Raw genomic sequence first — 279,606 nt, forward strand, 5'->3', positions numbered from 1 at the left:
TTATTACGGTAATTTCACTCGTGTTGCAGGAAGCTGGCAAATCAGCGTCAATGTTGGAGAGTTGGAAAAAGAGTTAGAAATTTTTTTTTTATTTTGTTTTATACTTTTCAAATTTAACACAAAATCTTGTTTTCATGTACAACTACAGTGTTTTTTTGTTTGTTTGTCCTTGTTTTAAATTGTTAATACACTATTTTAATGCAGTACATTGTAAATAACTGCCAGATATTGAAAGTTATTCTGGGAAAAATGGACAAAAGCACTCACAGGACACTTTCTGACCCTTTTATAGTTAAAATAAGCAAACAAAAAAGTCCAGGCGGACATTTTGAGGCTTAGGCGTTTAAGAGTTAAGATACAGTGTCAAGGTCAAGTCAATGACCAGGGTTGACCAAAGTGCTTTACAAGGCAAAAGTAACACAAACATAAAAACACAGTAACTCACGATGAAAAGTAAGTAGCGTCCGTGCAAATCAAATGTTCTCATGATGAAGAGAAGGCCAGAGAGAAGTGATGGATCTTTGAAGGTGATTTAAAATGTTCAATAGTGGGGACAGATTTGATTTAAATGGGTAAACAATTCCATAACTTGGGGGCAGCAATAAAAAAGTCTACATGAAAAAGGGTTTTTAATCGGAGTTTTGGGGATTTCTAAATGTAATAGATATTTTTATTCTTGTAAAACGTTAAAAAAAACACAAAAAAAACAATAGCTTTATTTATAAAACACTGAGAGAACTGAAAATAATCAGAACTGAAGAAGTCTTCTCTTAACTCAAGCAAGTCCAGTTGCCGACAGCGAATTTCTGAAAATAAATGAAAACACAGATTCGTTTTGTGGGAACATCGTTTTTCACTTGTAAAACATTTTGACTTTTTTTTGAAGTTGACGTTAGTGGGTCTGGATGTTTCACTTCCTGTCTTTGTTCATCTGTGTCCAGTTATCAGCAGTGTTGTAATGTATCGAAGTACAAATACGTATAAAATCCAAGAATCTGTACTTTACTTTGTTGTTTACATTTCAAGCAACTTTTACTTTTACTCCACTACATTTCCCCTAACTTTCCTCGTTACTCGCTACTACCAAATAAAATCAGAAGAAGAGTTGGTAATGCTCTGTATTGATATAGAGAGGATCTAGTCTAGACTACAGTTTTGGCATTCACCCGTTCACACCAAATCACTCACATAATCACACAGCGCATCTACATGCAATGAATTTTCTGTCTTCCATTCACATGCTGTCGTCAGTGTCTTTCCCAAGGATACATCTGCATCTACATCTGTAGACTAAATCAAACCCACAACCTAAGCTACCGTCGTAAATGACTTGATACTTAAGTACAGTAAATGTCATGTGCTTTTTTCTATACTTTGACTTAAGTCATATTGTAAAAGGTGACTTCAACTTCTGCCAAAGTCATTTTCTGTTTTACTTAAGCAACAATTTATCTATTAAATAATCAATTACTAAATAAACTGTCAACTATTTTGATAACTGATGAATTGTTTCAACGTTGTTTTTTTATTTTTAAATAATTAAACCAAGTTCTCAGAACATAATGTGAATATCTTCTGTTTTCTTCGTACCATATAACAAAACAATCATGAATAGTGAATAATTTTGGTTTGTGGACAAAATTTGAGGACATCAGCATTTTCGAGGTTTTGATGATCAACATTTTTCAACATTTTCTGACATTCTATGAACCAAATGATTAATCAAACAAATAATCAACAGATTAATTGATTATGAAAATATTAGTGAGTTGTAAGTGCAGATTTGGGACAAAAACATTTTTATTATTTTTGTCTCTAATTATAGTCACAATAATAACAATGAGACTGAGGTTCATTTAATAAATATATATATATATATATATATATATATATATATATATATATATATATATATATATATATATATATATATATGTAATATAGACTATCTACATTAGACCAGGAGCAACTTTTGTCTCTGTTTTTATCGCTGTGCGTCTTTATTGCAAAACCCTCAGTGTACTGTATGCCGATACTATCTGCATCTAAAGCCTGTCTCACTTCACCCACAAGCTTTTAATCGGCTGCTCGGCTACGACTGGCGGCTCCATCTGCCATCTGCAGACAGCTGTGTTTCTGAGTAACCACCTGATGACAATCATGAGGTCATAATTACATTGAAAGTCTATCTTTCAGTCGCACTTTACCTTCATTACAGCTCCCCATGATGCAAATTCACATTTTGTGGCCTCTTGTCATTTCAGGAAATAAATAAAAACAATATATATATATATATATATATATATATATATATATATATATAATGTGTATATGTGTATATATATATATACATATGTGTGTATATATATATATATGTATATATATATATGTATATGTGTGTATATATATATATATATATATATATATATATACATACACATATATATAACTCAGCATAAAACACAATGTATGAAGCACCATGCAGTCAGGTGACTTTGTAGGTAAATCCAAATGAACTGTTCTCCTATTTTTCTTTAATCAGTAGAGTCGGGGTGTCAGCCGGTTCGAGGGTCACCAGGTCAAGGCTCGGATGACTCTCTGGCGACAAAACCACAAACTACAGAGAACTGAAACAGAATTAAGACGATTTGCTCCTCAGAAAAAACATGCAACATGTTTTGAGAGGCAGGCCATGCACTGACATTATTGAGTGTCTATATCTGCTCTAAGCCACTGCTGAGTGACTGACAAATTATTGATAATTTTCCCCTCTCAGAAAGGGCATAGTCAAATGTCATGCTTGATTTTTTTTTTTCAATCTGTGCAGTATTAGAGAAGTAAAGAAGTTCAATAGTGCCGTCATACTAGCGTCACCTTTCATATTATATATACATATTATTATACTTTGGACCAGGACTCCGCAGACAATTTAAGACATAGAATAAACTGTATGTTTCTGTAGATAGAAGACGTTAAATGTAGCATGATTGTTGGTGCCAGCCTGAGTATTTCAGAAACTGCTGATCTGCTGCAATCTATCTCATCTCTTGTGTGTGAGAATCGTCTGTAGAGCTGCAACTAACGATTATTTTCATAATCGATTAATCGCTTGGTCCATAAAATGTCAGAAAACCTTAAAAAATGTTGATCGTGTTTGTCAATCTTGGAAGTGATGATGTTCTCAAATGTCATGTTTTGTCCACAAACCAAAATGATTCACGTTTAATGATTTCAATAATCATGATCAAAGTAGTTGTCGATTAATTTAATAATCGATTAATTGTGATTGTACACTTATACAAACATACCAATAGGGGAGCATATTCACTTCCTGCCGATAAACCATCCCAAATGTTACACACTGGCCCTTTAAACCCTTGGAAATGTGCCATTTACTCTATCAAAGAAAGTATTATTCTTGATCATATTGTTTGAGATTTATGTCAGAGTAAATGAATGAAGGCCTGCAGCTGAGGGTGGTAACAGGCAAGCTGCTCAATCTGGATCCTATTAGGAGTTGACGTTGTTTTGAGGCCGTTGACGACAAAAGGAAAATTAATTGTCACATGGCAGTGGGAAAATAATATTGTTACTTTATACTTCAACCGGACAGTTGTGCATCTGCTTTGTATCCACATTCTCTTCCCGTTATTCAAATTATACTCAATTAAATACCACTACAATATGTCTGCACACACATAAACACACACACAGCTAACCTTTTAAGGACTCACACTGATCCCCATTAATTTGGACAGCCTAAACTTAACTATAACCAGTTAATGTCTAAGTTTTACCTTTTTACCATGGTTTTTGTCTCCACGAGGACAACTGGTCCTGACAAGGTCAGTGTTGGTGCCATAAAAGGTCCTAAGACGCACACACACACACACACACACACACACAAAGATCATGCGTCCATTCATCCTCAACTATAGCTGCAGGTGTCTGTCAATGATAATACACCTGCAGGCTTTCAATCACCAGTCGCCCCATTGGTTTGGGCCATTCCAGCCATCATCTTCACATCTATCACCTGCTCTTCTCTCGCTTGTGACAGTGGGGGGAGTTTCATACTAGAGTTGTCATTCCACATCCGCAGAGATGATGAAAAGGCATGTGCTTCTACCACAACCTCGGTGACATCATGGATGTTTACTACCTCAGGAGAACCACAAGCCCTGGAATGCCAGGTTTATCGTACAGATGTGTCTAGTAAACGCTGCCTTGCATCTAAAATGTAATGTAATTTCAATACAACAGCGATAAGCACACAGGAAGATCAGCACCAGAGGAGTGAAGCAGTGCACAGTCAGGTTAGGGTTAGGGTTCACAGACAACCTTACATGGACTCTAAATACCACCCACATCACAAAGAAAGCCCAACAGTGTCTGTACTGTCTGCGTAAAGTGTGGAAAGCCCATCTCCATTCTCCCACACTAACAACCTTTTACAGAGGGACTATTGAGAGCATCCTCAGCAGCGCCATCACAGTATGGTTTGGCAACTGCACGGCTGCAGACCGAAGGACCCTGCAGTGGATTGTGAGGACCGGGGGAAAAGATCACTGGGGCCTCTCTTCCTTCTCTCTTAGACATCTACATCTACACTTGTTGCCTGTGCAAAGCCACAAGCATTACGATAGACCCCCCCCCCCATACCGCAGTATAGATTCCAGATTGGGGAATAGCTTCTTTCCCCAAAGCCGTCAGACTATTAAACAAAACGTGACACGTCCTTGTGCATTACACACTGCACCTGCAACACTCTTGCACTTTTATCTGCTGCTATTTTTCCCTCATGGTATTTTTACTCTCAACTACCTCACTTACTTTGAACATAGCCGACAGATACTAGCGCTCTGTTACAAGTCGCTGTTATGTCTGACTGTTGTGATTGTCTCCACTGTCTTACACTGATCAATGTAGCACCAGTGTGATCCTGTTGAAACGCTGAATATGGTGGAAATGACAATAAAACACTTGACTTGACTTGACATGACTTTTTCATCCTGCATTTTGTGGTTTGTCAAGTTTCCATTGTGTTTATTTGTTCCGGGGCTCCACATGTTCCCATTCAGCAGAGGACTTGTGTTCCCTCCATCCTTGTGATGTGAGAGTAAATTAAGACTGTCTCATTTGTGGTCATATCCTTGTCTTCAAGCAAATCCCAACTCATTGTTGGACACCACCCACACATTTGGAGTCTGATTTTGTAACAGTCTTCTTAACATATTTATAGGTTGTGAGTGCGCTATTTTAATTAATGAGATTATGGAGGAAAGTTCGGCTTTTAATGAGTATGCATGTGTTATTCCACGCTTCCACCTACTGAGTGCTACCAGAACAGTGGCGTCCCTGTCTATCTTCAAGATTCTTGAAGATTCTTGAAGATGGAGAGGACAGAAGAGGCTCTTGGAAGAGCTTCTTGAATCAAGAAGCTCTTCCAAGTGCATCTTCTGTCCTAGCACTTACCTTACCGTCTCCTTCTGCACTTGGATCCACCTCGGCACTCTCACCCTCTATATCAGTCCACTGTTCCTATCTAATGGAGTTCTTTCCAAGACTACTTCTATTCCTCTTTTGTAAGTCGCTTTGGATAAAAGTGTCTGCTAAATGCTTAAATGTAAATGTAAATGTGAGGACACAGTGACTGTGGTTTGCTTTGATTTGGAAACATCAGTAATACTTTATGAATTAAAACCTGTTTTATAGTTTAATTTTGTTTCCCATTTTAGCAGGTCAAAAGTGCACCAATCTACCACAACATGAAAATATGTTGTGGTTTATTTGTTGTACATGTGCCTGTTGTTGAACTTCCACTGAATGCTGAACATTGTTGTCCGCGCTGGTGAAGGTTAAAAAGGCAGAGCCACACATGCGTGTTCGCTAATTATTAACAGAGAGTTTTCAGTAACATACAAGAGCCAGATGGTGGCCATCACTTCATTGTTTTATAATGACCGGAAAATTGGCCTTTTGAAGTCCTTTTAACAACAGTCAGAATTGTCCTCATTACAGTACACTACTGAGCAAACACAAGCAGTCTGGGGAAGGTGGAGAAGTAAATACCTCCCATATGTGGTCCTCCACTGGAACTGATGAACTCAAAGTAATTTAATGGAGCAGTGCACAGGACACACAGGAATGGTTGCCGGAATTTCTTGAGCAAGGAGAATATGCTATATATAGAAAATACGTTTTATTTATATATATATATATATATATATATATATATATACATATATATCTGATATAGGGGGCCACACGGTTGGTGTAGTGGTTAGCACGCTTGTCTTTGCAGCAAGACCCAGGTTTCGAGCCCCCGGTTGTAACAAGGGAGTTTACATGTTCTCCCTGTGTGTGTGTGCGCGGGTTTTCTCGGGCTCTCCGGCTTCCTCCCACTGTCCAAAAACATGCAATATGGGGATTAGGTAAATTGGTCACTCTAAATTGAGCATAGCTATGAAGGTGAGAGTGAATGGTTGTTTCTTTATGTGTGCAGCCCTGCGATGGCAAACTGTCCAGGGTGCACCCTATGTCGGCTGAGACTGGCACAGGAGGATAAAATGGTAGAAAATAGATGAATAAATGGTTATCCGATATATTTATATATATATATATATATACATATATATACATATATATATATATATATACATATAACAATATTTTAATATTGTTTTAATATGTGCATATTGAAAACTGTCGTACTGTCATTTGGGATCAAATGATAAGTGGTGTGGTTGGATGGATGGAAAACACAGGCACCGTGGCGTGCTTTGTCATGCAGTATAATTTTATTACAAAAAGGCTTTATACAAACTGCATAATGACAATGAATAGTTGTATTTATTACACGGAAATACATATTACCCTTCAAACATCGTTCAGCAAAATAATCAGAAGGCAACTTTCATTTTTTTTAGCACCATTCCTTGTCAGGAATGTTGACGAACCCACGACATAATAACAACATAAGGAAATCTTAACAATCTTATTGAAGACAAATAAACAGAAAAAACTGCAGCTCCATTGAACATAAAAGGACACTTCAATACAATTTATTTAGCAGAAATAAAGAAAAAAAATTTAAAGCTGAAAGAAAATCTGCTGAGATTTGAGTTAATAACAAAATATCGTATTATCTGTGTTGCCACATATTTTCCATATCGTTCTTATTGTCTTTGGATTTAATGAGTGTTGTCTAATGAGAGGGAGTGGCCAGGTAGAGCTGCTGCCTTTAAAGAAATCAATAAAAAAAAACAATTGCCGTCATATGATACATGTGTCATGTTGCAGTCCTGCTGTTATCAGTTGTTGAAACAGAAATCCTCCACGTTGTTGAGCTTGATCGTCTGAAGTTCCTGACTGTCCAGCAGCCGGTAGTTGAAAGTAACACGGCTGACAAACCTCCCGCTGGACACTATCCTCACCACTGTGTTATCACAACCAACCTTCATATGCGCTGCGGGGGAGGCGGGGGAGGCGGGGGAGGGAAACAAAGAAAGGAAATTAGTGTTAACCTGTAGTTGTGTCTCATTAAAGAGAGAGAGAGAGGAAGGCAGTGAGCGGGTGTGTTTACTCACTGGCTCCAGTGAAGGACGTGCAGAAGTCTGTGATGGTCAGAAGCTTGGATGTGTCAAGGCCACGTCCTCCCAGCAGCTGCACAAAATCTTCTGTCTCTGTACATCCGGGCAGGGATCTCTGAAAAGAAGAACACCTTTCAGACATGGCACTTACAAAAGAGACTCAACGGAGTGATATTCAGTTCATCCAATTCAAGTCGTTAAAGGGATAGTTTTAGTTTGTGAATGTGACAGTGTTTGAAGCAGAGCAACGAGATCGTCAAACAATCGTATTGTTTTGGACAGAAATTGCAAGATGTGATTCGGAATTGATCACAATGAATGTTTTTGCATCTTAACTGGTCGTTTTCCATTAAAAAAAAATATATCGGGCTGTTTTCAAACAAAACATGTTTTACAAATTTGACCAAATTTAACCTTAATCTAATAATAATAACCATTGTGCAGCCGTATGAGGTACAGAAGACCAACATGTTGTCTGTTGTGTTGTGTTGTTTTGACGTGAAGAGGAACAGCAGAGGACGGATGTAGATCTTGCAAATATTGCATACAGTTACAATGTTAGAGATTTTCTTCTACAACATTGTCCCCTGTCACATCAAACCAACATGTCAATCATGTCCTCATTCCCCTGTGTCCTCTTTCAAGAAGAATTCTGTCTACAACTGGCCCTGCATACGTAACATGAAACACCACTATTTAAAAAAAAAGAGGTGAACTTTACCTTTAAGTTGATAGCATGTATTTGTGCTAAACATTGTGCTCTCATTAATTACTTAATTACTTTAAGTGGCATCATGTGTGGCAGTGCAGGTGTTACACATCACATTAACGAGGGCTCTGTTAGGTTCATGGACGTCAGGACGGCGTGACAGCGAAGCAGCATGCAGCCCGACACTGTGGAAGCTAAATGGAACTGAGCCATTAATGAGTTGAGTCTTTACACCTGTGATTTCACGATATTTTGATTTCCTGTCAAAAATGGCTGCTACACGACGACTTCACTTCGACTGGCTGACTTGACGAACGTCTCTTTAGATTCAACTTTACAAATGTTCTTTCTGGGTTTGATGTTAAAATAACAAACAAACTGAGGTGAATACGAGTCAAATATCTGTATTTGGCTGCTGAACAAGTCTGTCAGATGTCAGAATGACAGTTTTCTCAAAGCTGTAAAACCAAAACAAAGAGCTAAACGACGCTAAGATGATCAGTTAAATTTAGGACAGCAACAAGGAGCTGATGTTTTGAGGTTTTTAAAGGGCCAGTTCAGTAAAGTTACAACAGTAGTTTTCAGATCTTTCTAATATTTTTAAAATTTGTATGATGTGGTTTCCTCATCATACAAATTTGTCCCAGTAGTAACATTCCTCCTCCTAATTGAAACAATCAATACTGCAAAACTCTAAATACATGTCTGAATGGGCCCTGAATGCATCTTCAGAGCCCAACGCAAAAGCACATTTCCTCCAGACTCTGTTTGTCTCCCTCTATGTGTCACTCACACAGGTGTGAATACAAGTGCTAAATCTTATGATCTGTTCGGATGGACGTTATTGTGTGAGAGTCTTGAGAGTGGTGAGGTAAAGAATCAGATGCAGAGAAACCAGTATCAAATGATTTTCTTTCACCTTGGGGAAGTCGTTGTTGCTGTTGTGGTTGCTGTGTCCCAGGCTGAACTCAGAGATGTCAATCTCCACGGGATATATGATGGAGAAGCTGCAGTTCCTGTGCTGCTGTGGGATCACCATTGTGTAACTGCCCTCTGGTGACTGGGAGATGGCATTACAGGCTGCAAAGAGACAGAAAAGGATGTTACCACCGCTGTAGTAAGTAAAACTAAATAGTTGTAGTTGCCACTTACATACTTTTCAATAGTATGTTCCATGACCTTCATTTTATGCATGTTATTAAAAACACAATCTATTTTCAAGAAAATGCAACAAAATACACGTTATGTACAATTTATGTATGAATGAGACAAATGTGACAAATGCCAGATACTAGAAAACAAATCTACAATACCAAATGGATGCATCAATTGGTTTTAGACCAAATAAGTATTTGCCTTTAACAACAGCATTTAAATCATGGAAACTCAATTCGCTTTTTGCAGTATTTACATCTGATATTGTAAAGTTAAATGTTGGCAGCAGATCTGAACAATTTATCAGCTTCTAATTGAAATTGCAGTTTAAAACCTCCTGCGGGCTCAAAGTCTCCTGCATCCTGCTGGGCCACTAATCTCCGCACACGTGAAACCTCAACCTTTGTGTGCCATGTATGCATTTCGTAGCTTTGAGGACTATCCGTACTTACGGAAGGGGTTGATGTGTTTCTTGACCGTCAGCGTGAAGCTGCTGCCAGCGTTGTGAATGCGAAAGAAGACCATGGCCACGTTCTGAGAGGATCGCACGCTCCTCCTCAGTGCCCCCGTGTCACAGTAGTTCACGTAGCGCTCGTTCACGGGCAGAGGGTGATCGTGGGAGCTGGGGAACTTCTCTCCTTTCATCACCCAGCCGTCAAACACCTTCACACAGAGGCACAGGGAGGACGTTACACTCAGACCATCATGACATGTGGAGAGCATCAGTGTGCGGCCATGGAGGAGGTCACCTGAAGTAAATATGTCCATGTAATTGCCTTATGTTAAAGGGGCTTTTCGTCTAATCGGGAAGCTTAGTGGGGCAAGTGAAGTGACCACAGGATGCACCAGTTAAACAAAAACAAACTCACATTTTTATCACAACATAAGTGATCTCTATTCCACGGGATATAAGAACAGACATGAGGACTTTTATAAGTCAACCAGATGGTGTTTGTTTTTTACCGTGATGAAGTCTCCTCCACTGCAGTCGATGTCCACATTGTCTAAATCCACACTGATCACTTCGCTGGGCTCTGCCATGAAGAAAGCAGCACAGCTGAGCTGAGGATTCTCCGTGGTGAAGGTGAACTCACCCTCCACTGCGATCATGTCCAGACAACCTGAGACACAGATCCACATGCATTTTCATTTTTGATTAACATTTTTAATGATCATTAGAACCTGCCTTTATTTTTTTTTCCTACTTGTGAACCTTTTTTCTTTATATTTTGATGCTTTTTACATCAGTAAAACTACATTTTATGTTATATTATAATGTAATTTGGTTTAAATCCACATTGTTAACACCCAATCATAACATACAGTGCATTACTCTAAGATAATTATGAGTATTTAATTTATAATAAATAATTGGCTGATTCTATTGTTGTTGAGTGTAATGACAGAAACAACTATATTATTAATATTATTACTAATATTAATAAAAGTTTCATGTTATATAAATTCCAACAGTTTCATGAGAGACGAATTAATGTAAAAAAAAAACATGATTGTCTTTGACTTACGTAAAGGACGACGATATATCAACTCTTCAGGTGTTTCTCTCTTGAGCTGAGAATTGAAAAGTGAAAATAGTTCATCTCTTGAGATGTCGTTGTTCTGAAGAGGGGACAAAATAAAAGACAACAGTTGAACAGCAACTTCATTTCAAAGTGTGTCTAATATATAATATATATTTAACCTGGACACTCACCTCGATGTATCTGGAGTTTCCCTTGAGGACGGACAAACACAGCACCAGCAAGAAGAGCTGCTCGCGGAAAGTGCGCTCCATGACGCGCATCACTGACTCTAAGTGAAGTGTGTGTATGTGTGTGTGTGTGTGGAGAAGCGCGCACCTGCTGCTGAGGAGGAGGAGGGAAAAGTCTGAGCCTCTCTGCGCCACGGAGCCGCTTTTTATAGGAACAAGTTCAGTAACGAGTAACGACGCTGTCACCCACCGTGGATCTTCTCCCCCACCTCACCCACAAACCCCTCCCTCACACAACCAATTGCGTGCTTGTGACGAGAGCAAGGATGGACATGCGTGACACACACACACACACACTGAGAGAGAGATGGTGATGATGGTGATGATGCCAGAAGAAGATGAAACAGCCTAAATGAGATATGTCATGATCAATGAATAACTGATCAATGATTTTAATTAAGAGGAGGAGCCAATACTTGACTATTAGTAACACTTTTACCTTAGAGGGCAATAAAATCCTAAAAGTGGCCTAGTATTAGGACTATTAGGTTTAGCAGTGATACTGTATAATAACCAATCTTCACCTGTATATAATTAATATATTTAAAGATATCTTGATTTCTTTCATTTTTTTTCTTTTTTCCACACACTGGGGCCCCTGGTACGGAAGAGTATTGGGGCCACAAGATTAAATAAAGCAGCATAAATTGTGAGGAAAAAAAAACAATTTTGTGGCACTAATACTCTTACGCACCCTGGAAATCAATATTTGCTTACGCCTTTTTTTTTTTGTAATTGTGCAAGTTTGAGGTAAATCCTTGATTCTCAGTTAAATCCAGTGGATTAAACTGTCACATTTGTCAAAAACTCCATTTAGTTGCTTGTAAGAAAAAAAACAAAAAACACTCAGTTTGGTTAAATATGTCCCAGAATACTGATAGCAACAATCTCTGAGATATTTAAATCACAGCCAAAATCTGCTGCTGCAAAAATCACATGACACCGATAAAACTGCAAAGATTTTTATGAATTAACTATTTTGTGCAACAGTGATTTATCATACGACCAAAGCCCTAAATGCACAGCAGAAAATATAAATGCCATACACTAATGGGGCCATAATGAAAACAGTAAGTATGAAAACAAAGATGATGTTTTCATTATTATAATGAGAATAGCCTGGTGGGGTTAAATGTCAAGGTCAGTCATGAGTGAATTTGCTTTTCCTCATAGCTGCGGTGAACACTGTACAATGCTGATTTATGTTGTGTTTATTCTTAGTCAAGTCAAATTATTTAATGTTTATGTTGTGTTTATTCTTAGTCAAGCCAAATTATTTAATGTTTATGTTGTGTTTATTCTTAGTCAAGCCAAATTATTTATTTCCCATAGCTATAAAAAGAAACAACAGTGAAAATAGATCGTGTGAAATAAATAAAAAATAATAATAATTTGATTAGATTGACTAATTACGAACATATTACACTTTTTCACTCTTGCAAAAACACATTTCCTGTTTGTCAAAACTCCACAAATCAAAAACATGAAAGACAAAATACGGAAGCATCTTACGTGTCCTGCAAAATCAAGCACTTTATTAAAAACGATATAGATTCCTCTAGAAATTAGACTTAGCTTTCCAGACTTCCACTGCCAAAATGTTTAATGTTTCAACCTTTCTAATGATATATGTATAAATACTATGAATGCACTGTGTATTTTTTGAGATTTTTTTTTATTTTACACTACAGGGCATTTGTGTTCTCTTCACTGTTGAGAATAAACAACAAAGGTTTTGTTTCCCCTTTGTGTTTGTGGTCATACATTCAGCATGCCGACTGATTACCTCCTCTTGTCTTCCTCTAATACCCTCTGTCCACCTCCTGCATCTGTTACCGTGAAGCATCCACCACCTATCCTCTCCCCATCAGAACTCTCATCACTGACAGATCCTCCTCACAGGAGATCAGTCCGGCGCCGCCTTCGTCCCCTGGACTCGGCATAAGACACTAACCCATTAACCATCAACATGGCACCCATTGTCTTTTTAATTTTTAATGTCCGCATTGGATTTTAGACAATAAGATGGATTGTTTATTTTTAACAACTCTGTTTTTCTATTAGGGAAGGCCAGAGGGACGGTGGTGGTGTACTGCTTCAAGAAACAAAAAAGAGTGAATGTGCAGACAGTTGGAGCTGATATTGTGCTTCTTGTGTGTCAGGTTCAAAAAATGCAGAGTGACTGATCTGGACAGAGGACCTGATGGATCTGCAGGATATGAAATGAAGAAAATGAAGTATGTGAATATGAGAAGAACATACAGATGCAGATGAGGAGCTTTTTCTACAATGGGATGGACGTTAAGGGAGACTTTGTGAGGACAAATAGGGAGTGAGGACGTTATTGGGTGGTCCTCACATTCTGTCACCCCTTAAAAGGGCTTTTTGAGGATTAAGGTTTGGTTTTAGGGTTAGTGTTAGTTAGTAATTGTGTACCGGTTTAAAGGTTACAGTTGGCATAAGAGTTACGTTTAAGGTTAAGGTCCTCACTATGAGTGATGTGAAAACGTGTGTGTGTGTAATAGTGGCAGTGTGTTATTTCCTTAGTTTTTTAAATATTATTATTATTATTCTGCCTCTGTTTGGTCTTTGTAAACAATATGGCTGTGGTGTCTGTCTGTGATGACACAAAACAAATCACTTCCTGCGACTCAAGATCTAAACACTACATTGATAAACTCAGAGAGGGTCGTGACATGTGTTTACATTTAAAGGTTATACACTACAGCTTTATACTGAATAATGGGAAGTTTACAATCACATAACAGTGATATTAGACAGCAGTGTATATTTACTTTTCTGATGTCAATCCAGGCCATAATTCTGGAAAACGTCTTGTGACAAATTGAGCACAAAATCAGTGGATGATTATGAACCAGACTCCGGCGAAAAGTAATTAACATTCAAAATTAGCCAAGTCAAATAGCTGATTGTCGAATACTTCTGTGTTGCCACCAGAGACGTCTCCACGAGTCAAGGACGCCGTGTACCCGTCTTGCACCTGTCTGCGCTCAGTCCCCGAGGTGAGCATGTGCCTCAGGCTGCTGAAAAGGTCAGTCCATTCAGATGCAGAAAGTGGGCCTTCGGTGTAACCGACACTCACACACACTCTGTGAGGAGCTGCGCAAAATAATACGTTTGTGTCGCCCGAGATAAGCTTTGTGTCCCGGTGTGTTTATAAACTTAACCAATCATGGGGTGGAAAATTCATTAAAAACATAACCACGGGGCAAATGGGAAAATATAAACCTAAATAATAGTTCTGATTCAAATAAGGAATCAAAAAAAAAAATACTTTAACTGCTTGCAGCTCCTTTTGGAAAGATTGCATCAGTCTTCAAGTCCTAAGGTGTAAGTTGTTTTTGTTTTATGTTTTTCCTTTTTCAGATGCTGCTCAATGACTGAACGAGCACGTCGTTGGAAGCATAATGAACCCTTTCAGCTATAGACACTATTAAAATCCACTGGAATCAAAGCACAACATGTTCGGCATGCAAACCAGCGCGTCACAAACAGTCGGCCCTGCAGGACATTTCCATTGGTTTCAATATGTCTTGATTGTTTGGGAATATTTTGTGTTTGTTTATGTTGTTTTTCTAATTCAGGGTCGCCAATAACTCCCGCTTTGAGCAAACTTTCCACTGTGTCGAAGCTGCTAAACCAGAGAATAAACATGTTCAGCTCTATCACGGAAGTGAGATGGCTAAATATAAAATATAATAATAATAAAATAGTAATTATTAGCTTGCGACTTAACGACTAAAACACTCCGCGGTGTTTTAAAACCTCTCCATTGTGTGTCAGAAAAGTCTTAAAAGTGAAGCTCTGCTGGTGTATACACACAAATGCTCCCTCACTCAGGTCTGATAGTCTTGCTGGACAAGAGCCTGTTTTCAGATGGATGCAACAGACAAATAACGTTGCAGAATAATAACTTTACAAATCAACAAAGGTTGCGGACTGCAGCTTTAATAAACAAAACAAGACAAAGAGGCAGCTATAAATGAATTTGTGTGTCTTAGTTCGTTGGATTGTTAATTGCACTGTTTTTAGACGTAATCCAAGTCGTGTACAATGACCGTAAATTATCCCAAAGTCACCGGCACATATCTTCAGTTTAATTCACATTATCGGACAATAATTAACTCATCGACTGGCTTTTTCTTTACCATCAGTTTCATCAGGTCAGAAGCATCAGCTGCTGTTTATGTGCCTATATCCAGCCCGGTGTGCAGCTCAGAAGCCTGATTATTCACAAGGCCAAAGTGTTTTCCATTACAACAAAAGCACTATGGTCAAATATTATTGACATACATTTTAAATCAAAACACACTTTTCATTATGCACGGCTGTGTGCAGGCATTTCCACTGAACAGTCATAAAAACTATATCCTGGCGCTTTAGTGCGACGTATTTGGGGAATGTTATTCCGCTTCTGAGTGAATTTGGCCACTTAAATTTGGCCTGTAGCTTTTCATTAAGCCCTGAGAGGTTCGGCTGAATAGTTGAAACCACTTAAGTGCTGGTGATGACGCTTCATTAGGTTCCATCAAATCCATGCTCACCCATCGTGTCCTCGCTGGAAGTTATGCACATCACCTGTTAGTGGAGCATAATCTCTCACAATTAATATCTCCTATACTGAGATTATACAAACGCCTTTGTCGTAGCAACTGGGGGAGGAGATGCTTTCATATGACATGACGGTCACTTTGTTCTATTAAGTGTTATTTTATTTATAGCACTAGTCCATACACATACATCATCTCAAGGCACTTTACACGCACTCGGCGTGTACAGCCATCTGCATCAGCTGGTTGGGCTCAGAGAGAGGAGAGGAGAGAGGGAAGGGGGTTAGTGAAGGAGAGGAGATTGGAAAGGAGAGAATAAGCGATAGAGACCAGGAACAGTTGTGTATTTGAGGAAAGATCGTTATTAGAGAATCAATCATTAATTAAAGCAGCATTGTGCAGGCCCTTGCAGCCGCCATGCTTCCAGCAGGTGGCGTAATGTCCCTTGAATGAGTTTTCATGTGCTGATGATTTCTGGCTGGATCTCTTTGTCCCATGTATGGCAAAGTTACAGGCCACTCCCTGTTTCTTTTCATCTTTGACGTGTTTAGTACAAACTGACACGAGATGGTTCATTTACGAAATGTGCCAATTGCCAATATGGACGCCAAATTCTTTTATTTAGAGTGCAAGTGATCCAGGCAGCACAACAGCGTCATAACGATCGACAGTAGACAACTGATCATTCTGTCTTTTTCCTGTTTCAATGATTGTCGATTCACATTTTTCATTTCCCTATTTGTAAATCGTAATTGGGAAACGGCTCGATTTACAATTTTGTTTTTAATTCTCTTAAAATGAGAATCTGTCCTCGCACCACTGTGTGACTGTTCAGGCTCATGGATGGATGAGGAAAATATACTAATATAATATTAGTAATAGAGTTGTGATGTGACACTTTACCTGCATTCTCAGAATATATATTACATATTATGCAGTGCTACGCTATGTTCTTGTATTTCTCTCTTTGCATTTGCTGCAAGTCGATTGAATAAAACAACAAGCGGTGAGTTATCCTCTGTGGCTCACAACAGTCTCTCTGTCCATGAGAGCAGCCTGGGACCCAGACACTTGATCTCACTGATAAAGCCCGGCTGCTGGCAAGGACAGAATAAAAACCAGGTAGATTTTGCCACTTAAAAAAGGTTCACCTCGTACAACTTAGTCTATCGTAAGTCTACGATATATTAAGATATCTGCTGCCTGACAGCAATTTCTTTTAGACCAGGACACACATGAGTTGTTGATCCACTGCTGTCTCAATCAGCAAGTTCACATATGTGTCCCTCTGAGCTAAAAACGTTGATTTTTTTCTTTGGACTTTGGTGTGATAGAGGAAGCACTTCAAGGCTGTTCAATGACAGGATTCAACAGCAAACCTATTCTTAAAATATCATAGATTTTATTATGTGAGCCTTTTGTTTAGCGGCTAAAAGAGCACAAAAGTATTCAGTGATGTGCCTGACAAAATCAGTGTACAGTACAACCACACTCCAAACAACCTGTACTATACATTTTAATGACAGTCACCTAATAGTGGAAATAGATTTAGACAAAGTGAAGGGCTGACTGTAAACACCGATGTCCTCCTCCTTATTCCTACCCTCCATGATAACAAGGCAAGGCAGCTTTATTTATATAACATATTTCATACACAAAGGCAACTCAATGTGCTTTACATGAAACAAACATTTAACAGTAAGAATTGGAGAAATAAAAACAATTGAATAAAAACAATTTAGAAATAAAAATAGAAACAAAATACAGAAAAATATAAAGGAGAAAAAAAAAGTTAAATATAAGGTTGCAGCATAAAATAGCCTAAGACTAAGAGCTAAATATAAAGTTAAATTCACTCACTTGCTGCTATTTTAACACTGCTAGACTGCTTGACTGTATATATATATATATATATATATATATATATATCACATAAGAACAATGCGATGCGACAATGTCAGTGTTTCCCAAATGATAATGAACGTAAAGAATTAAATTGACTCTGTCACAACAGACGGTGAAGCTAGGGTTTTGTTGAAGGAGGTGAGACACAATCTTATTTATTCAAACGCATGCAGACAAAGAGCCAAGCAAGTTCTTTAGTGTCCCACGTCACCAAGCCTGGGTTTGAGTTTCAGAACTGGGTGATTTACAAACTGCAGGAACAGCGCAGTCCTGCAGCCATGTCGCTCACAAAGAGTAATTCATTTATCACTCTTAACGTTTCTAATATTGGATTCACCAACGTACAGCACTGCTTCTATGATGACGCACCAGAAACATTTCTTAACAGAGAGAGGCAACATAAAGAGTCTTCAACAGTGATGTCATGATTAAAACGGGTCAAAATTCATGGAAATGCCAAGAGCACAGATTTGTGTGAGCTTGCATTTTCTGAACCAAAGCCAGAGTAATTTGTAGTGATGATAACATTATCATTATTTTTATTAGAAAATTATATTAAGATACACAAAAGCGTTCATGTCAGGGGTGCATGTGTGTGAAGCAAATAAATGAATAAAACTATATAACATGAGATAGTTTTGTTTGCTTCTTTACTGTCGTGTCATAATGGAGAATTTCTTGAATAATATGTTCAAAATTGGGTTTGCTCTCCATCCTCTTCTTTTCTTTTTTTCCTAATAACAGAATTAACTGAACAAAAAAAACAGTCTCCGTTTTTTATTTAAAAAAAAAATGTCTTTGTCCCAGATTTCAATCTTTTGTCCAGTCCTTTATATATAAATTTCCAAAAGCTCCCAAAATGTTTTAGTGTACAATGTTAAAGGTTTTAGTTTATGTCTTAACTTTCTTATTTTATTATAATTTATTATTAGATTAGATTTTAGATTAAGAAATTAATGAAAGTAAAAAATTAAAATATGTACAGACAATGTAACGTTTCCCATAGTTTGCAGTAAACTAAAATAGCAAAAAAAACAAAAAAAAACAGGTTGGATCAAAACATCACTTACAGCAACTGAACATCTCACCCTGCCGTGCACTGCAACATCTGACTGCTTTTTTCTGCAGAAGAAACTTCTGTTGGCATCAAAAGTTCATTTCACAGCTGAAATAAATCACGGCAGCAGACAGATAACAGCATCGAAACATTCCAAACGTGAACCTGCAGCCGTCACGGTGTGACTGCCACCGTGACGCTTGACTGTGAGATTGTTCAGCCAAACACAGATAAACAGAGCTCACGTCGTGCTGAAAATACACCTTCATTTACGCCTAAATCATCAGTCTTCCAGGTGTCCGTCCGTGTTGTGCGTAGTAAGAATATTGCGTTTCTTATCAGACGGCGAACTGTCAATATGTGTTGATACTCAAACATGTCCAGGTTTGATCATATCACTGTGAAGCTTCAGTGGCCTCTGCTTCCTTCAGACATGCAGATGGAGCGCCTGCAACAATGATCTTTGTCTGAGAGCTGTATATATCATTGGTGTGAAAACAAAGCAGAACTTTATATTAAATTCTAAGGGATACAAGCTGCACTAATGGCTTCCAGCAGGGACACAAGGACAAAAAGATTATGTTTGACCCTTTATTTCCTCCTTTGACAGCCTTTTCTGACTAGAAACAGCAGTTTGAGTTCATTCTGTCACATAGAGAAAATCAGTGTTTTTAGAGTTATTCATTTGCTAATTTTCTCTTTGGACTTTGGTGCGGGGGAGTGAGTGATTTGTGAAGTGACACAAAGTTCACTTTCCAGTCAGAGAAGGTAATCCAACTCCAAGAGGACAAATGGAATCTTAAGATATCGTAAACTTAAGCTGTATATTTTAGTATGTGAGTCTTTTGTTGGTGCCACACAGTTGGTGTAGTGGTTAGCACTAGAAGACCTGGGTTCATGACCCAGTCGGAACAAAGGCCTTTCTGCATGGAGTATGCATGTTCTCCCCGTGTGTGCGCGGGTTCTCCGAATTCATCCCACAGTCCTAAAACATGCAGATTTGGGGATTAGGTAAATTGGACACTCTAAATTGACCATGAGTGACAGTGGATTGTTGTTTGTCTCTATATGTAACCATATGATGGACTGGCCAACTGTCCCCAGACCCTTATGTGGAGGATAAAGCAGTAGGAAATGGATGGATGATTGGAGCTCATGTACAATTTGGATGACTGAGCACAAACCTGTCTGACTCATGCTGCCTCAGACTCACACACTTCAAAAATCCTGAACTAGCCATTTCTATGACGGCGTATTTAGGGCCACGCATGAAGAAAGCAAAACAGAGATCGAGGGATTGCCGAGAGTAATCTCGTTACGTAGACTTCAAACACAACACACTGAAATTAAACTCAAAATTTCAAGAATAAATCGTGTTGAGATTAAAGTCGAGCTGTCCATCAGACTGGGGTCGGTAACGTCACTATAGAGAGAGACTTTACGTTATTGATATTTTGCCTCTTCTAGTCAAGAAAAGAGATTCTACAGGACAAAAACTCACATTCACATCTCAACCACATCTGAGACTGACTCGTACGTTTCAGTTTTCCCATTGTTGTTGCAGGCCTCTGCACGTCTTCACGTCCCAGTTCCAAAATACCACTATCCCTTTAATATTTCAGCTTTATTGTACTTTGCATTCAACTATTACTGAATATAATAAACCTGCTGCCTGGAGGCGACCCGGGATGTGGAGAGAGAAGTGAAAACCTACCATGTGAATATATAATACATCGTTTTTGGTTTTCATTTCTCCGCACGCTGCCCTGAGCGCTCCAAACTGACGGCTGCTTTTTATTTATTTATTTTATTTTTTATTTTTTTAAATGCACAAATGAAATCCTCATGTGACGGACCCCCGTGACCTTAGACCTCATTTTTACGCATAAATGGACAAAAAACACAACATACAAGCAAGTGCAAAAGCCTCCTACATGCATCAAAGTGTAACATAAGCAACCTGCACCATGCATGTGTGTGTGTGTGTGTGTGTGTGTGCGTGTTCTTGTATTTGTGGTAAAAAGGATTCAGTTCATCCATGCATAATTCAGCTTTAGGGAAACAAAGGCCTGCTTATGTCATAACAGAGGAAGCTACACACAATCTTGCAAGTTGAGCAGAAGAGAATGAAATCCCGGGCTCCTTGGTAAACAGGATTCAGCATCTTTAGCCTCATGTGTGTCTTCCCTGTATACAGAATTATGATGAACACACAAAAGCTTTCATTTTATTATTCCATTGAAAAAAAAAAAATATGGATCTGCTCACTATTCATTTCCTGTTTGATTTAACATGCAGCCGCGTTGTCACATTTACAGTATTATTTGTCACTGTATTCATTTTGACTATAACAATTGAAAGATTTATGACCGACATTTTACCCATCAATTTATTGTGATCTCAGTCAGATATTCATTTTTAACGTAAGGGAAAGGATCGACTTTTAAGTTTAATAGTGTTTTCTCAAACAGATGAAGTAAAAGAAAAGAAAAGAAAAGAAAAGAAAAGAAAAGAAAAGAAAAGAAAAGAAAAGAAAAGAAAAGAAAAGAAAAGAAAAGAAAAGACCCTTCAGCTCAGTTTGTAGTGCTCATCTTACCTGCTGTACTTTGCACGCCCTCTGCTGGCCAGCTAGGAAACTACACAATAAATACAATCCTTAAAAAAACAATCCCTATTAAAATAAAAAGCAATTACAAAAGAAGCTATAATCCCATTTTCCATGGCGATCTACACAACATCAAAATACAAAAAAAAAATATGATTATTTCTCACTGATTTAACAATTCTTATTGAAACTAAAAATGTAGACTGACACCATAACCTGTAACACACAGTATACAGTGTACACTGGTTATATAAGTGAATGCATCTGAATCTCCCTCATCGACCACAAGAGGGAGCTAATTGCTCTTTTTTTTTACAGTCATATATCCCCCCTCCCCTTCAATTGAGTTGCTGTGTCTCTACAGTGTTGATAAAGTGTGTTGTATTTTGAATCACTGTCACCATGGTTACAGTCCTTTATGTCATGGATGCTCACATTTAACAAATAAAAACACAAAGACTAACTTTAGGAACATTATCTCAGTGAATAAGAAACACAAAGAGTCAGTGAAGGACTTATTATTCTTATTTTTTTATAATCAAGAAATAATTTAAGAAAAACGTTTTTACCAGCAAGCTAAAATGCTAATCTTAAAATAAGATAGTCCTTTATTAGTCCCGCAGTGGTGAAATGTACATTGTCACAGCAGCAAAGACAGTAAAAATAAAGATAATAAATAATACACATACAATAAGTACAATATATAAAGGTATTAACACTAGGACTACAAAACAGTTAAAATAGAATGAATAGAATGTAGATTGTAGACAGTTTCCAGAATGGGCTTGATATTTACAGTATAAACAAAGATTGAACATGGGAAATCATGTAGGTATATGGAACTTATGTAGATGGAAAGTGTATTAAAATGTTCTACTAAAGTAAAAGTACCATTATTATGATGACAAAAAATAATAACAATAATAATATTAATAATAAAAGGTACCATCAGTGTCTTGGCAGATAAGTGCTCAATTTTAAAGTTAAAGTTCATTCTCCCTTGTGTTCCACACACTTTTCTTCATTGTTAATCAAACTTTATTTGTATAGCAATTTAGATACAAGGCAATGCACCTCAAAGTGCTGCACAACATCCAGGAAAACAACCCGACAACAACCACTTCAGTCGACATAAGGCTGCCATTAAAACACTAATGTTTATGGTGGAAATAACATGCTATTGCCATAATATTACTTCCCTATTCCAAATTATTATCATAGTATCAACAGACAAGTTGCAGATCATGTGTCATAATATAACTTTGTAAAATACACTTTTGTATCAAAGTTATTTGTCTCATAGCCGATTTATTTTGTCATTGTATTAATTAATGAAGTTGACTGCAGTGGCATCTCCACCCGTGTTTATTGCTGGCAGTTGTTTATTGTGTAGTCTCAGTCCATGTGTGCTGATGTCTGAGCTCAGGTCAGTCATTTGCAGCAGCTGAGGACACTAGGGCCGCACGGACACCAAGTCTGTGCAGGAGGCAGCAGCAGCAGCAGCAGCAGCAGCAGCAGCAGCAAGAGGAGGTTAAGAAGTTCAGGGGCCGACACTTCCAACTTCTACTACCGCCTCGGTACCAGTGGGACCCCAGCAACTCAAACAGCAGCTGTTTATAATATACATATATATATATGTATCTGTATGGACTAGACATATGTAGGTTGTTCACACTCTGTGTCTCATTGTTATTGATCTGAAGGACTTAAATCACTGTGGCTTTAAAACATGAGTGGACTGTCAACAAGAGTGGAGAGTGCTTCATTTGGAAATGGACCACGGAAGGTAGGACATTATGGCTTCATAAGGGGGGCACGAATGCTTTATATGCTTTTAAAACAAACTTTATTTATACAGCCTGCAAGTAAGTGATAATGAACATAGGGGGGAAAAAATCAATAGAAATGTGTTACAATAGATGAAAGTGAAGGGGAGTTTAAAGAAGAGTGTGCTGTTGTGTCATGGAAAACAATATTGCAGCCTCCATACAGTGCACAGGTTATGTACTCTGACAGGTCCTACTATCTAAAAATAGATTAGCTTCTGTCTCCTACTGAGCTGCAGCTATAAAAGACAAATATTTATTCAACTTCTGTCAGTTTACTACAACCTAACCCACATGAGGAGGCCTGTTGACACTCTCCACTGCTCAAACAATGCAGGTAAAACGGTCGAGTGGTGAGTGGTGACAGTTAGACAGTTTGACAGCCAATGGAATTTCGTATTTGTCATGTGCCAGGCTTTAGTTGCCTGTTGTAGTCTATAAATACAGCCTATAGAAAGATGTGGCGATGTAAGTGCACAGCACAGCTGTGCCAGTGAACTCATGTAGCCTGAATGTGCTGCTGCTTTGATAAGGAGCTGCTCATCACAGTGTGTGTGAGGCCTGTCACTGCCACCAGGGGGCTGTCTACAGTCTCAACAGGTGACTGTGCACTGTTGCACTGTTGCACTAATGCACACAGACCATAAGTTGTGTTGGGAAGAGATTGGTTTGAATATGAATTAATATGTTTTCAGCTAGTTGAAGGATAAAAAGTAGGTATCCAGGCTGCAGAAAAATACAATTTAAAATCAAATATATCATTATTAAAATTATATTGATGTCTGGTTGTGTGCACAGCATGATAAAATGTACATGCTTTAAAAAGTTACTCATGTGTTATACATGAATGTTCTAGTAACTAATATGCTACTAATACATTGTCACAATTTTAAAAAGTTAGTCTTAAAAGTCGATTAGATTTGTTGTTTTAACCCTTTAACATCTAAGCCTTAAAATGTAATTTTTTTGCTTATCTTAATCATAAAAACGGCCAGAAAATCTCCTGTGAGTATGTGCTTTTGCTAATTTTCCAGAATAACTTTCAATATCTGGCAGTCATTTACAATTTACTGCATGTTAAAATAGTCTATTAACAATTTAAAATGAAGAAAAAAGTGTTATTCTTTTTTAAAAAAACAACAACACACTGTAGTTGTACATGAACACCAGATTTTGGATGTTAAATTTGAAATTTGAAAAGTATAAAATAAAAAAATTGGAGTTTTTGTCTCAAAAACAGGCCAAATGTAAACTATTTTTTTCCCAGTTTTTCCCTTTCTTGCGACAAAGACGCTGATTCGCCAGCTTCTTGCAACAGTGCGAGTGAAATGACTGTAATAACTTTGACGTGCAACTTCTCAGCTTTCGGAAACCGTTGCAATTTTTCCGATAGCACAAACCGTCGCATAATTACGGTAACGCAAAATGCGCAAACGTGTCATTAATTGTTAATGGAACATAACCAGACAGTATGGGAAACCTTTTAAATATGTTTTAAAATATTACAACAGCACAACTGTAGTTCTTTTAAACCTGGAGTGGAACCCTACTTAATATTTCTAGGAAACCTGGGTTTCTTCTCCATGTGGACAAATATCTGCTATGAAAAAAGTAGAATACTCCAGGTTTATTGAAGACATGATTGAGCTTTACATAAGCAAGTTCAATTCGTTGACAGCTATCAGTCATCATTTCAGTCCAAATACAACTGATCACAGCATTTGACCAACATAAAAACAACAAAGAGACTTTTGCACAGTAACTGTGTCCCAATAAAAGAGAGATTTTTCCTCCTGAGTGAACATCAAAGAAACAGAAAAAAACAGAGCCTAAACATTATGTTGTGATACCATATATTTAACCTCACAATCATACTGACATACATACTGTTATTGAATTATTGCCCAGAACATCCAAGCTGTCAAATGAAGAGTTAACTTTTCCTGGATTTTTCCTCTATTTTTTTTTTCTGTCCGTCAACGATGAATATGTTGGAATTTCTTGTCCAGCTGTTCCTCATTAAGACATTGGTCCCACGAGAGCCAGTAAAAATGAAACAGACTTGTACGTTACTGTGTAAAAAGATCTTTATCTGCTAAATATTGTTTTCACTGTCACTTAAGATCAGGGGCCTTTAACCTATAAATACTGTGTGAAATTAAATGGGCTTCTCTTAACTTAATTTCCGGGTTGAAAACAAAGCATGTATGTTTATTCTTGTTGATCATTCTTACTTGTGATGTGTCTTAATAGCAACAGTCCAATAACTCCAATAACCAACCAGATACCACTTACTATAGCATGACTATATTATGCCACACTTTCCAGAGTTAAATACAAACTTTAGCAATAGAATAAATAACTAGAAATTTCTGAGGCGAAATTTTGATCGTGCCTGCTTCTTGCTGCCGATTTCGGGTGGATTGAACCTTTAAAACTTGAGGCTTTTAGACCAGGGTTGTCCAAACTTTTTTTAACGAGGGCCGGATTTGATAACGTGAAGATGTTCAGGGGCCACATAACTTCACACCTTTACTTACATACAGTAACTTACATGCAAATGTACTGTTTATTTAAAATGAGCCATCTAACAATGACATTTATGTATAGTATGTCATCCAAAATTTGAAAAAAATTTCATAGTTTAGGATGTCGTCCAAAATCACTCAAAAAAGTCACAGTATAGCATGTTGTCCAAAATCGGTCAAAAACATCATAGTATAGTATGTCGTCCAAAATCGGTCAAAAATGTCATAGTATAGTATGTCGTCCAAAATCATTCACAAACGTCATATAATCTAGTATGTTGTCCAAAATCACTCAAAAATATCATAGTATAGTATGTCGTCCAAAATTGGACAAAAAAGTCATAGTACAGTAAGTCGTCCAAAATCGTTCAAAAACATCAGAGTATAGTATGTCGTCCAAAATCGGTCAAAAACGTCATAGTATAGTATGTCGTCCAAAACCGGTCAAAAACGTCATAGTATAGTATGTCGTCCAAAATTGATCAAAAACGTCATAGTATAGTATGTCGTCCGAAATCGGTCAAAAACGTCATAGTATAGTATGTCGTCCAAAATCGTTCTAAAACGTCATAGTATAGTATGTCGTCCAAAATTTGACAAAAAAGTCATAGTATAGTATATTGTCCAAAACCGGTCAAAAAAGTCATAGTATATATAGTATGTCGTCCAAAAAGTCATAGGTTAGTATGTAATTCAAATTTTGACACGTAAGACATGTCTTCCGAAATGATGCAATGCATTCAGATTGTCTGATGGGAGTGGGATTTGAACCTGCTCTTACTCAGGGAAGCTGGTTCAAGAAGGAACACCTTAGACCACTCTGCCAAGCTGCAAACATTGCTTTTGAATGTTAAATACAGAATTGTCTGTTGTCCAAAATTTGACAAAAAAAAGTCATAGTATAGTATGTCGTCCAAAATTGATCAAAAACGTCATAGTATAGTATGTCGTCCAAAATCGTTCAAAAATGTCATAGTCTAGTATGTCGTCCAAAATCGATCAAAAACGTCATAGTATAGTATGTCGTCCAAAATCGTTTAAAAATATCATAGTATAGTATGTCGTCCAAAATCGGTCAAAAACGTCATAGTATAGTATGTCGTCCAAAATCGGTCAAAAACGTCATAGTATAGTATGTCGTCCGAAATCGTTCAAAAACGTCATAGTATAGTATGTCGTCCAAAATTGATCAAAAACGTCATAGTATAGTATGTCGTCCAAAATCGGTCAAAAATGTCATAGTCTAGTATGTCGTCCAAAATTGGACAAAAAAGTCATAGTATAGTATGTCGACCAAAATCGGTCAAAAACATCATAGTAAAGTATGTCGTCCAAAATCGGTCAAAAACGTCATAGTATAGTATGTCGTCCAAAATTGATCAAAAACGTCATAGTATAGTATGTCGTCCAAAATCGTTCAAAAACGTCATAGTATAGTATGTCGTCCAAAATTGATCAAAAACGTCATAGTATAGTATGTCGTCCAAAACCGGTCAAACACGTCATAGCATAGTATGTCGTCCAAAATTGATCAAAAACGTCATAGTATAGTATGTCGTCCAAAATCGGTCAAAAATGTCATAGTCTAGTATGTGGTCCAAAATTGGGCAAAAAAGTCATAGTATAGTATGTCGACCAAAATCGGTCAAAAACATCATAGTATAGTATGTCGTCCAAAATCGGTCAAAAACGTCATAGTATAGTATGTCGTCCAAAATCGTTCAAAAACGTCAAAGTATAGTATGTCGTCCAAAATTGATCAAAAACGTCATAGTATAGTATATTGTCCAAAACCGGTCAAAAAAGTCATAGTATAGTATGTCGTCCAAAAAGTCATAGGTTAGTATGTAATTCAAATTTTGACACGTAAGACATGTCTTCCGAAATGATGCAATGCATTCAGATTGTCTGATGGGAGTGGGATTTGAACCTGCTCTTACTCAGGGAAGCTGGTTCAAGAAGGAACACCTTAGACCACTCTGCCAAGCTGCAAACATTGCTTTTGAATGTTAAATACAGAATTGTCTGTTGTCCAAAATTTGACAAAAAAAAGTCATAGTATAGTATGTCGTCCAAAATTGATCAAAAACGTCATAGTATAGTATGTCGTCCAAAATCGTTCAAAAATGTCATAGTCTAGTATGTCGTCCAAAATCGATCAAAAACGTCATAGTATAGTATGTCGTCCAAAATCGTTTAAAAATATCATAGTATAGTATGTCGTCCAAAATTGGTCAAAAACGTCATAGTATAGTATGTCGTCCAAAATCGTTCAAAAACGTCATAGTATAGTATGTCGTCCAAAATCGGTCAAAAACATCATAGTATAGTATGTCGTCCAAAATCGTTCAAAAAAGTCATAGTATAGTATGTCGTCCAAAATCGGTCAAAAATGTCATAGTCTAGTATGTGGTCCAAAATTGGACAAAAAAGTCATAGTATAGTATGTCGACCAAAATCGGTCAAAAACATCATAGTATAGTATGTCGTCCAAAATCGGTCAAAAATGTCATAGTATAGTATGTCGTCCAAAATCGGTCAAAAACGTCATAGTATAGTATGTCGTCCAAAATCGGTCAAAAACGTCATAGTATAGTATGTCGTCCGAAATCGTTCAAAAACGTCATAGTATAGTATGTCGTCCAAAATTGATCAAAAACGTCATAGTATAGTATGTCGTCCAAAATCGGTCAAAAATGTCATAGTCTAGTATGTGGTCCAAAATTGATCAAAAACGTCATAGTATAGTATGTCGTCCAAAATCGGTCAAAAACGTCATAGTATAGTATGTCGTCCAAAATCGGTCAAAAACGTCATAGTATAGTATGTCGTCCAAAATTGATCAAAAACGTCATAGTATAGTATGTCGTCCAAAATCGGTCAAAAATGTCATAGTCTAGTATGTGGTCCAAAATTGGACAAAAAAGTCATAGTATAGTATGTCGACCAAAATCGGTCAAAAACATCATAGTAAAGTATGTCGTCCAAAATCGGTCAAAAACGTCATAGTATAGTATGTCGTCCAAAATTGATCAAAAACGTCATAGTATAGTATGTCGTCCAAAACCGGTCAAACACGTCATAGCATAGTATGTCGTCCAAAATTGATCAAAAACGTCATAGTATAGTATGTCGTCCACAATCGGTCAAAAAAGTCATAGTATAGTATGTCGTCCAAAATCGGTCAAAAACGTCATAGTATAGTATGTCGTCCAAAATCGGTCAAAAACGTCATAGTATAGTATGTCTTCCAAAATTGATCAAAAACGTCATAGTATAGTATGTCGTCCAAAATCGATCAAAAAAGTCATAGTATAGTATGTCGTCCAAAATTGGACAAAAAAGTCATAGTATAGTATGTCGTCCAAAACCGGTCAAAAACGTCATAGTATAGTATGTCGTCCAAAATTGATCAAAAACGTCATAGTATAGTATGTCGTCCAAAATTGATCAAAAACGTCATAGTATAGTATGTCGTCCAAAATCGATCAAAAATGTCATAGTATAGTATGTCGTCCAAAATTGATCAAAAATGTCATAGTATAGTATGTCGTCCAAAATCGGTCAAAAACGTCATAGTTTAGTATGTCGTCCAAAATCGTTCAAAAAAGTCATAGTATAGTATGTCGTCCAAAATCGGTCAAAAACGTCATAGTATAGTATGTCGTCCGAAATCGTTCAAAAACGTCATAGTATAGTATGTCGTCCAAAATTTGACAAAAAAGTCATAGTATAGTATATTGTCCAAAACCGGTCAAAAAAGTCATAGTATATATAGTATGTCGTCCAAAAAGTCATAGGTTAGTATGTAATTCAAATTTTGACACGTAAGACATGTCTTCCGAAATGATGCAATGCATTCAGATTGTCTGATGGGAGTGGGATTTGAACCTGCTCTTACTCAGGGAAGCTGGTTCAAGAAGGAACACCTTAGACCACTCTGCCAAGCTGCAAACATTGCTTTTGAATGTTAAATACAGAATTGTCTGTTGTCCAAAATTTGACAAAAAAAAGTCATAGTATAGTATGTCGTCCAAAATTGATCAAAAACGTCATAGTATAGTATGTCGTCCAAAATCGTTCAAAAATGTCATAGTCTAGTATGTCGTCCAAAATCGATCAAAAACGTCATAGTATAGTATGTCGTCCAAAATCGTTTAAAAATATCATAGTATAGTATGTCGTCCAAAATCGGTCAAAAACGTCATAGTATAGTATGTCGTCCAAAATCGGTCAAAAACGTCATAGTATAGTATGTCGTCCGAAATCGTTCAAAAACGTCATAGTATAGTATGTCGTCCAAAATTGATCAAAAACGTCATAGTATAGTATGTCGTCCAAAATCGGTCAAAAATGTCATAGTCTAGTATGTCGTCCAAAATTGGACAAAAAAGTCATAGTATAGTATGTCGACCAAAATCGGTCAAAAACATCATAGTAAAGTATGTCGTCCAAAATCGGTCAAAAACGTCATAGTATAGTATGTCGTCCAAAATTGATCAAAAACGTCATAGTATAGTATGTCGTCCAAAATCGTTCAAAAACGTCATAGTATAGTATGTCGTCCAAAATTGATCAAAAACGTCATAGTATAGTATGTCGTCCAAAACCGGTCAAACACGTCATAGCATAGTATGTCGTCCAAAATTGATCAAAAACGTCATAGTATAGTATGTCGTCCAAAATCGGTCAAAAATGTCATAGTCTAGTATGTGGTCCAAAATTGGGCAAAAAAGTCATAGTATAGTATGTCGACCAAAATCGGTCAAAAACATCATAGTATAGTATGTCGTCCAAAATCGGTCAAAAACGTCATAGTATAGTATGTCGTCCAAAATCGTTCAAAAACGTCAAAGTATAGTATGTCGTCCAAAATTGATCAAAAACGTCATAGTATAGTATATTGTCCAAAACCGGTCAAAAAAGTCATAGTATAGTATGTCGTCCAAAAAGTCATAGGTTAGTATGTAATTCAAATTTTGACACGTAAGACATGTCTTCCGAAATGATGCAATGCATTCAGATTGTCTGATGGGAGTGGGATTTGAACCTGCTCTTACTCAGGGAAGCTGGTTCAAGAAGGAACACCTTAGACCACTCTGCCAAGCTGCAAACATTGCTTTTGAATGTTAAATACAGAATTGTCTGTTGTCCAAAATTTGACAAAAAAAAGTCATAGTATAGTATGTCGTCCAAAATTGATCAAAAACGTCATAGTATAGTATGTCGTCCAAAATCGTTCAAAAATGTCATAGTCTAGTATGTCGTCCAAAATCGATCAAAAACGTCATAGTATAGTATGTCGTCCAAAATCGTTTAAAAATATCATAGTATAGTATGTCGTCCAAAATTGGTCAAAAACGTCATAGTATAGTATGTCGTCCAAAATCGTTCAAAAACGTCATAGTATAGTATGTCGTCCAAAATCGGTCAAAAACATCATAGTATAGTATGTCGTCCAAAATCGTTCAAAAAAGTCATAGTATAGTATGTCGTCCAAAATCGGTCAAAAATGTCATAGTCTAGTATGTGGTCCAAAATTGGACAAAAAAGTCATAGTATAGTATGTCGACCAAAATCGGTCAAAAACATCATAGTATAGTATGTCGTCCAAAATCGGTCAAAAATGTCATAGTATAGTATGTCGTCCAAAATCGGTCAAAAACGTCATAGTATAGTATGTCGTCCAAAATCGGTCAAAAACGTCATAGTATAGTATGTCGTCCGAAATCGTTCAAAAACGTCATAGTATAGTATGTCGTCCAAAATTGATCAAAAACGTCATAGTATAGTATGTCGTCCAAAATCGGTCAAAAATGTCATAGTCTAGTATGTGGTCCAAAATTGATCAAAAACGTCATAGTATAGTATGTCGTCCAAAATCGGTCAAAAACGTCATAGTATAGTATGTCGTCCAAAATCGGTCAAAAACGTCATAGTATAGTATGTCGTCCAAAATTGATCAAAAACGTCATAGTATAGTATGTCGTCCAAAATCGGTCAAAAATGTCATAGTCTAGTATGTGGTCCAAAATTGGACAAAAAAGTCATAGTATAGTATGTCGACCAAAATCGGTCAAAAACATCATAGTAAAGTATGTCGTCCAAAATCGGTCAAAAACGTCATAGTATAGTATGTCGTCCAAAATTGATCAAAAACGTCATAGTATAGTATGTCGTCCAAAACCGGTCAAACACGTCATAGCATAGTATGTCGTCCAAAATTGATCAAAAACGTCATAGTATAGTATGTCGTCCACAATCGGTCAAAAAAGTCATAGTATAGTATGTCGTCCAAAATCGGTCAAAAACGTCATAGTATAGTATGTCGTCCAAAATCGGTCAAAAACGTCATAGTATAGTATGTCTTCCAAAATTGATCAAAAACGTCATAGTATAGTATGTCGTCCAAAATCGATCAAAAAAGTCATAGTATAGTATGTCGTCCAAAATTGGACAAAAAAGTCATAGTATAGTATGTCGTCCAAAACCGGTCAAAAACGTCATAGTATAGTATGTCGTCCAAAATTGATCAAAAACGTCATAGTATAGTATGTCGTCCAAAATTGATCAAAAACGTCATAGTATAGTATGTCGTCCAAAATCGATCAAAAATGTCATAGTATAGTATGTCGTCCAAAATTGATCAAAAATGTCATAGTATAGTATGTCGTCCAAAATCGGTCAAAAACGTCATAGTTTAGTATGTCGTCCAAAATCGTTCAAAAAAGTCATAGTATAGTATGTCGTCCAAAATCGGTCAAAAACGTCATAGTATAGTATGTCGTCCGAAATCGTTCAAAAACGTCATAGTATAGTATGTCGTCCAAAATTGATCAAAAACGTCATAGTATAGTATGTCGTCCAAAATCGGTCAAAAATGTCATAGTCTAGTATGTGGTCCAAAATTGGACAAAAAAGTCATAGTATAGTATGTCGACCGAAATCGGTCAAAAACATCATAGTAAAGTATGTCGTCCAAAATCGGTCAAAAACGTCATAGTATAGTATGTCGTCCAAAATTGATCAAAAACGTCATAGTATAGTATGTCGTCCAAAACCGGTCAAACACGTCATAGCATAGTATGTCGTCCAAAATTGATCAAAAACGTCATAGTATAGTATGTCGTCCACAATCGGTCAAAAAAGTCATAGTATAGTATGTCGTCCAAAATCGGTCAAAAACGTCATAGTATAGTATGTCGTCCAAAATCGGTCAAAAACGTCATAGTATAGTATGTCGTCCAAAATTGATCAAAAACGTCATAGTATAGTATGTCGTCCAAAATCGATCAAAAAAGTCATAGTATAGTATGTCGTCCAAAATTGGACAAAAAAGTCATAGTATAGTATGTCGTCCAAAACCGGTCAAAAACGTCATAGTATAGTATGTCGTCCAAAATTGATCAAAAACGTCATAGTATAGTATGTCGTCCAAAATTGATCAAAAACGTCATAGTATAGTATGTCGTCCAAAATCGATCAAAAATGTCATAGTATAGTATGTCGTCCAAAATTGATCAAAAATGTCATAGTATAGTATGTCGTCCAAAATCGGTCAAAAACGTCATAGTTTAGTATGTCGTCCAAAATCGTTCAAAAAAGTCATAGTATAGTATGTCGTCCAAAATTGTTCAAAAAAGTCATAGTATAGTATGTCGTCCAATGTCGGTCAAAAACGTCATTGTATAGTATGTCGTCCAAAATCGGTCAAAAAAGTCATAGTATAGTATGTCGTCCAAAATCGGTCAAAAACGTCATAGTATAGTATGTCGTCCAAAATCGGTCAAAAACACCATAGTATAGTATGTCGTCCAAAATCGTTCAAAAATATCATAGTATAGTATGCCGTCCAAAACTGGTCAAAAATGTCATAGCATATATAGTATGTCGTCCAAAATCGGTCAAAAAAACGTCATAGTATAGTATGTCGTCTAAAATCGGTCAAAAACGTCATAGTATAGTATGTCGTCCAAAATCGGTCAAAAACGTCATAGTATAGTATGTCGTCCAAAATCGGTCAAAAACACCATAGTATAGTATGTCGTCCAAAATCGTTCAAAAATATCATAGTATAGTATGCGGTCCAAAACTGGTCAAAAATGTCATAGTATATATAGTATGTCGTCCAAAATCGGTCAAAAAAACGTCATAGTATAGTATGTCGTCTAAAATCGGTCAAAAACGTCATAGTATAGTATGTCGTCCAAAATAACTCAAAAAAGTCATAGTATAGTAAGTTGTCCAAAATCGTTAAAAACGTCATAGTATAGTATGTCGTCCAAAATTGGTCAAAAATGTCATAGTATAGTATGTCGTCCAAAATCGGTCAAAAACGTCATAGTATAGTATGTTGTCCAAAAAGTCATAGGTTAGTATGTAATTAAAATTTTGACACGTAAGACATGTCTTCCGAAATGATGCAATGCATTCTGATTGTCAGATGGCAGTGGGATTTGAACCTGCTCTTACTCAGGGAAGCTGGTTCAAGAAGGAACACCTTAGACCACTCTGCCAAGCTGCAAACATTGCTTTTGAATGTTAAATACAGAATTGTCTGTTGTCCAAAATTTGACAAAAAAAAGTCATAGTCTAGTATGTCGTCCAAAATTGGACAAAAAAGTCATAGTATAGTATGTCGTCCAAAACCGGTCAAAAACGTCATAGTATAGTATGTCGTCCAAAATCGGTCAAAAACGTCATAGTATAGTATGTCGTCCAAAATCGGTCAAAAACACAATAGTATAGTTTGTCGTCCAAAATTGATCAAAAACGTCATAGTAAAGTATGTCGTCCAAAATTGATCAAAAACGTCATAGTATAGTATGTCGTCCAAAACCGGTCAAAAACGTCATAGTATAGTATGTCGTCCAAAATTGATCAAAAACGTCATTGTATAGTATGTCGTCCAAAATTTATCAAAAACGTCATAGTATAGTATGTCGTCCAAAATTGATCAAAAACGTCATAGTATAGTATGTCGTCCAAAATCGATCAAAAATGTCATAGTATAGTATGTCGTCCAAAATTTATCAAAAATGTCATAGTATAGTATGTCGTCCAAAATCGGTCAAAAACGTCATAGTATAGTATGTCGTCCAAAATCGTTCAAAAACGTCATAGTATAGTATGTCGTCCGAAATTGATCCAAAACGTCATACTATAGTATGTCGTCCAAAATCACTCAAAAATATCATAGTATAGTATGTTGTCCAAAATGTATCAAAAACGTCATAGTATAGTATGTCGTCCAAAATCGTTCAAAAATATCATAGTATAGTATGTCGTCCAAAATCGGTCAAAAACGTCATAGTATAGTATGTCGTCCGAAATTGATCAAAAACGTCATAGTATAGTATGTCGTCCAAAATCACTCAAAAATATCATAGTATAGTATGTTGTCCAAAATTTATCAAAAACGTCATAGTATAGTTTGTCGTCCAAAATTTATCAAAAACGTCATAGTATAGTATGTCGTCCAAAATTTATCAAAAACGTCATAGTATAGTATGTCGTCCAAAATTGATCAAAAACGTCATAGTATAGTATGTCGTCCAAAATCGATCAAAATCGTCATAGTATAGTATGTCGTCCAAAAAGTCATAGGTTAGTATGTAATTAAAATTTTGACATGTAAGACATGTCTTCCGAAATGATGCAATGCATTCAGATTGTCTGATGGGAGTGGGATTTGAACCTGCTCTTACTCAGGGTAGCTGGTTCAAGAAGGAACACCTTAGACCACTCTGCCAAGCTGCAAACATTGCTTTTGACTGTTAAATACAGAATTGTCTGTTGTCCAAAATTTGACAAAAAAAAGTCATAGTCTAGTATGTCGTCCAAAATTGGACAAAAAAGTCATAGTATAGTATGTCGTCCAAAACCGGTCAAAAACGTCATAGTATAGTATGTCGTCCAAAATCGGTCAAAAAAGTCATAGTATAGTATGTCGTCCAAAATCGGTCAAAAACGTCATAGTATAGTATGTCGTCCAAAATCGATCAAAAACGTCATAGTATAGTATGTCGTCCAAAATTGATCAAAAACGTCATAGTATAGTATGTCGTCCAAAATTGATCAAAAACGTCATAGTATAGTATGTCGTCCAAAATCGGTCAAAAACGTCATAGTATAGTATGTCGTCCAAAATCGGTCAAAAAAGTCATAGTATAGTATGTCGTCCAAAATTGATCAAAAACGTCATAGTATAGTATGTCGTACAAAACTGGTCAAAAACGTCATAGTATAGTATGTCGTCCAAAATCGGTCAAAAACGTCATAGTATAGTATGTCGTCCAAAATTGATCAAAAACGTCATAGTATAGTATGTCGTCCAAAATTGATCAAAAACGTCATAGTATAGTAAGTCGTCCAAAATCGGTCAAAAACGTCATAGTATAGTATGTCGTCCAAAACTGGTCAAAAACGTCATAGTATAGTATGTCGTCCAAAATTGATCAAAAACGTCATAGTATAGTATGTCGTCCAAAATCGGTCAAAAACGTCATAGTATAGTATGTCGTCTAAAATCGGTCAAAAAAGTCATAGTATAGTATGTCGTCCAAAATAACTCAAAAAAGTCATAGTATAGTAAGTTGTCCAAAATCGTTAAAAAACGTCGTAGTATAGTATGTCGTCCAAAATTGATCAAAAACGTCATAGTATAGTATGTCGTCCAAAATCGATCAAAAACGTCATAGTATAGTAAGTCGTCCAAAATCGGTCAAAAACGTCATAGTATAGTATGTCGTCCAAAATTGATCAAAAACGTCATAGTATAGTATGTCGTCCAAAATTGATCAAAAACGTCATAGTATAGTATGTCGTCCAAAATCGGTCAAAAACGTCATAGTATAGTATGTCGTCCAAAACTGGTCAAAAACGTCATAGTATAGTATGTCGTCCAAAATTGATCAAAAACGTCATAGTATAGTATGTCGTCTAAAACTGGTCAAAAACGTCATAGTATAGTATGTCGTCCAAAATTGATCAAAAACGTCATAGTATAGTATGACGTCCAAAATCGATCAAAAACGTCATAGTATAGTATGTCGTCTAAAATCGGTCAAAAAAGTCATAGTATAGTATGTCGTCCAAAATAACTCAAAAAAGTCATAGTATAGTAAGTTGTCCAAAATCGTTAAAAAACGTCGTAGTATAGTATGTCGTCCAAAATTGGTCAAAAATGTCATAGTATAGTATGTCGTCCAAAATCGGTCAAAAACGTCATAGTATAGTATGTCGTCCAAAATCGGTCAAAAACATCATAGTATAGTATGTCGTCCAAAATTGATCAAAAACGTCATCGTATAGTATGTCGTCCAAAATCGGTCAAAAAAGTCATAGTATAGTATGTCGTCCAAAATTGGTCAAAAAAGTCATAGTATAGTATGTCGTCCAAAATTGATCAAAAACGTCATAGTATAGTAAGTCGTCCAAAATTGATCAAAAACGTCATAGTATAGTAAGTCGTCCAAAATCGGTCAAAAACGTCATAGTATAGTATGTCGTCCAAAATTGATCAAAAACGTCATAGTATAGTATGTCGTCCAAAATTTATCAAAAATGTCATAGTATAGTATGTCGTCCAAAATCGGTCAAAAACGTCATAGTATAGTATGTCGTCCAAAATTGATCAAAAACGTCATAGTATAGTATGTCGTCCAAAAATGGTCAAAAACGTCATAGTATAGTATGTCGTCCAAAATTGATCAAAAACGTCATAGTATAGTATGTCGTCCAAAATCGATCAAAAACGTCATAGTATAGTATGTCGTCCAAGATTGATCAAAAACGTCATAGTATAGTATGACGTCCAAAATCGATCAAAAACGTCATAGTATAGTATGTCGTCCAAAATTGATCAAAAACGTCATAGTATAGTATGTCGTCCAAAATCGATCAAAAACGTCATAGTATAGTATGTCGTCCAAAATTGATCAAAAACGTCATAGTATAGTATCTCGTCCAAAATCGGTCAAAAACGTCATAGTATAGTATGTCGTCCAAAATCGTTCAAAAATATCATAGTATAGTATGTCGTCCGAAATTGATCAAAAACGTCATAGTATAGTATGTCGTCCAAAATCACTCAAAAATATCATAGTATAGTATGTTGTCCAAAATTTATCAAAAACGTCATAGTATAGTATGTCGTCCAAAATCGTTCAAAAATATCATAGTATAGTATGTCGTCCAAAATCGGTCAAAAACGTCATAGTATAGTATGTCGTCCGAAATTGATCAAAAACGTCATAGTATAGTATGTCGTCCAAAATCACTCAAAAATATCATAGTATAGTATGTTGTCCAAAATTTATCAAAAACGTCATAGTATAGTATGTCGTCCAAAATTTATCAAAAACGTCATAGTATAGTATGTCGTCCAAAATTTATCAAAAACGTCATAGTATAGTATGTCGTCCAAAATTTATCAAAAACGTCATAGTATAGTATGTCGTCCAAAATTGATCAAAAACGTCATAGTATAGTATGTCGTCCAAAAAGTCATAGGTTAGTATGTAATTAAAATTTTGACACGTAAGACATGTCTTCCGAAATGATGCAATGCATTCAGATTGTCTGATGGGAGTGGGATTTGAACCTGCTCTTACTCAGGGTAGCTGGTTCAAGAAGGAACACCTTAGACCACTCTGCCAAGCTGCAAACATTGCTTTTGACTGTTAAATACAGAATTGTCTGTTGTCCAAAATTTGACAAAAAAAAGTCATAGTCTAGTATGTCGTCCAAAATTGGACAAAAAAGTCATAGTATAGTATGTCGTCCAAAACCGGTCAAAAACGTCATAGTATAGTATGTCGTCCAAAAATGGTCAAAAACGTCATAGTATAGTATGTCGTCCAAAATTGATCAAAAACGTCATAGTATAGTATGTCGTCCAAAATCGATCAAAAACGTCATAGTATAGTATGTCGTCCAAGATTGATCAAAAACGTCATAGTATAGTATGACGTCCAAAATCGATCAAAAACGTCATAGTATAGTATGTCGTCCAAAATTGATCAAAAACGTCATAGTATAGTATGTCGTCCAAAATCGATCAAAAACGTCATAGTATAGTATGTCGTCCAAAATTGATCAAAAACGTCATAGTATAGTATCTCGTCCAAAATCGGTCAAAAACGTCATAGTATAGTATGTCGTCCAAAATCGTTCAAAAATATCATAGTATAGTATGTCGTCCGAAATTGATCAAAAACGTCATAGTATAGTATGTCGTCCAAAATCACTCAAAAATATCATAGTATAGTATGTTGTCCAAAATTTATCAAAAACGTCATAGTATAGTATGTCGTCCAAAATCGTTCAAAAATATCATAGTATAGTATGTCGTCCAAAATCGGTCAAAAACGTCATAGTATAGTATGTCGTCCGAAATTGATCAAAAACGTCATAGTATAGTATGTCGTCCAAAATCACTCAAAAATATCATAGTATAGTATGTTGTCCAAAATTTATCAAAAACGTCATAGTATAGTATGTCGTCCAAAATTTATCAAAAACGTCATAGTATAGTATGTCGTCCAAAATTTATCAAAAACGTCATAGTATAGTATGTCGTCCAAAATTTATCAAAAACGTCATAGTATAGTATGTCGTCCAAAATTGATCAAAAACGTCATAGTATAGTATGTCGTCCAAAAAGTCATAGGTTAGTATGTAATTAAAATTTTGACACGTAAGACATGTCTTCCGAAATGATGCAATGCATTCAGATTGTCTGATGGGAGTGGGATTTGAACCTGCTCTTACTCAGGGTAGCTGGTTCAAGAAGGAACACCTTAGACCACTCTGCCAAGCTGCAAACATTGCTTTTGACTGTTAAATACAGAATTGTCTGTTGTCCAAAATTTGACAAAAAAAAGTCATAGTCTAGTATGTCGTCCAAAATTGGACAAAAAAGTCATAGTATAGTATGTCGTCCAAAACCGGTCAAAAACGTCATAGTATAGTATGTCGTCCAAAATCGGTCAAAAAAGTCATAGTATAGTATGTCGTCCAAAACCGGTCAAAAACGTCATAGTATAGTATGTCGTCCAAAATCGGTCAAAAACGTCATAGTATAGTATGTCGTCCAAAATTGATCAAAAACGTCATAGTATAGTATGTCGTCCAAAATTGATCAAAAACGTCATAGTATAGTATGTCGTACAAAACTGGTCAAAAACGTCATAGTATAGTATGTCGTCCAAAATTGATCAAAAACGTCATAGTATAGTATGTCGTCCAAAATCGGTCAAAAACGTCATAGTATAGTATGTCGTCCAAAATCGGTCAAAAAAGTCATAGTATAGTATGTCGTCCAAAATTGATCAAAAACGTCATAGTATAGTATGTCGTACAAAACTGGTCAAAAACGTCATAGTATAGTATGTCGTCCAAAATCGGTCAAAAACGTCATAGTATAGTATGTCGTCCAAAATTGATCAAAAACGTCATAGTATAGTATGTCGTCCAAAATTGATCAAAAACGTCATAGTATAGTAAGTCGTCCAAAATCGGTCAAAAACGTCATAATATAGTATGTCGTCCAAAATTGATCAAAAACGTCATAGTATAGTATGTCGTCCAAAATTGATCAAAAACGTCATAGTATAGTAAGTCGTCCAAAAATGGTCAAAAACGTCATAATATAGTATGTCGTCCAAAATTGATCAAAAACGTCATAGTATAGTATGTCGTCCAAAATTTATCAAAAATGTCATAGTATAGTATGTCGTCCAAAATCGGTCAAAAACGTCATAGTATAGTATGTCGTCCAAAATTGATCAAAAACGTCATAGTATAGTATGTCGTCCAAAAATGGTCAAAAACGTCATAGTATAGTATGTCGTCCAAAATTGATCAAAAACGTCATAGTATAGTATGTCGTCCAAAATTTATCAAAAACGTCATAGTATAGTATGTCGTCCAAAATCGGTCAAAAACGTCATAGTATAGTATGTCGTCTAAAATCGGTCAAAAAAGTCATAGTATAGTATGTCGTCCAAAATAACTCAAAAAAGTCATAGTATAGTAAGTTGTCCAAAATCGTTAAAAAACGTCGTAGTATAGTATGTCGTCCAAAATTGATCAAAAACGTCATAGTATAGTAAGTCGTCCAAAATCGGTCAAAAACGTCATAGTATAGTATGTCGTCCAAAATTGATCAAAAACGTCATAGTATAGTATGTCGTCCAAAATTGATCAAAAACGTCATAGTATAGTATGTCGTCCAAAATCGTTCAAAAAAGTCATAGTATAGTATGTCGTCCAAAATTGATCAAAAACGTCATAGTATAGTATGTCGTCCAAAAATGGTCAAAAACGTCATAATATAGTATGTCGTCCAAAATTGATCAAAAACGTCATAGTATAGTATGTCGTCCAAAATCGTTCAAAAACGTCATAGTATAGTATGTCGTCCAAAATTTATCAAAAACGTCATAGTATAGTATGTCGTCCAAAATTTATCAAAAACGTCATAGTATAGTATGTCGTCCAAAATCGATCAAAAACGTCATAGTATAGTATGTCGTCCAAAATTGATCAAAAACGTCATAGTAAAGTATGTCGTCCAAAACTGGTCAAAAACGTCATAGTATAGTATGTCGTCGAAAATTGATCAAAAACGTCATAGTATAGTATGTCGTCCAAAATCGGTCAAAAACGTCATAGTATAGTATGTCGTCCAAAATTGATCAAAAACGTCATAGTATAGTATGTCGTCCAAAACCGGTCAAAAACGTCATAGTATAGTATGTCGTCCAAAATTGATCAAAAAAGTCATAGTATAGTATGTTGTCCAAAATCGATCAAAAACGTCATAGTATAGTATGTCGTCCAAAATTGATCAAAAACGTCATAGTATAGTATGTCGTCCAAAATTGATAAAAATCGTCATAGTATTAATAATCGTCCAAAATTGATCAAAAACACCATAGTATAGTATGTCGTCCAAAATAACTCAAAAAAGTCATAGTATAGTAAGTTGTCCAAAATCGGTCAAAAACGTCATAGTATAGTATGTTGTCCAAAATCGGTCAAAAAAGTCATAGTATAGTATGTCGTCCAAAATCGGTCAAAAAAGTCATAGTATAGTATGTCGTCCAAAATCGGTCAAAAACGTCATAGTATAGTATGTCGTCCAAAATCGGTCAAAAACGTCATAGTATAGTATGTCGTCCAAAATCGGTCAAAAAAGTCATGTCGTCCAAAATTGATCAAAAACGTCATAGTATAGTATGTCGTCCAAAATCGGTCAAAAACGTCATAGTATAGTATGTCGTCCAAAATCGGTCAAAAACGTCATAGTATAGTATGTCGTCTAAAATCGGTCAAAAAAGTCATAGTATAGTATGTCGTCCAAAATAACTCAAAAAAGTCATAGTATAGTAAGTTGTCCAAAATCGTTAAAAACGTCGTAGTATAATATGTCGTCCAAAATTGGTCAAAAATGTCATAGTATAGTATGTCGTCCAAAATCGGTCAAAAACATCATAGTAAAGTATGTCGTCCAAAATCGGTCAAAAACATCATAGTATAGTATGTCGTCCAAAATTGATCAAAAACGTCATAGTATAGTATGTCGTCCAAAATCGTTCAAAAAAGTCATAGTATAGTATGTCGTCCAAAATTGGACAAAAAAGTCATAGTATAGTATGTCGTCCAAAATCGGTCAAAAACGTCATAGTATAGTATGTCGTCCAAAATCGTTCAAAAATATCATAGTATAGTATGTCGTCCAAAATCGGTCAAAAAAGTCATAGTATAGTATGTCGTCCAAAATCGGTCAAAAAAGTCATAGTATAGTATGTCGTCCAAAATCGGTCAAAAAAGTCATAGTATAGTATGTCGTCCAAAATTGATCAAAAACGTCATAGTATAGTATGTCGTCCAAAATTGATCAAAAACGTCATAGTATAGTATGTCGTCCAAAACTGGTCCAAAACGTCATAGTATAGTATGTCGTCCAAAATTGATCAATAACGTCATAGTATAGTATGTCGTCCAAAATCGGTCAAAAACGTCATAGTATAGTATGTCGTCCAAAATTGATCAAAAACGTCATAGTATAGTATGTTGTCCAAAACTGGTCAAAAACGTCATAGTATAGTATGTCGTCCAAAATTGATCAAAAACGTCATAGTATAGTATGTCGTCCAAAATCGGTCAAAATGTCATAGTATAGTATGTCGTCCAAAATCGATCAAAAACGTCATAGTATATAGTATGTCGTCCAAAATTGATCAAAACGTCATAGTATAGTATGTCGTCCAAAATCGGTCAAAAACGTCATAGTATAGTATGTCGTCCAAAATCGTTCAAAAATATCATAGTATAGTATGTCGTCCAAAATCGGTCAAAAACGTCATAGTATAGTATGTCATCCAAAATCGGTCAAAAAAGTCATAGTATAGTATGTCGTCTAAAATCGGTCAAAAATGTCACAGTATAGTATGTCGTCCAAAATCGGTCAAAAAAGTCATAGTATAGTATGTCGTCCAAAATTGATCAAAAAACGCATAGTATAGTATGTCGTCCAAAATCGTTCAAAAACGTCATAGTATAGTATGTCGTCCAAAATCACTCAAAAAAGTCATAGTATAGTATGTCGTCCAAAATCACTCAAAAACGTCATAGTATATATAGTATGTTGTCCAAAATTGGTCAAAAATGTCATAGTATAGTATGTCTTCCAAAATCGGTCAAAAACGTCTTAGCTTCAAATTGACACAAAGCATTCATAATCTCTGATGGGAGTGGGATATGAACCTGTGCTTCCTCAGGCTGGTTCAAGAAGGAATGCCTTAGAACACTCTGCCAAACTGCAAACATTACATTGAAGTAATTTTCTATGCTGTATCATCTACATAATACACACTAATGTTAAATATAGTATTGTCTGTTTTACAATATTTGACAAAAAAAGTCATAGGTTAGTATGTCGTCCAAAATGTGACTAAAAGTCTTACTTTATTATGTCGTCCAAAATCGATCAAAAAAGTCATAGTATAGTATGTCTTCCGATATGACCCAAAGGGTTCATATTTTCTGATGGCAGTGGGATTTTTAACCTGTTCTTCCTCAGGGAAGCTGGTTTAAAAAGGAACACCAAAATTTGACAAAAAGGTTATACTTTAGTATGTCATTCAAAATGTGACAAAAAATCATACTTTAGTATGTCATTCAAAATGTGACAAAAAAGTCATACTTTAGTATGTCGTCCAAAATGTGACAACAAAGTCATAGGTTAGTATGTGGTGAAAATTTTTAGAAAAAAGTCATACTTTAGTACAAAATGTTGACGTAATAAATTAAATGTATCAAACATTTCTGTTAGGTCTTGTGATCCGTTTCAAGTTTGAACCACGTCTCTACATTAAAGTATGACAATAAAAGTAATAGCACGCCATTTCCTATCAAACTGCACGTTGTGATATAGGATGTTTGGGGGTTTTCTCAAAACTGCGGCACGAGTTACGCGGCAAAATTTTGGGCGGAAGAAGAATAAGAAGCGGAATAAACGCTGGTGCAATAACAATAGATGCTTGCGCTGCAATGCATTCTAGTGAGAAACAAGCACTCATGTTACTGTTATGGAGTCACTATTTTTTCACTTATTTTTCAAAGTCCGTAATTTTACCACCTTTGAACATCCATCCGTAAACGAGTAGTATAGTTATTTATTTTTCCATCAAAAACTTGGATAGTTCCAAATGTCGGTTAGAATCAAATGCATTGCATTTAAAAACTGGCCAATCAGATCAAAATGTCATGTATTGCGTCTTAAACAGAAGAGAGTTCGGAGGGAAAACATTTTTTTGAGCGACAGTGAGGATGGAAATGACTTACCACTTTCTTTCTGACATGATTGATATAAAAACAGAAAAGGCGACTCTTACGTTTTTTGTTTTGAATTTAAAGATGCTATAATATCAAACAAAATGGATGAGGATCATTTAAAAACAACACAAATAGGATATAAGTGCAAAAACAATGATTCCATATCTCCCTCTTATGGCCAAGAATGATAATGAAAATATCAGAGGATGAGACTTGATGTTCTGTGGCAAGTTTTTTTCAAGTAAGAGGTAAAATATAATTCTCCACATGGCACATTTGGCACAGCACTATTTGTTTTTATAATTTCCTGTACTGAGAACCTTAGGACATTTTATATTTGTCAGTGTGTTTTAATGTATTTCCAAATGTTATTGTACATCAGGGGTGTCAAACTAAAATGACCTGGGGGCCAGTGAGGATCTAATCTGTTCAAAAAAGCACCGATCTAGAGAAAAAAAGTAAAGAAAAAAACAGCTGTTCAGTAACAGCTGGTTGACAATTACAACACAATATTCCATCATGATGATTTTTCACCGAATTTCAAAGTAAAAAGTGTTTGCTTTGATATGGAATGATGTATACTTCACAATAGTAATAGTAAAAACAGAGGAATTAATCTAAAATCAAGTAAATGACAACATGGACAACTGTAATTAAAACACCAAACAAGCTCATATATCTCATTTAATGTGATTTAATGTGATATATATATATACACCTGTATGTATATATATATATATATATATATATATATATATATATATATATATATATATATATACATATATACAGTATATAGTATTATATAGTATTTCCAAATGGACAATTGTTTTCCTCTCTTCCTTCCAAGTAATTGAGTACTTTTACTTACTTATACTTGAATGCAAATTCAGTCCAGTAACTGTACTTTGACTTTCAATGCTATGTACACCTCTGCGATTCAAAGCATGCAAGTCATTAGCTGATAAGACACATGTTTGCATTGTAAGACTGTGAAATCCATTTGTTTTGGGGTTAATCCTCCATTTATCAACTGGCTGTTATGGCTTATCACGAAACTAAAGCAAAACATGTGCTGTGTCTTTATTTATGTCCCTGAAGGGTCATTGTAGAAAAGGGGAAGGTTTAAGCATCAATAAGACACAGCTGCCCTGCATTATGAGTATACTCTGTCATCTGGAGTCCAACAACAGCAAGAAATAGGGACAATGTATTCAGAAAACTGCCAATATTATTTAGTTTTCTGCTTCTCAAAAGTGAAAATGTGCTGCCTTTAATTTGTCATGTTCATGCATTGATATTTGGCCCATATATGATATTTGCACACAGGGCCTGATAATAAAGTGGAAAGTTAATTTATTTTCATGTTGTAATTTTGAATTTGTTATAATTTCTGTAATAACTTATCTAATATATATATATATATATATATATATATATATATATTTATATATATATATATATATATATATATATATATATATATATATATACTCCATGTACATATGTGTGTGTGTGTTATGACTTTATGACTTTTTTAATCATTCAAATTTGGCAAGGTGGTCAGTAACACATTTTCCTGTAGGGTGACAGTGTCAGAAAACATATTTTTCATATCTTTACATGCACTTTAAAGTACTACACAACTTAGTTTGTGTAGGCTAACAAACCTAGTATTTTTAACTTTATGTTCTCTAAAATGTATTATTTTAAAGAAAAGCTCATGCAGGGCAGACAGCCATGTAATCGAGGTCTATAAACGACAGACAGGAAACAGTCTCACCACTAGATGACGCTAATTCTTACTCAGTGTACCTTTAAAGCTGTGGTGTGTATAACATCATAGATTCAAACCATTGTCAGATGAATTCACACATTACGTCTTATCAGCGCTGCGTGACTCTCTGTGTCTCTCAGTGTAGCAGTTTCGTGTCCTTGTGTCCCCGGTGACATTCGCATGCTGCATACAGGAAGTGGTTTGTTGTTAGCCAAAACAGATGGAGGCAACAGCAACATTGTTGACGGCAAGAACAACAACAAGTTGCAGTATTCTACTGCTAAGAATCTATATATATATATATATATATATATATATTTTTTTTTTTAAAGTGATGTTTCTGATCCCCGCCCACCTCTGCTCTGCTGATGTATAGACAAACCCGGCGAGCCGTTTGTGTGTTTCGCCATCATCTTCGTGTTTTCATAATTATGCAAGTGGAAGTTTGGAAGGAGCCACTACATGCTTCAAATCACAGTATTGTGGGTCTTAAAACCATAAACTAAGCATAATTGGTCAGAGGTATAGGGAACGCTGGCTCTGCTGATGTGCTTGAATAATGTGTGAATGACACAGCTTTGTGTATGAAATATTGACTGTGATGCTAATGGTTTAGCAACTGTCTGAGCACATCATCATCATTCAGCTCATTCAGTAACAGACTGAACCATCCACACCGACACAGAGCCACTTAAATGGATTTGATTTTATTTGATATTAGAAATGTGTAACTATCTTTGATCCTTCTAACTCTTAAGCATATTACCTTTCTTGTTTTTCGTTTTTATGAAATTTATATTCATATTTCCTTTTATTTTTTTTCTGGGAACCCTCTGGGACCTCTTCATAGAACCCTTGGGGTCCCTAGACCTGTTATTGATAAACGTTGTTCAAACTACTACAGTAGTTTGAACATAGATAATGGAAATATGACTACACTAGTGTAAGGACAAGAAATGATAACAGAATAAGCCACACCCCTTCCTAAATATTTTTCAAGTTATTTCATTTCAAATGTCAAGAGGTTATTATGTCCAGTTTTTGTATGTATTGTATATGCATTGTTCCATGTAGCGGTGTAGCTGTGCTCCAGTTTCTGTGTTGAGTAGCACATCCAGAGAGGTGAGCTTTCACTGACAGCTGGACCAGGAGGGACTGGGCTATGTATATGTGATGATTCTGTCTCTTGGCTCCCAGAAGGTGTAAATCTTTGAGGTTAAAGATACTCCCATAAGCAGTTTGACGAGTGCCTACATTCAAATGGCCACTTCTTCTTCAAATATTTTCAGATGTGTTAGACATTACATAGAAATCACACTTTCAGAATCTGTAAATAAGTCAAAATGTCCCTGGGCCCACTTGTTGCTGGTTTTGCCATGGCTGGGCACATATTAATTCAAATTGTAGGCCTACTCAGTAGCAAATTATGATTTTAAAAGTAACTAAGCCGATGACAATGTAATGTAAAATTATAGACTTAAGAAAAACTCCCAAAAGTACGAGTACTCCACAAAGAATTACAATAATGTGAGTCGTTGTAATTATTTACCTCCACCACTGACTAACTCACTTACTTGATGTTTACATTGTGGTCATTAAGTTGCCCAAGTTAGAGCAACTTACGTCATATTTCACAATAACACCACATTGAGTTCATTCACTCTGTGCGACCGCGGCAGCCTTGATAGAGGCGTCTAACATGAGTGAAGTTAGCTTAGCTGACATTACTTTTTCACTGTGTTAACCTGGGCAGACGCATGCTATTCATTGTGAGATTGTGAGTGTTAACCAAAAGTCATTGTGCTGTTGCTGATGGGAACAAAGTCCCCTCTGTTAATATTTTTGATCCACTTCTGGCGAACATCGTGGTCCTCTGCACACCCAGGGAATCGATTTAGACCGTACGGCCGCAGACAGGGGCACTCTTCATGAGGCAAAGTTTGTGTAGTTCAAGTTGAAGTTTCCCACCGCTGTTGGAGCAGCCGAGAATTGCGCAGGTTCTTCCTGACTTTCTGGACATCATTGTCAAAATTAATGCTGCATACAAAGTATAGGTAAAAGTAGAATTGTACACTTGTTATGACAGCTCCCATTCAATCACGTGTATACTGGAGGGAGACGCCACCGCAGGAATGGCGGCTTGTTTACTTCCGATACGTCGCCGGATGCGTCTATACACACAAACGCTCCCTGAGTCAGGTCTGAGTGTTTGACAAAGCCCATACAAATGGAGTTTTATCGTTTCTGTTTGCAGAAATCAAACAGAAGCAAAAAATAACAACAACAAAAACAAATGCAACAAAAGTTACATACTACAGCTTTTAAAAAAAGAAGGTGAGAATTGGTTGAGGGCAGTAATTGGTTTGTTGATGAAGCCGCTGTCACTGTGGCAGCATTGTGTCTTAATGTAGCATCGAGTGAGGCCTTTAAAGCCACCTCTGGAGTCAGTGAATGGCCTCTGGGGAGATTAGAGGCTCATGATGAATAGAAGTGATATAATATGAGAGAGAGAGAGGGAGAGAGAGAGAGGGAGAGAGAGATGGACCGTGGCCAGTGATCAGCTGCTGCAGAACAACTAAAGCAGAGACACAGAAGACATGTCTTAAAGCCAGTTTGTCTGCGCTGAATTAAAATGCCAGCATGTCTCTGTAGGATGAGCGCACGAGACACAGAGCCGGATATGAAGCAAAAGAGGATGATGAAGACGATGATGATGATGAGCAGCAACCGCAGCAGCAGCAGCAACGACCAGGTGGTTTAGTCTATTTATGAATTCTATTCATTCATGAGTGCATCTCCACTGATGTGAAAGACAGTGATCGCACGTGCTGCTGCAAACACCTTTTGTCCTATAACTGTGATGAGGACGGCGCGCACGAGCCCCGGACAGTAGCGGAGACAGAGGACGGAGCGGATTCACGGTGCGCGTGAATTTAAAAAGAAAAAAAAAAAAAAGACCTTCGTCTGCAGCTCACGCTTCCCTCCCTTCATGTGCTCAAACGGGGGTGAGCGGAGGAGAGAGCGATTCGAGCCCGCAGCCGATGCCCGGAGGAGAGAGGAGTCCGTGTGCAGGCAGCTGTGGACGACAGGAGGGTGGAGGTGGTTCTCTTCTGCTGCTGCTGCTGCTGCCGCTGCTGCAAGTGTCGCTGTTTATTACCAGGGATCTGACTCTCCACCGCTGCTGCTGAGGCATGGGCTGCGCTCCCAGTATCCACGTCTCTCAGAGCGGGGTGATCTACTGCCGGGACTCCGACGAATCCAACTCCCCACACCAGACCACCACCATCTCGCAGGGCACCGCGGCCACGCTGCACGGGCTCTTCATCAAGACCGATGCGGCCGAGACCATCCCCTCCGTCATCACCTACCAGAGCCGACACTCGCGCAACAACTCGCACCGCGAGCGCAAGGAGAACAGCGGCGGACACATCCGCATCGAGGCCGAGACGCAGACCAGCCACACCAGCGTCAAGGTACAGTTATGTTTACAGCGCATAGGGTGAAGCTGCAGGACACTGGCACAGCATCAGCATCATCAGTGTCAGGTAGAGAGGCACAGGCACACGTGAGGAGGCTCCCCTAATGTTTGTTTATCTGTTTGTTTATTATCTGAGGAGGCCCAAGCCAGCTGCTCTAATTACAATTTACTGACAACCACATGCTCATCCAACCTCCTGTCATTCAGTGTCTTTATTAGAGCCTCTCTGCAGACATTACATACAATAGAATAGATTATTTTTTAAAAAAACATACAGTTTAAGTCTTCAGTAAACGGACTAATGGTCTTATATTTATGTAGAGCTTTTCTAGTCTTGATGACCAACCAAACCTGCTTTACACCACAGTTCATTCACCCATTCACACAGCACATCTGGACCAGCGGAACTGGGGATAGAAACCCCCAACCCTCTAGCTGAAAGACGACTTGCTCTACCACTGATCCACTGTCACCACAACATAGAAGACAACACACAGTTACAAGTGTCAATGTAATAGTTATTGATTTGAGTGTAAAAACCGATGAATGGAAACGTCAAATTCAAGAAAGTCTTGAAATATTACGTCAAAGTCATGTTGTGGAGGTTGAAGAGTTGGTGTAACGATAAAAGGGAGATGTGAATGAGCACAATGGAAACATTTCCAGCAAATAAAGACAATGTTTAGCACTCACATGACACACGACAGTGAGTTCAGGAGAATCTGCAAAAGTTTTGTATCATATCAGCTTCTTATTCTCCGTTTTGAGAGCCCTAAAAACTATTTTTGGAAAACAGTTCCCAGAGTAAGAAAAAATTCAAACCGCTAACCAATACACAACTTTGGGAGCGCAATCATAGCCCCACCTCTGTGACCCTTAACCCCACAAGACAAGACATCATTCTTCCTTTTGTGTTTGGACTTTATACACATCACATAAATGTATGCACATGCTCCGCGTCGTCTTCTCTGTTTTAGATGTATTTCTGTGGCAGCGTCACAGCGCCACAGCGCCACATACAGGCCTGGAGTAGAATATTAAAGCGTTCAGAGTTGTTTGTGGGGGTTCTTGAAGTGATGTCGTGTTTACAGAAACTTTTTAAGAAAGGAAAAGAAAAAAGACTGTGTAGGAAAAGTTCTGTATCCGTGTGGACATGGGTCTAAAAGGCCCCTCCCACTTGTGTGTGGACTATAGGGCTGCAGCGATCATTTGATGAATCGGTTTGAGTGTTTCTTCAATAATTATAACAAGCTTTCTTGTTTTTCCAGCTTCTTATATGTGAATGTTTTCTGGTTTCCTTGCTTCATACAGCAAAGAAATCAGTAAAGCTGAATAAATTAAAAATAAGACAACATTTTCTGATGTTTTCCGGACCACACAAGTACTCGATTAATCGAGAAGACAATCGACAGATTAATCGATTATGAAAATAATCTTTGGTTGCAGCCCTGGTGGAATAATGAGGAGACCACATCATTCCTCCACTTAGTTCAAGAAGCAAATATTACAACAGTAATGAACGGAAGCAGCAACAAAATCAACAGCCTGTGGTGCTCTCCTCTGTTTTTCAGTCGGCGAGTCGCATCTTCTTATTAGGATACTGTCATTATTCATAAATATTTACAGTACTTATCGTAACATGCATTGTGTGGTGGCCTCTGGATCATAATAGTTATCATATCATGAGGTTGTAGGAAACACCCAGGCCTGCGATAGTCAGTGTCGTTATTGGTCTGATAATGGTCAAAATCACTGATATTGGATATCAGAAAATTATAAATATGAAAATCTAATGACTAGTTTGGGAGATGGTCGTTGTTATATCTGCTTTGTTGTCAGACAAGATGTCCAGGCTTGTTTTTTTAGTGTTTTACAATAGTAATGCAATGTATTTATAATGCCGCAGTACTCTTTTCTCTCCTTAGTTAGTTAAATAAAGTTAAATCAGTAATTTACTGTATTTATTAAACCCTTTCTGGAGCATTGAATACATCTTTATTTGTCATTGTAAAAAATAAAATTTATAATATATATATATATATACATATATATATATATAATAAAATATAAAATATAATATAGTATATTTAAAAAAAAATATACACTAAAACTCTAAAAGGATACACTAAAATCCAAAAATATAAAAAGTAACCATGTGATCATGATGATTTTGGTCTTTCATGGTTTAAGAGTTCAAACATTTTTCCAAAAACATTAGTCTGTTAGTTAGTTATTAAGCTAACCAGTAACAATAATAGACTTGCTTTGAATCACTCTTCTCTTATTCACTGTCTTTATTGAACCCTCACAGGAGCCATTAATGTGCTATAGTTGATTACATGACAGAGGTTGTGTCAGTTCATCTGATATATGAACTTCATTGCATTACCTTCATCATAGGGTATTGGAAAGTGTTTATTAATGGCTAGTATTTTGAAAGAATCCCATTTTCTCATCTTTTAGCAGCGGTTTAACCATCATTTGTTCAAACCACAGCCATATCCCAAAACACACATCTATGTTTCAGTACATTTTAGAGTGTCGGACGGCCTTTCAGTGAGCCATTAAAGCATTGTTCAAGCATTATAGACCAAATGTGTTGTATAAAGACCAACTCTGCCATTACATGTTTACAGCTATAGTGCAGGCAGAGTTATACCGCACATACTGACTATTGTTTATTATCTCTCAGCTCGAGGCAAACGTTCCGAGAAACAGTATCCTCTGTCAAATGAGCAGAAATGTGCATCTAATTGGTTCGTTCTTCAGCGAGCGAGCGCTGAAAGTGTACGTCAAAGTGTCTTCTGTGGTTTTTACAACTGGGGGTTTGTCTCTTCGATTGCTTTCCTCCCGCCGGACAGTTGTAAGCTGAGATTTTGTTTTTGTTTGATATAGCTCGGCAAAATGGAGAAGAAAGAAGATTTACACATTTGCGTGGCAACATGTAGTTTGTGAGTGGCTTATCAAAAGCTGAAACCTGGAGATATTGTCCAATTCAGCGTGACTGGATTTCTCTAGCATGTAAATAGTCAAGCCAAGAAGTAAAAATTCAGTTAGTTATTAAGATAAAAGCAAAGTTTTCTCACAATCACATATTGAGGCGGTTCCTTCTGGACATAAAAACAGTCAATTTAAGATCTAGAAAAGGTAAATAATGAACTTTACCACACAAAAATCACTACTACTGCTAAGTATTGGTTGATTATATCCAACATGTCATCATATCTAACATCTTGGTTTTAAATTGTTGTTAAAATGTTATTAGTGGGGGGGTTAGTGTTTAAACTTGTGGAGTTGTGTGTGCACATTAATGTCACATTAATTGTGTGCTCTCTGCTCGCTGATGGATCCCTCTCATGAGAGAGAGCATGTGAACAGATACTTCCTTATATTTATAATCGAACCCCAGAGGATATAGCTGTGTTTTGGTAAGAAGTAATGTAGCAGATGATCGTGTCATCAGACCCTCACAACGGATTAACCCATTCACTGCCCTGATGAAAACTTTTCATATGATTTGAATACTTTTTGGCTTTTTGGTTTAAAAAAGAAAAAAAAACAAAACTGCTTTCTGACACTATTTTTTTTAATAATAAAGTGTAACTAATATAATTCTGGAGTCTCTATCAGTCCATTGCTCTTTTCTTTTATTGGCTGGTCTTAATATGGAGGGAAAATCAGCACAGTATGAGTTGGATTGGATTGAATGAAAATATTTAGTCATCCTAAGAGGAAGCCTCTCATCAAATCAAATCAAAGGCTAAGTTTGCAGTAGCTTAAAGATATTTACATCCGGCATGATAATACTTTTTATAGTTTTCTGTCATGAGTTTAGGGTGACACAAATAGTGTGTGTGTGTGTGTCAGCTGTTCCTTTGCTCTCCTACAGTTCCTCTCTGTGTCTGAGGAGTCAGAGAGGATCAATGATACCATTTATTATTAAAACAATCTGCCTTTCCCTGCAGGATCTTGATAATGTGCCATGGTGTTGATAACGCTCCTGTGTGTGTCTGTGTGTGGTGGTGTGCATTTTTATATGCACAAGTCATTTGTTTACCCCTCTGGTCAGTGTGGCTGGGGTGTGAACAGTCACATGTGAAGGAGCTGATGCCGGTGGCCTGTACACATATCCCCCCAGGGCCTCTCACACAGTCACCAACTAAGTATACACAGAAGGCGAGCAGCTTCTCAGCATCGCTGCAGCCAGCTCTCGCTCAGACATAGGCCATAAAAGTTCAGTCAACAACAGCAGTGCAGGTTCTGTGTGCCGAGAGAGACGCGAACGCCTCACCAAGCTTGTCTAAAATAACTCTTTTGCCCCGAAAATAGACTGATATACACAAGATTTTTTTATTTCTTTTTTTACCCGAATGAACCTGCTACGCTTAAAAAGGCAATTAACACCGTTGGTCTGTTGGCCTGTGGGTTCTTTTCTTTCACCGCTTTGTCTGCTGTGTGTAAAATGTGATGTCACAAACATACCGCAAACACAATGGAGCTTAGTTAAAATGTCACAGTAGGTTTTTTTGTTTTAAGTTAATTAAGCTCTGTCCAAAGTCGTCAAAAACAAAAGTGGTGTGCTTAAACCAGAGGTGTCAAACTGGTGGCCCACTTACTATCATCGTTATAATAACATTATTGGCTGTGACGAAGGCTGCCAGCAATATGTTTGCTAGCAATATTTTTATAATAGTAATAATAGTACATTTGGTTGTAATTATCACATTATCTATTTCTTTAAACATGACATTACAAACACACACTACACATGTTGTAGTATTTGAAGTATCAGTCATTCCATATCAAAACAAGCACATTTACTTTGAAATTCAGTGAAATGTCATCATGAATAACACCATGAAGGAATATTGTGTTATTATTTTCTCACATTGTCAACCCCCTACTGAACTTTTCTTAATTTTTTTTCTCTTTTTTGACCAGGTCATTTGAGTTTGACACACACAGCTAACGGCTATGCTAATTCACCCATGTCATGTCGTGTTGGGCCAGAAAAAAAAGGTGTGAAGGGAGTGAAAACCAATTCAACATTCCCAGTGGTATAAAACTCAATTAACCCCGAGATTAAATAGAGTTTTTTTAATCTTAAAATAAGTCCAGCCCTTCAAACTAGGGAGCAGTTTTGTGTAAAGTGTCTTTAACGGTATTTATTTGTGTATACATGCAAAGCTGCAGTTCTAAGAATTGAAATATTATGATGACAGAGACAGTATGCTTGTGCCAAAACACTGTATCGTGTACGTCTATGAAGGTTCTCTGTCCTGCACAGGAAAATAAGACCAATGTCTGGTGATTACAATAAACATTCAGTTTAAGATCCATCCATCATCTGTCCGGCTCGCTCTTTGAGAGGTTGTTGGGGAGCTGGAGCCAATCCAAGCTGACACTGGGCGAGAGCAAAATCCCAGGGTCAGCATTTAAAGACAAACAACATTCACACTCACATTAGAACCTGTGATCAATTTAGAGTCTCCACTTAATCCTTCATCCTTCTGCATGTCTTTGGAGGGGAATTTGACGAATCACAAAATAATTATAATAAATTAATATATAATAATAATTAGAGTAACTTTATCTCCCCTAGTGTCTGAAGTATAGGTGAGGAAGAGGAGGATGATGAAAGGGCAAATGATCTTATTGGGGATAAATCTGCCTCCTGTGAAAAGTCTGTAGCTGACTTTGCTCGGCCTGTTTACACTAACTTTTTTTAAACGTTGGCAATAATGGTGTTCCTTCGAGAGCTCAATATTTTCTAAGGTGGTACTTGGTATAAAAAGTTTGCGAACCACTGGATTTGAGCATTTCAAGTGTATCTAAGGCCAAGCTTTACTCACAGTGTCCTTTACTGGACCACATGGTAATTCCTTCAAAGGGTCTGCTGCACTTCTAGGACGTATATTTTGAACTTTGCCCCGAAAGTTCAAACAGATAAGTTCCTCACAAATGGGGAGAACGTACAAATACCACAAAGAAAGGACTTGACTGAACTGGGATTCAAACAGCAGTGTTTGGAATAACGCCGTTTAAAAGAACGGCGTTAGGTAACGGCGTTATTTTTTCAGTAACGGGGTAATCTAACTAATTACTTTTCCCGTCGTTACAACGCTGTTAACATTACTGGACGTAAAATGCGGTGCGTTACTATGCATTGATTGAATAAACTGTGTAATCCGCAGCACCTGGTTCAATAGCAATGACAAATTGTGAAGACAACAACGCTGATTCCAGCGCTCTCATTTTGGGAAATAAAAAAAAAAAGTGATCATGATTTTTAAATCCATTAATCATCGTCATAAAAACAGTCCGGGTTCTTCCTCGTCACAATTATGTTACTTTATATATCAAGCCTGAGTTTGCAAACCATATAACCTTTGAGAGTCATCAAAAACAAGGCCCAGGCAGTAAACCAGATTAATGGTTATGTAAATTTTAGCATGCAAAAAAACAGGTGGGTATAAACAGGTGCAGGGCCGCCTGTTGTTTCAGTTGTTTGAACTCATGCCTCAAAGCAAGAATGTTGTCATTTTTGAATCCTGGCCTTGTTTATTATGTGACCTTGTGTTGTTCTGCAGGTTCTTCACCTTCACCCCACTATCAGAATCAAAGACTCTAATTTGTATTGGTGTGAATGTGAGTGTGATTTGGTATGTTGGCCCTGTGAGAGGCTGGTGACATCTGTGCCTTCATTTTCATTGAGGCACCCTTGTTATCAGATTAAAGTGGCCTGTGTTAGACATGCACACTGCTCTTCTTGGGAGAGGACTCCTTGCTGATTTTCATTTCTATTTTCTAAATAGCAAAATTGACAGTGAAATACATAGTTTTCTGTTTATTGTGGTTTTTAACCTGCGGTTTTCCATTACCATGTTTAAACATACAGTGTATACAGAGGCACTACAGAGTGTCTTATATCCGTATTTTCAGCACAATGTAGGTAATCTGATGAAAATGTTTTTTTTCATTTTCACCAACTATATCAACACAGCTGAGCAAAAATGTACTCATAATGGCTTGGCTCATTTTTATGAACAAAAAGAAAAGAAAAATGCTAACTTTGACTCAACAACACACAAGAAGACGGGAAAAAAAACATACACCCACACCCAGGATGTCCATATAAGGAGTTGTTTTTAAAACACATTGATTTTTATCCCTACAGCAAATTATCATGGATGCAGATGAGCACTAAGGGTTAACAGAGGAAAACACAATGGAACTCTATCACAAATCAACATACAAGTGAATATTTTTTGGGGGATTTTGAATAATCCAAAAAAAAAGAAACCACAAAATGAATAAAAAATCAGTAAAATAAGATTATATGTACATTATAACAGCATATACATAGACATACACACACCCATCCATAAACACACACATGTATTTGTTGTAATATGTCACCTATTTCAAAGTAAAAGCAGTGCAAAGCGTTTTGGTTTCCTGAATCCAATTTCTTGCTATGACAAGGCTTTTATTGTGAAATAAATGGGTTCTGGTACTTACTTGAGTCATCGGGCACATTTAAAGGTATATCATTTATGACCATTTAGATTTGCAAAAGAAAACAAAAGAATGATTATGTCATTATAGAGCTGAACAACATACTTTTTTACAGAGTGAGTTGAGACTTCTCGTGAGTACAACGCCTCCCACGACTTCTTTAGGTTGCAGATCAGCGAAATAGCCGTCAAGTACTGCGAGGTTCCTGGCCTATGAGGATGCGTGTTGTTTGCAAAGACGTCCGGAGAGTTACTCGGCTCAGTGTGGACAAAGTTGGAGCTTGAATGCGGAAGAGAGGTATGCGAGAGCGGGAAGCGTCAACCAGACTGTGAAGTGGAAAATAGTTTGGATGTCAGACTGGGAAAAGTGTTTACATGCACAGACGTTCCTGGAGGTGTGTGTTTACACGTCTGTTATCACATAAATTAAAGCACAGTTTGAGTCTGACGGATCACCGGGATAGAAAGTGTTAGAGTCGGAGCTAATTTTCGCAATAGTCCGTGAATGTGAAAAAGGGTTAGAAAAAGAGACTTTCATCGACAGCGGCTGTAACATAAGCCGTTTACTGTAATGTCCTCCACAGTGGGCTATTATTGGTAGCGTGATGATCAAATCTGAAGGTTGTAGCCAAGTAGCCTGCTCACATGACAAAGCTAACCCACGTCAGGATATCAGTTGATCAGTGAGAGCTTATCGTGTCTAAAGGATAAGAAAGATGATAACTGTAGCGGGGTGTGCAGACGGCTGCTGACCTCAAGTCCTTTCAGGCACTACAGAAGGACGCCCGCGCTGCAGATAAGCCGAGGCCTTGTTGCAAGGACTGTGTTTCCCGCGAAACACCAAGGCCTGCCGTAAACAATGACGAATGATACCACACGATGAAAGACGACTGCTCGGTTGATTTATCTGGCACCGTCCAGAGTAAATCAAGGAACATTTCACTGGTTGAGATACAGATGAAGGTGACATAACGCTCAGGATTAGTGGAAGATTTAGCTCTGCTCCGAAGGCCACGATCACGTCATGCTGCATCATTTTCTGATTTCTAAACAGTCTGCTGAGGTTCAAAGTAAGAACGGCACACAAGGTCAAGTCTTGATGAGAAATCCAACCCCCCCCCCTGTCTTTGTCACTTACTCAAAATGATTAGACACCATCCGGCAAGTGTAAACAACTCTTTCTGTTCTCCAGCCGTAATGTAAACTACCTTCTCATCCTCATAGCCTACAATCACTGTAAACAGTGAAAACACCCTCAAAAGAATATGTTAAACATACCGTTACTTTGTTACGTTTATTGTGCGCTGAAGTATAAACTGCACAATTATATGTGCAGTGAAATATCGGAGTGGGCCTCCACAATGAAAGCAATGTTTAATCTGTGTTCTAACAATGTCAATGCAGTATATGCAATGACATGATGTACCTGGGCCCCAGTAAGTAAGTAAGGGTTTATTTATACAATACAATTCAAAGCTTACATTTCAAAGTGCTGCAGGAAAACAGGCTAAGACAATAGAATTAGACAAAAATGACTCAAAGTGGATGGCAGCTCCGCAGCACGGAAAGCTTTTGGCAAAGAATGGAGAGATCTGAGGCCTTGCTCAGATCTGTGTGCACTGATTGCTCAAACCACATTTGTTCCATCGTTCAAAGAGTGAGGTGTTCCTCACTATAGGATGTTGTAGGAGAGATGAAGAGGGGGAGCAGAGGAAGAACTTGGTGAAAGGGATAGGTGCTTGATGATGGCAAGAAGTTCATTAGTGCAATAATGTGATAAATGTGAAATCATTAAGACAGATGGTACTAATGAAATGTAATGATAAAGGAGCAGTTAGTAACTCCCTGACCTGGTTTATCTGGTATCATCCCGCTTTGAAAGTGTGTGTCCCAAGTCTTGATAACGGTCCCCAAACCTCCAAAATGTCCCAGTTTTCAACATTCACTATCAAATTGTGCCTATTTACATTATTCTATACATAGATGTTTATTTATACTGTAAATATCACGTCCATACATGTGTATATTCTGCTAAATGTCTATAATGTACATTCTACATTCTATTTTAACATATTTTTTATAGTCTAAGTGTTAATATCTTTTTATATTGTAATTTTCTTTTTTGGTACTGCATGTTTATTATTTATTATCTTTATCTTTACTGTCTTGCTGCTGTAACAATCTAAATTTCCCCACTGCGGGACAAATAAAGGACTATCTTATAGTATTAGACTTGTTCTCAGCAAATACACATATGTTTAACATTCTGACCCAAACTTAATCAGAAAAATCAGGAACAAAGCACCAAATGCATGTTTTTTGCAGCTCTTTATGTCTGTGTGCTATTTCATTATCCATGTAGTACACACACAGTGGAAATTGTAATATAATGGACATTTTCTTCCACCTTAATCCTACATAAATATGCTTTTTTGGTTTCCTGTCTCCATTACATTAGAGATACAGATACAGATATATACTGTACAGTTTTCTCTGTGCCCAACTCTAAAGGTCATTGAAGATATTTACATAATATTTTGAATACTGAATAGTCGCAGCAGCTTTAGATATAAATGTTCTTTATTGTGTAAAATAAAAACAACACAAAACAAAATAGGTAGAGAGGGTGCAAGCATAGATGTAGACAAGAAGGGAGCAGCCTTTTCAACCTACTGCTTTAGGTTATAGTCAAATGTTTGCTGATACTTCATTTTAAAGCCAATATTTGCAAATACTGATAATGTCATGCATCCCTATTAGAGTCTGTTTACATACCTATTAGGCCCTGAAACCATAGCGGAGCATAGGCCGTCTTTAGTTGGGACTTTGGACAGCGTAAATATGTGGAAAAAGACCAGCAAAGTTATTTGTAACTTAATCATCTCGCGGGCTGTTCATTTCTTCTTTACAGGAGCACAATATTTGTAACCGAGTTGGAGCGTTTTGTCTCTGAAACGGCTGTTTAAGGCCAGGTAGTAGTGCATCAGCACAGCTTAGTTATATAAAAGCTGTAAAATGACGTACTGGTATCAGCAGTCTCTAATAAAGCTGTTTTCTCGATAGCTACGGTGGGTTAGATGACGCTACCATCACTACTGCACTCAAGTCACCACACTACTGCATGGAATGGACCATGTGGTGGAACATTAGAGCCATCCCACATTTGATGGAAACTAGGGGTGATATGACAGTGTTGGGGTGGGGGTTGCAGAGCGTAGTTGTCTGGCTTTTCTCTGAGGGGGAGTGATATGATGTTATGTATATATCATTGTATATATTTAGCACAGTTTGGCTATAGCTTCTGCTACAGTTCAATTCCTAGTTCTTTTTTTAGCTTATCTACTGTATGTTGCTTTTATTGCTAATCTACCGAGTGTCTTTGCTGTATGTTTTAAATAGCGTAGATGTACTGTGCGGTATATACTCATGTTGTGAGCTTATCTGGAAGGTATGTCTTTGTAGTCAAAGAAAATGAGTTCATCCCTCTTCGCTCCACACAAACAACACATTTTCCCATTTTTTTCAAAGGATCTCTGGTTTCAACACACACTCTTCTAAGAGTAGTTGTGAATCAAGCGTGCAAACACCCAATTTCAGCCCCTATCATTCTCTCTCCATATGCATTTATCTCTCGAGTGCTATCGTTTGTGTACTCTGTCCAGCATCTTCCTTCCCCTTCCTGTCTTACCGCAAGGATCTCATCAGCTGTCCTATGACAGCTTCCCCTGACACTTCCTCCATCATCTCCTTCCTCCTCTGTCTGATCTTGCTCCAAACTGTCCCCGTTTCTGCCGCCTCACCTTCCGCCTCTGTCTCACATCCAGCTGTGTTGTCGTCCCGAAGTCAAACAAGTGCTAAAGTTCTCATGGAGCAAACGCTCAAGTGGACTGAAAGTATTTTGCGTCTTCTGCCACGAGCACACTCGCAGAACATTCAGACCCTCAGCGTTGACCCACCAGATGCTCCTTATCTCACTGACTCTGTCGCTGCATCTGTAGCTCAGCATTCCCCCAGGGCCATCTATCTCTGGGTTGACCTCATTTCTTTGCCCTCACAATTTACAGCAAAAGAACATGAAAGCGATTCCCGGGCGGCTTTGGCTACAGCTGGGATGTGAGGTCCACATGAGTCCAAAAATACAATCCTGCATGTATGTTATCATGACGTACAGATGCGTTGTATCATTTTGGTTTCTTCAGCGTTTCTAATTCTGTAATCCTCTTTAGAGAACCACCTGTCCGACGACACTGGCATGCACTTGCACCACAGACTGCATATAAAAATTGGGCACACCTGCCTGTTTTCCCACTAGATAGAATAGTTTGGTTTGGTACATGTTACGGTACATTCTTTGGCACCCTCACCTTGGTGTACCAGAGTAAAATGAAACGGAACAGTCAGGGTGTGGCTAGACCGCCTCCAGACACGTCTGTCAGCGACAGTAAAATGTCACTCTGTTGTGATCGGTGTAAATATCCAATGGAAGTCGAGGCTTCTTGAGACAAACAGCCACAAACAGAGCAGGACAAAAAGAGCTGCTGCATTGTTGTTGTCTGTTGTGTCGTGTTCGATGCCGTGTATTGCTCTGGTACGACATCACGTAAGCCTGACACAACTTTTTGGGGGGTAAAAATCTATAGTTATGGTTCGGGAACCTTCTTCTGTCTCAAAGTCTGATGTTATGCTTATCCATGTGACCTCTTACCCCTACTTTAACAACATTACACCTTCCTATTTCATTCCTGCCAGGAATCAAGGAGTTGTTTTCAGGTATCAGCTCAAAACTGTATTGCATAACTTTAAATTACATTCATACAATGTGGATTAAGCCTATCAGCTCCACACGACACTCTCTGTGTTTCTCAGTGTCGCAGTGTTGAGATCTTGTTGTGTCTCCTTGTGACATTCCAGCACTGCACACAGGAAGTGATTAGTTTTATGTCAACATAGCGCTAGTAAAGCGAGACGGCTGCAAACAGGTTGGTTTCGGTGTGACTGAAAACACAAAGAGCGAAGTGCCCACAAAATAAGATATTTCAGAAGTGAATTCTAGAATTATTGTTCAGCAAATGCTAAGAGGCAGAATGATAACATCAAGAGAGTTACTGCAACTTTAAATGAAGCCTAAGCTTTGGATTGAGAGGGAAGTCTCCTGTTCACACCTATTGTAACCCACTTTCCTCTGCTGATTGTGACAGTCATTGTCTTCATGGTGGTGAAACAGAAACAAAAGATGCCAAAACTGCCAAGAAATACAATACACTGGTCACTCTATTAGTTACGCTGCTGATGTAGCTCATGTGCTGTGGCGTGTTCAGAGATAGTCTTCCTCGTACCTTAGTTGTAACCAGTGATTCATGGAGTTAGCGTTGCATTCAAACCACTGTGGTCATTCTCCTCTGACCTCTGGCATCAACAAGGTCTCTTCACCCAGAAAACCACCACTCACTGGACATTTGCTTTTGTTCAGGCCATTCTCTGAAGACACTTGAGATGATTATGCATGGACATTTCTCATAGATCAGCAGTTTCTGAAATACCAGCCCATCTGGCACCATCAACCATGCCATGTTGACTCACTTTACTGACCTTTCTCGCCCACTTAGACTTTCAGTTTGAGATTCAGCCACTAGTCTTTATCATGTCACGCACTGTGTTGCTGCAATGTGACTGGCTGATTAGATTAAAAGCAGTTGGACAGGTGTACCTAATAAAATGGCCGGTGAGGTTACATTGTTATTTCATTTCATTTTTTTTTTAATAATGTGGGTTTACTTTTAGATGAACTGTAATGTATGCAAAGTGTATGTCCAACATCTGTAAACATCCACAGACTGTTGATGGGAAGCAGCTCCGGGAAGTGTTTTGTTTGCATTGACATCATCACAGACTGCCTTCCCACACCTTCTTCCTGATCACAGTTATTGTTACGCTTGATGCATTTTGTTCACCACATTTAAATTTACAGGGTAAAAAAAAAAATCTGCACAGGAAATACGACATTCAGCATTCAGCACATTTTAAAGGTCATGCACATCTATGTTCTTTATCAGATTATTCGTATGAGTGATGGCTTGTACGGGATTTTTCAATTTATTTTCAGTCAATACAACAACACTCAGGCAGTCTGAGCGACATATATTCAAAAATATCATCTATCTATGAAAGTTAAAATTTGCTTTTTTGAGCTTTTACACTGGCAAACACCAGTATATTTCCCTGTTTCAGCTCTTATTCCATTTCACACAGCCCCGTTTTCACATCACTTAAGCAGAAACTAAGTTCAGTGGCATCATGGCGGATTGCGATCCCTGCTTTCCAGTTTCTCCTGCAAATCGGGGGACAACCAAATTGTCCACTGACAAGGAATAAGGTTTTCAGGTGATATGCTGGTGTAAAAATATTTATCATACTGCACCAAGATTGAAACAAAATAATATAAAGTAAGTCAGGGGAAGCATCTAAAATCACTATCACTATCCTAAAAGGAGGGATTTTTCTTTTCTCTGAACCATATTTGTTCATATTTCTGACGCAACCCATGAAACCCTAAATGACACGAGTGAGTTTTCTTATGTGGCTCTAAAGGCCCTGGATGACGTCAGCGGTGACGTGGTGGTTTGTTTGTGGCCAGCTGAGGCTGCATGTGGGCTGAGGTACGTCCACCTTGAAGTGTAATCGCCACGGACAAGTGCGGCTGTAATGATGACGTGGCTGAGTCACCGATGTCTTCTCTCACTGCTGTGTGATCATGCGACATGTGTCTGTGTGTGGCATGTATTATCTGGGAGCTTAGCTGATTAACTGAAATTCCCTCTCCCGGTCTTTCTGTGTCTCTTTCGGAGGAATCTCCACGAGAGGTCAACCGATGTGGGTTGTTTTCAGTGCAGCCTATATATGCTTTTTATATGTACAGTGTATATATATATATATATATATATATATATATATAGATAGATAGATAGATATGTAAAGAAAGCCAATTATCTTCTTTTCTCAATGTGTGAGACTTTGTGTGTACTTTTCTTTGTTATCTCTTTTTAGGACCTTTTTCTGGCATAAACACAGACATGTGGTTAAGTTTAGGGTCAGGCATTAATTACTGATTGTTAAGTTTAGCAATCACGATTTGGGTTAGGGATAGGCTGTCCAAATAAATGGATGCTAATGCAGTGTCCTCAGAGGAATGGCTGCACAGACCCACTTGTGTGTGTGTGTGTGTGTTCTTATATTCATTGCCTCTTTAGGACCTTTTCCAAAAGGTCCTCATGCTTTAAATTAGGCAGAAGTTTAAGGCTCAGGCTTGAACCGTGGTTAGGTTAAAGTTAGGTGTTAACTGGCTATGTTGAAGGTTATAGATGATGCTTTGCCTAAGTTTGTCCAAATCATTGAAAGTCAATGCAGTGTCCTGAGAAAAGTAGCTGCACAAACCTGTGTGTGTGTGCGTATGCTCAAAAGAAGCACATGCATCCAAGTCACTGATTCACACCACGATGACGCATGTGGTTAAAACGCCAGCTGAGGCTGCCTAGACAACACACACACACACACACAACACATTATGTGATGCTCCTGTAGCGGGATTATGCACGTAAACCTGTGAGTTCAGTCTGTGGCTGACTGTTAATACCCTCTAAAGAGGGTTTGCAGTGCACAGCTCTGTTCTGTTCACTAACACCAAGTGTACACATCCATGGCTACAGCAAAAGAGTTGCAGTTGGTTGTAAAGACCTCATAAGTTTGGACAATTATTGTGCTGTTGCACTCTTGGTTTTTTTGTTGTTGTTTTTTAAACATCTGCCTTATAAGAGAAGACATTTGTCTTGTTGCGTTGTTGATGAGGTCATTCGCCTCCCACTGGAAGTTGTGAAGTGGGAGGTTGAGAAAGGAGATGAAAGGTGGTGAAGGGACAGACGGGTCGTGCAAGGAAAAACAATATGTCGATATGATTCTGGAAATCAATGGTAAAATGGTAAGAGTTTTGTGTGCGTGTGTGAGTGTGAGTGTGTGTGTGTGTTGTCTGTGCTCAGTCTGTGACACATACTCACACGTAGTCGTCTGTTTCCTGCAGGTTTCAGCGACAGAAGAATGTGTGGGACCGATGAGACTGACCCAAGAGCCCATTCAGGTAAGAGTTGTCACACTTTGATCTCATCGTCACACTGACAGCCTGTTTCTGAGGGAACATGTTGACACATTTAGTTTTAAAGAGCAAAATATTATATACTGTATATAACTACTGAAGTACGATTTTTCTGACAAATATCCCAATTGAGATTTAAGTCAAGCTTTAGTTCAACATTCAGGTTGTTATCATTTTTAAAAATTATACCATTAAAATATGTGAGTCCTTGTTTTGCACAAAACAAAAATTAGAAGTTTATCTTCTAAAAGCTTCTTGCAAAATCAGGAGTCTATCCTGTAAAGAACGTCCCCTATGACCTGAATTTTTGCATAGTGAGCACAATTATAGATCATTCACGAATAAAACTAAAACAACTTTTCTCCAACTGAACTAAATGATAAAAACATTTAAAATCAATAATGTAAATACATAAATAGAAGCAAACCAAACAAAAACAAATCACAGTATGCAATGTTTACAATACAATGGTTGATTTTAAAATATAAAAGACCAAATTACGGATTGAGTTTGAATCGTTACATTAAACAGGCCGATTCTAAACCTTTATTGAATTGCACTACATTTTTAAATACGGTTTTGAGAGGATGTTGAATTGGTGTGGAAGTTAATTGTTCCACCGCGAAGAAGGTGCGGCAGAGTGGACTCTGGGATTGTCTGTTCTCATCCTCCTCTGATTAGGGATTAGGACACGTGCTAGCCCGATTTTCACTTACGCAACAAAAGAAAGTAAGAGCTGAGGTCACCGGCTGATCAAGATGTGAGCACGGCAAAGCATTCCTCTGTGCTGCGCTGCTTCTACGTCAGGAATCAGCTCCTTTATTAGGTGCCTGTTTATTGCTTTGATTTGGTTTGCCCCGGGTCGAGCTGTGCCTGTTTGAGTTCGGCTCAGTTCCCGCTGCGCTGCGGTGATGTGAGAGGCCTGGCATGCCCCTCATTTTCATACTGAGCTCCCTCCCTTCAACCCCCTCCTCCTCCTCCTCCTCCTCCTTCTTCACCATGCCAAATAACATCACACCAGGAATCTCTGGCAGCACGCAGGCAGGTGAAGGGACCACAGGTTTTTATTAAAAAACCCTTTTTAAGACCTCATCTCATGCTCCATAAACCCCCCCCCCCCCCCAAAACTTCTTCTGGATCCATGGCCCAACCTGACCCACTGCTTCAACCCTTCCACAGGAATGGAGAGATGAAAAGAGAGAGAGCTCTGCAGGAGAGAGTTCTCCTTGACGTTGACCGTTTACTGCCTCGCAAACCTGGAGAATCTCAGCCTTTATTTTTTCCCAGAAACGTTCCCTCCTCCAGCTTATCACATGATTAATGTGTTTAAAGCAACGCACGTGCTGTATGTTTCCCATGCACATCCCTGCAGTAATTACAAACATATACATACAGTCTTTGTCAACTTGAACGCAGCGTTGATTTCGTACAGGATGCTTGAAAGTATCAACGTTCAATTTTAAATATAACTAAAACTAGATCAATTATGCTGTTAGATTAAAACAATTGTTGGCAAAAAATACTCTTTTTACTTTTTGGACTGGTGGCTGGACCAAAAGAAAACAATTTAAATGTCAGCTTGATGGATATTCCTGTTTTATTTTTTATGATGTTCTGTCTTTTCATTGGCTAAATTATTAGTCCAAGAAACCTTGAAATTAAACTTTATGTCCTAATTCAGCACAGGCATCCAAACAGAAACAATGTGGGCTTTCCTGTGACAAAATAAGCTGCACTTAAATTCCGCCAGCCTTTGTTTTTTTTTTTTCCCAAAGACTTCACACAAGAAGTCTGCAACTATAGGGGATTTTCATTAGCGTAATGTGACTGTCTTTATATTTCAATCTCTAATCTCGCATGAACCCCGAGATAAGCGATAAGCTAATGCTTTCAAACTAAATGGAACGGTAAATTGGAACGGGTCAGCTTTTCTAGTCTTAAGCACTTCTCTATCACTCACATCACTCACAGCACAGCTGTCGTGGGGAAATTTAGAGTTCAGTGTCTTACCCAAGGATACTAAAGAATCAAACCGTTGGCTGTGTGGTCAGTGGAGGACAGCTGCCTGCAAAAAAAAAACAGTTGTTATAATATTAAAGCAATGTTGCACACATTTGTTTGTGTGTTTGTTAAGAGAATGTTCCAGCATTTCATTGTTTATACGTCATCACTTCTGAACATCTACTGTGTCTGCCCAGGGACGACAGACAGAAAATAATAGCTTTTCTAAAAACATGGCACATAACACGTCTTTGATATAAGGTTAATAGTCATAGTCGTCTTCTGTGGTTAGCTGTAGATGACTCAAGCAATCGCCCACAGCTAACCACAGAGGAAAACAAAGCAAAGATCAGAGCAGCGATGTTTCAGCATTCAACCCCTCCAACCCTACGTCTCCTTATGACACACAGGTTGTATAAAAAGTTGCCTCAAGAAGAATTGACCACAGTACGTCAGATGTTTTCAAAGCCAAAGTTCACGGACATCACAAGCAACACTGGTGTCCAATATGTGCTGTGCTTAATCGTCTGTTTTCATCCAAAAGCGACAAGTAGTGCTAGAGTCAGGTTCAGGTTCATCAACTTTATTGGCCAGGTTTGTGTTTGTGCACACTCTCTAATACAAACAAACAATAATGGAAAAGCGGCATTATACTGTGTGATGGATGGAAAAAAACAGCCTAACTTAACCTCACGTGCAGAGAGGACCGCCTCTGTGGACGTCTGGCTCCTGATTGGTGTTGTGTGATACAGGAGGGAAAATAGCCTGAGAGAGAGAGCGACTCTAGATTAGTGACAGCTGTCAGACAAAAGAGCCATTTAACATCCATTTCAACTCACAGAAAAACATACTCAAGCAATTAATCACGTGTGAGACCTGAGGAAGAATGGACCTCCAGAATAGAACAAACAATGTGGAGGATGAGCTTATATTTTTAGATTTTGTTTAAAGTGACTTTAAAGTGAGGTTTTCATTTACTCCTGAAAAAAAGAAAAGAAAATGATCTTCATGTACTATCTCTGGAAGCCTCAGTCTGTGTTACACTCCTACACAGATAAAATGCTTTGAGCTAGTTAACCCACTCACACCTCTGTACTTGTGAGACTCCCAGTGTCCGTCCTGTGTGTGTGTGTGTGTGTGCAAACACGGCAGATTAATCTGTGAACTGTGAAAATGTGAGTCAGTTTATAGCAGATCTCTGGGATAATCCAAGGAGTGACTGTGAAATAAAAAACAAGTGTGTTTACTTGAAGTATGCAGTGTTTGTATAAGCATGTATACGTTTGTAAACTGCTCACCCTCCCACTCAAAAGTCCATCGAGTAAATAAGTGTTTGTAGCAGAAGCAGGGGAGTTGTTTGGTCACTGAGGTAAAGCCGAATACTGGACAAGATAACATTTGAACCTACTGATGAATCAGCAGTGGATCACCAGCTCCTGTGTAATGTGTGAACCTCATTTACAAAGCTGACATCATGTTCTGTTGAAGACCGAGATCAGGGGTGTAAAACTCTGAGTGTCTCGTGTGGTCAACAGTGGGCCACACCAGAGAAAAGAAGTAAAAAAACAACTGTTAAGAAGCAGGTTGGCAATTTGAAATTAAAATTATAACCCAGTAGAGGATGATCATGAAGATATTTCACATAAATTCAAGGTAAAAGTGTAGTTGATATGGAATGATGTATACTTCATAATACAAAAACATAAATATGATGCAAAATAACACAAGGCAATTCATCTAAAATAAGTAAATAACATGGACATATATGTATATATATACACATGTACAGTATACATGTATATATATTTTTTTATATATATATATATATATATACATATATATGTATTATGTAATAATGTAATGTTGAATGTAATACATTTGATAATGTGATAATTACAACTAAATATGTTATTATTTCTATTATAATAACATTGCTAGCAGGTATATTTAGTCTTATATTGGTGGGCCATTAACTCCTCAAGAATTATGTTTACTGACTTTTTAAATGAAGTAACAAGTAGGCTAATTTCTCCATAGACTCGTCTCATTCGGGCCTGATACCAAACAAAGTGGAGTTGAGTAGAGATTAGCGAGTAGTGCGAGAACTCACTCATCTACATGAGGAAAGGCAGGGTCCACCCTGGCGAGGTGGCAATCCATCACAGGGCCGGAGCAAACTCCATGCAGAAAGGCCTAAATTCCGACCAGGCCTCGAACCCGGTCTTCTTGCTGCAAAGGCAAGAGTGCTAACCACTACTAGCACTGGAACAGTATCATGGAAAAGCGCCATATGGCCGCTCCCTTCAAACACTTCATAAAACCTGAACTTTTCCTTTAGGTTTAGGGCTCAGGTTGTGGTTCGTCTGTACAGTTGCACAAACCTGTGCATGTGTGATCAGACATACATGATGGAGTGCAGCAGCCATGTGTTTGTGTTTGACTGGCTCTACATCTGACGGGGGTATTAGGACCATCGGCGCCCCCCCACCAGGCTTGTCGCTGGTGACATATTTAGGTGGCGGGTCAGAGACGTGTGCGGTCGGCATGGTCTCGGGGTCGGCTGGGTACTCTGTGTGTGGAATTTCACATGCTAGCACCATGGTTACACAAAGCAGCGCCATGGTTACACAAGCCAGCGCGGGATCAAAGAGTGTGGACCTTTCACAGGCACTCACCAATACCAGCTCATTTTCTCCCTCTCTTCTTCTCCTCCTCCTCCTCCTCCTCACCTGTTCTTCTCCATGTTCCATTTTCACTCATCTCCAGGTGTGAAGGGCTGCATCGTGAGATATCACACTATCCTTTTTTTTTTTTTTTTTTACGAGCTGCTCTTTCATTCCCTTTCTCTCTGCTGCACCGACATGCGCTCCCTCTGTCACTCTATCCTTTGTTGTCCTTAGAGGGAGTCAGGAGGTGATGCTGCTGCGAAGCAGAGCTGAGTACTGTTGGTTCTGGCCGCAGCCCAGCTGCCCGTGTGTGTGTGTGTTCTTGTATGGGTATCTTTGTTAGGACCAACAAAAAACATAAACCATATGGTGTGGAGGTCATTTTGGGAAAGTGAGGACATTTAAGGCTGGTCTTTATGTTCTGTCATGGCTTAAAATTGCCTTATGAGGGTTAAGACTTTAGGGTTAGGGTTAGAATTAGGGTTAGGCATTTAGTTGTGATGGTAGGGACTAGGGAATGCATTATGTCTATGAGTGTCCTGCACAAACATGTGTGCATGAGTATTTATATCTTTGTGAGGACATTTTGACACATTTTCTGGGCCCCACGACACTGAAAAAACAGGGTTAATATCTGGTTTTAGGGTTAGAATTAGGTTTGTGTGTACCTGTATTTGTTACCTCTCTAAGTCCTTGACCGGCAAAACCACCATGTCAGGACCAGTAGTACTGGTTTAGACCAACAGTAGTAGACAATAGTTTAAGTTTGAATTTGAATTGGGGGTTAGGTTAAGGTGAGGCATTAACTGGTTATGGATCATGATTTGTTTAGGCTGTGCAAATGAGTGGAAGTCAATGCAGTGTCCTCAGAAGAATTGCTGCACAAACCTGTGTGTGTGCATGTGCCTCAACTGCATGTGTCTCTCGCCGTGCTGCGTTTCCTCACCGCCGGACCAAACGTGGCTGGTGTGTTTGTGGTCAAAACGCAGCGTGGCATCAGAAACACTGACTCGGCGCTCTGCAGGCCTCAGGTCTGTGTCGGAGTTCATTCACGTCTCGCTCGTACGTTGAAGGAATACTCGACCAGGGGAAGATGGGAACATTTACATGATGTCGACTCCTCGGCCTCTGCCATCCGTCTCTGTCACTGTCCAGGATCCGGGGACGAGGCTGGAGTCTGTCCCAGTGCGCGGCGAGCAGAAGGCCAGAGAGGCGCCCTACACAGCGCAGGGAAAACAAGCAAACAGATGAACACGCTCACAGTTATGGACGGCTCAGACAGTCGTCTTTAAATCTCCACAACGCACATACTTTAACCAGTGTGAGTGTGTGTGTGTGTGTGTACAGACGGAGCAGCAGGACAGAGAGTGAAAACCAGGACTTACTTGATGAAAGATAGTAAATCTAATCAGTGTTTCTGTAGCTGTTTATTTGTAGATGACTCATCACTCATAAACTGTAGAAAATACAGCATGTGCAGCCAGTTCTGTCCCTTACCTTTGAAATTAAAGCTGCAGTAGGCAGTTTTTTAGATACTAACATGTTGCTTTTAATTAAATACCTCAAATTTCCCTAATCTTAAATATCCAATGACAGTCTGCTTGTAAAAAAAAAATAAAAATAATAACTTAAAATTGTTTATAAACTTCTCATCTTGTTTATAAGAGTACAGTGAGCAGCATAAACAACATTTAAGGGATTAATTCAGCCATTTCCTCCCCTCTAAATGGAGTAATTCCTATTTGAATTTCAATATGAACAGTTTCCAAGTTTTTTATGGTTTAAAATAGATGCTCTGTTCCTTATTCACATTAGTTAAACCACATATCCTTGAGAGTTGCAGAGGGACTGGAGCTGCCTTCTACTACTAAAATAACCTCAAACTCAGTAAGGTTTGTGTCCTTACATGCCAAGCAGTCTGGCAGGACCCACAATGTAATAAATTCTTTTCAGAGCTTTATGTCTAAAATGACCGTGTTGCTATTGTTGTATCGGTTGCACCAGTTATTACTCAGCCTCATCAATGTCAGTCACCTTGATAGTGTTTAAACGCCGGTGTCAGTACGTCATATTACAGCTGCTCTGGTGAATGTCCCGTCTGAGTAGTAAATGTCATATTGACATATTGATATTGTCTAAGTCTCGCGACAGTAGCATCCCTGTCTCAAGCCAGGCTCTCTTCACTTTCTGTCCCCTCAGGTGCTGCTGGTGTTTGCAAAGGAGGACAGCCAAAGCGATGCGTTCTGGTGGGCCTGTGACCGCGCCGGGTTCAGGTGCAACATCGCACGGACGCCCGAGTCTGCCGTCGAATGTTTCCTGGACAAGCACCACGAGATTATAGTCATCGATGGGCGACACTCGCGCTACTTTGAGCCAGAAGCAGTCTGCAGGTGAGAGTTGAGTCATCGACTGACGCTTGTGTTTTTTGTGGCTGCCTCGTATTTCCACTGAAGGACTTAGTTTTGTTCTCAACTACAGATTTCCTTAAAGAAATTCACAAAGGCTGGAAAATGGGGGGGCGCTAGAGTCAAAACAGATGCCCAACAAGGAGATGAGGTGTGCAAACATAGTTCATCTGTGCAGAAAAACTGTGTATCATTTATAGTATTTCTGTGTATGGACGATGGTTTGTAGAATTGGTAGCAGTTAGATACTGGTCAAAATCACTGGATTGGATATCTGAAAAAGAAATTATACCATTTATCGATACCATTTTTGTGTGTCTGACACGGACATTAGATTTCATTTTCTACAAACGCCGGTCTCCACTCTGATCACATACCCTGGTATATACAGCAGAACAGTATTTCTGATTTTCCTCCAAGTACCAGAGGAAGCTTGCGTACCACTGGTGGTACACGCACCACAGTTTGAGAACCATGGATCTATGGATATCAGTGTCAGTTATTTTTTTGTTCTTTAACTTAAAGTAAGCTCCACACAGCTCACATGATCACTGCAGAGTGGCAAACATGTGCAGTCTTTACTCACATTCCGGTCACATGACGTTGGTGACGCACGAAAATGTACAAGACTGTGAGCCTTGGTGCAGTTAAGGGTCAAGTGCATGAAAAAGATAAATATACAGACACAAACACAAAACTGAAATAACTCCAAGAATGCGCACATGAACATGTTCTTAGCCAGATCCCAGTATATACTGTACACTGAGTTGTCTGTCTGACCAGTCCTACTAATCCTTGCCTTCTCCATTGTCCCGACACAAACTACTTACTAATAGTTCTATACACTGTATTTCCCTGATATATGTACTGTATTAAGTACATTTATAAGTACATAAATGCACTCATTGCATTGTTATTTTCATGTAGAAAATCAAGGTACCACATGAAGGGACCACATATGGTTCCTTGCCCCTCTATGGTAAAAAAAAAATATATACGTATATATACATATACATTTATATATAAAATAAAGAGTATATATATTAGAATATACAAGAAAAACACAAATAAAGTGAAAGGAACATTATTTGAGAACATTCGAGAACAGTACTTTTTGCCTTTTGGAACTACTCCGGAACTGTTTTGGATGTCCGCTGAAGTTACCATTTATACTGTGGTTCTTTGCCCGGTAAAGGGTTAAAAAAAACATCATCACGACATTAAATTGAAAAACGGCAAAGAGAGCATGGAGGATAACATCTGGCCACTCACTGTCAACATTAGCATCCTGAACATTGACAAGATCCAACTTCCACCAAGAAAGGGTCTATTCCAGGCTAGACCAGGATAGCTAAACAAAAAAAAGCCAAACTATTCCTTTTAGCAATGATAGTAATTGTCCTGTTATTTCTTTAAGAATTTAAACCGGCACTGTAATGTGGCTTCTTTTCGGCGGCTGGGTCTAATCAGTCAGTCGAGTGAACTTATGAAACAAAGAGCATGCAAATTAGCAAGAGAAGGAGAAGAAGAAGAAGAAGAAGAAGAAGAAGGCAGTACCCTGACATTAGGAATGAAATCCGACGTTAAACACCAAGAACAAACAAGAGCATAGAGCAATAGGAAATCAATACCTACTTTTTGCGATGTGTCTCTATTTAACCTGGAGTTCAGGTCCGAAGTCGTTGCACAGCGTACTGTAGTGGAGGACTTGTTTGGCTCCATCTGGTGTTCACTGACAGCAAGTACATGCAGCGAGAAGTGGCACAGATTAACACAGATTACAGTGAAGCTGGGGTAAAAAGTCTTTGTCTTTGTCTTGTATAAAAAAATATGGATAACGCTGCATGTCACATGCATCTATCTATGGAATTGTCTGTTGAAAGAGAGTGGCTCTTGAGTGAGCTTGAACTACACATTGCGAGTTTGTTCAAGTGAAAGCTTGATATTGTTCCAAGGGAACGAGCAGCACTTCAGCTGTAGAGGCTTGAAAGAAGATAGATTTTGTTTTTTTGTATTTTTTGCCACATTAAAAACCTCTGGACACTTTTCAGGGAACCTCATTCACTCCCTCTGCTCTTGTCAGCTGTTTGTAAAGATCACATTAGGAGGACTTGACTGTTATGTCTGTTCTCTGTCACTCCCCCCACCCCCCGGTGCATTTCGACATTTATTTATCTTGTATGTTGAAATTGGGATGAAATTTAGAGCTTGCACGAAACAAGTAATAAAAGCTGGGAATTCTCCTGCTCACTGACATCTGTTACTAAATTACTTTGAAAGGGAAATTGAAGTTCTTTTTTTTTGGTAGTATGAGGTATTGCCATATTATCAACACTGACTTCACCAAACATTGCAAACTGCATTTCAGAGTACATGTTTTTACAACACCACCTCATCGCCATTCCAAAAAAGCCAGTTCAATGTTTCCTCGTGTGTGGCCCCTTCACTCGGTCAGATAGTCGTTTCCTCTTCCTCGCTTCCTCCAACAACGGTTTTCTCTGCTTCTTTCTTCGCCGGCTCTGCCATGATGACTAAAAGACCAGGTCGGCGACCCTGATCTTGCAAGGCTGGTTTTCCGTTAACAGATGGTAGGGGAGGTAGAGACATCCCCCAATCTCCCTGCAATGAGACATCTAACCATCATAATGACTACAAAGCAGTTAAATTAGGGTTAAAATCCTGCATAGTTCCCATTCTGTCCCTGCTAGCAGATATCAGTGAGAGTGAGTATCTATATTAATCCCTAATCCTAACCCTCTCGGTTCAAAGAAACGACACCAATCAGTGTTGATAATGTGTCAATACCACACACAACCACACTTCAGAAAACCTAAACTGTTCCTTTAAGAGCCTTTTAAAAGAAGAGTCCTATTACCCAAAGTGTTTGTTGAATGCCTTGTGAATACCTTCAAATACATTACAATGAAACATCCTTGTTTTGCCCAGCCCTTGGTATTAAAAGCTAGTGAAATAGTCGTAGTCCTTATTATTTTTAGCAAAGACTACATCTGTTTACTCTGTCATGATTTCTGCAGACTTCTGGGCTGCAGTTATTGTTAGAGACAGCGCTAACTCGTCCAAAGTCCTTGATTACACTAAAAGCCACCACTGTATATTTTATTTTAAGTGATTTATTGTGAGTGCTTCATTATTTCCCCCAAGTAAAGGAACAGATCCATTCATCTCTCCTGTCTCCTGATTGCCACAGCTTGGCAGTCGCTCCCTGTTTGCTCCTTCCCTCCCTTCCTTGACACTACCTCCCATCCTTATCCCCCCACAGGGATCCCTGCCATCATCTGTTCCCTCTGCCCCTCCTTTCATCCTCCATCACTGTCCTCTTGTTCCTCCTCCACCTCCGGGCCGTTTTCCCGTGCATCCTGCCAGCGGTGTGGCTTTGTGGTCGACCCTCTGAGGCAGATGCTGTGCTCGGTGTTTGAGCGCTGAAATGTTCTGCCCATCATTTGCGGGCGATGACATCAACCCCCCGAGCTGCCCACATGTTTATCCTGTACCTGAGTCGGAGCCACTTCTCATGAGCTCAAAGTGTGGATGAAGTGACCTCCTGTTGACTCTTCTGACTCTTAATCCACATCTGTTTGATTTCCAGGTTGATCCGTGCCACAAAGCCCTCAGAAAACACAGCTATTCTAGCTGTCGTGCCACAGATGTGAGTTTGATTTTGAAACTAAATAGTATTCCATGTAGGTGTGGAAAAGTACAAGCATGTCTTTTTTTCTTCTTTTTTTTAAATGTCTATGGTTGCACATGATAATCATTCTTTACTGTCACTGTTTAGACCGCCTGACCAGGACGAGCCATCTGTTCTTCCTCTCCTCTGTGCTGGATTTAGCAGAGTACGTCCAATAACTTGCTTTCACTCGTAAATGTGTGTTTAAAACAGACAAATGTAGGCTCTGGTGTGTTGTTGTCCATGCTTTCACTGGGCCTCAACAAGGCCTCAGGCACTAAAATAGCAGCACATTGCCAGTATTGAAAGAGCCACTTATTGTCAGCTGTCTTTGATGGTGTGAAAGTGACGTAGGCGGCTGCAAAACAAGTCGCTACTGAGTGAATCCTGACTCATTCAATTTTCCACTCGTCTCTCATCCCTCTCCTTCAAACGCCATTTAACCTGGTTTGGCCTCCAGAGGTTTGTGGAGAACAGCAGTGTGTCAGCCTGCTACAATGAGCTCATACAGATGGAGCATGGAGAGGTGCGCTGCCAGTTCAAACTCAGGTACGGCAGAGGAAAAACACCTCCACCACACAAGCAGCATGGTTTCCAGATATGTACATATACAGATGTTACAGATATATACATATACAGCTGTGTGCAAAAGTCTAAAGCAGCCATTTGACATGTTGTTTTGACAATGCTGTAATGAGCATTTGAAATTATTTCTCAATCTACTCATTGGATTCCAATTCCAATCCTAATCCAATCCAACTTTATTTGTTAAGCACTTTAAACAAACCACAGTGGACCAGTGCTGTACAAAATAAATAAAAGGTTCAAAATTAGCTTAAAATAAATTAAAGATCATAAAAAACACAAGAAGAAATAGAAATAGAAATAGCAATAGAAGAAATAAATATGTATGCAGTTTTAAAAACAGAAATTAAATTAAAATTAACTGTTCTGTAGGCTAAATTGTCATGTATATAGTGTGACCTCCTTGTAAATGGTCTGTAGAGCGCTTGTCTAGTCTTAATGAGAATTCACTCAAACTTTCATTGTAGTGCAGCGCATTTTCCATCACACATTCATACCCATAGCCATCAGGAGCAACGTGGGGTTAAGTATCTTGTCCTAGGACACGTCGGCATGTAGACCAGCGAAGCCAGGAATCGAACCAACACCCTTCCAGTTGAAAGACGACTCACTCTACCACTGAGCTACTGTCGCCCCACATTGTACGCCTGAATAACATCAAGATTCAAGATTAATATCATTGGTAGCCCCTGTGTCCCTGCTACTATTTCATGTCAAAATTTCATAGCTGCTGTGAGAATTCCATTCAGAATTTCAGAGACATAAAATCACAGGAGTAAATCAGCAAAGCCAGGAGTGAAATTTACCTTTGCGAAAACAACAAAGCTAGTGGTGGCTTAAGACTTTTGCACAGTACTTTACATCCACATACTGTATACAAATGTACTTACCATTTAAGTACGTAATGTCATTTATTTAGCTAGTTGTGTTCTCAGTTGCCATGGTTTGATTTATCCACAGGGCTTGTAACTCGGTCTTCACTGCTTTGGAGCACTGTCAAGAGGCTGTGGAAATCACCAGTGAGGACCACATAATACAGGTACACACACACACACACACACAAGGAGCAACAAAAATATCCATTGAAATAACCAAGACTAACAGTATGAAGGTCTGTCAATACTTGTCCGCTTTCTCTCATCTGTCTGTCTCAGTCCCATTTATTTCTATTAAACATCAATTAAAAGAACAGTTTAGAATGTAGACTTTAATTTAGATAAGTATGAATGATTTCCTAAAACAGCTGCCGCTGCACTTATTCTTAGACACAACCCAAACTCTATTGAATATTGTATTTGTTGGTGACAATTTTTGGCTGTGGATGCGATGATCTACTTCAGTGTTTCCCAAACTTTCTATGTGGGGAATGTCTTTTTCATGTGATGAGCAAATGTGTGCATGAACTAGTGACTAAGCTACAGCTACAGATGCATCTCTGTAAAACTCATATTATTTTTGAATTGGTAAACAAATCATTTTCAAAAGAAATTTGGGAAATTAACTTAATTTACAATTCTGCAAATTTGTCAGAAGACACCAAAAACAATCTTGCGACCCATCTGTGGGTCCCGACCCAGTCTTTGGGAACCAGTGATCTAGTTACACTACTTACACTACATCTACAACAGTACAGCAACATGCATACAAGGTTGCCCGTGATTGATCTTATGGAGAAACATGTCAGCAAGATGAACTTTTAACACTTCCCTGGTTTTGTTCCAGTATGTGAACCCGGCATTTGAGCGGATGATGGGCTACCATAAGGGGGAGCTGATCGGGAAAGAACTGACAGAACTCCCAAAGAGCGACAAGAACAGAGCTGACCTGCTGGACACCATCAACACCTGCATCAAAAAAGGAAAGGTCAGTCACTCCGTCCATCCATCCATCCATGAAATAACACCTACCCTTTTCTAACCGTTTTCTCGTCTCTAAAGGAATGGCAGGGAATTTACTACGCCCGCAAAAAATCGGGCGACAGTATACAACAGCATGTGAAGATCACACCTGTAATCGGCCAAGGAGGGTAAAATCACATAAAACAAACCAAATTGATCACACACTCTAGATTTTCAAGAAGCAGCAAATCGTTGACAGGTTATTGCTCTTTTGTTCTCCACAGAAAAATTCGACATTTCGTAGCAATCAAGAGACCTCACACTGACAACAACAATCAGGTGAGTCAACTGATTTTGCTGTATGATGATGTGGTGTTCATGTAAAACTTAGGTGTACCAATACAAATCTCCATCTTTCATCAGATATTAGCATATTCTGATACCTGGGGCAACATATTCAAACTTTCAACACTGTTCAAGATTAATCGTGCCTTTACATGAGCAGCACTTTGAAACAACTTTCTCTGGAATCTGTCCAAAGTGACAGATTTGATGGTTTCCGATGATAAACCCTCAGCTTATAGTCACGAGCAGCTGTCTTAAAATGGAAAATGCTTCCTTTGACATAAATAAGCCCACTTTTCAGGATCACAGTGAGTCGGTTTTGCTGTTGTATATCTTAAATACAGTAAATGTCAGTCCATCAGCGGTCCTAATGCTACAGTACAGCTTGGCCCAATCAAGCCCGGTAGAGAAATAATTGAGTGAGTCTAAAATGGACTCAGGCATTGATTGCATTAAGTTTTACATAAACACTTCAAATGAGCTGGAGGCTGAAGTGTCAGATTTAAATACTCCAACGGGGCATGTAGCTCTGCCAGAACTACCAGCTCTGTTCAGGAGTGTGTGTGCACAGTTACATTGAAGCAGGTGTGTCATTGCTCTCAGCTGGCTCCCAGGCCAATAACGTCATTCTTTGCTAAGCTAGGGCTAAGCACCGGGATCCTCGGCTAAGGCCTGGGAGGGCTAGCAGCCAGGCGCCAGTGCTATTTATACCTCAGGCAAAGCTGCACTGGAACTAGCTTTAGCGCATTGCTCTCTTTCATCATGTGCACATAAGGTGAGTCAGCCGCTGGCATCTGCTTGCCGAAAGCCAAATAGTGCTCATTCCAGCTTGTCGGGATTGGGAATCCTTAGACGTGGCAGCAACTGATCCCATTCTCAAAAGCATGGGAGTCTTCCCCAGAACCGGAGTTGTGCACAGTCAGACTGAATGGTATTATCAGAGTGTCGTTGTATGCATATTGTGCCACAAATCAAAGAGAGGAACTGATGCAAAGTTGGAGGAAATGTTGAGTATTCTATGAGACATGCGTCCCTATAAGTCTTGGGTCACACCTTTATACTGATCTTACCATGCAGACAGTAAACTGGTTGTAACGCAATACTTTCCAGGCCAGATGGTGGCAAAAAGAGACTATAGCTATGTTTACATGAGCACAAGTAATCGTAAACATGCCAATCTGATACAGCCCATTCGTAAAAAAAAAAAATTAATTTCATTCTGAAAGAACGGTGTTCATATAAACAGTCGTTTTCTGGTTTGGTCCTTCCAAAAAAGAATAATGAACAGACATGAAAGTCACAGAGGAGGAAAGTGAGACGGACAGCGGGTGGACGAGCAGACACGTGTAGTGTTTATTTACTAGAGAAGAAAAAAACCTACAACAAATATCCTGCTCCTGTAAAGAAGAAACAATAGCGATAGAATCAGATTAACCTTTTTCTGATCCAGTGATGGATTGATACCGAAAGCTGAGTATCATAACAGCTCGTCCCCAGCCTCTACTGGATTGGAAAGTGAGATCGAGTACCCCTGCGTGGAGCGCTACACTGACATTGTAGTATGAATGCATGAATGGATCTGTTGCCACTTATGCACATGTGGTAATGCGTAGACGCACCCTGCGGATGCAGCTACACAACGTATGACCCAGGCCTAACAATCCAATGCCACGGAGGTCCTTTAAGTACACCACTGATCTGATGCCGCCTCATTGTTTGGGACACTGTCCTCGTAGCACTTAACAACCCCACATCATTCCTCGTCTTTTCCCACCCAGGCATTTGGCTACAGACCGCCGTTTCCATTTCATTGTGTTGTTTAGTTAGCAGTATTTGTCTAAGCTCTCCTGACTTAAAGTAGCTTTAGGGTCAATCTTGTTTGTCTTTCCCCTTTTAATTAAGGGTCAAACATAATCTCAACTATGCCCCAGCTTTAGTGAAGTTATTCCAAAAGATGTTTTTTTATTATTATTTATTTATTTATATAGAAATCTGTTTGTGCTTCGCAGCGCAAGAAGCCCATTAAAAGGCAGCCAGTTAAATCTGGCAACCTTGTATGTCATTAGATGTGTTTATACTATCTTAATCCTATTTACTGAGTATGGGACGCACTGAAGCACAGAGAGCAGGCAACTTAGAAATTTAAGAAAAAGGACGACTGCAACAAGAGAACTTAAGCGACAATGGCAATCCAAGTGTTCGGATTTTGTATATTAAAAATGAAGTAATTTACAATTCATTTGTATGTAACCAGTGACCATGTACCACAGAAATGTGCATGAAGCCCTGTCAGGAATATGCTATGGTGCAGGGAGTCAGTGTGTGACTGTAAGTCTCCTGTAAGTGGATTAGAGACTTGTACCTGCATATCCTGAGTGTGACCAACAGGAGTACTGTGCATGACGTCACCTGTATGAAAATATGTCATTGTTATGAAACTCTTTAATAGTTCAGTTGGTAAAATGTGACTCAGAAGCCACATGTGAATATATGAGCTTTTTTTCCATCACGCTTATAGTAATCTGCCATTTAAATGACCAGTGTGCAGGATTTAGTGACATCCAGGGGTGAAGGTGCACAGTTGGCACATTTGCATGCAGTTTACACAGCTACGACATATTTGCATTCGACAGTCATGTCGATTTTAAAAAGACAGATTCACACGGTTCATTCGATTTTTGGAACACCAAACACCAACCCACTATGACGACATTAATTGATTTGTAAACCCCCGTCTCGAAGCCCCAAGTTTAGTATTTTAATCAGTACCATGTTGTTGTTGTTGTTTTTAATCCAGAAGTAGCCAAATTTGGATTTTTGATTAAGTGCTTGTCCACTGCATGTCCATCCACAATTGCAACCATCCATCCATCCATCTATCCATCTTTTACTGCTTAATCCTCGCTGTCCAATTTGCCTAATCCCCAAAATCTGCATGTTTTTGGACTATGGGAGGAAACCGGAGAACCCGGAGAAAACCCATGCAAGAACATTCAAACTCCATGTAGAAAGGGCCTTGTTGCTGCCAAGGCAAGAGTGCCAACCATCCAACCATGTGACCCTAAGTGCAACCAGTGTAACATGATGTCATTTGCAAGAAAATTACAACAAAAAATGCCCTCAAATTTAGTTATTAGCTTAGACAGTCAGGATTCCCATCTAATAAGATAAGCTGTGTGAAAATACACCAGCCTGTTGAAGCAAGATGTAAAAATTCCCCTTTAAAATATAAAGTATAATAAATTGCTGACATATGTCTGTATTACTGGACAGTGTGTTGCTCAAGGAGCAGGAACTCACACTGAGAGTCAGTGTGAGTTCCAGACTTTGACTATAATCCACTCCTGCTCTCTGTTTTTGCCAGGTTCACAAATACAACAGAGAAGAGAGATGCAGTGGGGAACATTCTCACTCAGGTAACTTAACAAATGTAATGGGTTTTTTAAGACTCTTAAGTCAACAGGAGGTTATTAGACTGCATGCATCAGGCAGTAATATTTTAGTTAAAGGGATAGTTCGCTAATAACATGGCTGTCGGCAGGGACAGATGAAGTTTTAAGAATATGCTTGCCACTTTTTTTCTCACCATTAGACAACCTTTATTGTCTGGAAGTGAAGTGAAGTTTGCAAAACCTCTAACTCCTGCAACCAAAGCCCATTGAGAAAATCGGCAATTTTACGCCACAACACTTTAAAGTTGTCGATCCACTGTTACCTCCATCAGTGAGTTCAAAAGCGATATCTTGTGACATAGGTATTTGAAAACACAAACATTTTTTTGTGTCCCCATCAGCTAAAAACAATGATTTTCTCCATGGACTTTGGTGCAGGAGAGTAAATGTTGGAATTTCCGTTACTGTAAAGGGTAACTGTAAGATAAAGTGGCAAACATATTGGACATAAGCAGCCATATATTTACTTATTTTTTTGAATGAAACACTCCCTTTAATATTCTGTATAGAATAGAATGTATATACTTTATGAAAAAGATGGTTTAGTAAAGCTAAAAGGGTTTGTTGCAGCAATTCTTGTCCCACTACTACATGACAATATCCACACTCCACTCACTGCCAGTGTTACTAGTAACTTTTTGATGGAAATGTGTATACATGCATGTCCTAAACTGGGACAGTGATCAGTGTATTAAGTTAAAGGTCTGTGTTTAACAAGCTTTACTGCTTTACACACTGAGCGCTCAGCTTCTTCAGCTCTTAGTCATAGAGCTGCAGCAGCCACTTAATATAGTGATCATCAACCAGGGAACTGGTGTGCGATGTTCTCTCAAAGATCAGCCTAACATTTTAAAAGGAAGGCAAATGTTTCATGGAGAAAATAAAATAATAATATGTGCCAAAGCCGTAAAATTTACAAACCTTCCTTTTGCCAATTTTAGAGGTTTAGCAAAAGCTTGAAGCTTTGTCTGTTTACTCTCCATTTAATGGATAACATATTACATTTTATTGATATATATTCAGTTGTACTTCAAGCTGCTGTTTTTTTTTTTTCAATGCATGAACTCCATAGTAACCATAATATCAATTTATTATGGTATTTTCACAATCACGACCATCTGGAGGAAACAACATTTGATTTGCTGCAATAAGAAAAGACAATAATTATATTAACTGCAACAAACATAGTAGCCAGAAATTACATTTCCCTGTTATACAAAATGTACAAGGACATATTTCATCTATCTCGTTACCAGGAAACAAGGACAAGGACACAAATATTCTGGTTCAAAAGCAGAACTTTTCACCCAGACAGTTTGAGTGGGACACTTTTTATGAATTATTGTGTAAATGATCTATTATGAATAAATTGAATAAGAGGCACAGCTGGGGCAAGATTTGGGATGTGCTGCACAATCTGTCTGAACAAGCACTGTCCATGTAACATTCATTATTTCCCCCGTGCGGCTCCACAGAGTGCCACTCTCTACGTCACCGAGACAGGAGGAAAGACTCGATGGATGCCCGGTCGATCAGCTCACGCGGCAGTGACGGTGAGGCTCATCACGCCGTATCTAATTATCTATTTAAGTAAATGGAGCTCCACTTTGAGCCGTGCGAGGGAAGATGAGCGGTGAGGGCGGAGAATAGAAGTGGGAAGATGACGAGGGCGAGTGGAGGTAAAAAAAAAAAAAAGGATGGGGGGGGGGGCAATAAGCAGGAACACAAAGGAAGAATGGAGCAAAGAGAGGGGGATGAGGAATGGAACTGGTGTACATCCGAGAATGAGTCAGGCTTTGTTATGAAAGGCACTTGAGTTAAAGAGTTCCTAAAAAGACTTGTCGTGGGCTGATGAGATGATTCCGTAGCTCACTTTGACGCAGCTGCTTCTATTTTCAGTCATGAGATGCTTTTCCCCGCTTCACCTGGTTCTTTTCTTCTCTAATCAAAACATTAATCTAAGATGCAATCATGCAATATGTATATATATATATATATATATATATATATATATATATATATATATATGTGTGTAATACGTCAATACATTTAATATTTCTTTTACCAATTACAGCTCCCAGTCTACAGAATCGAAGATATTCCTCCGTCGCCAGGATTCACTCTATGACCATTGAGGCTCCCATCACCAAGGTACGCTGCCCTACTACACCCTTATCATGGTCCTATACAAGCAGAGCAATGTCAATTTTTCAACTGATCGCCTTTGTTTATGCTGATTGGAGGCATTACAGTGTGTTTCCTCCATCTATATATATACATGCAGTATTTACAGCATGTCCAAGGTCTGGTGTGGGTAAATATGTCCTGTTACATCCCAAAATGAATCTTCCAATGAAAAAACTAGAAACTCAACAACGTCTTCAGTTAGAGATAAGATAATGAGGGTAAACGTTTCCTTACTTCAGTGCTGATTCACGATTATCTCGCCACTATTACTTAGATTTGAATCCATTTGGTTGAGCATGCATTGGCTCAGTGAGGACCGACTGTAAGTTTTCAGCAAGAGACCACAACACAAAACGTTAACACCAACTATCTGCACTCTTCCACTGAACACGTTCATATGGAATCTCTTATGCCACTTAATGCCATCATCACTTTAAAATGCAAATTCCTCCAGTGACAAGAAATCACTCAGAGCTCAGAGATTCCTTCACCAGCCGTTATCGGGTTTCTCATGTTGGATTCTCACCAATAATTAAGTTCTTTTGTGGCCCACTACCAGCTTGTTTCAAAGCGATATGCGTACAATATCACCGTAGCACCTACGTACAGTACGAACACGAAACCGGTTTGCTCATTTTTACGCATTTTAGTCGGTTATGCCCTCGCCAAAAAGCCATTCAGTGTCCATTACAGCTGTCTTCACTGCCTTAATGTAGTTTGACTGATCCAGTAATTGAGCGTTTACCTCTCAATATCTAGGTTCTTCTGGTTCAGAAGAGGTAATACACTTCTTTTAATAGACACCTAATATGATGTGATGCTGCAGCGCTGCATTGGTCGCATTCTTCATTTTGAACCTGACCAAAGTTTGGGAGAGAGTCAACTGAACCTGAACCTGAACCTGCAACTGAACCCGAACCTGAACCTGACGTGTGCATGCAAAAACCCTGTAAAAACCCTGCAAAAACACAATTGAAGTGTAAATCACAATGAATTTGGTCTGGTACATTACATTTTGATATCATACCATGCCTTGAATGCTGGCCCAGTCCTTGTGACAAGAACCTGACCCAGATTGTAATTTCAAACATTTTATAACACTCACAGCTCTGATATTTTGACTTACTCTCTTTATCCAGACAGAAATCCATTCATACACTCGCTTATTTTTAAAATGATTCCAGACAATTGGAAGCTACTGTTCTGAGTTATTATTATCTGTTCAGAGCCTTAGTGACAGTTCAGTGAATTGTGTGGTCTAGTTAAGGATATTACTGATTACTTGAGATAAATATATACAAATATGTGTGCGTGTGTGTGTGTGTGTGTGTGTGTGTGTAGCTTCCGAGAAAGGAAAGACACAGCTTGTTGTTTCTCTGCTTTCTAGGCAACCACATTTCTTAGGACTGTTTACATAATGGACAGTAGTTTGTGTCAGAGCCTTGTGTCTTTTGGATTTGGATGTGGTAAAACTGTAATGCATAACTTTTAAATATTAATTAAGGTTTGAGTTTCACAGTTAAGCAGTGTTTAGAGCTTGTGTTGCCCGGTGACATTCCAGCGCTACAGGAAGTGGTTCATTCATTTTATGGCCATGTTAAATGGTCTGTATTTATATAGTGCTTTTCTAGTCTTGAGAACCGCTCAAGGCTGCTTTACACTACAGTTTGGCCACTTACCCATTCACACAGCGCATTTTCTATCACTCATCATTCATACCCATTCACACACTGTCGGCACAGCCATCAGGAGCAATCAAATCAAAATGTATTACAGTAGCTAACTAGCTTTTAAACCAGAGGCCTCCAATATGAAGCTGTTTCTTCTGACAGTTTTCTGTAACCTTAACACACCAAACATGAAAGTATACAGCAGAATATGGGCTGCAAGACATATGTATAAACGTATTTTAAACGTGACAAACACAGCTCAAATCACAACTAAATGAATAACTACATCATCAAAATAACGCTAAGACACTTCACACCTGGAATGAAAACAGAGACTCCACAGATTCTAAAGATACAAGTCAAAAAGCCAAAGAATGACAACAAAAGTAATTGCTTCGCTTAACAACTGCTGTAAAATGTCTCTAACCTTTGATGTTTCTCCTTGAAAAGTTTACATTACTGCTAAAGGGTGCTATATCTGGGCAGACGTATGTCATGTGTTACACTCAAATCATTTTGGGTCTCTATCGGACATTAGGAGTGTTCTCCGAATGTTCCACGACGCCACAGTCATGATACATGGTGCGGCAGGAGCAGTAAACCTAAAACAAGCTCAATATCAAGCTCAGTATATCGTCATAACATGATGATATATTGTACAGTATACAGTCGGTCACGTTGCTGCTCTGCATCCGGCTGCAGGTCCTGTGATGTCCTTGTGTGTTTTCGAGAAGTGGCTTTATTTAGCTGTTTTGCCCCAGTCAAGATTTATACCGTGTCACATGCACATCTCAGTGACACATGCACAAAGAAAAGAGCACTCTGTTGTGACGTGCCTTGCAGAGGCCTCTTTGTGTGTTTCTAAATATGTAGAAACTGTTTTGCAACTATAGTTTTCATGTTTACTCCCGGCCCCCACGTGTTCCCCAGGTAATTAACATCATCAATGCAGCTCAGGAGAGCAGTCCAGTAACAGTGGCCGAGGCTCTGGATCGCGTGTTGGAGATCCTGAGAACCACTGAGCTCTACTCCCCACAGCTGGCCTCAAAAGAAGACGACCCCCACACCAACGACCTGGTTGGGGGACTCATGAGTGTAAGCAGTGCTGTCAATACTCACTATCTAGGTTTTCTCCAGGTTCTCCGATTTCCTCCCACAGTCCAAAAACATGCAGATTTGGGGATTAGGCAAATTCTAAATTGTTAGGTGGGAGTGTGAGAGTGAATGGTTGTTTTTCTCAATGTGTGGCCGTGTTATGTATATGATAATTCAATTATCGAGTATACGAAGTTTCAATTCAATTCAATTCTATTTGTATCGCGCCAAATCACAACATACATTATCTCAAGGCACTGTACATAGTACGGTACAATATTATATGGAGAAGAGAAACCCAGTAATTCACATTATGAACAAACACAAGGCATCAGTGGAGAGAAATCTCTGACAGAACCAGACTCAGAGCTGTGCGGCCATCTGCCTCGACCGGTTGGGGTGAAAGCAAATATGGGGGACAGAAAGGACAAGGTAGAGACAGATGTTAGAGACCAGGAGCAGATATATGACAGTTTCTGTTTCAAGTACTACAATGTCCTTTATACACGCAATAGCATAGATTGTTAAAAAGAAGTTATACTGATATCAGTTTTAATCATAGCATAATAATGATGACAATACTACAACTGCTAATGATTATAGTAATAGCCTCGCAACGGGATCTGCATCCTGCAGCCCAGGGATCAACCAACAATTATTTTCTAAATTATGGAGCTAAATGTAACCTGTTTTTGTTTGTTTGTTTTCTGTGTAGGATGGGCTTCGAAGACTCTCTGGAAATGAATATGTTTTCTGCAAAAGTAAGTTGTAAAAATCCAAAGAATCATCACAACATGCCACTGACCATTTCATGTACATGCGTGCTGTATATCTACACTCCATAGTCAGCTTGGGTTGACAGCACACGGTATGAAAATGGTGGATGTCACGCAAATGAGTGTGAGGTTGTTTGTCTCTGTATGTTGGTCCTGTGATAAGCTGGTGACCTGTCCAGGGGTTAGCCTGCCCTTCACCCAATGTCAGCTCAAGGATTAGTAGGAGATGATAGATGGATGGATGGATGGATGGATGATGGATAGATTATGGTTACCTCTTAGCCTTGCATACTGCTCAAGCCATGTTCACTAATCATGGCTGATGCGAGTGATAATGTAGCTGGAGATTTGCTGGGAACAAAGTGACATAACTGCACTCCATGTACTAATAAAGATGCAGGTTGTCCGACATATCAGAGACAAATCAGGACGGTATGAAAGATGAATAAGACAAGGCAAACATCACTCAGTTAATGTTCACGTTAACAGCAAGCAGAAGACGTTTTGGGCCTGTGGTTCTCCTTCATCACAGGGATTATGAAACATGAGTGAATCTCATGAATAAAGATGAAGTTAAAGGTGGTTATTATTATGCTGAAAGCTTCACAATGTTCTTTATCCTCCTAGAATGTGAATGCTACGGTTACGGTTATTAAAGTCACAAGAGCACTTAAGGAAGGAAGATCTAAATTAAGAGCCTTCTTTCCAAGAAACTGTTTTTCATACATTGTCTTTCTACCATAGTCTGAAACGACCAGAGTCACTCAGTAAGACAATTAAGCAGTGTGTTTGCACATGTATATATACTGTATATATACTCTCAGAGAGCCAAATTTGGTATTTATCTATCAAATCTCACACAAAGCTTTCTCATGATGTGCCCCATATATGGTGAAATCACCTTGTGTGTGTGTGTGTGCGTGTCTATCTGACAGATATGAGTCAGAGCCAGCTGGCCATTCCGGTCACTCTGAATGACGTTCCTCCATCCATCGCAGAGATGCTGAATGATGAGGAATGCTGGGAGTTCAACATCCTCGAGCTGGAGGCAGCTACGCACAAGAGGTACAAAAAAAGGCCAAAAGGAGGTTCAGAAAAACAATATATGAACCCTTTGTTGCATGGAAATTGTCTATCATTTGGAAAGTGGATGTCTTTCTACTTTGAAAATGTAGATACATTCCATTAGATTTTGTTTGTAAAATACATTAAAGTACCAGACTTTTTTTGGTTCCAGTTGGACGAGAAGACTGATGTTAGTCACGTTTACACAGTAAACATGGTTAGCTTAGCTTCTCACAGAGACTTGCAGTTTGCTGGTTCCAGAAACAGGTTTTCACATAGTCCACTGTAAATCACCTACATTTGTTTTTTATTCACTTTAGAGCGCTGCCAAGGAGGCAGGATTACACAAGAACCACTGGACTAATTTTCTTGAAACTTAGTGGAGCCAAGTAAAACCAAAAAAAAGAAAAGAAACAAACAGATCTGATGAATACAATAATTATTTGTTTTTGTATTGCGCGTTGCGTGGTGATTTCTGACCTTTTGAAAGGAATTGTCATTAAAATACATTATTCTGCCTCCACATTCAAACTGGGTACCCTTCTAATTTTAATGTCTGACGTATGTCGGGCACTAATACCCATGAAGAGGTAGAATTTGGTGCAGATCTGGATCTTAGTGTGGGCAGAGGTATGTATTCTCGGAGCACTTTCCACTTTTTTCCACAGTCTTTATGCTAATATAAGCTAACAAGCTGCAGGCGGCCACTTACTACATGGACAGATACAAGTGGTATTGATCTAAGAAAGCAAATTTGATCCACAGAAAGTCAGCTGTGCTCATGTTTGAACCACCAGTTCTCCGTTTTAGGTTGTACATCATGTTCCAAAACAAAAGCTTGAAAGTAGATGAGGATGCGTTTGAGACCGATAAATCAAAAGTAAACTTTATGTTGCTTAAACCTGCACTGTCCATTTAGATTCACTCTGTGACCCTTGCAGACCGCTGACTTACCTCGGGCTGAAGATCTTCACAAGCTTTGGAGTGTGCGAGTTCCTCAACTGCTCCGAAGCCACGCTGCGCTCCTGGCTGCAGGTCATGGAGGCCAGCTACCACTCGTCCAATGCGTACCACAACTCCACTCACGCCGCAGACGTGCTGCACGCTACTGCCTACTTCCTACGCAAAGAGAGAGTCAAGGTTAGAGGAAGTAAAACATGCACAGTTGAAATGGTAGCACACGTGCACACTCACACATTTTGCTGTTGTAAGCGGTTTTAGCATGAGGGTCAGCATATCGAGTGTCACTTTGAAGGGATACTCAATATGCTGTGTGATAAACAGCTATTGAATCAGACACTGATGAAGCATGAATGGAACGGCTGATAAAAGTCAGACAATGATGGCCAGCGCTCTCGAATTGTCTCCTCAATGTAACGCCTTTGTCGTTCTGTTGTCAAGTTTAAATCTGCCGTAGCAGTATATTCTTTCTGTATTGTCACTAAGTAACTTTGACTTCCCGAAATTTCACAGTGACTCTGGACAAACTGTAATATTTGCAAGAATGTGTTAGTGCTTTAATGTTTGAAGGAAGCACAGCAATTCGATAAATATTGATTGGTGTTTCCCAAACCTCGAAATGATGATGTCGTCAGATGTCGTTGTCTTGTTTTCAGTACGCCAACATTAGCTTCTGTTTCTTCGGTCTTATTCAGAGTAGTCTGGACCAGCTGGATGAGGTGGCGGCGTTGATAGCAGCCACAGTGCACGATGTGGATCACCCAGGCAGGACCAACTCCTTCCTCTGTAACGCTGGCAGCGAACTGGCAATCCTTTACAACGACACTGCTGTGCTGGAGAGCCACCACGCAGCCCTCGCCTTCCAGCTCACTGTCCGCGACAGCAAGAGCAACATCTTTAAGAACATAGACAGGTCTGCAGCAGCAGTTAGTTGGTGCCGTTTTATTGTAACCATCAATGTACAAGCATTACAGCAATGCAAATGATTCTCTGTCCTTTTCATGCTCTTTCCTGGTGACAGGAATCAGTTCCGAACACTGCGGCAGGCCATCATCGACATGGTCCTGGCCACAGAGATGACGAGGCACTTTGAGCACGTCAGCAAATTTGTGAACAGCATCAATAAACCAATGGCTGCCATAGAAGAGACCAGCACAAGTGTAAGTATCTGTGGTCTTTGCCAATTTCAGACATGAACTTTTGACAATGACTTAACCATTCACATATGACAAATACAACTGGAGATTGTCAAAAACAGTAGGAGAATCTCTGGAGCATCCAGATCACTACCACTTGCTCAGGGTGGATTATCCAGAGCTTCTCCTGTTGTATTCTCACACTCAAACATTATCCAGAGATTTGACTCAAGGGTTCCACGTTCTGTATCCCTGGAGAGTCGATTCGCATTTCCCATGCGCATACGTGTCAGTGGTGCGGCTTAAACTGAAGACGGGTGCCCGCCAGTCAAGCATTCTGTGAACTCCATCTCATATTCCATTCCAGTGCTAGGGTTTACCACCAGGAGTTTGCCTTCATAAGGGAAACCATTACATAATCTCAAGCAACCGTCAATGGTTACTGGCTCCTTTGTGTCTCTTTGGACCAAAACATGAGTGCACCACCAACTGGAAAGGAAAGTGTTGTCCTACGGGGAAGCATGTGCAGTCGACCGTGCGTGGACTCAAACTGGAGGTGTGCTCGCATTTGTCTACCTAGGTTCCATGCCAACCATTGCGGGAATGGGTGGATGACACAATTTATGTAACGCAGATCTAGCAGATATACGAACGCAGAATGTTAATAATAGCAAGACATTTGGTAACAGCAGCCCAAGGCCGAGTGGAAAGGGAATTGGTCTTGTAATTGGGCTAGGGTACCCCGGAGCAAGGTACCCACTCTAAAAAAAATCCATGCAGCTCATCTGTTGTGATGACCCCAAGAGAGGGAGAAGCTGGAAGAAACAAGCATTTAGTCTGTTATTTTCTAGGAATTTCTTATGTCTTTTCCTGTCTTACAGAGTATCAACAGTGATTGTGATGGACAGGCGAACATCAAGAACGCTCCAGAAAATCGTTTGCTGATAAAGAGGATGTTGATCAAATGTGCAGATGTGGCCAACCCGTGCAGACCACTTGAGCTCTGCATCGAATGGGCTGGACGGATCTCAGAGGAGTACTTTGCACAGGTTTGTGGGCAGAAGAATTACTGAATTGATCTTATTTAAGGCCTCTAACTGTTCCAAGAGCCAACTGTAGACTGAGTGTTCATTTATTTTCTCTGCTGTCACTTGATGATTTTGTTGTTGTTTGCCCTGTAGACAGATGAGGAGAAGAGACAAGGGCTGCCAGTGGTGATGCCAGTGTTCGACAGGAACACCTGCAGTGTGCCCAAATCTCAGATCTCCTTCATGGACTACTTTATCACTGATATGTTTGATGCCTGGGATGGTAAGAACAATATTTTCTGTTGCAGTCTCTGCAGCGTGTTTGTTTGCCACTGATTTCCATCTCTGCTTGTTATACGTGGCTTGTGGAGTCAATTCCTTTTCCACTTCAACTTCAAGTGGGATCGCATGTTCCAAAATAAAGCCACATACTGTACATTTTTACCATGGAATCTGATGACGTTAGTGAAAGGTCAGGCTTGTATGTGTCTTTTGTCAGACAGGTTTGCAAGTTCACTTGTTTACTCTCGAAGAACTGAGTACCTGTTTTTCCAGAGAAAGTCATCGTCTCTGGGGATTTTTCATTACTGCATACTTTGTGGCACATTGGTAAACCTTCGTTACATTCATATGACATTTGAAAAAAAAAATATTCAAATAAATTTAGTTAGTTTGACTTAAACCAGACTTTTCAAAATACACGTAAACATGTTTGTGCTACCGAAACTGTACTAAATTGAATTTATCAATGTCAGAGTAACGCAAAGCATGGATGAAAGGCTCTGTCTTTTGTGTAAAGTATTAATACTGAGAAGTTAAAATTGGACATACAGTGTCACCACTTAGTGTTGCGGATGCAGAAAAGACTGAATTCAACATATCGATTTCCCCGCTGCACTTGAACACTGGGACAAGGACAGAGTCCAATTACCATAGCTTAACTGTGAATGGAAACATACTGAGTGTTTAAGGTTTTTTTTAACCTCTTCCAGCCCTTCTAGACTACAAAAGCACTTTATGAATATAGTTAGCTTTCATTTTCAATATACCATCGTGGTTGGTATTTTTTTTTATGGCAGTTGGCTTCAGTAAAGTTGCGTTGTGGCACGATATCATCACCATCTTCCCAGTCTTTCCAAATAGGATGCTGTAAATGTGTACTGAATTCACTCTAACATCATCCACACAAGCACAATCGTTTGCCTCATCTATCATGCATCATTATCTCACATAACTTCAACCTGCCCACAATAATCTAAGACATAAATGATCCACGGGTCAACCATGTGTCACTCTCACTTTGTCAAAGCAAACGCTCCAAAAGTTTACATTTTCTCTGTAAAATGTATCCATTTAGCATCATGAACGAATATCTCTGGGTGATCTGTTGTAGTCGTTGCAGAGATGTTGTTCTGGACGAGTTGTGTTCCAACTGAACAGTGAAATGTAGTTTTTTTTCTGTTGCTAATTGACTTCATGTGCTGACCATCTCAACACTGGCTCCTCCTGAAATATACAGTACACCCAGAGACGTTTGTCTTTCCAGCTGAGTATCTTGACACTTAGTTAAGATAAAGCAGAACTTATCAAGATGCAGACAGTCAAGTTGGCCTCATTATTATTATTACATTACCACATTCAGATACTATGTTATTTTTAAGACAAATTGCAGTCAAGGAAATGACAGAAACAAATCGAATAGAAGAGGAGATGTGGTGCTTGTAGCTCCTCATTCCCACTGATTTTTCCCTTTTAGTTAAGACTTCCCAAGAGGGGACTTGTTTACTGTCAACACAGCTCTGATGTCACGGAAAGATTCCAAATGCCAGTGGGATGGAGAGAAACTGAGGGCGTCAGGGGAAGGGAAGTTGGGAAAATAGCAGAGGGGATGGGGGTTTATGATCACTGGCTTTGGGGAGGGACGAGCAGTCAAGCAGAACTTCACTTGCACATCAACACAAAAACACACATGCGGTTCACCGGGGTCACCGGCAGGTCACGGTGAGGTCACTGTTAGCTCCTGCGATGCAGCGTGGGTCCTCTGCAAGTATGAGGATTTAAACAACGTGGGTTAAGGGGGTAATTGAGGATACACACTCCACTACACATTAGCCACAAACTACACCCTCACACAAATACATCTTCATGCTCAATAGATGGTGTGTAATGATAACAAGAAGATGCAGGTGTGTACAGTCAGTACAGTCAGTACAGGCTATAGGTATTATCTGTTTCTGCCAAGATACTCATTTAGGAATGAAAGATGGAGCCACATTTTTTCCCAGTCTGCCTTAAAATAATACTTACATGCCCATTTGTGCACCACAAGAGTTGCTTGTTGATGTTCTCATTCCTCCAGTCTGCTCTGGCCCTGAGGACATTCTTTCGTAATGTTATCTAAGTGGACAGAACTTTTTTTGTGTGTGTCTCGTTCACTTGGAAGATAATCAGAGGCTACAGCAGTTTCTTATTTCCCTGAATTATTGCTTTTGATTCAGAATTTGAAACGAGCTGACTATTAAAAGGTCCGGTGTGTAAGAATTGTATGCGACATAGATGGTGAGACTGTAACAAACAGAGGGCTCTTTCCCAAGTGTGTCAGGGAACTACGGTGGCCTCTGCATTCCAAAAAGGGGGACGTTCATCTTTGTTTGTCGAATAAGCTTCCGCTAGTCAAAATATGGTGGTGCACGATGGCTGCTTACGCAAAGCAAGGTCATTGCCTTTAAAGTACATTATAAAAGGCAAATTATTAGTTGTATATCATTTTATTTTTTTAGACAACTTTATTAATTGATGGCTATCAGAACGTGAAGAGAATTTCAACAACTGAGAGTAAAAAATAAACCAGAGCCCAGCTTTACCTGGTTAATGTGTCAATAGAAAATCAATGTCATTTTGGAATTTACTCAATGTGAAATATTGTTATTGTTACACTACACACTATATTTTAAAGTCCTACAGTCAGTTTACACTCATTAAAGGAGATATTTTAACACATTCATTCATTGTCCTTGTCATTTCCCACAGGGAAACTTGATCACTGTTAGTTCTATTGGAGTTTTTGGTGATTCTATGCCTGTAGAAGCCAAACCTTTAGCCTACAAGTGTTTGTTCAAATGACATTATTTGAGTCCATTTTTACAACCCAGACTGCTGCTGCTGCTGGAGACATTAACGTTTTGTAATTATTTAGATATTATTATTTAAAGCCTTTAAGCAGATTTTGATGTAAAAAAAAAATCAGTGGATGTTTCCTTTAATCTGAACTGAAATAAATAATGTATATTTTTATATTTTTTTAATGTATATTTCACAGCCAAAATAGAGTAACAGTAAAGACTATTTCAGTGGTGTTCAAAAGCTACAAAGCTATAATTTCAACCAACCACAGCATTATACTTCATTTGTGTCCATTTTAACTCACTTGTCCTGTCCGTTTCCCCACAGCCTTTGCCAGCCTGCCCGGTCTCATGGAGCACCTGTCAGACAACTACAAGTACTGGAAGAACTTGGACGAGATGAAGTGCAAGAGTCTGCGCCCTCCTTCCCCTTCTTGACCAGTTCCTGGTTTGCCTCCTCTCACCCATCACTCAGAACAGGGCAGGACAGTGAGTGCAGCCCTGCATTTGGAACGGTTTGTCTCAACTGGGCCACGATGAACACTGGGACACCCTTTTTCCCTCTCAAATCACAGCCTCTGTTCTTGCGTGGTTCCAGTTGGACGTGCTGTTCTGCCAGTAGAGAATAGATTGTCATTCGAGGCCCCCGGTCGACGGTGTGTTGCCACTTTGCCACCCTGTTCATTTCTCCTAACAGCACCTCGATGAAACTGTGCGGGCCTCGCGGCTCACCTGACAATCCGTACCACACAGTGTAACAAACCACAAACCTGCACTTTAGCTGATCCTGACAGTTTCATTTTAATCTTCCTCTTGCTTGATCACAGATTAACCCCACCCCCCACCCCAAAGGTGTTACTTTTCCTTTGAACAAAACCCTTTAGTTCTTCATCCGTCTGTTGCTGTAAATGAAACATGGTGAATACAACGGTGACCAAAGCTAAAAAGATACTGATGAAAGACCTCTCCTCATACCTGCCAGTGAATGTGTGTTAACTCAGAAGTTCATTTTCAAAGTGCCAACTTGTGAAGGTGCTTAGTTTGAATGACTCACTTGTATGAGGTGCGACCAGCAGCACAAAACAAACTCTGACACGTGTCTAGGACCAAATTCTTACCAATCAGAAGTCCCTGCTGTGTTTAACCTCCATCCTCCAGCCTAAAGTTAGCCCAGGTACTAGGGAGAAGAAGTGAACCAGTGAACAGAACTTCATACACAGAGGAGGATGTTTAGGATTAGGGTCATGAAGTTACCGAAACAGGCAGTGAAGTATCTCACACTAAGAAATCTTCCGTTTCTTCTGCATCGTGGTCTTCTTGTGCACTAGTGAAATAAGCCAGTTGAGATGTTTGTATATGAGAACAAACGGAGGAACAGAATTGCACTGTATCTGAGCTTGTTTGAGTTGGAGGTATCGGTTACAAGCATAGCTCTGTGTCAATAACTGTAGACGCAAACGAGTCAAAACAAATGTGACTTGTGAGTATCTGAACAATAAGCCTTCCACTGATGCTATACTAACTGTTAGTACAGTGTACAAATCTTTCATCTTTGGAAATGGACCTCGCAGGAGCAGCAGATCCATGTTTGGACCAGCTCGAAACTCTCTAACCAGCTCTGTCTCTCACATGGTTTCTGTTAAACTGATTTTTTTTTTCTCGTTTTTTTCACCTTGCAGCAATTGGCTCTTTTTCTTTAGAGTGGGGAAAAAATGTTGTTGCACATGATTTTCAAATTATCTGGATTTTAAGTGTCAAACAAGAGGCTGTCAGATCACAGGATCCATGTTCTGTGGCTGCCCCCTAGTGGTCAAACTGGGGTTTTGCAGTTGAGCGCCGACCAAAAAAAATCAAATAAATAATGGTATGAAGGGAGAGTGATAATTGGGATCAGATCCACAGGAAATTGGTTAATGCTCCACAGGGAACAGCAGAGGAAACGACAATAATTTATTATAATTCTGAACAAATATACAACCTCTCAGATTTAATATATGAGAGCTGTACTCGTTAACAGTATTATAATGTGTTGACTCATTCATTTACGTATTTTTCAGAGCACTTTTTGTTTTGAACGTTGACCACATGAAAAGCACTACCACCAAATGTAAATGAGATTTGTAGACGCGCAAAAATGATCCAATGATCCTTTGGGGAAAACGGCATAATTTCATTTCTGTCCATTACAAGTTGTTGTAACCATGGATTTCAATGACTGTCATGAGTGACGTATATAATGTGTGTGTTTGTGAAGGAAATGCACATGAGAGATTTAACCAAAGGCACAGAAAGCTTGCAACAGGTGCCTTATTCTTAGGTCAAACTTCCAGAAACAAGTTTTGTTGTTTGTTTGTTTGTTTGTTTGTTTTTTGGTTGAAATAGTTCCTCCTCTGATATAGAGAACACAAGAGAAAGCCATAAATACAGTATTTTAGATATTTAAAAGACAAAGACCTCGGGTACATTGCATTATGGTCTGTGCTACAGCTTTGAGTTGACTTGGCATGTCAGTGTTAATAGTCCTGTCACCACTGCCCTGATGTTCCTTCATTTCTCTTTAAGACGTGGAGAGAGAATCGGGTGCAGTCGGCTCAAATGTGAATCTCATACTTGATTTGTCTGCTTTGATTTTCACGTCGTTTTTTTTTTTTAAAGAGACAAAACTGGTCACGTCCACGTTCAGTTTCTTCATCAGTGTTGTTATGACGATCAAGGTCTTAATCGACGCCTTAATCTCGTCTCTGTTTCCATTCTGCTCATGTTGCAATACACTGTAAAACTACCTGACGTAAAACTGCTGTTTTTTGTGTGTAAATACTCAGCCAATTTATCATGTTTGCTTTGCATTCTACACAAATCTGTGTGTGTCGCTTTTGTTTTGGCTGTTGAATGTTGCAGGGGTGGTTTCCAACCTCTCAAAAAACAGGTTGTTGGGTTTTTGTTTTGTTTGTTTTTTTACAGTGACTGGAAATGTGGCTCCAGATTTGAATGTTTCACTGCTATCACCAGATCTCATGAAGATATTTTTGCTAGATTTCTATTCACAAAGATTTACATTGCCTTTTCCTGTGTAGAGCAGCGACTGGTATGTAATGTTATAAATTAGGTCAGACTCACTTGGAGGCAGAATCAGACTGTACAACTGCTTGTTACGTAATCACAAGCCTTCATCACTTTCACCGGTTTCTCCACTCCCTCTCATCCTCGACACCAACGATGGCCGTGGCTGCGACGTCGACGACGTGCCAACTCTGTGTTTTCGTGTACTTCATCGATACAGGACAATAACTAGAAAGTGAAGTAATATACAAGTTATTTTTCAAAGAGGACATTTCATTGTCATCGTCGGGCCATGAGAACTTAAATGTGTGTTTTACTGCCTCATGCATATGTAAGTAGTGACAAAAGCTTTCCGTCGGTCACTTAAAAACCTACCATGTCAAGATTTAATGTATTTTGCTCTGGTTTATGATGTCTTATTTTGATGTTTCCTGTCAAACACACATGTATTGTGAGAGACGATTAAAGCATTCTTTAAATATGACCATGTTACATGAACGTTTGGAGGAATTTTTGGACACTGGTCAAAAAATATGATTATTTGCCCTTGTGGAAATGACACTGATATCACCCTCATATCTGTAAGAATTGATAGTGCCAACTGTTATATTTCAAACCATTGTCAAATGATTAACTCCAAAGCTCCAGATCTCTTGTCACCCCAAAACATTCCCACGCTGCACACAGGAGCTAATTTGTTTTATGTCATATCAGACGGAGGCAACAGCAACAAAAACCCAGTTGTTCAGTAGTTTCATCTAGAGCTGAAACAATTACTCGATTAATTGATTACTAAATGAATCGTCAACTATTTTGACAATCGATTTAAAGCTTTTTGTCTTGAATAAAACAAGATTTCTAATTATTTTAGCTTTGTAAATATGAATATTTTCTTCGTTTCTTTGCTCCATATAACAAAGAAATCATTAAAACTCAATCATTTTGGTTTGTGAACAAAACAAAACATTTGAGAACATCATCATTTCCAGGTTTGACAAACACTGATCGACATTTTTTAACACTTTCTGATATAGATTAATCGAGTATGAAAATATTCGTTAGTTACAGCCCTAGTCTGATCAGATAAATGCTTCTTGTCCTTGCCCACCCCTGCACTGCTGCTGTGTACACACAAACGCTCACTACGCTACATCACAACTGCACCATTTCTGGTTCACACAATGACGACATGTACTCTACAACTGCTCATAAAGACCACAGAAGTAGAAAGACAAGATAAAAATCAGTAAAAGTTACAGACTGCAACTTTAACTGACAAGATTCCTATCAAGAAAAAGGAAGAACTCATGTCGGAGCCATTCATATTGAACTGCAATCAAGAGAAAAGCTGTACCTAACAAAGTGGCACATACATGTACCAGCCAAGCCATGACAGACCCTTACAGACAAAGACAACACAGCGCTTTAACCAGGCTGGAAATAAAAAAAAACATCACAATGTGTCTGTTTTCCAGATGAGGTATTTACTGATACAAATTTATGTTAAGCACTGATTTTCGTGCAAAAGGCAAGCTGTTAAATAATAAGTAAACACAAACAACAATCATTACATTTATACATATAAATTATCCATGATCAACATCCACCACTAACCTACCACTTCTTCTTTTTTTAAAAAGGCAGCGAGTCAAAGTTTAAAGTTCAGAGTCCTCCATTCTCCTCCAGTTTCTGGAACAGTGCCAGGCTGCGGAGGTGAGACTGTCTCTCTCCGTTCTTCCACAGAATCAGCAGGTGGTCAGTGGAGCAGGTGACCAGACCGTTCTCCTTGAAGCTCACAAACATCTGCCAGAAGGTCAAAGGGATTCTTTTTTTAAGCTACTTTTCTGTCACATCACATCAATTATACTGTATGTCTGCATGTGATCGTACCTGGACTGCCCCCGAGTGACCGATCAGGTCACCTGTCAGCTCCAGAATCCTGATGTTGGGGACTTCTATGATCTTCTTAGACGGGGGGCCGGTCTGTTTGTTGGACCGACCAAAAGTCCACATCCCAAAGAATCCTGAGTTGAAAATAATCAATTTAAAGCTGGACATCGACTACGACGGCTGAGGGGATACTGATTTTTATAGCTGACTGACTAAGCTCAGAATTGAAAGCTGCTCCAATCAACGTTTTATTAAAACAAGAGATCAAATTATTACACAATAGCTGACATGGATCCAGATCATACAACTTTTAGCCACTTTCAGCCAGAAATCAGGCTTTAGGCTTGTGCAGATGGTGTAATACTGCATTTCTCTGTTCTTATTTCCACATATTTATATAACTGATAATCTAAAATTGGCAAGACCCATAATCACAATTAGGAGGTAATAAGGCTAATAAAACACATGAAAGTTTCTTCCTTTGAACCTAAAATGTCAATTTTTATGACGTGAGGGGGCAACACAGATTACATCAACCTTCATATCGATATTGCAAAAGCTGTAGGTAGAAAGATTAGCATTCATTGTATTTGAAAGAACTTCCAGTAACACATGTATTTGAGCAACTGTAATAGTCTGATTGTCTATGTGAAGAGTTTAAATGTAATGACTGATGACTGCTGATCACTCATTATCAAAGAGTTGCAAAGTCAGCAACTAAAAAAGTGAAAATATTGCATGCTGTGAACTAGGCTTAAATGTTACGTACTTCACTGCTGCTTTCTAACTAGAGGCAGCGAAATGTAGTGCTGCTGTTTTTAATTGAAAACACCAGCTGAAAATATCACTGACAGCAATGACAGTCAACAAAAACAGCAGTAGTTGTGGCTTCTAAAACCAAAACAACATGCTAAAAGATGCTAAACTGTTCCACAGAGCTTAGAAAAACTGAATAGTTGCAAGTTTATCCAAAAAAACACTGTGTTTTTCAGTTTGCAGCTCATTTCACATTACTTTGCTGTGTGAAAATTATCAATATTAGCAATTTGGAGGAAAGCTTCCAGTTTGAAATACGCCAAATGTTTCCTTTAAAGACTGCAGGAGATGCAAGTGACTGGTATTTGGTTGGCCAGAGAGACAAAAAAAGCCAACACAAGACCCAGAACTCGTCTCTGGTGATGAGAAGCAGATGATGCAGCCCCTTCTTTGCTCTGCAGCCAACGATGTATTCAGAATGAGCACAACTCTGCAGCACAACTCAGGCAGGCAAAGACGGACACGACCGCACAAACAAACACTCGTCTTGAGACCACCCCACTCAATAAACCACACAGAATCTCCGAGTGCCAGGAGACTACACTCTGCTTTGATAAACACAATACCACATGTGGACTGCATTAGTGTACTTCCACACTGCCCACAACTGTAAACACATACAGGCCGAGTGCAGGCAATTTTCCCCTCAGCCTTTGAACATTGTGGAGTGGGAACGTAGTCCAGGTTTCTTCACAGATGGAAATGGGAAGATGGCCCTGCATGTGTGAATGTGTGAATGTGTGCATGTGTGAGTGTGTGTATGTGTGTGTGTGTCGATGTCACCTGCAGAGGCAGGTTCAGCAGGCAAAGGCAGATCCTGGATCTCCCACATCCTCACGCTGCCGTCCTCAGAGCAGGACATCAGCTCGCTGCAACAGTCAGAGACAGTGTCGGTGTCTGTCAGCTGATGACATCACAGGCTGTTCTAATTCCTGTTTGCACGCAGACATGCACCGACTTGTGCCCTGGCTCCCACTTTTGCATGCGTCTTTATGTTTGTTTGTGTTCTCCGTTAAGCTCCAGGATGTTTGAAATAAGCAAAAAGCTTAAAAATAACATTCAAATCAACGATTGGGACAATAAACTAAACATTCCTGCATGCTGGGGAATTGGTACATTACCACTGGTATTTGAGAGACAGGCAGATATATAAATAAAGACAATTGTAAAGAAGAGTGTTTATTGTGATCTTGACGTTCTTCCAATTTTGCTATTATTGTTAAGAAATGTAGTGTTTTTTTATTTATAAAACCTGTTTTATCCCTCAACATAATTCCCTGGTGAGACTGCATAAAAAAGTCTTAAGTATGGAGACATATACAGCAGGAAAAGTGATGCCAGAGATCTAAATGCCTCATTTCTTTGTTTTGTTAATTTTATTTACATTGTTTTTTTTCCCAATTTTCTCATTAGTACCTGCTCTGGAACAATCAGTGCCGATATCTATACTAGTGGACTGACTCGTAAGTCTGGTAGCCTTAATATATTATGCAATACCTGAGGAGAGTCTTGATTAATAGTATATTATGAGGTTTGTATTATGAATTAAAATGCAAGGTTTTCTGGTATGTACAGTACTTAACAAATTTATTACACCTCAAATTCAGTTTGAATTCAGTCGGCTCACTGGGCTTCTCTGAGAAGTCAGCAATAAATCAAGCATAACATTAAACCACTAAATCAGTTTTTTTCTGTTCAAGAATGCAAGTAAATAACTATAATTTGAATTTAACTCTGTTAAGTAAGTTTAGCCTAATATCAGTGAGAATACGGGACATAACAAATAATTAAAGGGACACTTAAGAGTATTTGGTAAGAGACACTTAATAATAAATTATTCTAAACTAAGTTAACAAATTTAGGGCCCTTCCCTGATTAATAAAGGGATACCTGAGCTACATTAAAAACTAAAAACTAAACAATTCACAGTATTTGTAGCATTTTACATTCCTCTTTCCATCTTTGCATATTATGCTTGTAAATTACTCAATGATGTTTCATCCTAATATATCTACTGATACTGACTAAATATAGACCGATAAATAGAAAAACAAAATGTGTTTCTAGCTCGGGCCATGAAAGGTAGGGGTTTTAAGGGGGGTAATAAACTCCTAATTTATAAGTATATGAGAAATAATTTATTTATCCAAGTATGAAAAACATATTGTAACAAATAAACTGCATTACCTATCAGATACCAGCATGGTGTGTAAGACGTTGGAGTCATGGGCCACCTTCCTGTAGGCCACCACTGTTTTGGTCAGAGTGCTGTACACGTACAGGCCACTACCCACAGCTGCAAGGATGAGCTAGAACAACCACAAACAAACATTGTGTTGCTTTAGGGGCTCACAATAACAAAATAACATCTTAATTTCCTCCTGATCCACTGGTCAGGTCCCTTTCACACCTTTCCATTGGTGGTCAGATGCTGAATGGACATCTCGCTGGGTTTGGGAGCCCCTAGACGTATCTCGGCCAGAGCAGAGGGTGGTGACTCTTCCCACAGGATGTGCTCATAGGCAAGAATGTTCCAATCAATCGCGTCCCATAAGATCAACTCGCCCGCATGGGAACCACTGGCAAACAGCCCATCTGAGGAAAACAACCAGAGCTCGGTTTGTTCAAAAGAAACATCAGTTCACTTCTATGTGACAGGTTACTTTGGTGTCGCTTTTGTTCTCTCAGAGATACTGACCATTGACGTTGATGAGAGCTCGAATCTGGTCCTGGTGGTCGGACAGACAGCGGATTTCGGCCAAAGATATGGAGGAATCGGTGGAATATGTCAGTCTGTAGATGACTGCAAAGAAAAAAAGTCATGTAGTTTGTCCTTTATTCATATTAAAATACTCTAGTGTTAACCAATTCATCATCTCTGTTGAAGGAGCTCCTCAAAATCGTTCTCTTACTTATTTCCTTATCCATCGCAGCAGCTATGCAGTTCTTGGGCAGCTCTATCAAAGCGGTTATTCCTGCAAAATGCCAATAATACGATGATTATGCCACAATAAACGCTCTGTGTGCAAACAGCAGGGTCAGTGGGTGAACACAGTTGGTGCAACAACTGAGGGATGTTTTTTTTTTTGTGACAGTTATTGACGGATGATTTTTCCCGTTTGTTTCTCCTCACCAGTGTCACTGTGGTTCTGTCTGTGACACTGCAGCTGAAAGTCTTTGTTCCACACACACAGCTCCTCCCCACCAGAGAGCCACACACACAGCCGCTCCAGCACCAGCAAGCACTGAGAGAGAAAGACAGATGAGTATGAAGACATGCTATTTTTAATTTGGACATTCGCGCATCACACAGACACGCATATAAATCAGTGAAGAAAAGTGTAATTAACCTCCAAATGATGTAATTAACCTCACTCTGTAAAGTGGAAATAGTAATTACCATCACAGCATTAAAGAAGAAAATGTAACTGATCAAAGTGTGTTTAACATTACTCCAGCTGGGGCTACAGTTAAAGATATAATATGTAACATTTCTGCATTAAAATATCTAAAAACAGCCAAACTAATGTGATATGCTTTCGGAGTAGAGTACTTACATTAGCCAATACTAGCCAATGTTTCTAATACTTTTTAAATTCATAGAAATCTGTATTTCTAATCAAGTTAATGGACAGTTTAATTTTGGTGGCCTTTTAATGACATCTTCCACTTTACAGTATCTGCTATAACTTCTGGGGCAAACAACCTATGAAATATCAGAGTGAGGAAGGAAATGTTTAGCCAAATAATTCATCATTACTCATTGCAATTGTGTGTTCTGCCCCCGAAGCTTACTGTAAAGTGCAAACGCACAGAGAACCCAAACGAGACAAGACATTATCCCATGCTTCTTACCAACTTCAACAAACTAGGATTTTCGTTATTGCTTTTGAGTGGAAAAACTTCTTAGCAGCAGATATTACATGACAGGCATTAAAGAAATCATCTGTTGAAACATGGCGGCACAATATGGTGGCCTCCATACTGCAAGGCCCGGGCCTAAAGTACACATAAAAGGCTTGTTCTAAGGCTATAAAAAATATTTTTTAAAGCAGTAATAACATTATAAAACATACACATGAGTGGTACATTCAATTTCTGCCTATATACACTATAAATTGCCTATTACATATGCCTCTGTACTAAATGCCCAGGGGCTATATGTAAGATATTCAACTACAGATTAAAATTGTACTGAAATTAAACAGTTTGGAAAGTGTGGTGCCCCCTCCCCCTTGTATCAGGAGGGTAACCAGTTCAAATCTCATGACAGTTCAAGAGCAGATGCTGCCCACTGCTTCTGTACTTATATATATATACACACTAATTGGTGTGTAATTAATTCTAATTTTTAAAAAGGCAATGAAAGTGTTGTGTGGGTGTGCTATATTCACCACCTATATACTGTTATATAGGTGTTTTTGCTGTGAGCGGCGCAGAGATTGTGGAAAGAAATAGGTGAGCGCTCTGTTCTCAGCAAAGGCAGCGTAGCTTTCTCGGTTGAGACGCACGCCTCCAATAGAGAGAGTGGCCTCTAATCTGATTACTTGCGAGCTTAATTTTATAAAAACAGCAGCGAGAAGGGTGCTTTTCAGACATAAATCTAACAGTTTAAACAGTATAAACACATTGTTATTACTACGTTTTAAGGTGCATGTCATAAATGTGGTTTGTCAGTTACCTTTACAGAAGACTGAAGATCAGACACAGTCTGAACTCTGTTGCCAGTATCAGGGTCCCACAGCTGACAAATAGGATTAAGGTAAAGTGACTCTGAATTACAAAAACAACAACTACTTGGATAAATGTAGCGTGTTCAGAGGATACACTGAGACTTCTGTCTGAGGAGGCCGTGATGAGCAACGTGTGAGACATGAGTCCATCGCTACAGATGAGCGTTGTTATGGCTGTTATTTGCTGAGAATGGCCCCTCAGCTCCTGCAGCCTCTCACCAGTCTAAAAGCCGGATGGAGAAAAAGAATGAATGTAGTTCATGCCACCATGTTTGTGTGTTTCTGTACAAAAATATTACAATTAAAATGGAATTTGTAACATTTTACCTCAACATTCCACACCAAAACAAGGCCATCATCCCCAGCCGAGGCACATCTGGGTAAAAACAAGATGGAAGGTAAGAGTCATTTCATTCAACCAGACTTGTTTGACACACAGTATGTTTCCATGAACAGGTTTAATGCCATTTAATTGAACTATTGTAATTGTCCCAATATACAAGCACTTCTGGTGAATCAATGTATTGAAATGAAGATTGTCCTCCACTACACAAGAGGAGATAAAGCTATATCCTGCCATGTTTTTCTTGCTTTTTCTTCTACCTCTGTGTTCCAGCTCATCTTTATCAGGTTGACTAGTCAAACACTGTCTACAAGACAATCTCCGTTTCTGTAGAGGAATCATTTCCAGTAACTTTATCTCCACCCGAGCAGTCTTAAAAAACACCTGTCCTGAGGCTTACCACCTTCACTTGCCCTTTGACCCTCAACCATCCACACTGCCTGTTCGCAAAATCAACAGACAGGATGAGCGTATAAAAAAACAGAGATGAAACGTGAATTGAAGGAACTGTCGAGGATATATTTTCAGACTTCAAAAGCAATCCGGAGAGAATTTTCTGCCCTTTGCCCCCAACTGTGGACCTGTGTGTGCGGAGGGGACACGACCCAGAGAAGAGGGTTATTACAGGAGGAGGTCAGGCGTGAAGCGACCTCCACCTCCTGACACACACACACACACTTAGATCTGTTATAAATCCCAATCTGACCACTTACACAGAGCCACTGTACCATGCCACAGTGCAGCATGCTTCCACAAAGCTAGGATAACACACGTGCATGAATGTGTGTGTATGAGCAGCATTAAAGGGCTTTGGTTATACTGTATACTGTGTGTGCACACACGATTGCATTGTGGTGATGATTGGGCTCTTGTCATGCTCTGTAAGTTTGCTGTAGGTGAGGATCTCCTGTCAATCACAGTGGGATCGAGGCCAGCCAAGGGTAGAGAGGAGAGAGGTTGGAGTGTATGAGGAAAAAAGGGAGGGGGGCGGCGAGGGTTGTGGTCGGCTTACCTGAAGTCATCAATCTGCACCAGAAATCGAACAATGTCAAAATGTCCTTTCAGCACCTGCAGCTCAGTGAACCAGTTTTTGGGCTGTTCCTCTCCAGTGCACAACACTGAGCTTTTCTGCAGACGTAAGAGGGAAAGTAGTCAGACAAACAAAAAGCGGAGGTGCAGAGGAGCACAAATGAAGGCTGGAGAAAGTACAGCAGGGACAGACTGTGCTGGGAAGGAACTGAACCTAACATGCAATTGGTTATGTCTGGCTAAAAGAGGTTTGGGCCTTGTAACCTAACATACAAGTTTCCTTTATCATTGTACTACACCCCATTTCAGGAATATAAGTTATTCTTTTTATTGCAATAAATGTAACTGCTACAGTTACGTTGTAGATTGACATTGTTAGGGGTGTATTAAGTAATCCATCGTTATTTTCATAAAATCAGTTTGGGTGTTTAACGGGTTTTATGATTAATAATTTACAGACAAACAAGACATTTGAGGTTGTTGTCATTGAGAACTTGAGAAATTCTTCACCGTTTCTCACATTTTATGGACCAAACAACTCAATGAGCGATAGATAAAATATTCAACAGATTTAGTGAGAATGAAAACAACTTTGTTGCTAGTTGATGTTAGTTGCAAACCCAGCTGCCATTGATTTTCATCACAGGTTCATCTATAGACTTTGTCTATAAAGTGGATCATGATTTATTCTCTGAAAGATTATATAAAATTCAGGTGTATTTTCCAATGTCTTGTTTTTTTTTGTTGAACCAACAGTCCATGACCCAAATGCATTCAGTTTATGATGATGTATGGCAAAGAAAAGCAGCAAATCCTTTGAGTGAAAAGCAAGGAAAACATTTTGCTTTTTTAACCACTGGCAACAATATTTTATTATTTGTTGAGTAACTGATTAATGAGTAATTGAGATAAATAAGCAGGGTGGTCCGTGAGAGAGATGTGAAATGATTGCTTGGGTCATTTATTGTTCAGCCTTCAACCATCTGACAGCTGGCATAACTACTCAAGAGAAAAAATATTTTTGGTGTCAATGTATACATCCTCATTCACGACAAATCAGCACAGTCATACCATTTTATGCCAATATAATATGAAAGGACATAAATTGTAAGCTTTTCAAACAGGAACTTAACTTTTGGTTAAATAGGGGAAACTGACTTCCACTGCTGAATGGCTGATTCTCCATATGTTGTTGGTGGAAAATGTGTTAGTTATTTAATATTAAGTATTTACAACTGTCTGAGATCAATATTTATTTGTGAAAATACAAAATATTATTTGTATCTAGACCAATTCAGACCAGGTGGTCAAAAGCCACTATGCTTAGTAATGGCTGGAACTAACATTATTTGTCAGAAAATGTTGATGTTTCTCAAACCTGAAAATAATGATTTTCTCAAATGTCTTGTTTTTATCCACAAACTAGAATTATTCAGGTTTAATTATTTATTTGTTAAATGGAGCAAAGAAACCAGAAAATATTTACATTTAAGAAGCTGGAAAATGAGAAAACATGTTTTAATTCTTAAAAACTACACTTAATCCGATGAATTGATTATCAAAATGGTTGATGATTAATTTGGTAATGGAGAAATAATCAAGTTATTGTTTCAGCCCTAATGCTTAGACTCATCACAAAAGCCACAACACTCAGGTTTTGCAAAGAAAATACACAAAGTGATGAGGCTTTTTGACCTGTGGTCCACAGTAAGCCAAAAAACCACAACATTCATACATTTGTGAAATGTTTTTATTGTATTATTTATGATAATGCAAAATCTCAGTGGGTTTTTTTAGACCTTAGACCACATGAACCAAGCCCTGCTACTCACTGGTTCAATAATCCACTGTATGTATGTCTATATGATGTCTCTAGATTAAACTGTGCAACATTAGCATCTGACATGTTGTGGAGGAGAAAAACACAGGGAGAATATAACATTTGATACCACATTTAGGTGCAGTAAATCAAACACAACAAATCAACTCACCTCCACGGAGCCTTGAGCTTCCCTGCCACCGAGAATCCACCGCAGCATCGTTTGTTAGCAGCTAACTTTAGCTGAAGACACAGACACACACACACAACACAGACGCGTCAGTAAACATAGCTTAGCACAACATGTTTGTAAACAGCTCAACATACAAGCTAGCGCTACAGGCGTGTGATTTCTTACCAGTCATTAGCGAAAATATGGTGCTGTCATTTAATAAAATTCCGTCTTCTATCGCCCACACGACACGAACTGTATAACCATATCACCACATGTTGCGAATAAGAAGTGAATAACGTGACGTTTAAGCTTCGAGAAAGAAAAACTAATAACAGTCAGACACCACAACAAACCATTCATGTGACTTTGACTACGGAAGCCACCGCAGGACACGCTTTATTTTGTCGCATTTAGTGGAAAGACAGCGACAGAGACACAATGTTCAGGCAATCTTAGTCGACTAGTCACAGCTAAAACGGGCGACTTTTACCCTCGTGTTGTGGTTTTTAATGGGTGGTGTTTCCCTTAAATGCAAGTCTTAATACAAATACATATACTCAGCTAAAATTGACTCGATACTTCAGTGTTTTCGTTCAGTATTCATAACCTGACACAAAGTACTGTAATACAGAAGTGTGAAAAAAAACACAAATACATACTGGTCATACACTGATGATATATGATATAAAACATATACATAGTTTCTTAGACTGAATTATGATGGACGTGTGAAAACTATCCAGTTTTAAATATTGAATGTGAATACTCTGAAAAGTGCGCTCAAACACTCAAGTGAAGAAATAATGCCTCACATTTTTCAGCAGAGGTGTCTTCATTGGTTTGAGTCAGCTGTGGATCCTGTTTAAACTAGTGTGATTCTCCTTTTGGCAGCTAGATGGCAGTGTGTAACAATCCCATGAGATCAAACAAGGCCCAAACCTCAGTACTAGCCAGTCATAACCAAATGTGTTTCCTGTTGTACTAACCTAAATTAAGAATGTAATTATAAAAACAATAAAATAAAATGTGTTTTTATCTCCAGCATTTCTGCTGACAGGTTTTTAGTCCCCTGTTTCATCTCTTCCTATAGGATAAATTTTGACCTGCTGTCCCTCCACATAATTTTCTTTACTCTTCTCTCTGTGTCTCCTGTACACACACACACACACACACACAGACCCGACACAGTCACACATCACCCTAGCTGTATCTACTCCTGCTCCCCCGATTGAGACGACAAGCAGTGTAGGGCCTGTGACCTTCATGGTGGCTCAGATCTGCGGCTGGCACTGATTTCTGATTTAGTGTCGATCCGCCGCGCTTGTCAGGGGCTGCGAGGTGCTTTCCATGTGGTAATAGAAAAGCTCAAGGGCAGCTGGAGAAAGGAGGAGGATTAGGGAGAGGGATTGGTTGAGGTGGCGGGAATGGGTTTAAGATGTGAGGACGGGTGATGCTCAGTTTGTTTAAGTGCCTGTCAGATATCTGAACGAATGGGTCAAATGTGTAGACGGCAGCAGAGGAATTTATTCTGAGTCACTATGCTGAGTAATTAAATCAAAGAATTTGTAGGAATGTACAGACGCAGCGGGAGCTGTGTTGTGGAGTGACATGCAAAGTAAAGTTTATTAACATGTCACAGTGACAGTGTTGTCTGAGGGAGAGGTGAATGTGAAATATCATGTCAATCGTTTCATAAAGTCAGGGATTAACCTCTGGGCACCACATGGACATTGTAATTTTAGACACTAGGAAGAAGATGGACAAACAAAGGAAACATTTAGATTGATTTAAGCCTTAGATTAATCCTTTTATACTGTATGTATTTTAAGCAAGGGCCTAGCTCCGGGCCACCATCTTACATCACCGTACATTTTGAAGAGGAAGCTTATATGCAAATGAAGAAGGATGACATCCACTCTGGTATGTGAAGGCCACTGTTGTTTCCTGATGCAAAAGGGAAGAGTCCTCCATTTACAATCTCACCATCACACGTCATTAATTCTTACACACAGGAGCTTTTTTTTTTTAACATGTACACTGATAGTTATTCAGCTCAATCGAAGCCTCTGATGTTTTGTCATTGTCATCAACCACAACTGGGTCTCCAGGTTTAAGATTAACATGAACTGTGTCAATGTGTCCAAGTATTTCACACAAAAAACTCCAAAATTAACAGAATAAGTAGCAACTGTACGTGACAATCTAACATGTCCACCTGATGGTGGCACAAGAAGTGATGAAAATCATCAAGATTCATCCTCTGGAGATCATGAAGTCTGCAGATCAACATAACCCAACCTTGGAGAATTAGGAACTATATCGCATCAGCTACAATCTTCAACAAGTTTGACCTCCCATGACCAGCCTGCTGCTTATTTTTTAAATCTTTGTCATGCATAAGCAAAGACTGCGTATGCATTTGTACTTTTTCCACAACAGTGGCTTCTCTTCTTTTTTTAGTGGGACATTTGTAGGACGGTGCCAAGAGACATGTTGGCAAAATGAACATCATACATTATGAGGAGATAATAAAAGAAAAGACAAAGAAAGATTATGAAAAACAGAAGGTAACAAGTAGGAATTGGAGATAAAACGGTGAGTGGTTCCTGAGTGCAGTGGCCCCAACCTCAAATAGACACCGTGTCAAACATGACCAATGGCAGGAATCAGCTTAGAGGTGAAGTCCTGATGCGGTGGCCACTAAAGCACTCAGCAGAGTCTGACTGCACTGTGGTGATACCTGAACTGAATCAGCCCTGTCTGCAGCCTGTAAGGGAAAACAAATTATGATGGTGGAAAAGGAATTAAGCTGTAATTTAACAATGGAGCCGACAAACATATTCAATCCCTCTCCCTCCTCCAGCTGTTTGAAGGGGTCTTGTCTCCTCTCACTGTGTTCTGCTCCACCATGCTCCACCTGGAACACCACACGTGTGGTGGCACCTTTTTAACGCCATCATTTCCATTCATTTCAAACATGAGACTTCCACATTTGAATCAGAATCTGAATAAGAATCAACGTCATTGTGAGTGTGAGTGCACATGCAAGACAGTTTTTTCCATTTATCGGTATATTTATACATTAAAAATATACGGAAAAACAACAAGTACATAAGATGACCCTAACCCTATAGACTAGAGGTGTCAATAATAATAATACTAATAATATAATAATATCATGTTCAAATGAAAACAGGGCTCACAAACTACTCTTCCTTTAAGCGCATGTGGCTGAGGCGCAGCTGCCAGCGAGGGGATAGAATATAAACAGAATAGACAGAAATATTTTCATCATAGTAATAATAAGACATTTTGATGCAATTATCATATAATTAAATGTATTACAATCCACATAAAATCACACACACATATGTATATACAGTATGTATATATATATATATATTAAGCTTGTTTTAATTACGGTTGTCTACATTATTATTTACTTAATTTTCGATTATTCCTCTGTCTTTGATATTAATAGATCACAAATGCATCGTAAATCATGTTGTTATTGTGAAGCATACACCGTTCCATAACTTTGAAATCTAAAGAAATATCCATGACATTCAAACCATTGTCTAATGAGTTCACACAATTAAGCCGATCAGCTCCACATGACTCTCTGGCTTTATAAGTATAGCAGTGTTTAGATCTCTACTAAGTCCACTTCATTACTTTATTTCAAGAAATATGTCCACAGAAAATTAGATTTTTACAAAACTCAACTATGATTCCCAAACTTTTCACATGGGGAACCCACTGCTTTTTAAAAGACAACACACAACTACGACCTAATGCACAATATAATGTATGTTGGATAAATGAATCTCAGCTTCATTTTGTGCATGTGCATTTAAAACTTAAATAAAACCTCCAAAATAAATGTCCCACAACCAATATGTATATACATCATATACTGTATATACTGTATACATAACACATGATCATGGGGGAAGATGCTGATCCACCAGCGAGGATGACTGAGTGGATTCGAGCCTGTGTCACTTTGATTTGTCACATGCATTTGACTGTAATTGCTGTGTTTCAGTCATCGTAGGTTAATTATGAACCTTGACCTATCACATACACACTCACGCAGTATAGACATGCGAATGGCAGGACTGTGTTTTTCGTGCAGCCCCAAAAATGTAGACGCCATCACGCAAGCAGCGATGAAGAAATAACCCTCACTGTCTGATCATCACTGTCTGTCTCCCCTCCCTCTCCTCCCTCTCTCCCTCCCTCTCTCCCTCCCTCATTTGCTGACCCGCTAATGTCCTGTTCATTTTCTCTTATGAATAGATAATGGGCAAAAATCAAATCTCTTCATTTGCATGTAATACAATTAAGACCTTTTCAAACAATGACAAATGGAGGGAGCAGCGAGGTGTCAGTCAGCCTCGTGACAGTGAGACGGCAAAGACAGCGTTCGGCGAACCCCTTCCACTTTTTAACGAAAATTAATAAAACCTTCAAATGGGATTTTCTCGCCACCATCTGGAATAACAATCACAGAGACACTCCTAGACTCTGGCTGTCAAATGGAATTAAAACCCTCATGAATTTGGATTCAAAGCCTCCAACATGTCTCTACCTTAAGCATTAGATTTGGTTTTATCAGTAATGCAAGCCTATGTGACCCAAATTCACATCAAAATTCATTTTCCTTTCATTTCCCTGAGGTGGTTTTAACAAAATAAATGGAAACATGAACTTAAAGAATCATTTTCAGCCACATTTAAAAAAAATAAAATAAATATTAACAATAATATTAGCTTAGAGTTATTTAATGTTCATGTTCATGAGAACTGAGAACTAAAAGGGCAAGGACACATTTTTAAGTCTATCTTGAAACAATTCTAATGTGTTCATGTGTACATTTAAACTGTTTTTGTTGCAGTTACTAACTGCACAGGCCATCTCACTATTGGTCAAAATAATTTTTCTGCCTCAAAACAAAAGATGAGCAACAAAGTCCACCGTCCTCAGTTCAGCCAAAAACAAATGAGAGGCTATGACAACAGTCCATGAAACATGAAGACGCTGTTTTTAAAAATACACATCATTTACACTGGGTATGTGTTGCAGTTCTGGCACAAGGATAAAGTGACTGATGTGCAGTAGTAATAGTAGTAGTAGTGGTAATAGTAGTCGTAGTGGTAGTAGTAGTAGTAGTAGTGGTAATAGTAGTCGTAGTAATAGTGGTGGTAGTAGTAGTAGTAGTAGTAGGAGTAGTGGTAGTAGTATTGGTTATTACAAAAAATAGGGAGTGTGATAATTCTAATACAGAAGCTACATTTATATTCATAAATATAAATTCACAGATGTTCCCCTCTTATACACATCTGGAAACATGTGGACACAAACACATACATGCACAACACAACACAACACACACACACACACACTCTCTCTCTCTCTCTCTCGCTCTCTATCTCTCTCTCACACACACACACACACACACACACACACACACACACACACACACACACGCCCAGGAAAATTAATGAGCTCTCATTCATAATCCGGGACAGAGAGAGCCATATTCACCCTTGGATGGTTTATTGACTGATTTCATTTATTTGTGTGGAATAAATAGGAGGTAAACATTGGCTCGCTCCCACATTTTCCGCGACACACTCGCTGCACAGCATTCTGGGAGAGCGATCCCGCCAACAGCAGGGTCACTGATTGGCTGTACCTCGTCAGCGCATGACAAATTACCCAATGAGAAATAGGTTGCCCGTTTTCACAAACTAGTTAACCCGTGTGATAGTGAAACAAATTATTACATTTATGTAATATAATTTCACGTCTGTTGACAGGCTGCACAGAAATCTTTATCTCTGTGCTTTCCCGCCTCGTTGATAGCTTCTTCTTTGATTATCAACACATTCAAACATCCCAGAGGTTAATTGGACACTCTGCATTGACCATAGGTCTGGGTGTGTGAGTGAATGGTTGTTTGTCTCTGTTTACCCTGCTGAGATCTTTTAGTTTCGTTTTTATTTTTATTTTCTAAACTATTTATTTAAAACTTTAGTTTATTTCAAATAAAAAACACAAAAATCAATTGTGTATATAAACACAAAATTGTTCAGATTTTGAATGAAAAGGAGCAGAAAGAAGAAGAATCTTATTTATTCTGCCCCTTTATCCCAATTAATCCTGTTGTTAGACAAACGAGCAAATGACAAAACGTCAAAGGGAAAAAAACAAAAAACATCCTTTGTTAATATGCAAGATATTCAAATTTAACACATATCATTGTACAGTATTTCCATAACATACTGGCTTTAAGGTCAAACGACCCTCATGTGGAGGATAAAGCGGTAGAAAATAGATGGATGATTGCACTACTTTGAGAATAAATCTTATTTTACAGAGTAAACTTTTGTCCTTTTACAGATACAGCATAATAACATGCACCTGATGACAACCCCGAACCTTTAAACTGTCACAAAATGAGATGATCAAGAAGTTCAAATGTAAAATAGAGTTGTGCTTGTGAAGCTTTACGATGGAAATCGGCTCGTACAGCTACTTCTGGTACTTTTGGACTTTGACACGGCTTTGATGACGTGGTGTCTTTTACAAAACATCTCTAATGGATTAAAAAAAAGAAGGATATGATTTAAACTGACTGCAAAGACAAGATGTGAAGCAAACATACTGAAATAAGACTAAAAAGGCTTCCAAATATCAGATAATCTACTATAACACTCACTGTGTGACACACTGACAGTACAGATTCACAGCACAGCAGGCGCCTAATTGTCTAACAGCTTATTCTCACAAAATGTATCTCATTTTTCTTTTTTTTTTTAATTTTTAAATGTAGCTTTAGTAATTAAATGTGTGCTCGTGAGACGACTTTTGTACTCCTGAGCAGTTTGATCTCAGTTTGAAGCATCATTAACTTTAACTCTGCAGCAGATTTGACGGGAGAGATTCTGCTATTTCTAGATCATGAGGAGGAGTATCAAAAAAAAAAAAGAATATTAGGTTTGATTCTAAAGCAGAACAGATATACTTGATTGACCAGGCTTTTGTACAGTTTCATTTCAACACATTATATTTATAATGACCTGTGATTTACAGTTACTTCATAGGATCTACTTCTTATTTTTAGATGCCTTCATGTGACATGTGTCTCAGATTTACCCTCATACCTCAAGTCCTAGCAGAGACCATTCCTTCCAAGTCAAGTCAACTTTATACCTAGAGCACATTTGACCAAAGTGCTTTACAGAGTTAAAGGCACAGCAACATAAAAGGTATAAAACATAAAATCAATACAAAAATATAAGTAAAACAGTAAAATAGTGACATAAAAGAATATTAAAATGGTAAAAAAAACTACATAGAAGTGTCTGGGTTGACTGTTTTTATCCTGAGGTGAAGGCCAAGGAGAAGAGGTGAGTCTTTAAGAGTTGAGGCTGAGGCTGATTTCATTTCCTACACGTTGTAATGTGTTACCATTCACATTGCGCTACGTAACATGTGACCACTCTTTTAGAAAGGGATTTAAAAAACTCCTTTTAAACAAGCTTTTAGTTGAACACGGTTTGTAAATGATTGTCTACTTTTATGTATTGTATTGTGTTTTGTACTTTGGTTGTTTTTATTATTTTATTATATAATTTTCATTGTGAAGCACTTTGTGATTTTAGATCTGTGAAAGGTGCTATATAAATAAAATGTACTTACTTACTAGTAAGCTAGTGTTAAGTATAGTGTAGCTAGTGAAGTAATGACAAGTCACAAACTTTCCTTTTCCACTGATAAAATACTTATATGAACATAAATTCAGCAAAATCTCTCATTTAGATTCTCCCTGCTAGGCTGCTGGGTTAAATAGCTTCACCAAGCTTGCTGATAAATGAGCAAACACTTCACTTCCCGTTACCTCATACAAACCAATATTATGTTTTCTGACCTCATTCCACTTTGCAGGGCTGCAAAATACAGGGGGAGTTTGGTAAGAAATTCTCCTTTTCTTTTAGTTTTTGCTCTCCAATTTGTTTAGCTCAGCCTTTGTTGCTGCCACTGTTTACTGACGTAGTGGATGGATCTACGGCAGTTTGTAAAGTGGCAGCGTAAGTACGCTGTGCTGGGCTGTATGGGGTCATAAAATGACCAAATATGTCATCGGAGATTAATAAACTTAACAATTACTCATTAATAATCTTTTTTCCTAAGTCTTGGTCATTCATGCCACCCACCACCAGCAAAGCTCAAAACTAAAAAGCCTCACGACTGTTCTCAAAAACATCTCGACCAGAAAATTAGAAAAGTGAGCGTATGTATTTCAGATGTTAGTTTAACATGGGATGTCATGGGATATTTAACACCTATAATGTTCTTACAGTCCATTATTGTTGCACTATTGTCTCCTCCCATCATGTGATAATTCTCCACTGCTTCACTTCAACTCTCAATGTCCACCTGTTACCTATCGTGAAAGTCAATATCAAAGAGCGGATACTCTAATGCTTTAAGTGTAATAAATAAATGTATTCATATGAAGTAAGAGAAGGGTTTTAACTTGGCTTGAAAAGCATCGCTAAAAGACACATCTGCACAAACAGGCACTGTGGTGTTTGACACTGATGCAGCTGAGCCAACCTTACAAACTGCAACCAGGCAACACTGACTTCATTTTCTGTGATGGCAGCTGTGGCATTAGAGCAAAAAAAAAAAGCTTTTATCTCTTCTTTTTTCCATCACAAATCTCTCCCTGTTTGTATCTCTCTAAAGGTCAGAGCTGATGAATCTCTCACAGGAGCCAATACATTCCAGTTTAAACCATGTTTCCCCGCCCTTGTGAATAATTATCAATGTTCAAGGTTCACTTTATTGTCATTCAGCGTGTGAATGAAAAACTGTTACTCAGTTCCAGTCGAAATAAATATACAATACCTATAATAGATGATAAATAAAAGCTAAAACCTAAAAAGAGAGAGTGCATCAATCACTTCCATCAGTAAAAGTGCCTCGTTATTATCACATTATGATTTTATATAATATAATATAATATAATGTATCTATTTGTGCAGCTGAGCAGAGGTGGTGTGAGGATTAAAACTTACAGTAAATGCTGTAAGCTTCAGATCCTGAACCAGGAGATCCTGATCTAAAACCAAAACAATGAGGCACAAGAATCAGGAAAGCAGATCTGGTTGAGTTTGGTAAATCAGTTCTTGAATAATGGATATTAAATTAAAGAAAATGTGTACCTCTTTTTGCTTTTTGAATGAAAGTCAACACAGCATGTAGATTCTCTTGGAACATTTCCGCCGACCCAAGGCATAAGCGTCTGTTTGCGGCCCCACTGACCACCAGGGGGCCCCCTAGAGCATTTCATTATCTTGTTTTTTTTTATTTTACTTTATTGTATGTGCATGACAATAACGGTGAGTCCTTTGCACATTTCAGACAATGGTTCCTAAACCCTTTTGTTATCTTGTTACAGTTTCTCTTTATTTATTAAGTATTAGTTAGTTAATTTAGTCATTTTTGTTGTTGTTGTTTAATAAAAACTAGTAAAGGCATTGTCCTGGTTACAATAAACACACTGTCTATTGTTTTATTTTGTTACTTTTTCGTACGCTGGCACCATATTCACCTCTTAGTATTCTGCAATTTTGAATACGAAGTGAAAATCAACACAAGACCGTTCTTCTGAGATTGCAACCATTTAAGATCAAAGCTAATATAAAGGTAATAACATGGCGTTGATAAAGGGCCCCCAAAACTAAATTTAGCTTAGTTAGGGCTCCATAAAGGCTTGGGGCCGACCCTGAGCAGCAGAATGCACAGGTGTTTTCTTCATGATCCTGGATGTGATCACATCTGTGGAAAAGTCATTTTCCACATATATTAGCATTAATCCCATATATGCTTTATTCCACATTGTAAGCAGATGTTTGTGTTTAATAATGCATCCAGCCCATGTGGCCACTGACAATGGAGGCTGCTGAATCATCAGATATAATGAATAAAAACACAGTAAGACATTGTTTTAATAACACAAACTACATCTTATAAACACTGTACATTAATATACATACAGTTCAAATGTACTTATGCACACATACAGCTTTGTTAAAGTGTGCAGTAATGTTTATTTTTTACCTTAATGTGTGAATGCTAATTAAAGCAGAGTCGTGCAAGGTTCACAACCACTGCAAATATGCATCATTATTTTCTCATTTTAAACAAAAAGGCGGGAATACAGTCTTATATGTTTAAATCAGCCTTTTTAAGGGTGGTTGTTTCCTTTTTTTAGACCTTTTCTGGTATATACACTGAGCTGGACCAAAACCAGGTCCTAATGAGGTATTATTAGGTATTTTATTTGAAAAATCAGGACCTATCAGCCAAATGTGCTTACATCTTTACTCTCCTAATGTAGAATTGTTAGGTTTAAATTCATCTTAAACTGATGCTTTAACAAGAAGCTCATCTGGACCATATTTGTATAATGTTGGGTTGTTTCTTGTACTTAATTTAAATCATGTTTTTAATTTAAAAAACACATGTATCTATAACTGTAAGATGTAATAAACATTGTTTCAAGTATCAAGTGAAGTACAAATTGTACAAAATTGAGTAAATGCGACTTTACCTTCCCAAAATGGCCATTGGTTTGTATTTCAAAGATGCTTTTATACACAGACAAAAGTCGTATGAATAAAAGGGTTAAGGGGAAAGAAAGAAAAATGACAATACAATAATTATAACGCTCATATTTCATGTGATCTGTGAGACGGCGTGCATTTTAATTTTGTTTTTCTGTGTCTGCAGCTATAATGTGGGGCGAGATCACTCACAGCCTCCATCTGACACAAGATTGGACAGAAGATTGGATGGTGAACTCCATGATGGATATTAACCACAGATATGCAAATTTGAAATTTGATATTCATAATCTCGTTTCATCAAACTGAATGATATGGTGAATCTGGGACGTGCAACACGGATGTTTTGGGGGTGCTGAAGATGGACACAAACTCTTTTTTTTTATTATTATTTGATATTACACTTTTAACTCGAGCAAGAAAAAGAGGTTTGATTCACCACGGTGCCATAATTGAAAATGATTTTTATTTGACCATTTACACTTAATTGATATAAACATGTCCATGTAAGGAACAAAAAAAAGAGAAAATGGCTCAAACATTTAAGAAAAGTCATATTTGATAATCATAATAAGCACAGACATAATCCTGGGAACAGAATGTATCACAAACTGACCAAATGGGAACAAGAGTGCTTCCCCTACACAAAACATCCTATATAACAGATTATAGTTAGAGTCAGTTTCCATGTCTTAGTTTGTAGAATTTCCCTTATTATTTTTTTTTATTTAATCGTTTATTTTTTTCTCCCCTGGACAGCACATGCAGTCAAGTCCCACTTTCAGGCTCCTCCATCTTCCCTTCTCTCCTGGTGAATCTCTCATGTGCTCATTCTTTTCTTTTCTTTCTTTTTCTTTAAACGTAGGTGTCTTTTGTGTCTTTTTGGCCCCTTCACAGTTGCATGCTGTGCAGCAGGTTTGAGAAATAAAGAAAAACAAAAAAGGTGTCACCTATATAGTTTTGTGTTTCAAAGTATATCCACAAGACATTTTTTTTGTCTTCATAAGTCGTCGAGTCGCCAATAAGCAAAAAAGTCTGCCCTGCAACAGCAACAGCGAGGGCCAAATAAATAAATAAATACATAAAAAATAATAAATAAATAGCAAAGGCGAGGAATTCATTTAAATGGACAAATAAATAGTCGTCATATACATGCGAAATTATAAATTATAGCTCATAGCAGAAGCAGCCCTCAAGCTTCAGTTTTCCCCTCTTTGTGTCTTTGATGTGGGAGAAAAAGTAGCGCCAGGTGCGCCGCTGCGCGCTCATGAGGACAGGTATCCTGGGTGTAGTTTTCCCGGCGGATGGACAAGGTAAGAAGGAGCGAATGCAGAAGGAGGAAAAACAACAACAAACAAGGGAAAAAAAATCTCTTCTGCTCTTCTTCGCACTAGGTGAAACTCATGGAAACTGTGTGCTCCAGCGCTTTGCGGCGCAGCGACGCGATGCTTGTCCCTCTCCACATGTCACTGTCCGGGGAGCTACACAGCTGAGGCGAGCCGGTCACGTTGGAAGGGCCGGATAAGGAGGCCTGAACCATCCCGGGGAAAGTGGGCTGGTAGAGGTGGGACTGCAGCCCGGAGCCGTTGGACGACATGTTGGACAGACCCATGGAGTTCGGCGGAGGCCCCGCGCCGAGGCTGCACTGGGACAGAGACTGTGCCATGGCCTGCTGGCGGCCCAGCGACGGCGGCAGCTGCAGCTGAGACACGCCGGGCATCCCCGCCGTGGCCCAGCGGGTGTCGTTGGCGTGGAAAGAGCAGAGGCTGTCGCCCATGGCCGCCGCTGCCGCCGCGGCGGACTGGAACTGGGGCAGACCGTGGTGCGTCGGCAGCAGCGTCCCCGGCGAGCGGAACACATTGGTGGTCTTCTTGCGCTTCTTCCATTTGGCGCGACGGTTCTGGAACCAGACCTGGAGAGAGGGGGAGAGAGACAGAGGGAGAGGGAGAGAGAGAGAGGGGTGAGCAGGTGTAATGGATGCACTGACGGGTCACGCAGTCACATAAAAAGGTTATGACATCAGGCTGTGATCGTCATGATAACAACGACCACAATAATAAATCACATCCACGCAGGAGTGGAGAAAAAACAACAACACAAACCCCCTCTCACGTGTTTGTATTTTCCACATGAACATGAAAATGCACTCTTTTCTGTTAATAACAACAAATAAATACATTAATATCATATTTAGTTTAGTTTGTTTATTATTATCACCTGTTTCGTAACACTGAAAACTTAAACGTAATAGTTTATATAATACATTATATTATAATATATGTATAATAATGTCACACTAAAAATGAATGTAGATGGATGTAAATTAAATAGAATTAAATATAAACAAATAACTGTATGGGGGAAACTATTATTTTATGTTTAGTAAAAAGCTTTTTGAGAATTTCTTTTTTTTAGTTTGTTTGTTTTGATTGTTGTCCGTTTTTGGTTAAATGTCCTTGTTTGTTCTGCCTGGTTTTGTTTTATTTTATCTTGTTTCACCATATTTATCTCTTACTTCTCATTAGAAGTCACGTGCCGATTAAATCACTGAATTAAAGGGTTAGAAAATAAAACAATAATAATATATCTATTGAAATAAACATGTTGATGTATAATTGAAGTTAATTTAGTGATTGAAGCCAAGAAAAAAGTATTAATTAAAAACTAAATAATATTTTTTTTCTCTTATGGGTTGTAATCATCAGTGTCGTCACTATTTAAATCATCCTAACAGGATGCTTGGCCTACATCATATTCAACATCTATTTTAAAAGATCTAATTCCCTCCTTTAACTCAGTGAACACAGTAGATGTTCGAAATATTCAATAAAATGACATAATAAATTGGTTTCAAATGGATCACATTAATATTTTTCCCATTTTTTCCCTCGTCATTTGAAGGCAGCACCACCACAGTGATGTGGATGGAGCTGTAGTAAAGGCGCGCGCGCGTGTGTGTGTGTGTGTGTGTGTGTGTGTGTGTGCTGTCGTAATAAAGATCATGTTTCTGCTCTGACAAATAGGCCTCGCTGGCAAACACACTTTATTCGCTGAGTCCTTGAGCTGCTGCTGCTGCTGCTGTGTGTGTGTGTGTGTGTGTGTGTGTGTGTGTAGAGGAGTGTATGGCTTTGCTTGTAAGCGGCGTCTATGATTAATGTGGAGATTTGGTTGAGAAAGTGGGGGCGCGGTAATAAGAGCGGGACTCTCCCACACTCTCTCTCTTTCTCTTTCTCTCTCTCTCTCTCTCTCCCCCCTGCATCTCGCGTGGCCATGCAGCCGTGAAATCCGGCCTGAAAACGCATTACACTTCAAAAGGAACGAAAACGCAATTTCTCATTCCGTTAAAAAAAGAGAGAGAGAAGAAAAAAGACACAGCGTCCGCCATTAAGACATAGAGAGAGAGAGAGAGAGAGAGAGAGAGAGAGGGAGAGAGAGAGAGAGAGCGAGAGAGAGGGGGGGAGAGAGAGAGAAAGAGAGAGAGAGAGAGATGATAGCGGATGAGCATCATTACACTAATTCTTATTTTATGTAAATACTATATAGGAAGTGGATTGGCTCTTATAATAACGATTATTATGGTATTAAAATGAACATTTGCCATTACTATAAAGCAGTGTCATGATAGGATTCCTATAATATGGTTGATATGTTATTGGGGGGGCAAAAGAAGGAAGAAGTCCCTGAAGGCAGCACTGCATGCACCGACAGTAAAATAAAGCAGGATGGGACGATGCATTCACGGTCACCAGGTTAAAATGTGTGGAATAACAGTGCAGAGACAGTGTTTTGTTGTTGTTTTTTATCATAAGACAACTCGACATTTATTTTGTAAATAAGGGGAAATCAAGAGTTTGGAAATTGTTGAAATGTGTGATTAAGGCTACAAAATAAAACACACATTTATATCGTTAAAATAATAATAATAAAAAAGATTTTCCTCAACTTGTCTCACATTTGGTATAAGTTAAAGCTCTGTAACGCGGGTTCGAATCCAGGCGTGGCCCTAAAATCCCGCACACAATCACTCATGTTAACACACACACAAACACACACACACACACACACAACCACACCTGGAAATGAGTGCGTCGTTATCCTTATATTCACGATATCATTGTTGTTATTATTATTATTATTATTATTGTTATGTTTATTAACGTAGTAACTGTCACACTTTCCTCTTCTGTGTTTCTCCAAAATATTACGATCTGACTGACAAAATATTTATTTCATCTGTGGCGCGTGAATGGAATAAATTAAATATGTTATAACACTGGGATGTCATTATAATGTGCGCACGTGTATTTTAATTTGACCGTTTTTAATTATAGCAGTAAAACAGCGGCGTTGATGAAGAAAATCACTATTATTTGATAATAATAAAAATAACTATTACATTTTCCATGTTTTTTGTGTGACACGTGACTATTACTGCATTTTCCTCAGTTCCAGTGATAAATAATAATAATACAATAATCTAGATGGTGTTTTTTTTATTGAATTGTAATTTTATTTCATTCTACTTTATGTTTATTTTATTTATTTTTTGAAACTAATTATGACACCTATTTGATTGTTGTTGTTGTTATTATAATAATAATAATAATGATTACGAACAAAAAAAGGATTTTTTTTGTTGACAATTTTCTGTTTAATCTTGTGATGAACTATATTTGCTGCTTTGGTGGGAAATCATATGTCAGGTGTAACAAAAGCGTCGCTGTTTGTCGCTTTAATGTTTATTTTAATTGATGAATATGAAACACTGCTGACTAATAAATGAATGAATGGATGAATGAATGAATGTGTAAAAGAGCATGGTTCTTACCTGGACTCTGGACTCTGTGAGTCCGATCCTCAGCGCCAGCTCCTCCCGCATGAAGATGTCAGGATAGTGCGTCTTGGCGAAGCTCCTCTCCAGCTCGTTGAGCTGCGCGGGCGTGAAGCGGGTTCGGTGCCGCTTCTGTTTCTGCGCTTGTTGTCCTCCAGACTGGTTCGGGTTGTTGTTGTTATTGTTATTTTGTTGCTGTTGCTGCTGCTGCTTCTCCTGATCTTTGCTGTTCGCCTGCACCGGGTTGTTGGATCCTCCGCCGCTGCTGATGTCATCACCGGGGAGCATCGTGGTGCCCTCCACGCCGTCCGGACCCGGGCCGAGCTCTGCGGAGTGTCCCGGGTCAGGTCCTCCTCCTCCGCCGCCACCGCCACCGCCGAGCCTGCACTTCAGAGCCTCTCTGTGGCCCAGCAGCTCCGCCGCTGCATCCTTCATCCCTGCACACACACAAACACACACACACACACATATGAAACACAGCTGTGAGCTTTGTCCACCAGTGAACTTTCTCTGCAGGAGGAAGAAAACAAACATGGTTAGGCTTTTTTTCTTAAATCCAAGCAACATAGACGAGATATTTTGTGGCAAAGCAGCGCATGCATTAAAACATCCAGGTACAAAAATGCAGAAATGAAAACAGGAGCTCTCACAGCATGCACACACACACACACACACACACACTGCTCCTTAAATACTCTTAACTCAATTCGATCACACTGATATCTCAGAAAATTGTTAAATCAAATTACGCAGTAATGTAATGATAATAATAATTACTTTCCCAATGAATTAAGCCAGTTTGGTTCACTTTGAGCCGCATTAACACCGCGTAACAAGCAAATTGAACAATTTTCTGAGCTTGATTTTATTAACATTTTTTTTCAAGGGAAGATTATAGAAGTGACTCCAGCTTACAGTAGAGTTGAAGACCGGAGTTTGGTGATGATAACTCACCGAGGCGAGCATCCAGGAGGTCGGCGTGAGAAAGCATTGCGCACCGCTCCAGGGCGAAATGCTATTCCCACTATGAAAAGTTTAGAAAAAAAATATCTCTATGACTTTAACCTATTTAAGAAATATATATAGCCTAAATGAAAGCAAATTCGGTTTGTGGTTAAAAAAGGGAGGTTGGTTGCATTATAATGTAGTTTAGAGGAACGGGGAGGCGCTTAACGACGGAATGAACCCATGAGCTTCTCCCAAACGAGGACCAATCAGAGCTGAAGCCTGAGGTATGTGTGTGTCAGCTGCGCGAGACCCTCCTCCTCCTCCACCTCCTCCTCCATCCTCTCACATCCACAAGTTCATTCCTCCTCATTCCCGTAATTGGCTTTGATTTCTCCTCCAAATTACATCCAATAAAATAACCTGATCTAATATCTGTGTGAAAAAGCTTCGACCCGTTCGAGAAATGTTGGATCACCACAATATTTGTTTAATTGCGCGTGCTGCTGCTGCTGCTGCTGCGCGCGCTCGTGCTCATATAGAGTATAGGCCGAATTGGATGGTTATGAGGGAAAAACACAGACTGGTGACACCGTGAATATGGACCACAGCCCATCACATTATTATTATTATTATTATTACCAAATGACAGCCTCCATTGACCCACAGGGCTGGTGATATGACCCAAAACTTTTCTTCTTCTTTTTAAAAAAAAAATCATCATTTACAAACATTTCGATACTTATCGCGATAATGTTATATCGTGGCATTTGCTTCAAAGTGAAAGTTGATTAAATCCGTCAAATGTGGTATTAAAATGCGTTATGGACAGAAAACAACAATCATTTCTGAGGCAAATAATAGTAGAATTATAATAAAATAGCTCTTTATTGTCACTATTGTGAAAATAAACAGTGAAAAAACATTCATTTGCAAGTAAGTGTGTTTGCACAGTGCATTATTATAACATTAATATATATATACTCAACCTTTGTCATACTGATAATGAAGGAAATCATATCATGATATATGCTGGTATTGAATTATTCGACCTATTTACGACACTTGAACGCCTCTTGGAGACCAAGTAAAGCCGCCTCAGATAATATACCCTTAATTCCCACTCAGACAAACAACAGCACATTTTTACATATATAATCCTGAACCAGGCTCATTTTCAAGGCCATTAGGCTTTTATGTAATCAGTGCCAAATCCATACGCCTTTATTGCAAAATATCAGCGCGAGATCAGTATAAATTAGAGGTAATTTACTAGTATTTAGGAGCAACTGTCAGGAGGGGAGGGCCTCGGTGTAAATGATGTGTGAGCAAATTAATTCGGCGGAAAGCGGAGGGAGTTTAACATGGAGCCGCGAGTGGCTGCCATGCCTTTGATAAAGGGACACAGTGAATGTAGCCGAAAGGCAGCGCGGAACATGACACCTGAATGGATGACATGGGCAAACACATAGCCGTGTTTAAACACACAGAGGAGCCACTGATTTGGAATTTTTCGCAGAAATCTGAATGAGATCTGGTTCTGGGTTTTTTCGAAACTTCAAAGGAGCTGCTTAAATTCACTCACATGGCAGTAGGGGGGAATATTTAGGAGAAGAAGAAGAAAAAAAAGAGAGAGACACCTTTAAAGACAGATGTCGAGACGTTTATTTATTGTGAGATGGAGAAAGGGGGGAAAAAGTGGCACAAAGGAGGCGTCCGAGCGTGAACCCGGGGCTCGTTTGGACTCTTTTCTTCATCCACGCGGGCTTCAATTGCCTCTGCTCATCTTTTATTTGTCTGCAATCTGGTGGCACGAGCGGCAGACTGAGAGAGGAGAGAGGGAGGGAGGGAAGGAGGGAGGGAGGAGAGGGAGGGATGGATGAGAGTGGAGTTGTGTGCGGGCGCCTGTTTCGGACGCATCGCGGGATGAGGAGGAGATTTCGACTTTGCGCTGATGTTTGCGTCTTTTTTTTCATGATGCGGGGCAAGAAAAAAGAAGAAGATGCGTCTTTGGAGATATTCTCATCCTCTGCTCTGTCGAGGCTGCATCGCTCTGCTGTTGTTTTTATTTTTAGAAGCCGCACTTTAATATGAAGAGGTTTGAAACTGGATTGAAATGTTGATTCAGTTTATATTTTGTCAAATGTAACCCGTACATGGCAGCGTTTGTTTATTTCTCTAATTGTATGTATGTAAATCTACAGGTTGTATTTAATGGAATTAATTATATGATACAAAATTTATATTTTATTATGTGTTTCGATATTTTATTTTATAAACTGTGTTTTGGTTTTTTTCGAGCGCGTGGGGATCTGATTATTTGAAATAACTGATCACACTGCGGGATCAGTCGATTCGTTCTGTACAACTTTACACTTTTAGGTGTAAACAGACAAATAAACAAACAAACAAACAAACAAAAAAGAGAAGGACTCAGCTCAGAGCAGCAGCAGGTCATATTTCATCATATATATGATTGTGCCAAAGAAGCAAAAATATTAACTTGTGATATTTTGACTCCTGAGTCGTGTTTTTTTTTTCTTTTGCAATAAATGTTATTGTTTTTTCTTTTCGCCTACACACACATTATATATAATTTATGATAGCTCCAAACAAATAAAACTGAACTGGTTAAGTTGGGTAATTATTATAATACTTATTGATATTATATATTATTTTCATAACGGATTCTTGTCGATTAAAATGTCAGAAAATGTTGTTTGGTTATTACCAAACATGGAAATGATGATGATGTTCTCACTTGTCTTGTTTTGTCCACACACAAAAAAGATTCAGTTTGAATGATTTCTTAAAAATATTCACCTTTAAGAAGCAGAATTACTCAAACCGATAAATCGATACATTTAGTAATCAATTAACACATGAGTAATTGTTTCGGCTCTATATTATATATCATATACTTATTACAGTATATACTATATTATAGTGTAATAGTAATGTTACTAACAAACTGTTAAACCTGCTGATTGATTAACTGCCAGTGTGTGTGTGTGTGTGTGTGCGTGTGTGTGTGTGTGTGTGTGTGTACACAAAAACTGAATAAACCATAAGAAGTGAGGACATTTGTTCTTATCCCCACAATTTTAAAGGGTTTTGGGGGTTGAGGATTAGGGTAAGTGTTAAGTTAAGGCATTTAGTCGAGATGGTTACGATTAAGAGGAAAAATTAATGTGTGTGTTCTTGTATTTGTTGCCTCTTTAGGACCTTTTCCCAAACCTGGTCCTAATGAGGCAGAAGGACGTTTAGGACTGAGATTTAAATTGGGGTTATGATTAAGTGAGGGATGATGCTTTGGAGAGTCAATGTAGTGTCCTAAGAAGAATAGGAACCCGTGCGTGCGTGTGGTGCGCGTGCGTGTAAAGGGCTGTAATCGGGGCTAAACGAGGAGCAGAGTTGAACTCCCTCTGTCCTCGCGCTCACATCAATCTCATGCATGACACAAATAATAAAAAATAGACAAACACAAATTCTGCCTCTGTGAGTTAATGCGGCGCATCTGAGTGTAAAGTAGACATTTTCACGCGCCGTGGAGATGAGCAGTGACTTTTAATAAAAACAGAAAGGAGAGGAGGAAAACAGAAAAAGTCTAATCATCCTAGTGATGCAGCGCCGGCGCGTCAGCTGCGTTTCTACCGCACATTATGGGATGCTGCCGAACAGATAGAGTCGGTGTGGTGGGGAGTCGAACCCGCGACCTGCATGCCTTCTGTCCCCAAACCATCACCACCACCAGGCCGCGGTGATTTCTGCTCTGTGTCACTGTGATCATCAGCGTCTGCACTGAGTGTTCAGTCAGTCCCAGATTTCTGAGGAGAAAAACAATCGATCTTCCCTCCGCTTTAACAAATTCTTCTTTCATGCAGCTGATTTGGCGACAGTCTGGAGGGGATTAGGAGTTAATAATAAGTGTGTGTGTGTGTGTGTGTGTGTGTGTGTGTGTGTGTGTGTGTGTGTGTGTGTGTGTGTGTGTGCGTGTGTGTGACGTGAGGAAAGGATGCTGATGCTGCAAAGCTGCACACACAACGTCCTTCTTTCTCCTTCTGTTTCACTTTAAAGTTTGGAGGCAGCATATATGTGTGTGTATGTATATGTATGTGTATATATATATATATATATATATACATATGTATATAAATATATATTTGCAAACATGGTCACACATGTGCTCATATACACGTTTATCCTCAAACACCATGGCTGTTATTTCGTTATTCAATAAAACAAAGCTGTGATGCGTTCACGTCCTCCAGTGTCACATTATATATGCATTATACTAATGTTTTGTTAATACCTCAAATGTTGACATACTGGACTTCGTCTAGAGCAGTTACTTGCTCAAAGAAAAATGCATTTATTTCCTTTCCACGGATGAATAAAATACCCTTTTGTGCTTCTTCCTCTTCTGTTCACTACTTTATTATAGATGCAATATCAGTCTGAACATTCAGTAGCTAGATATAATTAAGTCATGAGTGATACTAAAAAAAATACCTTCTAGTATGTACTTTTACTTAAGTAAGTTTATAGCCTGACATTTTACTCTTCATATAGAACTATAAATACATTAAATATGATTTAGAGCAATGTTTACCCAAGTTTATTGAAAACTATTGTGACAAACTTCACAATATAAAAAGAACGACAGGAGCAAATGTGTCCATAATCTGATGTTTCTGTTTTTCAAGCCTTTTATGTAACACACACTATTTCCACATGTCTGATAAATAAAACCCAAATTCATTTTATGCATATATTTTTTTTTTAAAGTACAAAGCTGGGAAATAATCAACATATTCATTTAGTGACCTCAAAACATCTTCATCAGTCTATCTGTGGGTCCTGGGTCTCTATAGAAACTCATTTACATTGTTATATCAATAATTAATGTCCTCAACTTCCAGTGGCTATTAACTCTGACCCAAATGTAGCCAGTTTATATAAATTAAAAACTGCTTAATCCTGTTGTGTATTTTAGATCAGTGATTGAAAAAATGTGGGCCACGCCCCCTTGGTGAGCCATGAAAGTACTGCATGTGGACCGTGAGGTGTCATAAATTGAAATTAAACTTCAAATAATCCTCAAGGTTTATTTTCTAAAACATTAAGTTGTTAATGAGCATGGATTTAGTTTAGTTTATTTAAACTATTTAATTTAGGGTTGTGGTTATAGGTTTTCATCTTGTAGACCTGCTCTAATTAACTTTTGTATCATTTAACCTCTTTTAATATTATTTTGTGTGTGTGTGTGTTTTTGTGCTCTTTATTTCCACACACTGACTGATCTCTGTAGATGATAATGTGCTTTATACAAATACATTTCCCTCATGTTGTCATTGAACGCCTCACGCGTACTTTCAGGTTCACATTAGACATGTTTTAGTAGTAACAGCAGCAGTATAACAGCAGCAGTATAACAGCGGTACTTAAGCAGCAGTAAGAGCAGCAGTGTAACAGCAGTATATAAGCAGCAGTGGAACAGCAGCAGCCGCACAGCAGCAGTGGAACAGAAGCAGTGTAACAGCAGCAGTATAACAGCAGCAGTGGAACAGAAGCAGTGTAACAGCAGCAGCAGTAGTAGTGTAACAGCAGTATATAAGCAGCAGCACAGCAGCAGCAGTGCAACAGAAGCAGTATAGCAGCAGCAGCAGCAGCAGCAGTAGTAGTAGTAGTGCAACAGCAGTATATAAGCAGCAGCACAGCAGCAGTATTGTAACAGCATTATATAAGCAGCAGCACAGCAGCAGTATAACAGCAGCAGTGCAACAGAAGCAGTATAGCAGCAGCAGCAGCAGAGGTGTAAGGTGTGCTGCTGCTGCTGCGGCTCCTCCGGTCACAGCAGCCCGCAGGTGCAGCGCGCCGCCGCCGCATCTCATGCCTCAATTAGCGCCGCTGCCCTCTGCACGGACTCGATTAGGCCGTGATTTATCCGAAAGAAATATAATTATACCTCCAAATAAAATAATCAGCATTGAAGAGCGATTTCCTTAACGAGATGGAGCGGGGTAGATGTCACGGAGTAGCAGCGCCTCATTAGGGCGGTAATGAGACTTCGGGGTGATCCCGATAATTATCGAAATGTGTAAAATAAGGATCAAGTCAAATGTAACCTTAATTTGTCTGGCAATTGAGTTCATTCATTAGTATGACTATTTAGGAAGGACTCCCTCAGCTTTAATACAAGGGGTCGTTATTTTAGGCGACGTGTGTGAATGATGGAGCTGCTGCTACTGTGACGTCACTGGCGGGCCTGGTTTGTCGTTCGTGGCCAGAACCAACATTTGTCATGTGACTGACATGACTGAGCCAGGAGGATCAAACACGACTCATTTAACTGCTGGTAACATAAGTGGAGAACCAGCAGGTGAACTGACATCTTTAAAAAAAAAAGTATCAATTAATCCAATAAAAGCTTAAAATAAATCAGTTATTCATTTTTGTTCAAAAATAATTAACCTATTAGTTGATCCATGTTCAGTTAAGTAATCAAATCCATTAAAAACCCAAACCATTGATTCACCAGTTTGACTCTAAATTAAAGCGGTGATTTTCCCCCTTTACTCTGGTCTCTATGAAAAGAAGTGATGAAACATTATTTGTATGTTGTCATTCATCTGAATACAGGAGATCGAGCTGTGACGTTCACCAACGAGTCAAATCTTTTGAGCGACTCTTTTAAATGAACGATGACAACCGAATCGCAGTTGCAAGCCCCCCGTTTGCCTTCTCAAAAATAATTAAATATAAGAATAAGCCCAGTCTTTTGAACGGCTCTTTGTCGCTCTCAGGTCTGCAGCTGAATTTGCATTTTGTGACTTTTTCAACATGAGGTGCAAAGAGTTGTCAGCGCAAGTGAAGGCGGCCATCATTCTAGATACATGGATAAAACGCATGTGTGTGTGTGTGTGTGCATTTAATCACATCCAAGTCCAGAGTCCAAAAAAACACTCCTCCACTGTTATTAACTTGTTTAATTTTTTATTTTCTTCACTGATTTTCATGGTTTTCCTGTGGGTGTTTACACGTGATGCATGCTCAAACACGGTGGCATGTTCAGAGTCGACGGTAGAAATAATAACTGGAAGAACATGGAGACATGGACCCGGCACTGTTTACCTCCAGGGTCTCCAAAACAAGGCATGATGAAGTAAGGAATGATGAACATTTAGGCAAGTGAATCTCACAGTGCGAACAGACAGACGTCACAAATCATCCTTCAAGCTTCACCGAGTCCAGCATTTTCCTGGCTTCTTTGTACGCGTCTAATTCAGCCAAATCCTCCTCCGTTTCCTGGGGAGACACAATCACACACACAAACACACACAGTTTAGTTTGTGAACGACACCATCGTCTCTGATGCACAAAATTACCAATTAAAGATAAATCCACACGTCTTCAACATAAACATAGTATTACCAACAAACCTGTCTGGATGTCACATCATTGACATAAAACTTGATGCCTGAGGTCATACTTCAGATGTCACGGTGTTATCCATCCATCTTCTACTACTTTATCCTCCACACGCCCTATGCCAGTCTCAGCTGACACAGGGAGTTTGGCAGGGTCACACATAGAGACAATTTAGAGTGCCCAAATTAACTAATCCCCATATTGCAATATCTTTGGACTGTGGGAGGAAACTGGAGAACCCGGAGTAAACCCACACACACGGGGAGAACATGCAAACCCTTGTTCCGACCAGGTCTCAAACCCGGGTCTTTCTTGCTGCAAAGGCAAGAGTTCTAACCACTACACCGACTGTGTTATATGGATCTACATTTGGCAATTTGGGTCTGGTCCAGGTGCCGATGATGCGACTGCATGGTGTTCCATGTCCTTTAGTCAAGTGTGGACGAGTTGCTGTGGTGACAGCGCCGCTAATCAACTGTGATGAGCATGTGCAAGTGCGTATGTCTGTCAACACGCGCACACGTGTCCGTCTAATTATTCAGTTTGAATGATTCGTTATTATGAATCAAAGAAAACCGGAAATATTCACATTCTCAAACCAATTATCAAAATAGTTGACAATTCATTTAGTAATTGACTGATAAGTAATCGTTGCAGCCCAAGTTAAAATATTTAATACATAGAATAATTTATGTATTTTATAGCAGTTTCAGTTTATGATAAGGATTGGAATTAATATTTGTTCTGATGATTTAAGCACATTTAAAAGTGTTAGGTTAGGTCTTAATTAATGTAATAAGTATTTTCACTATATTTGTGGTACTAATGCATTGGTTAAATTAAAATGTCACAATTGGAAGTAATAAGTGATTGACCTAGTGTTTCCATATGGAACCGGGGTTTATGATTAACAGCAGGGCAGCGAACGCAACATGTTGAAGTTTATCTTTTTCCTCATTGACCCTTCTGCTGCCATCCTGTTGCTGGAACACATGATTGACACATTTAAAGAAGTTGCTTTGCAATGTTTTACCATGTATGCATTGATAATTAGATTATTTTTAAGGACAATTAAAAAGAGCCCTTTATGTTGTACTCTCTTGTCTGTCTAACAGTGGGAAATCAGATTGCGAGCATTTTTCACTTTCCAAGTATAAACCTAGTGTCTCCATTTAGAACTGGGGTTTACGATTTACGACAGAACAGTGAACGCAACACACAGGCAATTGAAGCCATCCACTGAGGATGTTTATCCTTTGCCTTCGCTGTTTACCTGTACTATTTACAATGTAGCCGTGAGTAAAGTCTGCCACACAAGTGAGGATTTTCAAATCTGACTTGATTTAAAAAAAACACATTTTGTAAACAATTATCAATGTTTTAATCCTGAGAAAGCACAGATGAGACGATCCAGTCAAGACACAGGACCACACACTTGGCTTTTAATTAAACACTTTCAGGGAGGATATTCCAGGGATTTGGGATCTCACGGAAACCCGCGTGATTTAACGTGACTTCAGAATATAAATAGACATGGAGGCGGACTGTCAGGACTGAAATCTGGCTAATTATCCTCGAGTGTGGGGTGAGCTTTAACAAGGTCACTTAAAACACTTACAAAGTAAACAATATATAAGTGAGACAGCTCAGTGTATCCGACTGCTCAAAATATTCCAAATTAACCCACACAAACTCCTTTACCTGAGGAGTTTTATTGAGATTGTTTTGTTTTTTTTCCTTTTTCTTATTTTGTTTTGAACACCACAAGTCACATTCAGACACAACGTAACGGCAGAGAACATACGTTTGGAGTAGATATATGAAAAATAGATTGTGACACCAATATAATTAACTATAACGGCAACAAAGCAAATGAACAAAAGCACAACAATTTGGTCCAATTGTGGAGATTAAAAACATGCTTCCATTTAATGGTAAAATATTTCAAGTAGAGTATCTTTCAAAGAGGACGCAAAGTGCTTAAAACATAGTTTAAAAAGAAATTACACAATAATGAACAGACAATAAAAACACAAGCAAATGAAACAACAACAAAAAACATTCATAAAGTCAGAGACTCACTTCAAGTAACTGATCCAGGGCTGCGTGTGCCTTGGCCAGGCGGTGGTGGCAGTCCGGGATCATCATCCTGGACTCCTGTAAAACCTCTATCTGAAATCACACAAGAGACCACGTCAGTACGTTTCACCAGCTTTAACCAGTCACCACTGCTGCAGTGATCTTTGTTTCTAGGGCTGCAACTAACGATTACTTTCAAAAATCGATTGATCTGACGATACTCTCGATTAATCGAGTGCTTGAAAATGATGAAACATGTTATCGAATGTCTTGTTTTGTCCACAAACCATAATTATTCAGCTTCAATGATTTCCCCGTTATGTAGAGCAAAGAAACCAGAAAATATTACATTAATATTACATAATATATCACATTTAAGAAGCTGAAAAATCCAAAAGCTTGTTTTAGTTACAGAAAAAACATATTCAAACGGATGAATCGATTATCAAAATAGTCGAGTAATCGATTAATAACAGATTATCCGTTACAGCCGTACATTTTTCATGACCACTTCCAACGACAATAAAGAATGTATAGAGCATGTATGAAAAATACAGGAATATTCATTGGCTGTAGCCTTGGTCCCGACAGTAACGCGCAGTGTGTCCCACATACAGCACACGCAGCTGTGGTTAACATCCACCGACAAGCCGGCAGTATGAAAAATGTTATTGAGTTATCGATCGGGCAGGGAGTCGGGCGGCAGGGGACCACCTCCGTCTGACTGCACACCTGAATGAATGAAGAAACCCTGAGCCGAGGGCGCCGTGATCAAGGCGTGAACAGGTATTACTACGCCTGGAGCGAAAACGTGTTATAGCCCGGGGAACTTTTTCACAGCCACGGCTGATGTGGAATTCCCCCAGCTGGCACCCTAAAGAGCAGAGAAGAGATGGCTAACGCTGTCAGACACACTCGCTCATGACAGATGCTTCCTCACCTAGCCCCTCTGTCAAAACATGGACTCAGTCACACGCATGTACATTACACGGCTATGCACAGTAAGAGGCGCCGAAATGAACCCGTGCACAGGCAGCCCTGGCACACTCACTGACACGCGGCAAGACAACGAGTCGAGCCGGTTGCCATGTAGATGTGACAAGGTGAGTCAGACTGAGCAGAGGAGAGCGGCAAACAGAGAAAAGTCACAGTGCCCTCCCAGTGCAGTGGAATGATCCCATCAGCTCTGGATAAAGATGACACTTACACTGTATTGATTCCATTAAAACAAAAAACCCTCTAATCCATCCTGCCTCAGACCTCTCATCTCCAACCATAATCCATCTGGCCTCCCAAACTCCCCATTTAACACCAGCCAAGCCTGATGCTCAGCCCGAGCCGCCGCTCCATGAATGAGCAAACAAAACAAAACACAGGCAGAATTTTAATGCCACCACGAGACCTCGTCAGATGTGGGGGCCGAAAAAGTGTACACGTCAAATCCAAATTTACTGGGACACTGCTCTCTTGTTAGAGGAAGTGTGGATCATTGTTGGTGGACAAGGACCACTTGCTTTGTGACTTTCTCTTTTTGGAATATAGGTGGGCATTTTACTGGTTTTATCATTGGTGTTTGGTTTCTTTCTTTTTGGAGTTTTCACTAAAAATCTGCATGCTGACGATTTTTATGGCTGCAAGAGATGGAAAAAAAAAAAGCTAGCTTCCCCTTATTTTGGTGGTTTTAACTATAATGTCCTGTCTTTAGACAAAATCTGTTCAAGTGCTTCTTATTTAAAGACTGTTTTTTAACATTTTTTTTTACAGTTTTAAGTTCGGTCAGTGTGTCGCCTAAATCAGCAGTTGTCGTAGTTACGAGTAGTTGGCAGCAGTTTCAGTTTAGTGGGTTGGGGTAAACGTGTAAATGACATGTGTAGTCGTGCTACAACGGCTACAGCCCTCTGGCAAGCCTGCAGGACGTCACACTGGGGGCGTGGTTAAATCCCCGATTCCACCCTGTGCTTCCGAAGGTACAGATCATCCTTTCGATCAATATTCGATTTTAAATCGAGATTGTGACATCCCTATTAAACAACCGACTTAGTTCCTGTTGTCAGAAGACGTGCTTGGGGTTCTTTTAAACGTCTATGTGATTAAAACTCACTCTTATATCTCTGTATACTGTCAGCAGGCATGAATGGCAGCTAGTAGCCACTTAGAACAGGTGCAGTTACTCACAAGTTACTCACGAGTGAATGAAGTTTGTTAGAGCACTTGCGGAGTAGTTTTGTTAACTATGACCTCTGTGCTTCATTGAGCCATATTTTTGGACACTCCTAAAAACCTTTAAAAGAACACTGTGTTTAATCCACAGTTGTAATTTTTTCTCCACAGCCACTACCTTCAAACATATGTAATGTGTGCATTTGCTTTACAGGCACTTTAAAGGCCCCGTGGCAAGCAGGTTTAATGGGCCCAACCAATGAATCGGTCTCCCTCTGCCCATGTCTCTGTTTCCATGCCCCATACTACTATATGCATTGTCCATGTAAATTATGGATGGCTGTAGAGCTGCAACTAACTATTATTTTCATAATCGATTAATCTGTCAATTATTTTCTCGATCAATCGTTTGGTCGATACAATGTCAGAAAATCTTACAAAATGTTGATCGGTGTTCGTCAAACCTGGAAATGATGATGTTCTTAAATGTCTTGTTTTGTCCACAAACCAAAATAATTTAACTTTTAAATGATTTCTTTGTTACCCACATTTAAGAAGCTTAAACAATCGGAAATCTTGTTTTAATCATGAAAAAAGCTTCAAACCGATTATCAAAATAGTTGTCGATTAATTTAGTAATTGATTTATAATCGATTAATTGTTTTCAGCTCTAGTAGCACTCGATTAATCTAGAAGATAATCAACAGATGAATCCATTGTGAAAATATAATAATTGGAATCATTGATATACCTTTGCTTCCTACTATGCAAAAGCAACAAAAAACAAACAAATTTGCTAACTGAAACATTCATGTTCGGTGAAAAATAAAGTTTTCAGCGTAATACATGTAAAAAAACAAACTAAAGTGAAATGTAGGATCCATATACCTGTTTCTTGATTACATACTCATCTGCTGCATCCGCTTTCATGCACTCGACCTTCTCCGCGATCTCCTTTGCCTCGACGATATACGAGGCCTTCTCTTTCGCCAACCTGCAGAGAAGAGGAAGAGAAGGGGGGGGGAAATACAGTTCATAGTTAAAGGTAGTGACACAGTTGTTGTTCCATCAAACATGAAACATAACGGCGCAGCCTCAGAGACAGATAATATAGGCTGAAGCATGAAAAGGCAGGCTGTGATGGTCACCTTTTACAGACAAGGCCATCCATCCTCATTCCCTCCTACGTTACACTGACTGAGGGGACACAGTGAGATCATCTCCCGCAGGATGGCAAGATACACACCTCAGTAACAACCAGCCAACGCATCACTCCTCCTCCTCTGCAAGGCCTCACATAGTTCAGGTATCCATGAAGAGAGCAGCTTCAATTTATGCTCTCACCTAAAACTTTTCATATTATCCATAATGTGTGTTCTAAAAGCCAACTTTGGACACTTGCATACAGGAGGTTTATAGTTGTAACAAACACTGACATATTATGTAAATGCAGGAAACATGTTAGCAAAGATCAGTTTATTTACATAAACAGCAGTAGTTTAAATAGCTTAATAATAGGATAGGAATCAGTGCCAATAAGCACTGTGGTAGGCAGCCATATTCATATTTGTCCTCCCATAGTTGCCACAGAAAAGTCATTAACCTTGTTCTTTCTCTCCCTAGTTTGTGTCTTTCCTTCCCGTCCTCTCTCTTCCTCTCTGTGTCCTGATCCAGATTCGAGGCTATTATTATTACTATTATCATACATATCATCACCATTTTTATTATGCTATAATTAAAGTTGATGTCAGTATAACTTTTATCAACTATCTCTGCTGCTGCTTATATAAATGACATTGTGGTTCTATAAACATGTCATCACTGACTGTCGAAATCTATAACTTTGACAAATACAACAATTGTTGTATATCTGCTCCTGGTCTCTTTCTTCTGTCACTACCTCAACTCCCTCTTGTCCTCTCTCCCCCCTTTCTGTCCCCCATTTTTTTGGGGGGATGGGGGGGCCAGAGGAGAGGTGGGGGACACCGGTCGAGGCAGATGGCTGCACATCTTTGAGTCTGGTTCTGTCAGAGTTTTTTCTCTCCACTGAAGCCTAGTGCTTGCTCATTGTGTGAATTGTTGGGTTTCTCTGTTCTACAGTACCTTGAGATAATGTATGTTGTGATTTGGGGCTAGACAAATACAATTGAATTGAATCGTAAGAAACAAAACATGACAAATTGTGTGAATATGCAACAGATAAAAAAATAAGCATGCATAATTTTCTTGGCACACTTGGTCGTACACCTGAAACCGCACGGGTGGTGTTTCGAGATTTTCCCACGCTGGGACACACTTTTCAAAAGCAGCGGGGTTAATGCTGCCACAGTCCTTGGGAATAAAAAGCCGTTATGATAGAAAAAGATTCCCTTGAACTTAGTTTCTTGTGTACGGCCCCACAGAGTTTCACATTTCACATCATGACAGACAGAGGGATGGCATTGAAAGAGAACATTAGGTTTTAAGGAATTAACCCATGAAACATGAGCGAGGTAGAAAGACACTACCCTGTCAGAGGTTACACACTGGACCTTTAATATTTTATATAATGGAAGACATGCATCAGGTGCATTGCATGTTTTGCTAAATTCCCCCTGAATTTGCCACCATGAGGGATGAAGTTTAGTGCCCTTCTTAGTTTGAATTCATGTTATTCTTCCTAAAATAAACCCCAGCAATGCTTTATACAGACAACTGCGACAGTTGTATTAATGTATTTGCCTATTGTGAAACTTCTGAATTTGCACAACTGCAGTTACCAATTGCACCTCTCGAATAAACAACTTCCAGGATTTCTTCATTTTCAATCAGTCCCTCTACTGTTCCGGAGCTCAGCAAACACAAAACCTTTCTCTGACCTTGTTAACTTTGTAATCCCTTCCAGTTTGCACCTCATCACCATGCTCGTCTGACTCGTACATCCACCTCCATCTCCTCTAATGCACAGACACGCACACACCCGCAGTCACCCACACACTACTAGTCCTTTTTAGAGATTAATTGATCATCAATTTAGTCCCTAATTTGAACCAAGTCAGGTGGTAAATGGGCCTCTTTTCCTTGATTGTTAGTGAAAACGGGCTTGAGTACATTGATAAATTTTGATTATTTATCAATTACGGGCCAAATGAAACAAAATCTATTAAACAGATTCTAACCCTGATTGGCATAATGGAGTTTGAAAATATCGCTATTGATAATAATTCCCATCTAATAGTCTTTTTCCGGCAGTGCCTGCTTATTGGAATGACAACACAAATTTCATTTTTCATAAAATCAGCTGCGTGTGCATAAGTGAGTGATCCTTCATTAATCAGTCAAATTACTGGAGACCCTTCCCTCCGTGTTGCACTGCTCCTTGCTTAGCCAAGGAAGCCAACGCCACTCTGTCATATTTTACATCAATTACCACTCATTCTAATACTGTTCCATCAAGGAGCTTTTAAACAGGCACCATATGCAGCGGCAACAGCAGCGGCTCGTGCCTTGCATTCTCTTGCTTGATGCAGAATGAGTGATGTCATCTGTTTGGAGTAAAAGATGCTGGCAAAGAGAAGCTGAAAGATGGAGGAAAGGAGGCTGGAATAATTTGAATAAAACTGAAGGACAGTCTAATAACAAAATGTCCATTCCTCCCCTTCCAGTCCTGATGTTAATTTCTTATTTCTCCCTGACTCGGAGCACTGTGTGAATGAGGGGTGGGGTCGTGGCTGGTTTTAAATAGACCTGCCACCTCAGGCTTAATGGAAAAGGCAGCTCTCTGGAAAATGGAAAAAAAGGGAATTAGAGTGAGCCGACACACACACGCACACAAACACACACGGGCACACATTTGGCCGCCTTCTCTAGCACTGTATTTTTGAGCCACGATGTAGTCTGTGCTGGGACCAGAATGACAAAGGCAAATTACTGTTGTCGTTTTATTAAGGGCATCCGCCTCGCTAGGGCAGAAAGGCACTGACTGGAATGTGCAAAAGCCACTGGAAATAGGCCCCGCTACAAGAGCAGGCAGGATTCCTCTTAGCTCAAATATATAAAGGGAGGGAGGGACTGGGGAAGGCAAGAAGAAAGAAAAGGAAGGAAGGTGAAAAGAAGATCTGAATGATGAATGATGACAGACTGTACATTTTAACCCAACAGCTTGATTAAAAGTCCATGTCACAGAAGAATTTATGGCCTGGGTGGAGTGAGATATCAATTTTCTTGCCTTAAGTCCAAATAGTATTATCAGACAGTACATTTACATGATGAAAAATCTAATTATTTTGTTAGTTTGACTAAAAATGAACATTTAAGATACATATTAACGAGTCAGAAATGTTACTCAATCAAATTTCTCAAAGTCGTACGAACATAACCAGAAAAGGGAGGCAACTATTAACTAGTTTTACTATTAATCTTGGTTTAAAACTGAACGGGTATAAAGGGTGTTTTTCTAAACGGACATTTTCCTACTCCAATTTTTGCACAATGAGTATCACAATGAAGAAAATGACAAGTTACTACAGGCACAACTGCAGTCAGACCATAAGATCAGTTACCCAGCACAATGGACCACACATTTAAGAATAACCAGAACTACACTGTTCATGCTTTTCACCACCCAACATTAAATTATAGCTAAACAATGGCTGAAGTTCCTTAAAATAACACAAACATAAATGTGTAACTTAGTAGCAGTGAGTTAAGAGTAGGGCTCAACGATGTTTGAATAAACGCGATTATTTTGACAGGAATTGCGATATGAGTCACAATATGAGAGGGAATAGTAATTTTTACATCGTAATTTTAAGTTTCATTTGAAAAACATATTTAAAATGATTACTGTGTGGTATTTGTGAAGTTCTGTGAGAAACAAAGATGTTCTCTTCCATCTGTATAATATGGTGTGTATGATCAAGACAATAATTAATCCAACATGATATTTTCACACACATTTTGGCTTTAACAAGTATTGCGCCTTCTGCGATCTTCGATAAAATTTCGATTAATAGTTGAGCCCCAGTTAAGTTTTTTTTTCAGAATTATACTCGTAAAACTGTGAAAACAACAATCACAGCGTTACAATCTGTAACCACTGTATCCCTGAGCCAGACGATGCCGTTTGCACTTGAATTATTGCAATTATTGGTTTAATCAGACCTAAACTGGCCCAGGTCCTGTGCGTGCGTTCCACGGATCCTGCCTCAGGAAAATGAAAAGAATAAGCTGATAAAAACGTTTGTTGATGGTAGGAAGACTCAAAACGGAACTCAGAATGGTGCTTTTCCTGCTACCAATTAGCAACGAGCTACAGTTGTTTTGGTCTGTGATGTAACAAATCAACCAGAAATGCCTAATACCAACAAGCTGAAATGGGACATATCACCACCTAATTGTAGTGCTTGTTTACTGGGAGAAGGACAGTAGTAGGGCTGCAAAGATAATGCAATTAATCAACTATTAATCCATTACTATTCCATCCATTATATTTTGGTTTGGTATGGCCTCTTTGTTCAATATAACAAAAAAATAATTAAAACATTTAAACATTTTGACATTTTATGGACAAAATAACTAATGTTCAATTGAGAAAATGATTAACAATTAAAAACAAATAATTGTCAGTTGCAGTCCTCGACAGTAGTTCTATTAAATGGCGTAACGTAGCTATGCATGGAACTTTACCAAGAGATGTCAGTGCAGTAGCGACTGATGAACTGCAACACTGCATTGCTGCTTTTCCTTCAGTGGACACTGTGACATTATCCTCTGTGGGAAATCCAGCCTCCATCATTACCACCTCAGGGAGCCTGTTAGTAATCTGACCCTCATCAAAACACAATCAATAGCACATTACACAAACGCCATTGACAGCAGGGAATTAGAGGTCTGCCTCATCGGCGAGAGAAACACTCAGACCACCACACAGGTACTACTGAGCCTTAACCACACCTCATAATATCAACAATATTTTCGATCACAGCTTGGTGAACAAGGCCATTGCACACATTATGTTAGCTCTATTATGAACCTGGTTTAACCTGCTTAATGAGTTCAAAGGGTCAAACATCAAAAGTCAATTTTTGTGGCATTTTAAATCTTGATGTAATCAGGATATTTTTTTACTGTTCCCGACAAATAAACCTAAAGTCAAAAAAATGGTACCAGCATCATCTGTCACCAGAAGGAAAGCTATGCTGATGGAGCAGGAAAACTGAATAGAATTGGACATAAAACTGAACCTGGACCAGTGAATCCAAGGACTTAACAGTACATGTCTATGGTTTCAGCAAAGTTTTGGAATAACGGTAAGCTCTTGTGCCAAATGTTGATCGGTGTTCGTCAAACCTGGAAATGATGATGTTCTCAAAAGTCTTGTTTTGTCCACAAACCAAATTATTAACTTTTAATGATTTCTTTGTTATCCAGAGCAAAGAAATTAAGAAAATATTCACATTTAAGAAGCTTAAACAATCGGAAATCTTGTTTTAGTCATGAAAAAAGCTTCGACAAAACAATGGATTAATAATCTATTTGTTTCACCTCTAACATATATATAATCATATAATATTCTATGTAATGAATGTAGCATCCTGTGACTGTGAAAATATAAATTCAGAAAATAAGTATACCTCAATACTCATTGCACATTCCTAAACAGGGAATAGCATACAGCTGTGAGATGTTATTATGCAAGTAAGGTCTATACATTTTTTTTTACCAAAAACATACAAATATGTAAACAATAAACAACTATTAATATTCTACAGCACATGATAATAAAACATGTCATATTCATTAATTAGTCAGTCTATTGTGCTTGCCAATTAGACAGATGTCCACATATGATCATGTCATTATTGTGAATAATCACAGACCCAGTCAGGAAGAAGGTGAACAGAAGAACGAGAAAGCTTAATGTAGATGACGAAGATGAGGTTATACACATGCTTGACGTAAATCCACTCTTGCAGCCCTACATGATATCTTATATTAAACAGTCATGCAATGAATAGAGCATCTCATCTAAAAAAAAAAACACCCCGCCAGCATTAGTTTTCTGTTACCAGCGGTAAATATGGGCTGCTTTTCTTTTACAGCCACTTCGTAAATATAACACATACTAAATGAAATTAGAACAGCTTAGCCACAGGCCAATCATCCATAAGGCATATGTACGATAGTACAACATATTTAAACTCATATACAAAGCAAAAGGACAAAAATCCAACTTGCCAGACGTTAAAATGCTACAAGCTAACTAGCTAGCAAGCTAACTGACAGCTACCATGAGTGGACAAACGTTAGCTACCGCTACAAGAAACAAAACATTCGAGCGCCATCTTTGATGGGACAATGAGTTGTCACTGTCAAGTCAGACACAATAACCATGCTTCAGACAACTATAGTGTAGCTATAGCAAAAGCAAATCACTGCAGAAAACTCCGCTGACCATCGGCCACAAAAACGCACCCACGTGAAGTTAAAACCGAGCGGGCACAGAGTGTGTCGCGTACGGCTTAGTGTCAAGCTGAGCCAGCCGTTATGCCGGCTATGCTACTCAGCTATCTTGAGATGTGATTAGCATCCTTAAAGTATTACATTATCTAAAGCTGGAACAACAAGAATAACAACAAAACACCCCACCTCTTTACGACGCCAGTTTTTATCGTGATTTGTCGTATTCTAGGATCCGCCATGGTTGTGGATATTGTGATGTGTGTGGTCAGATGCTGTGAGGCTGTCGCTATGCAGGTGGAAGTCAGTGCTAAGGAGCTGCTAGCAGAAACATCGATAATTTGCAGTGGACTATCGAGCGCCTTGATCGGGGTGACAGGTTCAGTGGAGGCTGAGTTACATTAAATATTACATTAAATAGGACATGGACTCTCTACCTCATTGAAGTTGCTCCCATCTGATAGACACTATTGCCATCCTTTATTTACAAAAAAAGAAACAATCCAAAATGTCCTTTATTCCAAAAGCTTTAAAGTTTCCAACTCTGACAAGAATGTAACTGTTGCTATTGATAGATAATATTCAATATGTTAAGTCAAAAGTCAACAAAATGCATTATATCCTTACATCAGAGTCAGTGAATATATATATCTATATATATAGATATATATACATTATTTGTTATAAATGACAGATTTTCATAATACACACTACTATAACAAGGAATTAGCATTACCTGCTGTATAATTTGAGTTGAGGTAGTTTACTTTGTAATTGTAAATCATATTTTGTGGACAGATAATCCAATCCAACTTTATTTGTAAAACAACCACAGTGGACCAAAGTGCTGTACAGAATAATAAATAAAAGACACAATAAATAAAAGGCATAGAAGCTCACAAGAGGCGAAAAGATACATCCAAAACATCACAGATGTATTAATTCTTATGTTGGTCTTTCATAATACGCACTACTACAAAAGGATTACATGCTGTATATATATAATTTGATGTAGTTAACGTTGTAATAGGACATTATATATATGTATAGATAGATAGATAGATAGAGAGATAGAGAGATAGATAGACAAACAGACAGACAGGCTCTTTTTGTTCCAAGTATTTTAAATTTAATCTAAAATCAGTTGTTACAGTTTTGGGGACTAATACTTGAGTGGAGAAATACTGTTTAAGACGAGCTATACCCCAAAGTTTACTCTGCAAGTTTGCCGCGGGTGTTCTTCATTGTTAACACATATCTATTTGGTAGGTCAGTATATTTATTCATTTATGGAATTAATTTGGCTTTTCACTTTTACTTTCAGCAGACATTAAACTCTATATGCGGGTAAATATTTGACACTGCGTGAGATTAGGTTTTCATAAGTCTCCGAATAAGCCGATGCCTTCATTCACACAATAAATCACTTAAGCTAAACAATTGACATGGCTTATCAAGCTTTGTTACAAGTACAGCACACATTCAATATCATTTGAATCTTTGTTCATCTGATATTGATCTGTGTGATCTGTGGCAAAAAATAATCAATTTCATAGGAGTCTTCAAGGCTACCCCTCTCTCTCTCTACACACACACACACATACACACACACACACACACATATGTATATAAAGTTAAAGAATGTATGTCAACAACAGAAATTGAGGGTCTTAATTGCTCATGACAACTAATCATAATAACAAACAAACACTTGATGAGCAAAGCAGGTGTCAAGTGTCTTATAGAGCGAGGGATATTTACATATTTCCTTTCAAATTTGTCCTGTGTTGGATTCGCAAATATTCGCGACAGGTGGTACTCACCTTTTATTTCTTTTTATTTATTTATCTGTCAAAATGTGACATATTTGACATGGTTTAACATTGATAATCAGATCATAAAATATGACAAATGAAAAAAAAATGAATGAATTAAAAGAACAATTAAGATCATGTGGAGAAGTCCATCAGCATTAAGAGCAGCCATCCATCACTGGACGAGTGCTGCTGTTTCATGTGTAATACAATATCATTGTGTGGGATTTATTCCATGTTCCTTTTCCAAATAAAAGCGAATTAAGTGAACATTTAAATACACACTGTACAAACATGTATACTATAGTTCACCATAAAATGGCACTAGAAAATGATTTAACCAGCTTTGTGTGCATTTATATTCCCAAAATGAGGGTCAAATATGAAACGCTATGTTGTATATAAATGATAATAATGATTTTTACTTTAGTTGCACCATACCTTTTATATTTATGTGTATGTTTTACCTCACTTCACACATCATACTTTAACTGGACACATTGCACATGCACTGCCACTTAAATATGACTCAGGGATGAGTGTTTTTATAAAAGGATGTGTGTTGCTCAATTGATATTGTTTGTTTTTAATATTGATCCTGGTTCCCTGTGTCTGTATATGTTGCATTAGCAGACCTATATTTTATTCATATTTGTAATGATCTATTTAATGCTATCTTTTGTTGATCCCTGTCTTTCTGCAGGACTGTATACGTGTGACAAATAAAAATCCTTGCAATTGTTAAGCAAACTTTACTATAGATAAAAATATATGAATGAAACCTTCACATCCACCACTTCTAACATTCTGACTGAGCGTTAAAGTAGTAGTGGATGAACCACATGTAACACACACATTATGGGTATTATTATTATAATATATTCTGTTGCATGCCTTTAATGTGTTATTTTTGCCATCAGCTGTGTTGTTGCTTTTAATTTACATTTTTACTATTATTATTGTTGGTGTAACAGAAGGAATCAGACTAATCTTACATTTGAGATTTACCATGCATTAATGCATTATTTAAAACAAAAACAAAAAACTACATATATAACACATATATGAGCTTGTCCAACATAAATAGTCTTCCCCATGCACATGAGGACGTGAATAGAGAGTGATGGAGGTTCCTGCATGCCTGCATCATGCATCATGCATGCATGGCAGCATCACACAGAAAATCCTATACAGGGCGAAGCTCGGTGGGAAAAACCCTGGGGCTCTTTTCTCCTGCAGCTTCGTGGCCGTTGATTATTGGTATTTTCCGAGTTTTCCAAACTAATAAGTGGCACTATCAAGCATTTGGAAGCGCCGTGAGAGTACAGACGGGCTGCTGCACTTAATTGATATTGAGCGAGGCTGTGGTAGGCGCGGACGGGGCCGCTGCTGGGTAATTTGCAGTTTAATCAGCGTTTGTAATGAGAGCCGCTGATTAGCGCGGGGTGGAAATAAAAGAGAGTTACAAGGAACGTCTGTCAGAGTCCGGTGATAATTCACGACTAATTGTAATGATTAGAGCAAACTGGATGACTTTGGAGGTTTTTTTTTTCCTGTGTTTGTGTGAGCGTTTATGTGTGTGTATGTGTGTGTGTATGTGTGTTACTTGCCTTGAAATGAATTGTATGGGCACAGTGGTGTACATTGATATTTTATTGTTTGTTTGTTTGGTTTTTTGGGATAGTACAGAGCCCCAGACATGACATCGGAAAAAAAACAAAATACTAGGTAAAACGTGTTCACGAAATACTAATTTGTGACCACTAAATACTCATTTGTTCCCATGAAATAAAAATATTAAAAATTAAAAATTAAAATATTAATTAATAACATTCTCATGAATTATCGGGAGTAAAGTAAAGAGACAGAGATTTTTATTGACTACATGCACTGTCACATCCTGCTTTATCAGTAAGCCAGCCCGAATATTTCTACTAAGCTGCCAAAGATGCAGAGATGTTCTACAGTCAGTGTCTTCAAAAAGTTGTCAAGAGAATTTAACTAATTATATCATTTGCCCTAAACACCTTTTTGAGGCCACACTGTACCTCTCAGGGCGACTACTAAAACAACAGAGAATGTCAACGTTTTTGTAATCACAAAGGTTACCATATAAAGTCCAAGTTTCCCCAGAAAAGAGCAAGATTTTTACGTTACTTTAGCTTAATTACTTACTTTACTTTACCTAAAATAAAGTGATAAAAAAAAATGTATTTTAAAAGGAGAAAAGTTGCAGGTGCTCTATTTGTGCACGTCCATGCATGAGCTTGTGTATGTCTTTGTGTGTTCTTGTGAGTGTATCTTTGTTAGGACCAAAAGAGCAGACGATATCAATGTTTTTGATTCATATTGGGAATTGTAATCGCTAAGGTTACCTTATAAAGTCCAAGTTTCTGACTGGAGGTAAAGGAGCTGCCTTGTACTTTAGCAGATGTCATAAGTGACGCTCTGTGCATACAATCCATTGAGCATTGATGTTTCCCTGGTTGTGAGCTCACTAATATTCAGCACTTATATGAAGCAAGGGCCATCGCAAAAGCTCTGTCAGGTTAGCATAGTCAGATCACTTATGTAGGTGTTCAAGACTGACTGTGTAGTTATTTAGTTTTTCAAATGTGTATCCATGACTTCTGTTTATTGATGCACTTTTTTTGCAATCCAGATGGAGTTTGCTCCATCTCTGTGTCTCACACTGTTACTGGTGTGCGTCCACACGCTGCGGTTGACTGCATGTCAGTCTGCAAGATGACAGGACAGACAGCGTCGGCTTTGTGGAAGTATTTGCAGAACATCATGGTAAAACGCCAGCTGTGTCAGGGTAAGAGTTTGTCAACTGTGAGGAGCTTACGCACCTGTGACAGCGAGGCCTGGGAAAGAGGAGGAGGAGGAGGAGGAGGATGCATCCAAGACAACTAACTTTTAAAGTTGCTAAAGCTGTCACTCCGAGAGAGATTTACAAGCTTGTGGCAGGCTTCATGTGGAGGAGATGCTACCACTCAACTGTGGAGTTTCTTACATTCAGTAAGATTATCAACAAAATTCCCATGACACATATCAAAGAAGGAGCTGTACCTGTCAGAAAAACATCTGCTGCTGTACTAAAACAAAGTTTGACGTGGAAAAGCTTGTGAACAGCCAACAATAAGAGTTTTATGGTCATGAACTAAAGCTGCCATAGTGAATGTCGTGGTTTCCAGGGATTAAGTACAAAAATCAAAGGGTTTTAAATTTTAATCAAGTTTTCAGTGAGGTTGTAACGGAACAAGATTCAGATTGTTTTTGTCCTTTTAAACTAATTATGCCTATTGTGATTTATTATAACAGTGATCATCTGCGGTTTTATATGTCTATTTATCTGTGCTGTTTGTTAAGCAATGCTGTTTTTAACTTAAATGCCACAAGGGGAAAAAAATAGTTAAAGAAATTAATAAAAATGTAAATATTCTCTTTTAAAAGGAGCCTGTGTGTGTGTGTGTGTGTTCATGTCCATGTATGATGTATGACTCTGCATGCATGCGATTGTGTGTGTTGTTTCAGTGTGTTATAAAGGATAAATGTGTGTGAGTGAGTGAGTGAGTGAGTGAGTGAGCCTATGTCTATGCATTTATTTTAAGTCATTGTATCTAAACATCCCATAATAACACACCTGTCATTGTTTCACATCACCATCAGATATTATTTTTTCCAACTTTATTATAAGTTCAATGAAAATCGCATAAGGACTGGAAGGTGAACGTGTGTGCATGTAAGTGTGTGTGTGTGTGTGTGTGAGAGAGAGAGAGCTCTGTTCCTATCAGATATAAATTCACTTTAGCAATTTTCTCCATTAGCTGTAGCATAAAGCCTCCATTGTTCCATTGCAAGTGTGTGTCTGTGTGTACTTGTATTTGCTACCTTTTCTGGGGTAAACACTGACCAGTATAGTCCTCGTGGAGACCAAAACCCGGTCCTCGTGAGACAGAATCACATTTCTGAGGAACTGGTAAAGATTTGTCGGTCTAATATTTGAGTTGTGGTTTGGTTAAAGTTAGTGATAGAACTTCATTTAGAATGTCCAAATTGATAGAAGTCAATGCAGTGTCTTAGGAAGGATAGCTGTGCAAACCTGTGTGTGTACGTGTGTGTGTGTGTGTGTGTGTGTGTGTGGGGTGATGGGAGGGAGTAGGTTGATGGACCCTGGTACACTATAGCTAGTGAGGGAGGGATGTGTTCCTCGAGCCGTGCCTCAGCCACTGCTAGAATAGCAAATGTGAAATTAGTGAGAAATGTGCGTATGAACACAGTCAGTCAATTAGCAAGAGGCGAGAGGAAGAGGAGGGAGGAGGAGGAGGAGGAGGAGGAGGAAATCAGCTGGTACTCACACACCCACACACACACACACACAGGTTTGTGCAGCTATTCGTCTCAGGACACTGAATTGACTTATTCACGTGGATAGCCTAAACAAAGCCTTATCCCTAACCATAACCATAACCAGTCAATTCCCCAACCCAAGCCTTAACCTATAACCACAATTAAAATCTTACTCCAGAAACTTAAACAGTTCCTCATTAGGACCAGGTTTTGCTCTCCATGAGGACTACTGGTCCTAACAAGTGCAATGTTTATTGATGTATTGTAAGTTTACACATGCACACGCAGCCTCCTGCGCCTTACGTGATTTTAAAAAGCTCTGATGGTGATGACGAATAACGACAAGTGTGTTATTCTGGGATGTCTATGTGGATGCATTTGCTGAGCTCACATTAGCATTCACATTTAAAGGGTAATTTCTCTGAAATAAATAACCTCTGCTGGACTCTCCAGTTCTGTTATTTTGATTTTGTGGTGCATCAACTGTGCATTACCCAGAGTCTGTCACTGTTAACAGATCTCAACTCTCAAATGCAGATAAAAACATACCTATATTCCAATCATTTGCAGATATTGCATATGCATTAACAGTATCCAGTGAAAATGTTACTCAAGTACAAATATACAGGCTATTATCAGCAAAATGTACTTAATGTAAGTCATTACTCATAACTCTGGAAAAAAAAATTGGCTCATATAAGTGTTATACTATTGGATTATAATTACTGCTGCATTATCATGTGAGCAGCATTTTAATGTTGTAATTAAGTTGCAGTGGAGCCTAATGTAAATCACTTAGGGGAGTTTAGTCCATAGCAATGCAGCACATTTTTTTTGCAACGATAAATTTGGTTTGAAAAACCTGTCAAATAAAACTGTCAGTTTTTTTTTTTGTTTTTTTTAAGTAAGAGGTCTAAGTATCACGTCCTAAATGTATTTAATTTTAAACTCAAATAAAGAGATAGCAAGAGATAACACAAGCCACAGGTCTCAGGGATCATAATCCCCAAACATGACGACATAGAAAATGCAGAAATGTGTCTAAAATGATGGGAGTATATCGCTGGAATAAATATCCCATTATGGAGCTTCAATGAACAGCTGGAACAAGCTGATACAGAGCGTGACAGAGTGAGATGATTGTAACAACCTTAAAGCCTCAGTGGTAAAACTGCATGGTAAACTTTGGCCAAAGAAAGCAGCGCAAACTCTTAATGTACCAGCTGCTGACTCTCGCTTATGTCTGCCTCCTGCCATAACAGTGATAACAAATGTAAACTGCAGCTCACCATCAGCATTTTAGCGCCAGCCTTTATGAGCCGGTCATTCACTCGTCTTTGGTTTCTTTGTGATGCACTCCCACGTGATTGTACCAAAGGTTAAAAACATACACAATCAATAATAATAATAATAATAATCAGTCAAATGTGTTTTTTTTTCTTTTTTGTGACATTTGACAGTCCATCAATGAACATGTAGGTTTTAGTAAGATGCATAACTCCTTTTAAAGATTAAAAAATGTGAATTATTACTGTTGATTTTGTCAGTGTTTTACTCCACCACCATATCATTATTTTTTAAATAATAAAAATAATGTCTAGTCTTTTTTCTCTTTGTTTTTACTTTGTGACAAGTAACAAAGCCACATATGAGTTTGAGTTTGTACTGACAAAAATTATACCGTTAGATAAAAAACGCTCAGTTTTACTTATCTCACCAAAAATGTGAGTTCATTTTGGATTTAGAAATACTGTTTTTCTGTGTTACTCGCTACTAATTTATGTAACTTTAATCAATAAAAGAATTCAGATATGCCAAATTATTGTGATCCAAATGTGTTTAATTCATTAATTTTAATATATTTGTTTGACAGTATTATTGCTCTTTTGTCTCTGTGTGTTTTTCACTCAGTATCATTGTAGATGTAGTGTCATCCCTCAATGATTTCTTGAATATAAATAAAGGTATTACTGTATGTATGTATGTATCTTTCACGGGACATAACTGATCCATGCTTTACTTTTTTATTTATGCTGCTCACAATGTGAAAAACAGACCTTGGCTGAAAACATAACTTTGTTGGAGAAAACAAAGAAAGATGCAAAAATGCAAAGAAAAAATAAAAATGTACTAATCCCTAGAAATAATAGATATGCAAAAAAAATAAAATAAAATAAGAAAGACTGTCACTTTGTTGACAGGAGGCCCCTTGATGCCTGCTCTCATCACAGGGACACTGCTGGCACCCAGACACTGTTTGGGGGGATTTAAAATTCATAAGGCCTCCCTGGGCAGCCACAGCAGCAGCACCACCACCACCACGGATGACCAGTTTGGTATCAGGTGCTACTAAAGTGACCTTCTCCATCAGATCCTCTGGTCCACCTCACGCGGAGACAGAGCTGGACAGGCCAGCACCAGCATCAGCATCAGCATCAGCATCAGCAGAAGCAGCACACGATCGATTCTCCGGCGAGAGCTTTTCTATACGTGGTATTTTAATGTCACAGAGTCAGGCCAAATTGATAGTGATAAATATTTGGCGGAAGATTAGGTGAGGGGAGTGTGTTGAGGGCACTCCATCTTAGACCTGTAACCTCGGCAGAGCTGTTCATCTCTGTGTCGGATTAGCCCCATCCATCCAGTGTCAATGGCTGTCTTGTTGAGAAAATCAGTGAGTAAACACGGCTGACAGAGGGAGAGAGAGAGAGAGAGAGGGAGAGGGAGGGAGGGAGGGAGGGGTGGGTGTGCATGTGTGGTGGTAGCTGATTACTCAAACAAATAGACTCAAAACTCTCTCCAAAATCTCTCTCTCTCTCTGTCTGTCTGTTTGCCTCCTCTCCTGTCTGTACTCCCCCTGCTGTCTCCAAGGATCCCCCCTCACCCCCACATCCTGCTGTTACCACTTTGTCCCCCATCAATCACTGCACCATTGTGTCCTGGATGTTATATAGAGTGACTTAATATCCCCTCCTTCATCTCTATTCACTCCCAAAATCATTCTCCATGAGGGGCCCATGCTGCAACCACGCACGTGTGTGTGTTTGTGCATGTATTTATATCTTTGTGAGGTCCAAAAAAATGTCAAATACTATCTTTGTGAGGACATTTTGATCCTGTGGGGATATTGTGTCTGAGCCCCACAACTTTAAAGGGCTTTCTCATGGTTAAGACCTGGTTTTAGGGTTGGGGTTAGGCATTTGGTTGTGATAGTTAAGGTTAGGGAATGCATTATGTCTTTGAAGTGTCCTCACTACGATATAAAAACAAGTTTGCGTGTGCGTTTCAGTGTGTTCACCTGAAAAGGATGAGAGAGCCATAAAAGAATGACTTTCTGAGGGATAAACGCACCATACACTGTAAAACAGGAATCATCTCAACTTATGTACACTTGTAATTTAATGCGAGTGTATGTACTAATTCAATGATTTAAATATTTGACTGGGGACATTACACATTGATGAACATCAGCGTGTAAATATGTCAGATTGAAGCCACTGTGTAACAATTGAGGAAAATAAAACCAAAACGCACATGTACATACAGAAAATATAAAAATAACAACAATATAATAACATAATAAGGCTGTGTGTTCCAGTTAATTCAGTCTACTAACAATATGAAGTATGTGATGCAGCAGACGATAGAAATCATAACTGCTGTAAAACTGACTTGTGCTAACAGGCTTACTTTATTGCAAATAAAGTGTTTGAAATATTGCACGTACATATAATAAGTATAAGGCTTTAGCTTGTTTTAACCACTCTTGAAAGAAGTTGAAAGGCCTCAGTAAAGGACTCTTCAACATGGTTGTAATTAAATTAACTCAAATATCTTCCAGTTGTTGAAAAGTGTATAAGAAAATACAAATATTACACAGGTTTGTTATTAGGATTCAGTCTTTAGGTTAGCATAGCTAGCATCCACATTGAAAACATGGGGAACACATGCTAGCTGAATTGTCTGTTGGTGTTTGCTATGAGTTTTGTTCTAATTGAAATTAAATTTGTGAGCTTCAGGACTGCCAGTGGTTTTAACAACAAACACACAAAAAACAATACTAGCAGGTTCCCCCGTGTTGTAGTTTTAATGCTAAGCGAAGCTTAACAAAGCTAAGCTAACATTGTGCTATTTTTAATCTGACGTATTACACACAAATAAATTGTGTCATTAATTCACTTCAGCCAACATATTTCTCTAACATTTACCAACGTATATCAGTGTAAGCATAAAGGGTGTAAAAGACGTAAAGCTTTATAAATAATGATATAATGGTGAGAACGCCACATTCATTATATAATCATTCACACATAGCCTATAATTGAAGAATTTCAGGTGCAGCGTTGTTTCAAATAATGACGTTTTTTGAGACTGTAACCTACAAAGAAAAACAGTTTCTTTAAGAAACCTATGAAATAAAGGGAAACAATACGTTCAAGGGGGCACATGCTCTAGTCAAAGGGAAAAAAAAGTAAAAAAACGTCAAAAAAGAATAAATAAAGTAAAGTAAATAAACTCATTTTAGTCACTATTTATAAAACACAATTACAAAAATAATTCGTTCATTTCATTTCTGATTGAGTAATTATCTTGTTGGATTTAATATAAAAATATTCTAACCAGGTAATTAACATGAAAGTAGTTTCATGCCTGCTGCTGACTTCATACAAACTTCATTTTTCTGCAGCAACACTCACAATGAGCGGAAAAAAAACTAATAAAGAAAAGAAAAAAGCTCTTTGTCAAAAGAATTGAGATCCATAGGAAGGAGATCGGAAGTCAGCTCAGTGTCCAAACAAGGGTTTTAATCTTGTACAAGAGGAGCATTCACAAAGCAACACACAGGATCAGTTACAACGTGAAGACTCTCTGTCTTGTAGGAATCGCAAGGTATTTATCTGTCTCAATGGGTCAGCTATCGCCCTGCCATAAAGTGCAGACCCCCGCCTCTGCAGGGTTTGTTATCTCGCTGGCCCTTTTGTCTCTATTCACAAGTCACATCAAACAGTTCCTAAAACAATACAAATGGTCACTTGTCACAAGTCGCATCAAACAGTTACATTAGCAATACAAAGTGTCAATGGTCTCAGGTCACATAGGTTGCATTGAACATTTGTCTTCATGTATTACATGAGGTACGTAATTCCCATAACATATCCCTCCTGTTTATGCTTAAGCATAATTATAACAAATGTTGTAGAGTGTGAGAGCGAAAACCCTATCGAGCAGTTCAAAACATTCCAATTAACCATTTTCTTTCTAGATAGGGAAACTCTCTCACGGTCCCGCTGCCCCGGCAACCACACGCAGGTACTCCATTTGACAAGGCATAAAAGATACATTCAAAAACATCTTGATTATATTGTTATCCCAAAAACGAATTCAATGGGGACCAATTCAGAACACTACAACTTCTAGATTTCCTGTAGTACCATCATAATCGGTAGAATAAACACATAAACAAAATTTTCTTAAACCATGTTGTTCTTATCTTCATCACACATTGTACCATATAGATCATCATTAGTCAAATCAGATGTAACATTTTCTGGTGCTGCATTCTTGTAGTCCTCTCGGCGGTCATCGGTGGTGGGGACTCTTTCATGCAGCATAGTTTTTTGTTGTTGTTTTTTTTTTTTAAAGCGGTGTCCTGAGTCTCTGTAACAGTCCTCTCAAACAGGAATACAAAATCCACAAGTGATTAGAATATCAATCATCACAGCTACAGATAACGTATAGAACCTGCCCATTTTCCAAAGCCATCCAATCAGAGGTTCTTTGAAACCTGAATTTGTTTTCTTACTCTACAGATAGGGTTGTTCTCTTTTGAAGTGTGTGATCCATTGTCTGTCTTTCAGCTATGTGTACTGCTGTAGGTGTCGACAGTAGTAGTTGATAGGGCCCTTCCCAGTGTGAAGCTGACCACTTCACCAACCCCCAATCTCCTGGATTAATTGGCCCTCCTGTGGGTGCTGGATCTGGTTTTATTGACTAGTCTGCCTTGAGCATTGTGCTTAGAATACATTAGGCACACATTTTTAGTAAATATGTTTATCTATTGTAGATACCATCCCTCCTGTTGAGACATGGGTAATCCCATGACTCAATATTATAACAAATTTAAACAAATTACTATGTTCTCAGATCAGTAATCGACACAGGTCGACTAAGTGGCTTTGTGACTATGTGTCCTGTTACAGATCTCACCTTCATACATTTACAGTGTTGAAGTGGTAATTTGCTACCGCATTCATCGTCTCCAATTATTATTTTGCATGCTTCAGTATCGCATAGAAAACAAGTTTTATGATTATTAACCAACAGGGTGACTATGGCTTTTGGTTCATACTCAAAAAATACTTCAGTGTTTTCTAGTGTACATACTTCTTCTTCCTCCTCATCTTCTGTGTTCTGGTATGTATGTGTGTGTGTGAGTGCATGACCTGGTTTATTGACTAGTTGCGCTGATGAATCATCAACTCGTCTGGGTCCCCCTCCTCCTCCTCCTCCTCTTCCTCTTTCCCACCAGCCTCTGTGTGTCCCCTGCCCCTTAGAGCGGGACACCTTTGAGCCCAATGTCCAAATTTGCCACAGTTGTAGCAGCTCTCATCTCCAAATCTCCGTCCTCCCCGTCCTGCTCCTCTGCCTCTCCCCCTCCAGCCTCCATGGTTAACATTGTTGCATCCTGTCCATCCCCAGCTCTCGGGTTGGGCATTTCTATCATTGGATACATTTCTTCTCCTTCTACATTTAAAATCACTGACTTCTTTGGAGGAGAGAGTATTGGCATGTTAGGAGGGTTATAAGAATTATACCACTTACCAGATCGTGTTGTTTTTGGATCTTCTATGGTTTTTTCTGTCTGTGTTGGAGCGGAGAGGGTAGGAGCAGAGAGAGGAGGGTGAAGGGCTGGAGCGGAGTCCTGTGCAGGAGGCGGCGGTAGTTGAGGGTTGACGTACGGGGGAGGGTTGAGATGGGGACCCAGAGGCACATAATCATCATCCTCCTGTTTATCTCGGTTGGAGTACAAAACAGGATAAAGTTTATTACTTTTTTTTATCATTTTCTTTTTCCTCTTTCTCCTGTCTTTTCCTTTCTTCATCCTCTCTTTTATCAATTTCTTTTTTACGTCTCACTTCCTTTTCTTTCTGCTTCTGCCTCATCTAACCATGCCTTTGCCTGTGTGTACCCTTCTTTCTTCTGCCTCTTCTTACTTCCCTTTGACTTTACCTCTATCTTTTCTACCAGTTTTTTTTTACATTCTTCTACCTGTAATTTTCATCTAAATCCATATTTATTTTCCCATCTTTTTATATACTTTACATTATCTAGTGCCTTTTGGCCCATTCGTTTTGCATCACCTTCATATTGAACCTCGTCAGGTTCAACACAACATTTATAACAACTATTACCATTTCCCATTTTGATATAAAAATTACCTTCAATTTTATTCGTACTTTTATTTTAAGGTTCCTTTTTTTTTATATTATTATTATTATTATTATTATTATTTTATTTTATATATTTTAATCAAACCTCCAATCTATTATTTTGGTTCTTGCTCATTTCTAGTTTTTCCTATGAAATTTACTTTTGTATCTGAAACTCCCCTTCTCTCTGTCACTGTGTGTGAGTCTCCCCCCACCAACACAGCTGGTCTCATTCACCACAAGGAGTCAGCCCTTAGAACCAATTTAATCCTATTATATTATTAACTATAGCCTGAATTAGATAATTAAATCTCCTTCAACTCTATTTTATTCAATTTTATTTTATTATTATCAGTATTACCATTATCATTATTATTTATTTATCTATTCTTGTTTTTAACAATGCATCCACTATCAGGAACAAATCCCAAATAAAATTTGGTATTTTGCTTTTCACTGAAAAAGGACCATCTCTCCATCAGCAGCCCTTGTGGCTTCACAGCCTGCAATGACCTCTTGTCAAAACAGCTTTTCCCCACAAACACTCTGCAGCCTGAGCCTATGTCACCAGGCACATAAAACAACACAAAGCCATGGCGCACACATTAAAACATCACAAAACACAAAACAACACAAGACAACATTTAACACACAATATATATGTCGACTTTAAAAGAGTTTGTATCCTAAGTTTGCCAATTCTATGCTAAATTTTCACTAAGTAGAAGAATACCATGACTTACAGCTTCTTTCGTTACTGGCACCGCATATTCAACTAACTGTTGTTACTTATTAGCGGAAATTTGATCTATATATTTTACCGGTTTGTCTAAGAGAGTTCTGCTCCCCCAAGTCCCTGACTTGCTTTGGATCCCAGACCCCGACGCCTGTTGTTTTCTCAGCCCTGAGGGATTAGTTTAAACCTTGTCCTTCCAAAGACAGTAATCATTTTTAGGTCCCTGCCCTAAATCTAAGAGAGTCCTGCTCCCCCAAGTCCCTGACTTGCTTTTAAATCTAAGAGAGTTCTGCTCCCCCAAGTCCCTGACTTGCTTTTTATCTATTTTAAATGAGCTAGGATCGATCCGTTTCTGTACCGGTTTTTTCACTTCAGTAGAAGAATACCATGACTTACAGCTTCTTTCGTTACTGGCACCGCATATTCAAACTTACTGTTGCTACTTTTTATCTGCCGAATTGCTATGCTCAATTTTCACTTCAGTAGAAGAATACCATGACTTACAGTTTCTTTCGTTACTGGCACCGCATATTCAACTAACTGTTGTTACTTTTGAGCTGAATTTGTTTTTAAATTTAGAAATGGTTGTTTCTTACCCTTTTGAAGATTTGAGTCCCTGACTCAATGTTTGTCTGGCTGATCCGTCTCAACCTCCTTGGTTGGCCCCGTCACTGTCCCACTCTTCACAGAACCTGGCCTCCCTGACCAAAACAGAGCTTTAAGAGCCCTGTGGTGGAGGACTTCTAGGAGGATTTCTTTTTTCATACCTCCGCCTTGCAAGGTCTTCAAGTCCGTTGATGTGAAGAGAGCGACAGATATTGGGGCCCCATGTTGGGTGCCAAGTTGTCAAAAGAATTGAGATCCATAGGAAGGAGATCGGAAGTCAGCTCAGTGTCCAAACAAGGGTTTTAATCTTGTACAAGAGGAGCATTCACAAAGCAACACACAGGATCAGTTACAACGTGAAGACTCTCTGTCTTGTAGGAATCGCAAGGTATTTATCTGTCTCAATGGGTCAGCTATCGCCCTGCCATAAAGTGCAGACCCCCGCCTCTGCAGGGTTTGTTATCTCGCTGGCCCTTTTGTCTCTATTCACAAGTCACATCAAACAGTTCCTAAAACAATACAAATGGTCACTTGTCACAAGTCGCATCAAACAGTTACATTAGCAATACAAAGTGTCAATGGTCTCAGGTCACATAGGTTGCATTGAACATTTGTCTTCATGTATTACATGAGGTACGTAATTCCCATAACACTCTTGGAGCCATATTTGTTGAAACAGTCTTTTTCCCCCTCTGTGTAAAATGAAGACATCACATCTCCAACGCCATCCCCATATTTCATCGAGGGTCTCTGACAAATAGGGCCTCCCCGCTACGCTTGGATGGCCTCCTTCATTCTGCACTTGGCTTGTTTACATAGCACCAGGACCATTTCCACGGATTAAACAAATCACTGCCCGAGGGGGACATCCATAATCCGCTAACGGGTCACCGGCACGACAGTTATAAATGCCTGTGTCGAGTGTTAGGGGTAGAATAGATGTCCATGTCCAAGGATGACCTTCCCTAGCTGCCGCCCCTCCCTGCAGTTTATTATAGGGAGGGGGGAACAGAAAGAAACAAAGGCTTTGACAGGAAAAATGTTTTATTATATTGTTATTAAATGTCTCATTTTGACAATTTTTTTATTTCTGGAATCATCTTTACTGCAGGAGGAGTAAGTCGTGGTGATGAGTGCCTATCACCTTTTATCAGCTTCTATCAGTCTGTGACATCCACAGTAATAGTGGGAGACATTTCCCCACAAATAGAAAAGCCAGTGGAGAAGATCAGTGAAATATTGTGTGGATCTCGGACCAATTTACTTCATCATTAAACATTACAGCCTTATGAATTGTTCAAATTCGATAACAAGCACTCAATTCGTTTTATTATGTAAGTTAAATTATTCTTTGCGGCAAAAAAAACCGAGTTGCAGTGGAATTCAGTGGCTCCTTGGACGGAAAGTAATTTCTGTGAGAATTTGTTGTATCTGTCACAAATATTCACAATTAGTATCGGTAATTATTTGATAGTTTCTGCAATTACGGCTTAAACGGGTAAATTTGGAACTGTGCGCAGCCCTAATTGCTCTAAATGCAATATTTTGCATATTTGCATAATGAGGAAATTGGTAGAAAATTGTGTTCATTCATTTGTGAAAAATCCTATGAATTTTATGAATTTAAAAGGTCTGTTCCTGCAGTCTGTGACTTTGCTGGCTGCTCCCTGTGGGGCCTGTCGGGCACATGCAGTGAGCCAAATGGAGGAGATTTAGGAGAGAAGGGGAAAAGAAGTGCAAAGGTACAACTTGATGTTTGCAGTCTGGGGCCAGTGAGAATTTCAAATAACTTTGCCTGATTTTGTTGTAGATACAAAAGCTGATTTTCCACCATGATGTGTAGCTTATTCTGCTGTACAGTTTAAGAGGGTAAACCCTTTTTCTTTTCTTTTTTTAATTGCTTGTTTGATGTTTAAAACCCCAATCCTCCATCTACCCCTTTCCCCTTGGAACTGAATTACAAGGGGTTATGGTTATAAACCTAATTCTACAAAATGTTTTTGATGGAGATTAAAAATGCCGTTCAAAAAATAAATAAATAAAATAATATAAAAATGTAAGGTATTCTCACAACCCAGTTTATTAAGCTTTTGTCTGCAGTGAAGTGGCAAAATGTCACCACCAGGGGATTTTGCTATATGTACAAGAGAGTTTAGTTTTCTTGGAGTCTGTTAATCTGTGAATAATCTCATCGCTGTCCATTGCGTGCTCCTGAAAGATCCCTAAATGGTTAGTTACACTTACACTCACAAGCACTGGTGAACTAAGCTGCTTGGGGCCCACTAGTCACGACGAAGCCCCAATATAGCACAACTGATTTATTTGTTTTATGTTATTATTATTGGAAATTAATGTTTGTCTATTTCTCTACCTATAAAAATATAGTGTTTATCGGAAGTTATTTGGTTTTGTTTTGTGGTTGAAGAAAAAAGATTAGAAAAAAAACTGGTTTAGTGTAAATAACACAATAACTATAATTAATGCAATAGTCAAGAACAGGTGACTTGGGGTGTGGGTGTGTGGCATAAAGGCTTGAGGAAAGGGAAAAGAAAACCAGCTACTAATCAGAGTAATAAGTAATAATAATTACAACTCCAATAATAACAACAACAATAAAATATGATTTTTAAAAAAAATAGACAGACAAAAATTGCCACTGCACACGTTAAGATGCCCCTCTCCTTTTCGTTTGTCCCAAAACCTTAAGCACCACCCCTTGATTTTTTTGTGTTTATTTTTTGTGTGTTTGTGTGTTAATTGTTGTTAGTTAGATAACCAATTAGCTTGCAGAGGCTACGCGCTTTCAACCACATCCAGAACCCTGAAGAGGTGCTGGTCGAGCGAATAGGATCAACATCAGGTCACATTTACTATAATATAAATCAGAATCTGAAACAATGATTATTGTCACATTGCACTGCTTTGGTCCAAACGGCTACAAAAACACCTTATTTAAAGCCATCAAGTTAAATACTTTGATTAATTATATTAATTAACTATTATTACCGATGCATTAAGGTGCATCATGGATGATAATCTGTTTATCAGGAATCCAGAGAACCCACATTATACTGCGTATTAAAGACTTTTCCAAAGCCATCAAGTCACTGTCAACACTGCTAACAACGTGATGCTTCTTCCCACGCTCCACTTAGTTATTTATAACAGTGGAGGCTTGTTTATTTTAACAGGCTTTAGCAGTGAGTCTCGCTGTTTTATATCACTTACACACAAAAAGAGATGCATTTACAATCATTCAAAAATATTAAATACATTAAATACAGTATATGGGTGAAAACGTGCAGCACCCTAAAACTGTAGCGTGTAACTTGAATATGAACGCGTCTGTTGGATTCCTACAACGCTGATGAAGTCTGTTATTAGTCCCACGCGACATTATAGCGGTGATTTGATGTTGTGTGTCTCCCGGTGACATTCCCGCACTGCACACAGGAAGTGATTTTAGAAGTGAGACAACTGGATTCTACTGCTCAGAAAACCTGATCATTCAGCAGTTTGACTAGATAAAAGCTTTTTGTCTCCACCCACCCCTGCACTGCTGCTGTATACACACAAACGCTCCCTCAGTCAGGTCTGATATTAATGCTTGACAGGGCCGGTTTTTAGACGAAGGATGCAACAAACATATGATGTTAATGAAGTTATTTCTGTTTATGAGTAATAAAGAATAATAACATCAACAACAATGTATTTGTTAATTGCAAGCATATCCTTCGTATGAATACGGACCCTGATTAGTTGTTGCCAAGGCAACAACTTTTTGCCAGTGAACTTCCTCTATTATGCAGTTGTTGATCCCTGTGTGGTCAGCGGGCACAAAGTGGTCATTCAAATTGCTTAGATCTGACAGTGTGAAGACAAGAATTCATTATAAGGGTTGGGGGGGTTATAATGAGCGAAACATCGCACGGTGTCGATAGAAATTCAGATTTTCGAGTAAAGCAAATCCATTCCCGCATGAACAACGTTTTCACATCATACTCGGTGATGTTCTCCACGGGGGAAGTGTGGCTCAGGTGTTACGGAGCAAGTTGGCCACCTGGGCTGCGTCGGGAAGAGGCGTAAAAAAAAAAACCCAGATGCCAAATTAAATATGTGAATGGCGATCTGTTATGGCGACCCCTCATGGAAGCAACCGAAAGACAACAGACATAGAAAAAAGGGGTGGGGTTTGGAGGTGTGTTGGTTGGGGGCTCAAAACTCAGATTGCATTATTTTCATTTTAATGAGAATCTGGTTGTTTATGTTTTGTGTTCTCGGGATCATCCACATTAATTAAAAATTTGACACATCCAATTAAAATTGTGGGCCCATAATAATGTGATGGGGTCGCCACCGGTGGAGCTGCCTCAAAACAAACAGCACTAGTTTAATGTAAAGGTTGAAGGGAGCAGATCACAGAGCCTTGAAGAGGAGGATGCGAGCGTGCGCGCATGCGGGCCCATTTTCCCCACATAGTCACTCCTCTCTGCCATTCCCCAGAACCTCATAAAGCTCATAGACAATAATGATCCTGCCATAGACTGTAATGATCCTGCCATTTCATGGGGTATTACACTATAATGATGATAGTCCTCGACATTTGCATCCCATCCAGCCTTTAGCTGCTGAGCTGCACCTCCATCTTACCTGGCACGGGTAATTTATAGAGCAAAGGCGTGAAGAAGCCACTCTGGAATAATACAACCCACACTTAGAGTCGACCGCAGAGATTTATTACAGGACTGTAAACCCGAAAGGCAAATAGAATCGTCCGGGCTCAAATGTTATGAGTGTGTGTGTGTGTGTGTGTGTGTGTGTGTGTGAGTTTGTAGCCGGTGTTTAAGAATGAAGACATCCACGAAAAGCCGCCAATGACAGCACATAAAGGATGATGGGGAGGCGGGTGTGAGACCTGGGAGAGGAGGAGGAGGCGGAGACGTGGGTGGGAATGTGGGTGTGGTGGAATCATATAAAAATATTTGTCTGCCAAAATAAGAAAGAAGTAGGAGGAACCAGGAAAAAAAAACGACGACAACAACAACAACAACAATGCGAACTCCATCATAAATATGTTCTTTGCCGGAGAAATTTTTCACCAGTGTTCTCTGTAAACAGAGAGACACATGCAACACAAAAGACGACACACACTCAACGCACAAAATCACTGGGAGGAGGAGGAGGAGGTGGAGGAGGGAAAAAAAAACAACAACCCTGCGCGTATTTTACTCTGAGAGTTAATGGGAATAAAATACCTTGGTGGATGAGTGCAGATGTGTTTGATACAAATAGTCATTTTCCTATTTGCTGCCTCATTGAGCATGATGAATGATGGGAGTCAGGGAGGCGGCGTGATGAATGGCAGCACCTTGGCTCCATTGCATGCCCTATTGATTCTCCTTCTTTATTACTCCTACAACCCAGCTGGCTGCTCCTGCCCTCCCTACACTCTCTCCTCTCCACTGAAGGGGGCGGGAGGAGGGGAGGAAGGGGGTGAGCGGAAGGCCTGCAGGGAGGGTCTTCTTCCTACAGTAAGGCCCCACCTCTTACAGCAAAGCTGTGTGTGTGTGTGTGTGTGTGTGTGTGTGTGTGTGTGTGACCATACAAGTGAACAAACATAATGTGTATTTGTGCTCATGGGCTGCCGGGTGTTTGTGGATTGAGGAAAGATGAGTTTTCTGATGAGTGGGTTTAGAGGCCAGCAGTGGGGACACATGTGTGGGAGCTGCTGAGGTGTGTGTGTGTGGGGGGGGGGGGGGGAGAGGAAGAGGAAGAGGAAGCAACATGGCAGAAGGAAATCCAACTGGGGGAAACGGAGCGAGGACTGAATCTGCACAACTTTTGTTAGCGATGTGGTCGGTTTGGAACTTTACAAGTTCAAATTTGATGATGAAACGTGCTGAGAAGATCATAGTAATTCCAAACAGTATAATGATTGTTCTTCATGTAGTGTATAAAAAGACATTCAGTTAAGAAAAGTACAAAAAGTGCATTAGCCACAGAACAAAGCATTTCGACCTCCACAGTCTCCCACTTTCCTCAGGAAGTAGAAATATAGTGACTAAATAACTCAACTAGTTTCAAAAACATCTCAGTTTGAATGGAAGTCTACAGGAAAATGAGCGTCTACTTCTCACTTCACCTATAATGACCTATAATTTACCTAAGGAGTTATTCAATATAGTTTCAGGTCTTCCTCAATAGAGCATGATGTCAGTTTTGTAAATTATGTTCACATTTAGAGGAAAATAAATAATAAAGTATATGGAGCACATGAGCGTGGACACCAGTGTGATTGACAGCTGGTGACCTTTGTGAACTTCCAGTTGGGAATAACTGCGATTCTAGAAGCTTCAAAATCTTCTGATTCTCATGGATATGATATAATCGGATTATTATAATAGGATGCAATATAAATTATATACTTTATTGTACAAACTCACAGCAATTCAAATCTGCACGTACAAATATTGTATACAAACCCTGTGGTAAGAGAACGCCATGAAACTATGACACAATCCTCTGTTGTTTTCAAAGGTTTGTAAAATGTATTATCTATCTTAATTGAGACCGAAGATAAAAATACATTTTATTCTTTACTACTAATTACATTATATTACAAGTCTTTGAACCTGAAATTCAACCTGCTTTTTTGTGAAGAAAAACGAAACATTTTTTAAGATTTTATTAGTAAAGTTGTAAATAGTTTGTGATTGTAGCTGAATCTACACCATCAAAAAATCTTTTATATTTGCTGACAGTAATAAAAATGGAGCATATTGCAAAACATACAATTACTACATTATTAGACAATGTAAATGTGTGTATAAAATAAACACAAGCTCACTAGTGAGTACTTAATGAAGCGTAATTGTATGAAGAAGATACTTCTTCATCCGTACACGGTGGATCAGAGCGAGCCTCGAGGCGCGCTAATACACATGTAAAGTGGTCTGAGTGACAGCGCTGTGTTCTCTGTCAGACTGGAGCCTCGTGAACATCAGAAAACACATCTAGCCTCCGACTATAACCTCAGTCCCAGTGGCTCTGTCAAAACAAAGGGCCGTTCATCCATTCATCCTGTCATCTCAGTCCACATGTGAGGGACCCGGGCCTCGTCTTGCATGTGCAACAGCCCCGTGGGATTTGGACATTTGAGCATAAGTGTGTTGTCACTAGTTTGTCTGTGTGACGGGGGGGAAGCGATGCAGCTCAGCGTGGACGTCACCGGCCAGAGGCTCGACACAGAGACAGGAAACGCATTCTTGTTGACTCTAGACTTTTTAGTGTTTCTCTGAAGTCAAGCATGAAGACAGCAAACATCTAATGGTTTAAAACACATGTAAAGATGTTAGTCCTGCTGAAATTGTACTGAATCAGTCAGATCAGATCAATCAGATTTCTAGGAGTCAGACTAAAAATCAGACCCAAACTGGTCCAGGAGCTCTGTACATGCTCGTGGGGGGGGGGGGGGGGGTCACATCGTGGTCACATATTCAAGCTTTAAAAGACAATATTATGTGTTGTTGAGTCAAAGTTATGATTCATTTTATATCACATTTTTAGTAGTAATATAAAGTAGGAATAATTGTGCAGAAGTCTTTTTGTTCATAAAAAAGAGCCAAGTGAACTTAGTATTTCTAAATATCAACTGTATATTTAAAACATTGTAATGTTGTTCTAAGGGTTAATATCCAGCCCGGAAGATGAATTCAAAAATCTGATTTTTGTTTTTGTTTGGTTTGCTCTCTTAAATTTGCAATTTCTAAAATATTATAAATTAGATTAGAAGAAAAATGTTAGTAGGAAAAAAAAAAAGGTTTTGCCTGATAAAGATAAATGATGTTTTGGCCCAGTATTCAGTTGCTATGACCCTGCTGTACAGTTTCAATCCCATGGCTTTGGCCAAGAAATCAAAGATGCAGCCAGTACACATGAGAAGAGAAAATCCTGGCTGGTACATTTTCAGACTGACGTGGAGACCAAATGAATGCACCATCAACTCCAAGAATTTAATATTTTTTAAGGTCTTTACAGACTCAGAACTGCCCTCAAGCTGCTGCCTACCAGCCACCAGCTGAAGTTGTTTTGTCCTAGGACATAAAAAGTCATCCACAATCAAATCTTATTGCCACCTAGTGTAGCGGAGGCGAAAACCCTTTCCATAAATTGATTCCCTGTTAGCGGTTGTAAACTGGGACAAGGACAGTCAAGCTTGACGTGGAACTGAGCGTGGAGACGTACTGAGTGCTCAGCAGAACCTATATCTCTGTATGTGCCGAGTTACATATACTGCAATCAACCAGGGGGAGAAAATCCAAATCCAATCCCTGCTTTGAGAAACAACAGGCATAGAAAATAATGGGCAATCTCTGCAACTGATGAATTAAATTTCGATTCATTTCCTAAATGGGATAGGCAGAGATAGAAATGATCCCAACCCATAATATGCATACACATATTACCCTTGCAGGCTAACAAACACACACACACACACACAACCATCTTCCTCTCAGCATGGCCTGTGCGAACCTTCCTCGACTAAATTACAAATGTTTCAGTGGATTGGAGTTGCAGGACATAATGAAGCAGTGCAGCACGCTGAGAGGTAATTACCCAGCAGCACTCCTGCTGTTCTGCAGCCCTGCGAGGTGAGAGAGAAGATGAATAGCCAAAGTACAAAACCACTGACCCCTCAAAAGTTTCATTTACCATCTCCCCCCTTTATCTGCCTCCCCCTGATTTTGGGGGAGCTTGGAAGAGGTAATCATCTAGGGACAGTTTTGGTAGCTTGATGAATGGTGTGTGTGGCTTTGGTGCTCGTACACACACGCACACCTATTTATCTACTCCGGCCCTAAACGCAGCCAGGCAGGGGCTGGAGATGTGGAGCATGCTGAGACTTATTGAGTCACCAGGGCTAGTTGAGTGGAGAGACAGGCCTGTTGAAAAGGAGCGGGGGGGGGAGTGAGAGGGATGGAGCAACGGAGGGAGGACAGACTGCCCGGCTGGGAGGCGTGGAGCCGATCAATTTTCCCCTCCAGCCTATCAGTCATGTCCTCTCACTCTGTCCGTTTCTGCTGATGACACACTTTCTCTGCCCATCGGCCCATTTCCAGGCCAAGAGCTAAAAAGAAAGTCTAGGTGTGCCTATTTGTCTTCAATGTGTTTGTGTGCACGTCAGTCAGAGGCAGACAGAAAAGGAGAGCACACACCAGGGCCGGTTGTCCGAGGGGATCAGTGTCGAAAGCAGGAGGAGAGGAGGGGAGAGGAGGGAAGGTGGGTTGGGGTGGGGGTTTGGCTTAGCTTCTGTCAAAGTTTCTTCTCCCAGGAGTGCAAACAAGGACTGAGGAGCAGGGAAGGGAAAAGCAGAGCAGCGAGTTCCCTCAGGTGGAGCCCGACTCTGCCTCCTCTCCCAGTCGTGCCAGTGAAGGTGGCAGGATCCAAAGCCTTGTCAATGCATAATGCATTAGAGGCCTCCTTCTACTGACAGCCCCCTCTGCCGCCTTACACTCCAGCAGCCTGCCCGCTAATCAAAAACGACACATCCGAATGTCCAGACGCACACACGTGTGCACACACACACAGCCAAACACACACACACACACACGGGCAGCTGAAATTTACTAATCAAAAAGTGTATTTCCTAGAGGCCGACTCCCAAGAGAAATCCAGCTGGAAGAAATTGGAATAATTTATTAGCTTACAAGTTTTCGTTGACAGTTAGCCCGAGGCTATTTATCTCAGTAATAGAGAACGTCTCCAATGTGGCAAAATTGACCAAATCAAACAGCTTTGATCAGAAAATGAATCTGGCAAGGCTGTCTGTCTCTGGGTGTCCCGCGAGGCGAGCGAGAAACAAACAAAACTGAGAGACAGGGAGTGAGACTGGGAGAGAAGAGAGAGAGATTATTTAACAAAGTAACCATGGGAGCGTCTAAAATAAAAAAAAATGAAAAAAAGAGAGACGAAAGTGTGGAGATCGGGCTCAGATAGCGAGTGAAATGATTATTAATCTGACAAAAGGGGTCGAGTGATACTTAAAATGGGGGATATTGCTGGGTAAATGATGCAACAGCAGCAGAACATCGAGGCAATTTGTGTGTGAGTTTACGGTCGCTCTTCATTGAGTTTCAGATGGCAAAAATTGTTCTGCTTTTTCATATTACTGCAGCGGAATCGCTAATTCACTTTGTCAGCTACAAAGGCAACGAGATGGAAAACATAAAGACAACAGTCTGACGGGAAAAGTTCCCGCCGCACCCTGCGAGAAGCTCTCCTGCTCCTCTTCATATATATAATATAATATAATATATATATATATATATATATATATATATATATATATATATATATATATATATATATATATATATATATAATTGTTTAAATTCAGTTAGAAAACAACCGTGCGTGCGCTCTAATGTCCACTGTAACACAACTCCCATCTGCAATCTCTCGGCTCCTGACGGGATTTGAAAACACTTCAGAGTCACATCTATTTCCACTCCCACACGGCGCACACATATCTGTCACTCCGTCTCAGCGACAGAGACACTGAGGCGAGCTGTAAAACATGCTTTTGACATGATCCCCAGACATGCCTCTCACACTGAGGGACACATCCATTTGTCGGGAAGACTGACAGACAGTTCAAAGGGTCGTCAGGCGGACACCGAAAAGTGGGACAGTAAACACACCACAACCGTCTCAATTAGCAGCCGGGCCCTTTGATTCACAGCCACCGCGCGGGGATCACGGAGATAGGTCTCATTATGTTAAATGCATGTCACTCACAAGGCGGCAAAGTGAAGGAAGGGCTTATAGAGGGAGGAGAAGTGGTAAAGGTGGTTATAGATGAGAAAACTATGGGAAAATACACAGTCGCCGGTGTCATACGTCGGCATGTATACGATTCTGAAAAGCCGCGTTTTCCACCAAGTGGAAACGGTCCGGTGTGTTTTTTTAGTACCATAATAACCGGCACCAACCACTCCTTTTTTGGCACCCTTCCCAACCGGAGTAAAATGGTACGGTTCAGTCTGGGAGGAGCTAGATCGGGTCCACCCACGACAGTCAGAGAAAGAAAAACTTAGCTCTCTTTTTGAGTGAGTTTATTCTCATACAAAGCTTGAAGTCTTATTTAGACAAACAGCCACAAAACTGTTGTTGTGTCGCTGTCGCTGTCGTGTGTTCGGTACGTCATCGCGCCACACCCCGCCTATACCAAGTAAAAGTACTCCTAACTGTACCATGATGGAAACACGGCTAAAAAAAAAAACACACAAACGTGTAAGCGGAATGGGAACTGCTACCTATTTCCAGAAAAAAAAGAAAGAAATTAAAGATATATTATGTAACCGATCATGTCGTCCTGCACCATTTTAATGACTTTATCCGCTTCACCTTTACTTTACAAAATTCCCATGAAGACACGCTGCTTCCTGTCATCATCCAACTAGCTTTCTACATCCTGCACATTGAACTTTTCACGGATGTTCTGTTTTCTTAAGTTAAACAATTATCTCGATGTATCACTAAATATGTTGATTATCACAGAATCGTGAACGTGGACCATGTATCGTGGATTGCGTCGTGATTCCCACCCCGAGTTGGTACTAGACAATTCTACAAACCATCAATATGTTGAGCGAATATGTACTCAACACTGTGAGTAACCCGTGGTCTGGATTAGGCACAAGAAGTACCAGAGGAGGGGTTACGTCACTACATCACAATATTCTCTCCACCAGAACCAAACAGACTGTTGGTCTTGCTGCTTGGCAGACCCTCCTGCTTCATTTCCACATTGTCCACTTTTGAGACAATTATGTCTCAAATACTTAATGCTGGAAATGTTGATACGAAATGTACGAAACAATTTGGCAAAGCGTCACTTTCAAATGTTTGATTCTGCTGACTTGGAGGACTTGGAGAAAATGCTGACGTACAATGTGGCCGTGGTGAAAATGAAAGATTTCCCCGTGGTTGGCAGAAAAGTATAATAGCAACATTTTTGGTCTGGGCTGTGTGTGAGTGGGAAAAAAAAAAGATGAATTACATATTTACTGTGTTTGAAAAGATCAAATAAGTTCCACTGAAGCAGAATAGAAAACCTCACAGCTTAATGGAGAAGTTTGCTCTACAACAACAAATTCTTTCCATAAGTGAGGAGGAAAAAAAAGCCACGCGGTAAAGAAACAATGATTGGATCACATTGGGAAATTTCTCCATAGACTGGCATTAGCATTGACCCCCATCCTTACTCCCTCCCCCGTCTCCACCTGTTCCGCTCCACACCCTCCTCCCTCTCCTCCCACTCCTCGTCCTCTCCAATCTATCCGCCTAATGAATTTTTACCTGGCACAGACTGTTTTAAACTCCATTTGGACCTGTGCCTACAATTACCTCCTCAGAGTCTCCAAAGTAACTGCGCACAGCCTAATTAGTATGCATTATCAATTAACAAACTTAATAGCTGGCAGATTGATTGGATCCTCTGTAGAAGGGGGCAGAGCTGGAGCGAAACACAAAATGAAAAATCATCTCCCTACGCACTTCTCATTTCTCTTGCACACAAACACGTGTCTCTACGTGTGTGTGTGCTTTAAGATGGAAGCGGTTACATAATGTACATGCAAACACGTATATTGGTTTCATTAAATGGACATTGTGCATCAACTGTGGGAAAAACAATACATATAATATTTATATGAAAGTGCAGCAAAGTATTTAATTGAGTCTAAGGAATATTACCGTTCTGTAAAAATACTCACAATTATGAGTAAACGGCATTTTTTAAATAAAGTAGTCAAAGTTTTACCGGCAAAGTTATCAAGTGCAATATTATGTTGTAAATATGAAGCAGAATGGCTACATGATGATGATTATGTTGTTACCCTGTAAGGCTGCAGCTAACTTTAAAAAAGAACCATTCAAGTTCAAAATGTACAGCCTAGAATGGCATCAGACTGTTTGAAATAATGGCCAAGTTGTCCAGCAGAGGGCATCATAGTGCAGCTCGTCCTGCATCCGTGTCCTCGCAAACCGCAGATGAGTCTTTCCTCCCGAGCAGATCATGACATCTTCACACAGACACGTTTGGGGAACATCTAAAGAAAGAGATGACTCACTTTATATAAAATGAAGTTCACATCCATCCATCCATCTTCTACCGCTTTATCACATAACGGACAGATGGACCAGCCCATCTCAGGGCCACGTATAGTGACAAACAACCATCCACTCTCACACTCTTACACCTACGGTTAATTCACAGTGTCCAATTTTAGTTATTGGACTGTTCCGACCGGGTGTCGAACCCGGGACTTCTTGCTACACGTTCAGATCCATAGCAGGAAAAATATGCGTGATTACGCATATACGTAACTGACAGTTATCGCCAACTTAATTTGCGATAGATTATTGTCAAAAGTATTGATCAATTGTTGAACCCCTACTGTATAATCATGTTTAAGCAGCATTTTAATCTGGAAAATCTAATGAACAGTTGTAGGTTTACGACAAAATCCAACCCACCACCTCCTCTCGTCAACCCCCTCATCAAAGTTACGGCCCCAAAAATGCTGAAAGCTGTTGTTCGTAGTGGAATCATGAATTTTGGCTGACAATATGTGGGTTTGTCCGTGGTTTCCATAGTGACCACACCCGTATTTGCTGGTCCCATGTTACTGAAACCATAAGGGATCTGCATAATTTGCCCACTTAGTACCCAGGTAGCGTGGAAAGAGTGGGCGTGGGCTTTAAGTGGGCAAACACAGGTGGGGCCACCATGTGGCATGGGACCTGCTTGGGAACCATATTGTCAGCCTGAATGTAAACTGATTGGGATACATTATATAAAATGTAATCAATCCAATACTCCAAACTAGACTTAAGTGTAGTACTTAGTAACCACCACTGTAAAAATATGTACACAATCTAAGTTATACGTCACATACATGTTACAGCATGAAGAATTTCAAAAAGGTTTTTTTTCATTTTCTTGACTTTGCATAAAACACTGTAGAAAAAAAAAAAGAAATTCAGGTAAATTCAGTTTGAATGGAAGGGAACTGTAGTAATGACTAGTGCTAGTCTCTGAAACGGTGCATATTCTTTATGTTACCCATATCATTTGTACTGAATCAGATACTTTACTGGGGGTGAAAGTGTCAATATGTCAGTGTCATACGACAAAAAATCCAAAAATCCAAGTAAAGAAATCACTTTAATAAGTATAGTAGTAGCTGCATGTAAGTACAAGGGCATGATGTGATATACTATTACAGATGACACTATGGAATCGTATTTATTGATGTATTAATGTGTAACTGTTGCAGCTGCTCAGGTTAGATTTGATCTGTGTTGTGTTTGTTTTTGAACAATGTGCTAAAGTGCAGTACTTGACTAAATGCACTGAATCTCTGCTGTATAAATAAATATGATCTGAGACAGGAAAGACAACGTCCAATAATTCAGTATTAGGAGTTTGCAGATGATGTTCGACCACGTTGGTAAAAAAAATCAAAAAACTGAGGAGACATTCAGTGACATGATGAGCGAAAGACACTTATTTATCAGGACGAGGAAAATGATCGTTAGAGCTCGTGCTCATTTCCTGGACACTGACGTCGCCATTAAATCACGCCGTCTAACAAAACAAGTCGCCGCATCGAGTTTCACTCTTCTCCGAATTAATGCCACTTGTTTCCTTCCACAGTACGATTGCGGGAGTGTTGAGAAGATGAAAACACATCCCCAGCTGTGCTTTCATTGGTCCCGCTGTCCTGTGTGTTAAAGCCTGAAAGACTGTTGTGTTTAGAAGTCTCAATTTTATCTGATTATGTTGATGCCACTTGGAGAAATGTCCCTCTCAGTCAGCGTTAGAGTCCTTAACTTCAGGCCACTTTACTGTGGCTACTTAACACTCCACCAAAAAGCAGATTATTTAACTGCAGTGAGGGAACATAATCCACCTTAATACTGCTCCTTATCCGCGGCACTAATGCCTGAATAACACTCATAAACGCGTTACCAAAACATGCCCGACAGAGTCGTTTTAGATGCAAATTGGCCAATACGTCCTCGGCTCTCAGTGCGCTGTGTCCATGCAGCTAAAAATGAACGCTGCATTGATCCCCCCCCCCCCACACACACACACACACATGCTCTCTCTTAAACGAACGCCTGCGTTTTCACCTGATTTAAATGGGCCGATTAAAGAAACTCACTTATTTACATAAATACCAATAAGAAGACATTATGACAATTAGCCGCCCTATTGGGCACAAACTTTATATGCTTGAAAATATACTTTATTTTCATTAGGAGGCATGAAATTCAGTCATTAGTGCATTAATTAAGGCTACTATAAACAATTATCTGGGTTAGGTTTTTTTTCAGTTATCCTGTAATGGGTCATTGTTGTGATAAAATCAACACTGCACTGGGACTAATTTCTACACAATGACATTTAGGAGGGGGGGAGAACCGAGGGGGTGAATTCCTACAGTGAGAAAATGAACAAATAGAATAATGTTTGGGCTTTTACAGGGAAGAGGGAGGGAGTCGTGTGTGTGTGTGTGTGTGTGTGTGGGAGAAATGGCATCTCAGCACATCACAGCTGTGGACGGGGAGGGGGGGGGGGGGACCAGAGGATAAGTAAAAAAACAAAAAAACAATCCATTACCTGGTGCAAACACCGGTTGTCCAGATAGTTCATAGCGTGGTAATACAGCGGCAGAAATGTGCTGTAAATGCAGGGAAGCGGTGAAATTGAGGAGTCACATACAATGAGCGTCACCTCAGGGAGGGGAGGGGGAGTGAGGGTGGTGGGGGGGGGGGTGCGACAGTGGCCTGTGGGTGCAGGGTGGGGTGGTGTGGGGTTGGAAGGGGAGTTAGGGGCCACAGATTCAGCAGCACCTCCTGAAACACTGCAGCGACTTTTACTTCTTAAAAAAGACGAAGAATAAGGTGAAGAAATGGGAGAAACTGAAGTGTCAACGTTTGCTGCAATAAAAAGTAAAGTATGAGACGGAGCAAAGGTCACGCAGAGAAAACAGAGGGAGACGGAATGGAAATGGAATCCCGCGATACGTTTAACTCGTGAATTCTTGATTATCACAATAATAATCGCGGTCTGCGATCAAATAATCATGTTTTTAAAAGCACAACAACGCAGTTCATTCTCTGGTTGTAGCAACGGAGGATGAATACATTTATTATTACATTAATATTACTTACCATCCATCTATCTATCTATCTATTTATCTATCTACACTGTTAAAAGAAAATTGGTAACACCTAAATGAATGAAGTTCATTCAAACTAAAGTTAGCAAGTTGTCTTTATATAACTGTATACATTTATTCATTTATGAACAAACTGAATTATTAGTTGTCATTAACTGTTACCAAGTGAATATTTGTGTATATTCGGGTATTTTATAAGCAAAAGAAGCAAAAACATAATGTAGAAATAAACGATTTGATCAATCAAATGAACTTGATTGATCTTTATGTTCGCGTTGAAGAACCTTTTCTCAGTGTAATTTCATATTCTTTTCCTATTCAACCAATATCAATTATAAGACCATTAACTGACAAAATGGCTTCTTTGTTCTGTTTTTGCTTTGTTTTTAATTGGGTTCATTCAAGGTAAACTTATATAAAAAAAAACAACAACAAATCTATTACGTGTTTGAATGAACTTAATGGATTTGTGTTACCAATTGAAGTAAACTTTTTACTTTTTTAATTTTCTGTTTTCAGACTTCCCTCTGGTGAGTCGAAGAATAAACATAAACATAAAATACAAGTTCCTTTAAAATAATAAATGTAATTAGCTCATTTATGCCAATGACGTATTAAAAAAAGAGGCAGGTTTAATTGAAGCGGAGCTTGAGGGGAGGACGGTGTCTTCGTCCTCCATGTATAGCATCAGCATCAGCTCCCTGTGGTGCTTTATGTTTATAGGCTCCAGAAAAAGAGGAGTAAAAGCACAGAGCAATCAAAGACGAGGCCCACAGGTCCCTGTCCAGTTTAGCTTTTAGATTGTGTCTAATCGACTGAGAGCACGTTTAAAAGGCGCGAATGAACGACTTATCACTGCGGCTCTGATTCGATTTGTTGAGCTAAATGAACATTTGAGGCTTTCAAATGGCTCTTAAAGCACAACGCAGGTGCTGATGTTCAAAAAAAAAGAAACAAATCACAAATCACAAAAAAAACTTTGACTAAACTGCAGCAAAACATCAAGTCAGACAGAGGAGAGAGAGATGTGAGTGTGTGCCTCATCGTCACTTTCAGTTTTTTCTTCTTCTCTCTTTTCAGTTTTTTTTCCATACCCCTCCTCCTCCTCCCCCTCCTCCTCCTCCTCCTCACCGGCGCTGATGTATATTTCGTTGTCCGCCGGCTTAATTTTGATTTATAGTCCGTCCATAAATTAGAAAAATATGTTTTAGAATTCCATCCCGTGGAAAAGGCGGGCCCGTGATGTCAGGGGATTGGGTGATATTTAAGATGTCAGAAATACATATTGGATTAGTGCGCTTTGTTCCCCCCCCCTGCAACAGCAGGTGTTTAATCATGGCTGATGGCTGCAGCGAAATGTGTTAGGACAGGCCGGGCACCAAAGAAAAAGAAAAAAGAAAAAGAAAAAGAAAAAACGGAGCTGCGTTCCCATCACGATAAATCATACGACCCAATGTTGTTACATCCACACACACATTTTCTCTCTGTCTCTGTCTCTCAGGTATGTTTACATCACGTGGTGACCACGCACGCACACACACTCACACACTCACACTTTTGCACCTGCAGGTTAAACCAATTGATCAGCAGTGTAATTGGAGCTATAGTCTGTATTAGCTGAGCCCCGACGCCATGACAGCGCAGCAATTACGCACTAATATTAATTCAATCAGCATTTACACAAACACCACTCCACTGCATGGATATGATTTGCTTTTAAATACCTATCTTTCTTTCCTTGCTTCCTTCCTTGCTTCCTTTCCTTCCTGTGGCAGTATTAGGTGAGGTGTGTTGTTATGTCCTTGTATTAGCACAAAAAAGAATCATGACTTCATGTCTCTCACTCTGTGTGTGTGTGAGTTTAATTGTGTTGTATTAATGTCTTGTTGATAATGTCCACATAGGGAGGTCATTTGCAGCCAGGGGCGTTTCCAAGGGACTTTTGGGCTAAAGGGGGCCCAACACACTTTAATATTTTTAACCTTCTCAGCATGGAACGTTTACCTGGTATGATAAATTATTCACAGTATGATTTTTCAAATTTCAGAATGTATTTTTTTTCCACCCTGTGTTCTTTGCATCTTTTGTTTTATTTCAAAAAGGGTTTTAACTTTTTTAACTTTAGAATTTACCTTTTCGTTCCACCCCGTGTTTGTGTTTATTGTTGTATTTGCATCTCTTTTCTTTTTAAATTGTATTTTCCTTTTATTGTGAAGCACTTTGATCTGCAATTATTGTATGACTTTAAAACTATGTTCATTCTTGTTCTGTTTGTTGTTGTGTTGGTTGCTTGATTGTGTATTGTCTTCTTATATGTACTAAATATATAAAATTGAGCACTTCAAATGTATGAAAGGCTATAAGAGTCTCAAGAATAGTCATTTTAATAGTAATAATGCCTTTTGTTTATTATAATTGATTAAACAATAAAATTAAGTGAGGTTTATAAGGAAATAAAAATACATTGAAATACAAAAAACAATACAAACAGTCAATAAAGACACAAATCATTTAAAAGAACACTTTGAGGTGAGGTGCTGCAGGGTCTGGTACTGGTGCTGCCTCCATATGTGGCACGAGTGGATGAGAGGCGGGAGTCGTGTGAGGGGACGCAGGAGAAAGTGAAGGAGAAGGAGAGGGAGAAGGAGAGGGAGAGGGAGAGGGAGAGGGAGGCGTTCAGGAGAGCAAACATTCTCAAGGTCACCCGGTGAACTGGAACCAGGGAGAAGGGAGAGATGCATGAAGAAAATAGTGCGTTTTGACACCAGTGCGGCGTTTGATTAAAAGGCAAAGTAATGGGTTTAAACACACGCACCGAGAATGCCGCGAGACTCTGTTGGCTTTTCTCTTTTTTTTAACCTCTGCAAATTACTTAACAGTGCAGTGATGGAAATAAGGTTGTAATGTTTGGTAATGGAAAAGAAAGCCTATATATTCTCCTTTTTTCTGGTCTTCTTGCTGTCTGACACACACAAAATAAATTGCCCGAGCTAATAACCATGGTGCATGAGATTCCTTTCTCTTTGTGTGTGTGTGTGTGTGTGTGTGACACAGAGAGTGGGAGGCATTTTCTCTTCTTTTTTTTTGCCATTCGTTACCAATGAACAATAATGGTCAAAATGGTGAAGCATCAATCTTGTCGTGCAATGTTTGTGACATGGTGACAAACAACAGCTTCTTGAAAGGAGAATTAAAGAAGGAGAGGAGAGAGGGCGGGGGGGTGATGACAGCGGGGCACCTGCAAGAGTGAAGGAACCTGCAGAGCAGAACAAAGAGGATTGCAAAACACACTGGAAGATGATTTAATGGTGGCTGCACGCGTGGGGAAAACAAGCCCGGGCATATTAGCTTCCCGAGAAAAGTGCTAATCATGCATGCTCGCCAGCCGCCTGCAAATCAAAGCTGCTGGATGAGCTCGCTAAATATAGAGGAGGCTTTACTGAACATGGAAACTCGATAATCAAAGCACACTGCAGGGAAAAAATGAAGAAATCCACCTTGGAGGGCCCGAGCTCAGAGGCCTGTCTGTCTGTCTGTGTGTGTGCGCCTGTCTGTCTGTCCGTCTCTGTTCATCCCGGAACCACCTCTTCAATGAGTCTCTTAATTCCTCTCTAATTCCACGTGTCAGGGCCGCGTGTCCCCGCTGTCCCGCCCAATGGCCCTTCGTCGCCCCGTTTCCAACTCTCCCGCTGCAGCATTACTCAGCTCAATGACACACGGCAAATTGCATTTAATAAATTAGCTTAATGGATTCGACGATCGGTTAGCGGGTACAGTGTTTCCTCTGGTTAGGCAAAACATTTATATCCTACAACCTCTCTCTCTCTCAAGCACTTTTTCTGTGTTACATCACACACACACACACGCACGCACACAAGCACTTCTGCAGGAAACTGATCTGTGAGTAATGGCCGACTCAAGGCGGACGTGTCAAATTAAACATGTGAGTTCCATAAGGTTCATATTCAGGCTGACGGTGTGGGTCCTAAGAGGGTTTGTCCGTGGTTTCCATGGTTGCACCGCCCATGTTTGCCCACAAGGAAAGCCCATGTTACTGAAACTATAAGGGACCTGCATTATTTGCCCACTTCAAGCCCATGCCCTTGGTATTAAGAAACCCACCGTTTCTCCGCCCACATATAACTCTGGCTGCTCATTCACTTCCAATGGAGCAGCGTCAAGTGTTGTAGTGTTGTATTACCATTGCTTCGCTTTCGCTTGCACCTCACGTGTCAGAAGTTGAGAAACTCTCCACTTTCCAAAGCCAAGCAAAACACATATGCAAATACGCCAACAGGTGTTAATCGATCAAATCACGTTCATGCGTTTAGCTCAGAGGGCTCAAACTCCCGTGCTGTAATATTGATGTGTAACACACTCAGCTACCTCTCATCTTTCATACCCACTCACACGCTGCCGACAAGGACAGTAGCTGAGCCGGGAATCAAACCCACAACTTTCGAGTTGAAAGACGACGTGCACTAACCACTGAGCCTGTGACGCAATATTGTGACCCAAGGTCACAAACTGATAGTTCAGTCAGTCAGTCATCATCTACCGCTTTATCCTCTGTCAGAGGGTCGCGGGGGGTGCTGTGCCAATCTCAGCTACATCGAGCGATAGGCGGGGTACACCCTGGACAGCTCGCCAGTCCATCGCAGGGCCACACACAGATAGAGACAAACAACCATTCACTCTCACACCTATGGTCAATTTAGAGTGTCCAATTTACCTATCCCCACATTGCATGTTTTTGGACTGTGGGAGGAAGCCGGAGAACCCGGAGAGAACCCACGCACACACGGGGAGAACATGCAAACTCCATGCAGAAAGGCCCTTGTTCCAACCGGGGCTCGAACCCGGGTCTTCTCGCTGCAAGGCGAGAGTGCTAACCACTATACTACCGTGTGGCCCACAAACTGATAGTTCTGTCAGATAAAGTTTACCCAGCAACAGTGGACGTCAATTCACCATCACTTTAGCAACATTAGCAAACTCTTGCTACACACTTGCCCACCTTCAAACATTAATGCGATGCACCATGTGAGTTAGACTTAATGACACATGTGTGTATTTGGCTGATTCTGATAAACAAATCTAGTTAGAATAACCCGGTCTTTCTGCATGGAGTTTACATGTTCTCCCCGTGTGTGCGTGGGTTTTCTCTGGGTTCTCCGTCTTCGTCCCACAGTCCAAAAAACATGCAAACTGGACACTCTAAATTGACCGTAAGTGTGAGAGTGAGAGTGGACGGCCTCTATAGGTGTCCCTGTGATGGACTGGTGATCTGTGCCTTTCGCCCTATGTCAGCTGGGATTGGCACAGCGCCTCCCACAGCCCTCATGTGGAGGATAAACCAGTAGAAGATGGATGGCTGGATGGATGGATGTATAACGGTAATGGCAAACCACAATGTGCTATGGTTTTCTTTGGCAATAAATAAAATACATGAATTGACGAGGTGGTGAATGTGTACTTATGTGCGTCATTGTGTGCTCGTGCATGAGGGTGATTCCAAAAAATGTTCGCCAAATAAATCCTCACCATCATCCCTCTCATCATCATCAGTCTGGGCATTACTGTCGTCTCTTGATGCCACACTGACTGCTCACAGTTAAATGTCATGACACCCTCCCTCTTCCCTCCCTCCCTCCCTTCTTCCCTCCCTCCCTCACTCATCCCCGCACTACAACGATCCTTTATGGCCTCTGCATGTTTGGATGCGCAAAACAATCTCATCGGACATTATTGATGTTACAGATGTTGTAGTAATCAAATTATCGGCCTGTGAAGGGCCCCTCTGTCACCGCGCCGTGTGATGAATTATGGTAAAGGTCACAGCCCGCCGCTGCTTTATGGAGAGTTTGTACGGTGACGCTCAGGTGAGCACCTCCAGGGCCGACCGGACGCTGCCTCACGCACGCACATCGCACACATACCGTATATTTCTTTTAGGTTGAGAGGTTTTTCACCTTCTGAAGATGAGGTGGGGAGTGACTTTTTACTGTTTTTGATTTGTTTGGCCTCAGGAGCTACAAGAAAAGTGCTCCAAAAAGTTTGATTTATTATTTATGTATTTTTAATTCATTGTTAGTCTTGGTCTTTTCTTGGTTTGAGGCCAAAATCAATAGTGAATTGATCTCACTTACATGTTGTCTGTGTATCCAAGGCCTGATGAGTGTTATTGCTCTGTACCATTGAGCTTCAAACTACTGGAAACCTGCCTCTGTCTGCCACATGTTGTCCCAAATCCAAGTTTGAATGAAGTTGAAATAAAATAAAGCTTTTTTAAGATTAAATGAAATGACACAATTGTCATGTTTTAAAGATCTTCAGAAGGAACGTAAGTCCGTAAGTAATTCTTAAGTAATTCTTGTATGTTAGTATTTTAATGGGATGTGATGCCAAGAAACAATCAAATAAAATAACCTCCTTCTGCTTTAAAATATAAATAAAAAAATTTTTTACTTTAAAGTGTACTGTGCCATTCTCATTTAGCTGCTTCTGATGACTTAATTTGCCCAACACATGATATTCAGGTTGTTTTATTTCTGAATACAATACAAAACACTACTAACTAACACTTATTTTACATAATAATCACATTTGTAATGCTGTATATGACAAAAACCTTTTTGGTGGGATTAAAATGACCAAAAATGAGCCTGAAACATTTCACATTAAGTGAATATCTGTCTTGTCTTCATTGAATATGATGATAAAGAGAATGTGTATGAACGGTGTTTAACATTTAAATTGAATTTAAAGACATCACCTGAGGCTCTGGTCAAACACTGATCACATTGACTGTATATTATATTATATTATATTATATTATCTGTAATAATTCATAATTCACATTTAAAAAAAAAGAAAAAAGAAACAGCTCACCAATAATGAAAGTAATCATTTGATTCCGCTCTGCGGGAGACGTGTAAATGTGAGTGAAGGCTCGTAATCGTGAGTTGATCTCTTTACATTTCACTGTTTGTCAATTTGCAGTCATTAAAGTTTAATCTTGCCTTATTTCATCTCGTCTCAGGTTTGTTGCTCATATTTGTGCAGCACAGAGAATCATTTCCCTCCACACTCTGTCGCCAGCTGATGATGGAGACGTGGTGAAACTGCTGGCTGCTGGAAATATGTGTTTTAGTTTAGTTTATAAAAAATACAAAGGTGTTATCGTCTCATACAGAAATAAACAAGTTATTAGTACGGGATCGCTCAGTGTCTTTCAACTCAGAGGTTGTGGGTTCGATTCCCCGGCTCTGCTAGTCTACGATGACATTGTGTCCTTGGGCAAAATACTTGCATGATAGACTATAGATGCGCTGTGAGAGAGTGAGTGAATGGGTGAATGGGTGAACGGCAACACTGTAGTATAGAAGCAGCTGTGAGTGGTCATCAAGACATCGAGTGTTGTTTAAATCATGTTAAGCCTCGTTCTTTGTGTTATAGCAGAATTTATACCACATTTATAGTCAATTTCATCGTTTCTAACACACGTAAATATCCTTCATTTAGACCATTTACCATTTAAAATGAAATTCTTGGTTTGTCTCTATGTCTGACTGCAAATTATTCTCTGAAATAGAAAATGTGGATAGAAATGACCTCAAACAGTAATTCACTGATTTATTTATTTGTTTATTTATTTGTTTATTTATTTATTTATTTTACTGTGGTAAAATAAATAAATAAATACTTTTCCACAGTGGTGAAATCAATAACTAGTTTTAATGTTATGGCTAATTGGTGCAGGTACTGTATATTTATCATTTCACATCAGGTTGTGAGAGTGAACAGAAATGCTTTGTTACTGTTGTTAGTTAAAATAATAATAATAAAAATAATAATAATAATAATAATAATAATAATAATACACTACACAGTAGGGCTGCACCATATGTGATTAAATCATTAAATATTTCATTGATAAGATTATTTGCAATAAATAAACAGAAACTTAAGCACATGGTGTTAATAAATATCTTTCTAGGTTTTCTGCTAACATGAAGTTGGTGAGGGGAGAGTTACCAATGGAGACAATAAATGCATTAATTTCATCTTATTGGAATGTAAAATGTAAAACAAAAACATACCATACTGCTTGTAGTTTTGAACTGAAATTAGAGCAGATTACAGATTTAGTTTTTGTTATCACTACTTTTATTTTAAATGACTCTATGATTCTATTTGATGCCCTACGTTTTATCCAGTGTCCTGTGTTTTTATTTGCACCACAGAGTGGCAACTTGCATTCCATTGAATTCACCTTTCATTCAAAAAGATGTTGATATTGTCCCAGGAAGCCTGCTCTCTGTGTCTTATATAATCCTGATGGCTGACATTCTTTTCAGCAGCCTTAAAAAATAGTGAGTAAACCATCTGTTCCCACCTATGCCAATGTTATTCCACTCTACAGCGCGATGTCCATGCAAATAAATCACACATGTAATTATGGTGTTGTTTCCTTTAAGAGCTCATAAATTCAGTGCCAGAATCATTGTCTTTTCCTGAAGAGCTAATGTGCATGTGGCTGGTGAATGTGCCGGGGAGCTGCACGCGCCGTCAGGCCGGGCCACATTAATCCACACGCAATTAGGTGTCAGAGCTGCTGCTGCTCTCACTTTGATGATAGCCTTGGGCTGAGCACGGCGCACAGAGCCCTAATCAGGAGAGTAAACTCCGCTATATTTCAATTTGGGAGGGCGCTCTTCCGCTCCAGGGGGGCTGTGGCACCGGTGATAAATAAAACGCCCATTTACTCCCCCTGTTCTCCCACACACACACACAGGCGTCCATGCTGCACCCGCCGCCACGCAGGCCCATAATCATGGCCCGTGTTTGGACGGAGGGACATAAATCACACAATGGGAAGCGCCGTGATTACAGGTGCCAAACTCAAACAAATGCAGCGTGTAACCTTGTCAGCGCACGACACTGATGTGAAATCATCCTCACTGAGGAATGAAACTAAATGGAACAAGTGACACTCATCCACACACTCGGCTCCGTCGCTCTCTCTCTCTCTCTCTTCATGAACTTCAAATAAAAAAGAATGGGCACCACTATGCCCAGATCACAGTTGTGATCTTAACCTAACAAGATTAATCACCTCCTCTCATGTAATCCCCCAGAATTATAACATATCTGTTATTAACAAGTGGGCCAGGCCTTGAGATCCCTTTCAAATGTTAACCAGCTTCTTCCCTCAGCCAATTAAAGTGTTAATTTACTTAATATTATAGCGTCTGTTTAAAAACACTAATTACATGCTGTGGCTTGTTTGTCCATTTGGGGCTGCCTGGCAAAATGGCAAAATGGCTGCCTCTACAAAGCAAGGCCCTTGCCTGAGACACAGATAAAATATTCAGTTTCTGCCAATAAATGCTTTTAAATGTTACACACTGGACCATCACAAATGTAATCTATAATGCAGAGGTGGAAAGAGAACTGAAATATTCTACTCAAGTAAAAGTACCAGTAGTTTGATTCAATTTTACTTTAGTACAAGTAAAAGTTCTGGTCTAAAAATGTACTCAAGTTTAAGTAAAAAAAGTAGCTTGTCTAAAAGTTACTGAGTTACCGAGTTCTTGTGTCGTGCAAAAAGGACAAGGGGATACAAAAAGGAAAACCTTTACAAACTAAAGTGCTGACAAAATAAAATATGTTTCAGTCAAAATGGGTCAAAGGTCACAAACGCTTTATCTTTCTCACTCAGGGACCTTAACTAGCACCAATTTACCTGTCATCATTCACCGGTCCTCATCATTCATTCACCTGTCCTCATCATTCACCTGTCCTCATCATTCATTCACCTGTCCTCATCATTCACCTGTCCTCAAGATTCACCTGTCCTCAGCATTTATCTGTACTCATCATTCATTCACCTGCCCTCAAAATTCACCTGTCCACAGCATTCACCTGTCCTTATCATTCATTCACCTGTCCCCATCATTCATTCACCTGTCCCCATCATTCACATGTCCTCAATATTCACTTGTCCTCATCGTTCACCTGTCCCCATCATTCACATGTCCCCATCATTCACCTGTCCTCAGCATTCACCTGTCCTCATCATTTCCTGCCAAATTTCCGGTGCGTGATTTATTTATTTTTTATATCAGGCCAACGATTTTTTGTACGCTGTAATGGGTGTTATTTAAAATGTAGTAAAGTGCAGTACTTAATAAAAAAAAAGTACAAGTACACAAAAAACCTACTCAGTTACAGTAACGCGAGTAAATGTAATTCATTACTTTCCACCTCTGCTATAATGAGCGGTCACTGATTCCATCTAAATGTAAAGATGTAAACACTTTCAAAACGCTAACACTAATCCAAACTCTCTCCTCTGTCCATGAATCCACAGCATCTCACCCAGATCACAGTTGTAATCTTAACCTAACAAGATTAACCACCTCCTCTCATGTAATCCCTCCCCCCACAGAGTATTATGACACATCTGTTATTAACACACGTGTGACAAAGGTGGTCAGGCACAAGAGGAAACCTGCTGAATCCTTTTCAGATGTTAACCAGCCTGTGCAATGAGCCGCTTAAATTTCGTCAATTTATCTAATCCCACAGAATTAGGGTGGCTATACCACATACAGCAGAGAGTGTTTACATCCCTCCTTCCTTTTCAGTAGTTAATGCATCAGGATTTTTATGGGCGGAGCTGTTTATTCTTAATATGTGTCTGTTTAAAAACGCTAACTGCACATTTTGCCTGGTTTTGTCCATTTGGGGCTGCCGTAGAAACATGGCAGCACAAGCAAAGCAAGACCCTTGTCTGAATTACATTTAAATGTTTATTCTAAGGTGTCAAATCAAATGAGTTTTATCTTGAAGCGGTTATACACTTATACAAACAGACTTATGGGTAGTATATTTAATTTCTCCTAAAAAGAATCTTAAATATTACACACTGGGCCTTTATAAAAAGTCAAAAACCCAATCTATAATGAAAATGTGGGACGTAAACACTTTCAAAACTCTCTATTGCATCTAAATGGGACAAGTGACACTCGTCCAAACACTCTCCTCTCTCTCCATGAATCCACAGCATCACACCCAGATCACAGTTGTAATCTTAACCTAACAAGATTAACCACCTCCTCTCATGTAATCCCCCAGTATTATGACACATCTGTTATTAACAGGCGTGACAAAGGTGGCCGTATAAGTGGGCCAGGCCTCGAGATCCTTTTCAAATGTTAACCAGCATGTTCCCTGAGCCGGTTAAAGTGTTAATTGGCTGATTGAGTCCATTTATCTAATCCCTGAGTTTCAGCGCTGCCCTCAAACCCCCTCACAAAAATGACCTCGTGCCAGTGGATTTTGGGTGAAGTGCTGCACACGATCTCTATTCAAATATTTCCATATGACAACTGCTCACAGACCACTCCAATTAAAGGCCAGTCACTTTCTATTTAAGCCGCCGCGGAGGATCGCCGCTGTGTGCGTGGCACAAACAAAAGGATCTTTCCAAAAGCATTTAACTCCCCAAAAGTGGCCTAGGCCGACCCGGGATCCGCCCCTTCAAAGACCATCTCAGGGGATTAGATGCTGGATTTAGGAGAATTGGGGGTTTTCCCTATCCCCCCCCCCCCACACACTCTATGCTAAAGAGGGGCTGCCTGTGCCTGTTCAGCACCGTGGAAATGAGATGCGCATTTAAATCTGAGAGCGTGGTCGTCCGCCTGTGGCCATGCGCTACCAGGAAACCCACCCAAGCCCGCCCGCCCGCCCGCCCAGCCCGCCCCGCCGTCCGGCCCGGGGGTTAATTAAGCGGCCTTCAGTGCTGCGGGAGAAAGAGACAGGCCGGGTTTGATGCTCAATACATCTGTGGTTTCCAAAGAGTTTGTCCGCTGCAAAAAAAAAAGGGAGGATTTTTAAATAGCGTATTAGCATTCAGATGAGAGAGCGGCGTGCTATGTCACCGTGCTGCAGAGCGCGGCAGAGAAAAGAGGTAAAGATGGTGACATTATGAAGTCTGGAGGGCGGAAACCAACCAAGAGTGTTCGGATTCACTGTCCGACGACGGCTTTGGGTCTGAAGAGAAGGCAAAAATATGCATTTCTGTCTTAAAACTCAGCAAATAATCCGTGTTTTATCTTAGTTTCTTTCATTCATTGTCATTGAATTATCAGTTTGCCGCGGAAGAAGCACACAGCGCGAGTAAAGTGAGACAACAACAAGCTTAGCAGAAAAGGAGGAGGATTATATATATGGTAAAAGACAGATAAACAACACATAACTTCCTGAAATACTATACAAGGGAACCTTTAACTACTTTTCTGTTGTTTACAGTATGTATTGTTAATAGAACAATCAAATAATGAGTGTTTCCGTTCCCTCACCTTTGTTTCAAATTGCAATTTCAATGGGAAAACATCTAAGTTTTCAGCTCAAACTGTAACTGTTACAATTTGAGTGGCAATAAAACATTTAAAGTCAAGCTTCTGATCAGTATGTAGGACCATCAAAGACATTTAAAACGATGCTCTCCTGCAGAAATGAGGACCTTGAGTGTTTCTAACACGTATGCACTGTACACAAAACAATCAAAAATAGAACAATCAAATTGCAGCCTTGGCAATTTGCCCGTTGTGTTGTTTTCAATTTGTGATTTCAATTTGAAAACGATTAACTGTTCAGCCCCTTACATGTAACTAACTAATATTTCCATTAATCTGCTGCACGCTGGTTGTCTATAAAAATCACCGTGCACAGCGCAGGTCCCACTGCATTTCACTCCTCTGTGTAGTTGAAATTAATTTACTTTCTAACCGTTTCAAACAAAGAGAAGCAACACGTTTGACTTTTTGTTTTGGTAAAAAAAAAAAAAAAAAAAAAAAAAAGACAAACAATTATTTTTTCTTCCAATCTAAACTGTCCAATCTTGTACAAAACAAAGATTAATTTAGTAAATGTAACTAAAGTTTGGCACTGAAAACATCCTCAGTCAGAGATAAAAAACCCACATTTGTGAGCTGTCTTAAGGGAACAAGAGTCGCCTGGTGATAATGTGGACGACCGTGTGTGAGATGCCGAGAATAAAATGTCAAAAAACACAACTTAACAAACTTTATTTCCCCTTTTCATACTGTTAATAACTATGTGTAACGTGCAGCATTTCAATTTTGACAATTTCTGCTTCTTCTTTGAGGCTAAAAGTGATTTTATAGCCATTTACTCCCCAAAGCTGGCAACAGCAGTGGTTTATTTACACATATTCACACATTCACACACAGTTCTAGTGTAAGATCAGATTTATTTTTTTCTTATTATTTTTTATCTTATTAAAGTTTTTGTGGGCCAATTCAGAATGTTGACAGTGTTTCAATGATTCTATGAAATGGATCAGGAACTATTTTGTGGGACGGACCTTGTTTTGTGATGTGATGGAGATGGGCGGAGTCATATGAAGAACATGGTGATGAGGTGAGATCCCACTGTACGAGTGTTAAAACGGTGTTAAAAGTCTCCCTGTGTGTTTTTCCTCTGCATCCACAAATATATTCATTTTTTTTAGTGCCTGCTCTGGCGAGGTTCCAAGCAAGTGTGTGACGTCAACAGACTGCTGGCCACTGCTTTGCAGGATGCCGCCACTTGAAGAGCCAAACCGAACAATGCCGAACGGTAGATCGGTTAAAAAGACTTAACAATGCTAAAAACGTGGGCTAATCTAACAAGGAAATGTCTAAAATCTCAATATTTAACAGTGAATCCTGGTGTCTGGCTGAAAACCGGTGATTGCAACCCCTGCCGCTGTATTTCAGGTGTGACAGGCGGAGTCTGTGCTCCGGTCAGCAGTTTCATGCAGCAGTGCTATCATGACTCCGCCCACATAGGAACTAAAGGAATGGAAAACCATACCAAACCATGCCGAGCCGAGCCTTGCTGGGACTGTAAAGTGGAAAAGCTCCATTAGTTTTGTTTGTTTTTCAGATCTGCTTTTTGAAATCCTCTGTTGGGACAAACACTGACGTTGGCGGTCCACTTTTGGCCCCCGGGCCACCAGTTGCTGACCACTGGATTAAATATTTATCAAGCTGAAAAGGTGCAGATTTGTGATATTCTGAACAAGCACTAATACACTCACAGCTCTAACGGTTTAATTAGAAATCGGGGCGCATAATGAAGTAGTGTGTTCTTTAAAAGGACAGAGCCCGTAATGCTCTACACATCAGCAGAGACGATGTAGAATTTACTTTAATGCAAAGTCAATTCTTTGAATGAACAGTGCGTTCATTCAAAACAAGAACACACACAAACACGCCGAGGCACTCTGTGGCTTTTATCATCATTGAGGGGAAGGATGCCGCGGTGCAGGCACGGAGACGAGGCCCCCGCTTCCCTACTCTGCTCTTTATTGTCACATACAGGTCTTCATTAGGAGCGTCGCGCGGAGACTTTATGAGCGGGTGAATCACGGTGGTTTATGTGTCTTGTGCACGGCTAATATGCCACTATGTCAGATGGAGTCTGTTTTAGTGCGAGCCTTTATGGGGCTAAATTGGTGGCGAATGGGACCGCGGAGCACTTTAACAGCACTCACCTTCCCCTCACCCCTTTTAACTTATTAACTTTTATTAACTGGTTTTAACCTGTCAACAGGGCGCTGCGTTTGCATCACAAATAAATCACACGTGGGGGGAAAAAAAAGGTGCAAAATGTGTTTACCTCTGTGTGAATCCACACACACACACACACACAAGCTTTTACCTCCAAGTCACTATTAATGAAGCCAATCTCCATTTTGACTGTGGGATCACTTTTTAATGCACTTGAGTGGTTTTTAAAGTGCAATCAAATGTTAATTAAAGGTTGGTGCGGTTCTTTCTCTTCCCCACTCACTCACTCACTCACTCACTCACTGTGCGTCTCTCTGTTCCTGGCTGACCATAAATGCTCCATGTTTTCTTTTGTGCACGCTTTCACGACAGCACAAACACAAGCAGGAGTCAATTGTTGGATGCACCTGCACGACGACCCTCAGGGAGCCGCGGTTCTTTCTCTTATGTTTTTAAGAAAAAAAAAAAAGAAAAAAAAGACACAAAAGTGGAAGGTAAACAGTCATGAAAGCACAGCCTTTCAAAGAATTTGCAATGATTAGTTGTTGCTTTTTTTTTTTTTTTACCCTTTTGCTCTTTGAGTGACAACAACACAGCAGGGCATGAAGCCCTGATGACACGGTGCAGCTTCAACTATGATTCTACGGAGAAAATAAATCTTTAAAGTTAAAGATTATTGTTTTAACTCTATTTTATTCATAAATATCACTGAGAAAAGTGGGTCATATCCTTTGTGCATTTCTGTGAGAAGACGCTCGTATTTCCGACACAAAATCACCATATTTATGCATGAAAATAAAGATTTTTGGGTGAAAATAGGTGCAGTTTATTCTCCTCACGCAAACTTAACTCCACGTCCAAATATGTTGCTTAATGAACATTTTCCTTAAGTAAAATCACTTTCTTTATTCACATTTGTAAAGTGATTGTGTGATGTTTTTTTTTTTACAGTTTTTATGGCCCATTTGACGAAATGATGATGATGATGAGAACCATTTCCTGCTAATGAAACAAGATGAATTATGGATTTATTACACAACGGGACGTATTTCAATCGGATTGCCAGAGGAAATTATACAAATTGGTTTTTGTACAATTCTGTAAACCAATTGTGTAACAATAATAATCTGGCATAACATCTGCAACATCATCTCCATGAGAATAAATGACATGTCATCCCATGAAATGATGATAATAATAATAATAATAATAATACTTTGCTAAAATACTTCTTTATTTGACTTTATTTCTTATATTTTCAACTACTTTTCCTAAAAAAAAAAAAAAAAGCACAAAACATCTTCTTTATACTTTGTACTCACAAAGGACGTCGGCTTTACAGAATGAAGACGTTTCACATGCTGCCGGCTTCTGATGAGCTTGAAAAGTCTGAACGGGCAAAAACAGAAACCTTTGTAAATCGATGACTCAATTTCCTGCATTACTTTCCTGAGTCGACTGTAACTTTGAACTTTCATTTAATATTTGTCAACATTTTTTAAACGTAAAGTGAAGAGCTACATTTGTTAACCATGCTTTTATTACTTATTTAACTCTTAAAACCTTTTACTTCATTTTAGGACCATACACATTTATTTTGTTAATCCTACCCTTTAGTCTCCTTTTACAGAATGTATTTTCTATTTTTCTGCACCTATTATTTTGTCATGTTCTCACCCTTTGTTGCTGACAGCATTTCTTTTATTTACTTGTATTTAAGTATGGTTTAATTGTATTTCCTCCTGTTTTAGCAGTATTTTAATGTCTTGTGTTTCCCCCCTCACTTCACTATACTCTTCATCACTTCTTTTGGTCCCGATTCCGAGGCGTTCCAAGGCATAAGCAGACCAAGAGGCTGCTGTTTAAAACAAAACATTTTAACATATATTTGGTTTTATTTTGTAGCTGAAGATTGCTCATTCCATGCATGTGTATCCTAAGTTTTAAAAACCAAAGTCTTTGCTGATTTGACTGCCCTATTAACTATGTTAATTAATGCAGTTTATAGTGTTATACAGTCTTGTATAAAGAACCTTAAAGGGACACTTAAACACTTAAAAGCAGTGTGAATGGGTGAATTGCAAAATTGTAGTGTAAAGCAGCTCAAGACAAGAAAAGCTCTATAGAAATACAGACCATAATACCAACTCTTATGATTTTACTTGCGAGTAATGAGTAACAAAGATAGTTAGAGGAAATGTAGTGGAGTAAAAGTCAAAGTTGCTAGAAATATAAATAACAAAAGTACAGATATGTGGATTTTGTACTTAAGTACAGTAACAAAGCCCCATGAATGCTTGTTTTGAATAAAAATATATTATTAGGTACTTAAAGTACTTTTATTTTCTAATATTAAAATGTAATTCTGTTGACTCTGCAGACCTGAGAAACAAAACATTTGTACAAACGTGAAAAAAGTGTATCGGCAATAATCTCCCTTTCCCAGAAGACCATGTCTTTTTGATGGGCACATACATTACAGTCTTGTTTCAGTGTGTGATATAATATCTACAACATTTAATGCTTTGCTACTTGAACCCACGAGCCAGAGCGTGAACTCCAAGGCGCGCCTCCGCGTCTCCTCTGGACCGCACAGATTGATAAACGTGGGGGAACGGACAGAGAAAAGTGAAAAATCAAATCAGCACAATGTGAATGTATCTGCTCGCCGTAATCATGGGCTGATTGAACATTTCAGTGGGGAAACATGGAGTCATTACTGTCCACGCTCCAAAGAAGCTTTCAACACAAACTTCACTGGAAGGAGGGGGAAAAAAAAATGTAATTACAATACAGAAGACACCGGGAATAGTTGTAAAGCATCAATTTAAGTGTAATCACCACAATTACACTTCCCATGGGTCTGCTGGGTTTATAGTACACACACAATAATTGTTTTGGGAAATAAATTGTGTCTTTCTTAGGAAAAACAAGTGATATTTCATATTTTTTTTATTATTTTTTAATCTCACATGTTGTGTATTTCTTCCTGCCACACTCCAGAGACCAGCAGGTTAGTTGTCTCGACAGGAAACAGTCGCTTTTGGCACATGTGTGGACCAAATCGGGGAGTGACAGTGGACAAAGGTCAGCTAGGGTCAACGTTAGGCCACGTGGATCCTACATCGATACAAATGTAACGTCATGTAATGTCACTCGGGGTTTATTTAAACTTGAAATACGTGGTATACTTTTCACGCACACACGTCCCCTGGTATACTTGCGCGTCAGGGTCCTGTAGTATCCCACTTCACCATCGGGTGGCGGTAAAAGCAGCGAATAGGAGGCATTCTTATCAAAGAAGAGGAGAACAATGTTTCATAATCACGCCTCGTTTTTATTAACTCCCAAAAGTAACAGCTCCTTTGTTCTGAAGACAAATCGAACTATACTTTATTTTGCTTATTCCCTCATCCCACTGAGCTGCAGATCTCGTTTTTTTTTTCCATCCCGTAAAAGATATTTGCGGTGATATTTTGGTGTGTAGACAAAAACAAAAAAGCTCCAAGTTTAAAACCAAAACAAAAAAGGCCAACACTGTAATTTCCCATAGTTTGTGCACAATTGTCACCCACTTGCTGCTCTTTTCCACCGTCTATGCTCATAATTAATTCAACAATAATTACAGCATGGAAAAGGGTGCAGTGTTTTCTAATTGGGGGCTGAAGCGAGTGGTGGGTTTGTCAGCAGCAGGAAATTGTGAAAGGAAAAGTAGCACAGCACGGATACGACAGTGTCAAGAACGCCCTGTTATTGTAAGTCTGTACATTTAAATGAAGAGTTTCTCATCATCAGTTAGGATTTATTATTTGCCTCTAAATCTACAGCACACACTCAAATCACAGCGGAGATTCTAGGTTTTTATAAAACGTGTGGTTTTTAGCCAACACAGATTATTTAATCCAAAGTGAAATGTATAAAATCTAAGATCAACAGCTCATGATTATATTATAAGAGGCTTATTCTAAGGCAATTATACAATATTGTACTCATTTGTATGGATAATAAATTCAATTTCTGCTCTATCTATCTATATACACACACAGTATATGCTGCACACTGTAACTTTAAAAGGGATAGTTCAGATTATGTGAATTTCGGTTATGAGTTAATGGCATATAGTCAGATTTTAGTGACAAAAAGATCTCCTAATAAAATCTGTTGTCTGATTTAGTCTATGATAACTTAATGTGCACCACTTTGCCACCATTACACTGACTTTTTTTGACCCAAAAGTTAACTTTGTACTGTGGAGAGAACCAAACGGGAAGCTCACCAGACAGAAACCAGAGACGCTGAGGCAGAAACGTGGTCGTGGTCGTGGTCTTGGACAGGGACAGGGACAGGGACAGGGACAGGGACAGGGACAGGGACAGGGACAGGGACAGGGACAGGGACAGGGGGCTGAGACTGAGACAGGGACAGAAGGCTGAGGCAAGGGTTCAGGCAGAGGCAGGCAGGACATAAACGCTGAGGAGCTGGAGTATATAGGGAGGGCTGATTGCAGGAGATGAGGAGCAGCTGTGATCACAGGTGAGTCGTGTTGGCTTGATGAGGAGGTGTGTCTTGGCAGGTAGAGTGGGGTGGAGTCAGAAAAGCTGATTTAAGCAGGAGTATGATTTTTGACTCCCCGGCCCTTTAAGCTCTTCTCCGTGAACGTCTGTGTCTTTTACAGACCATAATACTGTAATTGTCTTAAATCACACCAGGAATCATTTCACCCTTTTTTTTTTCTTTTCTTTTTTTACCCCCCCCCCGTGATGTTAATACGGTCTGAATGAAGCTGTCGTCTCGTCTCTGAAGAGTCCAGATTCCGTGTGTATGACGCAGACGCCATTTTAGTTTAAGTCATAAATGTTGGCGACTGTGTTGTCGTCGTTCCCGCGGCGGCATAGTTTCACAGCACAGAGGATTTTTGATTTGTTTTGTGAAGTAACTTTAAGAGTAAAATGTGTAAACATGCCTGGACGTTTGCTGAGCGCGTGTGTGTGTGTGTGTGTGTGTGCCAGAGCTGACAGTGCTGGTGTGTGTGTGTGTGTGTAATGGGAACAGCTGGCTGAGGGAATGAGTACAGAGGGAGAGGTGATGGATGCGAGTGGAGCTCCTGTGACAGATGAGCTAACAGGTGTTCACCACAGCCCTCAGAGAGACGCTATTTATGAGCCAGAGAAGACAGCCAGACGCAGGAGCACACTACTCCACCACCACCACCACCGCTGCCTCCTCCACCGGCCTCCTCAGTGCTCCACCACAGCACGTACATCCGCACAGCTTCAATCAACGACCGGCAACTCAGTCCAAGTGTCGTTAGGCAGTGGCCGGGCTTGAGTTCGCTAAAAGCATCTTCACTCTTTCATCACTCACTCTCGTACACTCGCCACTGAGTGTTCACATTAAATGGATTTACGCAGCCGGCGTCGTCTTTACTGTGCATTAACGCGACCATCGCTTTGTTCTACTCACAGCCAACAGTGCTTCTGCTGCCACAGTTTAACAAACATTACGACACCAGAGTCTCCTTCTAAAACATTCATGGCATGGGCTGCAGTATATGAGTGGCATATATAAGTGTAAAAGCGGATAAGAGCTACACGTGCAAACATATCATCATGTTTCCAGGATGCTCAAAGACTTTTTTTTTTTTTTAAATCATCTAAATGAAAAAAACAAAAAATGTGTACGGAAGAGTATTAGTGCCACATGTAAAAATAATTTTTTTTAAAAAGAACTCTTTAACTTCATTCTCATATTTTTTCTCAGAATTCTGACTTTTTTCTTCTTACTTTAATGTCAGAATTCATGCGTTTTTTTTTTTTTTTTTTTTTTTTACATGTGGCACTAATACTCTTCCGTATGTGCATGTTGCCATATTAAAAAAAGTCAATATACTTGAGGACACAAAAATAAATCTTAGTTCAAATTGCATTAACACTATATTATATTAAGTTAATAAGCTAAGAATAATAATAATGATGATGTCACATGAAAAATAAAAAAAAAATTTCCACATGGTCAAGAGTGCATTTGAAAATGGATTTTGTGTTGTGTTTACTGAAATTCCAGTGTGACTCAAACATAAGAGTCATGAATAAAAACGTGTGCATTTCTGTCAGTGAGAATAATAATAATAAACCTCTGCTCTGGTCAAATAAGCCATGAAATGAAAGTGTCCACATACAGTATGTATATTATTTGTGGTTTATTCAGACATGAGCAGTTTATTTGCTTCTCTTCAAATGGGGGAAATTGATTTGTAGAACATGTTTTACTTGTACTGTATATTATTTTATTATGTTTACTTTGGATTTGTTGCACACTATGAAAACCCTCATTTAACCACACAGGAACTAATCTGGACCATGAGCCGCTGACACTGCTCCCATTTGGTTTGAAAGCAACAATGAAATGTATAGTGGAGGAATAATATACAGCAGAGGTGTCAAACTGGTGGCCCGTGGGCCACATGTGGCCCCCCCAATTAATGTCTTGTTATAATGAAAACGTGACCTCCTCTTCCTTTTGAACAGTGAACCATTTGAGGTTGTTGGGTGTTTTAACAGTTGTGCACATTATTATTGAGTTGATTTGATTATAAAAATGGTATTATTGTGGGACAATACACAGTTCCATGTCAAAACAAGCACTTTTACTTTGAAATTCAGTGAAATATCATCATGATATAATTTTAAGGTCATATTGTCCACCCACTACAGAACAGTTGTTGTTGTTTTTCCCCCACTTTTGGGCCAATGGCCGTCTAGTCCGGCCCCATCTTGACCAGGGTCTTGACCAACCCACGGCACGCAGGAGTTGTTCCTCAACTGCCGCTTTGTATCCGTTAATAAACAAGTGTTACTGTGTAACTTCAGTGTCCTACAAACCTCAGTTTGCAATAGAAAAGGCCGTTTAATGTGATTCAAATATTGTAGATTTAAGCAGGCGTAGATTTAAGCAGACGATTATTAATTTCACTTTTTTATTATTCAGCAACAGTAACACAGATAAAAAAAAAAAGACCTGATTATAGTCTAATGTATATGTTTTTTGTATTCTAACATTATTTTCACGTAGAAGGCACTTTCACAAAATATGATTCTGGGGAAGTTTAAAGGTTGAAATTGTAAAGTAAATCAGGCACAGAGACTAGTTTGGCGCGACTAAAGACTCTAAAGCTTTGCACATTTCTGACAAGAGTGTCACTGGGATTGAAATGGCACTGCTTCTTCTTGGCAAATAACGTCAACACAAAGTGAGAAGCTGAGGCTTGAAGCGTCTCAGAGAAGGATCTCCATTTGTGAAGACATTAAACGTGGGCTGAAATCTGGCCTGTGGATCTGTGTGCAGTGTGGCCAACGGCGTTCTCCTTCTCACATATTCTGTGCTGGCACTCTACGCCTGGGCCAGCGCTTGTTTCAGGTCTCGGAGCAACATGGACGCCATGACGCTCTTTTCTGTGTTGATGGTGAGCAGAGCAGAGCAAGACTCCTTCACCTCCAGCGACACCAGGACCAGATCTCCACTGCTGACCGTCCGCCCGGCAAACCTGCAGGTGAGCAACATCACATGGGTCAGATTTATTTATTTAACACTTCACTGCCCTTCTGTGTTTTCTATTTAATCTCTTTTATATACATTTATTTCAGTGAATCTTGTATTTTACGCCCAGTTGACTTGACTTGTCGTGTGAGGTGTGGCCTAAAACTGAGCGACTGATTCTATCACGGAAATAGTTTTGTTAAGATTTAAGAAAATCCTTTTTTATTGTAGTATAATTTATAAAGAAACAATATAAGACAAATATTTGCCCGAAATGTCTTGTGTCAATATGGATTTTATTATTTAAGCTAAATTAATCGTCTAGTATTTCAGATTTTATTAGCTTCTAAAATAGGAATATTTTCTAGTTTATTTGTGCTCTCTCTCTATATATATGTATGTATATATAAAAAACCCATTAAAAGTAAATAATTGTTGTTTCGTGGACAAAACAAGACATTTGAGAACATCCTCATTTTGAGGTTTGAGAAACACTGATCAACATTTTATGGACCAAGCGGCGAAGTGAATAATCAAGAAAATAATCGACAGATTAATCGATAATAGAGCTAAAAAAAAAAAGATTTCTGACTGTTTCAGCTTCTTACATGTGAGGATGTTCTGGTTTCTTTGCTCCATATAACAATGAAATCATTAAAACTGAATCCTTTTGGTTTGTGGACAAAAATAAAACATTCAAGAATATCATAATTTCCAGGATTGACAAATACTTATCGACATTTTCTGACATTTTATAGACCAAACGATAATCGCTAAAATAATCGATAATGAAAATAATCGTTAGTTGTCGCCCTAATTCACACCCACTGTATTTGGGGCATCAAACGTTTATTTAAATACCACTCTACCACTCAATTAGTGGACAGTATGAAGGCGAGTGCTGGTGACAGGTATGTGATGATATTTAAAAATAAAAGCAAATGACATTATGTCTAATATGTACATTAACCGTCCTTATTTCTATTACATATTAATTATATTGTTTACGTTCTCTTTACACAGATAATGACATCATACAGATTGTATGATTCTACAACTAAATAATCACTTTTTCACATGAAATACAGCCACTGACTTCCACATTATTGAACAGCTATTGCATAACAAACATCAAGCAGATTATATATATAAAAAACCCCACAGATAAATGCATTGGGCCGGCCATGACCTGCTGCTCTTAACTCACATCTCTCACCTCAGCCCATAAATCCTCACATTAGAAAATTCTCACACCTCGTAATTACCCCAAATTAGTGAGGGAGACAAAGAGGGAAGATGATGCGACAGGAAATACAGAGAGCGACACAACAGACACTCTATTATTCCAGCTGACTAAAGAGCCATTAGGGGTGAGACACGCCCCTCGTGCCAGTCAATCAAACCTCAGCCTGTTTTTATGGACTGTCGCTGTCTATGAGTGTGTGGGAGCCTTGGGACCAGGATCAGGGAGGGGACGCCCCCGTCCCACCGTCCCACCAGCTCCCTCTGGGCCACCGGAGAATTCGCCGTCTCCTTGGAAACCGTCCCTGCAGACTGGTGGGCAAATCTGGACACACATGGTCCCCATTGAGGGTGCTAACAAGAGGCAGACCGGGGCTGTGACCCACCGTGACCCTGTGTGAGGGTGACAGAGCCGAGCTGGGCCCCCGCCCTCTCCCTCTCCCTCTCCCCTCTGGCCCTCTGCATCTCGGAGCCTCACGTGGCTAACTCCGAGCCATCTGCCTCCATTTAGCACTACATCCCCGCAACAAAGACCCCCCGTGGTCGCCTGCTTAGGCCTGACAAACAGCCCACAAAGAGCCCCACTTAGGCCTGGCTAAAGCTGGTGAAGAGGCCCCAGAGGGCGGCCTGTGGACAGACACCGGCACAAGAGCGCCCTCCTCCCGAAACCCTGTGCCGCGCGGCGGGAGTGACTAGCACGTCCACCAATTAGCACACACAAGTTGGGTGCATACACAATGAACCTGTGCTGGCTCACAAACCCAGTGTGTGTCTGTGTGTGTCTGTGTGTGTCTCTGGGGAGCTGCTAAATTACCATCAACAGAGGGGAGGGAGTTTATCAGGGAGGAGAGGGAGGGAGGGAGGGAGAGAGAGAGAGAGAGAGAGAGTCCTCCTCAGGCTTAATTAAAATATTAGCCACTTCAGCAGGAAACACAAGCCATTCACAAAGCCGATTCATTTTTCTTTCAAAAAAAAAACAAAAAAACGCACCAACTCTTTGTTCTGCTCTCACTTCCGTTAAATATTCAAGGGCTGTAATGACGAACGGTGGAAATCCAGGACGTTTGTGCTTCATTCCACCCTTTAAAAATCCTAATTTCCTGTCCCTGTTTACATGCACTATTCAACAAACAATCACAAACACGCAGGTCTCTTGTCCGCTTCCCTCGTGCCCCCGCTGTCAGCAGCTTAAGGTGTCTACGTGGTCCCTGTGGCTTTGCTAATGGATTTAGGATATAAATCTATCATTTAGTCAGCCAGTTAACACTACCCTAAGGCTGCTTTCATTCTGTCTCAGGAGACGCCGCTGTGAGCCTTTGTTCATGTGATGGAATAAGAGCCGGTGAGAGAAACAGCGGCGTTTGGTTTTTCCGAGTGTGTTCCCTTTGAATATTTTCACTCCGCTGCCGGTGAGCGGACGGACCTCGTCTCCACGTCTCTAACGCGGCATCAGTGCATTTTTAAGGACAACAGGGGGAAAGATTAAGGGAAATGCAGGCCTTAAATGGGTCATTGGTATTCCCCCGCACTCGTCACATACTGGGGGCTAAACACTGGATTAATTGCAGTGTATGGAAAGAAAAAGCAAAGCATAACCCCTGGACTTAGAGCGGGCGGATTGGCATCGATCGGCAGGGCTGCGGCTAAGCATCACTCTCCAATTATCTGTGATTCTCCTCAGTGTGTGTGTGCCATCTGCCTCCCCCTCCGCCCTGCCACTGCAAACACAGAGTGGGCTTCACCTTTGCGTTCGCCCTCACGCGGAGAAGACACCAAGGTTTTTGGCTGGACTTAACCCACGGCAACTACACGATCACCCCCCCCCCCCCCCGTATCTTTACTGTGCACATGTTTCATTCTCTGGAATAAATAATTCAAGGTGATTTATTTCAAACCGGCCCAGTAACCACCTTTAACCTTAAAATAGTCACTGCAGAGCGTGGTTAACAAAGTTTCCGACAGTATTTCACGCACATCCACATACATAACTGTCCCAGCGTCTGTTTTATAACATCAGACCCGTTCAATACAGTTTTGCACGTCAGCAATAGGCAATAGAGATAGAGAAATAGAGAATTTAAGCTGCACGCAGCGAGGAAAGGACACTCACAACCCCGACGTGACTCAACAACAGTCAGCTTAATACCTGTGCCAAATTCCATGAATCCTGGATCAACCGCGTTGTAACGGGAGCCCGAAATGGACGAGAGGGGGCGCTACAGAGCCAATGTATCAAGCGACAGCACTTTTATTTGTGATTTCAAATTTGTGCGTCAGGTTTTGTGAGAATCTGACTTCTTCTTCTTCATCTTCTTGAACATGTATTCGTAAATAGAAAAACACAGGAAATCCAACACGGCCGACTTCCTGTTTGGTCAAACATTCCCAAAAAGGCATTTTAGAACGAGGGCAACAAACCTCAGCAGGTTTTGCCTGCATAGGAAACAAAGTAAATATAAATAATTGCCTCATCACATCGAATGACTGTGAATACTTTGACATTAAAGCTGTCAAAAAGTGGGATTTTAAAGCAGACGATGAAAAGATAACAATAATGGGTTGTAAAATATCCAACATCGACGTGTTATCTAAGCTTGGCTTGGAAAAGGATGCACATTATCCGTCTATATCTGCACACATCTCTACTGCAGACCCTCCTTCTCTCTTCTCCTCTGCTCGAGACGTTTTTGAGACGAGCAGTGAGGCATTTTAGATTTGGCAGCGAGCTGCAGATTAAAGTGTCCTGGCAACCCTGGTGTTGGAGTGCGTGGCAGCAGGTGGCGCAACAGACAAAACACCAACCCCAAACATAAACACAGTTTTGCTAAAATGAAAATTGAAACTACATTTCTTATATAAAAAAGCCCTTTAAACACGCATCGTGTTTTCAATAAATTAAAAAATCCAACAGTGTGGAGGAGGCTATTGTTCCATCCTGGTACGGGGCCAGGTGGGCAAGTGGAAGAGTGTCCTTCAGCCGACTGGTCAGCGAGGCCAGAGGAGAGCCAAACACAAGCGGCCAGACTCAGACCAGGCAGATGGCCAAACCTATTAGCCCCAATTAGAGGCAGGAACCCTTCACACATCTCCACAGCTCGGCCATACGGACACACCAGCGCAGCGCTGCACTGCACTCAGAAGGCCAGACGGACATGAAAGGTACGAGAGGATATGCAGAGGCTCCAGAAGAAAAGGGACAGGTTTGGGAAGAGGAGAGGAGAATTTAAGTCAAGGGTCTCAGCTGTAACTGAGACAAACACTGCGCGGCTAACCCCTGCACACGCCACATCTTCATTGTTCTCCGGGTGGGAATAACCCACATTACAGGATGTTTTTAGGTGTATTCTGTATCATCAGATGATAGATCATGTCCCACCAGTGTCGGCTAAGCCATCTATAAAAACAGAGAGACCAGACGTTTAATTAGTCTTAGGTTATAAATGACGCTCCGTTCCGTTTTAAACGGAGACGAGAATATTCTACTTCACCGAAAATTCACAGTGTTTAGAGAAGCATAATTGAATTACATGGAAGTGTAAAGTCGAGAGAGAGCACAGCTTATAATTCAAGGGGATCTTTCTTTCCTTTTTTTTTTTTTTTTTTGAAAATTAGGCTCTAACCAGACGGATTGGCAATGCATGCAGAATTCGATCAAATTTGCTTTCAAACGGACTGAAAAATAGAGCACATTTATTCTATTCCGCCTGTTTAGACATAAACAAGAACAGCGTTGTCTACATTTGCTTTCCTGCTTGATTTATTGCCATCCTCCTTTCCAGCAATCAATTTCTGTGTTTCTGTGTTTCCCCCCCCCTCTCCTCCCTCCCTCCCTCCTCCACTCACCCTCCACAACTGTGTGGGGAAAAGCAGTGCTGCACCCTGCTGATAAACAACGGGAGTGCAGGGATGCAGGGAGTGTGTGTGTGTGTGTGTGCGTCTGTGTGTAGTTTACCACACAAAGCACACAGGGTCAGTCTAAAGCACACACACGTTAACACGTGTCATGAACTATATCATTTTTCCTCCTCATATTGAAATAAAAATCCATTATTTCCCCGTGAAACTCCAACCGGTGTGAGGGCAGAAGCCGGGGTCACCGGACGGAGGTCACCTCTCAAGTCACATTTAATGACGAGCGACCTCCACCGTAAAGCTCTCAGTGGGTGTATCCGATCAGATCGATCGCTCCGCTCTGCACACGTGTCGTGCCGTGTGTTACTCGGCGTAAAAAAAAACTAAAACGCAGACTGGAATTATTACAGGTGCTGAAATGATTAGAACGATTGATCCGGCGGTGGATTGGTGGAATAAGAACGGGCAGAAAAACGACTGTAAATCGAGTTTGAGTCACTTACAGAGCAGCCAGAGCAATCTATGGGTGAAGATTTTCAAGTGTAGCCACTTTGATGTTTTGTCTGCGTTATATTTATTATCATTATTACTAAGTTGTTGATTCTATTCAAGTGAGCGACTGGGCAAAATCTGAACATTTCTCATTTAACTCTAGGAAACTGTCACTATGTGAAACTGGACACTATGTCATGAAGAGAAGACGTGGTGTAAATAAACCTAACTGCACATGGAATAGTCACAAAAATGGAAATATAAGAAGTCGACTGATATGCCGATTTTCTTCCCTGACAATTATGTTGTTTTCCTTGAAATATAATAGTTTATAAACACAAACGTCATTGAACAACATTTAGGATCCGTTTCTCAAATGTACTTTAAATAAAAATGATGTATAAACTAATAAAGAAATGCAAAATATGGCTAATCCCACACTTGAATTATGTCAAAAGAAATTGTGGATGAAAATCTAATCTTATCTTGACTAGTATTTAAGTTAATAAATAAAAACTGCATTGTATTGTATATTTAAAAGGATATTTTCCACGTGTAAAATGACCATCCTACCTCATGTCGAATACTTAAAACAAAACAACAGTTTCATCGCATTAAATCAAATGCGCTGGCATCAAAACAAAACGCTGTGCACGTACTGAATTTAGAGCAACCCGCGAAAAAACATCACGATCAAATGAACCTGGAACGCTCGCTGGAGCTGCTTTCTACTTCTGAAATACTGTCAAACCTGCCCGCTTCAAATCTGAGGAGACAAAGACTGAGGATATTTGTCAGCGAGGAACTCAATCATTTCCAATAAATAGGACGGACACCGCCGGACAATATGGAGGAGAGTGTCTTTATTACTAGAAGACTGCGGGGTAACATTGGGAGACTGTTGTCCTCTTCAGTCAACACAGAAGCAGGAGAAAGATTGATAGCCTGCAGTCATTTGAGTTATTGGTTATTCTGAATGAAGTATGGGCTTATTGGATGCCAGCCTCTCTCACTGGCTCACATTGATCTCCACTCACTCCTTCAGCTCCCTGTGCCCTTGCTGCTATTGTCTCCTTCTTGTTTTTTTTATTTCCACCTCTCTGACTTCCTCACTGTCCCAGTCTCCTGACATCCTCTATCCCAGCCTAAATCTATAAAGAAATTATCACCTAAGACATGTAGAGAGAGAAGAGAGAAAGAGAGAGAGAGAAAGGGGGGGACAAACAGGGGGGGAGGGACTGATCGTGTCGCAGGAGGATGGAGTGAAAGACAAAGAGGAAGTGAAAGAGAGACAGTGGCGTGGAGGGAGAGACAGATGGGGGTGCAGAGATGAAGTGAAAGAGGGACAGAGCAGGAAACAGAGGGAGAGAGGGAGGTGTAATTATCTATCAGGTGTTCGGGTGTGCGTGACAGAGGAGGAAGCTCATTAGCACACTCTGTGTACACCAATTACACAGGCAGGCTTCTCGGGGCATTCCCCTGGCATGTGTGCACGAGGGTGAGCACAGCGAACACAGGCACTCTCACCGACTCACAGCCACAGACGTTTGACTTAACTCCACATTAAAAAAACAACAACAACAACAACAAAAATACACACAATTACGCCTGGCACGCCGACCGGCAACATTTAACTAATTACAGGTTTAAGTGAGAAAACAAAGTCTACATGTAAAAGTGTGTGTGACTCACACATTTGCTCTCCATCCTGATACAAAGGTGGGGAAATCATTCTCGCTGCAGCACACACGGCTACATTTTGTGCTTTGGCAATTAGAAAAATACAGTTTTGTGTTGTTTTTATGTGCGCTGATTGATCTTCAGCATCATTTCCAACTCCCGTCTGCATTCAAAGTGAGATAAAATATCCACAATGAGAAAATCCCCTTCCTATGTAGCTTTTATATAATGCATTTTTCAAAGACATAATTGGCTCGGCTACAAAGACGCTGTACAGTAGCCTAAGACCCAATGCTAATATAATTTGTCACACTACACGATTTATGCAAGACAGAATAAAATTAAGCAGAGCTCTACTGACTTCGTAGCGTTAGGGAGGGGACGGTTATTTATACGAGGACGTTAAATTCACAATTTATCACAAACTGACGAGTGTTTTGTGTTATCGTGGCCTATGATACAAAAACATGGATTTTTAAGCCATATATGAAGAATGTGTTGGTCCAAATTTCTTTTACAATAACAACACATTTATTTCTATAGTCAAAGTCACGTTTTCACATTTCCATCAGCATATCTTGAAGTTGGTGTCTGCTTTACCGTATATTAAACAAAAAAAACATAGGAACTGTGCTCTCCACTGGACAAAAAGGTGTAACTGTGGCACCGTTTCTTCTTCACCTTGATATTTTAAGAATTAAAAACATATTTCAAGTTGCATAAGCACTGACAAAGCTGCATTTGGTTTTATTTAATTTTATTAAGACCAACATGTAATGTAACGTGGACATTCTGACAGCTCACTCGTTGATTAATAACAATAAAAATCTAAATTTAAGTTTAAACACATTTAAAGCTGACAGGAGGACTACTCGCAAAATATTAATTCTGGTTCCAAATTCATCTCTGCTGTTTTGGTACTGGCGTGTGGGCGTACCTTGTGCACCTGTCATTTAGTGTGAAACACTCCGTTATTGTGTTCGTTTGATACAAGGAAAGAAAAGTATACTCTGTAACAAGAAATACCTTCACATTATGCATTTTAGCAACTGTCCTTTGAAAGCTGTTGTTTTGCTGACATCTATATGAGCTATAAAACAGACTATTATGGTTTTTAAAGTATAACTAACATGCATTCTTTCCCCATCAGAATTTAAAAAAAACATCTCACCTGTGGAAGTTGCTCTGGCTCGATGAAACCACCCCTAAATTGGCCACAGACAGGACCTGCTTGCTGATGGCCTGGCTGGAGGTGTTTGCTGTTGCCATGGTGATGGTTTTCGAGATCTCATTCATACCCAGGAGCTTACCTGAGGGGACGCAAAACATTCAGCGGTCACAAACAGAGCCACATAAATAGAAGCGACTCAAATTCAATGTTATTGTCCACGTTAAACCAAAAAAACAAAAAACAAATATTTGATTGTGATTTTTGGTAAAAGTAAGTAGCATTACAGTCAATTAAAATGCCTATTTAAGTCTGGTTTCTTGTTTGATGCTGATGGAACAACAAGATGAAACAGCCCGGGTGACTGCTAAAATAGGAGAAGCAACAAAATGGCGCATCCATCAATAAAGAAAGATTAAAAGAGAGTGAAGGCAAAAGGCCAGTCCATGTGCTCTCAGTAATGAGTGAGGATTTGCACAAAAGAATGGAGATAAAGATGCACAAGTTAGGTAGAAATAAAAAAGTAAGTAAAAAGCAAATATGGTGGAAACCCACTTAATGAAAGAATGAATGAACCTCACTCAATCAGTATTAAATGCAAGGAAACTTGCTCTTCTCTGTTCAGTCGGGGCTTTTTTTTGTCTGAGTGCAGGATGTATTCAGCACCGCGGCGGGTGAAGATTAATTAAGGCGGCAGCAGCATTTAGAAGGCACTTAAGGGCTCGCTGATGGCTCGGAGGCGAGCGCGCTCACTGCGACGCTCTACAAGTGTGTGTGTGTGTGCGCTTTGTGCGTTTGTGTAGCAAACGGCATTAAGTGCTTTATAAGAGGCGAACATTTTTTTATCTTTAATGATTTCGGGTGAGGAAATGTTTGTAAGAGGCAGGTTAGGATTTTAGTTTATTTCCTCAGACGGACGATAATAATATTAATCGTCTAATATTTTAAGTCTAGGAATTATAGCTTAGATGATTACATCTGCATCGGTTCGTTCGCCTTTAAATAACTGTTCTGGTGATATTGTGTAGTTTTAATGGGGAACAATTTTGGCTGCTTTTTTTCCATTACTACGTTTAAACGTACAATTTATACAGAGACTATAAGAATGTGCAACCTGATGAAAAATATAATATATATATATATATATACATATACACACACATATATATATATATATATATATATATATATATATATATATATATATATATACATACATACATACATATACATATATATATATATATATACATACATACATATACATATATATAAACACACCTGAGCAAAAGTACTCAAAATTTTTAAAATCGGATTGAATTTGTGAAATTTGGAAATATGTCACACTTTAAAGTTCACGTGTCTCGTTTTTATGAAAGAAAAAAAAAGAAAAATGCTCTATTTTGTGACTTCTGCACAATTATTGCTACTTGATATCACTACTAAAAATTTGATATAAAATTAATCATAAGTTTGACTCAACAACACATCAGAAGACAAAAAATACGCCTGAATGTGTGAGCTATAAACACACACCCCCAGGACGTCCATATAAGGAGTTGTGAATTATTCCCACTGCAATTAACCAGGTTCACTAAGGGTTAAAAAGTATGGGCCTTTTGCACTGCCACCATTTTGACATGTTATACCCAGAAAAGCACAGGTGTTACTGATCACACTGACGTGATGGCTCTGCTCAGTTTGGAAGCTAACTGTTGAGTTTTTGTTGAGTATTATCCTAAAATATACATTTCTCTGTGCAATAAAGCTCATTTACTGTTGCTGAAAACCCATCTCTCATACACATCATCACTCTGAATGACATATTGCTTCATTACTGACACTAAACAGATCCATCGACAAGGCAAATATAGTGACTGATTGATATTTCAGTATCACAGAGACATCATTTCCAACAGAAAGTTGACGAGAGAGCAGAAAAAGGACAAAATGGTACCAACATCGAGACAACAAAGACTCGTCTTGCTACCATTTTCTAACTTGAACTGAATGATGACGACGATGACCTCTGAACTCACCTTGCTCCTTGCAGAAGTCCTGTTCTGTCATGGTACTGGGCATCAACAGCTCTCCTACGGCCGGCTGGATGGACACACTGAACCCGTCCTCCTTGGTGCTGAGGGAGAAACACAAAAGTTTAAGTTATATTCTTAAATAAAAGCGTAGACTGAAGATATTTGTGACTCTGTGTTTCAAGTTCATCTTAATCTGCCCGATTGGAGTGTGTGTTTTCATGCCTCGTTTGTGTATTAAACGTTTCTCTTCTGATTGCTTTTCCGAACCCACGCTCTGTGAATGGCATTTTTGGGCCGGATTGATTCCCCCCCCATCCCAAACAGATTTTCTGATAAGGTTATTGATCGGCTGAGCAGCGGTGCCAATGGCATTCAGCAGGTTGATTTGGGCCGGGGCTGATTACTGCAGGAATAATTGTTATCGCGGGGAAGTGGGATCAATTGTGGCTGATGTCTCACCTGGGAGTGCTGGCACAGAGCAGGTAGAAAAAAAGGAGAATTAACAAAGAAATGGACAAGAGAAGAAAAAGGGAAGAGGAGATACAAATAAACTGAAGAGGGAGAAAGAAGGAAAAAAATAGGGCGATGTGATGGTGAATGTGGGAAGAGAATGAGAGCTGTGGCAGAAGATAAGCAGTAAAAAAGATGTACAAATGAAAGAGAGGGAGAAAATAAAAATACACCTGACTTGACATGAGCAGATGTCAGGTTGTCTTACCACAACTGGAAGTTGGCTGCTTGTGTCGAGTCGCTGAAGTCAATACCCATGGAAACTGTCACTGAGGCCTCTGGCTCCAGCCGCTCTGAGAGTGGAAAAGAGGGGAGGGAAAGACAAAAGGAGGAGAGGGAAAAAAGTGAGTGACAAGGGCACAGTGTGCATCGCGGGGAGGGATGGAACAGCAAAGGCAGAGGAGGTGGAAGAGAAGGTGGTGATGGTGGTGGTGGTGGTGGGTGGCAGCAGCAGAGTGGAACAGACAGACATCCACACCACTTGTGTTTTCTACTTCACAAAGCAAGGCCACCGTGTGTGAGAAATCTATCCTTCAATCTCATTCCCCCACACCTCCAACCTCACAGAGGACAGGTAAAAAAAAGCACACATGAAGGACTAGCATATTTCCAAAACAACAGGCCTGTCAAAGAGAGCATCAGCATCAAGAGGGAGCGGGTAAGGGAGATAGACAGAGTGGGTGAAAGGCGAGATGGGAAGAGAGTGAAGTAAAGCCAAAACTGCTGAAGAGAGAGTCTGGACAGCTGGAAGCCAGAGGAGGGGGGAGGAGGCGGAGGGAGGGAGGGAGGGAGGGAGGTTAAGGATGAGAAGAACACAGAAAGACAGAAACATCCTCCACGCTTCCCCAGTCGGCCTGTGTTTCTCTCTCTGTGGAGCCGGGCTATTTTATTCTATAACTCTTTCTACAACCAGAGAAGAGCAGAGCGGAGGCTCCAGAGGAAAGCGTCTGAAAACAGAGTCATCATGGACTCACACTGAATCCAGCCTTCACTGCTCCCTTAAAACACCCTTTCTTTACTCTGTTGTTACATGTGTTACTTCTCCAATGTCAATATAAATATACTGTATATATAACTAACATTATACATTTAAATATACATGATATAGAGTAAATTAGTCATTTGTCTAATAAGAGGTGTTATTAATCCACCTCGTTTTAACCAAGGACAGGCAGGTTTAGATCCAGCCTCGATGTGGCTCAACTAGTTCACAAAAATGTCTGTAATATAATCCGTTATTAAACAACAGAACTGGATTTGCAAAACTCATCTAATACAGGTCCACAAATTATTACTGTTGTATCTTCAGGGTCCAAAATCTATGAATCAATAAAGATTGGATTTAAAACAAAAGAGGAGCAGTCTTGAGGATGTGAGGTCATAGACTTTTCCCTCCTCCTCCCACAGCCACTAGATGGGGACGACGCCAACAACATAAATTAAAATATGAAAACATGGGCTGGATGTTTACCACTGATCATTTTACGACTCGTCTCGTCTCTAGATCGCTGTGTGATCACCATCGGCCGACGATATATTGTCCTTTAAAGCTGGAATAAACAACGTCTAGGGTTATGATGTTAAAACTGATGGTCCAGAGTGACGGTGAAAGAAACACCTCACCATCTATGTGCTCCCTGATGTTCTCTTGCCTACCAGGATGTTTTTGGCAAATTGATTCAAGATACTCGAACCCACACACGCAGGTGTCTATAACGCAACAACACAACAAAAGTACCTGTGTCCTAACGGGAATCCCTACAGGCAAGAAAACTCTCCGTCTCGCCCCGAAACTCAAAAAGTAATTGATGTTTACTTTGCTGTATTACATTACACTTTAAGCAGAATTACAGGTTTAATAGCCGTTCACATGGTGAAGAGCAGCACTGCACCTCGTAGATGCACCGTGCAGTATTTCTTATTAAATACAAACACTGCCATGTGTTACACCCCACCCCCCCTCCCCCCCGCCTCCCCTCTCTAACACAAACAAAACACCACAAAATAAAGATTTGTCTGTATTCATTCTCTGCAACTTATACAAATCAACTCCAGCCACCCGCTCACACAAGCCGCGCTCAATCGATCCAAATTACCCACTGTTTGCCTGCTTGAGTTCCTTCAATGGCCAATCAATCGCCTGCAATTGACAGTTTTAATGTGCTCCACCACACACTGCTTCTGTGTGTGTGTGTGTGCATTAAAAAAGAGACACTCTTGAGGGAGAGCTGCTCTCTGTCTTATATTACACTCAGTTTAACGACTATACAACCGTAGGACAAGAAATATGGAGATGGCGCACGTCTGCTAGAACTGATCGATACTAATGACCAAGGATTAGTCCGAATAGGGACGGGGCTATTTGCTGGGCTGACAGCGATCACGGTTATGGGTGTTATGGTCAAATAATGATCATTTCATATCAGACTATAGGCACAGCTCATTTCTAAAGGAGATGCAGCAACATCAGACACTGAGTAGGTTGGAATAAACGTGGCTGACAAAATACAAAAGTGAAATTAGAGTTGGAATCATGTGTGAGAACTTAGTCATAACAAATCAGTAGCTTTGTGTGTATAGTATAATAGGGAGAGAAATGTATATTATTGTGAGAGCTCTACAGCCATTTACTGCACATTTTTATGACCTTGTTAAGAGAACTGGAAAATAGAAAAAAAAAAGAAGAAGTAGCTTTTCTGGGTGTTTACACGTGAGATTAAAAACACAGATTCAATTAAATGGATAATGCTCATTTTAATTTCAAATTACAATTTAGCTCTATTACCTATACCGTTAACTTAAGACTGTAATGTGGATTTATGCTTGGCAATTAGCAGATGTGATGTTTTCACCAAGAAAATGGTTCCTTTAGGAAGGGCTGGAGTGATATTTTATACCTTTGGATAATTTATGGTAGCAGTGGGCACTGTCTTCTATTCAACATTATTCAAAAATACTGATACTTTATAAAAGTAATTACAGCAGAAGTTAAACGAAACACATGCTCACGTAATGAAGCAACATTATCAATTGGAAAAACAAGAGCTTGTGATTGTATTTTTGAATAATTAAAAACTGGGGATTAGAACAGAGAAGTAGTACATATCAGACTTTTGCTCATTAGTTCTTGGTGTTGTGTGACTTGTCGACAATACACACAATATCAAATGCTCAGTAAATGCCTATATTTTACGTATGGGTTGCATAGTTTTGCATTTTATTTTAAAAATGCATCACAGTGCTTTGTGTTTATTATTCTATCCTTTATTGTTTCTGCTGCTCTAACACATATAACGTCTCCCTTGAGTTGTTAATAAAGTGATTTTGTATTGTATTCTATTCTTATCCTTTAATATTTTGTTAGAGGAACGCTTTTTAGTTTATTTAGATTACAACAAGCATCGTTTTTGCTGTTATCTTATGATGGGTTTGGTGAATTTATGATGGGGTGTGATGAGTCTTCTCCAGCACATTCCTGAAAAGCCTGGTCATTCAGTATATTATGTAGGTAGTCAGCTGACCTCATTTTTAGGACATCGTCGACCTGACCACTTGAAGCAACCACAGATTGTACAGGCTTGTACAAAACTATTTTTGCTCCATTTATGCTGTAATGTTATACATTAACCAAAAACCATGATCATAATCTTAAAGGAATACTTCACTGATTTGCATTTAGCTTTGTATTACGAGAATAGGGGTAGTATTTTCGAAGAATTGTGCTTCCCAACCTCAGTTTCCCCTGAGTCGAGAAATATCTCGTCCACCAGTGACACTTGGTCCTGTTAGCGTAACTGTTAGAAGTAATCCTTTAACAGGACAACTTAATGGGCCTGAATACTGTCAGGCTCTACAGTGGCACCTTTACTCACCGATGGTGTTAAAGCAGTGGATGTTTAGGCTTGCAGGGTTTCGCTCGCCAACGTGGATCTCCTCCAAGGCGTGATCCGAGCTGTTGGTCAGTATGACCTGCACCGCCACCATACTGGGCTGGTACAAGCACGGCTGCCTCGGGAAGTGATACTTGGCCGAGAGGCCTTTTCCCGTCATGTGGTGAAGCAGCTCGTGGGTTATCATGGGGCCAAAGGATGGAGTGGTGACCTGATCAGAACAGAATAGGAATGAACAAATAAGGAGTGTGATTTTGTGCAGGTAGCAAACAATGCTACAACAGCTGGATTAATCACAAACAAGAGGAAAAACAGTACAGGCAGAAGAACATTGCTCAGGAGCGCAGGACTCGCCACATCAACGGACGACCTGTGCATTACAGTGCAAATGCATCCACACAAGAGGGCAGATTAATACCAGAAGCTTCGCTCTTTCCATCACGTATAACCATGCAAGTGATTGTGTACAATCAGCGACCACAATGCAGCACTTTCCTGCGGAGTGGGACAGAGCTTTGGCTGATAAACCACCACAGCCACCATCCTCCCCTAATTGACTCTGCAGGGTACAGAGAAGTCCATTTAAAAATGTCCTAAATCAGCCCGGTTAGATGGAAATGGGCTGGATGCTCAGTCGAACCAGGCTGACTAAAAAACAACCTCTAATGAATAGAAACACAAGTGCCTGAATGGGCCAAACCAGCCACTCACAGGCCTTTACAAAGGGGCTTTTACCTTTTCAGAGGCAGGAAATTACATTAGATTTGAGAGGTGAGGAAAAGAAAAGGAGGTGGAGGTGGTGTCCCCTTTTTTGTCCCCCCTCTAAAACCTTTAAGATGAACCTTGTTCACACTTGGTGGCATTGTCTATTTGATGGAGGCACAGCTCCTTTAGGTTAAAACTGGGTTACCCCAACAAGTTATTTATTTATAAATATATATATCTATATATTATATATATATATATATATATACACACTGTTACTGTCTGTCAGGAGCTGTCAAATATGGGAATATTCACAAAATGGGCATGAACCTCTGCTGCGTCTACAAAAGCAGGTGTAGATTCTTCCACCTTCTTCCGTCTTGAGTGACAGAACTAATTAATTCAAAACATCCGTGCGTGTAAAGAGTTTTCACATCGTCTGGAACACTTTGCACCTGAGAGCAACAGTCAGACAGATGTACAGGAAGCAAAAAATAGCTTTTGTTTTTTTACCACTAAAACAAAATAAGAAATCCAACTTTCAAAGAAGCAGACGAGTTTAAAAAAAAAGAAAAAAAGAAAAGTTTGATGCATCATGAAGTTTTATCCAGCACCAGAGAACAAACGGATCCTGTAAACAACACACTTAGATGATTAGGCGAAGTGTGTGGACTAATTGTCCTAATTGAATATGACTGAGAGTTTGACACACGGAGAGACGGTGCAAACACGCAGGCATGATGCTACAGCTCACAATGTGTCGAGTGGTGTCAGCGCACGTTGTATTGTTTGAAGCCGGATGTAAGGCACACGCGTGTTTTTACTCGGGGGGGGGGGGTGGGTTAGTCCTCGGGGTGCCGTCCTCACACTTGTCATGTTGCGTGTGTGGATGAAGAATCGGTTTGACGTACACGGAGGCGCCGCGGAGACGAGTCCTGGTGTGCTCACTGTGACATTGTTGAGCTGACATCAAACACTTAACCGTCGCACGGCAAGATGCGAATTAAGCAACAGGTTTTGAGTTTGAAACCAGATTTCTATCATGAAGCAGAAGACTGTGTCAGATCAGTGTCTTTTTCTTGTGTTGTCCTTTGATTATTATTCAAATTTTTATATCAAATACTTATTTTAGATATGATCCAGTACCAGAGGTGGAAAGTAATGAATTACATTTATTCTTTTTACTTTTTAAAAGTATGTCACATCTGTAACTGAGTAAAAAATAAAAAATGTTGGCCTGAATTTAAATAAATAAAATAAATACAAACATTCACACACTGGAAACTTTGGCAGTGAATGACGAGGACATGTGAGTTGGCGCTAATTAAGGAGAAAGTTAAAGAAATTTGTGACCTTTGACGCATTTTGACTGATACATTATGTGCTTACATATTTTATATTGTCAGCACTTTAATTTGTAAAGGTTTGTTTTTAATTAAAAACAATTCATGTGAGATTTGTGTCCCCTTGTCTTTTTTTAACCCCAACTTTGTTAAAAAAGTAACTAATAGTAACTTTTACTGTAAGTAAATTTTAAACAAGCTACTTTCTGAACTTGCACATAAGTCAAAATGTTATCAAAATAGTGGTACTTTTACTTGAGTAGAATATTTCAGTTTTTCCACTAGAATAGAACAGAACCTTCCATAAAATCCTAAAAGGAGACACACAGACAGTCATAGAAACACCGTTAAAATAAGATAAGAACTGGATAATTGGAAAAGACACGATAAAGAGAATAAAAAATGATAACAAACCAATAAAACTGACATGGAGAGGATTAAATTACATTAAAAACTGCCCTTTACTGCAGCTGTGAATGAAAAGCTTGGTGGTCAGTTTGTGGAGTAAGGAATACTTATTGCACTTGGACTGATTTTTAGCTGCCAGGAGAACTAAGGCTCAACCTGACTGTATAGAGTATGGGAGCCATCTGTCAGGATACTCCTTGCTTCTTCTTTTTTTCCTCCCTCCCTTTCTTAAATGTCAACAAGTATCGTCTGTCAACAACTGTGCTGTACTGACAGGTACAGTAAATTAATAACATTTATAGAACAAACTTATATATTTATACATTCCCTTCACATAGTTCTTGTTGTCGACAATAAATTAATCTCACATATTGTGTACTGATATGTTTTATCTCAACTCTCAAGACATCAGTTTGGGTTATTGACTTTCAGACACATTTTCCCCAGAGCCACGGAAGACGTTACAGCACTGAGACGAGACTCTCCGTGACAGATTGACTGGCCTTGAATGAATCCTGGCAGTATCATCAGTCAGCTGACCTTATTTTTTTGGGCAAATACTATTGGTGAACTTAGACCCGACCAACTGAAGCAATCCGAGAACATTACAGCGCCCCCACAGTGAGTTTTCATATTAGAGCTCCACAATCCAGGTGTCATGTAGGGACTAGTTTAAAAAAAGAATTCAAAAAGAGCCAGCTCTGGTGACATGAGCCATGGAAAACTCCCCAAATCAACCACAACATCATCTCCACATGTCTTTGTCAGACGAGCAGCGTCTCTCGTGTCCAGACGCGCCCCAAGCGCCAGTGAAGGAGGTCAAACAAACATTTGCGGCGGCGCTATCGTAACGCCACCACGCCCTCGCAAGCGCCCGTCACGCCACCGCCAGCCTGCAAATTTATTGGGCCACTTTTGGATGTGTCAGAGCAGTCGGTGTCGATAAAGCTGGCCGTAATGTTTGCCACCCCATCACAGCGGTGATTTACCTCCCTGACAGACACATCCTGCTTCAAGGTCCTGTCTGACGCCTCGTCCTGAGCAGGCGTTACAGCGACAGGACATAGCTTCAAACTGCTTATTATCACCAATTTGACATAGTGGACAGTTAAAGTCCCCACACAAGCGCCTTCATCCACCCCCCTCCCTCTACTGTTATAAAAGCACAGGCCCATAACACCTGAAGTGTAAATAAGACAATAAGAGGGATGTAACCTTGACTTCTCTGTCACTCTCCCTTTGTTTTTTTTTCTCCCATCCTTTGGCTTTGGCTCCTGTTCTCTATCCTGGACAGGAAGGAGGGAGGTGACAATGAGGGAGGAAGTTGATTGAGAGGCTCTATTATGCATCAACTTAAAGGAAGCCGCTGTGATGGATGACACAGGCACCAGTCACCTTCAGTGCCCGCGGACGCCACGTTCCCCGACATCCTCTCTGGCAAATGACCTGAAAATCCCGCTGACATATTCAAAAAGGGCTAAGCGGAGGCAGGCAGCCTCGTGCCGTGTGCATAAGGAGGCCCGTTTAACAAAAAGGGGGAGTTGGGAGTACAGAGATGTATGGACATTATATTGAAAATCCATTTCTGGTTTTTAGACGCCGTCTGCCTCCAATGGCACGGGCAGGATTTCATTATGTTCTACAAGAGTTGTGCAGACGAAGGTAAAAGACATGTGTTTGACTTTAGGGCATAATTGTTCCCTTCACTCAGAAGATGACAATTAATTGAGGGGCATCACAAAGACCTTGGTGGCAAATTGAATTAAATAAATGTTACTACAGCCTCCTTAAACTACTTTAATGTAACAAGAAGTCTCTCCAGCGCACAAAGACAGGGTTTAGTTCATTTACACTAATTTATCAGTAAATTAGATGATCTAAAATGATTAATATTGTAATTTTTTCCATTAAAGGACATTAGCAATAATAGAGGACTGTTATTCAGACGCAGGAGTGTCCTTTGTCCGGCTTTGCAAGTTTTCTGAACAAACTGCCCACAGTTTCTGGAAGGTTGAGATTCTGTCAAACTTCAGGAGCTGCAACTACTTTTGTTTTTTTAAAAATATCATTAGCAATTATTTTCTCAACTAATCATTTGGTTGTATTAATTGTTGGAGGAAATAAACAAAAAGTTCCTGTCCAGATATGTTAAAAAAAAAAGCTGAAACAAATTTTAACGAACTCCTGCGTCTGAATCACAGATCACCACCAATTTTACGTATTTATCAATTAGTGTAAAATATCTAATTGCAATTTTTCCGACATGTGTTGACATTGTGATTTGATTTACGAAATAACCTTTTATGTCACGCTTCGGTCCAATATCGACTGTGTTATAGATTTTACAAAAGATGGAGCATTGCCTCATAAAATGCCGTCAAAATAATAACTTGTACACTCTAATGCAAGGACGACATGTATTGCACTTCTTGAATTAAAAAAGAACATAGAACAATCAACTAAATGATGATTACATTGCAGTCTTTGCAATTATTTTTGATTAGAAAAGGAAAATTAATTGTTCAGCTCTACAAGAAAATACACTTTCTGTCTGTTTATACTTCATTTAAAATAATATATAATATAATATATAACATAATATATAATTATAATATATAGTTATATTATATTGTTTACTTCCTGAATCTCGAGCAGAAATCCCTCCTCCTGCCACTTTTCAAGATTCACACACGTGTGATGGACACACAGTAGAAACCTGCACTTGCATAGAAACAGAACAGCTGCATTAAAACACAAATATTTCCCAAAACAGCGATGACTGGCTATTTCCGTGTGGGCATTTATTCCTATTTAAGAGGCAATCTCTGCAGTTTGAGTGGCAGCGGGAGGTTTGGAGGGCAGGGGCTGCTATATACGCCGGTGCTTGGGGGTCCTTCTGCTGATTCATAATTAGACGTGAACCCAGAGCGCTCACTACGGGGAGGTCAGAGGGGTGAGGAGGAAGACGAGGGAGGAGGAGTGGGTGAGCTGGCGCCCGCCTGATGGACACCAAATGAACAAATTATGATGGCCCCCTCTTGGCGTGATGGGGTCAAACACCCTGCGCCCTGCCGCTGACAGTTCAATTTCCCCCCAATGCAGTCCCATTCGCTGACTGCTAATTATGAATGAAAAGTTATCAGCCTTAGCCACCCCGCCGCACACACGGACAGTGGTTGGAAGAGGTTTGGGGGCAGAATGGGAATGGGGGGGGGGGATTTAAGAGGCATTTGTGAGAGATCCTAATGTCAAAATGTTATTAGAGGGAGAAACTGTATGCAGAAACTGGGGAGAGGAGGAGGAGACAGAAGAGGAGGTGGGTCAAAGACACTGACCAGGGTTAATCTAAATACCTTTGATAACCATGCAGTAATTCTCTAAAAGGGCCAGAGCGCTCAGCTGAGACAGACTTGCTGCCTCTGTGGGCAGATTGCTGAGAAATAGAAATGACACTGGGACCAGCGTGTGTGTGTGTGTGTGTGAGCTGATATGTATGCATCCACATGTATGGGGAGGGGTACGTGTGTGTGTGTGTGTGAGAGAGAGAGAATAAAGGTGAGGTTGTTTACCCTTGGTCTATGAATTCCGATGCCCATCATGTATTTATGCATAGAATTGACTCTAAATCAGATGTTGATGTGCAAAAAGTTCCCTGTTCTAATCTGCATTTCTATTCGCTATTACTCCCTGGCCTTCACCTGAGGAGGAGGAGGAGGAGGAGGAGGAGAGTGACTAATAACTAACTTGTGCGGCATAAACGCTGGCCTAAGAGCAGCAGCTGTCAATCATACTGACTGACAGGCGGCAGATGGGCAGGATCTGATTTTAGCGTCGCAGCAGCAGAGCAGGAACAGTTCACAGTCAGTATCGGCGGCTCATTGTACATGCAGGGACAAAAAAAACAAAAAAAAACTAAACATTTACATTTACAGCTGCAGTGTGTAAGTTTTGGTGATTTTTCTTTTGTCGTCGTTGAGGTTTTTATTCTGCCTCTGTTTGATGTTGAACAGAAACGACGACTACATTATGAGTACGCAGTGTCCTTCATCTGAAAACAGGGCTCTGTCAAAACTTCTCACTGCATTTTTGCAACCTTTTTTTTGCCTATAAAGCACAAAAAAATATTGTTGCCTCCTTCTGTCTTGACATAAAACAAATCACTTCCTGTGTGCGGCACAGGAAAGTCGCTGGGTGACGAGATCTGAACACTGCAGCGCTGAGAAACGTGTGGAGCCGACTTAATCAGCACCGTGTGAACTCATTTGACGCTGGTTTGAATCAAACTGTCTTTGCTTTTATTTACGGGGCAACAGTTTTGAAGTAGGGCTGCACACTTTATCAATGTGCATGACACAGAGTATATATCGCAAAAGATATACACAGATACGCTATCTTTATATTTATTTAAAACCAAACTTTTTTTATTTATGTATTTCAGCTACAGGCAGAAAGGGATGTTATCAAGTCTAGAGAGCAAACTAAATTTGAAACACACTGTATGAAAAGTATTGTTTCAAGTGGCGACATAAAACAAATATCATTAAGCCCAGTCTCACATAACAATCATGTTTTAGATGTATGACCTAAAACATTAACTGAATAATGGACAAGTCAAACAGCCAAAAGGTTATTGTCAGCCATTTTGAATGATTGATTGATTCTTTCATTGCAAATAGGGGGGAAAAAGGGTTTTGGAGACTGTTCTTTGTGGGTGGAAAGTCATTTTAGGACAAAACCTTAACCCTTTAATCAGTAAAAAAAAAACATTTCTGACATTTTATGACTAATAATTTAATTTAATTAAACTACACTTCCTAGAGTCGATATGTTTAGGGCTTTTAATTTGCCTAAATACTCAAGAAATAAATTCATCACGTAACTTCACCTGAAGTCCCCCCCCCCCCCCATGCTTTTCTACAGTATTAACATGTACCAGGACTTGAAGGATTTTAATTAAGAAAATTAAAAAAAGAGTATTGCAAACACATGCACAAACTAATAAGTTAAATTATTATTATTAACCATTCTTGAATTTGATGTCCTCCAATGGCAGATAAACCAAAGAGCCTCACAGTGGAACACAAAATAGATACAGCAACAGCAGAAAGAATGGTGTGGACATTTTCCCTCCCGAGGGAAGACAAGCTATAAGATACACTGAACGTGTGGAGCCGCTCACACGCTGCGGAGAGAAAGGAGCCGTCACACCGGGAAAGGTCAACCATCAGATATACACAACACAGAGTCACGGGGGACGCAGCGTCGGACAGAGAGATGGAGGGTGACAGAGAGAGAGAGAGAGAGAGAGAGAGAGAGAGAGAGAGAGAGAGAGAGAGAGAGAACTTATAGATGACACACAGAAATAGAGTTCAAGGGTGTGGAAGAGCAAAAGACTGCATGGGTGAGAAAAGACAGACTATAAGAGATAAAGGAAACAGGCAGAGCAGTTGTACTGTCCTGACTGGCTATAAATATAAGAAGGCAGAAAAGGTCAATAGTTGGCGTCTGGAGCAGAAATGTTCCACAAGGGAGAGAGGCTCATTTCACCATCTCATATGCTGCTCTGCTGTTCTGTCAGTGTCACACAGAAAGGAACAATTGACTCTCTCACACACACACAGATGGAAGAAATGTCATCCTGTGTGTCTCTAACACACACACACACACACACACACGCACACACACGAGTGTACTAACCTGTATGGTGGGGGAGACGTTGGAGAGAGACAGGCCTTCGAGGTCTGACAGCAGGCTCGAGGACAGGACTGCAGACTTTGGGGTGTTGCTCTGAGGTGCTGGAGAAACTGAAACTGAAAGTCAAAGACAACAACTCAACACTCGAGAAAGCTTTTGAACAGTACGACGGAGTGCAGTAAGATACAGTGTCGTTCAAATCCAGCATCAGTAGCTTTAAATTCCCTATTTCCCACACAACAGCATCTCCACAGCACAGATCTTTTTTAAGGTTCAGCGTGTAACATTTAGAAGAATTCATTAGCAGAAATTGAATATACAACCCCCAAGTATGTTAGTATGGTTGTATACTTGCATTAAAATAGAAAATTCTTGGTTTTCATTGCCGGAGATGGTACTTTGTGGGTACTTTAGGAAAGCCAGCATCTTGAGCTGCCATGTTCCTATAAAAGTGCAAATGGCCACAACATGCGTATGTTGTTTTGAATCAGAATCTTGTGAAACGAGGAGGAATGACATTTCCAGTATGCAAAGGGATGAGCAGGAGGCCTTTAAGATTACTTTACATTGACTAGTAGTAGTAGCAGTGGTTTTCACTCAGTTTTAAGAAAGCAAATGATGAATAAAAAAGTTTCAGGATCCCATTTGAGCTTATTGTACGTCACTGGAAAATGTTAAAATATTCAATGATTTGTTTGATTATAAAAATTTGATCAGTCAATGTGTCTATTTGTGATTAAAATTATGTTTTATAAAGTAATCCCCAGTGACTGTTTTGGCTTAAAAGGCCCATTCAGTAAAACATGAGCCTTATATTTATGTGGTTATGAGAGTCGATGTATGAAAGAGACTCTAAGTCTGGCCACCAGACTGATGTTAGCCCAATACTCTAATATTGAAAATATCTGGGCCATTAGCTGGTAGATGGAGTCTTCTAACCTTCTCTGTCTGCAGGGCAGGAATAAGAACATTTGGTAGAATGGAATCAACTTATAGATGAAGGGGAGGGTTCGCTGCCAAGTTGGGTGACAATTGCTTGTAGATGCTCCGGAAGTTTTAATAATTCAAACCACTGCTGGAGTCATTTAGATGAAAGTAAAAAAAAAGAAGAAAAAACTGAGTGAAACTCACAGTCGTCTAGATCCAACAGTGAGACTTCCTTCTTGGACTTCACTTCCACCTACAAAGCAAAACACAACAAATGTAATGATGAGAAAACAACTGCAGTGGATGTAATGCTACAGGACAATGCTGGAAAAGTACACGTTGCGTTCATCAGTGTATGAAATGTCTCAGTTTTGTTGACACCGTCTCTCAGGATCGTGACACGCTCGTCCAAAAAAACAGGTAACCGCATTTATACGCAACATGTCTGAAATCTCCGACGACCGTCCATGCACGCCGCCGGTACCGCTGCGCGTCGCCTCATGCGACCGAGCCGGGCTTGTCAGGTGTTGACTTGTGGGAATTGCAAAACACGCCTCTGTCTCGCCGCACAACAGGCCCAATAAAAATGCATTTATACATACTAGCACTTTTATTACCTTTCTCCACACCCTCCTAACCAACCAGGGCTCTACTCGCGTCACATAAAGAACCATAAAATTCCACTCTGCATACTCCAGGCTGAGCAGATGGGAGGAGGGGGGGGGGGGGGAGAAAAAACAACAACAGCACAGACGAGGGAGAGAAGAACGAGAGAGAAAACAAATAATAAAAGTTAGAGGCCGTATCTTATCAGATATTCTCTGATTGACGCTCGGGGGTGGTAATAGAGACGGAAACCTTTTTAGTAAATGGAGGTCTAAAAGAGCAAGAGATGAAAAGTGAGGGTGAACGAGAGATAGAGAAAGAGAGAGAGATGCATAATTCATGGGCCGTGCCCAAATGACAAACTATGAAATGAGAATTTCATAGTGCAGAAAAGGAAGGGGGGGGGGGGGGGGGGGGCAGTGAGAAGTAATGTGACGAGCAAAACGGGTGAGAAAAAGGTGGTGAGGGGTGAAACGCAGGCGAATGAAAGACTTAAAGAAGAAAAAGAAAAATCTGATAACATGGAAGCAAAACTGTATCTATGTGCAAATGATGATCTCAAAGATCTGCACATCATGGATGCGAGTGTGAGGGACAGCGACTGCCTGGGACAACGTGCTGTTTCCCCATATATTGAACTTTGATAACAAAACATTTTAATTATATAGCATCAGATAATAACTTGTTTTATACCACTTTTTGTGATAGAGAGAATGAGGTATGCAAGCAAATTAAAGATAGAGTGTGTAAAATTTAGCATCATGTATTGGTGAAGTTTTATGTGGCAGCTTAATACTCTAAACTCTTCTGACTCTAGTCCACCTTAATTTGCACATAATCAGATTTCTGAACACACTAGGAATGCAACTAGCATTTATTTTCATCATCGATTAATCTATCGATTATTTTCTTAATCCATCCATAAAATGTTGTTGTTCTCAAATGCCTGGTTTTGTCCAAAATTATTCAGTTATAATTATTTCTTAAATTATTAATTATTTAAAAAACAAACACTCACTCACCAGATAATAATGTTGGGAGTCTAATTACTAAGACTAGACGCTGTGTATATGCTCCTCAGTTCTTATCCCAGGTTTTTGACCCGGAAATAATAGTCAATTTAGAGTGTCCAAAGCTAGACCCAGAGAAGCCAGTACACAAAATAAGAACACAACAATGAGAAAAATGGTGCAATCCAGACATTTCTGAACTGATGAGAAGACGGAATTTATGCTCTGCCGGGTAGAAAGACACTCAATCGTGCATGACATTGTATCAATTAGCTGTCAAGTTAATCTGTTGCGTGACATAATCAACTGGAAATGGTCAAACGTCAACAAGCTGAAAAAAGGCATATCGCCACCTAGTGTAGCTGAGTCAGACTCAATTAATTCAATAAGTCAGTGCAGCGCTAGTGCTTCTATACAGAAGAGTAGTTTTAACTGTACTGACGGGTTTGAACCTTTCTATAAATGTGAAGACTTCATCCATGTGCAGATGTTTATCCTGGAGTTTTTGTGACAGCAAATGAAATCATAATATCACCTTGGGTTTGGACTTCTCGTTATTCTTCTTCTTTTGCGCCGCGGGGGAGTCGGAATCAGAGTCGCCTTCAGAGTCTGTTTCTGAGACGGAGGAGCTTTCGGCCGACGAGCTGCTCGAACTGGCTACAGGTCCGTTGCCATTCTCATCCGAATCACTGAAATGCACAGGAACAACACACAACTGCCTCAGACATGGGATCAAAAGAAGTAATAATAACAAACATGAGTACTGCCTTTATTCTCTTCAGCTTTTAAATAAAATCCATGCAATATTTTACAAATATTTGAGGAAGCAAACTTTTTTCTTCCTCTTTAATCATAGCCTGACGTTGTCAGAACCAAAAAAAAAAAAAAGATCAATGGGTTTTTATTTGTGACGTTAATTCAATATTGCATTCACTCTCCCGTCTTCCTCCTCTCTCTTTCACTTGCTCTGTCCCTCTTCAATTTGTCCCAATAATGAGTGTTTACTTCGCCTGCCTTGGATTTTCAGCCGTTAAATTAATGAGGGGAATTGTGACGGTAACTGGCTTTTTAACTTGGGCGATGATGAAAAGCCAGTATTAATTTGGCCTACAGATTTCATTTGCTGCGAACAGGAAAAAGTGATATAAATCACTGTGGGCCTGATTAGGCCCTGCCTGAAATGACTGGGCCATAATGAGGGCATTATGCTGTGTTTGTTGTGGAAGCACTGGGGTGAGCGGCTCTAATTGCCGTGTGTATATGTGTGTGTGCATGTTTGTGTGTGTTTGAGCACTGGGGTGAGTTGCTCTAATTATACTCTCTAATGGAGAGAACAGGGTCAGTCGGCAGCCTGTCACACAGCGAAATCAGGTACAATCCAGCACGGGTTTGTGTGTCCGTCAGCAAATCAAGTCGAGTGCATAAGAAAGTAAATTTGCCACTGTGTAAGAGAGTGCGTGTGAGCATATTCAGTCGTAATGACTTAAATCTCATTCATTGGTAACACCAGGCTGCTAAATGACCAATCAAAAGTCATTATCCATTAGCCATGTAAATGTGGACCACGCGACTGGAGGAAAATTCTCCGTGATTAGCTTGTTAATGGAACTCACAGTAACGATATTCCTGCCGCTCTGCTGCCCTGAGGATGTGAGAGTGGACAGAGGGTGTGTGTGTGTGTGTGGGCTACAATAGGTTCACATGATATTAGATTATTTTATATGAAAATGAAGGATGTGGATTAAATCTGTTAGATTCCTATATTTGGCCTGAGAAAGTTAACTGTGGTCACATACATGAATTTTAATCTTTTTTCAAACCTATCATTTAGAAAAACTATTTTTTGCATGTTTCCTAAATTTTAAAGTGGAAATCTGAAATGCCTTCAAGAGAAAATCACTTCATGTCGCGTGTAGTGTTTGTTACAATTTGCAAAGTAACTGATTATTTCTTGGGTATAGACGAATCCAGCAACCCGTTCATGAGTTACACCATGAGTTACTGCAGTGGCAGGTTGCAGTGACTCACTGCCCGCTCACAGAGACAGCAGCATGAAGAGTCAGATCAGGCAGTAGCCACACATTACTAATGGAAGGAACAAGAAGAATAAGGATAATAATAATGTGATTCAAGCAGTAAATCGCAGTAAAACAACTGTTGTGACAAGTAGACATTGGCAGATAATCAGTATCTGTATCAGTCCATCAGATATTTAGAAAGAGAAAAAAAAAAAACTAAATAACCCTAAATATGCCTCATTGTGAACAGGTGACATTCTCTAAAATTATCATGTGATCATGTGACAAAAACACCAGTGAGGAAAGACTGCAGAGGTCTGCTAAGCTGTTGCAGCGTTGCATTTTGAAATGATTAGTTATGACATGATGGTTTAATACATCAGCAGAACTATATTGACAGTTTAGATCTTTTTAATAAGGGTGGAAAAACGACTGTATCAGACTGATATCGGGATTGACACATTCTCAAGTTTGCGAAATCAGAACTGGATATAAACAAGTGGTATTTATTTAGCCATCAGTGGTGAAATGCAGTGTAATGTAGTGATGCAACTGTCACTTACTGGCTTGCTAACCGAAGCTATGACAAGTTGAAATGTATTTTACAGCTCAGATAAAACAAATTTAAAGAGCAAACACGTCCTCTGCTCCTCTGCTCACCTGAGGAGCCTTTGTCAAACGTATACACCCGACGCGCTTTGTGTACTTCACTGTCACAAAGTTGAATTGCATCATTGCTGAGGCTCTTACAGACTTTATACACAGAGCAGTAAAAAGTACGGCTAAGGACAAAGACAAAGATTGTACATTCTTGCACTCAGACTGCAGGGAGACGGCGTCTCCTTCCGTACACAACACATTTAACGTGTACATTACTATCGGTGTTTTGTCAGACTAGGATGTGGGTAAGACCACACCTACACGGGTGGAACGAGCATTACAAACACAGCACATCTACAGCCTGTTGATTCAACAAAGTGTCCGACCGTCTCTGCTGAGTGAACAGGAGATGTGAATGTTATAAGGTGAAAACGGCAGGCAGGTCACAGAGGGAGGCGTCCGGCTGCCTGTGAGGATAGTAAAAACTTTATGGATGTTTTATCGGCCCGCCGTGGAGAGAGTTAGGGAGGGGGAGAGAGACTGTGGGGCAAAATGTTTTAGAATAAAGCAAGGGCACAGTAAGGAGAGATGTTATATGTCATATGTTATGAGAGGTATAAAAAATGGCTTCATTAGTCACAGTCAAAATTGCTGGACCACATACACTTGAAAAGATGATTGTGGACGTCTTCAAGATCATTCACGATTTAAAATCAACACACTTGACCTATGATAGTATCTCATTTTCTCCATTTAAATATTTCACTGGATTGGTTCTTTAGATGTCTTTAGATTTCATTTTTGATATATATATATATATATATATATATATATATATATATATATATATATATATATATATATATATATATATATACACACACACATAAATCCCAGTATTAAAAATGTGAACAATTTGAACATGAAGTTGCAGAGACTAAAGCTTGGAATTTAAGAACGGTTGACGATTTACAGAGGTACAATGAAAGACATTATTTCTGTTGTTGTGTTGGGTAAGTGTTAACCTCGAATTAACCTTTAGTTGAGTATTGCTGTGTAACCTCTGGGGGTTTTTTGTTGATGTTATTATTCTGCCATAAAGCGTTTATCCCTCCAAACTGCTAAATGACTACATTTACGAGCAGTAGAATTCATTTCTAAAACTTTTTTTTGGACACTTCTTTGTGTCATATGTTGCTGTTGCCTCCATCCGTCTACACATAAAACTATTAACTTCCTGTGTACAATGCGAGAATGCTGCCGGGATCTAAACCCCACGATACGTGTATACTATACTACAATTGTTTGTATACAGGTTTTAACTGGATCAGGTGAAAATGTGTGTTTAGGGAAGAAAGGAAATGTATTGTTGCAGCAGGTGGGTTGTCATATAGATTCTAAAATGGCTGAAGTGTTGAACAGATGGAGGTTGAACTTATTGATGCAGCAAAACACTGATCACATTTGTTCTCACAAACACCCACCTGTCTAATTAGCTAAGGCGGCGAGAAGGGGGGGGGAAAAAAATAGAAAGAAGCAGGTAACATCTGGACACAGCAAATTTGCAGGGAAGAAAAATGATGCATTCAGAGTCAGACAGGCTGCGGGGATTTTGCCGTACCTGTCGGCAGCAGCTGGCTTGCTCTTCTTCTTCACCACCTTCTTGGTCTTCTTTTTCTTCTTGTTTTGTACCGAGTCACTGGAGCTCCCCTCTGATCCAGTTGAACTCTTTCCAGAATCACTGGAGGTCTTTTCTGATGTTTCACTGCTTTCCTCCTCACTCTCACTGCCAGACTCTGTGCAGACATTCACACACAAGTTGCAATACATGTATTTTCATGAAAGTTAAACTTAATTTTATTCCTTGTGTATTTGCTGTTCCATTAAACTCCACTTGCTGATAATAAGAATGTGCAATTATTCAAGGACTGAGGATAATAACTCCAAAACACCAACTTTTGAGGAAGCAGCAGAGCAAACATACACTTTTACAGAGTTAGATAAAGACCTTCACTGCTGCTGCTGCTGCTGCTGTCCTCACTGCCACTGCTATCAGACCCTTCCTCTTCTTTCTCATCTTCTTCATCCGAGTAGAACTTGTCACCAGATTTGGGTTTTTTGGCCTTCCCAACTGATGGTGCCCATTCTTTCACCTAAGCAGATACAGTGAGAGGAAGTACAGGTTATTAATGCTGCAAACTGAGATTAATCATTAAAGATAAACACACTTCCAGATATAATTATAATATAATATATTATATAAATTACACTGAAATCAGAGGAATGATCACATAGTTATACATATTATTCAACAACTGTCATGTCAAAGAAAATACGATACGTCTGGTGGTAAGCGTTCAAATTAGTCAATTAACGTATATTTTGTTACCCGTGATATTATCTATCAACTCTGCATTCTACCTTAAACAAGAAATTAAGTATATTCACAATTTCTTGTGCTCTCCTTTATCGCTTTAATATGATCTCCACATCTTTTAAAGTGTATGCTTCTTCAGATTAAAAAACAAACATTGATTTGTATTGCACTTTGGACATTTTGTTTAACTTAAGTTTGAACCAAGCACAGCAAACTTCTCATCTTTGAGCTGAATGGTGATAAGCATCAACGTAACTTTTGTCCAACACGAACTGATCCCATAAAACATAGAATTCACACATCTGACTTTATAAAAGATCATAAAAATATGATTACAGTTGAGAAAACAACCATGTTGGAGGCCAGACACATACTATGCAAGACACAATAACATAAATAAATGTTATTTCACCAAATGTTCGAGGCTGCTGAGAGTATGAGGACTGGTAATCACACCTTAGCCTTCCTCTTAAATGGGACCTTAATCAACAAAATGGATGTAAAGCTGTATGAAAAAAGACCCGAAAGTATTGGCTGATCGTGTTGGGTGATGTCATAGTAAAACACTATCTCTGTCTCATTCATTCGTCATTGTGCATTGTCGAAGGAGAGCTTATGATGACGGACGAAATAGAGCAATACCACCGTAAAACAATGTATAAGAGTTTATATGGGCATTTAAAATTGGCTGCCAGAGTTTACTGGCTTATCCGTGCAGCCAGAAAACAGAGAGTGACTGCCAAGCACTCAGCTTAACTCACTGGGCAGTGGAATGTTTAAGTTGAGGGGCAATCCGGAGAAGTAAGTTGTCAAAAGTCGCCGCGGACATAGGGAAATTTTGAAACTTTTCACCAATGTCCCCCATCTGCAACACCACCGGGTAATATCCCCCATTAAGGGCACAACCTATATTCATTCTACCACAGTGAAGTATGCTTGTGTTTGTGTCTATGACAGATCAAGAGCAATAATATAACCTCTTCAATGGTTGCCATGTTTGTTGATGCCTGCACTCAGCACTGCCCTCTGGAGAAAGTACTGTGTAACATCCATACTAATTCTCACTGAAATTTAATATTTGTCAATCTCTTAGTTAAGTTATAATCTGCAACACAAATCAAGATTCATAAAACCATATTTTCACCCAATGTCTTTGTGGAAACAATACAATCAGTTTAACATGATTCATAATGAATTAATAAACGTGAATATCAATGCTATCAATACCACGGCAGACACCAGAATCACCGGCTTTGACATTATACATCTACATGCTCTATATTTCCAGCAACATAAACATCTTGTACCCGCGTCTACTTTGACTGACAATTAACTACTATGCGGGATATGAATTGGTTCTATGATAAAGGTGGGTAAGATGTCTTACTGGCTCAATGATCTCCACGTTCCTCACAGACTGGTCAGGAGCCGCAGCCGGCCAGTCCGGGAGCTCCTGGTATCCACTGGCTTTAGTATTGAGACTGTGAGAGAGGGTGCCCAGTTGGTAACGATCTCGATCTGGAAGAATGGCAAAGAGGAGTGAAGGAAAGCCAAACAAAAACAGGTTGGTAAGATAAAGAGATTTAAAACACTTGGGCCACTCGGGGTCGCTCAGTTTAAACGGTAACAAAAACATAGTTTGATGATGACTGGAAGCAGGATGGGATGAAGAGTTGTCTTGTTTGGCTAACCTGTGCATTTGCGATTTACGGTGAGAGGACTACACACCGGTAAACTATTGTTAAAGCAGAGATTGTAGAGGCAACAATAATAAAACTGCATTACCTTGAATAATTTAATGCAGAAATGTTACATATTGTATCTTTAACATAAGATCTAGGCATCATCTCCTCCATTAGACATCTGCATTTCAAATCCACTCTCTGTTTTTCTCTCCATACTGGTCAACACAGAGGATATTTGGACTTATGCTCTAAAAGCTGAGCTTTGCCAACCAGGCAAAAAAAAAAGGAGAGAAAAGAAAGACTTTGAGATGCGAATATTAAGAATGACAGCGGTGGTTAATGCTTTCCATAAACATCCAGTAGGTGCAAACCGGCTCTGAATGTTAATGCCGTAAGAAGCCCTTTCTGTCGCTTTAGTCAACGAGGGAGTGCGAGAGAGGAGAGGTAGCTAAATGAAAGGGATTATTTTCCCTCTCAGAGTCAGAAAAAAGGTTAGCATTAGCTCAATAATTTACCCATCTCATTAGTCCAAGGCAAAGGGGTCTGACCTAACTGCCCTTCAGAGAGACAGACACACCAGAATAATAAAACCACTGCCTGAATCATCTTTGCATACTGCTGGTAATGGAGTCACTTGATGTGAAATAAGAGATCCAGTTAATATGTATTCAGTGATTCGCTGAGATGAACTTACTAAACAGACAGAGGAGAAGAATCGAAATTTTCAAGACATTTAATGGAATTAATGCTTCAGAGTAAAGACCACTGATTGATATCATCAGTATTTATGAACTACCTTTGAAGGCAGATTCAAGAACCGGAGCAGGTTTGGGGGCAAGAAGGATGCGTCGTGCATATTTGTTGAGGGCGCCGCTCTTCTCGCTGGGGACTATGAGTTGCCTGATGAAGCGCGTTCGGTCTCGGATGTCGTAGTTCTGGTCGTATTTGCCAAGGTTCAGGATGTACTGGGTCAGCAACTTGGTCTGGAGGGAGGAGACGGGAGACATTAGAAGAGACGAGTGGGACAACATGTTCATACAGCAGATATATAACATGTTACTGACACGTATAAATCCAACCATAAGTGAGGCAAGAATATTGACGTGCGTGATGTTTGTGAAGGAATGATTTGACCTTTGGGGAAATGCCACGTCTCTACAGAGAAAGTGAACGCACAAAGAAATATTTCAAGTATGTAATTTCCTACAAATCCAGAGCTCCTAACATTTCTTTTGTTGAGAAAAAAAGATATGAAGATGTTAAGAGGTTCGTTATGAAATATGGATGTTGTTTTGGATGTTTATGGTATTAATAATTCCATTACAATATTTTAGAATACTTAGAATATTTTGACTCAAGAGCCGTTAACTAATAACAGGACAGTTGAGAGAGAAGACACCGCCTCGTGGCTGTTCTACTCAGCTAATATGCATAAAAGTCTGGATGTTGCAAAGTGGGTCACAACGTGGCACACATTTTAGAGTAGAGCTGAAACAATTAATCTATTTGGATAATCGATTCATCGGTTCAAAGCTTTTTTTTTTTTATGATTAAAACAAGATTTTCGATTGTTTAAGTTTCTTAAATGTGAGTATTTTCTTCATTTCTTTGCTCTGGATAACAAAGAAATCATTAAAAGTGAATCATTTTGGTTTGTGGACAAAACAAGACATTTGAGAACATCATCATTTCCAGGTTAGACGAACACCAATGCACATTTTTTAAGGTTTTCTGGTATTTTATGGATCAAACGATTAATCTAGAAAATAATCGACAGATGAATCGATTATGAAAATAATCATTGGTTGCAGCTCTAATTCAGAGGTTAAAAGGACACTCTATAGTGCCCATAGGTGTGAATGTATGGGTGAATGATTATCTATACGAGTTTCAGGGACTGGGAGATCACCTGAGCTTATATTTTAGAGAATGATGTGCATGCTCACCTGAGCATGATGTGCATGCTCAAAGCCGCATTAGCATTTTACTGTGGATGAGACTGTTTTTCTAGCAATCCTGTCTTCTGCAGACTTAATATAACTAAACCATTTCCTCAATACTTGGCACATAAGATATGAGAGTGGTATAAAAAAAAAACTGGGTTTCCAAAAAGTTGAACTTCAGTATAAAATGGAATATAGCTGAAACTTCTTGTATCATCTGAACTTTTCCAAATCTTATTTCGCCCTCTCTCTCTCTGTTGCAGTCTTGGTGGATCATTTCAGCCTGTGGCCCAAAATAGGGAGAAAGAGCACTTGTACTGACATAAATTATTTAGGCAGGCATAAAAACAAAACCTACTGCTGCCGTGAAGGTGGAATAATAACCCAAATCTTTTAGCGCATTGACTTTGTGTCTGTCCACTCTCCTCTGCGACACATTAGAGAGAGCAAGAGGTTTAATGATCTGCTCGTTTGAAGAGGTGGCGTTTGGGCTCATAAACCCAGCACAGGGGCTAAAATTGCCCACTCTCACTGAATGGGCCTGCAGACACCAAGCTGCACTATTAGTACGTCAAAGCTTTCTCATTCACAGCTCTACAGTTAAACCAGACGTTTAGCACAAAGTTGATTGTGTGTTCGGCGAGAACAAGACAAAGCAGTGAAACTAAATATTTCAAACGTCACATTAAGATATGGGAAGGTGGTTTATCTTTTAAGGGTCACCAATACAAAGAACTATAAATAAAAATGTGTCTAAAAATCTTTGTGAAAAGGGTCCAGTGGCAGTGGACAACAGTGTTTGGGTCACTTTCAGAGTGACAGGAAGGGCTGAAAAATTTATTGTTTTCAAATCAAAATCCCAATTTAAACAATGCAATAAGCAAATTGCAAAAGATGCAATTTAATTTCTATATTTTTGACGTTTGATGTTCTTTTTTCTATGCAAATTGAAAACTGGAAATCATAATGTTTGGAAAGAGTTTGTAACTTTAAATTATTGGAATAGAAAATAGAGTTGTTGGTGTTTTGAAACTTTAAAGGGTTAGGGTTACCTCAACTCAAATTTCAATTTATGTGAGAAAAAGGACAATTAGATATTTTAATCAAATCGAACTAGGTTTATAGAAACAATTATCAATACAGTTATCGTTCTTGGTGAGGTCGGCTCAGCATTGTTACTCTTTCAGGAATCAGCCGTATTTGTATTCAGTTAGTATTTCATGTATTACCTGTTTAGAGTTGGTCAAGTAGAGTTTGGCTGCCAGGTTGACTATCTGCAGCTTGACAATGTCCTCCTCCACAGTGAAACTCTTCGCCATCTTACGAAGAACGTCGGGTGCGATCTTTGGCACCTTCTCGCAGTACTCTCCCATCAGCCACAGGATGCTGGCTCGGGCCATGGGGACCTGCAGTTCAGGTGACGACAGACAAAGACGACAGTTTACACCAGTGAACAAATGCAAAACGGCGTCAGTGGAAAAAAAAAAAGAAGAGACTGACGAATCATACAGTGATGTTGTCGAAGAGCTTGGCCATGTGTTTGATGATCTCGCTGTGCTGGGTGGGCTGAGTCTGAAGCAACTTCTTGATGACCACCACACTCTCAGCCACCACGGTCTCTGCACAAAGAAAACAAAACAACACAACTGGACCGTTGCAACCTCTCAATACGATGTGGAACTTAAACAACGTGATACAGATGTGGACAAAAAAAAACAGAACCCACAACTATCTCTAAAATAATTTGAAACTGGCTCGCATCATGATTTATTCCATGTTTATCACAAATCAGGATTTTGCTTTTGAAATTGGATACAACCAAATATTTTAAGTAAAAAAATAAATGGCATGGACAAAAAGGATTAAACCCTTAAATTTTATTGCACAACTGTTAGCATTACTGGCAACAGGTGACGTCTGTGACTCCCAATGACAGTGAGAATCCTGCATCTCTGCTCTAGCAGTCTCTTCTCCATACTGTATCATTTAAATATTTTTCATAGATGTTCAATTGGATAAGATCAGAGCTCAGAGGATGATTTCAGAATAGTCCAGTGTTTTCATGAGCTTAAAGCTGTATGTTCTGGATCATAATCCTGTTGGAAGATTGATTGTGCCTCTGCATAGATTCAAGAAACCCCATGCCAGAAGTAGCAAAGCAGCCCAAAAACATAATCAATGCCCTCCATGTTTCGCAGGAGGGCATCTGGGCATTTGGTGCTCTTTTCTTAGGGAGCATAATTTTCCTGTCTATAACCACAGAGCTGATGGGAAAAAGCTCCACATTTGTCTCATTAGTAGAATCTTCTCCTAATCAGAATTTGCTCCTAGAAGCTTTGCAGCTTGTCAACATGTATATTGGCAAATTTAATTCTGACATTTAATTGAATCACATGTCAGGCAGAATAAAACATTGATTTTATAAGCTATCTACAAGGACGGCAAAGATTTTTGTCCAAGTCTGTATTTGTTTACTTGAAGAAGCCATTTTACCATCTCTGTTGGAAAGGAGCAGAACCAGACCATTGAGGCAGGTGTCTGCCACCTCAGAGATGTTGGTGGCACACCTGCCAATGGCCTGAATGGTGGCTGCTGCAAACGCCTTGTCCTGACTCTTCACATACGTCTGAAAAGAGGTGAGATCAAGAAGAAGAAGAAGGGAAGTTTTATACTGCCAAATCTCAAAAGCAGGAACTAAGTCTTGACTGTTGGTGTCAATGAATGGTACAAAAGCACAAACCTGGAACTCCCTCAAAATAGTGGAGATGTTGGCTTCATTGGCAAGGTTGGTCAGGATCTCCAACTGCAAAATGTGCGATTTATTAAAGCTGGAATACATTGATTTCCTCTAAGGCATCGTTGTTATTGTCTTTAGTGGACAAACAGCAATTAACAAGCAAAAAGGAACTGCATTATTTTGTATCCACATGAGAGAAAAGAGTTAACCTGGTATTTATCGTGTTTTTTCACATAGGTTCACATAGAGTTCATTATGAAGACAACACAACACCAGTTTTGAGGAGAAGTGCTTCTGTTGTTACCGGCATCTTGCTACTACTGCGTCTCTATGACGGTAACCTAACAGGAAGAGCTCAGAACACAGGCAAGTCCAAGCCAATTACATTTTTTACTTGATGAAGCCATCTTTTAAGCCTGTGAACAGAATTTGGGAGGAATTCGATTTTGTAAATGCATCGAAAATGTTGGAAAAATGTGAAAATAAAATGCATATATTTGCGGGTTAAAAAGGAAATTTGAAGTTAGGATTGTGGATTGAAATTACAATAGAATCACTTGCATTATTGCATAAGATAAAAAAAAATCTTGGTAAAGAGTGATAATATGTAATGTAGAGCAGTAGTACCACCTGAGAAAATATTGAGCATTATCGCCAACGTTAAAATACAGTGGCGTGAGCAAAGTCAGCTACAGACTTTTCACAGGAGATAATTAAGATAATTATCCTCCTCTTCCTCTCCTATACTTCAGACACCAGTAAAGTGAAATTAAATTAAGATGGAGCGAGAGATAAGGTGACTCTAATTATCATTATTTAATTTATATTTTTTTTTCATTTCATAAACACTCTGGTCAAACTTCCACAGCTCCACTCTGATCACATATATACAGTAGAACAGTATTTCTGATTTTCCTCCAAGTTCCAGCAGAGGAAGCTCATGTAGCACAACAACAACCATGGATGTAGACAATAAAACAGTGGTTACCTTCAATGTCTTAATATGTGTGGCATCTGTAGATCGGACATAGAAACTCTTCATGGAGGGCTCAAACATCCCCTGTTTGAAGACAATTAATGCAATTAGCCATCCTGCATCATCGCACAAGACCTTTTTTTTCTTCCTGCTGTCCAGAAGCAAACATACCTTTCTCTGAATGGACATGGTGGCGATGTTCTGAAGAACAATGTACTGCACTTCTCTGCACAAGAGAAACAAAAGAACATAATCAGACGACGAAGATAAAGTTTCTAAGTGAGCAACTTTGGGAGGAGGCAGACAAAGACGCAGTATATCTTTTTTAGAGCTGGGAAGCTCTACCAATTTCCTGACTTGATTTGAGTCAGATGCAGGTCCCAATTCAATTTGATTTCCCATTCTATTTGATTTAATACTGATTCATTTACAGACATGTGGAAGATAAAGCGGTATACAATGGATGGATGGACGACCACACAGTGCAACTCATTAACCTTAAAAACCTGTTTAAGAGCAAAAAAATCCAGCATAGAAGTGCAGCAGACAGTATGAAGTAATTATTAATGTGTCCAGCAGAGGGCACTGTGAGCACAACTTGGCCTGCATCCGTGCCCTCTTCAGTTGTCCTCATGAGGAGTGACATGAGTCACATGAGACTTTAAAGGTCAAGTCTCGCGAGATTTGTGCAGAGGATACAGAAAATGGTATGTTCTAAAAGACCTATGTAAGGATTTTCTCAATCAATATCGGATCGTTCAAAATGAGGATCAATATGAATCGGATAATCAATTCTTCATTTCCAATTTCCTAACATTACCTGTGGCTTCTTAGAAGTCGAACCAGTGACTTGGTGACGACGCTAACTTCATGTTTAGGGGCCAGATGCCAGTAAAGCTGAGCAACGGACATCACAACCTAAAAAAAACAAAAACAAAAAAACAGTCAGATATTTTTTTTCCATCTTCTTAGAGCAAACATTTATAGAACAGCGTCTATATAATGTGTGTTACCTTCCTCCAGTGATATTTGTTTCAATTTCTAACCACTTTCCAGAATGTGAAACCCTCTAACTCTATATGTTCCTCTAACTTGATTTTATGCTTTTTCACACTTGGAAAAGCACTTTCAAACTTTTAAGTGCTTTCTTATTATTACACAACCTCCGGTGCCATATACCATCTGTCGACCTGAGCCGAAAAAAAATAAAAAAATAAAAAATAAAAAAACCTTCATTCACATGCATGTCATTGGGTTTCACAGAGGCACTCATGACACGACTCTATAAAGGTAATTTCTCAGCAACGCTTTAAATAGCCGGAGGACGTGTGTCCATCATTGCAGGCAGAATGAGAGGGTTCATGCGTCTGTGAAGATGGAGGATGTCGCCGTGTTGTCGTGAGTAAAGACACGGCGTGTCACATTTTAATCAACACTTTCATTTGGGAGCATTTTTCCTCCTGCTGCTACACGACGACAGAGACCTTGAGACTCGTGGGTGATGGAGATCTGCACTCACTTTAGCACAACATACACACACACACGGTAGAAAGTCTCCATGATTGATGTGTCCAGGTGTGTACATTATTATACATATAGCATTTTGTGGAAGAGAATTTTTTGGGATGGGAGTGCATCTGAGTGAAAACGGGGGCTGTAACACTCATATGCCACTTTATTAGGTACAGCTGCTTGTTAACACAAATATCGAATCAGCCAAAATCATACAATGAATTAAGGAATGTGGACATGGTCAAAGGGACTTGCTGAGTGGTCAATAAATCGTCAGGTTTGAGGATTTTCAGGCACATGCATCTCTGGGGTCTGGGGACAAAATGTCAAATATTGATGCAGGTAGGCTAGAGCAGCAGCAGAACACAGCAGGTGCCCCTCCTGCCGCATTATTAGGTGTTCTCTCTGTACTTAATAAAGTGGCCGGTGAGTCTATGTTGTTGTCATCTACCTTTTAGACCTGAAGCAGTGGTGATATACGATACAGATACCACACTCACTCTTTGAGAATAGGGTCTGTGTGTATGTGTGGAAAAAGCTAGCAATTGCAGGCTACACTTCAAAAATCAAAAACGATATACCCCATCCCCTCTTGTCAGCACTTTTGTCCAACTTCAATCCTGAAAACACTGGAAGTCATTTTTTTGTAGTGAAAGTGGGAATTTTGGCTGCACATTCTTTGCAATTTTTCTGTGACTCGGTTGCAAACTTGGGGCTATTGTCTCCACTTCAGTGGTATCCAGTGGGTGTTGTGAAGACTCCATGCACTGTGAGAGCACAGGCAGGATGCACGCGGGCAAGCAGGTTTTTTTTTCTTTCTTTTTTAGACAACCTTATTTATTAATGGATGTCAGGATATGAGGATTTAAACAGATTAGATGTGAGTAGATGTTGCAGGAACAAACTACAGAGCCAAGCTTTAATCATTTAAAGATGTGACTCACAGCAGTGTTCCTGCTCTGCAGCAGAGGTTTGGTGTTCCTGAGCAGCAGTCTGTGGTCTGGATCCATGATGTAAGGTTTGTCCTCCGTCGGGTCTTTTTTCTCCTCAGAGTCAGATTCGTAGAAAGCCTTGTCATTGTTCTCATCGAACATGGCGCCCTGGAACACAAACAACCTTGATTGCACACCAAACTAAAGCGCCGAGTGGATTCTCAATCATCAGCTCAACTATGCATGGACTTACAGTAACCATCATTTGTACTGACATAACGGAATAAAACAGGTGATTTTAGAAAGTTGGATAAGCACACTCACAGCATTATGAAATATTTTACTTTCCCCATAGTGATACATTTTCCATACAGAAAATAATAAGACTCAAATGTATAAAAGGAATGAGTGTGAGTCAATAAACAGGACTTCTACTCAAATCTTAAAATGTAAATGTCTATATCAGGACTTTGTCACTTCTTTTCTCATGTTACACTTCAATTTACACATTTGTGGAATTGTATTTTTTAAAGGCAAGGCTAGTTTTTCCTTCTTGTAGCTAATCCAAATAAAAAGTAAAATAGTGATTTACTACATCTCTGTATACTTTCTGACCTCCCCACACCTTTTAAAAAAACAGGATACACATTGAAGGACAGTATTAAATCAAATAGAAATAAATAATTTGATTAAACATTTAATCACGTTTAAAAACGTTTAAACAACGTTTATAGAGAACATTTCAAATAAGAATAAATCTACTAAAGCAAAATTATGGTCTTTGTTTTTTTAAGGATTTTTAGTGTGCAAATTACTAATCACCTGACTTAACCTTAAAGATCACAGAGATTCAAGATTCATACTGAGAAAACATATTCATGATTCAGATTCTGGATGTTTTATTGTTCAGAGGTGTGATGGTATATCCTCAAGACGTCTCACCTCCTTCCAGGGACTGACAAACTGGGTTCTGGCGTAGCGGGTCAGCATAGAGATGATGACCACCTGGCCCCACTCTTCCACATCCACCAGCAGGTTACAAAGCTTCCTGTAGTTCTTATGGATCAGGTCTATGCGATCGGGACAAACGTCTTCGAAGGCCATCACCACACTGCCGGCCACCAGCTACAGAAGAAAATGTAAACGAGCTTAAGAATTAAGTTGAAGAAGAGGTAAGAATGTGTAGCACTTCACAAATTACACAAAGACTTTTAAATCTTTAACAAACCATTATATAGATAGAGACTCCAGAGAAATGAAACGCCGGTTAACAGATATGACCCTTGTAAAAACAGGTGCTATAATCGCACTTGGGAATGAAAACAAACACAAGGCCAATTTACATCTCTGATTACATCTATTTTTTCTTTTTAAGTGGTTAGTTGCTAATCAGAGGGAAAATGTTTGCACTTTAATTTTTCACCCGCTTACTTAATAAACCGTTCAATCCATCAATAAGTGGTTCTTGCATCTATTTTAAACATTTAACATCTTAACATTTCATTTCATTTTTTTTTTAAAAACCTAATTTTATGTCCAATTCACTGGAAATGAAGTGAGACGACAAAAATGGACGTTGAAGATGGAGCTGTCGGGCAGGAGGATAAGAGGAAGACCACAGAGAGGGTTCATGCATGGATGTTGTGAAGGAGGACATGAGGACAGTTGGTGCAACAGAGGAGAGGACAAGAGAGAGGACAAGATGGAGGCAGATGATCTGTTGTGGCGAGAAAGGGAGACAGGCGAAAGAAGAAGAGGAAGGATGTTCAATTCACTGGAAAAGACAGTAGAAAAGGAGGGGGAAACACATTTGGCTGTTGCATAGCACCCCTACCACTGCTGCTGCTGCTGCTGCTGCTGCTGATGTGACACTGAGTGAGTGACATGATGGTGTATTAATATGCAAACAGCATTATCACGGGCAGGCAAGGGTGAAGAAGAAGGTAGAGAAAGGGAGCAGAATCTGGTCTTCCCAATTAAAGCCTTCTGGCCCCCGGTGGCCCTGTGGGAACCCGGTGCATTTACCCATCAGCGTTGTCATGAGCCTGCATTGATTGTGTGTGCATCACTGTGTGTGCATGAAATGTGTGCCGGCACGGCTCCTGTCTTGGAAATCAGGGTCTAAAATCAAAGCGATCATTAGCCTCTATGACACCCATATTTCTTAAGTTATATAAATATAACACGGAAATCCTATGAGTTGAGGAAATCCACTTCCTCGTGGATTCAGCGAGGAATAATTACATAATAAAGATGGCTATTGCAAATGTGATTTGAATTTTATATAAGTCATGGTTCAGTTCAGTGTAAAACAAACAACTACTATATGGAATAAAAATGAAGGAATTAAATTGTGACTTACTAATGGTGTTCAAAATTGCGATTTCAATTTGAAACCAATGAACTGTTGAGCCCTAACTCAGGGTGTAACTACTGACGACCAAAACCTCATGGCAGCTTACAAGAATATTATTATTACATATATTATTCCGTAACTCTGTAAATATGATATTTACCGTACCTCACAGTGAGTCCAATAACTGTTCTTCAGCGACATTACTTGAGTCATTGTAAGTAGGATAAACTGGAAAATAAACTGTGCACAGTCCCTGTACATACGTGGAGTCAGCTGTTGAAACCAACTCTAAAACACTGTTTTGGGTACATTTATTTAAATGCTCAATAGTCAAGTCCAAGGATAATTTAAAGCGGAGTGTGACAGTGAAGGGACTTCCCTTTGTGTTGTATTCATAGTATATATAATTCATTAACTCAGCAATGAGGAAGAGATGTCGTTTATTAAACAAAACAACCCTCAGAACTAAAGACCCTGATCACACCACAATAGACATAGGAGTAATTAACACTCCCCAAAATTGACTGCATTCCATTTAGAGGTGACAGTTTGAGGACCTTGGTGTTATGCATATTAGCTTACTAGTACATCCAAGTGGAACACAGTCATTGTGAATTACTGTATATATAATTTCGACCTTCTGCTTTACTTGCTGTGACAAGCCACGGCGCTGTGAAAAAAGAAATGACTACTTTGTCATTTAGATGGTTTCATTTATTTATTTTTTCTGTTGTTTCTTTGCCCAGATTTCTGCCACCGCCTTGATATAAACAGGTTTTGATTGGACAGAAAAATCAGGTTTCAAGATTCAAGAGCAACATCTCTTCCCAACAGACTGACTCGCTGCTTACTAAGACAGTCCATGAAGCAAAGTCACCACTGAAGGAACTGGTTTTACCAAATCATCTGCCATTAAAATAATCTAAATATACTATCTATTAACTATTAGAGGAGCCTTGTTGATGGAGATTTAAGTAATTTCAAAAACCAAACAATTTAACTTATAATGAATTATGAGAGTGACACATCTAGTCCCTGTTTCCTTTATAAATGTGAACTGCTAAAGGGAGGAATATTATACGAGGTTCCAATGAAAACTATTCACAAACAATGATGAGATGCAATACATTAAACGGACCGAATGAATAAAATCATGAAAACTGAATAAAACAGGCTTGTGTCTGTGCTAAAATAGCCTTTCAGTAAAGTCATCAGTTAGATTCTAAATGTTCAGTGTGAATTGGTACACAGTTTTGCATGCGGGCTTTATTCTCACCGGGCGTTCTCCATAGACCTTCTCATGTCTCTGAGCCCATTACAGGCAACACTATTTCTGTGCATCCCAATGCAAGGCTTTGTGCATTCTCTACCAACTTCCCCCATTAGACACAGCTCCAAGGTAAACTACATGCACCATCAACAAAACTGACACCCCAATCTATGGAGTTCATACACCTCCTCCTCCTCCTCCACCACCCACGACCATATTATCTACCCTGCGTGACAAGCCGGTAATGGAAAAATCACACTAAGCAAATGGTTCTTCTAATAACAATAAATTTCCTATAAAATTATGAAGGGCCCAAACCGTTTCCTTGCATCTATTTTGCTATGAATTCTAATTAGGGTGCCAGAGAGGCAGAGAGTGCTGGGTCATCACGCGAGAGACAACGTGCGCCTTTTTGATTGATGGCCCGGTGTCGGGCCGGCCTATCCTCCCCGCGCTCGCTCTTCTCCCGCACTCGTCCCTCTCCCTCCTTTTACTCTTAAATTAATGGGCGTCTCACCTAGCCCCTAATCATAGTACCCAGCCGCCCCCCCACCCCTCCTTTCTGTTCTCATTTCAATTTTGCAGAAGGCACACGGGGGGGAGCGAGGGAGGGATCGATCATTTATCTTGTAATGGCTGGATAATAGATCCATCACAGTAAAACAGCTGCACAAACTCCTATGTTGTCTCTGTCATCAGGCCTTCCCATTTTCTCTTTAAACCATCCTGCCTATAAGCAGGATCCCATGTGTCACAGCCATTTAAGCAAACATGCACATCTGTAAAGGTAAATGTCATTAGGCCTGGACAACGCTGCAGCCTGGAGCAATAACCAAATGTTTCCTTCTTTAACAGGAAGCATAGTGACATTAGCTAAAGAGCATTTACACAGGATTTCACTGGTCTGTAGTTACACTACAGAAGCAGAGAGTTGGCTGTTTTTAAGCCGGAAAAGATTATACGTAAGTGGCAGTAATTGAGAAAATATTTTTGACGTGTTATAGCAGACAAAGGAAGGGGTAATTAATAACATCATTCCTCATATTTCCCCTTATTTCATCCTTTTAGATCCTAGGTCACTATATTTTGCAAACTTGACACTTTTGAAAAAACTAAACCATCTGTTCACCATTAGTGGAGCTTTGTGAGTCATCTTCAAAAGCAAACTATTTATTTGTATAAAACACAGGTATAGTAAATGATGATGGTGCGAGCAGGTGCAATGACACATCTAAGAGGGAGGGCTGCCACTGCTGCTTAAAAAAAAGGAAATAAATGCCTATTACACAAAACACCATCATCACCTGAGCACACCGACAATGTATGCAGCATCGTAAAGAAGTCTCAGAACGTAAAGATAATTTAACTGGTGCATAAATGTTACCAACCTGTTATCAATCTCTAAACAATTCCATTCCCAGAGTGATTTTCATTATAGAAAAAAAACAAGTCCAGGTCCAGTGATAAATACACTGCCTCTTAAGTTTTCCATGATGCCAGCGTTCACTAAAAAGCATCTTTTTTATCCCTACCTAGTAAGTAGCCTTGCCAAACTATTACTAATAATTACTACTACTACAATTATTACTAACTGGAGGCTCCTCTAATATTTACTATGACAGCCTGAACCACTGTGGACAACACGCTTTATTATTTGCTTGTACATATGCACTGTAACTTCAGTTGATGTTTAAATGAATGTATGTGTATGGAAGTGTATATAAATGTTCTAACCAATATGGACTTAACACATCCTCATTACTGAAAGCCGCTGTGACGAATCAGGCGAGTTGATCAGCATGGATTGTGGGCATTTGAGATGATCACCCTGTATTTATGGATAGTCTGAGGACGAGCCTGTTGTGTATTCCTGCAGAGAACATGGTTGAGTAATACTAATGTGGATAATGACAATACAAATAAACTGATGTACTTGTGTAGTGGCATTTTTTTCCCCCCCTTCGGCAACATAAGAGGAAAACCAGGAGCACCTCATATAGTTTTGCAGAATACTGCAGGAATACTGTGTATTATGGTGGGACTACCAAATGCTACATACAGTAGCTCAGTCCTAATATCACAAAAATGGCTTGGATGGCTATTATATATCCACTATGTTTAGGTTTTCCCCCTATTCATCAGTAGCTGCATGCTTGTGCATCTGTGTGATGATAGTGCCCTCTCTCTGTCCCCAGACTCACAGTGCGGGCTCCAACGGGGAGAAGTCATCTGTCTTCGTTAGCGTCTGGGGCTAAATATGCTATGCATCTGGTAGTGGGCTTTCCATCCCCCCTTGGCTTAAAGCTGCTTTGTTTTGTTTGTATAATGATAGGTATACGTTATGAATACACGATTACGACAAACCGTGCATGACTCGCACACGGACCGAACGCACTCTGCATTCCTTATTCCATCTACACGTGATTTTTTTTTTTTTTTTTTTTTTTTTAAACGGCCTTACTTTTCACTGTGACCTCCAAAAATTTACTTCTGATAGGCTGCCACCACATTGTGTCTCTGACGGGCCTAAACAGAGTATGTGGGATTCTGACTGTGTTACAGTCCATTTTAGAAAAAGAGAGAAAAAAAGAAGTTAGCCTTTGAGAAAATTAAGCCGACACTAACATCAGTGAGAAAATTCCCTCCAAATGGACACTTAACAAGGAGCATCTGAAGATGTGTGGGTTTAAGTGGGTGTTAACAAACCATGGCATTGCCGAATGAGCTGTGGGATGAAGAGCTAAGGAGGGAATTATTTGACTGGGGCGCCCTCCAGTGGTCTCCGCTCTCCTACATGGGGAAATGTAGTGTACAGCAGCTCAGTGTGTACTTACTGTGCTTTTATCTTTCAACAGTTTCTCGATCACTTCAATCAACTGCTCCTTCTGGTCTGGATCCAGGCTAAAGACACGGGAGAGAAATGAACGCGTGTCAACAAAGGAACGGCAATTATTCACATAATATGAAAACTTGATGGACTTACAAATTAAATCATGTCGTCTCCGTGTGCTCAGAATGCCGATATGTTCACGTGCTCACAACAGATTCAATGTTCAATTCAATTCTCTGTCTCGATGAGCAAGTTTTATTCTCTGACTGAGGTTGTGTGTGTTAATCACTCATTCACTATCTCCCGTGTAACAGACTGTAAACAGAAAATCCATTTCCAGTTGAAGCTGATCATATTGTTGATAATTTGGTGGTTTCATTTATCCTTTATATCTTCCAATGACCTTAGGAATTGTGGCATTGTTGTTTTTATACATATATGTATACATACACACACACATATATATATATATATATATATACATATATATATATATATGTATATATATACATATATACACAGTATATATATATTTATATATATATATATAAATATATACACACATATATATACATAGCTTTTCAGGACCCGTTTAAATTCCACAAACAGATCACATGATGTCACATTTCTGAGGTATTTTAATGGGCCTCGTCTCAGAGTTGTCCCATTCGTCTCAGCCGGTTAATGTTGTTAAACTTTTGTGGTAACCAGATGTACGAAAAACCAGTCATTCAATATTTGTCAAACCTGTGAAAATGATGTCAACGCACACACACACAGAAAGCTGCTCTAAGCAGTGGCCAGTTTTCACTATGTTACAGAAAAAAATAATGAATCGGTTAATGAAGGAAATAATCAACATACTAATTAAATTAACCAGCAATGACATGACAAATTATTTTTTTCTTCTTCTTTTTAATCCATGTTTGTTACTTGAACCTGGTTTTATAACAAGACGGGTTTTTCTAATTAATCTTTGTCATGTTTGTACATCAATTCTAGTTTGTCATCCTAATGAAGACTTGAGTTTGCTGCCACAAAGTCTTTTATTTAAAGACTTTTTAACTTTTCCATAACACAAGAGTACCTAAGGTTACAAACCCTGTATTAGCTAGTTACAGTCTTTTACATTATATTTTAAATGCACTTAAGAGGATGAATTTTGCACTCAACACAATTTAGACAGTCAAGTGAAATGGTACACATCAACTACAGAGGTAGAACGTTCATAGCAACCACTGCGATTTCAGACATGTATGATTGAATCAAGTATGCCACTTTCAGTAAGACTCCGCTGATAAAAGGAAAACAAAAGCGAGGCAAAACCCTTTATGTCAACATTACTCAACGTTGGGTGTCACAGCGACTCAGTTCACTGCTCAAGAATGAAGTGGGATGGAGAGCCAGACCAGATATGGTATATTTATGTGATATTAGAATTTTTTTTTATAATAATTTAAAATGCATATAAGCATGTTAGTCCTAATGAAATTGAACTCAAAGTTGGACTAATGCACCCACATAATGCGATAGGAAATGGCGCTACTACTGTATGTACACCTTCAGTTGGACAAGAGTCTGACTCACTCTGCACATGAGACGCTGATCCCACCCTGAGATTAAACATGTCAATAATAGAAGACGCCAGGACATGGAGGAATAAGGCTGCATTTACATTGCAGGTCTAGCTTTTGAAAGACAGTGTCCACATCATTCGATACTGTCGCAATTTTAAGGATTATGAGTCAGGGATTGACAGGGAGGAGAATATCTGATTTATATTAAATTTATTTCCAAATACGAATGAGGCATGATGAAACCAATCTACTAATATCCAAATCCATGTACTTTTTCACCTACATACATGTTGATAGTGCTAAAAGGAAAGAAAAGATCAGGATGGGTGACTTGCACCATAAAGTGTAAATGTAGCCTTGGATATAACGGCTACAGAAACATGGAGAAAATTCAGGCCAGTACAGGTTTTGAGTCTGTCGGCTTTAAGAATTAATATTGTAAAGTTCATGGGTGGTAAGAGGACTTTAAACAGCACTCAACATGCTAACAACTAGCAGCAAGCAAAACTGGAAAATGCCTAATACTATTATGATGAAAGGTGGCATATCACCCCCTGGTGGAGTAGAGGCAGACACACTTCACAAATCGATTCCCCGTTAGTGTTTGTACACTGGGAAAAGGACAGTAGTTGAAATGAATGAGAACTGTACCTATAGAGCTTCTGGATAGCATGGGCTGAGGTCTTCCTGACATACGGGGAAAGGTCAGCTGCAGATTCCTTGATGGCCAGCATCATGATGGGAACAATTATGGGGACACGGATACTGGACAAAACCCTCAGCGCACTGGCCCGGATGAACTGGTTTGGGTCCTGCCACGAAGAAATGAAACCAGTGAGACAATGTCCTCTATAAGTTGACTGATATGGGATTCTCTTTGGTCAATGCTGAGGCTGATTTCCTCTGACAAAATATAACAGTTTAATAATAATAAATTATACACAAATTTGATTCATATAAATAAAAATAGATAGACAGAAAGACAGACACTGAGAGTAATTATGTTATATGTGAAATACTTACTAAATATTAAAGTCCAATATTAAATATTAAGTCCAAATATTAAGGTCCAGTGTGTAAACTATGTACAGTTATTTTCATTTAGCAGAAATTAAAAATACAAGAATCATCTCCTATAATGTAAATGTCTCTTTTGATGGTAACTTAAGGTTACAAAGGTTCTCCGACACACTTGGAAGAGAAGGGTGAAGTGAAGGAAATTCAGCTGCAACAAGTAACTTCAATAAATGTTGCTAAATGTTACACACTGTACCTTTAAATACATGTCAAACAATGTTTTTAGATGAAAAACTAAAGTCTTAGTGCATTTAGCCACAATTAAGTTGATGAAAACAAAAATGTGCAAACCTGTGTTAAATAACAAGTTTAAAATAAAAAACTGTTTAAGTTCTCTCGGTTAGAGAGCCACTAACAAGAGTTAGTAATAGTCCATTTCAACAGTTTATTGGCAATTCAACTGGTCAAAACACTGAAGCACATATCCACATCAATAACTACAGATTGTTACCGTGTCAGTAAAAACAGAAGAAAATGAAATGTTACCTTCAGGGCCCGCTGGAAGGTGCTGATGGACAGCAAAGCCAGGTCCTGCTGCTCCTCTGCATACCTCACCAGGTAGACGTATACGAGTTTCTTAAGCTGCAAAGGACAATTAAATCACGAAGCAATCAAGTGAAGCAGCTGTAAGAGTGAATTAATGCAGCACACGGGGAAATCAACCTGGAAGACCAGATGTGTTCTGAAACTTGAGTTGTTCTTTTTGTTTTTTTTTTTATTTCCAGGATGTTGTAACATCCGGTCGGGCTGTGCACCGTGGCCAAATACATTATCAAAGTGTCATATAGTGAAAGATTAAGAGAAGTTTCTTAGTTAGGGCTGAATAAACCAGTTCACTGTCATTTTTAAACATCTTCATGGACAGAAAACAACAAGCACTTACAGAATCCTTTCACACAGCTGAGGTAAAACATTAAGCAGTATTGCATTATTAGTATTAAAGTATGCGTCTCAGAGTGTGTTTACATAGTGCATGAAGATTAAATCCATATAAATTGAACCTTATATTGATATTGAAGAAATGATATTGCGATGTACAGTATATTGTTATTGAATTCTTCTGCAGCCCTGCAACAAATCCAGTAAAAGATGAAGGAAAGAGATTAAAGGAACAATAATCAGCAACAAAGGAAGTCTTCTTTTAGCTTGTTTTTTTTCTATGGGAAATTTTAATTTATTTTTTCAAGGGGAAAAAAAAAGAAAAAAAGAAGAATGTTGATGCAGAAAGTTTTCCTGTCTTTATATCACTTGCTGCAGACTCAATCTAGTGTTATTTCAGGTGGAGAATGAGGTTATAAGTTTTTCTTTCTTTTTTTTGCCGAAATTGCCGGTGAATGTATTTGCACCCTGCTGCTCTGCTGTTTGGGCTTCTACTCTTTTCTCACAGGAAAGCCTGAGACAATATTTGTCCCACTCTCTGACAAGTTGAAGTGGAGACCAAAAGGTTGCTCCTCCGTTGATTCACATCAACTATTCAGGGAGAGAATAAACAGAGCTGTTCGCCGCCTGTAAGGCTGTGGAGTTAAAGAGTGTGGAGAACTGGTGGGGGGGGGGGGGAGTATAGTTTGAATCAATCTCTTACTGGTGGGAATTTTTGTAATTTAATTTGAGAGCTGATTTAAGGCTGAGGTCAGGGGCAAGGTTACAGTTTAGGTGCAGTCACCAATAGCTTCATTCAGTAATCAGCACCATGCTTTCTAAAACAGTGAGTATTGACCTGCAGCAGTGCACCACAGTTCTCGGTCATCATTTCGGTCATTACTGCGGGGATTAATGGCATTACTCACTATAAAAAGGAGACAAAACCCATCTGGCCTCCAGAATCTGGTTCCTATGAGCACAAAGTACTGAACTGATTTCATTTTCAAATGTTAAGTGTGTGATTACACGCTTTGCAAGTGAAATTTGCCATTTGTCATTTTTTCCCCATAATTTCTCTACTTGCGACTTAATGTGTAGTAAAAAAAATAATACTAATATTCAGAGGCTTGATAAAATATTAATTCACGTCAGATGGCGGTGGTGTTAAAATGAAGTGCGGCAATTAGCGCAGAAAATGAAGGACATTGCTATTAAATCACGCCAACGCCGTCAATAAAGTGCAGCTACGCTCTCGGGCTGCTTTCTATTTAGCGGGGATCAATGTTAGCTCGCGGTGATGAGGAGAAAAGTGAAGGTGAGGGCAGGAACAAGGGAAGAGGCCATTTTTAGAGAGACGGGCCAAAGGTGAGGAGAGAGAGCGTGAAAGAGCTAGGAAACGAAACCTAGAGAGAGGGAAAGAGAGAAAACATCGCCCAAGACCTCACTCTACCTTAGCAGCTGGTGTTTATGAGGTGGGGGGAGAGGAGACGTGAGTGTGGGCTCTCTTCTGCCAATTACATCCACCCACCTGCTCCCCTACCCTGCCACGAGCTGCCTCGGCTGCATGCCTTGCACGCAGCGCCCGCTTTCAGGCCCCATGCTCACATGCTGCCCCAAATGCTACCTGATTGTTCTGCTGCTGCTGCTAATCAATATTCACAGGCTCTGGGCATGGGAACCCCTCTTGAGCTATTGCTTAGTGTTTTGGTCATTCACTTGAATAGTGTGACAAGGCATGGCTCACAGTCGACATGATTGAGAGGAGCAGAATTTACATTTACAAAGGCTCATTGTGTCTTGCAGCATCTTGTTTTTATTGCTGCTGCTGCTGCTGCTGCTGCTGCTGCAATGGTTAATGATTTGCAAAACAAAAGTAGTTATTCTACTTTCAGGCTGATAAGGGGGAAATTTGAATCACAGGCCATAACTCAACAATTGTTCAAAAACAAGGGTAGCTAAGGCCGGGGCGATATGGCTTATGAATAATAATATTTTTTAGGCTGTATCCCGATATTTATGAGATGTTTTTCTGGGCTCATGAAAAGTTTTCTTTCGAGATGTTCCTGCTTCTCAAAGGAGAGTGACAACACACAGTAAATACACTCTAAAATGAAATATCTACTGTGTTATGATATGTATAACACTTTCATTTCAGATGATACCTGGTTTATTTCTTTAGCTTTTTCAAGTCGAATGAAGGATATGTACATATATGTGTGCTAGAAACAAAAAAAAATTGCTTATAAATGTGGTCAAAGTCTGCTATCACACAAATAATTAGTTTGTTTTTAAATATAAATGTGTCGATTGCATGTATATTTCTTTTACACACACACCTGTATATGTATGTATATATATATATATATATATATATATATATATATATATATATATATATGAATATGTATAAATATATATATATATATATATAAAAAACTGACATGTTCTATTGAACTAAACTTAACTGTTAAAGACATGGTCATGGGGTCAAAGATTAAGGACGTACAGGAAATATGCTAAATTCAGTGTTAAATATGGAATTCTATTCATTATAATAGAAAGTACTGCTTCTGGGTCTAAGTGGCGTGTTATATTGTCTGATACATATGAGAGTAGTGTTTTTTTTTTACCTTTATAATTATTATTTGTTTATTTATCATATAACATTTTAACATGAGCCCACTATTGTTGTGTAGGAGCAATTTCCCTCTCTTGACGTCATACAGACAACTCATGTGCTAGGTTGCACAATATTAAGTGAATCATAACGGTCAGCTGTGGTGATAAAAAAAACGATTAATGTTTTCTCACGGGATATTGTGAGTGAGCGATTGTAATAAATGTCATACCTCTATGTTCTTGTTCGCGACGTTCTTCACAACAGCTGGAAACAGCTCCGATGCATTTTTCCCTTTGGCGATGAGCTGAAAATACACCACGTAGGTATGAACCAACTTATACACGAGTATTATCACTAATACACACAACATTTAAAGAGACATTTGATATAACACACTCACCCCAACAATCCTCTTCATGGCCTCCAGTTTGAGCGACTCCTTGTTGCTCTCCAACATCTCTTTAAGGTCTTCATTCCTGAGGACAGAAAGAAAAAAAAACATTGAGACGTCTTATTATGGTCAAACGACATGACCCTCATCTGCAGAGGTGACTTGACTAATCAGTTTTAGAAATGGGAGCTTGACCAAAGGTAGTGTGAAAGCTGCATGTCTGCCACATCTGTGTAAACGTCACAGATTACAGGGTCACACGGGTTCCTATGGCGCCATAGGAGTCAACGGCACATTGACACTCAACACAAACAGCAAGTATGTTCTCAGCAAGAAAAGCTGCGACGCAACAATTTCAGCCAAATCTGCTCTTCTCTCATGTGATGACAATGCTCATTCCACGCTGTCACATTCACACGGTGTCATTGTGAGGCTTCACAGCAGGCTTTTTGTTTGAGACGTGACACTGCGAGACAGGATAACGTTTGGACAGAAATGTTGAACCTGGTGCCAGGAAATGTGAGGCAGACATTCATGGTCACATCAGGAATATTATGTCCACCAAGGACGTTTTTGAATGAGATTTTCTGGGGGTGAAGGTTGTGGCCCTGGAAATGATTCGATTTAGGAGGCGATATGGAGACACATCGGGAATCAGGATTTTTGTTTTAATCAATTGTCAACCTTGTGAGTTTTGGGAGTGTATCTGCCCAATATGAAGATGCAGAGACACATTGTAAAAGATCCATTTGAGTGTGATACATGAGGATTGTTCCCATGAAGATAATTGTTTTTTTTATTTAGTCATTTTCTCCCAGTAAGTTATCTCAGATTACAAGATCAACACAAGTTTCAACATCATTATTGCATATCTCACATTTCCCCACTATCATGTAACCCAAGTAATGATACTTTTTGAAACTGTGTGGCCTTGGCAGAGGTTTGCAATCTCTGTGTGCTTTCCCAAATATGTTATAAGACTGTAACCGTCCATTTTGCACCACCATCAGGTACAAGATGAAACACCGAAAGATTTGAGCGCAACATAAGCTTCAAAAGCTGCCCTTTGTGATTTGCTACTTACTTACTCAACGCTGATGTTATGTCTTGCTTCATAATCAAATTCATGTGCATTTTTTAAAAACTGTCAGTGGAAAAATAAGAATCTTTCATGGGGAATTTAAACGCACAAACTAGCAGCATCATTACAAATAATAAATTAACTTTTCCTCTCTTTTTTTTTAGATGTACCAATCCTTTTTTAACACAAACTTATGTAGTATAGTAATGGTAGCAGTGGAACAGCAATAGTGATGTAAAAATATCACTTACTTAGTTCATGCATTCTGATTGAAAACTATGTCAATGGTGACACTTTCTAAATTAGATAACTAGATAAAAAGCATATGTCATACACAGCAACATATCTGCAACAACTGAAGTATTTTAATGTATCTACACCCTAAACACTGGATATTAATGAGATGTATTTTTTACTTTGTTAATTTTCTTCTATTAAAAGACATAACAAACTTCACTAAACGGTTGAGCATAGTCCTCAGCCTTACACAAGTGTTGTGTGTGATTTTACTACAGTACCCGATTTTGTCTGTCTCCTTTGGACTCTTGTTGTTCTGTGTGAGGGCCTGTTCTTCTTGACTGGGTTCAGTCTTCAGACTGAGCTGCAAGTTCTCGGCAGACACCATCACTGTCCGCATGGCTCCCATAGCCTCCGAGCGCAAAAAGAACCCACCATCCATGCCGGCTTTCCTCCACAGCTGTGGACGCTACTCCAACAACCAGTTGAGCGTCTCCTACGTGTCTCAAACAAGTCTTCAAACCCAACTGACTGAATTTTTGTTAACTCAGTGAAAGCAGTTGACAGAAGCTGTGGTAATGAGTTTTCCTCGGGCAGCACGCTCTGCTCCCTTAACTTTATTTAGGTATGTAGTTGTTTTCCAATCTTGTTGTCGTTCAGGACTGTCACAGCTGGGAACTCTGGAAAAACAAAAAAAAAGTCCAGACCGCAGTGGCTTTGTGTCTGTCATTCACTACTTCTTCCTCTTCTCTTGGTCAAAAAGAGTCACAAGATGCCCTGCCAGCTCACCAATGGCAAGTCATCCTCACACGTCAAGGAAGAGCCATCTCACTCGGGGGAGAACCTCTCTCCTTCTCTTTAAGTCCATGACCCTCCTGGAACTAACAGCCCTTCAGCTATGGTTCAGTCACATTAACCCGTTACTCTTGTCTTCTTATAGATGTTAATTTACCTCTATCCTTCAGGCTGTGTGTATTCGACTCTGCCTCTCTGTGTGTGTGTGTGTGTGTGTGCAGTCACTTCCCTCTAGGGGAAAAAGGAGGGCCTTATCTACAATGGTGGGTAAACACAGATCTACTTTTCATCACTTCCACTGTGCTGTAATCCACGTTAGCTCAACACCACCGAGAGCACATGCGGTGCCAAGTGTGGCTGACGGGGCCAACAGGACAGACCCACCTAAAAGATAACAATACGAGGGTGAATGTCACGGAATCACTCTGAACACATGAATGGTACTTTAGGAGTCCGAAGGGGCAGAATTAGCCTCCCACGCTTTCCATTCTTTCAAAGGAAATCACTGATATAAATCACAAGCTGATCACACAATTAATGTCTTGGTGTAGTATTGGGGGCAAAAATAGATGCAGACTCCCTCTGATCTCATTTCCAGCCAATCAGAGACCAGTACGGAGCAATAACTCAATAACAATAAGCATAAATGTATAATATTCACACGCATCACCCAAGAGCTAAGAAGAAGGAAAAAGAGAAATACGCCATCAAAAAACGTAGCAAACATCACACACGGCACTGCTTTGGTAAATGTTCAGAGGGTCGTCGTGTAGACATGAAATGACATCATTTCCTGTGTCACTTCTCACACTGTGCAGTGTGTGACCCCGCGTTACGAGGCACTTGACGTATTGTGAACTCACAATGACTGCAAAGACTCCCAATCATAAGAAGACAGCCTGTCATGTAACTCTGAGGGTCGTGTAGCATGAGCAAATGGTAAAGGACCTTTATGTATATTTATATAATTATAGTTCTTTCTTGACTCGACAACCAGGCTGTTACTCTACCACTGATCCACAGCTGCCCATTGGTCGGGATTCAGACTCAGCAAGGCCAAGAGTGAGTTAATTGTCTAAATGTCACAGGAAACACAAGATCTGCTTTCATTGTTTGCTACAGGAGCAGAGCATCCTCCAGAAAAAGTTGCATCGTTCTTCCAGCGATGACATTTAAAAGCATCATTCTTTACTCGCACAGTCCTCTTCTTTTTTTTAAGGTTAATGCTAAATTACGTAACGAGGAAAACAAATTAAATGGCTGCTGGAAAGAGACACCACATTAACCACAGCTAATGCCCACACACAAATATCACCACACATGGCTGATCATTAGCTTTAATTCATCTTTTCTGCAACACTGCTCACATTATTAGATGCATTTACCTATGGCAGTTTTCTTATTAATATCAGTCATAAACAGGCCACATGTGCATCCACCCACTGCTGTGGATAACTGAGGACAAATCATTAAAACACACAGTCGAGGTGAATGCAGCTCTGTATCTCACTGCACTGGGGGAAGATTTTGAATGTATTAGTGTGTACCCAATAACTATCACTAGATGGCTGTCATACTCCCCGATTTAAGTCAAGCATGGTATGAAGGATGAATGAACTGCAGAGATCAGTGCCACCTTGTGGCTGCAAGTTACATCAGCCAACAGTTACTTGACTTGACATCCCATCTCTGTACTGTCTTTTGTTATTGACTTCTATTTGCTAACAGAGCCAGAAGGTCAGAGATGGATTTTACTTACAATTTAGTGACTTGTTTACTGTAAAATTAAGCTAATTTTACAGTAAACAAGTCTCTAAATTGATAACAAGTCCCTTCTCATTAATACGATGTTATGCTGGACTGACTTATTCATTGGTAGATCATTGCCAAGAAACACTACAGTCAAAGACCCAGAGGGAGGAGATGGTGGTTGGAGTAAATAAGCCCCACTATTGAGACTCTCATGCTTCAATCTTTAATAACTTAAACCCGAATAATTCAAATGATTCAATTTAGAGAGTAATGTATGAATAACTGCCTTACTGGGGAAAAAAAATGTTTAAGATAATGTCTTTTTCCCCCCATTTAACTCAATGTTAAATACTCTGCCACAACCAGAGCTCAGGACCAGCTGAATTCTTACAATATTCACAAGAAATCACACCACACAGCAAATACTGAGCTAATATTACCTGTAGGGCTGAAACAATTACTTGATTAATCTATAATTAATCGATTACTTAATTAATCTAAACTATTTTGATAATGAATTAATTGTTTATTGTCATTATTATAAGGTTTTCAGATTTTTCAGCTTATTAAATGTGAATATTTTCTGGTTTCTTTACTCAATATAACAAAGAATCCATTAAAACTGAATCATTTTGGTTTTTGGACAAAACAAGACATTCGAGAACATGATCATTTCCACGCTTTAAAAACACAGATCCACATATAATCACTGATTAGTATAAACTGCTGTGGAACAGATGACATGAGCTGGGGAGGTGGTCTCTAAACCACCCTTAGGATGGATTGCAATAATGCATGTTAAGGTTTGTGTGATCAGATCTGAGGACACATTGAGGATGGATTGGGAGTGTTCAGACCAGTGCTTTGATGATCAGATCACTCAGAACAGATGTCAATTCCAGGACTGAACATGGTCTAAGGTCAGAAGTCTACAGAACGTTTGTGACAAACAACTTTTCCCTCATCAGAGCAGCGTACTCAGCAGATTGTGTCAGTGTATCGACCACAAGCTAACTTTAATGAACAAGTCGCCTTACACAATCTATATAAATGCTGACTAACGTGAGATACTTGTAGTGTCACATGTAGAGACACAGGCAGGGGTATTGTATGAGACAGATGTGCAAACAGAAGCATCATTCATGCCCCATGTATTCTCTATCTGGTCTACCAGCTTAGCCTGGAGGTAAAAAAAAAAAAAAAAATTGCCTTTCTGGGTAAATGGTCATGTGAGACAGCTTAGAGGTTTTTCCCCTAGCACGGGCAAAAGAAGGTCATTAACATCTTAATTTTCACAGCAACAAAAGGTTTTGTTCTGATGTGGTGTGTAACACACAAAGACAACATTAAACCAAGAGAGCTGAGCTAACATACAGATCACTGATTTTACAAGCCATTACAAAATGCAAAAGGACGGTCAGACTGATGATTGACTGCCCTCTAGTGTCAGTTTCCTCACAAACACATGAACACAACATGCTGACAGACCAGTTTGATATTTCTTAATACTTTTTTTGTACTTTCATCAGACATTCATCACGCTTCGTATTGGAAACTAGAGTTGCAACTAATGATTACGTTCTTTATCACCTAATCTGTTGATTAGTTGTTTTATCCACGCATCAACACAAATGGAAGGAAATGTCAGTGTTTCCTGAACCTTAAAAATCTTTTCCACACACCAAATCTAATCAGTTTAACTTTATAAAACACAAATATTTACATTTAAGAAATTAGAAAACGCATCTTTATTTTATTAAAAAAAGTGACAGTAGATTACCAAAATAGTGGCAGATTAATTTAGTAATCCATTAACTGTCGATGATACATCTCAGCACCATTATATTTTGTGTAAACAAATTCTATTAAGTCAAACTGAATTTGTAAGTGAAGTTTTTTCCTATCTCCAAACATAGTATGATATTAAAGCTTGGCTGAGCATGTAAAACAGGTGGTTTAGAGTTAGAGGTGAATATGACTATGAATGATGGTTGATAAGACAGGAAAATATTATTCTAATCATTCTAAGTATTTTATTTACATGCAGCCTGTCAAACATGAGAGGCTGCTACCTGCTTTTATTTAACAGCAATATTGTCCAAAATGAGTTTTGGACAATAAGTTAAAACAAAACAAAACCTGAACAATATGTATGGACTGCCAGTTATCCCAGGTTATTGGATAATCCCTAAAAAAAGGTTTATGTCATGTGATAAAACAGAAGTAACTTTAACTGAAGATTGGGCTCTTGTGTACTAGAGCTTAAAGGGAAACAGTGTTTATAGGTAAACTCACCAGAACTTGTTTCACATTAGCACACATTAAAGCAGCACACCTAAATATACAAACACAAGTGAATTACAGGGAATGTATAGGGTAAAACCCAAACAATGTCTACTCTATACAGGATTACAGTGCAATGAAGCATGCAGCGGTTAGTCCAGTGCACCTGCAGGCTGAGCTTCGCACATGCATGTAGAGCTGAAACAATTAATCGATGAATCGACAACTATTTTGATAATCGATTAATCGGTGCAAAGCTTTTTTCATGATTAAAACAAGATTTCCGAATGTTTAAGCTTCTTAAATGTGAGTATTTTATTCATTTCTTTGCTCTGGATAACAAAGAAATCCTTAAAAGTGAATCATTTTGGTTTGTGTACAAAACAAGACATTTGAGAACATCATCATGTCCATGTTTGACGAACTCTGATCAACATGTTTTAACGTTTCCTGATATTGTGGTCATTTGTCATAAAACCAAAAGGATTAACTTTTAATGATTTCTTTGTGCAACGAGCAGAGCAAAGAAATAAAGAAAATACTCACATTTAAGAAGCTTAAACAATCAAAAATCTTGTTTTAATTATGAAAAAAGCTTCAAACCGATTAATCGAATAGTTGTCGATTAATGAATAATCGGTTAATTGTTTCAGCTCTATATTTAATATTTAGTTAAATCATTTTTATTTAAAACAAATAAATGCACTGCAGTGCAGACACAAACTGCAGAGACTGTATTTTTTTTTTTTTAATTAAGTACATTTTCATTAGTTATGAAACTAATGAAAAAATGTGCATCATGTATGAGCCACTGGTGGCACTAATTTCAAATTCAAATGTTCTTTCATTCTCTCACTACTGTTTTTATTTATGCTTTCTTAGTTCTCCATGTTTTAACTAGGGTTTTTTTTTGGTACTTCTCCAACCTAAGTGCTTCACAAATTAACAAAGACATTTCTACTTCATCATCTCTGATGAGTACTATATGTTAGGGCTGCTACGCTGGCCCTGACAGCTCAACACAAATGAAAAATGCAGTCATGTTGTGGCTTTTTGTGCATTTGTGTTGAGCCATCAAGGCCATGGTAGGCTGCATGTATATTCATTCATCTCATACTGCTTTATCCTCCTGCTTTAGCCATCACCAACAACCCTGCAATTGTTTGTTTATTGACTTATTTGACAGAATGTGTCAAATAAAACTTGGACACTCTAAATTTTCTGTAGGTGTGAGTTTGAGAGTGGATGATTATTTGTCTTTATGTGGTCCTGTGATGGACAACCTGTCCAGGGCATACCCTGCTTTTCGCCCGATGTTAGCTGGGATTGGCACCCGTGCCCCCATGACCCTCATGTGGAGGATAAAGCCGTAAAAGGTGAATAAATGAATGTGTTAAAACAGCATTTTGGTTTAGATCTGCAGTGGTGCAGATATTCAACGGACCCAAACTTTGGTAGTCCAGATGAAAATCATATGGTCTTATTGTTCTCAGGCTGCAAGGAAAATGTCAAATCTTTATGTTTATCTGCCAAAATAGTTGCAGTACGATTGTTTTTATAATTTCATGCAGCTTTATGCTATTTTATTTTATTTTTTTTAATTTTGGAGATTATTGACAGCCATGCCATTTACATATAGGGTCAGTAAAGGGCTAAGAATAAATGAATAAAAGTTGTATCCTGCTTTGAGAATAGTAGGTTTATTTTGACGACGGAGCATTGATAATTAGAGGTAAGCTATAACAACACAGCGGTGTGTGGTAAACATGGTCATGTCTGATGACTATGCTAGTTATTATGTGTACCACACAGCAAACGGCTAACAGACATTCGCCATCGCTGCCTGGTTTATTGATGCTGCGTCCAGTGGACTTTCTGGCCTCGTTTGAAAAGTGAGCCATACTGCCGATTTAGCCTCATAAAGTTGCCCCAAAACAGTGTAAGTTTAGCGCAGGCGAGCGCTGCAAACTGTGGACAGAAGACACATAGACCTGTCTTACTTTTTGAAGTCGGTGCTGAAGAGTCCGAAGGCAGCTCCGGCGCCGGAGGAGGTCGGGGTGCTCTCCTGCCCCGCTTCCACCGCAGTCTCCGCTCCTCCCTGGTCATTGTACAAAGGCCCCGACGACATTCTCGATAAATAATAGCTTTTCCGCTTTTGAGCTACACGGTGTTCATAAACGCGAGCGTGTATTCGCAGCTTTAAAGGTTCCCGCAGAGATAAACTTATCGGATTTCACTCAACTTTTCTTTTTACACGCAGTAGCGGAAGTGCTGGACAAGATGATGTCACATGACAGGGCATCAGCCACGCACAAGGACATAGATCTGTAGCAACTAGAAAAGAGAGCTCAGCGGCGGCTGATGGAAATGCTCGTCTAGACTTTATAGTTCTATGGTCGGAAAAAAAAACCTCCGACCCGCGGTGTTGCCAGAGTAACAACGTTACTACCGCTCTTGTCAGAGAAAGTGAACAGAAAATTGCGTCCAACATATTTTGCTTAAATGCATACATAGTTCAACATATTGTACTTTTACGACTAAAATAGTTACATTTCATTTGCATTTTCACCTAATTGTATTATTACGTAAACATACACTTTAGTATGTTTCCTATAAATCCAATATTTCAATGCAATTTTCCATAAATTATTGGTTTAAATTATTATAGCTTCCACATTGAATTTAATTGTCAATGGGCCGTTTTCCACACATGATTTTGTCATGTCACAGGAAAAGCACAGGTGTAAATAATGAAATTAATCACCAGAACAGAGGCATTGTTAATATAATTAGAAACAGCTGGGCCTTTCCTTCTCTAATCAAAATGTATTAGTGACCTTTCTGAAGTAAATGTACACACAGAAAATACAGAACAACTCCAAGAGGATTAAACTATTCAGTTCCATTTCATTTGATTAAGTTTATTATGTTCAACAAAAGTGTGCATTCTCTTTTCCAGGGATGTGTGTATGTACTGTAAGTCACTCACAAATATAATAAACTATAAACAGTAGCTCCCTGTCATAAGTCTGCCAGCTATGTCTCATGAGACATTATCTTCTCCTCACAGGACTTACTAGGATTTACGATATGTCTGTGCCATGTGGAGACATTTTGGCTTCAATAAAATGTGTAGATAAAGGCCTGAGTGCTCATTTAATTGACAATCGTATCTTTGTTGTGTGATTTTTTTTTTAATGTATGATGCTGTGGAGGCTCAGTGCTGACCAGTGTGTTGTTTTGGACGATTTACACTATTCATTTTGACATTGTTTCTAATTGGGGGGCACATACTCCAGTAATCACTGTGAAAATGAATAGTGAAGTGTGTAAAATCAACTCAAACTCTGTGTGTGTGTTTTTTTTGTTTTTGTTTTTATTAATTGTTTAACATGTCAACAAAAGAAATACTAATACTGCTGGGCATCAGCTGCTGTGGCCTCTGCAGACATTGCATTATCTTTTCTTGATTTGAAGAAGACCTCTTTTGAGGTCACACAAGGTCAAATTGGGCCTACACATCACAGGACATAAGTTGCTTCTGCATCTCCCCCCATAAAGCAGTATGGAATGGCTTAGAGTATAGTCTTTCTTCTTCTGTGTGTTTTAATAGCAGCTTGCATTCCATGACGTTGCATTCCTGCCATCTTCTGGAATCAGTAAACTCCTACACTACCCTGTCTGAAATATTCTTATTCATCCCTTCAATTTCATCCTATTCTTATCCTATGTCTTTACTTGTAATATGTACTTGCACCATTGTCTTTGACCTGTGTGTGATCCACCTTTAATTATAAGGTAGATCACAAACATATTATTATTATTAGAGGGATTGCTGTGCAAGCAGTATATGTTCCTCTACGTTGTTGTTGTTGTTATTAGGAGTAAATGCTGACTCAGCAATTACAAACATTTCTAAAAAAACAAACAAAAAACCCAACAACTTTTAAAGTGTTTTTAACGTTTGATATGAAAACTAAAACTAGCACGTCATCTGGCTTTACTTCCGCCTGGTTGTGTCACATGGGCTCTGCTGCTGTCGACCAATCCCGCACAACGGACAGTAGCGTCTCCAGAAACTGTCCACACTTGACTTCACCTCCGACCGTGTCATCCACTTGCGTGTGTCCGCCTCACGGTGAGACTGTGTGGGGTGTCTCTGTGGCAGCAGCCGACCTCGACTACGGTTTGAAAGAGTGATTTGATACACATTAGACAGGAAAGGACTCGTGTAAGGAGAATGTCGGATTTCGACAGCAATCCGTTCGCGGACCCGGACTTCAGCAACCCGTTTCAGGTAACGTAAGCTAGCTGACGTAGCTACATTAGCGTTAGCTACTGGATTGTTTCACAGTAATTACGACGTAGTTAACCAAGCGACTGTCAGTGGGCAATATGTACTAAACTGCTGTGATAACGTCATTTCCGGGCTAAAACCATAACCCACTTGTTGGTAGGCTTTACTTGCATACTAAAGCTTACTTAGACGAACACTTTAGTCTACACTTTGGCTCACTGAAGAGTGACACCACATGTGTGTGTGCGTTATCTCTGATTCTCACTGCAGGTAAATAGTGAGTGTTTAATCAAACACGATATCCCGAGGGCAAACAGCTGATTAATCCAGGATTTTCCGGTTATCCTGGCTGATATAAGCCAAGACATGATTTCATGAAAACAGTGGTATATATAGTAAGTTGCCATGGAGATGTGTTCAATTATGTAAATGACACTCTAATCAGAAACCAATGCGTTTGTTATACTTATTCCATGGTACTATGTATTTTTGGCCTATTTTTATTTTCCCAAGCCTTTATTATAATACTTTAGGTAAAATAGAAGAAAATGTATAAAAATACTATAGCTCAGAAAGAGTTATATTTTTCTCGAAATGCACATTACCTCATGTAATTTGTTCAAATGTCAATGGCTTTCATGTTCTAAAATATCTGAATTACTCAAATCTGACTTGACCTCCTAATCCCGGTTTAACACATTTCACAAAGGACAAGCCTGCCCTCTTGTTTGAACCTTCACTTTTGTTTACTCCAGCACAATACTGTTTATACAGGAGGCAAAGATGTAAACACCGCTTCCTCTACTTTTTCACCCGCCAGACATAATTTCCTTCACACACGTAAAGGGAGCATGCATTTGTTTTGAATTCTTAACTAATGGATACTTTTGAATTCCCCTCGATGTGAAAAAAACAACCTTTTCCCTCAAATACAGATGGGTCATTGAGGGCATTTTCTCACCACTTTTTCATGTGTTAGGTTTTGTCAGGCCTCCAGCTATATTTAGTTTCCACTCCAAAGTGTCCTGTCATGGTGAAAGCATGCATTTGATCATGTGCCCTACAGTCCGTCAGTGAGGAGTGACTCCATCCCTCAGTCAGCCTGCCCCACTCACTAACACACCCACACTCGCCCAGCTCATCACATCTTCTGACTAAAAGTTAACTTAATCATTTGATTTAAGCCAAGAAAACCAACTCATCTGCAAACGATTTTTCATAAAGGCTTTTTAAAACTGCTTAAATATGACCAGTATCTGGTTTTAAGTATTTTCTTCCTCTTTAATGGGAACTTGCACCCATGGTGTACAGAACCCAGTCCGTTATTCTTTCTCATCCTCTTCTTATTATTTCTTCTCCTTCACTTTATTAAAGAAAAATAAACGAATAGTAGTTGTAATAAATAAAAAGGCACTGCTAGTTAGACCAAACAAACAATTTGAATGTCTCTGTGTGATTATGTAGATTTATTGACATTTATTGTGCAATTGTTAATCAGTAACTAGTAATCACACCTCTATATAATAATTCATCTTGTTGTAGCTGAATGTCCGTTTGTACCTTTTCAATGATGCACATGCTTTAAGTTCATTATTAAGATTCTTCCGAAATCTGACTCCTGTGACTGTGACGCAGTGATATTTAGTGTTTTTTGTAGAATTGCTGGTTAAATAAACCTGCACCTCTCAGGTTATACTGTTTTCCCTCAGCTGAAACATGAAACATGAAACACAGCATTTTTAGTTTAATGAAGAGAGAGTTAGTTTCTTCTCTAAAAAAGTTTATTATGAATAGTTCTTATTGCTCTATTTCTGGATAAAGATTGGCCTTGATGTATAAGAGGCTTTAATGTTATTATAAAGTTAATTAAAATCTCAGGATGAGCTAATATGATACTTAGTATCAGTATCAGTACAATACTGGTCAAAGAAACTGGACCGGCTATAGGAAAAGAAAAGTTTGAAACCAAAACCAATCCAAAAACCCATCCTATCATAAGCAGCAACAACTTTTTAAGTGAAATATGTTATCATGACTCTTCAGAATACTTGTTACTGTGTTGGAGCATGGTTTTTGAAAATGGCTGGTTATGGTTGTGGTAAATGAATCAGCTCAAATGTGCCATTAACTGCTTAGTGCTTCAAAAAGAACTGGACTAATATCAGTATTGGTGGATACTCGAGGTTGTGATATCGGTATTCATCCTCCATCTTTCTCTGTCAAGTGTGTGGCGGCGAAAGACGCTTGCAGCAGAGTTTGAGCGTACAAATGTGAATAATTCACCGGCTCCTCATTAACACACTGACATGACTTTAAAAAAAAAACCCTGCTGTTCTTTCTGCCACTTCTCTGTCATTTGTTGGCCCACACTTTTCTTTTTTGCCTGAGGAGAGATGGAGCTTTCTGTGCCACTCTGAGCTATCTTCAATAGTTCATGAAATCATATGGCGCCATCTTGGATGAGACGTGTCTCGAGGAATGGTTCACGCTGTTTTGGCCCATTTTACTGGATGTGGGCTAATTAAATAAAGAAATGAGGCTCCCATGGAATGAAAACCTCCATATGGAAGGATAGATGTTGTGATCGTGACTGGAGCTCAGTCACATTTGCAATCGTGCAGATTATTCCTGTGTTACATCTTGCAGCTAAATGTTTGTGGTGTTGACAGCTTGGATGTGTTGATGTCTGTATTATCAGGATCACAGTGGACATGAGTACTTTGTGTGTTGTTTTGTGATAGGAGAGCCATAACCATGCGGTCTGTTTTCACACTGGCAGACATATCACAGGTGGGTCATGGGTAGAGATGACAAACTATACTTTAGATTAGAGATGTTCCGATACCATTTTTTCCCTCCCGATACCGATTCCGATACTTGTGCTGTGGGTATCGGCCGATACCGAGTACCGATACCGATACCAGTGTGTTATAAAAAAATATATATCATACTACGCCTGCATGACTGTGATATGATTATCATCACCAAATCCTTTACCGTATCAGTCACGGGTGTCAGACAGTGGAATAATCTGGATGAGGAGATGAAAAAATCAGCAAAACGGAGTGTATTTAAAAAGAAGTATGTAGAGATGACCATTAATCGATACAGAATGACCCAGGAGGAAAGTATGACAAAGGTCAGAGACAGAAATCTGTAGACACCGTGAGGATACGGCAGTGGAAGCAAATGTAACCAAACAACAGCTGACATACATGGAGTCTGATTGACTGTCTAGAGCTAGACTGCATCTCTGAGTGCTACCTGATGCTGAAACATGTTTTTGTCAAAATGTCATAAGAAAAAGAAAAATGATGTATTGTATGATGAAAATATGTATTCTGTGGGTAATGGGGACGGGACTAGATAAGCTTTTGCTTCTCCGGCTTTCCCTTTTGGTTATGTGTATTGTTTAAACTACACTAAGATGATGTGTGATGATGAGTGATCTAACTGACATGACCGAAATAAACATACATACATATATATATATACATATATAAATAAATCATTGGTGGTAAGGTTTGGCTCAGGTTAAACCCTCTGTAAAACATGAACGAATACAGCAAATGGACATCATTTATTTTTACCAGTGATATGTTATTTAGTTTTTCAGCTTGTACGTTTGTTTTCACTCTGGTCCAAACACCGCAGCACTGGCAGAGCTTCATGTTTCCATGACGACTGACCGGGAAAGGACGCGCGTGACATCATTTTTACTCGACTCCAGATTGTTAAAATTAGTCTCTGAAGTAACGTTAAACTTTAAAAACAGAGGCATACATACGCAGGACACAGGTACGCTGGTTAGTTGTAGCGCTGCTCTTTTTGTTTAATAAACGGGCCGCTCCAGTTTGACGTTAGACGCGCTAACGGAGCTAGCGCAGCTAACAACGCTAACGGAGCTAACTGGTAAATACTGCCAAACCGCCGACATGATGAGCTAACGTTAGCTCCTTGTCTACAGGTGTCGGGTGATCCGTTCTTCTTCACGCCTCTAAAACAGCACAGCGCAACTGTTTCAAGAGCGGCGAAGAAGAACTGCGTCAGAGCTAACGGAGCTCTATTAAATAACGTGGTATCGGATCGGTGCATGGACTCCAGTACTCGCCGATACCGATACCCACATTTTCGGCAGTATCGGAGGCATTTCCGATACCGGTATCGGAATCGGAACAACTCTACTTTAGATCTGAAGTGGTAACTCCTACACTTGGTGAATATGCATTTGTTTTTTTTTGTTTTTTTGTGGTTGCACAGTACAGGGCAGCATTAAACTTTAAATACAACCTGAAATATTAATGACTCCGGTCTGGTGACAAGTTGCAGTGAGTGTATGTGTGTTAGTGAGAGATGGGGAGTGTGTGTGCGTGTGTGTAAGCAGAAGACGTGCTCCTGGAAATGTAAAAGAGTCAGAGAATCAGAGGCTGAGCTGCACTGGGACTGGATGAGGGTGGATGTTAAATGCTAATCTGCAATTTGAATGAAACTAGAGCCTGACTGACGACAGCTGATGGTAAGCTCATTTATAAAGAGACATGTGTGAGAAATGAAGCTTAACGGATGCCTTCAGGAGCCACCGCTTTTATATGCAAATTGCAGTATTTTATTATTTTTTTTAAAGGTTGGCATTTTAAACACTAGAAGTAAACAAATAGTAGTTGTACTCACACGTTATAATTAGTCCCGAGTAAAGTAGAATATAGATGAGGTCTGTTTCTTACTGATGTTTTATTTAAGTAAAAGTAGTATCAATATATTGGAAGCAAAGTATTACTTGAAAGTACTTGTGCAAAATGGCTCCACTGTGTTTATAGTTGTTGTTTATTACTGTAATAAGATGTAGAGCTGAGCAATTAAATCTCAGTTTGAAGCAAATTCCATAGGCTGCAACTTATTTATTTTTTTTTTTTAATTGTTCCATGTTCTATGCCAGTTCATATTATCTTTTAGTTCTTATCCTTGCATTGGTAGTGATTCATATTTTCATGGTATCTCATGTGGAAATGCTGCATCTTGTTTAAAATCTGCACAGTAAATATTCAACTGGAAAATGTATTTCCCAAATCAAATTGCAATACAGTATGTGATTTATTTTACCCAAATCATTAAGCACCAATCATTTAGATTATGTATCAACAATTAATTGACATTTTATGTGTGTCATTAAACTGTAAAATTGCATCATATTTCATGACTCTATCTTATATTTTATATGGTAATCTCAATACCTACCTCTGGAATGTGTAGCACAGAACAAGTATAATGTTGAAGAAGATACTACAAATAAAGGACTATCTTATCTTATCTTAAATAAGCACATCAGTAAAGGATGTTGAGGCCTGATCGTTTATTTCAGGTTTGTTTGCTGGCTGATAAAATAAAACGTCATTCGAAAACCTAAATGTGCAAATGGTCGTGTTCAAATATGCTTGCCCTGCGAAACAGGAATGTGGGTAAAAGGATTGGCAAGTGCTTTAGCAGTTTTTTTTCTGCACAGCACAGCAAACAGTGTTCCATTTCATCTCTGTCTTCAGTAGCTAGAATCATTCGCCTCGCCGCTGAAACTCGTGGACATGGCTATTTATAGACGTCTTCCTGTGAAAATTATTGGAATCATCCCGTCTTTGTCAGTATTGAATTATAGGCCTGTTGCGTTTCAAATAAAGACGGCTGTTCTGGCTTTGATCTGGTACAATAATGGGGGGTTTTCACAGTTACATGAGACTTTTTTTTTCTTTCATACCATAGAGACTTTCACTTTTGTCCTCTGTGAAAACACAACAATAGACCTATCAAGAGCGAGGTATTCTTGTGCCAGATTTTATTCAGCCTTTCTACTTCCCTTTTTTCACTAACATCTTTTTCTTGTGCCTTTTTTTTTGTAGGATCCGTCAGTGACCCAAGTGAGACCGGCGGTTCCTCCTGGGCTGGAGGAGTACAATCCTTTCACAGATGCCAAACCAGTGAGTGCTTTTACAGATTATCCCGTCAGCTCATTTATCAAAAAAGTGGTTTGGAACAACATTCACTGAATTCTGAGGATTTAGTTTAGTTCCAAAGTGAGCCTTGGTATTTCAGTTTTCACATGATGCAGTAGCAATGGTAATACAATGGTCACTGTTTAATTTTGAAATTGACTTATATGGAAAACCAGATAATAAGACCTAAATTAAGAATTATTATTATTTAAATTCAGAGCCTAACTTCATTCATTCATATTCTAAGTGTTTAACACCTGCATAAAAACCCTATATTAACATGGATGGTCACTCAGTCCAGTATGACTGCAACTAATGCATGTATGTTTTTTAATTAATTGATTAGTTGTTTGGTCTACGGCTAAAACAACTACTCGATAAATTGATTATCAATTGATTACTTAATTAATCGCCAACTATTTTGATAATCGATTCATCGGTTTGAGTGTTTTTTCTGATTTTTCAGCTTCTTAAATGTGAATATTTTCTGGTTTCTTTGCTCCATATCATTAAAACTGAATCTTTTCCAGCACACGATTACGCGATTAATCGAGAAAATGATCGACAGATTAATCGATTATGGAAACAATCGTTAGTTGCAGCCCTAGTTTGGTATATAACGTGCAAAAAAATGTGTTTCCAGAAGCTCAAAATGATGTTATCTTCAAATGAGGAGCAAATAAAGCGGAACATATTTCCATTTAAGTAAATTAAATTTAAACTTTAACTCCAACCATCGATTATCTAAAAAGTTGTTGATTAATTGGCCAATCATCGAATAGTCAATTAACTATTAATAGACTGGTAACCATTGCAGCTCTATTCACTTGCTCTTGGTTGAGGGCCTTTAAGAACATTTGCCATCATAGATTGTAATTGATTTTAATTGATTGTAATTGTTTGATATAAATGACAAGATTGTAAATGAGGTACTTCATTTACACTAATGATTTACACTACTTGTCTCCTTGTTGTTTTCTTTAAATCTCAATCAACCCTGATCCTTACTTTTCAAACGTCAGTATCTTCAGGGGCCGCCCACCATTTTTGAGAAAAGTAATTTCCTCATTATGAGGCATCTCTGGACATTTTAACCAGATCGTTGGTGATGTGTGACTCTCTACAGTATCACAGCAGTAAGCATCGTGAGAGTAAAATGTGTTTGTGCATGTGTTACCCTCTCGTAGAAGCCTGCAGGGACAGCACCCAAGACTGCTGCACCCACCGTCAACACACAACCAGCCATCATGAATCCCACAGAGGAGCCTCCTGCCTACTCGCAGCTTCAGCCACAGGTATGACTGACCACAGCTGGACCTCACAGCTGCTTCATGGCCGACTGAGAAATAGCAGGGTTGACAGACTCATCTATATACTGTATTCATACGCTTGCCATCAGCAAGCAGGCTGCGACATCTACAACGGTTCCTTCTAACGCCACCCGCAGAGGTTTAGATGTACTGGAGGCAGCTGCTTTCATGCCTTGTTTGTGGACAGAAAAGTAGCTCAGCAGGAAGCGTCTGGATTTGTATCTATGACTGGGTTTTTCTAACTCCACACTGGCAGAGGAAATAACTTGTGATGCTGCATCTCATTTGTAAGCAGACTCCTGGGAGCGTGTTGCTGTGATGTCTCACCTCCTACTGGTGCTGCCCCTCCAGAGAGTTTGATTTATGCCAAAAGAGAAAACAGAACATTTCTACTGAGCTTAACAAAAAAACTAAGGAGGTCTCCTCTACTTCTTACCAGTGTGTAATCAAATTTATTTGTGTGTGTGTGTTTTTGTAGGAGCAGCCGCGAGCAGCTGCCGAGCTCTTAAAGCGACAGGAGGAGCTGGAAAGGAAGGCTGCAGAGCTGGACCGCCGGGAGAGAGAAATGCAGTCACTCAGTGCTTCAGGAGGTCAGCATCAGACACCGGTCTATGAGTACAGCTGCAGATCAGAGTTACACATCAAAAACATGTGCGGCTCCTAGACCCACACAGGAAAAAAACCCCAGCTTGATTGAGGCCACATCTACACAATCTTTTTCTGTGCCGTTTTCAAAAAATATCCCCTTAAAGAAGGCATTCGTGTCTTTTCCATGTGCACATTCAGTGACTTTACTGTGAAAAGCGACATTCTGTCATAAACCTAAATACTTTATGAGAGAGTTTGTCTGCTGGAAGGCTCCATGGTAAACCAAGGTAATCTCATCCTGGTTCTAGCTTCATGTTAAGTTGATATATCATCTAATTCTCATCTTAAATGTAAACAAAAAAATTTCTCAGAAGAAAATGTAAACATGCCTACACCTTTACTGAGCCAAATATTCTGAAACCACTGTTCTAGCTTATTACTGGTAAATAAAACTTAACGTTAGCTAAAATTGATTAAGACAAAGTTAATTATTTTTCTTAAAATTTGATTATTTTTCTAGTGCAAAACTTTTTTTTGCAGTGTATAGGATTTTTTTTGCTGTTGTAATTAGTTCCCTTTGCCTCTGTTACTCAAAAGGCTTAGGCCTGGTTTACACTGCATGCGTCTTCATTGTGGCCCCCATGTTAACAAATGAGAGTGTCTGATCTATTCTGAATACATATAAAACATACATACTGTGTTGTTAAAACAGTTTTTAGTTGCTGTCTGTGGAGGAAATGAAGGCTACAACTACAGGAAATCTATATTAAACAGGTGAATGCCACAATGCCACACAGCTGCGATGCACACACGACTCGTACAGTGTGAACCAGGCCTTAGAGAAGCCATTGCACACCATCACTGGTTGAACTGCACCATTTGCAGTATGATTTGTGTGGGTTTTCTCAAAAACTGGGTTAGAGCTACGTGGTAAAATGATGGCAGAAGAAGAAGAAAAAGCCAGATGAATATGATGAGAGACTGCTTTGATCTTCGATCTCAGCAGGCACTAATAAACAGGTTTCCCAAAAGAGCAAACTCACCCGTTATATTCCCATAGATCATATACAGAGAAGACAGCTTGAGTTTTCTACTTTGAACCATATTAGCCACGGTAAATAAATAGCATATCTTCTGCAGTATATCTCAGTGAACATCTGTGTATCATATTAACTAATAACTGAGTTAGCATGCACACAGGAATCCAGTCAATGCATTTACCATAATGTACAGGGTTACTGTAAAATCATGCTTACTCGCAGCCAAAAAGATACTATTTTTAAACCATGGGTTTACAAAGGTTATAAGTAAATTCAGAATACAACGTTGACTCATATTTCAATCACAAGCTTGACTTTTATTCTCCTGTTTCAGGCAGGAAAAACAACTGGCCTCCACTTCCCGAGAAGTCACCCGTGGGTCCCTGTTTCTACCATGACATTACCGTGGATATTCCTGTCGAGTTTCAGAAAACCGTCAAGATCATGTACTACCTCTGGATGTGTGAGTCAGTGTTTGTATTCCTATGTGTTCCAGTTCATAGGCTGCTTCCTTTGGAGGATGCGTGGCCTCCACAGCCCCACGTAGACTGTGAAGGGTGAATCAAAGTATGATACAAGTGCATAAGTCTTTTGAATGTACTTAATGTAAGGGTCTTGATCTGTAGAGGCTGTCATCTTGTGCTGCCAAACCAGACATAACGTATGTTCTGTAGGTTAAATTCAACAAAAACGATGAAGAACGACATCCTGTCGGGTATGTGAAGACCACCAATCATCTATTTGTTACTACCTGCAGTGTTAAATAATTCTTTACTTACTCGACCTTTAAGGCCAGCTATTCAATTGGGTCGAAGCCTGGTAGTTATATATAAAAGTGTGTTCTTCAGATGGTTTGTTATTGTTGGACACCATTAGCTCCTTTCCAAATATTTGTCACAGGCATGCAGGGAATTCTGGGATGGGTTTGGGCTGTGAAGGAAGCACCTGTTGGATTCTTTGTTGCTCAGGGATGGAGCTGCATTTTGAGGAGTCTGCGCGATGGGACAGCTGAGTTGCTGCAACCCTCTGAATAGGAACACACTGCTGTCGGCGGGTCGGCCCGTGACATTAAATCCTGTCTGAATACCATGCCACTGTATGCACAGATGTTCCCCAGAGAAGGACTCCTGCTTTGCTCATTACATTTTTCTCTTCTCACAGAAAAAAAAAGATTTGCTGTCGTCAGCGAATTGTTTTGATAGGTTTCGGTGGAATTTGGTTCAGTCCGCGACAAACCGCTGAGCTTCAGATATATAACAAGCGTGACATTAATATTTGGCTCCGAGCAGCCCTCGCTACAGCCTCACAGACTTGACTTTAGACTCAGTTCTGTTTTCATATGTTGAACATGTTGCTGGGCGGAGTAGCCCACAGATAACATGTGTTTTCTTTAAAAAGATAGTAAATCACATGAGTGTATCAATGGAACCCTCATGAATAGAAGGGAAACGGACTTCTTTTCCTCCTTGTCTGTCGTCTTAAGTGCTCAGCCCCGATGACATTTAAAATTACAATTTGCATCTGAGATTAAGGGAGTGACTGGTTTCCTGTGGAATCCAGCAGCCACATGACAGGGACATGTGATGCAATCATGTGGTTTGATGAAGTGACTGGGTCAGATGATTGCTTAAAGATTGGTTTAGAAATAGACCTCGGCGAGCAGTAGATGCCCTAGAAGAAACCATTCTTCCTCTCTCCATTTTGTGCTTTTACTTAATTCGGAGATTAATGTCGGATAAAAAGGAGGAATCTCAAACTTTCATACAAGCTGGGACCTAAAAGGAAGCAGACACTGCTCCCTACCACCCCCACTCCGCTGTGGTATGTCAGTCAGCAGCGTTATGTCGTATTTCACACCATGATAGAAAATCCACTTCGTTTTACAGAGTCTGCCACTGTACAGGTACGTCTGTAACCACACAGTGACTGTTTAGGTTCCCCGGGAACAAATGGAGTTAACAATTCATTATTAAGTGTCAGAGTGTGTGAGTTGTGCTCTCAGAACCTGCGAGCTCTGATATATACAGTCGTAACATACCGAGAATGCCATCGACGCCTGTCCCACTTTCATTAAAAACCCATTTCTATTTCCTTATTCCTCAGTTCATACCGGAACCCTGCTTATTAACATGGTCGGCTGCCTGGCCTGGTTCGCTGTAGACTCAGGACGTGGCATTGACTTTGGCTTGTCCATCCTCTGGTTTCTGCTCTTCACGCCCTGCTCTTTCGTCTGTTGGTACAGACCGCTTTACACAGCCTTCAGGTGAACAACACACATGTCTTTGCTGAAAAGAACGTTTCTCCAGGTACTCTTAGGCTGCATCCATAGTACATAGTACTCACTCAGGCACCTTCTACCGCTTTATCCTCCACACAGCTGACATAGGGCGAAAGGCGGGGTCACACCCTGAACACATAGAGACAAACAACTATTCACTCTCACATTAACACCTATGGTCAATTTAGAGTGCCCAATTTGCCTAATCCCCAAATCTGCATGTTTTTGGACAACTGGAGAACCCGGAGAAAACCCACGCACAAACAGGGAGAACGTGCAAACTCCACACAGAAAGGTCCTTGTTCTTGCTGCAAAGGCAGGAGTGCTAACCACTACACCAACCGTGTGGCCCGCATCTATACTAAAACATACTAAAAACAAAAACATATGTTTTTAGTATGTATCTTAAGGCTTAAATGTTAGAAATCAATGGCAGAGTTTCTAAACGTTTAGGATTAGAGTCTTTAAAAGTCCTAGGACGTTTGGTGCAGATTGCACCTGCTGTAATAGACAATAAAGTTCAAATAAACAACATTGCATTCCATTATAAAACAAACACAGTGTGTATCATCGCAATAACATCAACTCAGAATATGTAAAATATGTAAAACTGAGGCCGTTGGCATTTAAAAGGGTACTGTAACCTCTGTTCAAAACAGTGGAGATTTCCGAAACATGCAAACTAGGAGCTACACTTGCACTCATGCATGTACCGTTACACATAACTGTCCCATCTTCTGTTCTATTTTTTATAAACATTGCCAAGAATATGCATATTAAATTGTGAATTTACAGGATGTACCATTGTTATCGGTGAAACCGGAATTTTCTTTAATCCCTGATGACATGTCATCGTCATTTAATGACTCAAAGGACGGAAACAATGTTCCTTTTATTGCAGTAAATGTGTTCAAGTGATCATTCTGCTGTGTTGTTCATCACATCTCTTTGGTGTCATCCTTTTGCAGGAGTGACAGCTCATTCCGATTTTTCCTTTTCTTCTTCGTGTACATCTGTCAGTTTGGCGTCTATGTGCTCCAGTGTATCGGCATCCCTGGCTGGGGCGCCAGGTGAGACAACGGCGCATGGAGACGCAAAGAAAACTAATGTTTTGACTGTGTTTTTAGAAAATGTAAATCAAACAGGAAACAGATGTAGTTATTAGGGACTAGTTTCGCTCTGTCAAGTTAAATGCGGAGCTCAGTGGCTCAGATGAACACACTGGACATCAGCTGTATCAGTGTAGTGTTTGACTGCGTCACCAGATTCATGGACAGTGACGACTTTCTTGTTTCCAGTGGTTGGATCTCAGCTCTGACTTGCCTGAACAGGAGCATCCCAGTGGGCATTATAATGATCCTCATCGCTGCTCTCTTTACCTCGCTGGCCGTCATGTCACTCATCATGTTTAAAAAGGTAAAGCAAACACACAACAAAACCAAAACTTCAGAAACTCTTGTTTCTGTAAAAATGCATTTAAAAACTAAACTATGTGTCATTTGTTTAACCTTCTTTTAACAAATTAAAGTTAAGTATTTATGTCTTTCCCCACACTATTAATTAAGTTTATAGAAGAAGAAATCTCAGCGTGTAAAGGCTAAAGGCCCTGGTACGCATGCCGAAGTGCGCGTCGCATATCTCGGACCATGGTATACTCGCGCGTCCTGTAGTATCTCACTTCACCATCGGGTGGCGGTACCAATAAATCTGGGATAAGGCCACGTTTTAGCTTCTATTTGGGGAAAATCACAATTTTTAGTATCTTTAATTCCTAAATGATTAAAAAGAGTAATAAAAAGAAAAGGTTATGTGACCCAGTGGTGAATTATTCAGTGTATTGCAGGCATTGGTTTCTTAATTTATATTTAACAAATACTTTCTACAAATAAAATAAAAGCTAAACTCTGCAATTTGTCGGTTAAATGTTCTGGAAATGGGGGTCGTAATTCAAGTAGCTGTCACCGACTGCCTCTCCATCTCATGTCTCCTCGTCTGTCATCCGCACCAGGTCCATGCGATGTACAGAACCACCGGCGCCAGCTTCGAGAAGGCCCAGCAGGAGTTTGCCACGGGCGTCATGACCAACAAGACGGTCCAGATGGCCGCGGCCAATGCCGCCTCCAGGGCCGCGCAAGAAAGCTTCAAAGAGCAGATCTGATTGGCCCGGAGAGCTCGCTCATCTCTCTCTCTCTCTCTCTCTCTCTCTCTCTCTCTCTCTCTCTCTCTCTCTCTCTCTCTCTCTCTCTCTCTCTCTCTCTCTCTCTCTGTCTCTCTGTCCATCCAGTCATCAACCCTCCCTCTCTCCCTCCCTCCGCCCCTCAGCTCACAAACACAGCATCAATCTCCATCCAGCCGAACTCCCTGTTAGAACACACGCAGTGTCCCGCAGCCTTCTGACCATATCAGAGAATCTATGATTCTGTGAACCCCTCGTCAACAAAGCTGCACTCCCACCACTCAACCAGCGTGCTCTGTTTTGTTTTATCTGAGTGTGAGTGTGTGTGTGTGTGTGTGGCCATCGAAATGTTTGTTTGTTTGTTTGTTTGTTTGTTTGTTTGTGTGTCTATTTAAATGTCTGCTCTGCCTCGAGTCCTCTGCGCCGTGTGCCGAATGACTGCAACGTAGCCGAACCAAGTCCGACTCCCTGAAGTCACAAGGTGCGTTTTCCACCATGAGCTGCGACAGAGAGGCTCTTTGTGTGTGTGTGTGAGCTGCTCTTTAACTTATCAACATAATCACTACTATCTATTTTTTGAAAAAAGAATTTATCGCGGGACAAATGGAAACGATGTAGTACTCCCTTGTTGTTATGGAACGCACATGCAGATAATAGTTTGCTGAGCACATACCTGAACACTACTGCCCCCTGGTGGAGGAATATTGTGTTGTTAAAGATGAATGCCGTGCATTCCAGTTCACTGCTTTGCCTTCTGCTGTTTTGTGTTTTGTTTTTCTTTCTTTCTTCCTTTAGAAATTGGGTTGTTGAGTTGTTGTGTAGTCTTTATCCTTAAAGTGATGCGTCAAAGCAGTTTAGATCAGTTAAATATCAAAAACTCATCAAATCATCTGCTAGATTATATTTTATATTGCAATGTCAGAAATTGGGGGAAAGTGCAGGTCTTTTAAAGATTTTATTTTGAGAACAAAGACAGTGTCAGAGCTCGTTCTTTGGACGAGACACAGGAACAGCAGCCATTTCCCACACAGGGAAACATACAGAACATTCACATCTAATGTTAGTTTAGAGTTTTCTGACTCATAACACCTCCTTCACCTGCCTTTAAGCAGTGTTTGACTACTTATTCTTTATTTTGGGTGGATTAAATCTTTTAAACGTTCCCTTAAGTATCTCTCTGATTGAAATAATGAGCCTTTATTGATCAACACGTCTGATCATCAGACGACGTGTGCAGTCCCCCCCGGCCTCCCTCCTCTCCCGCTCATAACTCACACGCGTCACATCCACAGCAAACCAATGACCGACGCCGCTAACATCCACTGTGTTGTACATACAACTGCATGTCCGTGTGGATCTGGAGAGTGAGTTTTCCTCTCCAGCGTTTCGTTTGCCGTGGAGATTTACCTCAGTTGTTCTCAGGATGTGCTCTTCACCTGCATGACGAGGTGAACTATTATACTAAATTAAAACACACACGTGTGTGCGGTCTACATGAACGTATATTTTAATTAGAATAAGTCATGACGAACCCTGGCCAGTGATGATTGCTTGCTTGTTAAGAAGTTGAGGATTGCAGTTTGACTATCTGTTAATTTGAACCAAAACCACAATCAGATCCACAATCTAATCTGGAGGTAGGGTCACTTGATTATTTTATTTTATTTCCAATGGTTCAAATGCATTTTACCTGCTGAAACCTTGTCTTTAAATGTGTCTTTGAGTGCAGGAGCTCAGATTATCCCTCGTCTGTCATGTCTTATGTTAAAGCCAGTGAAGCCTTTGTGTGTATGTGATGTGTCGGAGTGTGAATATCAAGGGAATATGTAGCCTTTCAAGTCTTAATCTGTGTGCAGGGCAGAGTCTGGGACCATTATTGACTTCTTTCTTTGTTTTCACTGTAATCTGTGGGACTTCGTGAAACCTGCCTTGATTTACTCCCACTGGCTTAATTGAGACAGCAGTACATGTTCTGTGCTGTGCTTCATTTATTTAGATTTAAGACAAACCAGGATAAACACGATCAGACTGTGAAGCGATGTGAACTGTGACACACTGGAGAAAGCGCTGTGTGCTTCACCTTAATCCGCGGGAACGATATTAAACTTAAAAGCAGTGAAATTTGATTGAAACTCTCCAGAAATATAATGTTTGTATATTTTGTATAATTTACAGATGGTCAGCAGTTTTTTTTTGGGTTGCAGTTTGTTGTCATTTTAAGATGCACTGTTGTTTTTCAGCTTCAGTCGCATGTTGTAGTTTTGAGTTTTGTATATTTATTGTAGCACTGAATAAAATTCTTCTTCTCTGCATGTTTTTTTTTCTTCTTCTGTTTTGTCTCATGCAAGGTGAGAAAAGACAGTGGCTCAGAGTGAGTCATCTTTCAAAAAAAGGGGTGCAGGTTTGATTCCCAACTCCTCTAGTCTGCATCTTGATGTGTTCTTGGGCAGGAAACTGAACAGCAAAGGGTATGAAAGATGTGTTCTCGCCAATGTGCCACACAAAGAAACAGAAAATCACAAGTGGATTTAAAGTGCACTGGCAGCCGAATGCCAGAAGGGGTCACTAGTTGCCAAAGAACATAATGTGTTGCAGATGTAAAATACAGATTGTTCAGCTCTACTATGTAAAGTAATTAAGACATAAAATGATGACATATTTTCACCAGGGCAGCTCATTTATTCAGCACTGCATGTACTACGTGTGTGTACATATATATATATATATATATGTGTGTATATATACATATATGCACACATATATACTGTACATATATATGTATATATATATATATGTGTATGTATGTATATATATATATATATATATATATATATATATATATATATATATATATATACATACATGTACATATATATATGCATATCACACACATACATAAGGAAATCTCTTTGAATTGCAACAAAAAACTCCTCGAGAATGGAAACGTAGTGTAAATCCCAGGAGATTAACACAGTTTACACAAACCAGTGTGTTTCAGTCTGGCACCAACAATCAAACACACTCTTTTTTTATATCCACCCTCCTGATGTTTGATGGGACCATTGTCTCTGCGGGGTTCACAGTGCACGCAGCGGCCAAAACATTTGTTAGACATCACCGTTGGAAAAAAAAAGCACAGGTGCAAATAATCAAATTAAAGCTGCCGTGCGTGAATTTTAGTGATTTTTTTAGTTTTAGTTGGTGTTATTATTTGTACGCTGTGTCCTTTATCTAACAACAGGTCAAGCACCGTACTGTAATTTTTATTTTTGTGTTATTTATGTGTTTTTGTTGCTTGTCATCTCATTCTTTTGGTGCGATTTAGCTTAAACTTGAGTTTTCAGAGCCTCCTCTGATGCCCTCCCTTGGACACATCATCAGTGTTGTTTCCCGGAGTCACTGGGTGTTTTCAGGTCTTACAACAGACACCACTTCTGCCCCCCTCTTCAGCATCTCAGAGCCATCTGGAAGCATTCTCTACTGCCTCCACGTCGTTGCTGCTCTTTATTTACTTCATCGTGTAGTCACCGTGGAAATAATGTATACTCATAATGTATTATGAGTATAAATACACAGAGTTAAGCTAAATGTACTTTGACTTCCAGTAAAAGCAGTCAAGGTCGGGCCTTTACTTCCACTTTCATGGTGTGAAAAGAAACACAGAGGCTCCGTCTCCCCTCGTTCTCTTTCCCCGTGACACTTCCTGTGAAAATGGAAAAGTGAGAGGCAAAAACTGAAAGCCCCTGGCAGAGAAACGAGCCTGGACTGCAGATTGCAGGATTTGTCATGTGCCTAATCTGGAAGTCATCAAGCTCTGTGTTTAGTTTTGAGTGCAGCGGTGGAGGAAAGCAGCCACAGGGTTGTGCCAGAGACTGCGCAGTTTAGTCCACATGTTGGGAGGAACATCTGGAGAAGCAGTTATATTAGCGCGCACACACACACACACACACACACATATACTGTATATGCACATACAGTACACTAAGATTCAGTGGATGAAAGGTCAAACAACGGCTAAATGTATGGTTGTTAATGTTGCATTTAAAATCCTTCAAATATTATCAGCAAAAAAGTTGTTCAAACTGTAAAAGTATTGTCTCTGTAGCTGCTCATGCTGGTTTTATATATTCAGTTAATTCATTAAATCCAGACTCATCATAAACTGAGTGATGGGAAAGGGATTAAATATGAGATTTAAAGAATTTAAGAGCAGTGGTCGTCTTACATCTGAGGACGTGGCAACATCCTTTGAATAAA

At 39.3% G+C, this 279,606-nt stretch overlaps 7 protein-coding genes and 1 long non-coding RNA gene across 13 annotated transcripts; 2 read left to right on the top strand and 6 right to left on the bottom strand.

The window, feature by feature from the left end:
* Positions 1-6,786: 6,786 nt before the first annotated feature.
* Positions 6,787-11,288, bottom strand: crhbp (corticotropin releasing hormone binding protein). Its single transcript, XM_058617562.1, has 7 exons — positions 11,171-11,288; positions 10,983-11,076; positions 10,420-10,577; positions 9,909-10,119; positions 9,221-9,381; positions 7,590-7,707; positions 6,787-7,468 (listed from the first exon to the last, which is right to left on the bottom strand). Exons 1-7 carry the CDS (start codon positions 11,258-11,260, stop codon positions 7,314-7,316), a joined length of 987 nt encoding a protein of 328 aa, XP_058473545.1. The 5' UTR covers positions 11,261-11,288; the 3' UTR covers positions 6,787-7,313.
* Positions 11,289-22,910: 11,622 nt separating this feature from the next.
* pde8b (phosphodiesterase 8B) lies at positions 22,911-99,043 on the top strand. Of its 3 annotated transcripts, none has more exons than XM_058617468.1 (22): positions 22,911-23,151; positions 65,409-65,465; positions 72,347-72,537; positions 76,160-76,219; positions 76,349-76,406; positions 76,701-76,789; positions 77,786-77,864; positions 78,548-78,688; positions 78,763-78,851; positions 78,948-79,002; positions 82,373-82,424; positions 83,936-84,013; positions 84,535-84,611; positions 87,248-87,412; positions 88,128-88,173; positions 89,124-89,253; positions 90,195-90,393; positions 90,909-91,126; positions 91,235-91,373; positions 92,231-92,398; positions 92,531-92,660; positions 95,828-99,043. In XM_058617468.1, exons 1-22 carry the CDS (start codon positions 23,095-23,097, stop codon positions 95,935-95,937), a joined length of 2,388 nt encoding a protein of 795 aa, XP_058473451.1. In that variant the 5' UTR covers positions 22,911-23,094; the 3' UTR covers positions 95,938-99,043. The 3 variants fall into 3 exon arrangements, with proteins under 3 accessions (XP_058473451.1, XP_058473449.1, XP_058473450.1); XM_058617466.1 differs by lacking the exon at positions 22,911-23,151 and adding an exon at positions 48,902-49,815; XM_058617467.1 differs by lacking the exon at positions 22,911-23,151 and adding an exon at positions 65,267-65,309.
* Positions 99,044-100,024: 981 nt separating this feature from the next.
* On the bottom strand, positions 100,025-109,737 carry wdr41 (WD repeat domain 41). The gene is made up of 14 exons (XM_058616464.1): positions 109,548-109,737; positions 109,362-109,432; positions 107,354-107,469; positions 106,326-106,374; positions 106,093-106,221; positions 105,947-106,009; positions 104,399-104,510; positions 104,178-104,240; positions 103,964-104,068; positions 103,676-103,860; positions 103,453-103,574; positions 102,049-102,134; positions 100,450-100,583; positions 100,025-100,362 (listed from the first exon to the last, which is right to left on the bottom strand). The coding sequence occupies exons 2-14, from the start codon at positions 109,407-109,409 to the stop codon at positions 100,222-100,224; spliced, it is 1,353 nt and encodes a 450-aa protein (XP_058472447.1). The 5' UTR covers positions 109,410-109,432; positions 109,548-109,737; the 3' UTR covers positions 100,025-100,221.
* Positions 109,738-120,454: 10,717 nt separating this feature from the next.
* Positions 120,455-125,937, bottom strand: otpa (orthopedia homeobox a). Of its 2 annotated transcripts, none has more exons than XM_058617416.1 (3): positions 125,793-125,937; positions 124,836-125,275; positions 120,455-121,919 (listed from the first exon to the last, which is right to left on the bottom strand). In XM_058617416.1, exons 1-3 carry the CDS (start codon positions 125,827-125,829, stop codon positions 121,398-121,400), a joined length of 999 nt encoding a protein of 332 aa, XP_058473399.1. In that variant the 5' UTR covers positions 125,830-125,937; the 3' UTR covers positions 120,455-121,397. The 2 variants fall into 2 exon arrangements, with proteins under 2 accessions (XP_058473399.1, XP_058473398.1); XM_058617415.1 differs by having other exon boundaries at positions 125,754-125,937.
* Positions 125,938-132,759: 6,822 nt separating this feature from the next.
* On the bottom strand, positions 132,760-145,242 carry tbca (tubulin cofactor a). Its single transcript, XM_058618136.1, has 4 exons — positions 145,083-145,242; positions 138,342-138,447; positions 135,297-135,386; positions 132,760-133,091 (listed from the first exon to the last, which is right to left on the bottom strand). Exons 1-4 carry the CDS (start codon positions 145,133-145,135, stop codon positions 133,011-133,013), a joined length of 330 nt encoding a protein of 109 aa, XP_058474119.1. The 5' UTR covers positions 145,136-145,242; the 3' UTR covers positions 132,760-133,010.
* A 10,602-nt stretch (positions 145,243-155,844) lies between these two features.
* LOC131446701 (uncharacterized) lies at positions 155,845-160,478 on the bottom strand. The gene is made up of 2 exons (XR_009233956.1): positions 159,823-160,478; positions 155,845-158,066 (listed from the first exon to the last, which is right to left on the bottom strand). It is a non-coding gene; the product is annotated as an uncharacterized LOC131446701 (long non-coding RNA).
* A 36,376-nt stretch (positions 160,479-196,854) lies between these two features.
* Positions 196,855-259,957, bottom strand: ap3b1a (adaptor related protein complex 3 subunit beta 1a). 2 transcript variants are annotated; one of them, XM_058617628.1, is made up of 27 exons: positions 259,680-259,957; positions 251,541-251,616; positions 251,370-251,444; positions 248,146-248,241; positions 247,234-247,394; positions 245,010-245,076; positions 239,492-239,674; positions 238,562-238,717; positions 236,926-237,023; positions 236,277-236,331; positions 236,118-236,189; positions 235,133-235,195; positions 234,886-235,018; positions 233,902-234,011; positions 233,622-233,798; positions 231,246-231,432; positions 230,152-230,282; positions 228,396-228,540; positions 228,009-228,183; positions 224,305-224,458; positions 222,358-222,406; positions 221,230-221,342; positions 213,059-213,287; positions 209,395-209,479; positions 208,680-208,777; positions 206,644-206,782; positions 196,855-198,213 (listed from the first exon to the last, which is right to left on the bottom strand). In XM_058617628.1, the coding sequence occupies exons 1-27, from the start codon at positions 259,805-259,807 to the stop codon at positions 198,060-198,062; spliced, it is 3,309 nt and encodes a 1,102-aa protein (XP_058473611.1). In that variant the 5' UTR covers positions 259,808-259,957; the 3' UTR covers positions 196,855-198,059. The 2 variants fall into 2 exon arrangements, with proteins under 2 accessions (XP_058473611.1, XP_058473610.1); XM_058617627.1 differs by lacking the exon at positions 259,680-259,957 and adding an exon at positions 253,131-253,811.
* A 1,765-nt stretch (positions 259,958-261,722) lies between these two features.
* LOC131446450 (secretory carrier-associated membrane protein 1-like) lies at positions 261,723-275,385 on the top strand. Of its 2 annotated transcripts, none has more exons than XM_058617676.1 (9): positions 261,723-261,976; positions 267,865-267,942; positions 269,145-269,252; positions 269,746-269,857; positions 271,230-271,358; positions 272,999-273,158; positions 274,142-274,243; positions 274,472-274,589; positions 275,182-275,385. In XM_058617676.1, the coding sequence occupies exons 1-9, from the start codon at positions 261,920-261,922 to the stop codon at positions 275,329-275,331; spliced, it is 1,014 nt and encodes a 337-aa protein (XP_058473659.1). In that variant the 5' UTR covers positions 261,723-261,919; the 3' UTR covers positions 275,332-275,385. The 2 variants fall into 2 exon arrangements, with proteins under 2 accessions (XP_058473659.1, XP_058473660.1); XM_058617677.1 differs by lacking the exon at positions 261,723-261,976 and adding an exon at positions 266,396-266,492.
* Positions 275,386-279,606: the final 4,221 nt, after the last annotated feature.

This window comes from Solea solea, chromosome 19 (genome assembly GCF_958295425.1).
Source record: "Solea solea chromosome 19, fSolSol10.1, whole genome shotgun sequence".
Lineage (NCBI taxonomy): Eukaryota > Metazoa > Chordata > Actinopteri > Pleuronectiformes > Soleidae > Solea > Solea solea.

Coding starts and splice junctions, on each gene's coding strand:
- crhbp (XM_058617562.1), bottom strand. CDS start 11,260: ATGCGCGTCATGGAGCGCACTTTCCGCGAGCAGCTCTTCTTGCTGGTG. Junction 11,077..11,170: donor GAAACTCCAGATACATCGAG/GTGAGTGTCCAG, acceptor TCCCCTCTTCAG/AACAACGACATCTCAAGAGA. Junction 10,120..10,419: donor GTGGAGGAGACTTCATCACG/GTAAAAAACAAA, acceptor CTCTGTGTGAAG/GTGTTTGACGGCTGGGTGAT.
- pde8b (XM_058617466.1), top strand. CDS start 49,534: ATGGGCTGCGCTCCCAGTATCCACGTCTCTCAGAGCGGGGTGATCTAC. Junction 79,003..82,372: donor ACACTGACAACAACAATCAG/GTGAGTCAACTG, acceptor TGTTTTTGCCAG/GTTCACAAATACAACAGAGA. Junction 91,374..92,230: donor TAGAAGAGACCAGCACAAGT/GTAAGTATCTGT, acceptor CCTGTCTTACAG/AGTATCAACAGTGATTGTGA.
- wdr41 (XM_058616464.1), bottom strand. CDS start 109,409: ATGCTGCGGTGGATTCTCGGTGGCAGGGAAGCTCAAGGCTCCGTGGAG. Junction 104,241..104,398: donor ACAGAACCACAGTGACACTG/GTGAGGAGAAAC, acceptor GGCATTTTGCAG/GAATAACCGCTTTGATAGAG. Junction 100,584..102,048: donor TGCTGAACCTGCCTCTGCAG/GTGACATCGACA, acceptor TTTTCAACTCAG/GATTCTTTGGGATGTGGACT.
- otpa (XM_058617415.1), bottom strand. CDS start 125,829: ATGCTTTCTCACGCCGACCTCCTGGATGCTCGCCTCGGTGAGTTATCA. Junction 125,276..125,753: donor CTCCGGTCTTCAACTCTACT/GTAAGCTGGAGT, acceptor GTGTGTGTGCAG/GGATGAAGGATGCAGCGGCG. Junction 121,920..124,835: donor TCACAGAGTCCAGAGTCCAG/GTAAGAACCATG, acceptor CCCTCTCTCCAG/GTCTGGTTCCAGAACCGTCG.
- tbca (XM_058618136.1), bottom strand. CDS start 145,135: ATGGCGGATCCTAGAATACGACAAATCACGATAAAAACTGGCGTCGTA. Junction 135,387..138,341: donor AGTATGTAATCAAGAAACAG/GTATATGGATCC, acceptor GTGTGATTTCAG/ATAGAGGTTTTACAGGAGTC. Junction 133,092..135,296: donor CCCTGGATCAGTTACTTGAA/GTGAGTCTCTGA, acceptor GTGTCTCCCCAG/GAAACGGAGGAGGATTTGGC.
- ap3b1a (XM_058617627.1), bottom strand. CDS start 253,291: ATGGATGGTGGGTTCTTTTTGCGCTCGGAGGCTATGGGAGCCATGCGG. Junction 239,675..245,009: donor TGTTGAAAGATAAAAGCACA/GTAAGTACACAC, acceptor TTTCTTCTGTAG/CTGGTGGCCGGCAGTGTGGT. Junction 233,799..233,901: donor AGCTCTTCGACAACATCACT/GTATGATTCGTC, acceptor CCTGAACTGCAG/GTCCCCATGGCCCGAGCCAG.
- LOC131446450 (XM_058617676.1), top strand. CDS start 261,920: ATGTCGGATTTCGACAGCAATCCGTTCGCGGACCCGGACTTCAGCAAC. Junction 267,943..269,144: donor CTTTCACAGATGCCAAACCA/GTGAGTGCTTTT, acceptor ACCCTCTCGTAG/AAGCCTGCAGGGACAGCACC. Junction 274,244..274,471: donor ATCCCTGGCTGGGGCGCCAG/GTGAGACAACGG, acceptor TCTTGTTTCCAG/TGGTTGGATCTCAGCTCTGA.